The following is a 246,017-nucleotide window of genomic DNA, read 5'->3' as shown; positions in this document are numbered from 1 at the left end:
CAAGGGCTTAGCAGCTTTAATGGGGCTCTTCCAGGAATGCCACAATGCCTGACTTGGCAGTACAGTGATTCGTTTGGTGCACTTACAGAGTCTCTGTCAGACAGACCATACACCAAGGTCAATTACAGCAGTCTCTCCCATGATCTGCTTCTCCTGCAACATTGGCACTTCCTTCCTTTGCTCCAAAGCAGGATATCTTGGCACCCAGGACATTCCTGTAATGCCTCATTCAGCTTGTACTCCAGGTAATGTTCCTTCGCTTCTTGGGGCAGTGACTGTCAGTGAAGCACAAACCCTTGGCTGCGTAGCATTCCCTGAATACTTTCCAGAGTACCCCCTCTTCCGTGGAATAGACCACTGCAATGAACAACAATGGGTCTCCAGCCACCATCTTTATACAAATTTCACAGACGGTGGATGTGTATTCCATGACTGCTTCCTTGGAGCCAGTCTGGGTCAGTTCACCTTTCATCTGACTTGACCAGTCCACCTTCCAGGCCTCTCCCTTGTCTGCAAGTGTGTTCTGTCCAGTTGGACGGTCTCTAGGTTGAATGCCCACTACAGAAGTACAAAGAGATGAGAGCAGGCTGCACCCAGCTTTTTATGATGCCTCCTTACAGAGATCAGGAAAATAGACAAGAATCTGTGCCCTTTCAGTGGTCTCCTTTCCATAACAACAGATTCTGCTGGCCTAAGCTTGTACCCCCTGCCGTCTACCTAATCGCAGCTGCAATCAGCCATTAACAGCTTCATGTAGTAGGAAGGGTCCTGGCACAACTAAGGAAAACCGGTCTTCTTTTTCCTCCCCATAGCATCTGGTGCTCCCCCTCCCATGTAGGAGATGCCTCCTCTGCTCCATCTTGTTCTCTGGTCCAGGCTGTGGGCTTCCAAAATAGAACACACAAGCCTGTGTCTTTTGGGCACATCATATTACTAACCCTAGCACACATACAGCACGTGGGGTGTCACATTCCATGCTCTAGTTTCATCATGAGAAGCAAAATGTTTTAGAGGAATGTGCCAGTTGGCCCGCATTCATGTCTCCTGTGTAAAAAAGCTTGTCACTATAATTCTTTAATACGGTATGCAAAAAATGCGACAAGGACTATAGTTGCTGTCAATATGACAGTGTGCTTGGTGCATGTTAGACCTGCCATCTTTTGGCGTGTTTCCCCTGTCTTTTTGCCTTCTGACCTCCTGTTTTTTTTGGTATGCTGGACTCTGTTTTGGCTGGTTTATTGTCTGCGTACTTTACCAATGCTGATCAGTGCTAAAGTGAAAGTGCTCCCTATGTAAATTGTACTGGTGATTGGTTACCCATGATTGGCATATGTGATTTACTGATAAGTCCCTAGTAATGTGCACCAGAGGTGCCCAGGGCCTGTAAGTCAAATGCTACTAGTGGGCCTACAGCATTGGTTGTACCACCCAAATGAGTAGCCCTGTAAACATGTCTCAGACCTGCCACTGCAGTGTCTGTGTGTGCAGTTTTAAACTGCCAATTCGACCGGGCAAGTGTACCCACTTGCCAGGCCAAACCTTCCCTTTTAATACATGAAGGCACCCCTAAGGTAGGCCATAAGTAGCACCATGGGCAGGGTACAGTGTATTTAGAAGGTAGGACATGTACTGATGTGTTTTACATGTCCTAACAGTGAAATACTGCCAAATTCGGTTATCGCTGTTGCAAGGCCTATCTCTCTCTTAGGTTAACATGGGGGCTGCCTTTAAATAATATTTAAGTGCAGTTTCCCTTTGGGAGCAGATAGGGGTGTGGAGTTTGGGGTCTCTGAACTCACAATTTAAAAACACATACTTTTTGGAGCAGTACTGCCTCTTTGCTTTGTGTGCTTTGCTGGGTTGGCCTGCAGTTGCTGCTTCTGCCTTAAAGAGAGCAAAGACTGGACTTTGCTGTGTATCCTGCTTGGGAGGTTTCTCCTAAGGCTTGGAGTAGAGCTTGCCTCCTGTTGGAAGTCTCAGGGATATCAAAGACTTCACCTTCATCTGCCTAGAGCACTTGGAACTGTGTGTTCTGTACTGCAACAGAAGAAAAACCACCATGACGCGGTCAACAATGCCGCTGACTGCACCGTGACCTGACGACAGCACACGGAGCTGTGCCCCACCTCGAACCGCAACCCAGGTCTCACCGACGCCACCACCTGATGCTGTCACTGAGCTGCTGCTAGCAACATTACCTGGGGGCCCGCACTCCGCATCGCCTTGCTCATACCGCAGCCTTGGCCTCCCCGATGCCGCCGCTACACGCTGACACTGAGGCACATGAAGCACCGTCCCGTTCTGCACCGCAGCCCTGGTCCACCGAAGCCAGCGACTCCAGTGTTGTCAACAGACGTCCCTGTGTGCACCGTGACTCATGGGTTCTGCACGGAGCCCACACTGCCAACTTGGACCTACTGACGACAACGCTTCAGCAACGACCACATCGCTGCCTGCACCATGACCTGAAGACACCTCACATCGCACTGCCTCGCTTCACATCGCAGTCCTGGTCTCACTGATGCCACAGGACGCCGTCACTGAGCCGCTGCCTGCACCATGACATGTGGGCATCGCACACCTCACAGTCCCGCTTTGCACTGCAGCCCTGACGCTATCAACGCATCGCTCCTGACTTCGTCATCAGCCCAGAGTTCGATCTGCAACGCGTGTGACTTCAAGGGCCGGATGACCCCTGCACCGACCTTCGGAACTGACACTTGCGACACCAGTGATGCCGCAGTCCAGGCCTCATTGCTAGGATCATGCCGCCCTGCATTTCCAAGGTATTGTTTGCAGGTCTTCCCGAAAACCATAGCTAACCCTCGACGCCGCAGCTGTCTTGAACTGTTGGATTTGTTCTTCACAAAGCCGTGAGAGCCCCAAACGGAGCTATCGACTTCAAGGAACTGGATTTTTAAGTTAATTCTTGCAAAATTCATATCGTTATTACTGTATTTTGGATTTTTCTTGTTTTGGACTCTTTAACACAGATAAATATTGGCTATATTTCTAAAACTGGTGTGGTGTCCTTTTGTAGTGTTTTCACTGTATTACTGTGTGTTATGTGCAAATGCTTTACACATTGCTTCTGAAATACGCCTGACAGCTCGTGCCAAGCTACCAAGCGGGTGAGCAGGGTTTATCTGAGCTGGGCATCTCCCTTATCCTGACTAGAGTGAGGGTCCCTACTTGGACAGGGTGCAAACTGACTGCTAACTAGAGACCCAATTTCTAACAGTTCAGCCCTCTTGACTGAGGGCTAGGCTCAGAACGTGACCGGGCCATGGTCTGTGCACACACAGGATTAGTGTGTGGTATGAACAAAAATAAAAAAAACAGGATCATTGGTATCCAGTTCGAGCACACAGGGCAAGGGGCAAGACTGTATATCTTCAGGGGACATTCCTGTACCAATAAGCAGGATTTTACGTGCCCACAGACACCTGGCTGAACAAGGCACACTGATTTTGCTCTGCTTAGCTGTAAAGTTTCTCCTCTCTAGCAATATTCCAGTGGTAAAGCAGTGTTTTACATCAAGATAAGTAGAAATGGCTATTTGTAATCGATTTTTTATATATCCCTGTTGGCTAATACAAACACATTTAATAGACAAAACTTTAAAAAGGTAAATAAAAAGGGAAGGTAATTAAGGACAATTATTTTATTAGCAGTGTTGGGAGTAGAATGTAACATTCATATTAAGAGAAATGGCGGTATAAACCATTTACTGTCTTGGGGTACCAATATAATAAAGAGTATTGCCTGATAAAGGGGAATGAAAATACCTATCTGCAAAAGTATAGGGCATTGTAATATAAATTAATAGTAAGTTACATTTTATTTCAAACCGAACATATCTCCAATCAAATATGTAGACAACAGTTGTCCAGTGTGGCTATACCCTCACATTTTTAGAATGCCATGGGATAACATCAAAGGAAAAATATAGGGGGTGATTCTAACCCTGGCGGGCGGTGATAAAGCGGCGGCCAACCCGCCAACAGGCCGGCGGTCCAAAAAATGGAATTCTGACCCTGGCGGGAACCGCCAACACAGCCCTCCACCTTAACACTCCGACCGCCACGGCGGGACACACAAACAGGTTGGCGGTCACCGCCAACAGACAGGCGGGAGACAATGTACCGCCCACCCTATCACAACTCACCAATCCGCCACCTTTTCCGGGGCGGGAGCCCCGCCGATAAAAGCACAGCGGAAACAGACTACGAACGGGAAAACGCTCACCTCTACGCACTCCACGAGGAAGGAGGACAGCATGGAACCCGAATTAAACATCCTACATGCTCTCGTCTACCTGCTCATCTACCACGAGTACGAACGCCGGCGCAGACGACAACGGTGAGTACTGCACCTACGACACAGGGGAGGGGGGACGAGAAAAGTTTACGGCCACACACATATGCGACCCCCACCCCCCCCCAAACTATGTACACACCAATGCAGAGCAACAAGTCACAGTGACACCACCCAAACCCCCCTGAAAAATGCAAAGACATAATTAAATAGAGAAATAAAATTTATGTAAAAAATAGCCTCTGATAAGTCATGGTCACATGGTCAAATAGCAATAAAAATAATAAAAAAGAAAATAAATATTTTGTGCAATCGATAAACCGAGGCAATTAGTCCTGCACATTTAACGAAATTCCAAGTGTCCGTGGGCCAAAGTGTATCAACACAAGGGCAAAGCCCACACAGGAGACCTGAGTCCGTTGGAGAGAACACTGCTGGGGCATCTGATGATAAAACTACAGGCACCTCAGGGGGAAGGGAAGGGGGGGCACCACAGCCACATGAGTCCACGACGCCAGATCCACGAAGGGGCCACCATGCCCACTGTGCCATCCTGGGGAGTGCAAAGCCACAGTCTCTCAAGTCTCTACAGTGGGTGGCTTGCCCACTGTGTCAAGTCTCTACAGTGGGTGGCTTGCCCACTGTGCCATCCTGGGGAGTGCAAAGCCACAGTCTCTCAATGTCTCTACAGTGGGTGGCTTGCCCACTGTGCCATCCTGGGGAGTGCAAAGCCATAGTCTCTCAATGTCTCTACAGTGGGTGGCTTGCCCACTGTGCCATCCTGGGGAGTGCAAAGCCACAGTCTCTCAATGTCTCTACAGTGGGTGGCTTGCCCACTGTGCCATCCTGGGGAGTGCAAAGCCACAGTCTCTCAATGTCTCTACAGTGGGTGGCTTGCCCACTGTGCCATCCTGGGGAGTGCAAAGCCACAGTCCATCAGGTGGATTACAGAGACCACTGGTCATGGAGGAGGCATGGTGGGCACAGTGAACCGCGAACAGTAGCTCGACACAGAACCGGCACTGTCATTGTGCCAGCGGTGCTTGAGACGGCGGGGCCCAGCGGAGCGGTGCTTGAGACGGCGGGGCCCAGCGGAGCGGTGCTTGAGACGGCGTGGCCCAGCGGAGCGGTGCTTGACAGGAAGGGCCCAGCGGAGCGGTGCTTGACAGGAAGGGCCCAGCGGAGCGGTGCTTGACAGGAAGGGCCCAGCGTAGCGGTGCTTGAGACGGCGGGGCCCAGCGGAGCGGTGCTTGACAGGAAGGGCCCAGCGGAGCAGTGCTTGACAGGAAGGGCCCAGCGGAGCGGTGCTTGACAGGAAGGGCCCAGCGGAGCGGTGCTTGACAGGAAGGGCCCAGCGGAGCGGTGCTTGAGACGGCGGGGCCCAGCGGAGCGGTGCTTGACAGGAAGGGCCCAGCGGAGCAGTGGTTGACAGGAAGGGCCCAGCGGAGCGGTGCTTGACAGGAAGGGCCCAGCGGAGCGGTGCTTGACAGGAAGGGCCCAGCGGAGCGGTGCTTGACAGGAAGGGCCCAGCGGAGCGGTGCTTGAGACGGCGGGGCCCAGCGGAGCGGTGCTTGACAGGAAGGGCCCAGCGGAGCGGTGCTTGACAGGAATGGCCCAGCGGAGCGGTGCTTGAGACGGCGGGGCCCAGCGGAGCGGTGCTTGACAGGAAGGGCCCAGCGGAGCGGTGCTTGAGATGGCGTGGCCCAGCGGAGCGGTGCTTGAGACGGCGGGGCCCAGCGGAGCGGTGCTTGAGACGGCGGGCCCCTGTTCAGCGGTGCTTGAGACGGCGGGGCCCTGTTCAGCGGTGCTCTTCTGCACGGCGGGCCCTGTTCAGCGGTGCTTGAGACGGCGGGGCCCTGTTCAGCGGTGCTCTTCTGCACGGCGGGGCCCTGTTCAGCAGTGCTCTTCTGCGCGGTGGGCCCTGTTCAGCGGTGCTCTTCTGCACGGCGGGGCCCTGTTCAGCGGTGCTCTTCTGCACGGCGGGCCCTGTTCAGCGGTGCTCTTCTGCACGGCGGGCCCCTGTTCAGCGGTGCTCTTCTGCACGGCGGGCCCTGTTCAGCGGTGCTCTTCTGCACGGCGGGCCCTGTTCAGCGGTGCTCTTCTGCACGGCGGGCCCTGTTCAGCGGTGCTCTTCTGCACGGCGGGCCCTGTTCAGTGTTGCTCTTCTGCACGGCGGGGCCCTGTTCAGCGGTGCTTGTCCAGTAATTCAAGGGAGCCAGACCTGGCCTGGACTCCCTGCTCAGTCGCCCTCCGACCGTGCAGTTGCTGGACCCTTCGGTGACGGAGTCCTGGGCCCTTGGGTGTCCTCCCTTACACCCGGGATAGGGCTTGTGGGGCCCTCCTGCTCCGCGCTCCTGCTGGCTGACTTCTCCGCCCTGCTGTCCTTTCGCTCCTTAGATGAGGCTCTCTGGCCCTTGCCTCCCCTGGATGTTGTGGCAGGTGAAGTGGCCGAACTTTGGTCCTTGGGGGCAGCCGTGTCAGTCTTCTCACGGCGGCCCTTGAGTTTCCTGGTCCTCTTTCCAGGGGGGGGGGGGCTGGCTGTCCCCTTGCTGCTGACAGATGTGTCACTGCTGCCAAAGGGTGGACTCCAGAACCCATGCACTACAGTGACACTTGAAGCTGGGCTGGTGGTGGCTGAGGTGCTCTTGGGACTCTTAGCAGATGGAGGGGGTGGGTCAGGGGAGGGAAAGAGGTTAAGATTGGAGAGGTAAACTTTTTTAGGACCAAGGTAAAGGTTGGGAGTAGTGGTGATGGGAGTGGAGGAAGAGGATGTGGTTGTAGGAGAGTCAGGTGTGCTGTCTTTGGGTGCAGGTGATTGTGACATAGGCTGTCGTGAGGTGGATGGCTGTTGGGTGGGTGGCTGCCTGCGTTTGTGTGTCTTGGAAGAGGGGGTGACAGACACAGTGGGAGAGGACACAGGGGACGTGTAAATGGCAGTGGGGGTGGTGACTGCATGTGTGTGGACTGTACTGGAGGGTGTGGTGGTGATGGAAGCACTGGCTGATGGTGGTGTGCATGCAGGTGTGAGTGTAGACGTCACAGGGAGGGAGGAGGGAGACGAGGAGGAGGGGGACACAGAGGTGGTAGTGACTGTTGGCATGTCTGCATCTGGGTGTTGCTTGGGTGAGTGTTTGTGGGATCTGTGGTGCTTGTGTCTGGATGAGCTGCCCTTGGGTGTTGAGGTGTGTGCAGGCTGGTCTGATGGTGTGGATGGGATAGGCTGAGGAACAGGAGACAGAGACAGGGTGGAGGCAGTTAGAAGAGGGAGGCTGGAAACAGGGACAATGGCTGCCGTCAGTGCTGAGGACAGAGCATTGAACGATCGTTGATGGGCAGCCTGACCCGAATGAATGCCCTCCAGGTAGGCATTGCTCCGATGCACCTCCCTTTCTACCCCCTGGATGGCATTCAAAAGGGTAGTCTGCCCAACAATGATGGTCTGAAGGAGGTCAATGACCTCCTCACTGAGGGCAGCAGGGGTAACATGGGCAGGGCCTGAGGTGCCTGGGGCGAAGGAGATGCCTGCCTTCTTGGGCGAGCGGGCACGGCGCGAAGGCTGAGGGGCTGCTGGGAGGGCGGGGCTGGTGCGCTGGGTGGCGGCTGTACCTGTAGAGGCGGGGGGCACGGATGTTGCCGCCACCACTAGGGAGCTCCCATCCGAGGACGTGCTGGTGTCACCACCGGTCCCCGTTGTGGTGCTCCCCTCGCCCTCCGTATCACTGGTGCCCTCGGTGTCTTGTGACTTGCAGCTCCCTCGTGCTCCGATGCCAATTCTCCTCCGCCTGATGATGCTAATGCACACATGCACAAGAAGATTAAGAAAAAGGGTGGGGGGAGAAATAATAAAACAGGTTGAGTCCATGCAATGTCAACACCGTTGGCGGAGAGGACAGACACAGGAGCCTCATGCACTACGCTGCGCAATCGGGGTATACTACTCAGTACTTGTGACCAGGCCTACAGGTCTATGCACAACAAATACACACATGGATGATGCAGGACCATGGATAGCTGTACTTGGCACCCTACAGAGGTGGGGGGCGGGGGAACAGGGCCATGCCTAAAGGAGAGGACTACACTACAGAAAACGCCCTGGCCTAATGTCACCCACAACCCTCCTCCCCCACCCAGACGCCTCCACTGTGCATAAAGATAGCAGAATGTGCTGATACTCACCCCCTTGTATCTACTGTGATGTCCTCAAGCGCCCATCCAAATCAGGGTAGGCCACCGCCAGGATCCGGGACATCAGGGGGGTCAGGGTACGACTGGCACCCCTCCTAGGTTGGGAGGCCATCCCCAGCAGTGACTCGGCGGTCTTCCTGGTCCCGCGGCGGATGTCCTCCCACCTCTTGCGGCAGTGGGTGCCCTGTCTGATGTGGACCCCCAGGGCCCGGACTTCCTTGGCGATGGCACGCCAAATGTCGACTTTCTGATGGGCGCTGACCTATTTGACATGTACAGGGTGGGAAAGGAAAATTCATCATTTATCTGCATGTTAGATGTGATTGCCCCCCCCCCCCCCTCCCCAACTTTGCCATGTGGCACATGCTCTTATCTGTCGTGCGTTGCACTCCTCATTCGCTCCCCACCCCACCATCTTACATCCACCCCACTCAACACAGGCATAGCCCATTCAATGTGCACTCAGTGTACTTACCTGTTGGTCTGGAGGACCGTAGAGTAACGCATACTGGGGGAGGACCCCATCCACAAGTTTCTCCAACTCTTCAGACGTGAAGGCAGGGGCCCTTTCCCCAGTCGCAGCAGCCATTGTCTCTTCCAGACCGAGGTCACAGCAGCACTTGCAGTACAGGTCCTCTCCTGTGGATGATCAGGTCTCGAGTGATTAAGCAGATAGAAAATGGCGGTCACGCCCGCGGCGGTGCGTACCGTGACCGCCGGCGCACCTCGTCATTGACTCCTGAAACCCATAGGCTTCAATGTTAACCAATGCGGCTTCGTATAGCGGTCTTCGACCGCCTACCGCCACGGTGTGCCACGCCAGCGCATTGACCTCACATCCCATTGTCCCACTTCACAGGTCAGGCAGCCGCCATTTCAAGGGCCCACATGGCATAATTTGTACTGCGTCACACAGGCCTAGGCCTTGCATTGCCACACATACACGCCTTTCAATACATAGATAATCGTGTGCTATGCAAGCTGTGGTGAACGTACCTGTGCTTGACTCCATACTCCATGTTGTCCTTCCTAGGCACCGTCCGCTGGGACTTGTGAGGAGAAGGATGAATCCTCGCGTGTACCGACCGCTGGTGGACCTGTCGACAATAGAAGAACGCCATATCATACTACGATACCGACTTGACCGAGCCACTATACATGAACTGTGTGCCCAGCTGGAGCCAGCCCTGATGTCCCCCATCCGCCAACCCACAGGAATTCCCCCTCTAGTGCAGGTTCTGTCAGTCCTCCATTTTTTGGCAAGTGGCTCATTCCAGACAACAGTGGCCATGTCATCTGGAATGTCTCAGCCTATGTTTTCAAAGATTTTGTCCAGAGTGTTGTCTGCCCTGATGAAACACATGCGGAGCTACATTGTTTTCCCTGAGGAGGATGATTTGGCCACTGTGAAGGGTGATTTCTATGCCCTTGGACATATCCCCAACATCATTGGTGCCATTGATGGGACCCATGTGGCTTTAGTACCCCCAAAAGACAATGAGCAGGTGTACAGAAACAGAAAAAATTACCATTCTATGAATGTCCAGGTGGTCTGTTTGGCTGACCAGTGCATCTCCCATGTAAATGCAAAGTTCCCTGGGTCAGTGCATGACGCGTATGTTATGCGTAATAGCAGCATCCCTTATGTGATGGAACAGCTACAGAGACAACGTGTGTGGCTAATAGGTGACTCTGGTTACCCCAACCTGCCGTGGCTACTGACCCCAGTGAGGAATCCCCGGACCAGGGCAGAGGAACGGTACAATGAGGCCCATGGGCGAACTAGGAGGATCATAGAAAGAACCTTTGGCCTCCTGAAGGCCAGGTTTAGGTGCCTGCATATGACAGGTGGATCCCTGATGTACTCACCAAAGAAGGTGTGCCAGATCATCGTGGCCTGCTGTATGCTGCACAATCTAGCATTGCGACGGCAGGTGCCTTTCCTGCAGGAGGATGGTCCAGATGGTGGTGTTGTAGCAGCTGTGGAGCCTGTGGAGAGTGAAGAGGAGGAAGACGACGGGGACGACACAGACAACAGGGACACAGTTATACAACAGTATTTTCAGTAGCACACAGGTAAGAATCACCCACGACATTTAACATTTACTTAAAGCCTCCTGCATCTCTACTTTGTGTATTTCCCCCCAGTTCTTTTTAACTGATTTTTGATTTTCCCTTCCCTTTTCAGTGCTGTATGACCCACTGCGTGACTTCTGCTTGGTTAGCCCATGGACTAAAGCTTATTGACATCGGTATGTTGTCATCACAAATTGACTGAACATTATTGAACAGTAATGTGTAATACATTTGTAAAAAATACAGGCTGACTCCTGAATAATTTCAGTGCAATGAGTGATTTATTTTTAGTGCTAGATATTGGTACATGATATTAAAACGGTGATGGGTGATGGTGGAGTAATGTCCATGGCAGAGTCAAGTTCTCAGTTTCACAGGTGCATTGTCCATATGCCTGTGGAAGGATGGAGCAGGGGCAGTTCAAGGTTGGACAGGGTGACAATGTGGGACAGTGGGATGACATCAGGGGGTATCTTATGCTGGCGGGGGTCTTGGCATCCTACTCTGTCTTCCTGTGAGATCTCAGGTTCCGCTTGCGGGGTGGTTGTTCTTCAGCAGGAGGTGGGGTTCTGGTGGCCTGTCGTTGTGGTGGGGCCTCCTGTCCACTAGCGCCGGCGGAGGTGTTAGGCTGTTCCTGGTCCTGGCTAGTGACAGGGGCCCTTTGTGGTGCCACATGGTCCCGCAATGTGGTTTCTATCCGGTTGAGGGCCTGGACTATGGTCCCCATAGCGGTACCGATGTTCCTGAGTTCATTGCTGAACCCCATGTAGCGTTCCTCCTGCTGTGCCTGGATCTCCGTGAACCTGGCCAGTACCGTTGCCATCGTCTCCTGGGTGTGGTGGTATGCTCCCATGATGGTGGTGAGGGCCTCTTGGAGAGTGGGTTCCCTGGGCCTGTCCTCCCCCCCCCCTGTCGCACAGCAGCCCTCCCAGTTGCCCTGTTTCCCCGGGCCTCTGTCCCCTGGACGGTGTGCCCACTACCACTGCCCCCAGGTCCCTGTTGTTGTTGGGGTGTTGGGTCAGCCTGGGTGCCCTGTAGTGGCGGACACACCGCTGATTGACGCGTCCTGGAGACAGAGGCATGGGCCCGCTGGGTGGGAGCTGTGCTGCTATTCCCAGAGGGGGTTGGGTCTGCTGTGGCCTGTGTCTGTGTGTGGGGAACCGACTGTCCAGAGGTCCCCGATGGTCCGGGCTGGTCATCAGGTTCTAGGTCGACAGAGCTGCTGTCCTCACTGGGGGCCTGTTCTGGGGGTGGGATGGACAAATCTGGACCCTCCGTGGCGGTGTGTTGGCATTCGGGCCCTGCAGGGGTAAAAGAGTATGATTATTGCTTTTGTGTGTGCCATGGCGTGCATTTTGTGAGTGCCCTTGTCCCCCAGTGCTGGCATTCCCTTGTGGGAGGTGTTGTGAGGGTGGTTGGGGGGGGTGGATGGGTATGTGCAGTGGTCATGCATTGGTGATGGATGTCTATGGTTTGTGTTGGCATTCAGGGGTTGGTGTTGTTTAGGGTGGGTTGTGCTGGTGAGACATTGGCAGGGAGGATGTGTGCTGGGGGGTTGAGATTGGGGGTGAGGGTGGGGGTGTGGGTTGGCATGCTGGGGGGGGTGAAGTAGTTGTGAATCGACTTACCAGAGTCCATTCCTCCAGGTACTCCAGCGAGGCCATCAGGATGCATGATGTTTACTACCTCTTGCTCCCAGGATGTGAATTGGGGTGGAGTGGGTGGGGGTCCGCCGCCAGTCTTCTGCACAGCGATGTTGTGTCACGACACCATCGAGCGCACCTTCCCCCGTAGGTCGTTCCATCGCTTTCGGATGTCTTCCCGATTTCTGGGATGCTGTCCCACAGCGTTGACCCTGTCTACGATCCTTTGCCATAGCTCTGCCTTCCTGGCTATTGTGGTGTGTTGCACCTGTGTGCCGAAGAGCTGGGGCTCTACCCTAATTATTTCCTCCACCATGACCCTGAGTTCTTGGTCCGAGAACCTGGGATGTCTTTGGGGTGCCATGGGGTGGTGTGGATGAGGTGTGGGGTGGTGTTTGTGGTTATGTGCGTGGTGATGTGTGGTGATGTGTGCGTAGATGTGGTGTGGGTGATGATGTTGGGTTCTTGTGTGTGTTGTGCTTTGCGTTCCCTGTGCTCTCTCTCAGTGTATTGCGCCTTCGCTCAGATATTTGTGGTCTTAGGGGTTTGTGGGTGATGTGGGTGTGTGTTTTATAGTTAATTGGGTGTGTGGGAGTGTTGTGTGTATGTGTATCAGGTGTGTGTATTTCAAATTGTCCAATGTGGCTGTGTTTTGTATATGTGTGTGTATTTTGACCGCGGCGGTTTGTACCGCCAATAGAATACCGCGGCGTGGATTCGTGGGTCAGAATGGCATGGGCATGTTTGTGTTGGCGTGGCGGTGGAGGTTTGGTCATCTCCAGTTTATCGCTGCCCGCTGATGAGGCGGGCTTCCGTGGATGTCGGGTTTTTGGCGGTTTCACAGTTGGAGGTCAGAATGACCGTGGCGGTTTACCGCGCCCGTGGCGGTAGAATGGCAAACTTCTGACCAGCGGTAAGCGCCTTTTACCGCCGAGGTCAGAATGACCCCCATAGTCTTAAATTATTTAGAGGTTTAGATACTTGATGTAACAAGACCAGTTAATCAGGGTACTAGGCACAGAGAAAAAAAAGTATTTTCATTTGAGGCGGCGGTGCCCTGTTCAGCGGTTCTTGAGGCGGCGGTGCCCTGTTCAGCGGTGCTTGGAGCAGCGGTCTCCATTGCAGTGACTCAGCTGCTGGCGGTCCTTCATGTCCCAGCGGGGCTTTTGCTGGCGGTGGCCTCCTGGGCAGCTGGGCTTTTGTTGGCGGTTGCCTCCTGTGCAGTTGGGCTTGTGCTGGCGGTGGCCTCCTGGGCAGCTGGGCTTGTGCTGGCGGTGGCCTCCTGGGCAGCTGGGCTTGTGCTGGCTGTGGCCTCCTGGGCAGCTAGGCTTGTGCTGGCGGTGGCCTCCTGGGCAGCTGGGATGATGACGGTCTTCTCCGCCGTGCTGCTCTTCCCAGACTTGCTGACTTTCTTGTGCCCCTTCCCCACCTTGGAAGGTGTCGCAGCTGACTCTACACTCCCACCTGTACCCCTGGGAGCGGCTTTGGTGGCTGGAGTCTTCCCCCTCTCCCGCCGGGCACTGGCCAACTTCTGATGCTTGACAGGTGGGGGACTGTCTGTGCTGTGGCTCTGTGCCACACTGGCTGCCCTGGTGGCTGGTGCACTCCAGATTCCGGTGACTACAGGCACCACTGGTCCCGGAGATGTTGTGGCTGAGGTGCTAGTTCGGGACCTAGGAGACGGACGGGGTGGGGGAGGTGTGGGAAAGAGGTCAAGGTTGGACAGGAAAAGTTTTTTTGACACAATGGGACGGGTAGCTGGAGGGGGTTTGGGAGTGGAGGAAGACGTTGCGGTTGTAAGAGGTGTTCGTTTGCTGACTTTGGGTGAAGGTGCATGCACTGGAGGCTGTTGTGAGGTGGATGGCTGTTGGGTGGGTGTGTGCCTGCGTTTGTGTATCTTGGGAGGGGGTGTCACAGACACACTGGGAGAGGACACAGGGGACGTGTGAATGGTAGTGGGGGTGGTGACTGCATGTGAGCGGGGTGTGGTGGTTGGTGTGCTGGCGATGGTAGTAGTGGCTGTAGAGGTAGTGCATGCAGGTGTGAGTGTAGACGAGGCTGGGAGGGAGGAGGGAGACGAGGAGGAGGGGGACACAGTGGAGTCAGTGGATGTTGGTGTGTCTGCATGTGTGTGATGCTTGCATGAGTGCCTGTGGGATGTGTGGTGCTTATGTTTGCCTGAGCTTGCCTTGTGTGTTGACGTGTGTGCATGCTGGTCTGTAGGTGTGCTTGGGATAGGCTGAGGTACAGGGGATTGGGCCTGGGTGGAGGAAGTTGGAGGGGGGAGGCTAGACACAGGGACAATGGCTGCCATCAGTGCTGAGGCAAGAGTCTGAAAAGCTCGCTGAAGGGCCGCCTGACCAGAATGAATGCCCTCCAGGAATGCATTTGTATGTTGCAACTGCCTTTCTACACCCTGGATGGCATTCAAAATGGTAGACTGCCCAACAGTGAGGGACCTGAGGAGGTCAATGGCCTCCTCACTGAGGGCAGCAGGGGTAACTGGGGCAGGGCCTGAGGTGCCTAGAGCGAAGGTGATGCCCACCCTCCCGGGTGAGCGGGCACGGGGCGAAGGGTGAGGGGCTGCTGGGAGGGCGGTGCTTGTAGGGGGGGTGGCGGCTGTACCTGTAGATGGGGCGGGGCACAGATGTTGCCGCCGCCATAAGGGAGCTCCCATCAGAGGACTAGTCCGTGTCGCTGGTCTCAGCTCCTGTCCCCGCCGTGGAGCTCCCCTCGCCCTCCGTCCTACTGGTGAAGTCCGATTCCATAGTGTGGCCCTCCATGGCCATGTGGGATGCAGCCCCCTCGTGCTCCGGTGCCACTGCTCCTCTGTCTGATGATGCTAATGCACACAAGAACAGGGAAACCACAAAAAGGGGGGGGACGACAGAAGAAAGACATGTTGAGTGCAGACACAGAAGCCCCCTGCACTACGACGCGCCCTTGGGATCCACTGTTCAATTCCTGGGAAATGGCCTACTAGGCTATGGACGACATCTGCACACATGGATGACACAGGGGCATGACTAGGTGTAGTGGCACTCTACAGAGGTGCGGTGGGGTGCCACATGGCTGCCTTACGGATGGACCTTGCCTACGGAACTCCCCCTGGCTTAGGGGAACCCACAGCCCACCTTCCCCACCCAGACACCTCCACTGCACGCTAAATCAGCAGACGGGCATCCCTCCCACGTTGGGAGGCCATCCCCAGCTGAGCCTCTGCCGTCTTCTTGCTCCAGCGGCGAATGTCCTCCCATCTTTTCCGGCAGTGGGTGCTCCGTCTGTGGTAGACCCCCAGGGTCCGGACGTCCTTGGCGATGGCACGCCAACATTTTTTTTGCTGGTGGGCGCTGACCTACATGATTTGTAAAGGGGGAAGAGAAAGTTATTACCAACTGCACCGTCAAAGTGATTGGCCCCCATCCCTACCCTTGCCATGTGGCACATGCACTCACCGTCGTTTCATGCACGCCACACTCTCCCCCCTTCCTTCTTACATCCGCCCCTCTCAACACAGGCATAGCCCATACAGCATGCTCCCGGTGTACTTACCTGTTTGTCTGGAGGACCGTAGAGTAGCGTGTACTGGGGGAGGACCCGATCCACGAGTTTCTCCAACTCCTCCGATGTGAAGGCAGGGGCCCTTTCCCCAGACACTAGAGCCATTGTCTCTTCCAGACCGAGGTCACAGCAGCGCTTGCAGTGTAGGTCCTCTCCTGTCGAAGATCAGGTATCCAGTGATTGAACAGATAGAAAATGGCCGTACCGTCACCGCCGGCGTACATCGTCACTGGCTCCTGGGACCCATAGGGTCCAATGTTAACCAATGCAGCATTGCACCGCAGTCTTCAACCGCCTACTGCAACGGTGTACAACACCAGCACAGTTACCTCACATCCCATTGTCCCACTTTACAGGTCAGGCAGCCGACATTTCAGGGGCCCACATGCCTACAATTTAAACTGCGTCACACATACCTAGGCCTAGACTAAACACACATACAGGCCACTCTTTAGATTATGAATGGTGTTCTGGGTATGCTGTGGGTATGTACCTCTGAGGTGTTTGTCTCTGTGCTCGCTGTTGTCCTTCATAGGCACCATCCGCTGGGACATGTGAGGAGATGGCGGCATCCTCCGGTGTACCGACCGTTGGTGGACCTGTCGACAATGGAGGAAAGACATGTGATCATCACATACAGGTTTGACCGTGCCACAATCCAGGAACTGTGTACCCAGTTGGAGCCAGACCTGATGTCAGCTATCCGCCATCCCACAGGAATCCCCCCTCAAGTGCAGGTGCTGTCAGTGCTCGATTTCCTTGCAAGTGGGTCATTTCAAACAACAGTGGCCATAGCATCAGGGATGTCCCAGCCTATGTTTTCCAACGTGTTGTCTAGAGTGTTGTCTGCCCTGCTGAAACACATGCGGAGCTACATCATTTTCCCTCAGGTGGAGGATTTGCCTACAGTGAAAGGTGATTTCTATGCCATGGGACATATCCCCAACATCATAGGTGCCATTGATGGGACACATGTGGCTTTGGTACCCCCCCACAGGAGTGAACAGGTGTACAGAAACCGGAAGAGTTATCATTCTATGAGTGTACAGATGGTATGTTTGGCAGACCAGTACATCTCCCATGTGAATGCCATGTTCCCTGGCTCAGTGCATGATGCCTACATCTTGCGGAATAGCAGCATCCCTTATGTGATGGCTCAACTCCAGAGGCACCGTGTGTGGCTATTAGGTGAGCACCTGGAAGCAAGTCAGTGGGGATGGTTGTCTGGGTCTGGGGATATCCCTCCAGGTTAGTGTGTGTCTAACAGTTGTCCCTCGCCATTTGCAGGTGACCCTGGTCACCCCAACCTGTCGTGGCTACTGACCCCAGTGAGGAATCCCAGGACAAGGGCAGAGGAACGCTACAAAGAGGCCCATGGGCAAACTCGACAGATTATAGAGCGGACCTTTGGCCTCCTGAAGGCCAGGTTCAGGTGCCTCCATATGACAGGTGGATCCCTATTCTACTCACCAAAGAAGGTGGGCCAGATCATTGTGGCCTGCTGTATGCTTCACAACTTGCCTTTGCGACAACAGGTGCCTTTTCTGCAGGAGGATGGTCCAGATGGTGGTGTTGTGGCAGCTGTGGAGACTGTGGAGAGTGAAGAAGAGGAAGCAGAGGAAGAAGATATGGACAACAGGGACTCAGTGATCCAGCAATATTTCCAGTGACACACAGATAAGAATACAGATCTGCCTACTACATGTACTTAAACACTACTGCCTCTCTACTGTTTGTCGCTTTCACTCAGTGTATGGTCACTGAGTTGTCACTTTCCCTTACGATTTCACAGATGTGGGTCCCACTGTGTGACATCTGCTTCGATTCCTCATGGACTAGAGCTGTGTGACATAGGTATGTTGACATTACCAATGAAAAAGCTTTTTGCCACAGTTATTGCTAATACACTATTTGGAAATCACAGACTGACTCCAGATTGTTTTGTGCTTTAAGGGTGTTTATTTTAGTGCTCAAAATTGGAGGGGGTAGCAAAATGGTGAGGGGTGATGGCGGAGGAATGTCCATGGCAGAGTCAAGTCTATTAGTCTCACAGGTGCATTGCCCATATGGGCATAGGAAGTGGAGCTGGGGCAGTTTAAGGATGGACAGGGTGACAAAGTGGGACAGTAGGATGACAATCAGGGTGGTCTCATTTCTTGGCGGGGTCTTGGCATCGTTCTCTGTCTTTGTCCTGGATCTCAGGGACCGTTTGCGAGGTGGTTCTCTCTCTGCAGGGGGTGGGGTGGTGGTCCTGTGGCGGGCGTCCTGTCCACTAGCGACGGCGGAGGTGGTGGGCAGATCATCATCCAAGCTAGTGTCAGGGGCCCCTTGTAGTGCCACAAAGGCATGTCTGGCCTTTACCAGATGATTTAATTTTTTATATGAGTGGGCCCCATTTATGTCTAATCTAGATTATCGTCACACTTACACCATTTTTTGAGCATGATGTAAGATTTCTAACAACTACATTTTGTGTGAAAGGGACCATATAACTCCCCTAAGCTCCAAAACGAGGGGTCTTGTATGCATGATTCAGTGCATTTTAAGATGGCAGCCATTATAGTTAGTCAGAGATTGAGACACATCGAACTGGTTGTTGGGGTGTAGTCCGTTTTTAGGGTTGACTGCAAAGAGCTCTGTCCCTGGTCCCTGCTTAGCGTTCTTCTCGGGTCTAAACGATGCAACCTTTCTTCCTCTTTCGAAGGATGAGGCGGAGGATAAAAAGAGGAGAGAGTAATAGTCTGACCCAAATGGAAGGGTGAAACAACCTTCGGCAAGAAAGCAGCCTTGGTCCTCAACACCACCTTATCTACATAGAAGGATGTATATGGGGGTTTAACAGAAAGAGCCTGCAGCTCACTCACTCTTCTAGCTGAAGTAATTGCAACAAGGAAAACAGTCTTCAAAACCAATAACCTTATGGGGCAAGAATACATTGGCTCAAATGGCGAGCCCATAAGAAACGTTAAAACTAGATTTAAATCCCACTGAGGCATAATGAAAGGAGTGGGAGGAAACTTATTAATGAGGCCTTTTAAAAATCTCAATACTGAAGGAGATTTAAATAAAGAAGGTTGGTCTGGAAGACACAGAAAGGCTGACAGGGCCGACAAATAGCCCTTGACTGTAGCCACTGCACAACCCCTCTGTGCCAGGGACAACACAAAAGACAAAATATCTGATAAGTGGGCACGTAAGGAATCAAATTTGCTTCTCTCCACACCAACAGACAAATTTAGCCCACCTGCTAGCGTAGACAGATTTAGTGGAGTGTCGCCTGGCCGGTAAAATAACATCCACTACCTCAGGTGGGAGAGAAAAGGAACTCAGGTTGCCCCGTTCAATCTCCAGGCATGAAGGTGCAGGCTCTGGAGGTGGGGGTGTAAAACCTGCCCCTGCGATTGTGAGAGGAGGTCTGCCCTGTGAGGGAGATGGAGCGGGGGCACAGCGAGAGTTGGAGAAGATCCGAATACCATACCCTCCTTGGCCAATCCGGAGCTATTAAGATGACTTGAGCCCGGTCTTGGCGAATTTTCCTCAGAACTCGAGGAATCAAAGGTATGGGGGAAACGTGTAAAGCAACTGGTCGCACCAGGACATCTGAAACGCGTCCCCCAATGTTCCTTGCACCGGATACTGGAGGCTGCACCGGATACTGGAGGCTGCAGAACAACGGGCAGTGCGTGTTCTCCTGAGTGGCAAAAAGATCTACCCGAGGGAATCCCCACATCTGGAAGATTTGCAGGGCTAGATCTGGATGAAGACGCCACTCGTGATCGGTCGAGAAGTGCCGACTGAGACTGTCCGCACGCACGTTAAACACTCCGGCCTGATGGTTTGCTACCAAGCGAATCCGATGGTCCCTTGCCCAGGACCATAGCCGCAGAGCTTCTCTGCAGAGAAGGTACGACCCTACTCCTCCCTGCTTGTTGATATACCACAATGCGGTAGTGTTGTCCGTCAGGACCTGAACTGACTGACCGCGAAGGGAAGGGAGGAAGGCCTTGAGAGCCAGACGTATTGCCCGCAATTCCAACAGATTTATGTGAAACATCTGTTCCACTGGAGACCAATGACCTTTGACCTCCAGGTCCCCCAGATGAGCTCCCCACCCTAGAGTGGAAGCATCCGTTATCACTGTGGCCAGTGGGGGAGGCTTCGAGAACCGCCTTCCTTGGCAAAGATTACCGTCCGCAACCCCCACCATCTTAGATCCACTGCAGCGTCCCTGGAGATCTTTACCGATCCCTCGAGATCTCCTATGTGCTGAGACCACTGCTTTTGGAGGCACCACTGAAGAGCCCTCATGTGCCAGCGAGCATGCGTGACCAACAGAATGCAAGAAGCGAACAGACCGAGCAGACGTAGGACCTTGAGGACTGGAATGACCGCTCCACTTTGAAACATTGGAACCAACGCCTGAATGTCCTGAATCCGCTGAGGCGGAGGAAAGGCATGATTCGATGTTGTATCCAGTACTGCCCCTATGAACAGGAGGTGCTGAGAGGGCTCCAGGTGAGACTTGGGCAAGTTCACCGAAAAAGCCAGGTCGAACAACAACTGGGTTGTTGACTGCAGGTGATGTAGCACAAGCTCCGGAGACTTGGCTTTGATCAACCAATCGTCTAGGTAAGGAAATACCGCTATCCCCTTCCTTCTGAGCTCTGCTGCACCACCGCCATCACCTTTGTGAAGACTCGAGGTGCTGAAGTAAGACCAAACGGAAGGACCGCAAACTGATAGTGCTGCGATCCCACCACAAACCGGAGATACTTCCTGTGCGACTTGAGTATCGGGATATGAAAGTAAGCATCCTGCAAGTCGTCAGACACCATCCAATCTCCTTCGTTCAACGCCAAAAGCACCTGAGCTAGGGTCAGCATCTTGAACTTTTCCTGCTTGAGGAACCAATTCAAAATCCTCAGGTCCAGGATTGGTCTCAACCGACCATCCTTCTTGGGGATCAGGAAGTATCTTGAGTAACAACCCTGACCCCTCTCCTGCTCTGGAACCAACTCCACTGCACCCTTTCAAAGGAGGACTAGAACCTCCTTGTAAGGAAATGCCTCCTTGGCATGGTTGCCCCCTGACTTTTTGCCTTTGCTGATGCTATGTTTACAATTGAAAGTGTGCTGAGGCCTGCTAACCAGGCCCCAGCACCAGTGTTCTTTCCCTAACCTGTACTTTTGTATCCACAATTGGCAGACCCTGGCATCCAGATAAGTCCCTGGTAACTGGTACTTCTAGGACCAAGGGCCCTGATGCCAAGGAAGGTCTCTAAGGGCTGCAGCATGTCTTATGCCACCCTGGAGACCTCTCACTCAGCACAGACACACTGCTTGCCAGCTTGTGCGTGCTAGTGAGGACAAAACGAGTAAGTCGACATGGCACTCCCCTCAGGGTGCCATGCCAGCCTCTCACTGCCTATGCAGTATAGGTAAGACACCCCTCTAGCAGGCCTTACAGCCCTAAGGCAGGGTGCACTATACCATAGGTGAGGGTACCAGTGCATGAGCATGGTACCCCTACAGTGTCTAAACAAAACCTTAGACATTGTAAGTGCAGGGTAGCCATAAGAGTATATGGTCTGGGAGTCTGTCAAACACGAACTCCACAGCACCAAAATGGCTACACTGAAAACTGGGAAGTTTGGTGTCAAACTTCTCAGCACAATAAATGCACACTGATGCCAGTGTACATTTTATTGTAAAATACACCACAGAGGGCACCTTAGAGGTGCCCCCTGAAACTTAACCGACTGTCTGTGTAGGCTGACTAGTTCCAGCAGCCTGCCACACCAGAGACATGTTGCTGGCCCCATGGGGAGAGTGCCTTTGTCACTCTGAGGCCAGTAACAAAGCCTGCACTGGGTGGAGATGCTAACACCTCCCCCAGGCAGGAGCTGTGACACCTGGCGGTGAGCCTCAAAGGCTCACCCCTTTGTCACAGCCCAGCAGGGCACTCCAGCTTAGTGGAGTTGCCCGCCCCCTCCGGCCACGGCCCCCACTTTTGGCGGCAAGGCTGGAGGGAACAAAGAAAGCAACAAGGAGGAGTCACTGGCCAGTCAGGACAGCCCCTAAGGTGTCCTGAGCTGAAGTGACTCTAACTTTTAGAAATCCTCCATCTTGCAGATGGAGGATTCCCCCAATAGGGTTAGGATTGTGACCCCCTCCCCTTGGGAGGAGGCACAAAGAGGGTGTACCCACCCTCAGGGCTAGTAGCCATTGGCTACTAACCCCCCAGACCTAAACACGCCCTTAAATTTAGTATTTAAGGGCTACCCTGAACCCTAGAAAATTAGATTCCTGCAACTACAAGAAGAAGGACTGCCTAGCTGAAAACCCCTGCAGAGGAAGACCAGAAGACGACAACTGCCTTGGCTCCAGAAACTCACCGGCCTGTCTCCTGCCTTCCAAAGATCCTGCTCCAGCGACGCCTTCCAAAGGGACCAGCGACCTCGACATCCTCTGAGGACTGCCCCTGCTTCGAAAAGACAAGAAACTCCCGAGGACAGCGGACCTGCTCCAAGAAAGGCTGCAACTTTGTTTCCAGCAGCCTTGAAAGAACCCTGCAAGCTCCCCGCAAGAAGCGTGAGACTTGCAACACTGCACCCGGCGACCCCGACTCGGCTGGTGGAGATCCAACACCTCAGGAGGGACCCCAGGACTACTCTGATACTGTGAGTACCAAATCCTGTCCCCCCTGAGCCCCCACAGCGCCGCCTGCAGAGGGAATCCCGAGGCTTCCCCTGACCGCGACTCTCTGAAACCTAAGTCCCGACGCCTGGAAAAGACCCTGCACCCGCAGCCCCCAGGACCGGAAGGACCGGACTTTCACTGGAGAAGTGACCCCCAGGAGTCCCTCTCCCTTGCCCAAGTGGAGGTTTCCCCGAGGAAGCCCCCCCTTGCCTGCCTGCAGCGCTGAAGAGATCCCTTGATCTCTCATAGACGAACATTGCGAACCCGACGCTTGTTTCTACACTGCACCCGGCCGCCCCCGCGCTGCTGAGGGTGAAATTTCTGTGTGGGCTTGTGTCCCCCCCGGTGCCCTACAAAACCCCCCTGGTCTGCCCTCCGAAGACGCGGGTACTTACCTGCAAGCAGACCGGAACCGGGGCACCCCCTTCTCTCCATTCTAGCCTATGCGTTTTGGGCACCACTTTGAACTCTGCACCTGACCGGCCCTGAGCTGCTGGTGTGGTGACTTTGGGGTTGCTCTGAACCCCCAACGGTGGGCTACCTTGGACCAAGAACTGAACCCTGTAAGTGTCTTACTTACCTGGTAAAACTAACAAAAACTTACCTCCCCCAGGAACTGTGAAAATTGCACTAAGTGTCCACTTTTGAAATAGCTATTTGTCAATAACTTGAAAAGTATCCATGCAATTGAAATGATTCAAAGTTCCTAATGTACTTACCTGCAATACCTTTCAAACAAGATATTACATGTTAAATTTGAACCTGTGGTTCTTAAAATAAACTAGGAAAAGATATTTTTCTATAACAAAACCTATTGGCTGGATTTGTCTCTGAGTGTGTGTACCTCATTTATTGTCTATGTGTATGTACAACAAATGCTTAACACTACTCCTTGGATAAGCCTACTGCTCGACCACACTACCACAAAATAGAGCATTAGTATTATCTATTTTTACCACTATTTTACCTCTAAGGGGAACCCTTGGACTCTGTGCATGCTATTCCTTACTTTGAAATAGCACATACAGAGCCAACTTCCTACATTGGTGGATCAGCGGTGGGGTACAAGACTTTGCATTTGCTGGACTACTCAGCCAATACCTGATCACACGACAAATTCCAAAATTGTCATTAGAAATTGATTTTTGCAATTTGAAAAGTTTTCTAAATTCTTAAAAGACCTGCTAGGGCCTTGTGTTAGATCCTGTTTAGCATTTCTTTTAGAGTTTAAAAGTTTGTAAAAGTTTGAATTAGATTCTAGAACCAGTTGTAGATTCTTAAAAAGTATTCCAACTTTTAGAAGCAAAATGTCTAGCACAGATGTGACTGTGGTGGAACTCGACACCACACCTTACCTCCATCTTAAGATGAGGGAGCTAAGGTCACTCTGTAAAATAAAGAAAATAACAATGGGCCCCAAACCTACCAAAATACAGCTCCAGGAGCTTTTGGCAGAGTTTGAAAAGGCCAACCCCTCTGAGGGTGGCAACTCAGAGGAAGAGGATAGTGACTTGGAGGACAATTCCCCCCTACCAATCCTATCTAGGGAGAACAGGGTCCCTCAAACCCTGACTCCAAAAATAATAGTCAGAGATGCTGGTTCCCTCACAGGAGAGACCAACACCTCTGAAATCACTGAGGATAGCCCCAGTGAAGAGGACATCCAGTTAGCCAGGATGGCCAAAAGATTGGCTTTGGAAAGACAGATCCTAGCCATAGAGAGGGAAAGACAAGAGATGGGCCTAGGACCCATCAATGGTGGCAGCAACATAAATAGGGTCAGAGATTCTCCTGACATGTTGAAAATCCCTAAAGGGATTGTAACTAAATATGAAGATGGTGATGACATCACCAAATGGTTCACAGCTTTTGAGAGGGCTTGTGTAACCAGAAAAGTGAACAGATCTCACTGGGGTGCTCTCCTTTGGGAAATGTTCACAGGAAAGTGTAGGGATAGACTCCTCACACTCTCTGGACAAGATGCAGAATCTTATGACCTCATGAAGGGTACCCTGATTGAGGGCTTTGGATTCTCCACTGAGGAGTATAGGATTAGATTCAGGGGGGCTCAAAAATCCTCGAGCCAGACCTGGGTTGACTTTGTAGACTACTCAGTGAAAACACTAGATGGTTGGATTCAAGGCAGTGGTGTAAGTAATTATGATGGGCTGTACAATTTATTTGTGAAAGAACACCTGTTAAGTAATTGTTTCAATGATAAACTGCATCAGCATCTGGTAGACCTAGGACCAATTTCTCCCCAAGAATTGGGAAAGAAGGCGGACCATTGGGTCAAGACAAGGGTGTCCAAGACTTCAACAGGGGGTGACCAAAAGAAAGGGGTCACAAAGACTCCCCAGGGGAAGGGTGATGAGACAACCAAAACTAAAAATAGTAAAGAGTCTTCTACAGGCCCCCAAAAACCTGCACAGGAGGGTGGGCCCAGAGCCTCTTCACAAAACAATGGGTACAAGGGTAAAAACTTTGATCCCAAAAAGGCCTGGTGTCATAGCTGTAAACAGCATGGACACCAAACTGGAGACAAGGCCTGTCCCAAGAAAGGTTCCACTCCAAACTCCCATCCAGGTAACACTGGTATGGCTAGTCTCCAAGTGGGATCAACAGTGTGCCCAGAGCAAATCAGGGTCCACACTGAAGCTACTCTAGTTTCTGAGGGTGGGGTGGATTTAGCCACACTAGCTGTCTGGCCGCCTAACATGCAAAAATACAGACAGCAACTCTTAATTAATGGGACTAGAATAGAGGGCCTGAGGGATACAGGTGCCAGTGTCACCATGGTGACAGAGAAACTGGTTTCCCCTGGCCAATACCTGACTGGAAAAACTTACACAGTCACCAACGCTGACAATCAGAGAAAAGTACATCCCATGGCAATGGTTACTTTAGAATGGGGAGGGGTCAATGGCCTGAAACAGGTGGTGGTCTCCTCAAATATCCCAGTGGACTGTCTGCTTGGAAATGACCTGGAGTCCTCAGCATGGGCTGAGGTAGAACTAAAAACCCATGCAGCAATGCTGGGTATCCCTGAACTGGTGTGTGTGAAAACAAGAGCACAATGCAAGGCACAGGGTGAAAAAGTAGAGCTGGAGTCTGGAAAAATGGCCCAGCCTACCAAGAGAACAGGAAAGTCAGTTGGGAAACCAACTGCAACACAGCAAAAGAAAGGGAACCTCTCTTCTCAGGAAGAAGTTCTGCCCTCTGAGGGAACTGAGCCTTTGGAGCTTGAACCTTATCAGGTTGAGCTCTTAGGCCCAGGGGGACCCTCAAGGGAGGAGCTGTGTAAGGGACAAGAAACCTGTCCCTCTCTTGAAGGCCTTAGGCAGCAAGCTGCTGAAGAGTCCAAGGGCAAGAAAAATGGAACACATAAGGTCTATTGGGAAGATGGACTCCTGTACACTGAGGCCAGAGACCCCAAACCTGGTGCCACTAGGAGAGTGGTAGTGCCTCAGCTGTTCAGAGAGTTCATCCTAACATTGGCCCATGACATTCCCCTTGCTGGACATTTGGGACAAACCAAGACGTGGGAGAGGCTAGTCAACCACTTCTACTGGCCCAATATGTCCAACATGGTTAAGGAGTTTTGCCTCTCCTGCCCCACCTGTCAAGCCAGTGGTAAGACAGGTGGGCACCCAAAGGCCCCCCTCATTCCACTTCCAGTGGTGGGGGTCCCCTTTGAAAGAGTGGGTGTGGACATAGTTGGTCCACTGGAACCTCCCACAGCCTCAGGAAATATGTATATCCTGGTAGTAGTGGATCATGCTACCAGGTATCCTGAAGCTATTCCCCTTAGGTCGACTACTGCCCCTGCAGTAGCCAAGGCCCTCATTGGTATCTTTACCAGAGTGGGTTTCCCTAAGGAGGTGGTGTCTGACAGAGGTACCAACTTCATGTCAGCATACCTGAAACATATGTGGAATGAGTGTGGAGTGACTTATAAATTCACTACACCTTACCATCCACAAACTAATGGCTTGGTTGAGAGATTCAACAAGACATTAAAGGGCATGATCATGGGGCTCCCAGAAAAACTCAAAAGGAGATGGGATGTCCTCCTGCCATGTCTGCTTTTCGCTTACAGGGAGGTACCACAGAAGGGAGTAGGGTTCTCACCCTTTGAACTTCTGTTTGGTCATCCTGTAAGGGGACCACTTGCCCTTGTTAAAGAAGGCTGGGAGAGACCTCTCCATGAGCCTAAACAGGACATAGTGGACTATGTACTTGGCCTTCGCTCTAGAATGGCAGAGTACATGGAAAAGGCAACCAAAAACCTTGAGGCCAGCCAACAGCTCCAGAAGTTTTGGTATGACCAAAAGGCTGCACTGGTTGAGTTCCAACCAGGGCAGAAAGTCTGGGTTCTGGAGCCTGTGGCTCCCAGGGCACTCCAGGACAGATGGAGTGGCCCTTACCCAGTGCTAGAAAGGAAGAGTCAGGTCACCTACCTGGTGGACCTGGGCACAAGCAGGAGCCCCAAGAGGGTGATCCATGTGAACCGCCTTAAGCTCTTCCATGACAGGGCTGATGTGAATCTGTTGATGGTAACAGATGAGGATCAGGAGGCAGAGAGTGAACCTCTCCCTGATCTTCTGTCATCAGACCCAAAAGATGGCACAGTAGATGGAGTGATCTACTCAGACACCCTCTCTGGCCAACAGCAAGCTGATTGTAGAAGAGTCCTACAACAGTTTCCTGAACTCTTCTCCTTAACCCCTGGTCAGACACACCTGTGTACCCATGATGTGGACACAGGAGACAGCATGCCTGTCAAAAACAAAATCTTTAGACAGTCTGACCATGTTAAGGAAAGCATCAAGGTGGAAGTCCACAAGATGCTGGAATTGGGAGTAATTGAGCGCTCTGACAGCCCCTGGGCTAGCCCAGTGGTCTTAGTCCCCAAACCTCACACCAAAGATGGAAAGAAAGAGATGAGGTTTTGTGTGGACTACAGAGGGCTCAATTCTGTCACCAAGACAGATGCTCATCCAATTCCAAGAGCTGATGAGCTCATAGATAAATTAGGTGCTGCCAAATTCTTAAGTACCTTTGACTTGACAGCAGGGTACTGGCAAATAAAAATGGCACCTGGAGCAAAAGAGAAAACAGCATTCTCCACACCTGATGGGCATTATCAGTTTACTGTTATGCCCTTTGGTTTAAAGAATGCCCCTGCCACCTTCCAAAGGTTGGTGAATCAAGTCCTTGCTGGCTTGGAGTCCTTTAGCACAGCTTATCTTGATGATATTGCTGTCTTTAGCTCCACCTGGCAGGATCACCTGGTCCACCTGAAGAAGGTTTTGAAGGCTCTGCAATCTGCAGGCCTCTCTATCAAGGCATCCAAATGCCAGATAGGGCAGGGAACTGTGGTTTACTTGGGCCACCTTGTAGGTGGAGGCCAAGTTCAGCCACTCCAACCCAAGATCCAGACTATTCTGGACTGGGTAGCTCCAAAAACCCAGACTCAAGTCAGGGCATTCCTTGGCTTGACTGGGTATTACAGGAGGTTTGTGAAGGGATATGGATCCATTGTGACAGCCCTCACTGAACTCACCTCCAAGAAAATGCCCAAGAAAGTGAACTGGACTGTGGAATGCCAACAGGCCTTTGACACCCTGAAACAGGCAATGTGCTCAGCACCAGTTCTAAAAGCTCCAGATTATTCTAAGCAGTTCATTGTGCAGACAGATGCCTCTGAACATGGGATAGGGGCAGTTTTGTCCCAAACAAATGATGATGGCCTTGACCAGCCTGTTGCTTTCATTAGCAGGAGGTTACTCCCCAGGGAGCAGCGTTGGAGTGCCATTGAGAGGGAGGCCTTTGCTGTGGTTTGGTCCCTGAAGAAGCTGAGACCATACCTCTTTGGGACTCACTTCCTAGTTCAAACTGACCACAGACCTCTCAAATGGCTGATGCAAATGAAAGGTGAAAATCCTAAACTGTTGAGGTGGTCCATCTCCCTACAGGGAATGGACTTTATAGTGGAACACAGACCTGGGACTGCCCATGCCAATGCAGATGGCCTTTCCAGGTTCTTCCACTTAGAAAATGAAGACTCTCTTGGGAAAGGTTAGTCTCATCCTCTTTCGTTTGGGGGGGGGTTGTGTAAGGAAATGCCTCCTTGGCATGGTTGCCCCCTGACTTTTTGCTTTTGCTGATGTTATGTTTACAATTGAAAGTGTGCTGAGGCCTGCTAACCAGGCCCCAGCACCAGTGTTCTTTCCCTAACCTGTACTTTTGTATCCACAATTGGCAGACCCTGGCATCCAGATAAGTCCCTGGTAACTGGTACTTCTAGTACCAAGGGCCCTGATGCCAAGGAAGGTCTCTAAGGGCTGCAGCATGTCTTATGCCACCCTGGAGACCTCTCACTCAGCACAGACACACTGCTTGCCAGCTTGTGTGTGCTAGTGAGGACAAAACGAGTAAGTCGACATGGCACTCCCCTCAGGGTGCCATGCCAGCCTCTCACTGCCTATGCAGTATAGGTAAGACACCCCTCTAGCAGGCCTTACAGCCCTAAGGCAGGGTGCACTATACCATAGGTGAGGGTACCAGTGCATGAGCATGGTACCCCTACAGTGTCTAAACAAAACCTTAGACATTGTAAGTGCAGGGTAGCCATAAGAGTATATGGTCTGGGAGTCTGTCAAACACGAACTCCACAGCACCATAATGGCTACACTGAAAACTGGGAAGTTTGGTGTCAAACTTCTCAGCACAATAAATGCACACTGATGCCAGTGTACATTTTATTGTAAAATACACCACAGAGGGCACCTTAGAGGTGCCCCCTGAAACTTAACCGACTGTCTGTGTAGGCTGACTAGTTCCAGCAGCCTGCCACACCAGAGACATGTTGCTGGCCCCATGGGGAGAGTGCCTTTGTCACTCTGAGGCCAGTAACAAAGCCTGCACTGGGTGGAGATGCTAACACCTCCCCCAGGCAGGAGCTGTGACACCTGGCGGTGAGCCTCAAAGGCTCACCCCTTTGTCACAGCCCAGCAGGGCACTCCAGCTTAGTGGAGTTGCCCGCCCCCTCCGGCCACGGCCCCCACTTTTGGCGGCAAGGCTGGAGGGAACAAAGAATGCAACAAGGAGGAGTCACTGGCCAGTCAGGACAGCCCCTAAGGTGTCCTGAGCTGAAGTGACTCTAACTTTTAGAAATCCTCCATCTTGCAGATGGAGGATTCCCCCAATAGGGTTAGGATTGTGACCCCCTCCCCTTGGGAGGAGGCACAAAGAGGGTGTACCCACCCTCAGGGCTAGTAGCCATTGGCTACTAACCCCCCAGACCTAAACACGCCCTTAAATTTAGTATTTAAGGGCTACCCTGAACCCTAGAAAATTAGATTCCTGCAACTACAAGAAGAAGGACTGCCTAGCTGAAAACCCCTGCAGAGGAAGACCAGAAGACGACAACTGCCTTGGCTCCAGAAACTCACCGGCCTGTCTCCTGCCTTCCAAAGATCCTGCTCCAGCGACGCCTTCCAAAGGGACCAGCGACCTCGACATCCTCTGAGGACTGCCCCTGCTTCGAAAAGACAAGAAACTCCCGAGGACAGCGGACCTGCTCCAAGAAAGGCTGCAACTTTGTTTCCAGCAGCCTTGAAAGAACCCTGCAAGCTCCCCGCAAGAAGCGTGAGACTTGCAACACTGCACCCGGCGACCCCGACTCGGCTGGTGGAGATCCAACACCTCAGGAGGGACCCCAGGACTACTCTGATACTGTGAGTACCAAATCCTGTCCCCCCTGAGCCCCCACAGCGCCGCCTGCAGAGGGAATCCCGAGGCTTCCCCTGACCGCGACTCTCTGAAACCTAAGTCCCGACGCCTGGAAAAGACCCTGCACCCGCAGCCCCCAGGACCGGAAGGACTGGACTTTCACTGGAGAGTGACCCCCAGGAGTCCCTCTCCCTTGCCCAAGTGGAGGTTTCCCCGAGGAAGCCCCCCCTTGCCTGCCTGCAGCGCTGAAGAGATCCCTTGATCTCTCATAGACGAACATTGCGAACCCGACGCTTGTTTCTACACTGCACCCGGCCGCCCCCGCGCTGCTGAGGGTGAAATTTCTGTGTGGGCTTGTGTCCCCCCCGGTGCCCTACAAAACCCCCCTGGTCTGCCCTCCGAAGACGCGGGTACTTACCTGCAAGCAGACCGGAACCGGGGCACCCCCTTCTCTCCATTCTAGCCTATGCGTTTTGGGCACCACTTTGAACTCTGCACCTGACCGGCCCTGAGCTGCTGGTGTGGTGACTTTGGGGTTGCTCTGAACCCCCAACGGTGGGCTACCTTGGACCAAGAACTGAACCCTGTAAGTGTCTTACTTACCTGGTAAAACTAACAAAAACTTACCTCCCCCAGGAACTGTGAAAATTGCACTGTCCACTTTTGAATTAGCTATTTGTCAATAACTTGAAAAGTATCCATGCAATTGAAATGATTCAAAGTTCCTAATGTACTTACCTGCAATACCTTTCAAACAAGATATTACATGTTAAATTTGAACCTGTGGTTCTTAAAATAAACTAGGAAAAGATATTTTTCTATAACAAAACCTATTGGCTGGATTTGTCTCTGAGTGTGTGTACCTCATTTATTGTCTATGTGTATGTACAACAAATGCTTAACACTACTCCTTGGATAAGCCTACTGCTCGAACACACTACCACAAAATAGAGCATTAGTATTATCTATTTTTACCACTATTTTACCTCTAAGGGGAACCCTTGGACTCTGTGCATGCTATTCCTTACTTTGAAATAGCACATACAGAGCCAACTTCCTACACTCCTGTTCTAGTAACAGGAGATGCTCTTCTGAACAGTAGGATGGGCGGGTGGGATGGGGGGGTGGGAACTCCCGAAAGGGAAGGGCATAGCCTTTCCCCACAATACTGGTGACCCAGGAGTTTGATGTTATTTCCTCCCACATGTGGAGAAAGTTCATTAACCTTCCCCCTACAGGAGAGGTATGTAAAGGAATTGGTGGAAGACTAAGGCTGAATCCCACCAAGGAAAACCCAGCTTTCCTTGCTTCCAAAGTAGGTCGACTGAATCCTACAAATTAGGCAATAGAGACATTTGTTGTTCTGCAGCGTTATGGAAAGTAAATTAATCGCTAAGTAACAGCAGGAGATTATTATTTCCAGTTCTGGATTGATGGGTTTTCAATTTTCATTTCAACTAGATAGTGTTCCATTTTTTAGGATCCAGAGACTGCTAAAGGTGCACTTCGGGCAAGGTAGACGGAGTTATCCTGAGTCTCTACTTTGCTGCTGACGGAGTTCCCTAAATAGACAAGCTGAGTGAGAGTTCCAATGCTTAAAACAGCACAGAAATTCAGTGTGTCCTAGTACTGATGTTACTTAAGGCTCATTAATACATTTACTGTGTGAAGCCCCAATGCTTGTAACTAGACCCATGTATGGGAGTACTAACTGAGGCCACTGATGCTATGTAGTAGATCTTCGTAGTAGAGTGAGGCCAGCAAAGCTCAATGCTTGGCCCATCGGTGCCTTCACTGTATGAGCTCACCAGTGCTTGCTACTAAATCCAACGATACATTATATTTGCAGCTTGGGCCACTGATCATTTGTACTGAGAGGGCCGACACAAACTCGACACTAGGCCCTTTGATTATGTACTCTTTGGCCCAACTATTGATTATTGCTAGGCTCGTTAATGCATTTGTCAAGTGGGGCAGCTGCAGTTCTTAAGTAGGCATATTGATGCATTCACTGTGTGAGCCCACTGATGCTTGTATAGTGTGAGGCCACTGATGCTCCTTAGTTGGCTATTTGATGCTTGTATAGTGTGAGGCCACTGATGCTCCTTAGTTGACTATTTGATGTTTGTCTAGCCTGAGGCCTCTTATGCTCCTTAGTTGACTATTTGATGCTTGTATAGCGTGATACCACTGATGCTCGTTAGTTGACTATTTAGTGCTTGTATAGAGTGCGGCCACTGATGCTCCTTAGTTGACTATTTGATGCTTGTATAGTGTGATACCACTGATGCTCCTTAGATGACTATTTGATGCTTGTATAGTGTGAGGCCAGTGATGCTTGTTACTAGGCCCATTAGCGGAGTTACAGTGTGGGGCTGCTTCTGTTCTTAACAAGGCATGTTGAAGCATTCACTAAGTGAGGCCACTGATGCTCATCCGTGGATTCAATGATACTTGTACTGCATAAGGCCACTGACCCGCATAAAGTATGTGATTATGTTGATCAATGCATTTTTGTGTGTGGGGCCATAGTTCTACTAATAGGCACATTCATGCTTGTGATCTGTGCAGCCACATAATAATGACTCAATTTCTAACCTGTGCCTCTGTAAAGCAAGAAATTTACCTCAGTACATTTCTTCTTCACAATGACCATGGTACAGTGTCACTGCAATAAGGCTCAATAATATTAGAGGAACTCGATTCTGTACTATGCAATGGATACTCTCACCATACCACCACATGGCTTCTTTCTCCAATACATTCACACAACATGCAGAATACCACTCAAGATATCAGTCTCCACAGAAAACTTGTAACCAACATCTTACTCCAAATAGACATGAAGGTGATGCTCAACTGCTATCCCTTACATAGAAAATGGCCAGGGCTCACAGGAGTGTATCGATAAACAAGGGATGAGCAATACTAGCAGGTTTATTGAGTCTATAATATGACCCCACAAATGCAAACCTTCAAGCACCAGAGGCCAACTTTCATCCAAGGACTCCATATTACATTCATTGCAAGATACTGCATATTAAGCATCTCACTATAGGCAATGAATATAGGATGTGAATAATGCAATGCCTCAAGGAGTGTGGTCAAGATGACAAAAGAGCAGCAAATCATTAATGGAGCTTCATAATGATTTTGGCATGTGAGGTTGTTTCCACAGCCTTACCAGAAGCAGGGGCAGACTCACTTGGCTGAGATTATAGGTGTTATCTGCATGTGCTGCTTCAGGGTACATGGTCCATTAGAGATCCCGAAGTCATTCTTAAACATTGGCACACTTAGACAGTCATCCAAGGATGGTAACAGAGCCATATGAAGGAAGTATCACAAACAGTGCAGATAGATGTCTCACCTAGCGAGATGAGACATTCCTCCCACTACAGACACAGTCACCTGACTAGCACAATGACCACCCAATTCCACCATTGTAGTATGGAGAATTCCTGCAATGGAAAACTGAAGGTGGCTGTCATTTCCTGCCTGGGCACTGATGCTCAACCAGCATGGAAGGACCTTATAAAGGTGAGTGCGGTTACACATTAAAGATAAGGACATTCACATGATTTTAGTACTGGAGAGTGAGGCAGCTCTCAGAGCTATATTGAGCCAAGGACACCAATTAACCACACAAGATAGTTGGTTTGAAGAGGACGTCAACTGCCTTTCTGTGGAAAAGGAGTCAATCTAAAATATAATGGGCAAATTCCATATAATGTAATGGGGAAGATGCATATAGAATTACATGTCAGTCCCATAACCCCTGTTGAGACAGTAAAAGGTCAAGTGCATGGCTCTGAAGACTGTTTCGTCCTGTCTCGCAGTCCCCATACCAAGCTGTAGTGTTTTTGAACTCCACCTCAGCACACATGACATTTAAAATCTAGAGTGATACCTATCACATTGCTCTGTAATCAGGAGGGCACACCACATGCGCCTCCCTTTCTTAGAATAGTGACTACTGTCATCTTACCAGGCTATGGATGAAAGATACAGATGGCAGCGACATGATTATAATGTAGGGTTGGCCTTTGTCCTTGTTACTTGACTGGGGAATAGTTTACCGTCCTCTTCTATATTTTTTAATTGTTCTGCCTGTCCCATCTAATCATGAGGAGTATGGATGTTGCATGTGTGTGCTACGGAAATGTACATGTTGGATGTGCATATATTGCTTGCATGTGGGGTGCAAACAGTACACATCGTTGTAGCCACTGTGACTTCCATTTTATATTAGGCATACCTTGGTGGTACCTAAACTGAAGGTTGAGAAGGAGAGCCTAACAACAGATATATATTACAAATCTCTTCCCAGAGCATTTTGGGGATCTCTTTCAGTTGTCAGACAGAGCACTATTGGTGAGATTAGGAAAAGAGACAGAGAATCCCTTTGAACCTTGGGACTTCTTGCCTTTTCCTGGCCCATTGTTATCTGGAAGAGGCTACAAAGTACGTTGGCTGTGCCACACTGGGGCCTTACTATGAGTCTGGCGGTCCTGGGCCCGCCAGACTGGTGGTGCCGGTTGGACCGCCACCAAAGCAGCGGTCCAGCCTCCACAATATGACCGTGGCAGAGCCACTATGGTCCAACCGCTGACACCGCCAGGTTGCTTCTGGTCAACAGCCTGGTGGTGCCGGTGGTCTTAATCTGCCAGGCTGGTGGAGAGGGGGTTTTGGCGCCCCATAGGGGCCCCTGCACTGGTCATGCAGTTGGCATGGGCAGTGCAGGGCCCCTGTGGACAGCCTTGTCATGCTTTTTACTGCCTGAATTACAGGCAGTGAAAAGTGCGACCGGTGCTGTCACACCCGACTCACCGCAAGATTGTTGCCAGCTCTTAATCAAGCCGGCAGCAATGTTGTGTCCTGTTTCCCGCTGTCCCAGCGGAAACTCATAATAGGCCCAGTGGCCAGAAAACCAGAGTGGCGGTTTTCCGGCCGCAAGAGTTTGGCGAGCAACCTTTGCCACCCGCCAAACTCATAATGAGGGCCCCACTGTGCATCACTGTGGGAGGTCACTGAAATTGTAAGCAATAATGAAAACCATATCAAAAACTTCTGTATAATAATATGTAGCTATAGGTATTGATAGGTGCCTAATTGTATATGCTTACAACCCTGAAAAAGCCCCAGGTCTACACTCCCTTAGGGGGTGAAACGTGTGTTGACTCTTCACCTACAGATGCTGATTTGAGATAATCATCAAAAACAAGCAAGTCATTGACACAATCAATGAACCGTGTTGTTACTATGTTTTGTGCTCATATGTATAAATATTGTTCAGGCTAAGATATTTTGACAAAATACATGTTACTTTGATGTAGGCGTTCAAATTTTCAGGGTGTTTGGAGACTGCTCCCATCTGATCAGGATCCAGAGACTGCTAAGAGTACACTTCGGGCAAGGTAGTCTGAGTTATCCTGAGTCTCTACTTTGCTGCTGACTGAGTTCCCTAAATAGAGAAGCTGAGTGAGAGAGTTCCAATGCTTAAAACAGCATAGAAATTCAATGTGCCCTAGTACTGATGTTATTTAAGGCTCATTAATGCATGTACTGTGAAGCCCCAATGCTTGTCAGTAGACTCATATATGGGAGTACTATCTGAGGCCACTGATGCTATGTAGTAGAACTTCATAGTAGAGTGAGGCCAGCAAAGCTCAATGCTTGGCCCATCTGTGCCTTCACTGTATGAGCTCACCAGTGCTTGCTACTAGATCCAACGATACATTATACTTGCAGCCTGGGCCACTGATTCATGTACTGAGAGGGCGACACAAACTCGTCACTAGGCCCTTTGATTATGCACTCTTTGGCCCAACTATTGATTATTGCTAGGCTCGTTATTGCATTTGTCAAGTGGGGCAGCTGCAGTTCTTAAGTAGGCTTATTGATGCATTCACTGTGTGAGCCCACTGATGCTTGTATAGTGTGAGGCCACTGATGCTCCTTAGTTGGCTATTTGATGCTTGTATAGTGTGAGGCCACTGATGCTCCTTAGTTGACTATTTGATGCTTGTAGAGCCTGAGGCCTCTGATGCTCCTTAGTTGACTATTTGATGCTTGTATAGCGTGATACCACTGATGCTCGTTAGTTGACTATTTGGTGCTTGTATAGAGTGCGGCCACTGATGCTCCTTAGTTGACTATTTGATGCTTATATAGCGTGATACCACTGATGCTCCTTAGTTGACTATTTGATTCTTGTATAGTGTGAAGCCAGTGATGCTTGTTACTAGGCCCATTAGCGGAGTTACAGTGTGGGGCTGCTTCTGTTCTTAACAAGGCATGTTGATGCATTCACTATGTGAGGCCACTGATGCTCATCCCTGGATTCAATGATACTTGTTCTGCATGAGGCCACTGACCCACATAAAGTATGTGATTATGTTGATCAATGCATTTTTGTGTGTGTGGCCATAGTTCTACTAATAGGCACATTCATGCATGTGATCTGTGCAGCCACTGATGTTCATTACTGCGCCCGTTTATCCATGCACTGGAAGGACACAGATATACATTACGAGGCACTGCTGCGCCCATCTACCTCCTCTCTCCAGAACTGCACAAAGTGAGCAAGCACCGGTGATTATCAAGAGACTGATTCTGGTTTGTGCACATCGTTGTAGTTATTTCACATCTGGCACTTTGTTGGAAGAAACCTTTGGGCTGGTGTTTATTGGGCGGCTGTTGTTGTAGGATATAGATTAAAATGCCCACTGCACAAATGAAAGCAGAACACATTCAGTTCAGCATCTGGACCTTACTGAGTGATCTGCTCTACCATGCACAACCACCTCTTCTACCATTCACAACCACCTCTTCTACCATTCACAACCATCTCTTTTACCACAACCACCTCTTTTACCACAACCACCTCTTCTACCACAACCACCTATTTTACCATGCACAACCACCTCTTCTACAATGCACAACCATCTCTTCTACCATGCACAACCACCTCCTCTAGCATGCACAACCACCTCCTCTAGCATGCACAACCACCTCTTTTACCACAACCACCTCTTGTACCACGCACAACCACCTCTTCTACCACAACCACCTATTTTACCATGCACAACCACCTCTTCTACAATGTACAACCATCTCTTCTACCATGAACAACCACCTCCTCTAGCATGCACAACCACCTCTTCTACAATGTACAACCATCTCTTCTACCATGAACAACCACCTCCTCTAGCATGCACAACCACCTATTCTACCATGCACAACCACCTCTTCTACCATGCACAACCACCTCTTCTACCACAACCACCTCCTCTAGCATGCACAACCACCTCTTCTACCATGCACAACCACCTCTTCTACCACAACCACCTCCTCTAGCATGCACAACCACCTCTTCTACCACAACCTCCTCTTCTACCATGCACAACCACCTCTTCGGTTCTATAGCAATAGTGATTTGATCACTTTAGTAGTGAGCGCTGCCTGTAAAGGGAAGTCCTTCCTGACCTTCACTGTCTTTTCAAACATTTCCAAAACCCTTCCCGTACCTTCTCCAGTGCTCACCATGACACTCGGCAGGAACAAATGCATAAAAGCAATATGTCCACTTTTTTTTCTTTACCACCAGTACAGTATTGTTTTGCATTTTCTACTGTAAATACTTATTGAAGAGCTTATAAAATGAAACCAGTGGATACCTATCATTGCATCCTGGCCCTTTCACAGGCTTCACTATTGATTAGTCTTTTGTAAGTTTGGGAGCTGTTGGATTTGTTGGTGCTGGTTCATCTGCAAAACACCGACTTTATGTGTAGCGTGGTACCTGCGGCATTGTGTACAATCAGTGACGGCGAGGTGGAGAAAGACTTACTGAATATACGAAGTGTGTACTGTCTCACTTCTCTTTCCGTTGTGTCGTCCTTCTTGTACACTTCCACGCTGTAGTCTCCTCCGTCTTCCATTGTCAGGTCCCAGATGTGTAAAGAGGCGTTTTGCCCGTTTACAGACACTCTTCCTTTGAACGCTTTCTCTTTCACGACTGGTTTATTGGGTGGTATTAATTAAACTAAAAGTCTGCCTTCGAAAAGCCATGTAATGTCTCCAATCTCGAACCCATCCGGGATCTGAACAGGGAACCTCACCTCAGCGCCCACAGTAGCATTAATTACAACTGGTGGCTGCTCAGCTCCCGCGAGGCTTCTACACCGAGAGAGAAGACACAAAAAGTACGTCAGGAAATGTCATCCCCGTCAGTGTCATAAGCAACACTGGAGCACGTATTTCTAAAAAAATAAGGGGCATATTTATACTCCGTTTGCGCCGGAATTGCGTCGTTTTTTTTACGCAATTCCGACGCAAAACTAACTCCATATTTATACTTTGGCGTTAGACGCGTCTAGCGCCAAAGTCCATGGAGTTAGCGTCGTTTTTTAGCGTGGACACCTACTTTGCGTTAATTATATGCAAGGTAGGCTTTCCCGTCTAAAAAATCGACTCCGAGGCATGTGCGTCGGATTTATACGCCCGGGAGTGGGCGGGTCAAAAAAAATGACATACGGCCGCTTTTGCGCCGTTTTTTTGTGCCTGCAAAAGGCAGGCGTTAAGGGACCTGTGGGCTCTGAAGGAGCCCAGAGGTGCCCTCCCATGCCCCCAGGGACCCCCCCTGTCATCCTTGCCCACCCCAGGAGGACACCCAAGGCTGGAGGGACCCATCCCAGGGACATTAAGGTAAGTTCAGGTAAGTGTTTTTTTTTTTTTTTTTTTTTTTGTGGCATAGGGGGGCCTGATTTGTGCCCCCCTACATCCCACTATGCCCAATGACCATGCCCAGGGGACAGAAGTCCCCTGGGCATGGCCATTGGGCAAGGGGGCATGACTCCTGTCTTTGCTAAAACAGGAGTCATTTCTATGGGGGTTGGGAGTGAAAAAAAATGGCGCAAATCGGGTTGAGGCGAAAAAATTGCCTCAACCTGACTTGCCCCATTTCTTGACGCCCAAGCCCCATATCCCCCTACGCCGGCGCTGCCTGGTGTACGTCGTTTTTTTTAACGCACACCAGACGGCGCCGGCGGCTAACGCCGGCTAACGTCATTCAATAAATACGGCGCCCGCATGGCGCTTCAGAATGGCGTTAGCCGGCGCTCATTTTTTTGACGCAAAACTGCGTTGGCGCTGTTTTGCGTCAAAAAGTATAAATATGGGCCTAAATATGAATTTGTGAAGATGAGTACATTTGTTAAAAAAAAAAAATACGTTGTGTGCTTTTTTAATTCAATTAAATGGTTTAATTGAGTGATCTGGTTAGAAAGTGTGACTGCTCCCAAACCACAAGACCCATGTGTTTCGAAAAGAAAGTGCAGATGCAGGGGCGGAGCTTGGTCAGTAACACTGGAGGGGTGTGAGCTTCAGATTTCCACACAATCAATGTTAAAATACATTAACTGACAAGCTGGGGTTTAGGAGCAGTGCTTAATTTGTGCTTGTTGTTTCCGGTGCTGATCACCGTCACTTATTTTTTAGGGCCGGCACTTAGGGGGTCATTCCAACCCTGGCGGTCGGTGTTAAAGCGGCGGCCAACCCACCAACAGGCTGGCGGTCCAAAAAATTGAATTCTGACCCTGGCGGGAACCGCCACCACAGCCCGCCAACTTAACACTCCGACCGCCACGGCAGGACAGACAAACAGCGCGGCGGTCACCGCCAACAGGCAGGCGGCAGACAATGTACCGCCCACCCTATCACAACTCACCAATCCGCCACCTTTTCCGGGGCGGGAGCCCCACCGATAAAAACACGGCGGAAACAGACTACGAACGGGAAAACGCTCACCTCTATGCACTCCACGAGGACAGAGAACAGCATGGAACCCGAATTAAACATCCTACCAGCTATTGTCTACCTGCTCATCTACCACGAGTACGAACTCCGGCGCAGAAGACAACGGTGAGTACTGCACCTACGACACAGGGGAGGGGGGAGGAGGAAAGGTTACGGGCACACACATATGCGACCCCCCCCCCCAAACTATCTACACACCAATGCAGAGCACCAAGTCACAGTGACACCACCCAAACCCACCGGAATAATGCAAAGACATAATTAAAGTGAGAAACAACATTTATCTATAAAATAGGTTCTTTGAAGTCATGGTAAAATAGCAAAATGAAATGTCAAAAAATCAAGTAAGAACATTGCGAAACCGATAAATATAGGCAATAAGTCCTGCACAGTCACTTAAATTTCCACTGTCCGTGGGCCAAAGTGTATCAACACACGGGCAAAGCCCACACAGGAGACCTGAGTCCGTTGGAGAGAACACTGCTGGGGCATCAGATGACAAAACTACAGGCACCTCAGGGGGAAGGGAAAGGGGGTCACCTCAGCCACATGAGTCCACGACGCCAGATCCACGAAGGGTCCACCATGCCCACTGTTCCATCCTGGGGAGTGCAAAGCCACAGTCTCTCAAGTCTGTACAGTGGGTGGGCTGCCCACTGTGCCATCCTGGGGAGTGCAAAGCCACAGTCTCTCAAGTCTCTACAGTGGGTGGGCTGCCCACTGTGCCATCCTGGGGAGTACAAAGCCACAGTCTCTCAAGTCTCTACAGTGGGTGGGCTGCCCACTGTGCCATCCTGGGGAGTACCAAGCCACAGTCTCTCAAGTCTCTACAGTGGGTGGGCTGCCCACTGTGCCATCCTGGGGAGTGCAGACACATAGGCCATCAGGTGGATTACAGACTCCACAGGTATTGGAGGAGGCATCGTGCCCAGAGTGCAGCATGAACACTAGCTCAACACCGAACCAGCACTGTCAATGGGCCAGCGGTGCTTGACAGGAAGGGCCCAGCGGAGCGGTGCTTGAGACGGCGGGGCCCTGCGGAGCGGTGCTTGACAGGAAGGGCCCAGCGGAGCGGTGCTTGAGACGGCGGGGCCCAGCGGAGCGGTGCTTGACAGGAAGGGCCCAGCGGAGCGGTGCTTGAGACGGCGGGGCCCAGCGGATCGGTGCTTGACAGGAAGGGCCCAGCGGAGCGGGGATTGAGACGGCGGGGCCCAGCGGAGCGGTGCTTGACAGGAAGGGCCCAGCGGAGCAGTGCTTGACAGGAAGGGCCCAGCGGAGCGGGACATGAGACGGCGGGGCCCAGCGGAGCGGTGCTTGACAGGAAGGGCCCTGCGGAGCGGTGCTTGAAACGGTGGGGCCCAGCGGAGCGGTGCTTGAGACGGCGGGGCCCAGCGGAGCGGTGCCTAACAGGAAGGGCCCAGCGGAGCGGTGCCTGACAGGAAGGGCCCAGCGGAGCGGTGCTTGAGACGGCGGGGCCCAACGGAGCGGTGCCTGACAGGAAGGGCCCAGCGGAGCGGTGCTTGACAGGAAGGGCCCAGCGGAGCGGTGCTTGACCGGAAGGGCCCAGCGGAGCGGTGCTTGAGACGGCGGGGCCCAGCAGTGCTTGACAGGAAGGGCCCAGTGGAGCGGTGCCTGACAGGAAGGGCCCAGCGGAGCGGTGCTTGAGACGGCGCGGCCCAGCGGAGCGGTGCCTGACAGGAAGGGCCCAGCGGAGCGGTGCTTGACAGGAAGGGCCCAGCGGAGCGGTGCTTGACAGGAAGGGCCCAGCGGAGCGGGGCTTGACAGGAAGGGCCCAGCGGAGCGGGGCTTGAGACGGCGGGGCCCAGCGGAGTGGTGCTTGACAGGAAGGGCCCAGCGGAGCGGGGCTTGAGACGGCGGGGCCCAGCGGAGCGGTGCTTGAGACGGCGGGGCCCAGCGGAGCGGTGCCTGACAGGAAGGGCCCAGCGGAGCGGTGCTTGACAGGAAGGGCCCAGCGGAGCGGTGCTTGAGATGGCGGGGCCCTCTTCAGCGGTGCCCTTCTGCACGGCGGGGCCCTGTTCAGCGGTGCCTATCTTCTCGGCGGGGCCCTGTTCAGCGGTGCCTATCTTCACGGCGGGGCCCTCTTCACCGGTGCCCTTCTGCACGGCGGGGCCCTCTTCAGCGGTGCCCTTCAGCACGGCGGGGCCCTCTTCAGCGGTGCCCTTCAGCACGGCGGGGCCCTGTTCAGCGGTGCCCTTCAGCACGGCGGGGCCCTGTTCAGCGGTGCCCTTCTGCACGGCGGGGCCCTCTTCAGCGGTGCCCTTCTGCACGGCGGGGCCCTCTTCAGCGGTGCCCTTCTGCACGGCGGGGCCCTGTTCAGCGGTGCCTATCTTCACGGCGGGGCCCTCTTCAGCGGTGCCTATCTTCACGGCGGGGCCCTCTTCAGCGGTGCCTATCTTCACGGCGGGGCCCTCTTCAGCGGTGCTTGTCGTGTCTTTCAAGGGAGCCAGACCTGGCCAGGACTCCCTGCTTAGTCGCCCTCCGACCGTGCAGTTGCTGGACCCTTCTGTGACGGAGTCCTGGGCCCGTGGGTGTCCTCCGTCACACCCGGGATGGGGCTTGTGGGGCCCTCATGGTTCGCGCCCCTGCTGGCTGACTTCTCCGCCCTGCTGCCCTTGCCCTCCTTAGATGAGGCTCTCTGGCCCTTGCCTCCCCTGGATGTTGTGGCAGGTGACGGCCCAGGACTTTGCTCCTTGGGGGCAGCCGTGTCATCCTTCTCGCGGCGGCCCTTGACTTTACGGGTCCTCTTACCGGGGGGGGGGGCTGGCTGTCCCCTTGCTGCTGGCCGATGTGTCAGTGCTGGGAAAGGGTGGACTCCAAAACCCACGCACAATGTTGAGACTTGAAGCAGGGCTGGTGGTGGCTGAGGTGCTCTTGGGACTCTACCCAGATGGAGGTGGTGGGTCAGGTGGGGCAAAGAGGTTAACTGTGGAGAGGTAAAGTTTTTTAGGACCAAGGTAAAGGGTAGGTGTAGTGGTTATGGGAGTGGAGGAAGAGGATGTGGTTGTAGGAGAGTCAGGTGTGCTGTCTTTGGGTGCAGGTGCTTGTGACGTAGGCTGTGGTGAGGTGGTTGGCTGTTGGGTGGGTGGCTGCCTGCGTTTGTGTGTCTTGGAAGAGGGGGTGACAGACACAGTGGGAGAGGACACAAGGGACGTGTAAATGGCAGTGGGGGTGGTGACTGCACGTGTGCGGACTGTACTGGAGGGTGTGCTGGTGGTGGAAGTACTGGCTGATGGTGGTGTGCATGCAGGTGTGAGTGGAGACGTCACAGGGAGGGAGGAGGGAGACGAGGAGGAGGGGGACACAGAGGTGGTAGTGACTGTTGCCATGTCTGCATCTGGGTGTTGCTTGGGTGAATGCTTGTGGGATCTGTGGTGCTTATGTCTGGATGAGCTGCCCTTGGGTGTTGAGGTGTGTGCAGGCTGGTCAGATGGTGTGGATGGGATAGGCTGAGGAACAGGAGACAGAGACAGGGTGGAGGCAGTTAGTAGAGGGAGGCTGGAAACGGGGACAATGGCTGCCGTCAGTGCTGAGGCCAGAGCATTGAACGATCGTTGATGGGCAGCCTGACCCGAATGAATGCCCTCCAGGTATGCATTGCTCCGATGCACCTCCCTCTCTACCCCCTGGATGGCATTCAAAAGGGTAGACTGCCCAACAATGATGGTCTGTAGGAGGTCAATGACCTCCTCACTGAGGGCAGCAGGGGTAACAGGGGCAGGGCCTGAGGTGCCTGGGGCGAAGGAGATGCCCGCCTTCTTGGGCGAGCGGGCACGGAGCGAAGGCTGAGGGGCTGCTGGGAGGGCGGAGCTGGTGCGCTGGGTGGCGGCTGTACCTGTTGAGGCGGGGGGCCCGGATTTTGCCGCCACCGCTAGGGAGCTCCCATCCGAGGATGTGTCGGTGTCGCTGGTGTCACCACGGGTCCCCGTTGTGAAGCTCCCCTCGCCCTCCGTATCACTGGTGACCTCGGTGTCTGTACCATGGCCCACCGGGGCCTTGTCAGTTGCAGCTCCCTCGTGCTCCGATGCCAATTCTCCTCCGCCTGATGATGCTAATGCACACATGCACAAGAAGATAAAGAAAAAGGGTGGGGGGAGACATAAAGACAGGTTGAGTGCATGCATTGTCAACACCGTTGGCGGAGAGGACAGATACAGTAGCCTCATGCACTACGCCGCGCAATCGGGGTACACTACTCAGTACTTGTGACTAGGCCAACAGGTCAATGGACAACAAATGCGCACATGGGTAATGCTGGACCATCGATTGCTGTACTTGGCACCCTACAGAGGTTGGGGGCGGGGGCACAGGGCCATGCCTAGAGGAGGGGGACTACACTACAGAAAGCGCCCTGGCCTAATGTCACCCACAGCCCTCCTCCCCCACCCAGACGCCTCCACTGCGTGTAAAGATAGCTGAATGTACTGGTACTCACCCCCTTGTGTCTGCTGTGATGTCCTCATGCGCCCATCCAAATCGGGGTAGGCCACCGCCAGGATCCAGGACATCAAGGGGGTCAATTGTCTGCTGGCACCCCTCCTACGTTGGGAGGCCATCCCCAGCAGAGACTCGGCGGTCTTCCTGGTCCCGCGGCGGATGTCCTCCCACCTCTTTCGGCAGTGGGTGCCCCGTCTGTTGTGGACCCCCCAGGGCCCGGACGTCCTTGGCGATGGCACGCCAAATGTCAACTTTCTGATGGGCGCTGACCTATTTGACATGTACAGGGTGGAAAAGTCAATATCATTAATTCTCTGCATGTTAGATGTGATTGCCCCCCCCCCCAACCTTGCCATGTGGCACATGCTCTCATCTGTCGTGCCTTGCACTCCTCATTCTCTCCCCACCCCACCATCTTACATCCACCATACAAAACCCAGGCATAGCCCATTCAACGTGCACCCAGTGTACTTACCTGTTGGTCTGGAGGACCGTAGAGTAGCGCATACTGGGGCAGGACCCCATCCACAAGTTTCTCCAACTCTTCTGAAGTGAAGGCAGGGGCCCTTTCCCCAGTCGCAGCAGCCATTGTCTCTTCCAGACCGAGTTCACAGCAGCACTTGCAGTATAGGTCCTCTCCTGTGGATGATCAGGTCCCGAGTGATTAATCAGATAGAAAATGGCGGTCACGCCCGCGGCGGTGCGTACCGCGACCGCCGGCGCACCTCGTCATTGGCTCCTGAAACCCATAGGGTTCAATGTTAACCAATGCGGCTTTGCGCCACGGTCTTCGACCGCCTACCGCCACAGTGTGCCACGCCAGCGCATTGACCTCACATCCCACTGTCACACTTCTCAGGTCAGGCAGCCGCCATTTCAAGGGCCCACATGGCTTAATTTCTACTGCGTCACACAGGCCTAGGCCTTGCATTGCCACTCATACAAGCCATTCAATGCATAGCGATTCGTGTACTGTGCAAGCTGTGGTTACGTACCTGTGGGTTGCTTGACTCTGTACTCCATGTTGTCCTTCCTAGGCACCGTCCGGTGGGACTAGCGAGGAGACGGAGGAATCTTCCCGTGTACAGACCGCTGGTGGACCTGTCGACAATGGAAGAAAGACACGTCATACTCACCTACAGACTCAACCGTGCCACTATACAGGAACTGTGTGCCCAGCTGGAGCCAGACCTGATGTCACCCATCCGCCAACCCACAGGGATTCCGCCTCTAGTGCAGGTGCTGTCAGTACTGCATTTTTTGGCAAGTGGGTCTTTTCAGACAACAGTGGCCATGTCATCAGGGATGTCTCCGCCTATGTTTTCAAAGATTTTGTCCAGAGTGTTGTCTGCCCTGATGAAATACATGCGGAGCTACATTGTTTTCCCTGAGGAGGGTGATTTGGCCACTGTGAAGGGTGATTTCTATGCCCTTGGACATATCCCCAACATCATTGGTGCCATTGCTGGGACCCATGTGGCCTTAGTACCCCCAAAAGACGATGAGCAGGTGTACAGAAACAGAAAAAATTACCATTCTATGAATGTGCAGGTGGTCTGTTTGGCTGACCAGTACATCTCCCATGTAAATGCCAAGTTCCCTGGGTCAGTGCATGACGCGTATGTTATGCGAAATAGCAGCATCCCCTATGTGATGGAACAGCTACAGAGACAACGTGTGTGGCTAATAGGTGACTCTGGTTACCCCAACCTGCCTTGGCTATTGACCCCAGTGAGAAATCCCCGGACCAGGGCAGAGGAACGGTACAATGAGGCCCATGGGCGATCTAGGAGGATCATAGAAAGGACCTTTGGCCTCCTGAAGGCCAGGTTTTGGTGCCTGCATATGACAGGTGGATCCCTAATGTACTCACCAAAGAAGGTGTGCCAGATCATCGTGGCCTGCTGTATGCTTCACAATCTTGCATTGCGACGCCAGGTGCCTTTCCTGCAGGAGGATGGTCCAGATGGTGGGTTTGTAGCAGCTGTGGAGCCTGTGGAGAGTGAAGAGGAGGAAGACGACGGGGACGACACGGACAACAGGGACACAGTTATACAACAGTATTTTCCGTAGCACACAGGTAAGAATCCCCCACGCCATTTTACATTTACTTCAGGCCTCCTGCATCTCTACTTTCTGTGTTTCCCCCCAGTTCCTTTAAACTGAATTGTGACTTTCCCTTCCCTTTTCAGAGCTGTATGACCCACTGCGTGACTTCTGCTTTGTTTGCCCATGGAGTAAAGCACATTGACATTGGTATGTTGTCATCACAATGTAACTGAACATTTTTGAACCGTTATCTGTAATACATTTGTTAAGAATACAAGCAGACTCCTGAGTTTTTTTAAGTGCAATTAGTGATTTATTTTAAGTGCTACATATAGGTCCATGATAGTAACACAGTGAGGGGTGGGGGTGGAGTAATGTCCATGGCAGAGTCCAGTTCTCAGTCGCACAGGTGCATTGTCCATATGCCTGTGGAAGGATGGAGCAGGGGCAGTTCAAGGTTGGACAGGGTGACAATGTGGGACAGTGGAATGACATCAGGGGGTATCTTATGCTGGCGGGGGTCTTGGCATCCTACTCTGTCTTCCTTTGTGATCTCAGGTTCCTCTTGCGGGGTGGTTGATCTTCAGCAGGAGGTGGGGTTCTGGTGGCCTGTCGTTGTGTGGGGGCCTCCTATCCAGTAGCGCCGGCGGAGGTGGTAGGCTGTTCATGGTCCAGGCTGGTGACAGGGGCCCTTTGGGGTGCCACATGGTCCCGCAATGTGGTGACTATTTGGTTGAGGGCCAGGACGATGTTCCTGAGTTCATCTCTGAACCCCATGTACCGTTCCTCCTGCTGTGCCTGGATCTCCTGGAACCTGGCCAGTACCGTCGCCATCGTCTCCTGGGAGTGGTGGTATGCTCCCATGATGGTGGTGAGGGCCTCTTGGAGAGTGGGTTCCCTGGGCCTGTCCTCCCCCCCCTGTCGCACTGCAGCCCTCCCAGTTCCCCTGTTTCCCCGGGCCTCTGTCCCCTGGACGGTGTGCCCACTACCACTGCCCCCAGGTCCCTGTTGTTGTTGGGGTGTTGGGTCAGCCTGGGTGCCCTGTAGTGGCAGACACACCGCTGATTGACGCGTCCTGGAGACAGAGGCATGGGCCCGCTGGGTGGGAGCTGTGCTGATATTCCCAGAGGGGGTTAGGTCTGCTGTGGCCTGTGTCTGTGTGTGGGGAACCGACTGTCCAGAGGTCCCCGATGGTCCGGGCTGGTCATCAGGTTCTAGGTCGACAGAGCTGCTGTCCTCACTGGGGGCCTGTTCTGGGGGTGGGATGGACAAATCTGGACCCTCCTTGCCGGTGTGTTGGCGTTCGGGCCCTGCAGGGGTAAAAGAGTATGGTTATTGCTTCTGTGTGTTCCATGGCGTGCGATTTGTGGGTGCCCGTGTCCCCCAGTGCTGGCATTCTCTTGTGGGAGGAGTTGTGAGGGTGGTTTGTGGGGGGGGATGGGTATGTCCAGTGGTCATGCATAGGTGATGGGTGTCCATGGTTTGTGTTGGCATTCAGGGTTTGGTTTTGGGTTGGGTGGGTTGTGCTGGTGAGACATTGGCAGGGAGGATGTGTGCTGGGGGGTTGGGGGTGAGGGTGGGGGTGTGGGTTGGCATGCTGGTGGTTGGGGGGGGGGGGGGAAGTAGTTGAGATTAGACTTACCAGAGTCCATTCCTCCGCCTACTCCAGCGAGGCCCGCAGGATGCAGGATGTTCAAGACCTCTTGCTCCCATGCTGTGAATTCGGGTGGAGTGGGTGGGGGTCCGCCGCCAGTCTTCTGCACAGCGATGTTGTGTCTTGAGAACATCGACCGTACCTTCCCCCGTAGGTCGTTCCAGCGCTTTCGGATGTCTTCCCGGTTTCTGGGATGCTGTCCCACAGCGTTGACCCTGTCGACGATCCTTTGCCATAGCTCCGCCTTCCTGGCTATTGTGGTGTGCTGCACCTGTGTGCCGAAGAGCTGGGGCTCTACCCTTATTATTTCCTCCACCATGACCCTGAGTTCTTGGTCCGAGAACCTGGGGTGTCTTTGGGGTGCCATGGGGTGGTGTGGATGAGGTGTGGGGTGGTGTTTGTGGTGATGTGAGTGGTGGTGTGTGGTTATGTGTGCGTAGATGTGGTGTGGTTGATGATGTTGGGTTCCTGTGTGTGTTGTGGTTTGCGTTCCCTGTGCTCTCTATCTGTGTATTGCGCCTTCTCTCAGAATTTCGATTTGTGGGGGGTTGTGGGTGATGTGGGTGTGTGTTTTATATTGTCTTGGGTGTATGGGAGTGTTGTTTGTATGTGTATCAGGTGTGTGTATTTTGAATTGTCCAATGTGGCTGTGTTTTGTAAAGGTGTGTGTATTTTGAGCGCGGCGGTGTGTACCGCCAATGGAATACCGCGGTTGAAAGACTGCCATGTGGATTCGTGGGTCGTAATGGCATGGGCGTGTTTGTGTTGGCATGGCGGTGGAGGTTTGGTCATCTCCAGTTTTTCGCTGCCTGCTGATGAGGCGGCCTTCCGTGGATGTCGGGTTTTTGGCGGTTTGGCAGTTGGAGGTCAGAATGACCGTGGTGGTTTACCGCGGCGGTATGATGGTGGTCTTCTGACCGGCGGTAAGGGCCTTTTACCGCCGAGGTCGGAATGACCCCCTTAGTCTTCTGCCTCAAGCATTTACTACGAGCAAAAGACGCATATGGGAAAGACGGAGGAAGAGAAAAACGAAAAAGCGTCACGATGAGAGAAAGCATAAAGCTGCCAGAGTGAGCTGAAGGGGCAGGGAGTGGCTTTATATGGATTGAAGAGGCCCGAGATGGCAGCGGGTTACGCTGCATCAGTATTCCATGTTCGCTCATTTAATTGCAGCACTCGTGAGTTTAAGAGGAGCAGTCTGTAATTCTGCCACAAGGTGGAGCCAGTGGAGTTACAGAAGCATATTTGCCAGTTCTGATTACTGCTAATCCTTGACAGCAACATATAAACTGCCCGGGTCTCCTAAAATAAATGTACTACCTATGCGGTAAGTGTTGCAAGTGCTCGAGTACTGATATGCATCTTCCAACTGCAGGTTATGGAGTCCATGGCGGTCATGGAGGGGGTATGACTACTGATCACTGTCCATCAGGGTCACAATTTGGTTCACGGATGGGCCAAGCACCTTCTTGTTTCTCATGTATGTCCCCTGATCACTTTTAAGATTGTTTGGTTCAGCCATTCTCCATAAGGGCCGTGGCAGCCTCGCTCACTGGAATGTGATAATGTAACCAAGGTGACCCCCGTTATGATGAGAATGGTGAGGCCGTGTTGGCTGCACTGAAGGTCGCGCTGATAAACACCTCTACACACAGCATGTGGCAGTGGCATTCCCCCTACTATCGGAAGAAATGAAACTCAAACATAGATCTTATATGTTAAGAAGATATGTCATCTTGGCAAAGTTGTGTGAGAGAACGACAATGTGAGTGGGTGCCTGTCAGTGGTTGTTTGTGAGTGAGGTTTGTGTGAGTAAGAGTGTACAAGAGTGAGTGTGCGTGTGTCACTGTCATGAATCCAAACACACAAGATGCTAGCCAGTGTGTACTCTGCTTTCAACCAGGCATTGAGCAACCTCTCTTCTGCTTCCCGTCGCCTTCTTTTGGCATTCACCCCCTGCCTGGCGGATTCACCGCCGACCTGGCGGTGTTACCCGCCGGCCTGGCGGTGTTACCGCCGGCCTGGCGGCTTCATTGCCTGCCTGGTGGAGTTTTCGCCGGAAGTCATCGCCGGCCTGGCGGTGTTACCGCCGGCCTGGCGGTGTTACCGCCGGCCTGGCGGCTTCATTGCCTGCCTGGTGGAGTTTTCGCCGGAAGATTCATCGCCGGCCTGGCGGTGTTACCGCCGGCCTGGCGGTGTTATCGGCGACCTGGCGGTGTTATCGGCGACCTGGCGGTGTTATCGGCGACCTGGCGGTGTTGCCTGCCTGGCGGATTCACCCCCTGCTGGAGAGGCTCACCGCCTGCCTGGCGCATTCCACCTGCCTGTCCCTGGTTGCATGAATATGCAGGGATAAAGTCCGCATCCAAATACTACTGTAATGTGCCCGTTACAAAATGACCTTAACAGGGCTTAGACTGACTTGTAAACTCGAGCACACTCCGTCGCTCCAGTATATCGCCGCATATAGCTCAGGGCTTAATTTGTGCTTGTTGTTTTCGGTGCTGAGCACAGGCACTTTTTTGTTTACAAATTAAGCACTGATTTTGGGGTACCTTACATCACCTTATGCACTGGTGTGGGTCACTTCCACAACCGGGACAGGCTGTTAACTCATAGGAAGAACCTCCCATATATTGTGAATGAAGCGGTTCTTTAGTTGTGACTGACTTCAAGGCACTAAGTACAATCTGCCTCAATACCGTTTCGGTAAAAATATATGCAGTTTCCCATGGATGCTGAATGGTCAATCTTGCATCAGTGACACTACTGGCTGCAGTCTGTAATTCCTGCCACAAGGTGGAGCCAGTGGAGTTACAGAAGCATATTTGCCAGTTCTGATTATTGTTAATCCTTGACAGCCACATATAAACTGTCCGGGTCTCCTAAAATAAGTGTACTACCTATGCGGTTAGTATCATTAAGTGTTGCAAGTGCTCCAGTACTGATATGCATCTTCCAACTGCAGGTTGTGGAGTCCATGGCGGTCATGGAGGGGGTATGACTGCTGATCACTGTCCATCAGGGTCACAATTTGGTTCACGGATGGGCCAAGCACCTTCTTGATTCTCATGTATGTCCCTGATCACTTTTAAGATTGCTGTGTTCAGCCATTCTCCATAAAGGCCGTGGCAGCCTCGCTCACTGGAATGTGATAACGTAACCGAGGTGACCCCCGTTATGATGAGAATGACGAGGCGCTTTGATCCCTGTTGGCTGCACTGAAGGTCGCGCTGATAAACACCTCTACACACAGCATGTGGCAGTGGCATTCCCCCCCTATCGGAAGAAATGAAACTCAAACATAGATCTTATATGTTAAGAAGTTATGTCAGCTTGGCAAAGTTGTCCGAGAGAACGACAATGTGAGTGGGTGCCTGTCAGAGGTTGTCTGTGAGTGAGGTTTGTGTGAGTAAGAGTGTGCAAGAGTGAGTGTGCGTGTGTCACTGTCATGAATCCAAACACACAAGATCCTAGCCAGTGTTGTACTCTGCTTTCAACCATCTATATTTGTTGCGAGATGGGGAATAAAGTTCCCTGCATTGAGCAAGCTCGCTTCCTGCCGCCTTATTTTGGCATTCACCGCCCGCCTGGCAGACCTCCCCCTCTCCCTCTTCCCCTCCCCCCCCCCCCCCCCCCCCCCCCCCCCCCAGACTCAACCCCAACCCCCCCCCGGCACATTCACCGCCTGCCTGGCAGACTCCTCCCTCCTCCTCCCCCCCCCCCCCCCCCCCCGGCGCATTCACCGCCTTGGCAGTAAAAGGCACTTATCGCCACTTATCGTGCAGAAGACCGCCAATACACCGCCACCGCCGCGGCAGTCCACCACAGCTATTATGACACACATCCCAGAATCCGCCGAAATTCCGGCACCCACACAACTCCGCCACACCAAAGGTCAGTGTTAAACTAGAAAGAAAAAAAACTCCACCTTCACGCCAACAGAAACTCACCCATGCTATTACGACCCACTAATCCACGCAGCGGTCTTTCAACCGCGGTATTCCATTGGCGGTACACACCGCCACGCTCAAAATACACACATCTCCAAAACACCGCCACATTGGACAATTCAAAATACACACACCTCCCACACACCCAAAACAATATAAAACACACACCCACATCCCCCATACGACCACAATTTCGAGACGAAGGCCAGAGAGACATCATCACCCACACATCAACACTCACAACACCCCCACACATCACATCCACCACCCCATGTCACACCAAAGACACCCCCACTTCTCCGAGGAGGAGCTCAGGGTTATGGTGGAGGAAATCATCCGGGTAGAGCCACAGCTATTTGGCTCGCAGGTACAGCACACCTCCATAGCCAGGAAGACTGAGCTATGGCAAAGAATCGTGGACAGGGTCAACGTGGGACAGCACCCAAGAAATAGGGAGGACATCAGGAAGAGGTGGAACGACCTGCGGGGGGAAGGTGCATTCAACAGTCTCCAGGCACAACAACACGGTTCAGCGGACCCCCACCTCCTCCCCCACAACTAACAACATGGGAGGAGAAAGTCTTGACCATCATGCATCCTGAGGGCCTCAGATGAGTCGGTGGAGGATGGGACACTGGTAAGTCAAATCTTAACTAACACCAAGCCCTGCATGGCACAACTAAGCATTGACACCCAGCACAGCACCCACCGGGCCCAAACCTCCGTACAACGAAGAGGCGGGCAGACGACCCGAGCGAACAACATACAACGAAGAGGCGGGCAGACGACCCGAGCGAACAACATACAACGAAGAGGCGGGCAGACGACCCGAGCGAACAACATACAACGAAGAGGCGGGCAGACGACCCGAGCGAACAACATACAACGAAGAGGCGGGCAGACGACCCGAGCGAACAACATACAACGAAGAGGCGGGCAGACGACCCGAGCGAACAACAAAGAACCAAGAGGCGGGCAGACGACCCGAGCGAACAACAAAGAACGAAGAGGCGGGCAGATGACTGACAAAGGCAGGAGTGAGTGGTGGGTGCAGGGCACGCAAGAGAAGCAGACTTACCCATGGAGAGTGAAGACATGACTGCAACTAAAATGACATAAGTACTACATTACTTTTTTCTAACATTCATTTTTTGTCTAGCCCAGAAGGGCCAGGACAGGAGTACTTTAGAAAACACATTTTCTTGGTTGCATGCAAGAGACAATGAGACCATCCTCACAAATGTCAATAAATATTAAACATTCACCCTTTTCCAAGCAAGTTTAAGTACAAAGAAGTATGAAACAACTAAATATAGTTTTTTCCTGCAGCAGGATATCAAGGAAACCAGTTTCACAATAGTTTAAAAACTTAAGCATTCTGATTCTTAAAACAATTACATGACTAAATTACTTGCCAAGTAAAAACCTGGCAATGGTTTCAAAAACAAACACCACCATGCTTTAAGCCAAAATATATTCTTTATTCCTCCCTCCCCAAAGAAAACCTATTGATTTTTAAAGCACATGGCTACCCAGAGACCTCCCCTACAGGAGGAGTATACAATAATATATTGCTTGGTTCTCACTATCATTCTTTGTCTAGAACAGAGGGATCAGGTGAGAAGTACTTTATAAAATACATTTTCTTTGGCATAAGCAGGCAACAATGAGACAGTCCTCACAACCTTTCATAAACATTTAATGGCCCTCTTGGCTTTTGCAAACAAGTTTAAGTACAAACAAAAAATTTGAAATGCTGTAACTTGACAACCTTTTATTTTGCTGCAGGTGATGAACTGTATACATTGATGGCTCCAAACCTGCAAAAATACCAGTTCCCCAATTTGGTTGGGTGTGCGTTTGAAACACGGCAAGTCATTGTTACACATCATCTGTGCAGTTATCTTGGCCTCTGTACCTCCTCCCAAATCTTGTAGTTCTGACTGCATATGTTCTATGGTCCTGGAACTCTGATTAAGCATCTGGTTGTCAAGATCAATTGGGTCAAAGTGCATATGGGATTCCTCACGTCCATCAGCCTGGATATCTGAAAAAAAAAATGATTCATTATGATTATCTGACCTATAATGAAGCAGGCTACTAATAAATTTATTGTACTCACTAGAGTTTACTATATCTACTGAGATGAACTGCATTATGTAACACTATTAAACTGATTTCCTTCCCTATTTATATACACACACACGACATATCAAGTTTGTCTACTGTGACCGTTATAACCAAGCCAAGCCACATTTTTTAACAATGCTATATTACACTTATCTTGGGGTACCTAGAACATCAGATGTATCAGCTGTAATGAATCCCATGACAGATTCTGGCTCTAGCCTAGTTTTTACTAGTTCTTGGTCCTCCAGCAGCTCTGGCTGCACTGAACCCATTTACAAACTTCTCTTGTCTGATCTGCGTTCACACCAGCATTTCCTAAATTCCTCAAAGAATGTCACTATTCATTTTATCCTCTTCAGATTCAGGCACGGTGAGGGAGGAGTCCCCAAAAATTCACAGTCTCCCTTAAGATCAACTGCCACCTTGTATGTAAGCAATATTTGAGTGACATTGCTGGGACACAACCTGCAACAAATAGATGCTTCAAACTACAGGTTGCTCAACAAGATTTAATAAGCCACATTCCAATATTGACTCCAACATTTAGAGGCCAAATGTCATTCTAAACTAATTGCACTGCATCTTGGCAAATGATAACAAAGTAGCATGATTACCTAGCTTTAAACTAACCAGTACACTGGCTATCATGGCCCTTTCTTACCTTGTCCACTACACCCTGAAAACAAGTACATCACTACATTTCATCTTCATTGGATCTGTAACAAAATACTAGCTAACTGGCCTCAAAGCTATGCGCTTCTTCCACTTATCTGCAGTTGCTCCTTAATTGGCTTTAGAACCATCTTAAAATACCTAATACTGGTAACCCCAGGTCACTGAAGATTCCCCAATACTTCACACTCCTACAGAAGGATGCATTATATTACTTGATATACCCCTGCTGTATTTTTTATGATTCTCACACATAGCAAGTGAGCACAGAAGCTATTTTAATTACATGTGATGCTTAGTACAAGTTCCCCAGCTAATTGATAGCTTCACTGAAGATTTTTGGTGTCAAACACCTATTGGCCTCTGCAAAACCAACTGGGTAACCCACTACACTTTGCACTGTATAGAAAGCCTGTTTCCTACAGTGATGGTAGAGCAGTGGGGTCTGACACTTGACATTTGCTGATACGACTTGGTCAATATAGGTGGCTACATTAATAAATGTAACTGCCCTAATTAAAAAAACTAGTTACATTCCTGTAGTTTAATAGTTTCGTTATTTAAAATAAAAGACTTTAGAACAATAAAATGTTAGGATATTTTTTATAACACAAGTAGCTCTGCAGGTGTAGCTAATAAGCTCAACCTTACCTCCAGCTTTCTCAAGGAGTTAAAGACCCCCTGCAAAAGGTACTAAATCAACTGGCTCAAGCTGTACTACTAGAACACCCCTGCCAGAGTATGGGCAGGCCCAGCCTACCAATGAGGACCCTGAGAAGCTGCTACCTAATGGCTGAATGGAACTGGACAAAAGTTGCTGTGTTTGTGTTTAACTATTTATCTGGGTTTGAGTGTGAGAAGACATGGTCTCTTATCAAATAGCTAAAGGTGTCTGACATTAATACTTAAAATACTTTTGGCATTCCCAAAGCAGACATTTTTAAAGCCTAAGAGCAGAGACAAAAAGGGGCAATAGGCTTATGTGCTTACCTGAAGCAGACATTTCAAATTAGGTCACCAGACACTTAAGCACTCTAGTATTTGCAAGTCTGGACGCCACTGTGCTTTCATGCCTAAACAAAAACATGAGGATCGGGTGATCTGACATGGAAGAATTCAGGGAAAAGAAAACATGCATGTTTATCTGTTTTAACTAACAGAGCTGATCCTAGGCATCAACAAAGTTCTATTTACCAATATACAAATCAGGAGTTTTAACATTAAATGCTCTAAATACCCTTAAAAAGTTAATGATATGCAACGATCACAAAGTAGTCTGTGGGCCTCATTAATACAGTAAAGGATCTCAGCTTGGCCGGCCTGTGTTTTTGTATATTTCTACTGCACCAATTTCACCATCCTTAACTAGAAAGTTATTTCAGATCTGCCTGGAGAAATTCAATAACTGAGCATCTGCCTTAGGCACCATCTCTGGGGCTTTATAACCTGAACACTAAACATCAGCTTCAGACCAAAAGTAACTAACTCCAGGACTAACCTACAGCCCAATGTCACCCATGCCCAGGGCTCAACAAGTACTTATAAAGTACTATTTATATATTTCATACAGTTTGAATTAACTGTGCCAGTTAAGTTTAATTTATTGCTGTTGACCAAGGTTGTAATGAGGGCCTATGTCTATTGATTCATTTAGATTTCACAATTAAATTTATGTCTAGTTTCCAATGCGAAAAGTTACTGTATTCAACTACAGCCTGTGTTTTATGTGCATGCACCGCAGACTAAGCTTTCACTAAAAACAACCCAAACATTAAGGGAAATGCAGATGAATGGTATACCCACAACTCAAAGGTATTAAAAAAAAAAAAAAAAGATTGGGTCAACTGTCCTTAGTACCACAATACAAAATCACAAGAAGTTGAACTGGAATTGCTGAAAGTTATTTGTTTTTTCAAAGATGATGTAATTGAAGGAAGTCATTGCAACAGCCCCCATTTACACATCTTAAAATTAACTCAACATGGCACTCCACAATCCGTGCCATGCCCAAAAACTACTACTAGTTAAGTCACCCCTCTAGCAGGCCTTACAGCCCTAAGGCAAGGTGCTCTATTCCACAGGTGAGGGCATAGCTGCATGAGCACTATGCCCATACAGTGTCTAAGCAAAACCTTAGAGAAGGTCTAGTAGTTTGTCAAACAACAACGCCACAGTTCCATAATGGCTACACTGAATACTGGGAAGTTTGGTATTAAACTTAAGCACAAGAAACCCACACTGATACCAGTGTGGGATTTATGGAAAAATACACCTGTATGCTAGCCCTACTGCTAGGCTGACCGGTCTCTGCCAGCCTGCCATACCCACAGGTTTCTGGCCACATGGGGTGAGTGCCTTTGTGCACTCTGGTCAGACACAAAGCCCGTCCTGGGTGAGGTGCTACACACTTCTCCCTGCAGGAACTGTAACACCTACCAGTAAGCCTCAAGAATCAAACCTCTATTTATAGTGCCCCACAACTGACTTGTCCCAAGCACTACTAACCCCTCTCCTGCTTCAAAAAGCTGCAAAGACAAAGCAAGGCGTTCTTGCAGGACCAACGACCCCCAAAAAGCATACAGAGGACTGCCTGCATCACTGAGGACAAACTCCTGTGGACGGCAGATGTGTCCAACAAGAAAAAAATCTTTGCAGGGACTCACTTCACTCCAGAAGTGTGAGTCCAAACTACTCTTCACCCAATGCCCTTGGCCCGAGTCCACATGAATCAATAACTCAGAAAGGACTCCCAGGTGATTCTGACCACATGTCAGACCTGGACTGACCTCTCAACCCCCAACAACACCTACAGAGGGAATCCCAAGGACCCCCCTGACAATGACTAACATGGACAGATTTCCAATGCCTGGAAAACAGTGCCCCTGCAGCCCCCTGTACCATGAGAAACAGACCACTGGTGCAGCAACAACCAGTAGGTGGCCCTCACCCTTTCCCAGTCAGTGGCATGGCAAAAAACAACCCCTGTGCCCTGCCTGCAGCACCTAAGTGACCCCAGGGCCCCTCCATAGTTCTATTGAGAACCTGTCACCTTGTTTACACACTGCACCTGACCACTCCTGAGTAGTGTGTGCCTACATGGGGCACCCCAGTACTGTACCCCCCCCCCCCCAAATCTACCCTGACCCCCATGAGCTCTTACCGGCAAGTAGACCAGACCCAGAGTACCGCCAGTCTCCATAGGTGCCCTTGTTATGGACTCCCGTTTGACCTCTGCACCTGACCAGCCCTATGTTGCTGGTGTTCAGGGTTAGCTTGAACCCAAAGAATGGGGGACCTATGCCCCAGAGACTAAGTCTAAGTCAATTAGTTACTGCCAATACTCTACTATATTTTCCTCCCCCAGCCACTGAAAAATTGCAGTGTCCACTTTTAAAATAGCTTTGACATTTTAAATAAAATGGTATGTACTGTCAATTGAATTCAAAATGTTGAACTTATGCAAAGAACCTTTCATTTAATGTACTTATCTGCTAATTGAATCGTGCGGTTCTATAAATAAAGATATTTTTCTATATAAAAACCTATTGGCCCAGAGTTAAGTCATTGAGTGTGTACAACAAATGCTTTGCACTACCCTCTGATAAGCCTAACTGCTTAACACTACCACAAAAGCAATAGTATTATCTATTATTGCTTCCTTCAAGCCTCTTGAGAACCCCTGAACACTGCACACCATCTCATTTTGATATAGTATCAACAGAGCCAGCTTTTTACAACCAACCTTGACAAATCAGATCCTTCTCCGGTTCTTAACATGTCTCATTTCTAAAGCCGTTCAAGAGTGTAGTGTCATTGGCCACTACCTGGGAAGTGACTATGGAGGCTTTAACAGTCAGCATGGAGGTTGTGGATATATAAGTGACCAGGAGGTCACTGGATCTGCAGTGTGAACGGCAACAGAACAGATGAGCCATCTGACATTGTGAAATGCTGCAAGCTCTTCATGTGCATTCTGACAGCTGCAGATTGCTTTGCAAAGCACTCTGCTCTCAACCCTCAACCTTTTTAGGCCATGGCCTGAAACAGTAGTGGGCAATAAGTTGCCTTTCAAACTCCCATATAGCAACTTAAAATGAGAATGCATGGTTTAACAAAGCCTGTGTATTTGATAAAAGCCTGGCTAATGTGTGCACTTTGATTATCCATTGATAGGATTACCTTGTCCCAGAACTGCAGATACTCTGCCCTGTCCTTGCTATGCTCAAGGTGAGCAGATAGAACAGCCCTTAATTGTACCTGCCTTCACAAAAATATATCTGTAGCCACTTTGAAGGAAAGCAATCCTTTCCTTTTGTACCTGTTGTGTGTCAATCTCTAGTTCTGGTGTATTAAGCATAACTTCTGGTTCAAATATTGTAAAAATACAACACATAGGCTTCTGGTGCCCAGGGAAGCCTTGAAGTTAAAGGCTTCACCGTGGGAAGCAGCTGCCATTTGACATGTATGTGCAAGAGTGCCATGCGTTATTCTTTTCCTCCTTATACAAGTATGTACCCACTCCAGCAGAGTGGACTTTAGGTAGTATTCTCATCTAGAAGTTAAGCTTGTAATTGTACAAAAAGGCTGGGATGAAAAGGATCCTTGTGCACTTCAGAGAACTCCTTGGAAGTCTACCCCATATCAGACCCCAAACCCCTGTAAATCACAACTCTACTGGGAAAAGTACTTTGTCAGGAAGGATTGCTATGTTGCCAGAAGGGACTACTACTCTGCACCACGTTGCAGTACTGCCCTACTTTTCTTGTGTAGGGAACAGCTGCCTTACTGTTGCCCTGCTGCCTTCTTTCCGTCCCTATCCCCAGTTCTAGTGCAGGGTCGCCAGGACAACAAAGACCTCCCCTGCTCATTCATCTTGCTCTATACACCATCCACTACCAGAACCTCTCCCTTTCTGGGATGAGGTGCAAGTGAACTTGGGATGTAAACCACATGCTCTCCACTGGGCCACTGAAACAGGCCAATCTACATTGTGCTGCAGCCCACCTACAGCAGAGAATGCAGGCCGTGTGCAAGTCTAACATGACCATGATTGGAGAGTTTGGCATCACACCACGATGTAGCACCCTTTTCTCCTGCCAATGGAGTAGGCCCAGGGAGTGAGGCTTCAACTGCCAAACACCAATGCAGTGTTGCACCTACAAAGATCATCCTCACTGGCAGCAGATTAAGTTGAGGGGCAAAGACTTCACCTGTGTGTAGCTGCAGCCCTCTAACCTACAATGCACATCCCTCGGTGTGCTTCTCCTGCAACATGGTGAGGCTTTCTAGGTGTAGTACAAAGGCCTCACCACAACTCCTGTGCTTGCTGCCTGTGGAAAATCTGTGGGGGCTGCTTCTGATCACCGAGGGTCACCTGGAACTTCATTCTAGTGGAGTTTCCATGGACCTTGCTGGTTCCCTCCACTTCCCTTTGTTTGCAGTATTTGCCAAACCTTGTTGGTGGTTTTTCCACACAAGACCCACTGCAATTCTTCATCTAGCAGGGATGTTGAATGCACTCAACATCTCTTCAGCTGCTCCAGTGATGCATTGCTGAGCTTTGTCCTACTGAACAAATCCTGCATCCAGGCAGTTAAGAGGTGTGTCCTGCCACTCAGCTTAGTCCCATACTTCTCCAGGATCTGCCTTTGGTTTCTTGCTGTCTTGCTATATTCCCCTGAAATCATTTTGCCAGGTTGTGAGAACAGTTACTTACCTCTTCTCTCCTGGTCACGGAGCGGGCACTCTTGTAATTACCTTGTGGGATTTAGTTCCTACAACTCCTCTATCAAATCCACTTCCTTGGGTGGGAATGAGACTTCTGCGTTCCACTTTTAATATATGTGGTCTCCCAGGCCTTCAATATTGTCTATTGCCTGGGTCATAGTGGAAAGGTAAGTGCACTAAGCAGAACCACAATTGATATGAGGACCAAGTACAATAGGGGGCGGGTGGGTGATAGGGGTGCTGGTTGGTACTTTTGACAAAAATAGACCTTTGACCTTACAATAAGGTGAAGCTATGAAACGAGACGAGGTTTGGCCACCAAATATTTCCCGTGGAAAGAAAGTCACCTACAAGAAAACATTAATGTGAGTGAGGCCAGCTACAGCCACCTGAGAGGGTTAAGACTCCTAAATTTAGGAGACTACGTTTCTTTACGAGTTTCCTCCACTCTAAACTAAAATACAATTCCCCTTCAACCTACGGTGGAGAGAAGGCCCTCCCAAGCATGCAAGTATATTAAAGCTAATTAGAAAATTAAGTATGCACCGGTCACTGCCTTGTGAGCTCTTTAGTTATGTACCAAGTACACATGTATACATAGATCCTCTGTCAGACACCTGGTGCAGCACATCCGTTAATTCGTGGATGTTCTCATATCAGAAAAAGAGCTCTTGAAACACTTTCTAGTCTCAGAAGTCCTTCATGCCCAGTCCTAACAGCAATCTAGTCTTACTAGTGCCATTCCGCCACCACCTCAAAATATTCACTGATATAAACTACTATACACTTTATGAACCCATAAAGTACCTTTCATAGTGCAGGCAATGCCCTATGGAGAAGCAGGCTTCACCGAGCCAAGGGGATAACTGAGCAACACCAGGTCAACTGCAGAACATTAGCTTCTGAAACCACCATGTAAATTGTTCAAACTGAAGAGGAGGATCGATCAAATTAGTATGCCAAATTAAAGATCGAGACGTCAGTCTTTAAGGCTCCTGCTTTTGCCCCACTGCAAGGGTGTCTTCTGCTTACACGGAGTAAATTGTATTGTGCATTAGCGAGAAAGGCTCTCAGGGGGTTCTCGGATGCCTTAACTCGAGAGTTTGGAGCAGTCACTTGTTGACAATTACCTACAGCTAGGGCACCCCTCTGGACATTGTAAGGGGGAACAGGGAGCCATGTGGCAAAATAGGTGGCCATCACAGCCCCTACTGTAGTGCCGGTTAGGCTAAAAAGGTTTCATTTTGTCATTTGTATTTTAATAAATTAAAGCGGAATCTAATAAAAGGAGACATAAGACAAGTAAAAGGCAGGACAAAGGCTTGTTGGCTAATATGTAAACAAATTACACAGCTTAAACAGTTCAGTGGATGTTAAAAGCACTCAGCACCAAAGAGGTTTTCCTCCAACATGTGATGGAAATTGACTATCTGCCATACACTGTATAAATCCATGTCTCACCCTTAAAAGTGCAGTTTGATGGGTTCCAAGCAGATATGCAGGCAACTTTACCACTATGTGCTTTCGGAATTGGTGCAGCACGGAGACACCAAAGGCTCTTCTTAAGCTGTGGGTATCTGTAATATAGCAAGGAGATTTGTACAAAGCTCAAGTGGAGATATCAATATCTTCAGGTGAAAAAGTAGCAGGTATATGCATACATTAGCAACAATAAACCCTTCCAGTGTCAAAGCTAGCAGCTCTTCCTCTGCCATGAGGGTTTCTCATCTAGAAACCTGATATTTCACTGTGAGATGCCTGAATAGATGTGTTCTGAGCGTGCCTTGGGTGCCAGAATTCAGGCTCTTGAGAAAGGTGACCGTTCAGAGCCAATCTCCCCCTCAGTTGATGGCAGCACTGCAGCATGTTCACCCAGTGAACATCCAAAAACTGGAGTGCTCAGGCTTAAAAAAAGCTTTTGCTTTAATTTAGTCAGAACCTAAGACATTTTTTTAATAGATAAGTAGAGAAAGTGGAGATAAAGACATGAGTCAAGAGGAACAGTTGCTAGTCGATCTACAAGAGCATGGGATGGCAGGAGGCTAGTGTCTTGCAACACAAACACCTACTAAATTGACCAATCACCAAAACATCTTCCAACTTAAGGCACATGGGTATCCAACATTCTGCACTCATTGGACAGAAACAGGATTGCTTTTGGTACTATCAACCTGCATTACTAATTTAACCCTTTTAATTAAGTTGAAACATTCTGGACTTAGTTTTGGAAGTCAAATACAGAACAGTCTTTTCTGGAGACCTGCACATTCTGGATAGACCACAAAGAACTGTCCTTTCTAGTATACATTTTGTACCTTTCAACTGGTTAGGAGGTCCGCTTCAGCTGGTGATGGAGTTCAGAGCCTGCATGTAGGGTAAGGAAGAAGAAATTAAGTTAACAACTGAACTGCACAACCTTCAGGATCCTCAACAGCACCAATGCAAGTTGTAACCACCCAAATTGAGAAATGTGGGGTGCCACAAAGAATAAAGGCCCTGCATCACCAACTGCACCCAGGATTTCAAAAGTGACTCCAAGGGCTAATTTAGCTGGTCTCCTGTTGTGAGACGCCACTTCTTTGGCATAAATACTTTACACATTGCCTCTAAGTTGCCTGACTGCTTTGTACCAAACTACTCAGGGTTAAGCACGGGTTAAATTAGTGACACAACCCTGCAAGTGATTGTGACTTCTTGATAGGGCTCACTACAGTCAACCAACAACCGAATTTTTCATAAAAGGTTTGCAGGAAGAGCCAAAGAAATTCTTTATGAACAATAACTACTGACAAGACCCGAGATGGTGGAATCCATACCATGAACTGTCACATCAAAGGGGTATGGGGGGGAAACTACTACTTTCCCTACCTCCTACTACTGTGATGAGGTGCACCAACAACAAGGCGGTTTATGTAGTTAGGATTTGTTTTCCAGATTTAAGCCTTCCAAGTCCTATTGTGTCGCTCTTTGTGCAGGGATACTATATTAGATGATTTCTGCATGCGTTCTCCGAGTTCACGGTGTGGTTACAAAGTCAGACTATAGCCTGGAACAGAAGAAGCCTTCTCGAGTGTCGGCTTTGACCCCACAGTACCATTTTTGGCAGATTATTCAGGGCTACACTACATTTTAATGCAGTCAGCTTTCCTGAAAGCGCTCTGCAAGGACAACCCCAAGTAGAGCACTTCAACAAAGCTTACTAGAGACCTGAGGATTCACATCCCAGGAGTGGAGAAACTGTCTGCGGCAATCGCCAGGTTTCACTGAACCATTTCATTTGGATTAGTGAAAGTCAGGAGCGCACTCATTTTGCGAATACTCCACAAAAGACAGGGTCACCAACGGAAACTATTTGCAAAGACGAAGCAGCTAGCTAATTCATCACCAGCTGCGGAGGAGATCACTAGTGGAATAATGAGTACAGACGAGACCCACTCGAGAACCAGGTAAGTACTCCAGGACCAGCACTTTTATAACGACTGCCAGACAAAAAAATAAAATTGAAAGTCTGGGAACGGTCAATGCAAGCTATACCACGGTGTAGCAGCTTCTCATACCGCACCTCTGCGACAACCCAGAGCAAAAGCTAGAGAAAGCTCAAAGGAAAACAGGAGTCCTTCGAATTAGAGCAATTGGGGGGAGGGGGGTGCGGGTGTAGGGAAATACACAAGCAAAGACAGGAATTTCACTTCTGGTTAAGTCGGAAAACATGCAACTTCACATTAGGCCCACCACACTGAGGACCACCTTTGAGTGGGTCACACAGGCTATTGGACATGACACCCCCTCTTGCAAAAGGTAATCTGTACTCACCCATTTTAAGTTCCGAAAAGTTACAGGAAGCGGTGAAACAGCTGCACGAAAAACAAACACACAGTGTAATACAAGCTCATCCGTAAACTAGATACGTAACCTAAAAACCAAGACCACCTTTCAAATACATAGAAGTGTACCCCACCTCCACAAACACCCTGCCAACTGCGGCACCTTATAACGGTCCAAACGGGAACAGAACCTGCAATAAATGTTGTTACTAAATTCTTAAAACTGAGCTAATGAGTCGCAGTGCACTGTGGACAATCTCAGCTGCTGCCGAAAACTGGAGGCACCATTTCCCCAAATTCATAAACGGCCCCACCCTTGAAGCGCCCCTCCCACGTCCTGTTACTGCAGTCCGGACACAAATTATCTTGGAGGAGGACGACCCCCTGTCCACCCCCTCCCCGTGCACATGGGCTTAAGGAATCACCTAGAGACAGACACCGAACAGCATAAAGGCACAAAATCTGGATACATTATCTATTTCAAGGTCCAGCAGCCCCACAAAGTGCCCCCACCCAGATTGTAAAGCCCAAATTCTATAAAAACTATCCCTCTTACCCCTTTAAGACCGGCTGTAACAAGCATTGAAAAGCCAAAGTTCCCATCGTCTGCATTGCAGGTCATCGCCGGGACTCACTCCTCGAGAAAGGACAACAGCTGTGGATCAGTAAAATATTAAACCGTTATAGAGTTTGGAGCACTCGAACACCCCAGGACGGTACTTCCGCCGGTAGATACTCTTTCACGTTACCCTGAACTACAACTCCCAGAATGCAGTGTGAACTAAGAAAATCCCTTAAGTCAAATGGCGGAGGCAGCTAGCAGTTAAAACACTTTTCTTAGTAAACACCTCGATACAAACATGTAAAGTTACTCATTAAACCTGGAAAAGTCCAAGGCTGAAGAACCTTACAACTAAATACCAGTGTAAGCGTTTTGTTCAGGACAAGTTAATGTTTACTTGAAATATTAAATTAAGAAAAATACAATAAACAAGGACTACGCCATGATTTCGGAGCTAATTGTGAGCCCCTGGAAGGATTCACCTTGTTACAAAACATCTTCCAAGAAGCTAAAATTCCTACTAAGAACATACAATAACGATCCCACCGACATTCGTCCACCCACCTCCACTTTAAACCTTCATCCGAGCTCCTTCGAGAGAAAGCGGGCGTCAAAATCAGAAACTAGAAAACAAAGAAATCACAAATTACTAACCCACAAAAAACATTTGGTAAGAGATAAAACCACCTACTGGTGTTAATAACTTAACTACACAGACAGGTGAACACTTACAGGCGCCAACCACAAGGACACCGTCCGCACAACCAACTAACCTGAAGAGGACTAAACTATCTCAGCTCACCTCTTACCCTTTTTAAATCCACAGTCTGGGAGTCATCAGGTCACGTGGCCACCTCTGGACCAATCAGAGATTCTCCCATAATTATAAGCCACGCCTATTCAGGTCATGTGTCAGTGCTGGTGGCAAGAAGAAAGCAGGTGGGAACTGGATGGGATACAGCCAGGTGAGTGTGTCATTGATTGGCTCATGAGTGAGAGTGAAGAGCTGTGATTGGCCAGGTGGAGATAAACGGCATCCAGGTTAGATTGTGATTGATTGGCTCCTGAGAGAGAGAGCGAGGGCTGTGATTGGACAGGTGGTGATAGGGTGCAGCCTGGTGAACAATCTGGTGTCATTGATTGGCTCCTGAGTGAGCGCGAGGGTTGTGATTGGACATGTGATGATAGGAGGCACCCAGGCGAGGGTTTCATTGATTGGCTCCTGAGGGAGCACATTGAATTTCAGATAGCCATTTCCTTTTCCTGCAAATCATTCCTTATTACATAGTTCTTTATTGGTTCTGTTCCTGTTTATTTTGGGGCGGGTTGACTGCTGACATATGCTCCTTCAAATATAACTCACCAGAGGATGGAGGACAGTTCTTTCACCAAAGTAGAAATGTCTTTTTGTTTTCTAGTGGCTCTTTCCACTTTGTGTAATATGTCCCTCCTCTGACATGGTGCATTACTTATGTCCTACTGCTCATTTTTGTAAGGCTCTACGTTGATTATGTTATCATCTCCCTCCCACCTAGTCTTCCACCTCTCACCCACCCTCCTGCTGTTGTTCTCCTTGTTCCCAGCCGTGGCTTCGTCATACCCCGTTTAATGTCAGTCATCTGACTTGTTAAAGACATCAGGGCCATTCAGAAAGCTTTCCGAGAATGTATTCCACCAGTTGCTTAACGTTGGCTTTGTGGTTTGTAATTCACTTTTAGTGGCTTTTCTACTTGCTGAGTTTGTCTTAGGCTGTCCAAGTTCAGTTCGTTCATCCCAAGGAGTTAAACCTTTTCAAACCACCTCTGCATCTATTTTTCCACAAGTGCCCCTTTTCTGTAATCAGGGCTGTAAATCTTGTTGTTATCACGTATGCTGTGCATACAAAGACAGAGGTCAAATGTCAGACTGTCTTCCAAGGGAGCTTGGTCTTTACTTTTCGATCTGGGACTTCCACATAAGCGGAGTTATTTGACAATCTTGCTGGATACAAAGATGGGTGAGTAGGAAAGGGTTTTTGTTTATAACACATTTATGAACTGTGCAAATATGTCAGAATATATCAGAATTAGCAAATCACTAATGAAGCACATTTCTTATTAATTCTGAAGTGTGTTGGAAATAAATACTTTAATATGATCAGAATAAATCAATACACTGGATGATACCATTTTCACACTAACATTTGTGTGTGTATGTCTGTGCAAATGTAATGGTAATTTCATTTGATAATGCATTGTCTGTAATGTGTATGAGATGAAGCTGCTCGGAGAATTGGGTCTTGGGACACATAGGACTGACAAATTTGCAAATCCTGTTTGAATTAATGATGGAGAACCTGACAGTATGGGAATGCCATTAGCTACAAGACTGGCGCATATGTCTGGGAGATGTTCACCACATCAGATCACAATATACCTAAACATAAACAGGGTGCTGGCATGGACGTCATTTAGGTGTCCCAGGTGAGACCCTCGCTTGCCCTTTGCCACCCCTGGCACTGCCTTTGTGACCCCTGGCCTCAGAGGTTGCAGATTCAGTGCCACGTACAAAGTGGCTGCTCGTCCCTAAGGACTTCAGTTGGGGCTCCACTCTGTGTTTTGACAATTTTGTTTTACACTAATAGTGATTATTAATATTTTATTCACTATTAGTGTTATAAAAATGGAGTACAATTAGCTCGAATATGTCTTTCCATGGCAGCTGAGGTAAGTAAAAATTGTTTAGAAATGTATGTTGACTTCGTGCTTGCCAGTGAGTGTTTGTGTGAGACAGTGTATGTAAGTCTAAATTTGGATGGATGCACAAGATTGTGTGTGAGTGAAAGTGTAGTTCAAAGGGCATGTGATGTCACTTTGGCTACCCCCTGGCATTTTGGTGAATTGACGCCCATTGGAGCTGGACATGCTAAAGACATCAGTGAGCTTCTGGATCACACCTCTATTTGACGAGTAGGCTGACCATCTCCAAGACAGTGCTACAACCGTGATGTCTGTATGTCCTGGAGAACTCACAATGACCCCTTTTGACAAGGGTGTTCAGACAATCGGACTCATTCCTCATCTCACACAGTATAGTGGCCACGTCCACACTGACCACACTGTACAAAGAAGGTGGGTTGGAGGTGCCACAACTTGACATGTATTACTATGCCACACATCTGCACCACAGAGTACAAAGACTAGACATTGGAGACTATTAGCAAAAGCGTTTGGTAGCAGAGATGGTGGAATCAGGCCTACTGCCAGAATTATTAATGGAAAGTGCAGGTATCTCGAAAGACATCCCATACATAGTTTGACAGACATCAAGAATATGGCAACACGTTGTTGCGTTAGGGCTGAAACTGGCCCCATTCCACAGAGAGCTCCCAGTTTGGACGCTTCTGCAGATTAGACAAATGATGGACAACATATCCTTCCAAGCATAAAGGGAGGGCGGTGTGCTACACTTTGGGACTTCTACCCAGGAGAGACTTTTGTAACCTTCAAGGAGACTTGCAAATATTTTACTCTTATACATTGCCACTTCTTATAAGATGTTGGCTTAGACAAGATAGCCAAGTTGACCTGGCCGCCTTACCATGCCATGCCCAAACCTAGACACCCCCTTGGGGTCCTAGTGTCCTGCAGGACAGGCAGGCATTTGATTACACTTCTACATAAAGCTATGTGAGCTGACGCAGTGGGTCAGACACCATGGGCACGCATGACCTGAGACTGGTAGCTGACTTAAAGCAGACCCTGCACCTTAGAATAGAATACACAACCCAGAGCTGCCTACTGGGTAACATTAAAAGGAGGGCCATAAAATATCATTAAATTTTTGCACTCAGTGCTGGAGCTGGCGAGACATTGAATCCCCATTACTTGGATGGGTCAAAGAGCTTCCAAGATAGAGCGCTGGCACAGGGACATATTGGAGTGGTCACCAGCAGAGGAAACCCTTAAGAAGGTCAGCAGAAAGGACAAAAACATAAATGAAGAGTTCACAGTCTAGCTAAATTTATGTAAAACACATCTAGACCCAGGGGCATATTTATGAGAAGTGGCGCCGCACCTAGGGCAGCGCCCCTTTTCTTGCGCCCCTTAGCACCTCCCTAATGCCACTGTGGTTGCACCATATTGATAATACGGCACACCATGGCGGTAGTTAGGGTGAATAGCGTCATAATGTTTTAGGCTAGCGCTTTGCAGGACTAGTGTCAAAAATGATAATGCTAATCCTGCAATGCACCCAGAGGCCCATTGTAATCAATGGGAGCCGCTTTTAAATGCCTGCACTTAGTAGGCATTAAAAATTCAGATAAAAATGACACAAATGAGTCCCATAGATTCCTTTGCACCATTTTTTTGCCTCCCCCTTCCATACATTATGCCTGGGCTGGCATAATGTGGCTCAAGGGGTTACAAAGTGGCACGATGCAGCATTGCACCACTGTATAAATATGGCTCTACCTTTTTCCTCTTCCAACATCACATAACTGTAAACAAATGGCACTAATGTGGTATTGAATGGCACAAGAGCTCCATAAATCTGGTCCCCAATGTGGGAGACCCAGATTCAGTGGGAGGTGGGGTAGGGGGTCTTACTTAGCACCAGCAAAGGATAACAGATTACAAGTGTGGGTTGATGTGTTGAATCTGGAAGGAACTCTGATGACACTAGTGTGTGATGGACAGTTGGAGTTGCAACTTCTCATGTTAAACCCACCATGCCATGTACCTCATACTCAAATAACTGCTGTGTTGTTTGATAAAACGGATAAATAAAGGTTTAAAAATGATGTTGGATCTGCACTTTTAGTATGCAGAGCGGTTCCTTGTGTCGGGACTGAAGGGATTCTGAAGTGATATACTGATACCTGTCAGGAGGTTTCAAATTAACATGATTTCTAAGATGGTATCGTTTTTGTGAGGTCTCTAACTGTAGAGATTCTCTTCATTTGTTTTTACTTTATTACATTTGTGTGTGTGGGCCAGCATTTTCTAGATCCCTCCTGCGGTTTGCTTGTTATCATCCTTTTCAGGATTACTTTTAAGTCATGATTTGCTTGGTCTGTCCCCCCAAATATTCCTATCTATACTAGTATAAGCCTCCAGGATAATTTTGGAAAACTCACATCCCTGGTCGCTTTGTAGAACAATGCAATTGTGTTTTGTGGAAGAGAGAATCTTACTCTGATTCTAGTGTGTTTTGTAAAGGAGGAAAGCTTGCTCTGATGGAATATGACCTAGGAGAAGCGTAAATTTGACTCCACCCCTACACATCACAAATACACAATATATATGCACACTCAGCACCACGTAATCTGTCTGATCTATCATTATAAATGTAAAGTGTTGCACTTGAACTCTATACTGACAGGACGGGGAGTGTTTGCATTGAAAAAGTTTGAAGACCTCTGCTCTATTACTTTACAGTCCAAACCACAAATACAACCTCAATATCCAATAAAGCGTGATGCTAGAGCTCCAGTGAGGGAAATTCTCTCACAAATCAAGTAGCAGGGAATAATTGAACCCTGTATATCAGCTGAGGCTTTGTCCTATGTAGATGACATTTATCTGACAGATAACGATCCTAATTAGGATTCCTTAATTTTGGCAGAACATACATTCCTAACTCTGCTGACTATGCTCACCACATAAAACCACCTTAGATGTAATCCATCCAAATTTGTCAAACAAACACTGAATACCACACCATACTCTATTTCTCAGATCATTACAGACTGACATGCTTGAATCAAAACACTTACATAAGTGTTAACAAACCAAACCTGGTGAACCAGGTTATCCCGGGGCAATCAATTTCACATCAATTTCACATGTGTCACATTCAATGAAGGCAACACAGTACCAATAGCGTACATGCCACACTTATACTCCAATGCTGAAATGTGTTTTGCACCAATGGAACAAATATTGACTGCAGTTCAAATGGCGGCCATCGAGGAGAGGCCACTAAACCAGGGATATCACATTATTACGTTACCCCAGTTCCAGCCCTTGAGGCTGTCACCTAAGCCAGTGTTCCAAACACAAAAGCATTACATCAGAGATGGAGACAGTGGGCTCCCTCCTTGACTGACACTAACACTGATTATGTTTTTGATCAAAAACTATTGACCCACAAATATCTCTAGCGTGAGCTTGATTGCCCCATGCCTCTTGACCATTACAGATTCATCATTTATACTGATGGTTCAGCTCAACCAGCTTTGGGTACCAAACATCAGTACTCCATGGCTTGCATAGCCGTATGAGGAGTTATGAGGGAGTGCAAGTTTTGCCCTCAGCAGACATACACACAGTCCCTAGGGGTTTGCATAGTACAACTTGCCCTCAGCAGAGCAACATGCAGTCCCTAGGGGATTGCACAACACAACTTGCTGAGTTCATAGCATTGATTTTGACTCTGGAGCATACGGTGTACTGCCATTTGATAAAGTTTGTTTTGACCAATGACTTTGTGTTTCACCACTGCGCATATTAGTTGCTCAATGTTCACCAGTAGCACATGGTATGTTTTGTTCAGTTTAGCCGCCTATTGGCTTTGACATGGCATTAGCCATTACTTTCTGTATTCAGTTGAGCCGCCTATGGGCTTTGACATCGCATTAGCCATTACATTCTGTATTCTGCCTATTGGCTTTGACATGCTGTATCCAGTCTAGCCGCCTATTGGCTTTGACATTGCATGCCTATTGGCTTTGACATGATGTATTCAGTTTAGCTGCCTATTGACTTTGACATGCTATTAGATATTCTGCCTATTGGCTTTGACATGATATCATATATTATTCAGCTTGGCTGCCTATTGGCTTTGACATGATATTATACATTGATTCAGCTCAGCTGCCTATGGGCTTTGACATGATATTATACATTGCATTTTGTATTTAGCTTAGATGCCTATTGGCTTTGACATGACACTAGACATTGCATTTGATATCTAGGTTAGCTGCCTATTGCCTTTAACGTGGAGTTAGACATTGCAGTTGAGAATCCAAGCTGTATTTTTCCAAGCTGTGTTTTTGCACCAGATGAACCAAGATGTTTTGCTCTCACAGTAGACTAGACATGATAAGAGAGAGTACATGGGTGTTGTTTTTCTCTTCCCTTGAGCTTGGGAACAGGAGTAGTCTTGGAGACCTGGCCAGTCTCCAAAAGGCTTGCTCAGTTTCCCAGGTCTGAGAGGAGGGGGCACACCTTTGTAACGAATGTAACAGGCTGCAGAGAGTCAGATTCGAATCTGCCGGACCTCGTGCTGGAGCTTGGCGCCAGCTGCCAGCATCCCGTGTGGGTAGATGAAACTCTTTCTCGCGGCTGACAGGGGTCATCAGCTTGCAGACCTTAGAAAGATGTAGCTGTAAATAGTTCCTACACGGTGAAGTATTTGTTTTGCTTTGCATTCAATATCTTATAAATATAACCTGCTGTGTATATTGCAAACTGATATATTTTGTTTGATTAACGCGGACTTGAAAGCTACTAATTCGTCGTTCATTCATAAACATTGTGGTTGGGGAAGAATAAAATAACAATAAAAGTCTTCTTTGACCTCACAAGTGCATTTCTAGTGTGTTATGTTAGTGCTTAGAAACTAAATAAGAGGAAAGCACTACAATTGGTACCTGGAGTCGTGGGGTCGGTCATTAAGAGGTGATTAAGGGGGTTTGACGAGTTAGTAGATTTCGAAGTGCACACTTTAAAAGTGTAATTGTTTTTTTGTTGTTTGGAGAATTACAGAAATTTTTTCTGTTTGGAGAATCACAGTAGCACGGCAGACCATGTCTGAGAATACATGTGTTGATGAACTGCCTGATGGTGCTAAGAAAAACTGTGAATTGTTTTCTGTTTGGGGAATTACAGAAGAAAATGCATGTGTAGCTAAAAGGCCTGATAATGTTTTGAGAAATAATTCCTATTGTATATATGTAGAAAACGTGTCTTTTGGAAGTAATGATGACAGAAAGGTCTGGATACCTTTATCTGCTTACAGAGAAATGCAGGAGAAATGTAGGAAGTTGGAACATGAAAATAGGAATTTACGTGAGCAAATTAGCCCGACTGAAAGTTATAAAACTGCTGTTTTTGAAGAATCTTTCTTGTCCCATTCCAGTAATGAGGGGGTTAAGACAGCTCCGATCTGCACTGAGTTTCCGTGTGAGCCAGGGTTTTTGGCAGACAAAATGCATTCCTTAACTGATAACACGGAGGAGAGAGACCAGAATGTGATTTACGAGTTACCGTTGCAAAATGCACAAGTAAAACGAAAGATTTTAGAGCAAGAGCCGACTTTCATTAGCTTGTTTGATTTTTGGAAAAAGAATAGCCCTCATTTGAGAGAAATCCTAACACTTTTGTATATGGTCACTGTGAAAAATTATATGCAGCTGCGCGCTTGTGATTTGGCAAATGAAATAATGCAGACTTTAGGTTTCTGCGCAGTGCAAGAAGGAAATACTTATGTACATTTAAATCATGAACAAGGAAAGAAAATAGTGCCCCTAGCTAGAATCATACAATGGATCTGGTACTTGCAAGACAGGGCTAGAGTACCACAGATAAAAGAATTACCAATGAAATTGTGTGCACCATTTGAATTCGTGTCCACTGAAGATAAAAAGCATGTTTGTTTTACTAATGATTCATTGAATGAAATGTTGTTTTCTGGCACAGGAGAAGGAACAGCGTTGTATAATGTGTGTCAGATTTTAAAGCAAGAGCTACGTGAGATGTGTCATTTTTACGCTGATTTTTGGTTCATTGCTAATGTTTTAGCACCTAACTGGTTCAATTACCTTGCAGATGTTAATGAGAAAAATTCAGAGAGAGAAGTGTACACCCAGAATTCTGCCTTAGTGGGGATGGCTAAGTGGGTGCCCCAGAAATGTGAACAGCTGAGAGAAAAAGCCACTTACAGGTGGGCAGAGATGAGAGAGATGCACATTCCCCTAGTTTTGATAAAAACTGTGCAGCACGCACAAAAGCAATCTGTCATGCAAGCAGTCACAGAGCAGTTGGGGAGAGGAAAGTTACCAGAACAGAAATGGCAAATTGATCAGGTTTTAGGGAAAGTGATTGCTGCAAATTACCAAGTAAAAATCGAAATTATGCTGATACCTAGAAAAGAATCTGATTCATTCACACAAATTGGAGACAGAATGGCCCAAATTGACAAAAGTGCAGTGAATGGAGGTTTGGTAAAGAATGAGTCTGCCCCAGCCCTTCTGACAGTGCAAGAAAAGGGAAGCTGTGGCGCAGCAGATAAAAACCTCAGTGCTGATGTGTGGGCTGAAGCCCTAAGTGATCCTCCAGACCCTGCAGAAAATATAACAAAGGGCCTCAAAAACATCCTGCTGATTATAAAACAGGGAAAGAAAGAGAAAGGGTGCAGTTTAAATGCATACTTGTTTCTTTTGCAGATCCTACCACGTTTCGCCACTGTCCCTGAGTGTGCTGTGTGGTCCCCCTTCCGGTGTGTGCGTGTGGGGTCGGGGAAGGGACCGAATCCCCAACCTGAACCTGGCTGAGTAAAGTGCCAGCACCATGGATCCATTTTGCGCAAACTGCGCCTTCAGTTCAAGTTCAACTTGTTTGATTGCATTCTTCCACTGGACCTCCCTCTCGTATGGAACTCTGACTTTTGCTTATCTTCCAGCAAACCTTTCAGGTGGACCGTGCCTCTTTACATGAGCAGAACTCATGCCACATCAAATTGCTAACACTGTTGAATTAGAGACTCATTCAGAGTATAAAAATTGCCCAGTCTTTTTTATGTAGATGTATCTGATGTGAAAGGTTATGAAATCAATGTGTTAATTCACTTCTATTGCTTTACAGGGATTGCTTTGATCATAATGTTTTTTTTTTTTGTGCCGATGTTTTTTTTTGTTTTTGGTTTGACACAAGAGATATGTGAAACAAAAATTCATTGGTCAAAGGGCGGAATGTACTGCCATTTGATAAAGTTTGTTTTGACCAATGACTTTGTGTTTCACCACTGCGCATATTAGTTGCTCAATGTTCACCAGTAGCACATGGTATGTTTTGTTCAGTTTAGCCGCCTATTGGCTTTGACATGGCATTAGCCATTACTTTCTGTATTCAGTTGAGCCGCCTATGGGCTTTGACATCGCATTAGCCATTACATTCTGTATTCTGCCTATTGGCTTTGACATGCTGTATCCAGTCTAGCCGCCTATTGGCTTTGACATTGCATGCCTATTGGCTTTGACATGATGTATTCAGTTTAGCTGCCTATTGACTTTGACATGCTATTAGATATTCTGCCTATTGGCTTTGACATGATATCATATATTATTCAGCTTGGCTGCCTATTGGCTTTGACATGATATTATACATTGATTCAGCTCAGCTGCCTATGGGCTTTGACATGATATTATACATTGCATTTTGTATTTAGCTTAGATGCCTATTGGCTTTGACATGACACTAGACATTGCATTTGATATCTAGGTTAGCTGCCTATTGCCTTTAACGTGGAGTTAGACATTGCAGTTGAGAATCCAAGCTGTATTTTTCCAAGCTGTGTTTTTGCACCAGATGAACCAAGATGTTTTGCTCTCACAGTAGACTAGACATGATAAGAGAGAGTACATGGGTGTTGTTTTTCTCTTCGCTTGAGCTTGGGAACAGGAGTAGTCTTGGAGACCTGGCCAGTCTCCAAAAGGCTTGCTCAGTTTCCCAGGTCTGAGAGGAGGGGGCACACCTTTGTAACGAATGTAACAGGCTGCAGAGAGTCAGATTCAAATCTGCCGGACCTCGTGCTGGAGCTTGGCGCCAGCTGCCAGCATCCCGTGTGGGTAGATGAAACTCTTTCTCGCGGCTGACAGGGGTCATCAGCTTGCAGACCTTAGAAAGATGTAGCTGTAAATAGTTCCTACACGGTGAAGTATTTGTTTTGCTTTGCATTCAATATCTTATAAATATAACCTGCTGTGTATATTGCAAACTGATATATTTTGTTTGATTAACGCGGACTTGAAAGCTACTAATTCGTCATTCATTCATAAACATTGTGGTTGGGGAAGAATAAAATAACAATAAAAGTCTTCTTTGACCTCACAAGTGCATTTCTAGTGTGTTATGTTAGTGCTTAGAAACTAAATAAGAGGAAAGCACTACATACGGATACTGAAAGTTCTACATTTATTGTGCGCAATTGGTATTATTTGTTCAGCTCTTCAATGAACACTGACTCACACTACTGGCACATCAGTGCATGCAGAGATTCCGAAAGAAACTCCTCCACAAAAACTATTGTTTTATTTACATTTAGATAGAGTTTATTGCACCACACATCATCTCTGGGGCATGGGCATTGTGGACTCTCCCCTCTGCCTTCGATGTGGGAGGGAGGAAGGCACCTGTATAGAGTTGTGTGTCATTCCAACTCTTCTGGAAACGTGTGACATCATGCCTCACTAAAGTACTCTCTTGGGACATCCACCTAGACCCTAAATTAAACCTTCCTAATGTCACAGGCGGACTAGGGGAAACCGCTATAAATTACATTTAATGTTTTAGGACTTACTGTGGCAAAGCAGGATATCGCTCAACTATGGAAGGCTGAAACTCCACCACTGGTGGGCACTTGGAAAATGGGGATTGACCATTATATGGGCCTGGAAATTGCTGTGTTCCAGGCTCAGGCTGCCTTCATAAACACCGGAAGATGTGGCAACGCTAGGACAACTACAGGGGGCTAGTTCTGCTCTGATAAGCACATCAGAGCCCCACCTACACACTGAAATCCAATTATTCTGTGTCCCGCCAAAAGAGACTCAGTAGAAAGCCCTTCACTCTGGTAATGATACCCTGTGTTTACATTGCACTTCTTGGCCCTCTTCTAGCTTCTTTAAACATTAAAAATAGAAGTGTTACTATTACCAAATGTAATGGTACCCATTTTATCCACCTCGAAAGGACACAATGCTGAGTTGCCCTAGATTGTTTTTCAAACTCAAAACCTGCAAATCAAAGCAGATGTCAGCGATAAGTGTTTAAGTGGCAGCGGCATCTTGATGCCCTTGTGAAATGTTGGCTTTTGCTCGTTGGCTGATTATAAGCTGCTCTCATTACAGATGCTAATGTATTGATCTGTGCCTGGCGTGCCCTGATGTGCACAGTGGAATCTTCTTTATGTATCTGAAAACCAGACTTTCACACGGGTGCAGTGAGATAAAGACCATTCCAAGGGGGTAGGCGAGCAGATCTGATGGCAAAGTAAGAACTAGAACTAGGCCTAGATTTATCAAGGGCTCGCCTTGTGTCATGCAACGCAACGCAAGCCCTTAAGTAAGATTTACTATGCCATGCAAAGCCATAGTAGATCTGGAGTAACACAATGCAGCACAAGACTCAGTACTACGCGTTGGGAAGGTGTTCCATGGGTGAAACATCGGTGTTCTCGCGCACCCCCCATGGTTTTTGGCACATTCTCATTTTCACTAAGACTAGTAATCCTAGGAATGCGTCAAAACAATATGCCTTCCCAGGTGAGGCGTAACAAGGAGAAATATTTCTGTATTCTGCAGCACACATAGAAAGAGGAAATTCCTCTAGGGATTGCTTTCGTATGTGTCTCTTCCTGCACAAAAACTGTCCTGGCTGTAACACAGGCACCCTTGCTCCCTACCATAGTGCCTGGCAGCCGCAAGTGCGCCAGCACACAGGGAGATCAGGAATGCAGCTCAATTATTGCTTTATCCCTGTCACGTACAGCAGCAAGTTGTCTTTCTGCATGACTTTTTAGAACATTTGGGCCAACTAGAGTCTAGATACGATGCCCTGCATCAGAGACTCTGTTTCCAAAATAGCAATATAGCAAATTGTCAAGTTCTACCCGTGCACTACTCCTAGTTTAAACACTCTGCCTTTAATGAGAACTGGTACAGCATCACCTGTTGTGGCCAGGAATGAGTAACTCCATCTCTAAGATGTGAAGAATCTATTTCACTATTGCAAAATCACTATGCCATGTTCACATCAATGAGAAATGCAGCATCCTACAGGGCAATAAAGCCGTGGAAGACCTTGGGAAGCACCCATACTTCTCATCCACCAGTGCAACAAGTCACCCTTTGTAAGCTATAAGCCAAACCTAACAACAGAGACCGGCCTACTGACGCAATGGCAAGGGAAGGGTTTAGAGTCCAAAAGTGGCAACAGAGGCCAATTTGGTGTACCAGCATTATTCCAATTAATTCACACCCAGTGTTACAAAAATTGTAATCAGTAAAGGGGCAGAACTGCATCAACTAGGCAGAAGATGATCACTGAGATTGAAGTGCATTTAGCAAAATACAAAACTGATTTTCCCAATATTACTTGGAGTAAATGTGCTTTGTATCCTTTCAGTGAACCATGTGCCTTGCCCAAAAATACTGTCTTTGCCACTGACTGGATCCATTCGAGGGCATGCAAATATTCCCTCATTGCCACCATCCGTTCAATATAACCACGTGGTGTGCCCTTGCTTACAGGGTCAAGGCATCTAAATGGATGGGTTCCGGTACTGTGCGCTCATTTAAATGGGACCAGAGGTACATGATGTTGGCTAATGCGTCTCTGTCGCCGGCTGGGTGAGCAAAAAGGGAGTACAGCCAGTGCTTGAAATGTAAAAATAGAAGTGAAGGTACTCAGTACCAGAGTACCTACTTATTTCTAAGAAGTGACGGTACTCTCCAATTAAAAGTATAATGTTTTTCTTGAGAAGTGTAGATAATCTCCCTCTAAAAATTTAAAAGTGCTCGAGAGATGCGTCAGCCTCTACACTAAGGCAAATTACCAAGGTTAGAGAAGAAATCAAACACCCGACCCTAGATACCGCAAAGCACATTTGGAGAGCAAAGGCAGCCCAAATATACGGTTAAGGGGACAAGAATAGAAAGCTCCTGCACTGGTTGTCCACACAACCACTAGCTGACAGGGTCATTTCGGAGGTCGCGGACGAGTCTGCGGCGCTCGCTAGGTCCCCAAGTGATATTGCCAAAAGCTTTTCCTCCTATTACACACGATTATACGCAGAGCACCCCAGATCTCCTGCAGAAAGAGAATCCCCTCTTCTGTAAGACATTGTGCTTCCCAGGATCTCACATACATCCAAGGAGATCCTGGATGCAGAACTATAACCCTGGCAGAGATCGCAGGGGCGATAAACAGACTTCCATCAGGTAAAACCCCTGGCCCAGATGGTTTCCCTATGGAACTCTACCACCAATGTAATGATATCCTAAGCCCCCACATCCTTAAAATGTACGAAGAGGCTGAGAGGGAGGGCCACTTTCCCTCCGGGATCGACCAAGCCCCTATTGTAGTAATCTCCAAGACCCAACCCCGTCGCGTTTCTGCTCAGGATACGGACCCATTTCCCTTTTAAATACCGAAATCAAGATGCCGTCAACTGTTCTAGCCACCAGATTGAAGCCTGTGCTTCCCACACTGGTACACTTAGACCAATGCAGGTTTATGCCCTCACGCAGTACTAGACACTGCATTAGACGACTGAACGCTGCCTTGGCACACCGTGAAGTCTAGTCCCGGTCCCCTCTAGCTCTAATTCTCCTCGATTTTGAAGAAGCCATTGACACCGTGGACTGGTCCTACTTGGATCAAGTCCTCCAGGGCAATGGGATTGGCCCGAAGTTCCAGGGTCTTGTAAAATTACTTTACTCTAACTCGACGAGACGTGTCCAAATAAACAGGGTGGTCTCAGATCTGTTCCCCATACGCCGCTGTACACGTCAGGGATGCCCTCTATCCCTGTTACTGTTCACACTTCCGATAGAATCCTTGGCGAAACTATTGAGAGAGGAACCCCTAATAGAAGGTTGGGCATGGCCAGAAGGTCCTGAGGATAGGGTGGCATTATATGCAGATTATGTCCTCGTTTATTTCTCCAATCCAGCCATAAGTGGCCCGCGGATCTTGCAGCTCCTTGATCTCTTTTCCCAGGCCTAACTCTAAACCCTGGCAAATCCCTCCTGGTCCCCCTGCACCCTTCCAGAGATTGCATTGACTGGCAGTGAAACATTTGGATCCGGCAAAACAATTTAAAGTACCTAGGCATAAACATAGCCTTGTTACCCGAGCTAGCATGGGAGTTAAACATCTCAACACTTACTAAAAAAATCAAAGAATACCTCCAAAAATGGAGGAACTTACCCCTCAACCTGCTGGGCAGAATAGCACTTTACAAAATGATGATATTCCCCAGAGTTCGATACCTCCTGCAGAACTTTTCACACCCGGACCCTAGGAAGTGGTTCACTGAGATGGAAACGGTGGCGCGTCGGTTTTTGTGGCACGGCTCTCGCCCTAAATTGGCCCTGCCACATGCCAGAGAGATACATATGATGGAGGCCTGGGCATGTCTAACATCTATAACATCTATTTTTATTATCTTGCAACCCACCTATTAGTGATTAACGACTGATTGGGTGGGGGTTGGTCAGACCCCTCTTACAGGCTCCAGCTTCAGACAGTTGGCTACTCCGGAGTCTTAGTTGCCCTGTATGGGGGCCGGATCCCTCGAGACACCCCGGAAGTGACGAAGGTAGTGCTACTGGGTTGGCACGCAGCCCAGAAAGTGACAGGTTGGTGGGATCGTCTCACCCGGCAGACCCCCTTGTGGCAGGGGAGTCGTCTGCGGGAGGTCTCAGCATTAGAGGAATTCCAGAAATGGGCTAACATTGGAATATCCACCCTAGGAGACGTCTTGGGAGAGTCACACATGCGGTCCTTTGAGGAGATCCAAGAAAGCTACTTTAAATAAAACCCAATTCCAGAAGTATTTACAGCTCAGACACGCACTTCTGGTACGTATCCGACCAGGGGACAGTATCCCTGACTTGACTGCAGCCCCATGGAGGCAAGGACCTTGATGTGAGACCTGGGCAAGGGAGGAATCTCCCAGCTTTACCGCTCCTTGCTCTTAAACACCACCCCCTCCCTTGAGAATCTTTGCCAGAAATGGGAGGGTTGGGTGGGCCCCATTGAGGAGGCAGACTGGAGAGATGTGTTAATGGGCCCTAGTACCCTGTCCATGACATCCCAATTTCGAGTACTCCAGACTCTCTACCTCCACACAGCATATCCCACCCCTGAAAGACTCTTTAGGGCAGGCATGCAGCAGACAGCCAACTGTTCTCGATGCTCCAGTCCGGACGCTGATTTTTTCCACATGGTCTGGGCATGCCCCGTCATAACGACTTACTGGAAGGTGATTGTAGGGGAGGTCTCGAGGGTCTTGCACTTAGAGGTGGAAATGGCCCCCATTACCCTCCTCCTGGGGGCGATGGGGGACATGGGACTGAGAAGAGCGGACTGTATCTTTTTGGGAGTGGTATGCCTGGTAGCTAAAAGGGATATCATGACAGAATGGAAGGCAGAGGCAGCTCCCACACTGACCAAGTGGAGGCGAGGTGTGGATTGGTGTGCGCTATGTGAAAAGCCTGTATATGAGGCCAGAGGATGCCCAAACAAATACAACAAGATATGGGGAAGATGGGGTAGCTTGGAGAGTGCCTGGACAGCCGCGGAATGGGCCCCTTCCTTAGCGTATTGGTACAGAGGGGCCCGCCAGTTGGTCGGAACCCGCCTGGCCCCCTCACCACAAATGACCAGGACCCTCACGACACAATAGTGAGACCCAACTATCACCCGGTAGGTTAAATCCATATGTATTGTGTACTAGTGACTAGTGTTCTTGAAATATACAGACCTAAGGTCATGGTACGGTCATCCCAAGATTATATTTGTTGTCATGATGTTTCTGTTTTCTCTTTTTCCCATATGTTCGTATGTTTACGTTGTATTTTCTATTCATCTATTCTCCATAAAATCAATAAAAAAATATTTATAAAAAAATAAAAAGAAATTAAAAAGTGCCAATACTCCGTACGGGACAGTACCTGCCCATTTAAAGCACAGAGTACAACAAAAAATACGCGCACTTTGGAGGGCGGAAGGAGGCAGCACCATTTCTTGAAGGGCAGGAGCCCTTTAAATTCACTGCAGCGCTCCCGCTTCGCGGGACGCGCACTTTGGAGGGCGGAAGGAGGCAGCACCATTTCTTGAAGGGCAGGAGCCCTTTAAATTCACTGCAGCGCTCCCGCTTCGCGGGACGCGCACTTTGGAGGGCGGAAGGAGGCAGCACCATTTCTTGAAGGGCAGGAGCCCTTTAAATGCACTGCAGCGCTCCCGCCTCGCGGGACGCGCACTTTGGAGGGCGGAAGGAAGCAGCACCATTTCTTGAAGGGCAGGAGGAGGCCGGGCTGGGCCACATTATTTTCATCCTGATATTGAGGCCGGTGACCAGCGGACGATTATACTCCAGTCACCCGAACACCATACCATCATAGGTGAGCAGTATTCTATGCCCTCTTGTTGTTTTAGCCTCTTCAACAAAGCCCCAGTGGAGCGTAACTAGGGTGGGAACAGGGGAGGAAAAGCACCTACAGAAAAAGACTGTCAAACTTTGGGCTGGATTAAAAGTGTTTTATCAAGTCAAGATGGGTAGACGGAAGGGGGGGGTGCCCCTGGAAAAGGCCGGAAACAATAAGACTCTAGACGGTTTTCTCCAAAAAGCGGTTGGGGCACTAGAAAAAGAAATCGAACTAGTGGTGCGCCGTCTAACTGCCCCCCCATTGATGGAGGCTCCACCGAAAACTCGACCACAATTCCCTCCCCCACCCGCTTCTCAGCCTGCCCTGGCAATTCCACCTCCAACCATCCAAGTCTCTGCTGCAGAGTCCCTTGAAAATGTCATACAGCCCCCAGAATCTACACAGCCTCTTCCAGATAGGCCTGTATCCACCCCAGAGCACAGCTCAAAGGGCAAAAGAAAACGAGGGGAGGCAAACCTAAAGAATAAACGGGCCCGTGTTTTGAACTCCCCCAATCATGCCGTGCCTATTCGGACCAAGGATTACATACCAGCCCAAGCTCTTAATAATGACAGTTCAGATATAGCCTACATAATAGATTATATAAAAGACAAACTTTCTAAAAAGCTATACCCTATAACAACTCGCCTATTAGCCATCGAGGAGAAACTTGATGGTCTCATCAAGTTCAACCAGATGACCATTTCTTCCTCACCAGATTTACAGTATTCCCGCCAAAATTTTCCCCCGACCCCCCCATGCAACAGTTCCAGTAGCCTTCCCTTATCACTGAGTACGGTTCATAACCCTCGACCGATCTGTCCTGATTCCTCATATCAACCAGTGAAGGCTCCAATTATTAGACTGGTCAGTGCCTCAAAAAACAAGTGCTCCAAGACTGCTCCCCTCTTCTCAAGGGCGAATGACGAAATTGTTTCTTCCAATAATATGGGTACAAAACCTCACAAAGATACCCCTGATCAGATCCACCCTCCAGCAGATCGGATGCATAGGGATCAAGGGACTAATATGAGAACTTTACACCTACCACCGGAAGCTTGCCCTTATGTGCTTGTTATCACGAGTGTTCCCAAGCTTAGAACCAACATCTCCGAAACATTTACTGAACTGAAAAATAAGGTTATACATTGGCTACACAGATACGCTAGATTTGCTTTTCATATGGTACCCTCAATATTAATGGTGAGGAGGGTGGGTTGGGTGGGTTCACTTAAGAATCCCGGCACGGGAGATTGTATTGTTATCAACTTCGATGCTCCTTCCCTTGTCCAGTACCTTTCTTTGAATGTGTGTCAATCCAACCCTCTAGGGGGGGAAATTTCTCTATGTAGACTTCAGGCTTTCTACCCTCACAAAGTTGTACCAGCTACAAAGGGGGCGATAACGTCACTCAGAGGTGCCACTAGTTTGCAGATGCAGCCTGACCCCCAGTTGAGATGTAGTTTCCTCTCGCTTTCTGAAATCGATTGACTAAAAACCAGCACTGTACACAGCTCACCCCAGCCTCAAGCCTCCAAAAACTGGGAAAAGAAGTACCCTATAGTCGGAAATATTGAAACATATGAAATAGGGTTAGGTAATCCTGAGGCCAACCAGACTCCTACTGTAGACATCAGAGATTCTACGCCAACCCCTGCACCTGTCCAGCTAGATTCTTCTAAGATGGAAATTAGTATTCCGCCTTCCTCCTGTGACTAGAGTTTGGAAATTTGTATCTGGGGAGCAAGTAAGGAGCGCAAAACGAATGAGATCAATTTAGCCCCGGATCTAACAGACCCCAGTAATCATGGGTATTCACCACCATTTCAGGTACTCGAATTGACCACGCCATGCCCCGACTCAGACGGGGCAAGTAATATCTTGGGTGACACTGTAGTGGGAAACCCAAATGAGGCCTGTATAGTTATGATTGAAGAGGGTATAAAATCTCCTCACGGCACTCCATCTGTAAGAGGGAACTTTGCGGTTGAAGTTCTCCAAGCCAAAATAGATGGTCTAGGCACCGTTCTTAGCTGGAATATTGCAGGGCTGGAAAATAAAATGAGTATTCCTGAATGGGGAAAATTCATAGACGAACATAAAATATGTCTTTTCCAAGAAACATGGGCACTGGAGCCCAAATATAGATTTGGTTACAAAAGATACTGGGTTCCAGCAAGTAAGGTAAACTCAGGGAGACCCTCAGGTGGGCTGCTTATATGGCTTAGTTGCTCCCTTAAATGCCGGATTGAAACAATTGACTTGGGGTGTCCCGATTTGATGGGTTTATCAATACCATCCCTTAGTGAGAAACAGCTTCTTATAATTAACATTTATAACAGGAGCTTGGGTAGCAAATATGAGTTGGGCACATTGACTATTTTGGATAGCCTCCTCTCTTGCAAATCACCTTCCCATTTTATTCTTATCGCAGGGGATTTTAATGTCACTTTTGAACCCTACTTGCTGGCTCAGGAACTATATAAAGATGAGGACGCCTATTGGGGTATTCTTCAACTGGTGTCAAGCAAAAGGCCAAAAATGAATAGACTAACACATCAGGTTGTGGATATTACACTGGCACATGGCCCTCGGGCCTGCAACGGTCGTTCCCGCTCGGACCCTGATCTTCACCCTACATTTAGGCGTGGAACACAGAAGAGCCAGATAGACTATATTTTGCTTGATATCCGGCTGTGGGGCCATATGGTTGACATGAACATTGTAGAACATGAGGAAAGTGATCACGAGCCATTGATTTTATCTCTTAGGAGTTTATTACCCCTACTTGAAGCCCCTTGCCCCAAGATTCATGAGCAACAGCTCGCACTGACCAACAACAGACGAAACGTTAAATGGGAATCTATGAGTACCGACACAGCCACAATGGCATCTGTGTACAGGCAGTTGGCTGATCACATGGAACGCATACCTCAGCTTTTAGAAGATAGTGAAAAAGAAGTAGCCCACACACAACTATTTAATTCTCTAAAACATCTCCTTACTAAAGAGTCTGCCAAAAAAGTCAAAAAGAAGTGCAATGCAAGGTGGTTTGATGCTATATGCAGGGAAGCACAGCACAAACTATTGAGAGCTTTAAGAGGGGGCCAGTCAGACCATATAAGGAAAGCTAGGAAAGACTATAAACAGGAACTAAGTAGAGCCCGTAGGAGATGGGATGAATTTAGATGGGTCTCCCTCCTGGAGTCTGCTAAAATAAATGACACCTTGAAATTTTGGAAACTGGTGGCTGATGCCAGTGAAGAACCTAACCGTTCGCCTGGTGCTTCAATACTCCCCGTAGAGTGGATAGATCACTTTTCCCGATTATATTCTGGGATCTCAGGTGCTACTACCAGGGAATTGAACCATATTATGAACTTTGAGACCCCTCTAATTGAATTTACCCTGGCAGAAACCAAGGCTGCAATCGTTTCACTGAAATGGGGAAAGGCCCCTGGCCTTGATAAAATTCCAGGCGATTTGTACAAGACAAGCCCAGATATATGGGCCCCATACCTGAACCTGATTTCCAATTCAGTAGCTGCAGGAGCGCCTGTCCCGAGCTCCTGGATGGGAGCAGACATAGGGGGTTATTCTAACTTTGGAGGAGGTTTTAATCCGTCCCAAAAGTGACGGAAAAGTGACGGATTTACCACCAGCCGTATTACGAGTCCATTATATCCTATGGAACTCGTAATACGGCTGGTGGTATATCCGTCACTTTACCGTCACTTTTGGGACGGATTAACACTCCTCCAAAGTTAGAATAACCCCCATAGTCCCCATCTTTAAGAAAGGCAGCCCCTCCGACCCTGCCAACTATCGTCCAATCTCCTTACTTGATAATTTCCAAAAACCTTTTTGCAAAGCAAATTTTGTCCCGCCTAGAAGAATGGATTCTGGAAACTAATGTTATTTCCGACCTGCAAGCAGGGTTTAGGCCAGCAGTCAGTACCATAGATCAAGTGTTAAGATTTCTAACAATCAAATGGAAGACTGTGGAAGTAGGAGGGGGTAACCTCTTTGTAGTTTTTATTGACCTTAGAGCCGCTTTTGATCTGGTCCCCAGAAATCAGCTATGGTTGACATTAGCCAACATGGGCATCCCATATGGTCTCTTGAAACTTATCGCCCGATTACACGAGAACACCTATGCACAAATTAGGAGCGGTAAGGATGGTGACTTAACAGATCCAGTGGCTATTGAGAGAGGAGTCAGACAGGGCTGTGTCCTGGCCCCTACCCTTTTCCTTTTATACATAAATAATTGTATTAAGTACTTAGCAAATTGCACTAATGACTCCCCAAAGTTGGCCGGGATTAAAGTGCCATGTTTACTCAATACGGATGACACTATCCTGTTGGCCAAAACATCCATGGGAATCCAACATCTGGTCAACCAGTTCTGTGCATTTTGCAGAGATTACGGGTTAGATATTAATGTTAAGAAAACCAAACTCATGATATATAGCGCCCCGAACAAGAAACTTAGAGCAAATATAAAGATGGATTCAGTTCACTTGGAGAGGGTAATGGAATACGATTACCTGGGTATTAGATTATCTGATAAGGGTAGCTGGGATACAGCTATAAGGAAAGGGGCACTTACCATCGGCCAAAGATGTGGAGTGCTAGAACGGAAGGCTAGCACTGCAGTAAGCCCCCCTTTGACTCTTATCTCTGAAATCTACAAAGTCCAAATCCGTGCCGCTGCCCTATATGGAGCGGAACTTTGGGGTTCACATAGACAACTGGACACCCTTCAAACCAAAGAAAATAATTTCCTTAGACACATATCTAGACTAGGGAAGGGCACGCCGATGCTCCCACTAAGACTAGACTTGGGTTTAAACAGCATCAAGGATACAGCATACTTAAGGCCACTTCTATACTGGGTTCGATTATGGAAAACAGAAGAACTCGAACCCTTTAGGACAGCAGTTAAAGATTTATTACCACCTTGCTATGGATGGGAGAAAATTCGCTGGTTAAGGGAGATGAAAGCAGCTTGGGTCAAATTGGGGTTATCCCATTACTGGGAGAATCCTGAGATGATTCCTGCTAACGCTAGACTGCTGATCAAAGACCGATATTGGGGGAAAATCTACAAGGAATTTCTCGGCTCAAATGGGTCAGGTCGGCTGACAGCAGAGTTCCTGCTGGCAAAGCACGAACCTTTGCCTGAAAGCTTCCTGGATCTCCCTATACCAGCCCGTGCCCGTTCTTTACTACTTCAGTTCAGATACGGAACATTGGCGGTCAACAGCTTTACGGCTCGTTGGTCGTCCAATAGTCCTATGTCTGACAAATGTATAAATTGTCATCTATGCAAGGAAACTCCTGAGCATGTTCTATTTTTCTGTCCCTTGTATAAATGTCCTAGAGGAAAGTGGATTATTCCTCTGTGCAAAACACTGCTAGCACAAAACCGAACCAGTGTCTACAGATTATGTAAATATGACACTTCCATGCTGATAGTGAGCTCTGTTTCTAAATACTTGTCAGCAGCATGGACAATCCGTAGTAGGATTACTTCAGATCTCAATCCACTGGTTGAAGAACGGTCTAGAAGTTAGCGGATGTGGCCTGTTATAATAGAAAGGGATTTTAAATATCACTATTAGTGCTGATCTATTGAGGGTATCAGATTGTATCTCTGTGCATGCTTTCCAGTGGGTTACCCCAACTAAAGTAATTTATAGTTCCCTAGTATATATTATTTTGTAAACGGCAAGACACAATTCATTCGACCAATTTACTTAAGAGAACAGGCCAACCTAGGGTACCCTTTTCCACTGTTTGGCTTTTAACTTTTGTAAATAGGAGCTATTCCATGAAGTTTTATGATCTATTTTATGTACAAATCTGTTCTAGAATAGTTTTATATGTTTTATTAGAAAAGATTTGGTATGCTACCTTTTATTCTAAATTGATTTGTATTATCTTAGCACATAGCACTTTGCATATGGTAAGATTTAGGTACCATTTTAAATGTCTTGTTTTAATTATTTATGAAATCTTTTATGAAGCACTATGAACCTTTTTTAAGTATAATTTGCTCTATAACAGTTTTCCTTAAGCACACTTGGAAAAGATTTGGCATATCATTTGTTTCCCCTTGTAACCGTTCTGATAAATGGCACCTTTTTATCTGGGAAGTACAAACTATGGAACTCTCATTTAACCTCTAGCCCGTTTCGATAAACAGTGTGCTAACTGTTAATGCTTCCTTTTCATGTGATGGTTTACGATTTCTATCTTTTTGCATGTATGATTATTTCTAATTTTTAAATGGCCTAAACTTAGGCCGAATAAACTATTGATTGAACTAAAAATACAACAAATCCAGTTTGTTCACTCGGTGATATAGGTACTAACAATTGCAGCGGTTTGTCTCTGATAATACTGAGTATTACACAAAAACGGACTTGAAATTGCAGATTTTAAATGATAAACTGCATGCACTTTCAACTTCTAGAGGCTACATTGGGTTCAAATGAAAGTCAATGCATTGACAATTTAAACTGCTTTGCTGATACATCACAAAACTAGTGATGCACATTTTATAAAGACTAGTCTGCAATTTCCTCTTTCTTTCATGACTCAGTGACACTGGTCACCATTAGTGATGCTTTAAGATGTATTTCAATTATCATAAATTTTTGTGTGACTACAAATATATAACAGTTAAAGAGCACACAAGCTTGTTTTATTCAACCGAAGAATCATTAGAACATACAGAATGAATACTCGAATAAATCTACTGCGGGATTTAAGCTTGTCAGCACTAACAACATTGTACATTATGCTATCTGATTTACATGCAACCTTTACATGCCGTCTACACAAGTGAATCATTAACAAAGTTTAATTTCACGCATGATTTTTAAGTTACTTTAATATTGTTTTGTTTTCCTTTCATTTCTTTGCCCATCAAATGTTCCTTTGTATTCACTTCAGGCTTAAAGAGGATCACGTAACATTTTATGATAAATATACAGAAAAGCAATGCAAAAGCTGAAGACAAAATAGCAAATATCTCCATAGCCACCATGTACTTTCCCTTGGTGCTGAGGTAGGCTGGAATAAATGAGATCCAAACGCTTAGGAACGCAAGCATGCTGAATGTGATAAATTTAGCATCATTGAAGTTGCTTGGCAGATTTCTATCTAGGAAGGCCACCAGGAAACTTATAGATGCGAGAAGTGTGAGATATCCTAGCATGCACCAGAAAGCAATAGGTGATCCTTCATTGCACTGAACTACTATCTGTCCTGGGTGAACATTGATGTTGTATTCTGAGAATGGAGGGGTGAACATTGTCCAAGTGACACAAAGGAAAACCTGAATGAGCGTGCAGACACTAATGATGGAGTAGGACAATTTGGGACCAACCCACTTCCTCAAGTCACTGTTGGGTTTTGTAGCATTGAAGGCGATGACCACCATGACGGTTTTAGCTAAAATGCAGGAGACACAAAGAGCAAAAATAATACCAAATGTAGCCTGGCGAAGAAGGCACTTCTCTGGAGTGGGATAACCGATGAATGTCAATGAGCAGAGAAAGCAGAGGGTGAGCGACAAGAGCAGGAGGTAGCTGAGGGAGCGGTTGTTGGCCTTCACAATTGGAGTGTGCCGCTGATGGATGAAGAGGGCCAAAACTGCTAGAGGGAAAATTGAGGAGAAAATAGTGGTTGCTGCTAGAGTAAGGCCTGAAGGTTCTTCAAAGGACAGAACCTCAATAGTTCTTGGTATACACTGGTCTAGTTTCGCATTCGGCCACTGATCCCAAGGACATTTGATACACTCAGTAGAATCTGAAAGGAAAAAACAAAACGCACTTCTTAAAGCACTACCGCAACACGACTTTCAACGTGCATTACAAAATAAATTTAGATTTATATACCAGTTTGGTTTGAAATTTCTCCCTGGGGGCATGGTACACAGAGGAAGCAGCATGCAGGTTCTCCTTCGCTTGCCATTTTTCTGGACCCAGGGGCACAGCTAGGAGTACACACAGAGAGTGGTACCTGAAATAGTATTCAGACAATCTTCATGTAATACACTTATTTCACTGATCGCAGTGTATCATATAATATTATAATGGGCACGCCATGTAGAGTAGACATTTGAGAAGAATATTTTAACATTTTCATCTGTGTGCAAACGTCTTTGAGAATGTGAGGAATATCTCAGGACCAATTTCCAAAACATCACCACTCAAAGGCACCGACAGCGCGGACCTGCAGTGGATGTGTGCTGTTGGTGTGCCCCGTGCGTGCCAAAGGCAAGACTGTTTGTGCCAGTCCACACCTGGACTGTACCCAGGACCAGGAAACATCATCCCCTTCCCACTGATAACCTGCAGCTACCCCCCACATCTTCAACCCCAGCTGTTGACATGTCCCACCAACACTGAGGAAGCATTCTATTGCACTTCCCTCAGATTTTCATGTACTTATACACACCCACACATCATGGCACCTTCACCAACGGCACCCAAATCCCTCACGCTTACAGTGTTGCAACCACCTCCACAACACTCAACATTCAATTGTATGCTCCTCAACAAATGCTCACTCACCAAACACACCACTGAGATATGGGACCTGCTGCACAACAGTGCCTCAGATCTACTTATCCTCACAGAAATATAGTTATTCACTGTATCCGCACCTGACATGACCACAGCCCCACCACCCTAGGTTACAAGACTCACAAGAAGGGCAGACTTCACATTCACAGAAGGGAATTGCATTCCTCCACAAGAATGCCATCTGCTACATCAACACCATGGACTTATCATCTTCTAGCTTCAAACCCCTGTTTTTCAAGCTCCACGTCACAGCCGACTTCAACCTATGTACCACCTGAACCACAGAAATACTTCACTGCAACCATCACAGAGTTTATCACCCTTCACACCAGAAATTACATAGAGATCTGAACTCCCACCTGGAACACAACACCAACCCCCAAATCAAAAGCACTCATCATAAACATTGGAAGTCTGGGCCTCAACCAATGAGTATTTTGACCTACCTGCATCACTGGACACCTCCTGCTCACCCTTTTCACCATCTTTGACAACATTCAAGACGAAGAGCCCTCATCAGTTAACTGGACTGACCACATCCTCCTCAAGTTCAGCATCCCCGTCCGGGGCAAATGCATATGTACTATTATCAGAACTACCTGCAAAAACTGGAGTAGCATCCCTCTCAACACCCACCAATCCAAACACACCAACAGCCTCACCAAAGCCATCAAGAAATTCAGCTATTGAATAACCTCTTTGCTGACTCTCTGGACCCCTTCAAACTCAGCAATGGAACAAGATCTATACCACAAGACAGTTGGTACACAGAGGAACTCAGACAGATTAAATGCCGCTACTAATAACTTGAGTGCAAATGGAGAATAAGCCACAATATTGCTGAAGAAGGCACCTTCAAAACCACTCTGTGACGCTACCGCCATATGACCCAGACCAGCAAATATGCTGCTCTGGCCAGACCACAGTGATCCCAGCACCAACAGAAGTAGGAGTGTGTGAAAAAAAGCTGCTCTGCTGACAGAGTTCCTGGAGCTTTGACCACTCTGCACTTCATTTGGAGAGCAGAATTCTGGCAAAACTCTGCCAACTACCATGTGGCACAAACTTTCTCATGCGCAGCTCGACATTGTCGAGTTGGTAAGCACAAGCGAGAATTTGCATCCTGAGTGTGATTTTTGGGTGCTAGAATGCCTCCTTTCAAGATTTGTCGATGCAGGTATTCGCACAGGTCACAACCGTTCATGTGACAAAGCTGTTGCTCGAGTAGAAAATCTACTTGAGCTGCAGAAAAAGGTGCACCCTTGGGCACCCTGTGTGGTGCCATTTGCACTGATTGTACAGCGCAGAAGAAGTTCCCGTCACTAAATATCAGCTTGAGCAGTGCGATGTGTCCAAATTCCGCCCCTTGAGGAACTCCAGAGAACATCGCTGAGTTTTTATATAACTCCATGGAATTCTGCAAAGTGAAACTTCATGTGTTGGGCCCAGTCCTGAACAAAAGCAAAGAACTCTTTGCCATTGTGAAATAATTCACTTCACTGGTGACCTCTTCTAACTCAATCACCCCCTTGCATGACCTCTGTAACAATCTCTTTCATTTCTTCAGCAACAAATCACCACAAATGACAGCAACTTCAATTTAAAACTGGACCCAAAAGACCTCGCCAAACACCTCTCGATCATATGCAAAAAACAACACTAACCACATGGTTCATCATCACCCTAGAAGAAATCACCACCACCAGAAAGCCCATCCACTTAGTTCCCTATTGAACCCCTGTCCCCACCACACCTACTCCAGAGGACCACAACATATGAGTGCCATGCTCAAAACCATTCTGAATGCCTCCACCTCTTCTGTGACCTTTCCAGATGTTTGGAAACATGTAACTGTCCTCTCATGGCTGAAGAAACCCTCTGTGGGCCCACTCTATGCTTGCCACTAGAAACCGAACTCAGACTCCAAGGACATGCACTCAGATAGATCAACTTCTTCTTGATTTGATGGACCCACTCAGTTAGCCTGCCACTGTACACAGTGGAAAACTGTAACTTCCTCTGAGGAGTTCCACAAGGATCCACCCTGAGTCTAACCCTCGTCAATGCACAGCTCATTCCCTCTCTTACAGACAAGACTACCATTGCCTAGATCACATTTGTTGATTTTATGGCTAGAATCACCCACTGGAGGAAGAATAACTGCTTGAAGCTGGATACCAATATGACCAAAATAGTGATCTTTGGGAACAGCACTTCATTGTGTGATTCCACCTGGTGCTAATGGAGCTAGGACTGACAGCAATCCCCACCACCCATGCCAAAAAGCTCAGGAAAATCACACATTTCCTTGTCACAAGTAAGCAGGGCTACGGGAATACCTTTTGTGCTGTTGTTAGAAGTTAGATTGTTAGCTGACTTGGGGTATAAGCCCTGGTCAGGCAGCAACCACCATCCTAATTATGGCAAGGCACAAGCAAACTGCAAAGTAACCTGTGCTGAACCCTCCAGTAATGTGGCAATCTCTAAAGTATGTGTGCAGCACTTCAAACAGTAAAACAGTGAAAACACCACACATGAAGATCCCAAACCCGGTTAGAACAATAAACCTTCATTTAATAAATGAAACAAGAGTAAAATGACACAAATCCAATCAGGAGAACCAGAGCTAGGAATTGTAAAACTTTTTTAGAGAAAATAGTGCCAAAAAGCATGAACTGTGGAAATCTGATCACACTGGACCGGGATGAAGTCACAAGTTCAGGTCCACCACAAAGAAGCACGGGCCGGCTACTGAGACCCAGTTAGGTCTGCTGAACAGAGTACCTTAAACCCTGGAATACTGGGTGCTGAGTGGATCTTTGTCGAAGATGTGTTATGCAGTCGAGGCAATGCATGGGTTCAAGATGCGGCGAGGTTGTGATGCGATTTCCTGTTGTGTCGACTTCAAGGATCACACTGATAAGGGCTTGGGATGCAAAGCCCGGAGTCAGGGTTGCGGTGCATAGTCAAGGAAGTGGCGCTCAGTCAGGATGATGCACTGGATATGGAGCTGTGAGGCGGAATGCAGAGTCCATCATCGCTGCCATCAATGATAGATTTAAGGGCATGTGCTGAGAATGGATCGTGCAGTGGCAGGTGATGCAGGCTGCGGCAGCGCAGGGCTTCTGCTACAGTTCTGTTCATTGCAGTGCGGTGATGCTTCGATATTGCTTGTTTGCATTGCGCAGCAGAGGAGATGCGCCTCTCCTGCTGGATCCGTAGAGGCTGGCAGAGCACCTTAGACCTACTTCCAAAGGTCCAGGACAGGTGTGGCACCGCTTGGCAGGGTAGACTCACAGTTGGCAGAGTCTGGGTGCAGATACAATGTTGTTGGAAGCCTGTTATCGCCATACAACTTGAACATTGGAAACCAGACAACTAGCCTGTGGAGTCAATCTGGCTTCTGAAGTCAAGAGATGCAGGTCCAGTCCTTCTCACCAAGGCAAGAGGGCAGCAGGCAGCAGGACAGCCCAGCAAAGCAGGAGTCCAGCAGAGTGTAGTCCAGCAGAGTGCAGTCCAGTAGAGTGGCAGTCCTTCAGCAGCACAGCAGTCCTTCTTCCAGGCAGAATATCCACAGGTTTTGAAGTGTACTGGAGTAGTGGTGTCTGAGGTCCTTCTTTTCTACACAGCTGTGCCTTTGAAACAGGCAAAGACTTCTAGAGGAAAGCCTGCGAAGTGCACCTTCCCTGCTTTCCCTGTGTGGCTCCAGACTAATTATAGGGGATATGCAGTCCTTTGGTTGGAGACAGGACACAGTCTATTCGGGTGTAGGAAAATGCCACTGCTGGCATGGTTACCCCCTAACATTTTGCCTTTTGTTGATGCCAGCTTTGATTGAAAGTGTGCTGGGACCCTGCTAAACAGGCCCCAGCACCAATGTTCTTTCCCTAAAACTGTACCTTTGTCTCCACAATTGGCACAGCCCTGGCACACAGATAAGCTGAGCATTATGCCCCTACAGTGTCTAAGCCAATTCTTAGACATGGTAAGTGCAGGGTAGCCATGTAGAGTATATGGTCTGGGAGTTTGTCAAACACAAACTCCACAGTTCCATAATAACTACACTGAATACTGGGTAGTTTGGTGTCAAACGTCTCAACACAATAAATCCACACTGATGCCAGTGTGGGATTGATTGAGAAATGCACACAGAGGGCATCTTAGAGATGCCCTCTGCATGCCAGTCCAACTGCTAGTGCTAGGCTGACCGGTCTCTGCCAGCCTGCCACTTCCAAACCAGTTTCTGGCCACATGGGGTGAGTGCCTTTGTGGACTCTGTGACCAGGAACAAAGCCTGTGCAGGGTGGAGGAGCTTCACACCTCTCCCCTGCAGGAACTGTAACACCTGCCGGTGAGCCTGAAAGGCTCAAGCCTGGAGTTACAGTGCCCCAGGGCACTCCAGCTAGTGGAGATGCCCGCCCCCCGGACACAGCTCCCACTTTTGGCGACAAGTCCAGGGCAATAATGAGAAAAGCAAGGAGGAGTCACCCCCTCAGCCAGGTCCACCCCTAAGGTGACCAGAGCTGAATTGACCCTCTCCTTAGAAAATCCTCCATCTTGTTTTGGAGGATTTAGCCCAATGTGAATAGGGATGTGCCCCCCACCCCCAAAGGGAGGAGGCACAAGGAGGGTGTAGCCACCCTCAGGGACATTAGCCATTGACTACTGCCCCCCATCCCTAACACACCCCTACATTTAGTAGTTAGGGGCAACCCTGAACCCAGGACATCAGATTCCTGACAACCTACAAAGAAGAAGGACCGCCTAGCTGAAAAACCCTGCAGAGAAGAAGGAAGATGACAACTGCTTTGGCCCAGCCCTACCGGTCTGTCTCCAACTCCAACTCCAAAGAACCTGCACCAGCGACGCATCCTGCTGGCCCACCGACCACCGCCGACTCAGAGGACTGCCCTGCACTACAAAGGACCAAAAAAAACTCCAGTGGACAGCAGACCTGTCCAACCAAGCAAGACGAAACCATCTTTAAAGGGACTCTCACCTCACTCCAGAAACAATAGTCCCCACCACTCTGCACCCAACACCCCTGGCCCATGTCCATAGAAATCAACGACTCAGAGAGGATCCCCAGGTGACTCCGACGACGTGCCCACTCTGGGCTAACCGCTCTGCTCCCCCACAACAACGCCTGCAGAGGGAATACCGAGGAAACCCCTGACCGCGACTACCCGGGAAGAAGAAACCTGATGCATGGAAGAAGCACTGCACCCGCAGCCCCCAGACCCATAAAGAACCAACCACCGGTGGAGCAGTGACCAGCAGGCAGCCCTCACCCTTGCCCAGTTGGTGGATGGCCCCAGAAGACCCCCTCTGCCCCGCCTGCAACATCTGAGTGACCCATGGGTCCAATGAAATATATTACAAACCAGACACCTTGTTTGTCCACTGCACCTGGCCGCCCCTGTGCCGCTGAGGGTGTGCTTTGTGTGCCTACTTGGGACCCCCCCCCAGTGCTCTACAAAACCCCCCTGGTCTGCGCCCCGAGGATGCAGGTACTTACCTGCCAGCAGACTAGAACCGGAGCACCCCCTGTCTCTATAGGCGCCTATGTTATTTGGGCCCCTCTTTGACCTCTGCACCTGACCAGCCCTGTATTTCTGGTGCTGGGTGTTTGGGGTTGACTTGAACTCCCAACGGTGGGCTACCTATGCCCCGGAGACTGAACTTGTAAGTGCTTTACTTACCACGTTAACCTAACTAAATATACTTACCACGCCCAGGAACTGTTGAATTTTGCAGTGTCCACTTTTAAAATACCTTATTGCCATTTTAGGCCAAACTGTGTACATTACTGTTTTGATTCAAAGTCCTATCTACACCTAAGCAAAGTACCTTACATTTAATGTACTTACCTGCAATTTGAATAGTGTGGTTCTAAAATAAATTAAGAACATAATATGTTTCTATATAAAAACCTATTGGCCTGGAGTTAAGTCATTGAGTGTGTGTTCTCCTTTATTGCCTGGGTGTGTACAACAAGTGCTTAACACTACCCTCTGATAAACCTAACTGCTCGACCACACTACCACAAATACAGCATTGGTATTATCTATTATTGCCTCTGTCAAGCCTCTTGGGGAACCCCTGCACCCTGTGCACACTTTCTCTCACTTTGAGATAGTATAAACTGAGCCAGCTTCCTACATTGGTGGATCAGCGGTGGGGTCTAAGACTTTGCATTTGCTGGACTACTCAGCCAATACCTGATCACACAACTAAATTCCAAAATTGTCATTAGAAAATAGATTTTTGACTATTTTTCCAAATTTTTAAAAGTCCTGCTAGGACCTTGTGTAAGTCCCTGTTAGCATCTCTTTTAAGTTTAAAAGTTTTGTAAAAGTTAGGATTTAAGTACTAGAAGTAGTTTTTAGTTTCTTGAAAAGTAATTCCAACTTTTAGAGACATAGGCCCTCATTACAACCCTGTCGGTCGGTGATAAAGCAGTGGTAGTATCGGCAACAGGCCGGTGGTAAAAAAAAAAAAAAGAAAATATTTGAATTATGACCATGGCGGAAACCGCTAACACAGACAGCCACTTTAACACTCCGACCGCCACGGCGGTAGCAACAAGCACTGCGGCGGTAACTGCCAACAGCCAGGCAGAAGACAGTGTACCGCCCGCTGTATTACAACATGCAAATCTCCCAGCTTTTCCGGGCGGTACCAATGCCATCAAAAGCACAGCGGAAACAGTACACTGAAGGGAAATGACTCATCTCTTGACACTGGAGGAAGAACCACAACGCCATGAATCCCGAGCTGCACATTTTCCATTTTCCCCAATGCTGGTGTAACTCCTCATACACCAGGAACACGAACATCGGCGAAGACGACCACAGTGAGTACTACACCTAGCACACAAGGGAGGGGGGGGGAGAAAAAAGAGAGTGACACACACAAGAAACACCTCCACCCTCACCCCCAACACCATACAAACAAACGGATGCAACAACATTACATATACACTCCGTAACCCTCAGGAATAACGCAAGGACAAAAGAAATGTATAAAAATGAGTGTAATAGTACAATTTTAGATAAATACGTCCTTAAATCAATAAACATTATGTACAATATATACAAAAGAAGGGACAATGCCCACTCCAAAATGTCCGTGGCCCATGGGGCCATAACACATAGGCCAAGGCCACACTTGACTCCTGCCTCAATACGGAGAGAACACTGCAGGGGCATCAGGTCGAAAACACGCAGGCACCTCAGGGGGACGGGGAGTGGGGGCCACCTCAGCCGGAAGATGGTACAACGCCACTGCTCCTGGAGGGGGCTACATGCCCACTGCTTGTTCCTGGGGAGTGCAAAGCCACAGTCTCTCTAGTGGGTGGGTAGCCCACTGCTTGGTCCTGGGGAGTGCAAAGCCACAGTCTCTCTAGTGGGTGGGTTGCCCAAGACTTGGTCCTGGGGAGTGCAAAACCACAGTCTCTCTAGTGGGTGGGTTGCCCAAGACTTGGTCCTGGGGAGTGCAAAACCACAGTCTCTCTAGTGGGTGGGTTGTCCTCTGCTTGGTCCTGGGGAGTGCAAGGCCACAGTCTCTGGAGTGGATGCCTTCTTCCACTGGTTCTGTAGGGGGCTTTGTGCCCAGTGTGCTTTTTCCTGCAAAGCAGGTGGTGAGTGGATGCCTTCTTCCACTGGTTCTGGAGGGGGCTTTGTGCCCAGTGTGCTTCATCCTGGATGATGCAAGGTTACAGTCTCTCACCTGGGTGTCACACCTACAGGTGTTGCAGGGGCCAGGACGCACTGCAGCCCATGTATTCACGACTACACTCTGCTCGCCAGCGGTGATGGCTGCTCAGTGGATTGCAGTTGCGGTGCACATGGCGGTGCTGTCAGTGGTAGGGGGAGGCTCCAGCCCTTCCCCTGCAGCCTCGGACTGCTGCCCACTGGGGCTGCTGCTGCTGGCAGTGGTGCTGCTGGCGGTGCAGGTGGCGGTGCTGTCAGTGGTGGGGGGGAGGCTCCAGCCCTTCCCCTGCAGCCTCAAACCCTGCCCACTGGGGCTGCTGGTGGTGCAGGTGACAGTGCAGGTGCTGGCTGTGGTGTAGGTGTCGATGCTGTCAGTGGTGGGGTGAGGCTCCAGCCTTTCCCCTGCAGCCTCGGACGGATGCAGTGCCATGGCTTGTGTTGTGTGCCCCTTCCTGCCCTTGGCAGATGGTGGTGCCTCCTTGCTTCTGCCAGCAGGTGTTCCTTTCCTGCCCTTGCTGGCTGGTGGTGCCTCCTCCTTCCCCTTGCTGGCTGGTGGTGCCTCCTTCCCCTTGCTGGCTGGTGGTGCCTTCTTCCCCTTGCTGGCAGGTGTCCTCTTCTTGTCCTTGCTAGGTAGTGGCCCCTTCTTGCCCTTGGCAGGTGGTGCAGGCACACTGACTGTGCTGACGGGTGCCTCCTTGGAGCCTCTCACACCTACAGTAGCTGCAGAAACCACCGTGGCCATGGACTCGGTGGCTGAGGTGCTGGGGGGGTTCTGGCCACCCTGGCCCGAAGTGAAGGACGGTGGGAGGGGTGACGAGGAAAAGCTTCTTAGAGACACGGGGCGGGAAGAGGGTGAAGGTGTGGGAGTGGAGGAAGAGGAGTGGTTGTAGGTGGTGTCTGTGCTTTTTTTTTCGGTGCAGGTGCATGGGCTGGATGCTGTTGTGAGGTGGATGTCTGTTGGGTGTCTGAGTGCTTCTGTTTGTGTACTTTAGGAGATGGGGTCACAGACACAGTGGTTGAGGACAAAGGGGACGTGTGCATGGATGTGGGGGGTGGTAAATGCCAGTGATGGAGGTAGTGAATGAGGATGTAATGCATACAGGTGTGAGTGGAGATGCTACTGGGAGGGAGGTGGACGAGGAGGAGGAGGGGGACACAGTGGAGGCAGTGGATGTTGGTGTGTCTGCATCTGGATGGTGCTTGTTTGAGTGCTTGGTGGATGAAGTGTGGTGCTTGTGTTTGCCTGAGCCACTTCTGTGTGTTGATTTGGGTGAATGCAGGTATGAAGTTGTGCTTGGTATAGTCTGGGGTTGAGGGGATTGGGACTGGGTAGAGGAAGTTTGAGGGGGGAGGCTGGAGACGGGGAGAATGGCTGCCATAAGTGAGTTGGCCAGAGCCTGTGATGCTCTCTGTTGGGCCGCCACGCCAGAGTCAGTGCCCTCCAGGTATGCATTTGTTTATGGCAAATGCCCTGCTAGACCCTGGATGGCATTCAGTATGGTTGACTGCCCAACAGAGACGGATCTCAGGAGGTCAATAGGCTCCTCACTGAGGGCAGCAGGGCTGACTCGGGCAGGGCACGAGGTGCCTGGGGCGAAGGAGACGCCCACCCTCCTGGCTGAGCGGGCACGGGAAACACGCTGAGGGGCTGCTGGGAGGGCGTTGCTGGCTCGGGGTGGCGGCTGTACCTGTAGTTGGGTTGGCCACAGAGGTTTCCGCCACCGCCAGAGATCTCCCATCCGAGGAGGAGTCGCTGTTGGTACTGTCCCCTCTGTCTCCATCATGGTGCTCCCCTCACCCCCTCCCCGTCAGTGGATTCGGCTTCCAGGCCCACGTGGGATGCAGCTCCCTCTATCATCGGTGCCTCTGCCAGATGATGCTGATGCACACAAGGGCAGGGTGACAAAACAAAAAGGGGGGTGAGACAGAGGATACACTTGGTCAGTGCAAGCAACAACACTACCGTTGGCGTACACAACTCACAGGGAACAGCCCTATGCACTAGGCCATGCACTACCAGTTACAATGCTAGTCACCAGCCCATAGGGTACAATACCTAACGCCATTAGCTGCACACTTGAAACCACAGGACCATGCCCAGTAATAGATGCCCACTAACATTATTGGGGTTGGAGTGCACCTGAGCTTGCCCATCATGGAACCTACCCTGCCATGTTCGCCCTGGCCTGGGGCACCCACAGCCCACATCCCCCACCCAGGTAACACCTCAACATGCGCAAAGTCATTAATCTGAATCTGTACTCACCCCCCTGTGACTGCTGTAATGCCTTCAAGCGCCCATCCAACTCCAGATAGGCCACTGCCAGGATGCGGAACATCAGGGGGGTCAGGGTACAACAGGCACCCCTTCCTCATTGGGAGGCCAGCCCAAGCTGGGCCTCCACCGTCTTCCTTGCCCTGCGGCACAGGTCCTCCCACCGTTTGCGGCAGTGAGTCCTCTGCCTGTCAAAGACTCCCCGGGTCCTCACTTCCTTGGGATGGCATGCCAAATTCCCTTTTTCTGATGGGCGCTGACCTGCAGAAAAAAAAATACATCAGAAAAGGTATTATTCATACCGTCCAGACTGTCATACTCATGGCCCAACATATTCCTCCCATCCCCTTACGCACATACATTGACCACCACACATGCAGCAATCTGCCCTGGACCCCTCAGCCCCCCCGACACGAGACTTACACATACAGCACTCCATATATTCATGCCCCACGCATCGTGCTCACAGTGTACTCACCTGTTGGTCTGGAGGACCATAAAGTAAGCGGTACTGGGGTAGGACCCCATCAACCAGTCTCTCCAACTCCTCTGAAGTGAAGGCAGGGCCACTTTCCTGAGACACTCGAGCCATGGTCGCTTCCAGACACAGGTCACAGCAGCACTTGCAGTGTAGGTCCTCTCCTGTTGAAGGTCAGGTAGCAAGAGAGTGAACAGATAGAAAATGACGGTCACGACAGCGGCGGTGCATGCCGTCACTGCCGGTGTACATCACCATTGACTCCTGGAACACGTAGGCCCAAATGACCACCGCCCGCAATGGCGCGCAACACCGGTGATATTACCTCATTTCCACTTGTCCCTCCTCACAGGTCAGGCAGCCGCCATTTCAGGGGAGCACAGGCCATGGCACCTAACTGCATCACACCAGACATAGGCACATCAACTGACTTACAAGTTCACATACTGTTTCTGTAAAACAAAAATAGCATATTAATCTGGGTATATGTTTGAATATGACCTTCTGCTCACTGCTTTTCACCCTAAAGTTCAACCGCTGAGGATGAATAGGAGATGGAGACATTTTCCTGTGTACAGACCCCTGGTGGACCTGGCAACAATGGAGGACAGGCATATTATCCTCACCTACAGACTTAACAGGGTCACATTCCAAGAGCTGTGTGACCAATTGGAGACAGACCTGATTTCAGCTATCCGACACCCCACAGGTATCCCCCTCCAGTGCTCCATTTCTTGACAAGTGGTTCCTTCCAAGCGACAGTGGCCATGGCATCAGGGATATCACAGCCTATGTTCTCAAACGTGCTGACCAGAGTGTTGTCTCCCCTGATGAAACACATGCGCAGCTACATCGTATTCCCCCAGGTGGATGATTTGGCCACAGTGAAGTCTGACTTCTATGCAAAGGGACATATCTCCAACATCATTAGTGCCATTGATGGTACACATATTGCCTTCATCCTCCCCCCCCCCCCCCCCCCCCAACGGATAAATGAACAGGTGTTAAAAAATCGAAAGAGCTTTCACTCTCTGAATGTGCAGATGTTGTGTTTGGCGGATCAGTACATCTCCCATGTCAATGCAAAGTATCCTGGCTCTGTGCATGATATGTTTATCTTGAGGAATAGCAGCATCCCATATGTGATGTCTCAACTCCAGAGGCACAGGGTGTGGCTAATAGGTGAGCCCATGGTCCCCACCCAGTTGATGTAGGTATATGGGTTGGCCCTAAGGGTGAGTGTGTGGCTAACAGGTATCCCTCGATATTTAAAGGTGACTCTGGTTACCCTAACCTCTCATGGCTATTGACCCCAGTGAGGAATGCCAGGACAAGGGCAGAGGAAGGTTACAATGAGGCACATGGGCGAACAAGGAGGATCATTGAGCGCACCTTTGGCCTCCTGAAGGCCAGATTCCAGTGCCTCCATCTGGCAGGTGGATCCCTGTACTACTTACCCAATAAGCTGTGCCAGATCATCGTTGCATGTTGCATGTTGCACAACCTGGCCTTGAGACGCCAGGTGCCTTTTCTGCAGGAGGATGAGCCTGGAGATGGTCTTGTGGCAGTGGTGGAGCCTGTGGACAGTGACACAGAGGAGGCAGAGGAAAAGGATGTGGACAACAGAAATACTATAATTCAACAGTACTTCCAGTGACACACAGGTAAGACACTGTTACTTCACCTTCCATTGCAGTTTTGTGTTGAACATTGTACATGGCAGCCTGATTTCCCTATTTCTGTGGCCACTTACTGTACCCTTTGGCATATCTGTTTCAGATATCTGTGCCCCACTCTGGCTCCTGGTGTGTTTACTGCTGCCCACTACAGGTCATACCTATGTAAATATAACTGTCCATTTGAATTTAATGTTTACAGTTTGTTAAACAAATACATATTTCAATCAATTGACAGAATCCATACTTTTATTAGTTCCAATGGTGTTTATTTCTGTGATAATAAGTGTAGGGGGTATTACGGTGGGCTGGGTTGATGGGGGAGAAATGTCCAGGATAGAGTCCAGTCTATTGGTATCACAGATGCCTTGTCCAAGGGGGCATAGGAAGTGGAGCAATGTCAGTTCACGGTGGACAGGGTGACAGAGTGGGGCACAAGGGTGACATTCAGGGGAGTCTTATTTCCTGGCGGGGATCTTGGCAATGTTCTCTGGCTTCTGCCTGGATTGCAGGGACCTTTTGCATGGTGATTCTCCTTCGGCAGGGGGAGGGGTGCTGGTGGCGAGTTGTTTCTGTGGCGGGGCCTCCTGTCCACTAGCGTTGGCAAAGGTGGAGGGCTGTTCTTCGGTGTGGCTAGTGTCAGGGGCCTGTTGATGTTCCACTGCCTCCCTCATGGTGTTGGCCATGTCTGCCAGCACCCCTACAATAGTGACCAGGGTGGTGTGGATGTCTCTTAGGTCCTCCCTGATCCCAAGGTACTGGCCCTCCTGCAGCTGCTGGGTCTCCTGCAGCTTAGCCAGTATCTGGCCCATGGTCTCCTGGGAATGGTGGTATGCTCCCAGGATATTGGTGAGTGCCTCGTGGAGTTGGTTCCCTGGGCCTGTCCTCCCCCTGTCGCACAGCAGTCCTCCCACCTTCCCTGTTGTCGTGTGCCTCTGTCCCCTTAACCGTGTGCCCACTGACCCCAGGTCCCTGATCACCCTGTGTTTGGGAGGTTGCCTGGGGTGACCTCATCAGCCTGGCAAAAGTGTCCCGAGGTCCTCCCTCTCATGATGATGTGGAGTGCCATGGGTCAAGTGCCAATCAGTAACACCTAGTCATAGAATGTGGTGGGGTCAGCAGTCTCACTGACCCCATCCCACTCTGTGATGACTGAAGAACTTCTCCCTTCCCTCACTGACCGACCTTAGGTCAGCCAATGACAGAAAGCAGCATTCCCAACCCTCTCGGAGAGCTGCAGCAAATATAAATTTTGTTTTTTGACATATGGTGTGTGCGTGTATGTATGAATTTATGTATGTGTGTGCATTTGAGTGTTTTTGCATGTGTGTGAATGCATGGGTGTGAGTGAGTGTGTACGTGGGTGTTTATGCCCCGTGCCCCATCCCTACTAAAATTACTGGCCACCACTGCCCAACCAGTCGGGACAACTTCAGAATCGGAACCATAAAGTGCACAAAGGAACTGAACACATCTTGGATTCTCCTTCTTTGTACTCAGAACTGCTCCAACCCTTCTCCAGTTTACTAGCAATCGAGTCTGCGGCCACAACCCAGCTCTTTCTCCAATTGTTTGTTGATTGTGCCTTTGCATAATGTAGCACTCAGAAACATTTTGGATATACAAAGGACAATTATTCATTCTCATTCTCTCTCTCTCTCTCGCTCTCTCATCACAAACATCCATCTGCCAGATATGCTCAGCACACCAGGCTACTTCATGGCAGAGGGGTAGCTGCTCAATATCGACTATAGAATACCATAGGACACAAAAAACATTGATGGATTATTGAAATACAAAATATTGAAAGAGAGTATGTATGATTTTCAATGCCTTACTCCACATGTGTAACTTGCCAATATATGTATCTTCAAGGTACATCGATGTGGAGCTAAGAATAGAAACTATATAATTCCCCATATGCAAATATCTATCCATATTTTATTCCTTGGTATTTTGTCTATGATATTAGTATGCCATGATATTCTAGTCCTCTTAAATGCTTGATTTGTCTCACAACTGGGTCAATCATTTCACACTGCCTGTTATCACTCGCCAGCCACATAACATTCTATTTGTTTTATGTTTTAACTCCTGGGTGCTTTTACTGCAGCACAAATAGTTTGAGTTATTAATATAACTTTGACAACCGATTGCACTCTAAACCTGCAATATATTTTCCTTTCTTTTACATTCTCAAAGACCACATCTAAAAAGGGCACAGACTCCTACTGTACTATTTATATCTCTGCCATGCAGTCCCTTTATTCATTTGCCTTTCTATTCCTTTATCCGGTGCTTGAGGTGGCCATCTCGGATTGGGGAAGATTGGATTCTCCCTAAGAATTTCATGGTTTTCTGTGGCTTGCAGTCAAGACGCAAGAGACCAACTTAGATTTCTAGACTCGGGCCAATGATTTCAAATGACTGAGATTAGTAGAAAGTAAATGCTTTTATTGACCACTGACCAAGATGGCCACGCGGTCTTGAAGCTCTGGGGATGCCACCAGCCATGATGCGCTGTCCGACCCCATCCTACTATTGATTTCTGCCCCGGGGGTGGCTCCTGCAGATACTGGGATCCTGCTGGAGGAGCACTGAAGGAGTTCTAGTGGCAACAGGGGCCGCATGTGAGCCTGGGGACGGGGGCTGCGTTCGGATGGCATTTCAGACCGGGAGCTGCTGCTCACCCTTATTTGATGGCAGATGAGGGGGACCAAATGCCTGGAAGGTACTGAACGCCTTTCCTGCCCGCACACCTTGCTTGGTCAGGTGTGCACTGCTGGATTGGGCCGTCGGTCCTCATGCCTGGCGGGCTGCCCGGCGATCGGGACTGGGTGCAGCCCACTTGGTGTTTGGCCTGGGCCTGCCGTGATCTCCTTGGGCCCAAGTGGGTCCCCTGAGGTGACGATGCTGCCCCTGACCCAGTGCACTGAGGGGAGTGTACTGGTGAGTGCACCCCATTATTCAACTTATGGGAACCCTGATGGTTGGCTTAAGAACTGGAGTGCATCAGTGATATTGCCCACTTTTGTGGCTTCCTGCGTACACAGGTGAGCTGGAACTAACATTTGACATTCACTTGGCCTATTACACCACTATATTTACCTCCTGCACTCTGCGTGTGAAGCCAATTGTTTCCTGGATCGCATGGCTGGTTGCCGCGCTCCACATTTCATTTGGGCCTGGTTGTGCGGTCCCACCTTCTGCAGGTCTCCTATATCCTCCTGCTGTTATTACTTCACGCTACTCACTGACACCTAGGGTGGAATTGGGCACAGCGACCCCAAACAACAACACATTTCCTTACCGGCCGGGACCCCAAGACACCACAGGAGGTGGGGGACTGCCTGGCTCTGATCCAGTCCAGGGTCTGTTCTCCGCCCCGCCACTGGAGGGAGCTGTGGAAATAATGGCTGAATTAAAGGTGGGCTTCAGCGGCTTATACGCTTTGATGCCCTTACAGCGCGGCTGGATGGGATGCACGAGCACACCACCAGGCTTGGCAGAACTGAACAGTGGATATCGGGCATTGAAGACAGCGCCACGGCCATGTCCAAGCGCATGGAAAGAGTGGAGAGGTTATTAAAGACTGTGGTGGTGAAAAACGAGGCCTGCTCACGCTGCAGTAACATTCAGATTACGGGAACACTGGCCCCATGAACATTTCCATTGAGCACCTTCTGACAGAGCTATTTGGTAGGGACTAATTTACATCCTCTTTTGTGGTGCAGAGGGCACACAGATCCCTCGGCCCCCATCCCATCCCCGGGGCTCCTCCCCGCCCGATCATTGCTCAATTATTAAATTATCAGAAACAGGACCCTGCCCTTCGCTTGGCCCGTGATAAGGCCCCGTTACAGTTTCAGGGAATTACTCTGTCACTCTACAATCCAGGAGGCTCAGTAAAATATGCTGAAGTTAAGAACTTGTTACAGCGAGCTGGTTTGCACTATGGGATGCTATACCCAACACATTTGTGCATAGAACTGAATGGCAAGCAGCATGTCTTTAAGACCCCAATGGATGCAGCACTTTTCTGTAAGCATTAGAGGCTTGATTGCTCTGCGACTGAGTGCCGCTCCTCTAAGTACTCCCCATGCCGCTTACCGGTGGAGTCATGTGGTACCTCCCCAGAGTGAGGCCTTCTCCTTCATGCACCATTGATGGTTCCCAGCTGTTCTGCCCCCCCTCGAGTTGCTCTGAGCTCATACCTATGGACATTATCTGATCCCGGTGAACTGCATTTTGCTCACCTCCCACAACCTATGGCGGACTTGCAATGATGGTTGATACGTATCTCTCCTTACATATGGAAATATTGTTTTTCCCCTTGATGGAGAGTTGCTACTCCCCCATGGTGTACTCCGCCTTGTTGAATGTTGTATTATTGAAGGGTTTTGGAACTTCGCAGGAAATATTTTTTCTTTCTGGTATGGGGGGGTGGGTGGGTATTGCTTTTGCATTGTTTGCTGTTTTTCCTTGTTCTTGTTTTGTCAACTGCACATCTATTGCAGGACAACACGGATTGGCCTCCGTTTTCACAGATGCTTTACTACATTGATCACGCACTGCTCCGCCGTCACCACTGCCCTTGATATTTCTTGCACAACATGGAACGTCAGGGTGTTGAACAATCTGTGGAAAGGCAAACAGGTTCTCACATATCTAAATAGGCATGGGATTAAGCTTGCCTTTTTTCAGGAAACTCACCTAGCGCCTTCTGCGACCTGCACCTTTGCCTCGCAATGGGGCAGGAATTGCTTTTTTTTTAAATCACTATCGCTCCTATTCCAGGGAGGGTGCATTCTTATCCATGAGAGCCTACCTTTTGTGTGCCATGAATCACTGTCTCAGAGGGCTGATACACAATTGTTTGAGGCTCCTTGGCAGGCATAGCCCTCATCCTAGTTAACGTCTGTGCGCTGAACATGGACTCCCCTGAGTTTTTCCTGGGCCTGATTGCACAGTTGGAACGGCTCCAACCTGAACACATCCTATTGACCGGGGACTTTAATCTTACTCTCTTACCACGACTTGAGACCACCGGTAATACCAGAATTACTAAACACCATTCCACTCAGGTATTACACACATTGCTTAACACATTTCAGATTTCTGATGCGTGGCGCACCTGCTACCCTACTGATACTGCCTACATCTTCTATTCCAGCGAACATAATGTATGGTCCCGGATCGATCATTGGCACACTACCCTCCATTTTCTGACCCAGACTACCCCATTCCTTACATGGTGTATCCCCTCCAATGCAATATTGGATGAGGTGTTCTGTTCTGAAGTCTGAGATGCTATATTGGAGTATTTTGCACTCAGTGCGGGCACCGTCCAAAAATACGCAATGCTCTGGGATGTCTTTAAAGCTTACATCGGGTGGGTATTCATTGCGAAGCATTGAAGGTTACTCCGTGCTATTAGGGGTGACCTCGTGCAAATAGAGAGCAAACTACTGGCATCAGACCAGCGGATGATATAGGATTCTATCCCTTCATCTCCTTAGCTGACAGCCTCCTTGATATAGGACTTTCATGAGGCTGCTGATCATGAGGTGCTATACCTTGGCAAAGCCCTATCGGGAGGGTGAGTAGTCTGGTCATACGCATGCATGTATGCTGCACCCATCATTTCAGTCCTCATATGTCACCATGCTTCAAAGAGACGATGTGGAAGTGGTGACGAGCACTCCTGACATCCTGATCACTTTCATATCATATTACCGCTTTTTATATACGACTTGCACTTCTACAACCACGGAGGAACTTACTGATTATTTGGCTGAGGTTGCTATGGTGTATCTAAAAACTGGTCAGCAACAATTCCCGGCCTCACCCATTAATGCCAAGGAAGTTTCTCAGGCCATCGATTCTCCTGGCAGTACTGAGGCCCCTGGGTCCGATGGCTTTACGGGAGCCTTTTATAAGGTGTGTACAGAGGATCTCATCCGACATTTACTTGAGGTTAAGGCTGAATCTCTTGACCAGGGCATGCTCCCCCATCTATGTGCGAAACGGTGATCGAACTTCTACTTAAACTTGGGTAGTCCCCTCAGAGTTGCACCTCATATCGCCCGTTGTCATTACTCAATCAGTTGTCCTTATCAGTGGAGAGTGTAATTGCCCCTATTCAGTCAGGATTTGTACCCCATCGATCCACCTCAACTAACCTGCTCACGGTGTTTGCTGTCCTTAATCAAATATCCCTGGATCTTCCCACAGCCGCTATTCTGGCCCTTTCTCTATGCCTCCTATACAAATTAGGTATACCACGAGGCTTTTGGGACCTCATAGCTTTGTTGTATTCATCCCCTTCGGCCTGGATATGGGTGATGGGGCTCTATCTGGCTCATTTCCTTTACCTCTTGACACCCAACAGGGATCCCCGCTGTCCACTCTATTTATCATATGTATGGACGCACTGGTGTGCCGGTTTCAGGAGTGGGATTTACATAGGAGGGCTTTGATTCCGCCACAGCCCCCTCTTAGCCTCACTTTATGCAGATGACATTCTGCTTTTTGTCCGGGACCCAATCACCAATCTTGGCCTGCTGGTTGAGGAGGTTGTCCACTTTAGCACTTTTTCTGGCTTGTCGACTAATTGAAATAAGTCTGAAATATTTCCCCTCACTGACACCACGGTACTCCGTCAGCTCCCTTACTCACTAATTTGGAAGGAGGGGTACTACTAAATACCTCTGTATACATCTAAATAGGAGCAGTGTTGAAGTCATCCGGCACAATTGTGGGCAGGCAGTCGACAGGCTCGGATCTGAGGTCGAGCGATGGATAACTCTCCCTCTGATCCTTGCCGGGAAAGTTGCCAGTATTAAAATGGTGGTTCTCCCATGTTTCTTGTATTTGTTTTTGAACATCCCTGTTGTCTTGACCAAGCATTTTTTTGACTACCCGCATAGTCTCCTTATGTGGTTAGTTTGGGTGGGATGGCTCCCTCGCATACACTGGTCCACACTAACGCTTCCGTTTGAACATAGGGATTTTGGTGATCCTGACTTTTATTTATATTATCTTGTTGTCCAAGCGCATTTTGCCTACTGTTGGTACCATCCTGACAACAGGTTCCAATATCTCACACCTGAGCATTCGCAGACTCCTGCTACATCCTCTTCCGTTCTGCTGCCCAAAGGCTTCCCAAGAAATCCGGCAGAAATACAGACACTCCCAACAACTTCCTGGGCATGGAACAAGCTACGCTGCTATCTAGTTTTTGAAGCCCTATATTCACCACACATTCCCCTTGCTAATAATCTGTGGCTCCCACTCACATGCAAGTGGCTTACTCAGCATACTCTTACTACTCGTCAATTATACACAATTGGCGACTTGTTTGCAGACTCAGCGCTTCGCTCGTTCACAACTGTAACCGAGGGGCAACAATTGTCAGTAATGGACAATTAACACAGACTCTATGGTACACTGCGCACACTATTGCCTACATACCCAGCAGAGCCAAGAGATTTCCCCCCTTTGCCCCATACCATTACATCTTCTGGCAACGAGCATCTTATCTCCTGTCTTTGTCATTTTTCTCCACAAATTAGACACACAGGACCTAAGAGGTCGAGGGCCGCCTGGGAGAAGGATGTGGGGCGCTTCTTGCCAGACAAGATCTGGTATTACTGCTGCACACAGGTGGAATTAGTATCTGACACCTTTTGTCATAAATTGCTACATTTTAACATTATACACCGATTATGTGCCACCCCGCTGGCTCTCTTTAAGATTAGATCCTGCACGTTCCCATCTTTATTTGAAGTGCGGGCCGAGTAGGCTAATTTAGCAACATTTAACATGGTCCTGTCCTGATATTATTGCATACTGAGGTGCCATCTACTCTGTTCTCTCACGCATGATCAGCAAGGAACTTACCCCTGATCCCCTTCAGGCCCTGTTGGGATATGTGACACTTTGCAGCGCTGGCACTCCTGCTCGCTAAACTGAGAATCGCCTTGCATTGGGGCAGTGCTGTCCTTCCCATGGAGCTGCTTGCTTGCGGGACCTCCTTTACTGTGATCCTATGAGCGAACTGTTCACATCTTTACAACTCCCATCTGCTCGCCTGAATGATATATGGCAACCTCTAAGGCAGTCGTCTCCAAACTTTTTAATGCCCTGTTGAAAAATAAAAATCATTGGACCCTCCACAGAATTTTTTACAATTACTTTATCAAGACGGCAATCTTTAAATAAGTCTAGACCTATTTAAACACTGCCCCCTCCTTTTCCAATGATTGCCCCCAGTGCCCTATAGTGTGCTTTTGTAATGCAGACGGTCCTGTTTTCTTTGTTTGCTTAAAGCATATCCATAATTTAGTAAAAAGGTAATGGACATAGGCTGTTTAAAAATATAAAAATGAATTATGTTGAAAACTGGACTGTAAACCACACCTCTTATCATTCCCGGTTCACCAATGTTTTAAAGACTTCTACACTAAAGGTTCTTTAGGCGGTGGCAGCGGTTAAAAAGCATATAAGGAATGGTTTCTTACCTGTAACTCCATTTCTCTCGTAGGGGTATTTCCATGATAGTCATAAGCACTGAATAGTTCCGCGCGCCTGCGGGGACCCCTGAGCACTGGTGTGAAGTATATTCTTAAGTCCAAATACCAACCCTTTGAAAAAAGGTTTGTCAAAAAACACTTAAGAATAACACTGTGCAGCCTATGTGAACAGCTACACAGGCCAAATTGTTAAAAGAAAAAACAGTTATAGTGTAAATTCACGTTTAAACATCTATTTATTTTATAAATATATTAACAAATACATTCTCATATTTTATTTACACCTCTCATGAGAATAAAACAATGCAGGGCAGTGTAGCCCATAGGCTGCCATTATACAGAATGAAAATAGAGCTGTGCCTTTAAGAAAGTAAAGTCTTCCTGTTTCCCATCATGCACAGCAAAAGGCAGTTGCCTCAGTTCTTTTTTGGAGGCTTGTAACCTGACATGAAGAAACAAAACATTTATTGGAGTACCAACCTCGATAATATTCATGTTCTATGTCAACTCCACCGGGGAGGAGGGAGGGTTGCTTATGACTATCATGGAAATACCCCTACGAGAGAACTGGAGTTACAGGTAAGAAACCATTCCTTCTCTCGTAGGGGATTTCCATGTATAGTCATAAGCACTGAATAGAGTAGCAAGCCCATCCCCATAACCGCGGTGGAGTAGACAGAAGAATACTGAGAAAACATGAATCATGCAAATAAATTCTTGAGCAAGGCCTGTCCAACCTGCGCATCTGCCCTAGCGTCTGTGTCAAGGCAGTAATGCTTAGTAAAGGTATGGACCGACTTCCAAGTGGCAGCCTTGCATATTTCTGCCAAAGGGACATTTCTCATCAAGGCTGCAGTACCTGCCTTCCCTCTAGTAGAGTGGGCTTTTGGCCTACCACCAAGGGATTTGTTTGCTAACTGATAACATAACATTATACATGAAACAATCCACCTGGATAAAGATTGTTTAGACGTGCCCAACCCTGTTCTAACTGGGCCATAGTTAATAAAAAGCTGTTGTGATTTCCGTAAGCTTATTGTCCTGTCCAAGTAAAATTTCAAGACTCTCTTTACATCCAGAGAGTGCAGAGTTCTCTCAGCAGGAGTAGTTGGATTTTGAAAGAAAGTCGGTAATGAAATTGTTTGGTTCACATGGAAGTCGGAGACTACCTTAGGTAAAAATTTTGAATGAGTTCTCATTACCACTTTCGCAGAATGAAAAACCGTGTAGGGTTCTTGAGCGCAAAGGGCCTGGATTTCGCTGACCCTACGCGCTGAAGTGATTGCCACTAGAAAAGCAGTTTTCCATGTGAGATGCTGAAGTGATGCCTTATGTATTGGCTCGAATGGAGGCAGCATCAGACGCGATAGGACAACATTCAGTTCCCATGGAGGAGATGGTCTTCTAATGGGAGGAAAAACCTTTTTTAAACCCTCCAGGAAATCCTTAATAACTGGGATTCGAAAAAAGGAAGTTTGTGAGGGGCTCTTTCTGTATGCTGTTAGAGCCGCCAAATGTACCTTTATTGATGACAATTGTAAGCCCGATTTTGCCAAACTTAACAAGTATGGCAAAATAGACTCCTCTCCGCAGGATATCGGGTCAATGTTGTTGTCTAAGCACCACACGCAGAATCTCTTCCACTTGCTTGCATAAGTGGATCGTGTGGAAGGGCGCTTTGCTTCTTTCAGGATTTCCATACAATCCTGAGGTAAGTTCAAGTGTCCATATTGCACTAGCTCAGGAGCCATGCTGCCAAACTCAACGATGAGAGGTTGGGATGGGATATCTGCCCTCTGAACTTCGTGAGCAGGTCCAGACGATAAGGGAGCCTGATGTGTGGTTTGAGTGACCGGTGAAGAAGGTCTGGGAACCACCATTGGCGTGGCCATTCCGGAGAAATCAGGATCATTTTGGACTGAGCATTGGATAAGTTCTGGAGGACCGCCGGAATCAGGGGAAGCGGCGGAAAGGCATAAAGAAATGCTCCTGACCAGCTTATCCACAGGGCATTCCCCAGTGTCCCTGGATGGTAATATCTGGAGGCGAAGTTTTGGCATTTTTTGTTTTCTGGGGTTGCGAATAGATCTATAGAGGGGGTACCCCATAGTGCGAAAATGGAATGAACGACGTCGTTGTGTAGAACCCACTCGCGGTTCTCGTCCATTACGCGGCTGAGAGCATCCGCTTGAACATTCTGGATGCCAGGCAGGTGAGTTGCTACTAGCGACATGATCCTGACTAGAAGCCAATGCCAGATTGTCTGAGCCTCTCTGGATAAAATCCTGGACCTGGTGCCTCCTTGTTTGTTTACGTAGTACATAGTGGCCACGTTGTCCATCTGGAGAATGAGAGTTTCCGCTCTCAGAGAGGGAAGGAAAGCTTTGAGCGCAAGGTGGACTGCGCGAAGCTCCAGCAGGTTGATATGATAGAGACTCTCTTTCTGTGACCACTTGCCTTGGACTCGAAGATGTTCCATGTGCGCTCCCAATCCGAGCAGTGACGCATCTGTTACGATGGTTTGAGCTGGAGGCCGATGTTGGAACGGAATCCCCACCAAGAGATTGTCTGGTAGACACCACCACTTGAGGGACTGTAGGGCGTGGGGAGAAAGGAGGACTTTGCTCTCCCATTCGTTCATTAGTTGACTCCACTGATCCTCCAGGTTTTCCTGTAATGGTCTCATATGGAGGCGAGCATTGGGAACGAGATTGATACAAGACGCCATCGAGCCCAGTAGAGAAGCTATTACTCTTGCAGTGGTCTGTGGAGTCTCTTGCAGTTGTTTGCACTTTTGGAGAATCGATAATCGTCGTTCCTCCGAAGGAAACCCCTTTCCTAGATTGGTATCTACAGGGAGTGCAGAATTATTAGGCAAGTTGTATTTTTGAGGATTAATTTTATTATTGAACAACAACCATGTTCTCAATGAACCCAAAAAACTCATTAATATCAAAGCTGAATATTTTTGGAAGTAGTTTTTAGTTTGTTTTTAGTTTTAGCTGTTAGGGGGATATCTGTGTGTGCAGGTGACTATTACTGTGCATAATTATTAGGCAACTTAACAAAAAAAAATATATACCCATTTCAATTATATATAATTACCAGTGAAACCAATATAACATCTCAACATTCACAAATATACATTTCTGACATTCAAAAACAAAACAAAAACAAATCCGTGACCAATATAGCCACCTTTCTTTGCAAGGACACTCAAAAGCCTGCCATCCATGGATTCTGTCAGTGTTTTGATCTGTTCACCATCAACATTGCGTGCAGCAGCAACCACAGCCTCCCAGACACTGTTCAGAGAGGTGTACTGTTTTCCCTCCTTGTAAATCTCACATTTGATGATGGACCACAGGTTCTCAATGGGGTTCAGATCAGGTGAACAAGGAGGCCATGTCATTAGATTTCCTTCTTTTATACCCTTTCTTGCCAGCCACGCTGTTGAGTACTTGGACGCGTGTGATGGAGCATTGTCCTGCATGAAAATCATGTTTTTCTTGAAGGATGCAGACTTCTTCCTGTACCACTGCTTGAAGAAGGTGTCTTCCAGGAACTGGCAGTAGGACTGGGAGTTGAGCTTGAACCCATCCTCAACCCGAAAAGGCCCCACAAGCTCATCTTTGATGATACCAGCCCAAACCAGTACTCCACCTCCACCTTGCTGGCGTCTGAGTCGGACTGGAGCTCTCTGCCCTTTACCAATCCAGCCACGGGCCCATCCATCTGGCCCATCAAGACTCACTCTCATTTCATCAGTCCATAAAACCTTAGAAAAATCAGTCTTGAGATATTTCTTGGCCCAGTCTTGACGTTTCAGCTTGTGTGTCTTGTTCAGTGGTGGTCGTCTTTCAGCCTTTCTTACCTTGGCCATGTCTCTGAGTATTGCACACCTTGTGTTTTGGGCACTCCAGTGATGTTGCAGCTCTGAAATATGGCCAAACTGGTGGCAAGTGGCATCGTGGCAGCTGCACGCTTGACTTTTCTCAGTTCATGGGCAGTTATTTTGCGCCTTGGTTTTTCCACACGCTTCTTGCGACCCTGTTGACTATTTTGAATGAAACGCTTGATTGTTCGATGATCACGCTTCAGAAGCTTTGCAATTTTAAGAGTGCTGCATCCCTCTGCAAGATATCTCACTATTTTTGACTTTTCTGAGCCTGTCAAGTCCTTCTTTTGACCCATTTTGCCAAAGGAAAGGAAGTTGCCTAATAATTATGCACACCTGATATAGGGTGTTGATGTCATTAGACCACACCCCTTCTCATTACAGAGATGCACATCACCTAATATGCTTAATTGGTAGTAGGCTTTCGAGCCTATACAGCTTGGAGTAAGACAACATGCATAAAGAGGATGATGTGGTCAAAATACTCATTTGCCTAATAATTCTGCACTCCCTGTATAATGGCCCCTAAGTAATGCAACCTCTGAACAGGTGTTGCTGTGGATTTCAGGAGATTTACTTGAAGACCTAGCTTCTGCAACAGCTGTAGAGTCCATTTGAAATGTTGTTGTGCCTCTAGATAACTAGAGGCCTTTATGAGCCAATCGTCTAGATAGGGGTAGACAAATATTCGATGTTTCCTCAAGTGGGCGGCTACCACCGCCATGCATTTGGAAAAAGTCCTCGGCGCTGATTTGAGGCCGAAGGGCAGAACCGCAAATTGGTAATTACGTTTTCCGACGGTGAACCTTAGGAATTTTCGATGTTTCTTGGTCACCGGAATATGAAAGTAAGCGTCGCAAAGGTCTATTGCACAGAGCCAGTCGCCCTGACGAAGATGTGGGTAAATTTGGTGCAAGGATAGCATCCTGAATTTCTCTTTACGAATCCACTTGTTTGCTGTCCTTAGATCTAAAATGGGACGAAACTCTTGCTTGTCTTTTTTGGGCACAAGGAAATACCTCGAATAAATCCCCTTCCCTTGTTGGCTGATCGGGACGGGTTCTATGGCTCTTTTTTGTAATAGAATGGTGACTTCTAACTGAAGAGCTTCGAGGTGTCAGCTGGTTGTTTTGGGTGGAACAGATGGTGGAGGACTGGTGAATCTGAGAACGTAACCATGTCTCACAATATTCAATACCCAGGCGTCTGTTGTGATGCGTAGCCACTCGTCCAGATGATTTGAGATACTTCCCCCTACCGGAGTGGATAACGGAGGAGGGGGAAGTGAAGATTCAGGGCTTAGACGCGGGAGCCTGTTGAGTTGCCTGAGTTTGAGGTGTTGAACGACCCCTTGTCGACCTTCGTTGTGTGGAGAAACCCCTATGATGCTGCTGCTGTTGCTGGGGACGTGAAGACATCCAATGTGGAGTCTGATACCTGTGGGTGAACAGTCTTCGTTGATATGGGCGGAATACCTTTCGCTGTTCTTTAGGTCGTTCCATGCCTACTGCTTTCAGGGTATCCAGCTCAGACTTCATTCTGGCCATCTCGTCATCGGCATGAGAGCCGAACAAAGTGGAGCCTGAGAAAGGTAAATTTTGTATTCTCTGCTGTGCTTCAGGTTTAAGCGATGTAAGTCGCAGCCATGCATGTCTCCTGAGCGCTATTCCGTGAGCATAGTTATGTGCGGATAGTATAGAAGAATCCGCCGCAGCACTTATAACTTGGTTAGAAACCATAGCTCCCTCGCCCACGACCTCCAGGAATCTTCCCTTTTGTCCTTAGGAAGATGCTCCGCAAACTGCAGTACAGCGTCCCAGAGGGCTCGATCATATCTCCCTAATAAAGCAGTGGCACTGACTGCTTTCATGGTGATGGATGCAGTAGAGCATACTTTTCTTCCTGCAGCATCGATCTTTCTGCTCTCTTTATCTGGAGGTGAAGAGGAAGACGGTGACGTAGAATGCAATTTCTTTGCTGCCACTATAACCACCGAGTCCGGTACTGGGTCCGACCTCAAGAATAGAGGATCTTGTTCTGGTGGACGGTATTTTTTAATAAGTCTGGAAGGAGCAGACTTTGTTGCAGCCGGTGTAAGAAAAATGTCCATTGCCGGTTCAATAAGACCCGGAACCAGTGGAAGCAAAGGTCTTGAAGATGTCCTGTGATGCAAGGTCTCGAAGATTACTGACGTCGATGGAGCCGGCACCGCCAGCGGGATATTCAGTTTGGTTGCCCCTCGCACCAAGACCTCCTGGAATGTATTCACATCATCTATGGGGGACACTCTTGGGGACGGTGAGTCCGATAGGGTTGGAGAGTAGTCCAGTGTAGACGAAGAAGAATGTCTATGATGTGAATGCTGAGATCTCTGTCGTGATTCATGACGATGGTGTTGAGAGGAAGAAGAACATCTAGAAGAATGCCCAGAACGCCTTACAGATCGCGTTGGAGTCCTCGGAACAGACTCTGAAGGAGGAGCCGGAAGAGGAGCCGTAGGTGTTACCGGTGTCTGCGGCAACGGCGACTGCTGAGGCGAGAGCTGTGGAGACGCTGGAAGCAGGATAAGTGAGGCCGAGGATTCCGATGTTGTATAAACCCTTCTAGGCCTCTTTGATTGTCGTCTCGACGTCGACACACTCCTCGACGTCGAAGAGCGGTGACGGCGACCTCTGGACGTCGATTCCTCTCGCCGTGGAGAACCTCTCGATGATGACCCTCGACGTCGTTGTGGTGACGGCGAACGTCTCCGACGGCGAGTACTCTCTCTCGACGTCGATCGTCCTCGCCGTGTCGACGGCGAGCCTGACTCGGATCTCCTCGACGTGGAACGTCCTCGCCGTGTCGACGGCGACCCAGATCCTTTCGACGTCGTGTGTCCACGTCGTCTCGGCGGCGAAATGGTTGTCGACGGCGAACGATGTCTTTTCCTCGCCGGCGAACCACTCCTCGACGGCGAACATGTTGGCGCCGTTCCCTGTTTCGACGTCGACGCCCTCGACGTCGTCGGAGACCTGTGCCGTTTTTCAGCAGGTCTGGTAGGAGTTATAGAGGAAACAGATGGAGCCCTGGTAGAAGCCTGACCTTCTCCTCGCTCTGTGGTGGAATGACCACTTTTTCTTCTGTCCTCTCTCGCCTGAAGTCGGATTTTCTCCCTATCACGAAGAGTTCTTCTGGAGAACGTTTTACAGATGTCACACGACTCTGGTTTGTGGCTGGATGGAAGACAAATTATACAGACCCTATGTGGATCTGTTTTAGCCTTTTTTCTGCCACAAGAAGGACATTTGTCAAAAAGTGAAGGCATTTCTAAACTAGAAAAACCTCAAAATTCTGTCAGAATTTAACAGAAACTAGTAGGAAACGATCACTCAATGTTAAAAACGTCGAGTGAAATTGAAATTCAAAAAGATTTTAAATGAATTTCTGTCACAAAAAACTTTGTGAGGTAGAGCTCAATGCTTCAGGGTCCTGTCATGCTGTGCCTGATGGGAAACAGGAAGACTTTACTTTTTTAAAGGCACAGCTCTATTTTCATTCTGTATAATGGCAGTCTATGGTCTACACTGCCCTGCATTTTTTTATTCTCATGAGAGGTGTAAATAAAATATGAGAATGTATTTGTTAATATATTTATAAAATAAATAGATGTTTAAATGTGAATTTACACTATAACTGTTTTTTCTTTTAACAATTTGGCCTGTGTAGCTGTTCACATAGGCTGCACAGTGTTATTCTTAAGTGTTTTTTGACAAACCTTTTTTCAAAGGGTTGGTATTTGCACTTAAGAATATACTTCACACCAGTGCTCCGGGGTCCCCGCAGGCGCGCGGAACTATTCAGTGCTTATGACTATACATGGAAATCCCCTACGAGAGAACATCATATACCAAGAGCCTATTGGGCATGGTGAGAGTCCATTCACAACAGTCTCTGTCGACATGCGCACGAAGCAGGGGGACAGGGCATGGAAATGGTTATGGATGTAGTAGATGGTATCACAAATGGCATCATTTGCAATTCCAACTGTTGACATGTGCCACATGACCACTACTATCAACAATAAAATTGTGGAAATCGGAAACATTTGTTTTTACAAGAATAAGTGGAAATGCAGTATCAATGCCATCCTGTTTGAATATGCATCACTTGGAAGGTAATCTATATTTTAAAAGGCTAAAACGTAAAGGTTTCTACAGTAGGCTTGCATGCTTAGGTGGTATTTCAATGTCCATCTTGGTTACATACTCATGGATTGGGAACACATGTAGAAAGTTGAAAACTGAAGGCTTTACAACGTAGGCTGTAGGGGTGAGGACCACTGTGCTGTGGGCTGACCAAATGCCAGGCTTTGGGGAAATGGGGATGAGCAAGGGGCGCAGTCATAGACCAGGCCCTGCGCCCAGCATGTGATTGGCATAGACAAACGACGACAACAGTGGCTTAAGGCAAAAGGGTGCAGAATATATATGCTTAATATGGTCAAAGTCAATGCCCATTAACTTTTTCTGAGAGTGACAATCAGCTCAGCCAATAATGGACGGCTTGGGAGAGAAGTTATGAATCTTTGATGCCCAGAGTGTGAGAGTAGAAGTGCATTGCCAGGATAAACTTAAGGCTCACACCCACAGACTGCAAAGCATGGCTAAATATTTCTTTCAGCGTGCTCTGAGAAAGGTTGAATGAGGTGTGGGCAGGCCTTGCTCCTCAAGTTTGTAAGGTGCAGTCACATGTTGGGCCCAGAGGACTTGTGAATGTGGGCGGCTGAGCGACTTCAATGATTCTGCTACTAAATATGTGATGTATTATTTCCTCAGTAATATCATTGGTGATGTAATTTGTGATGTTAGATGTGACGTCGTATGAGAAGTTGTAATCAATGCACTACTGGGAGTTATGGTTGCATTGCTTATCAGTACTAACACTGAAGTATCTTTCATGAGCGGTGCATTGCTGGGAGCCAAGGCTCAATGTCTTTCAAGTTACTGCATGTTTAAGTGGTTTTGTTGATTGGGATTGTAGCCCTATGCTTTTTGAGTGAAAATTTACACACCCACACAGATATGCATAATGGTGCTGGAGTTCCGTAAACATGATAAACTAGTAATCAAAAGTCGTCATTGTAATCTCCCAGATACATGATTATACATTAAACTTAAACAATAAATCTGATCATTATTCACTATGGTGTCTCCCTCACTGAATCAGTCGAGTGTGTCTGTTTAAGTCACTGCATCTTGTGCAACTAGTGAGCCAACATCACACACAGGTGTACATCCTACTGCAGGGGTTCGTAACCTGTGGTCGGGGGGCATGTGGGTATATGCGCAGTCTACCCAGGGGGTTTGTGACTGCATAGAAAGTTATGTAATATCAACAGAATATTAGAATGTATATAAATAGGAAGCAAAATGTGGAACTGAAATTGTAAACATACCGTAAATGTGAAGACATTTGAAATCAGAGGCTAAAAATTAAGTTAGCATCCTCAGAGTGAGCAGAACAGTGCAAGTGCATCAAACAGGATATAGGCACTTATTATGAACATGGCGGCTCAGACCGCCATGCCGGCGGTTGCAGAAATCACCACCACCGGCATGGCGGTCTGGACCGCCACGTTCTGAACAAGGGAGGGCTGCCACAGGTGGCCCTCCGCCACCGCCGACAGGCAGCCTGACGATGGCGGATTACTTTATCCGACAGGGCAGCGCAAAGAACCCTTGTTCCTCCAGGCTTTACCTGGCGGGTTCCCCACCAGGAAAAGTCTGGCAGAAGGGGTGCTCTGGCCCCCCTGGGGGCCCCTGCACTGCCCATGCACTTGGCATGGGCAGTGCAGGGGTCCCCATGCAGTGCCCTGTCACGCAGTTCACTGCCCGATTTACGGTCAGTGATCTGTGCGACGGGTGCTGCTGCACCCCCCGCACAGCAGCATTGACGACAGCTCCATGTGAAGCCGTCGGCAATGTTTCGGCCCAGCAGAATGTATATTATTCAGCCGGTGGGTTCTCAAGGGGGCTGTCGCTCTGTGATAAGACCGCCAGCATAAACACAGCAGGGATTCCCGCCATGTTCATAATGACCCCCATAGTCTGGGCAATGAGTCACCTCAACTGAATTTAGAAAAGCACCAACCTTTCCATAATTTTTTTTTTTTTTTTTATATATTTGTTGGTGAATTGAATAAAATATTTTACCATTTGTGTATTTGTTTAATGAATGCTTGTATTTGTTAGCGGTTCAAATCATCAAAAATGCTTAGGCTGCTATCCCTAGATTCCAATAATGATTCTGTGGGGGTTTCCCAGGCTCCAGTAATAATTAAGTGGGGTCCTCAGAGGTTAAAAGTTTGAGAACCACAGCCCTACAATGTCACTCGATTGCAGGGTCAGCTTTGTTCCCAGCACAGTGTCCGATGAGCTCATGTGGCAGGTTAGTGTGTGGGCATGTTTTATGATATTGTGGGCCAGTTTTAACTGCTGATTGATAGTAAAACAAGCATTGCCTGTAGCAAGCTCAAATTCACAGAGTCTGCCATACCATGCAAAACACTTACACATCGTGTCTTTCAAAGTTTAAAATTGCTCAAATGTGCAAACAGGGGACACATTTTTACCTTTGTAATTCTCTATTGGAGCTCCATGCCCGCCTGGCCAAATGCCTGAGACCGACTTTGCCTTCTTCCCTGAGGCTCTCATGACTCTTGCTCTTCTTGAAAGCCTTGTTATCATCTGGGGACATATTAAGTTTTAGGTATGCATTTGCATTTTCCAGTCTAACCAGTTGCTGTGTGTGTTCTATTTGCTTTCTATTAAATGTCATTTTAAATCAAAGTTCTCTGAGGATACCAAGGGTGGTAAATAGTGTTTTACTAACCTCACAATAAAAAAAAAATAATAAAAAAACGAATTAATGTCCACCAAACAGACAACATGTCCCCATCCAAGATACCGTAAAGACACTGTGAAACCCCCCACAGCTTCAGCAGATGTGAATGTAGGACCATGCTCTGCTCATCACAACTGCTGTAGTCTTTGTCATTGAAAGTGCCCACTCTCAGTTCAGTGGCCACCATGTGCCCTCTACTCACAGACAAACTCAGAGCACCAAACAGCAAATGGATCCAGGAAAGCGATGCTGACCTGCCCTCACGCCTTCTGTAACTGACTTTAGTTATGGCTGCACTCGTGCAACATCGATCCCCTTTGTCCATGTCCTGTAGTGCAGAAGTTGCCCCATCCCCGGTCCTGATCACACAGGGTAAAACCCTGACCACACGTACAACATGGGTAGCTGTTCTTTGAAACTACTGTTGCATCTATGTACTGTTTCATGGAAGGGTAGGATTTCTAATATTATGTGTGAGTAGCAGTAACATAAACCATTTATTTTGAACCTCTTATAGAGCTATACATTCAAATTTCATCCAAATTCCGACCATTTTGCTCATAGTGCGCGCCTACAGCTAACCTTGCTACTCTGCCTTACAAAGATGGTATCCATTGTTGTACTGTGGTAATTACAGATAACACATCACCCATTAGCCTCAGGGCTTCAACACCAGGTTTATTTTGCTACTTTTATTTGACAAATGCAAACCAGACAGCCAGGTGTGTCATTTTAACAAATCCTGATTTATAAGGCACAGTGGCTCCAGACAGGCCTACGTCATGTCATGGTACATGCAACAGTATTTTTCTGGTGTCTACGTCATTACATATCAGAGCTCCTGAGAATTTAAAGACACTTTAATGAGAGAAAAGTGAATCAAACTACAATCTAGTCAATTCCTCTCTGCTTGTGAACTCAAATGTCCTTCTTAATGTGCCCTGTTGTCTTCCCCATTAAATATTCCTTAGTGTTCATTTCAGGCCTCAACAGGATGATGTAACATTTAGGAATAAAGATGCATTAGACCAAAGCAGAGCTGGAAGTCAGTATGGCAAAGACCTCCATGGCCACCATGTACTTGCCCTTGGTGCTGAGGTAGGCCGGAATAAATGAGAGCCAGACACTGAGGAAGGCCAGCATGCTGAAGGTGATAAATTTGGCCTAGTTGAAGCTGTCAGACAGTTTTCTGGCAAGAAAGGCGACTATGAAACTGTTGGTGGCCAGAAGCCCAAGATATCCCAGCATGCACCAGAAGGCAATCTGAGATCCCTCGTTACATTCAATTATTATCTTTCCAGGCAGGATGTGGATGTTGTTTTCAGAGAAAGGAGGTGAGAGAATTAACCAAGACAAACACAGGAGAACCTGGATAAGGGTATGACACAGATGACCAGATAGGACAACCTGGGTCCCACCCATCGCTTCAAATCACTGTTGGGTTTGGTAGCGTTGAAGGCGATGACCACCATGATAGTTTTGGACAAGATGCAAGAGATGCAAGGAGCAAAAATGATTCCAAAGGCAGCTTGACGAAGGAGACATTTCTCTCATGTTGGATGTCCAATGAAAGCCAATGAACACAGAAAGCAAAGAGAAAGGGAAAGAAGTAGGAGGTAGCTGAGGGAGCAGTTGTTGGCTTTGACGATGGGGGTGTTCCTATACAGAACAAATAGCTCCAGAATTCCACATGGTATCAAAGAGCAGAAAATGCAGATGGCTGTTAAGCAGCTTCCTAAAGGCTCATTATACGATAAGAACTCTATTGTCTTTAGGATGCATTCGTTCTGTCTGGCATTGGACCACTGATCCCAGGGACATCTGAAGCATTCTGTAGATCCTGGAAGAGATTTAGCAACTCATTTACTCATCACAGTTATCTAATATTTGTAATTTTGATATTAGTAATACGTCAATTCACACAGAGCACCTGTTCCCATATTATAAAAGGACTCTTAAATATATCTGATGTCTGATTTCTGGTCACCAGTTGCTAGAGGTATTGATCACTCACCTGTCTGATTGGAGATTTCCCCTGGAGGACGTGGGATATACAGGAAGCAGCAAACGGGCTTCCTTTCCTTAGCTGCTTTTCTAAATCCAGGCATACAGCTTTTACTGCATACAGAAACAGGGATCTGTAATGAGAGAAACTAACTTACTCACACAGCTTGATAATCACTCTCTCCTCAAACTACCTAGTGTCTCAGCCCAGCATGCTGGTTCTTGTCAATGTGGAAAAGGCAGCAGTGACCTGGCCAAAGAACTTTCAATGAACTCCATATTATTTTTCATAGATACCACTCTGACTGATTATTGAGTTTATTGTTTGTAATTGCTTACGTCAAGCTGTATCTCAGTTACAAACTCCACCTTTATCAACATCTGGGGTAATCGTTGATGGCTTTAAATTTGTGCCCCTTAAGAGTTCAGTGCAAAGGCAGTTAGCTAGTTATCCAATTACAATACATTACTACTTCTGGCCCTTGGACACTTATAGACAACAACTGCACTAAATATGGAGTTAGACCAGTAACCCCTGGGTCAAGAGATAAGACACATAAACATGAAACTCCTTAGTTTATTTTCCAGTGGATCACTTAAGTCTTGTAGACAGAGGGCCCAATTCACAAAGAGCCTTCGCAGGCATGGCAGAGACTCTCCAGTCATGGTGAATCTCCACACTTGCAGGTGAATCTCCACAATAAGAATTGCAGTTCAGAGATTACTCTCCTCCTGACTGAGAAGGCTCTTTGTGAACTGGGCCCTTTGATTTTGGACCCTACAAGCAACCCAGATACATATTATGTTTGGAGTTTTCTGGAGACACCAATAAGCAGTTTAATGATACACATAGAGATAACATCCTAGACTGTATTGTAAACAGATCAGCTGCCTCAGAGCAGAGCTGACCACCTGTTTTTGCATATGCAATGTCTAAAGCACCAACCTGTAACTCAAGAATTCTCTGAGTTAGTGCATTAGCTGGAGAAAGCCCAGCTTGTAAACAGTGAAAAGAGATTGCCTTTCTCTCTTTCCAAGCTTGGCTCTTTAAGGCCATCATCTTACTCAAGGTCATTACAAACAATATCTCCAGGCTCGAACATTGCACCTATAGATTTTGTTTTCAGGGGTGTTGGTCAAATAAATTCCAAGGGAGCAAAACAAGACTGCAAAGTCCAGAATGCATTAGGTCAACACTAAGGTCCATGGCTGGAGCTGTCCAGAGTGACCAGGAACCTTATGGTCACCCAATTATTGTCTGAAGCTCATGCATTAACTTGTAGAAATTATGAGTTAAATGCATAAGCCAGCACAGCTGTTCATAAAGTAGCCCAATGTATAGAGTGAGTTTGCTGTCGGCCGCTTTAAAGGTAGGTTCAAAGGAGATATTTTGAGTGTCTACAATCTCTTTCTTCCTCTCTATCTCTCACTCTATTCCTCCCCCCTCAGTCCCTCTTTTCCTAATTTGCTCTCCTGTTCTCTCTCATTTTCTCTTCCTCCATATCATCCATATCACATTCTCTGTATACCTATCCCTTTTTTCTCTGCTCTTTCTCCTTTGTTCTACCATTGTGAGAAGTGGATTAAAAGTTGGGGTGAATGCTAGTGCACCACAAATAATAATGTCACTATTCTTATAAGGCTTTTTTAAAAGGTCCAGTAAAGGTTTCAATATTTAAAACCCAAGCTCAACCTCTAGTAACTGTGGAATAGAGCAGACTGGCTTAATTTAGTTAAACCATTTAGAAGTACCAAAATAGATAAAAAGTTGAAAACACAAAACAATAAAAATCCCATGGCAATTTATGGAAATAGAGAATGATTTAAAAAAGAATATTAGAAAAATGCAAAAAGGGGAACTGAAAACTAAAGATATCAATAGTTGAAATTTTAGATAAAAATAGCACAAAATGTGCAAAGTGTCAACCTCTGGCAAATCCTCAAGCAAGACTTGGGCAAAATCAGAAGTTAAGTCCGACCGGCTGAGACCAGTCGCATGTCAGGTACAAGGATTACGTTTGTCCCAGTCAGAGAGCTATCTTCTTTGCTTAAAAAGAGTTCTGAACATTGACTGGCCGTCAATGGGTTTGTCGGTATTGAAGGAAACAGGCAGAAGCCAGAACAGGGTGCAACAAGTTATAGGAGTATGTGGCCCCCAATGTAGTCACTGACGGAAGTGGAAGTTGTTCAGGTTTTTGGGGCCTGGAGGTCTTCCGCACTGATCAGGTCCTCATCGACGGTGCTGTTGAGGAAGCTGTAGGATGAAGTTGAAATGGCTTCATCTTTGTCTAATTCTAATGTTGAATAGAGAAAGTAGAGGGAGGTATAGTGAAGTCAGGCTCTCCTGTAATGCACCCTTGTTTGATTGACTGGAAGGTTGGTACTGGTACTCCAGACAAAACCTTTATTTGTAGTTGGCAGTCCACTTTTTTGTCCTAGGTACAAGTGAGAGCAAGCTCAGCCTGTTGTGGGGTTATTTTAGCGCTTTGCATGGACACATTTATTTTAGCTATGGACCTGAGGCCTGTGCCCTTTCACCTAGTTCATTTCATTCATTGCTTTTTATTATTTTAGTAAGGCTTCATTTTGGTGGAGATTTTGTATTATTTTCATCAGTTGCCCTTCCATGCAGAATTTGTTATTAGTTCTTTTGCACATTTCATCTTGTGCTCAGCCCAAAACTGTTCGCAGCTGTACATGATTATTTACTGAGTTTTGCCGTTTGCAGGTCCAACGAAGACAATGTCTGCCTTCCACAGAAAAGACACACTATCACGTCAGGACAGTTCTCAGAACAACAAATTATAAAACAACAAGCTTCCCCAAACTAAGTCAGAGAGAAAATTCCAGCCAGCCATTGTCTGCTTTACCATGCCGTTGCAGCTCTGCTGGACTCTGCGTCTTCTCTCCATCCACTTGGGAGGACTCATAGCAGACCATCAGCCCCCCCCACTCATCACTCAGGTATGGGGATGGGGTTTCCTTGCAGAGACAAGCATGGACAAATTGGGGCTAACACTGCTATTGCTCTCATGTAGATTTCTAGTAGTGCAGGTAGGGATTTTAGATACACTATTGTGACTGAATGCTGGGACTTTTTATCTGTTTCACTCTCCTGTTCACCATAATAATAGTGTTGTGTTTTACTAGCCTAATAATCTCAATAATGCCTTTTTACATAGAACACAGTTGCTTCAACAAAATGTATTAAACTAAATCCTGTTTCTGTTTGTCTTGTGCATTCATGAGACATGGGTAACTGAGAGAAAGGGATAAAATCTGTTCCACCTGGACTTCTCTGAGAAGTCTTAAAGTGTCAGGTGTTAGGCTGCCACAAGTTACTTTTAATTCTGGGATTTGGTGAGGTGCTGCTAGCTAGCCAAAAGGTTTAGGCCAACAGCTATCAGACTGTGTGGGACTAAGTCCCCAACACGCGGTGGTGCTGCCGCCCAAAACCAGCAGTCTCACCCACACGACGAGAGACCAAGGACAAGCTGTGGTTCTTCTCACAGGTCTCAACAGCAGATGCAGTCTATCTTCTGTCTTTTACAGGTCCATTAGTGTTCTGAAGAAGGTGCCTTGGGTGAGAAACGTATGCCTGCCACTAGCCTGTGGGGACTCCTAGCCTCACCCTAACCAAAAAGGAAAAAGGTCCCATGGGTAACTCTACCCACTTTTACAGCAGTTTCTGTGTACTCTACTGCAACAGTCCGACAGTGCAGCTCTCTACCTAAAACCAAGCTGGCAGAACTTTTTTCCCCTGCACAGAGCTCCTTTGCCCACTCTAGAGGTGTGGCCCAGGATATAAGCAACATCTCCTCTGTAAACACTGAAAACCACTTTTGGGGGCAGCTCCTCCCCCCCTGCGATGGGTGCCTGGATGGCTTACAGAATAAAAAAAGGAGGTATGCCCAGGTTTTAGCAACATCTTCCTGTTACAGGCTTGGCTCTTTCAGGATAATTAAGTTCCTGGGCACTATCCATATGACCATCTTGTCAAAGGAACAGAGCACCTCCCCATGCAAAAGGCATTGGTCTCTGCTCTGGAAGACAGTTCACATCTCTTCAAGGAGGTATTCAGTTCCTGCTTGAAAGTTGGAAGGTCATGCAGTTTGGATTCTAGAGAGTTTCGGGAGGCAGACTGTGACATTTTGAAGGTACCTTTTGGAAAATATTTAGTACAAATCTGACTTTACCAATGAATTGAGTTTGTAACAAACATTTTAAAAAGTCTAAGAATGCACTTTTCACTTGGCTCCTAGGTGGCGATAACAGCTAACTCTTCTACAGTTAAAATAACTTTTGGTCCATTTTCACTTTAAGGACATGTTTTACATTAAACATTTCAATATCATTCATCTTGCCTTAATGGGTATGAAGGTTAACTAACTGATATTTAAAAGGAGGGTTCAAACCTGTCAAAAGGGGTTAGTTGGAGAGGTTGAAGCTGATGATTAAAAACTGAACAGCCAGGTGACCGGTGGCTGGAATGCAGTCATGTTTTGCATTGTCACTTTAGTAGTAATGGCATTTAACTTATGGGTCCTGGGTACTCCTTGTAGCATACACTAGGGACTTAAAAGTAAGTTAAATCTAACAGTTAGGAATATAGCCATGTCAACATATTTTTTAGGGGTCACAGTAAATGCAGTGGGGCCTAGTTAGTAGAGTCCCGGTGCAGAAAGTAAAAAAAAAAAACCAAAAAAAACAGCAGCATCAGTCCTAAAACAATAGGGGGATTATACAAAAAGTTTTTTTTCCAACAATCGTGAGTAGGTGCCATGCAACATGAAACCATGAGTCAGTATTGGCTTTTTAGAAAACAACTTTTGCGTGCTGAGATTTGTGAGCCTGCATACGGATGAATGCTACAGTAATTGCCCGTAATTATAGCAAAATGTCATTTGCCTCTGGAGAACTCCACATACATATAGAAAAAGGTACATTCCTGGCCTATTACTGTGATTTTCACCACCATAAGTCCATAGCAGTTTTATGGAAACAATGGTTCTCTATACTTACAAAGGTAAAGAAAAATCGACAAGAACCCGAATGCAAATTGATCATGGCTAGTAAAAACATATCTGCCAGAAATTGTCACACATGACATAGCACTAGCACCACTTCATAAATATGATTATTGCATCTAAGAGACCATAGCACCTTCTGGGTTCAGGGTGTCTGTTAGCATCTCCACAGCAGGTGAATTGTCAGGATAATTAATACTATACCTGAGAGTACCCGGAAGGCCACTGGATGGTGCTAGTGTTATTGATGAGTCTTTGGCCCTGAGGAGAGGTTGAATCATAGGTTCCAATTCTCACACTCTGGACACCTCCATTAGCAGTCCTATGCCAGTTCACAACGTCATACTGTGCGGGGACTTCACCGGTCTGGCTGAAAAACAGCGCCGCTCCTGCTTTATTTTTGAATCGCACATTCTTAACATAGTGCAAGAGCTGAAAGAGAGAAGCAAGTAGAGAGCTCTTAAGCCAATGCATTTCCATGATTTATAGTTGCTGTACTTCTTAAATACTTGATGGTCTCCCCCAATGAGGAGAAGATGAGCTCTTTGACATTCTCCTACATTACATGAAATCCCAGCTAAATGACTTCTCTGTGACACAGCCAACTGGTGGGAAGGTGAGAGCAGCACAAATAATGATGGACAGCGGTGCAGATGCTCTGAACTCTGACCAGAACATGTGCCAAGCTGCATATGGCAGCTCCTCGGATTGGTGTAGACCACTAGAGGCTGGGATGGGACTGAGGTAGGTTCACGAAGACAATACCTAAAAGAACATCTGAGCAGCTTTGGAAGCTAATTTGTTAGACTAATGTTGAACCCTACAGTCACGACAGAACTGATATTTGAATGGGGTTAGCAGGAGTGTATACCAGAGTCTGACTCCCACTGCAGCGATGGTTCTCTTTCCAACCTTCCGCTTTTGTAGTAATGCAACAGTCCATTTATGAAGCTGCGCATGAATACCTCTATGCTTGTCTTTGAGGTGAGTTTAAGCAAGGTGCACTGAAGTTAGAGTAGGCTTTACAGTACATATTTACCTGGAATAAATTGACCCATGAGAGACACCCTACTTTATTCACTGTATGACTAGTAAACCTGAATTCAGAATTGCTTTATAAATATTGTAGGAAACTGGGTTATTAGTTGAAGGGGGTGAAATGCTACTCAAGCAGCAACCACAGTTCCTGTTAGGGTGAAACACAAGAAAGCCCAAATTAACCTGCATTCAACACTATGGTAGCTTGGCACAAAAACAGACAGGTGTATCTTTAGAGGCAAGGTGCGAAGTATTTGTGCAGCACAAAATCATTAATAAAGTAAAGATACAACATAAGAAAAATCTCAAAGTAATTTAGGAAACAGAGTATATTTTAATAAATTATTTGATACTAAAACAACCAAAATCCAATCAGCAGAACCGGAGATATGCAATTATAAAGATTTAGGTAAAAATACTGCTTGAAAGCACAAAGCACCAACTGTGGTTATCTCTCTGTGCTAGTGCAGCAGCAGTCTAAAGGAGCCGAGTGGCTAGGATGTGAGGTCCTGCGTTGAGGATGCATCACATAGCAGCAGGTCAAAGAAGCTGCGGGCTCCGATGTGAGGCCCTGTGTTGAGAATGCATTGCGCAGCTGCGATTCTGAGGGGCAGAGAGGTCTTATGTCAGGTATGTGTCACACAGCAGTGTGCAGGGTTGAAGGTGGTTGGAGACTTTTCTGTTCCTGGTGCCTCTAATCAGAAGGCCAGTCAACTAGCCCTTAGAGTCACTCTGAGGGTCCTGTGTTCAAGATGCAGGTTCATTCTCATTCAGACGGAAGGTCAGGAGGGCAGCCAAATAGCAAGGTAGCAGTCCTTCTTCTGAGTCTTTCACAGATCCAGATGAGCACTGGAATGTTGTGCCTGAGGGTCCACTATTTTTCCGTGGTGCCAGCTTTGAAGCAAGAGAAGTTTCTAGAAGTTTCCACCTCCAAAGGGGTTTGAAATTTCATTCTTGCCTATCCCGGCTTCAGGTTGTTTGGGGGCACAAAAACTACTGTGACAATCTTTGTGAGTGTGCTGAGGCAGAATCTTTGTGATGTGCAAGCGTGGTAGGTGACAGCTCCATCCTATCAAGTCAGAGATGGCCCATACTGCCAACACCTATTCCCCCTTTGTCTTACTGTTGGGGAGCGAACCTCAAAGACCAACTGCAAGCTACAACTAGTCATGTGACCCAGGATAGAGACTGCAGGTACCAAATGTTTAGGACAAGAGAAAATGGCAACTTTAATAGTAGCATTTTCAGAATAGTAACTTACAATCAAACTTTAGCATTAAGTAGGATTTTAAATTACAATTTATTTAGAGACCAAACTCGACTTTCCTACCTGCTCCCAGTAGAACGTTATCATTTACTAAATACAATAGGTAGGCTTCGCAATAGTGGAAAATAATTTAAGAGTTAGAGTTTTCCACTACCAGGAAATGTATAAGCCAAAAGTACATCTTCAACATTTTAAATACACTGCACCTTGCCATAAAGGTTGTTCAGGGCCTACCCTAGGGGTGACATATGTAATAAATAGGATGGTTTAGGCTTGGCGAAAGGTTTACTTTGCTAGGTTGAGGTGCCAATTTAAAACTGTGTACAGGCTGCAATGGCAGGCCTGAGACATGTTTAAAGGGTTACTTTAGTGGATGGTACAATGAGTGTTGCAGGCCCGCTAATAAAATGTAATTTACAGGCCCTGGGTACATTTAGTACCACTTTACGAGGGACTTACAAGTAAATTAAATGTGCCAATTGAGTGGATACCAATGTACCAAAGTACTGCCTGGAAACCCATAGGAAAAGGGATCAAAAACTTGTTGCTGAGAAAATGATTATCTGTAATGCCAACAATAGCTATGCCATAGAGATAGCAGATACTGCTTTTCGAGGCTTTCCGTGTCATCTTGCGGTGCCGTGCCTGGCTATGCAGCTCAGGGGTCAGACCGGTAGTACATGGGCACCTTCTCAACAGTCTGTATGCCACACAGTGCCGTTTTGGACCACAGCTCAACAAGATATGACATGATGTGGATGGGCACATTAGATGCGTATGGAATTACAAAAAAAGAAAGCACAGAGGATGTTTTATCTCAACATATGTAACAAAGGTATAATATATCACATAATGTATTATATAATAAAGAAACAATAAGAACAGTGTCAAACCATGTCATACGATACTCTAAACTTTGATAGTATTGGAGGTATTAGTGTGGCAAAGCTGTGTGGATGGTAGGGATGCTTTCTGTCGTGGGCCTGGCTGTTGCTCTGTCACAGCAGACTGTACTTCTGCTCTGGCTGTAGCTATCAATCGACTTGAAATGAATGTTGTATAAAATATTTATATACATTAAGATAACTCTAATCATTATAAACTCTAAAAGGGGTGGGGTGGTACCAGTGTATAAGTGAGATGTGTGGCTATCTTTGATGGGGGTATGGTTGGGGGGATTCATGTGGAATAGAAATGTAGTTGCAACAGAAGTGTTTAGTTTCCTCTCCTGGTTTAGCATGGGGGTTTCCAAGAGCAGGCAGACCATGTAAGATCTCAGAGTGCGTGGTGGTGAGGAAGAGTTCATCAAGGGTGTGAGAAGAGAGAAGCCTTACTCGCCTCCAAGAAGCGCCTTTGCCACCTGGGTCCAGGAAGGCATCTATACCCACCTCCTCTTGTTCTGACAATTCCTCTTTAAATCCACAAGGGTGCATGCCTCAAACACCAATGCATGACTGTGGGGCCTATTCACAAACTGTATATTGCAGTATGTTTTGTAGTTCTATAGTACTATTCACATACTAAGAAATGCAATTCATTAGCCTTCATGCAGAGGTCTACACCTGCCTTGCCTGTATTTTCAGTGCTGAGATCTCTGCCACGACTGGGGAGATCCCCGTACATGTAAGCCTACACTTTAGTAGTAAACGTTGGAGTGACGGGGTGAGTGACTGGAGAATGGGGAATACTTACTACAAAATGGCACAGGTTTCAAGAGGAGCAAGGAGGAGTCTATGGGGGATATGTATCCATCCACAAAAGAATAAGTCCATATAAATTAACATTCCTCACTAAAAATGACCGAAAAGAGTGCTAACTGTACTCCAACTCAGACCTGTAGCATGTTCAGCACCTCATATAGTCAACCACTGGTACTACAGCACCCTCCCATTGAAAATAATGGAGGAGGGACTATAAAATAGGACACCATGAAAAATAATGTTAAAATAAATACATTTATTTGTACTTTTAAAAAATATACGTCGGTGTAATTTTATCCTAAATCAGTGGTTCCCAACCTTTTGACTTCTGTGGACCCCCACTTCATGGTTACTGGAACCCGGGGACTCCCACTGACTCATTATTTGAGTCTGGCGACCCCCCATTAAGTCATTACTATAAACTGGGGACCTAATCTGTTAATATTGTTTAATTTTCTAAGATGTCGCGGACCCCCAGAGGAGGCTTCGCGGACCCCCAGGGGTCCCCGGACCACAGGCTGGGAACCACTGTCCTAAATTGTAACTAAAAAAGAATGTTATTTTCAAATACATTACCTTTTTAAATTTACAAATAAGTGTAACTATGTAAAAAGTAAATTAATTCTACACACAACTTTTAGTAATTTTTAATTCATAATAAATATAAATGTTTTTCCTTTTTTTGTTAATAAACCTACAAAATACTTTTAATGTATTTAAATTAATTAAATAGTTATTTCAAAATTAAGCTAATAGTGCTGTAGCATTTTTTGTTTTGTTCCACATTTTAAATAAATATAATTTGAACTATTAAACCCTTTGCCTACTGTTCCTGAGATGGATTCTGCTTTAAGAATGTCTCTGTTGCTTATGAGTAGTGAAAGTAATTAATAGGCGAGCTAATTATTTTCTGTTAACCCAAAAGCCCATAAAGAAGCAGATTATTAAGGGGCAGAACTAAAGACGCTGGGTCTACCTTACCATGGTCACAGACTCAGTACCTATTACATCCCTTTAGCATTGACCTTCAGGGTAGTGAGTCAGAGCAGTTGAGGCATACTCGGGGAGAGGGAGGGAATGAGGCTTAGAAACTCAGAAATCTGCAAAGCACATAATGGCGTTTGTCTAAAAGTTCACAGTGTGAATCTCTAGCCTATTATATGTGGCACTGAGTTAACCATGTAACTCTTTCCTCCGGAATCTGTCATAGGATTATACCATACAAATGCATATCTACTGTACCTGACAAGAGGTATGTGCTAACAGTGCCTCTAGCATTTATAAGCAATGGAATTACTTTGAGGACAGACTAACAAACTGCTGCCCAAACAAGAAGAAGATCCAGAAATAAAGGAGACAGTAACATTTAGTAACTTAATGTTAGTGCTTTTACTTTAAATAAAGAAAAAGTATTTTAACTCGTACAAATACTAAACATAAAAAAATCAAATTTACCCAGTGAAAACCAGATCTCTCTTACCCCAACTTAATGATTTTGTACCATCTCTCATTGTCAAACTATGTAAAGTCATTCCTATTGTGTTTGTCGCAGTTAATACTATAAAAACCTTCCTGTGGTATGTGACACAAGATTATACCATGCAAAACAACTTCACATATGAGGTCTGCATTATGAATGGTTTTACCAGTTAGGAGTGACACAACTATTCTTTTGAATAACACAATGGATGTTTAGTGAATATGCTGAAAGTAAGATCAACAAAGGGAGAGGCACAAATCCGACTCTCTTTTTAAATCTTTATTTGTGATTAAATGAGCTCTGATGGACAGCTGTGTTGTCAAGCCTGACCTAAAAACATGGACTGAAGATTAAGAAATGTTATACAGAGGTGGTGAATTAGAAGAAAATATTCGATGATAAAAACACAGCAAAAACAAAATGTATTTTTACATTTTTTTTATTGAGCTCATACAAATACAAAATAAATTTGTCGAATAAAGAAAAGAAAACTGAGATGCTTAACAATTTCTGACATTTTCATGTGCCACATATTTCATAATCGGCAGGAAAAAAACAACTAGATGGATACTAGAAAGATGAAAAGTACATAATTACAGTAGTCACAATAAAGTGCTAATGATCAGTATAATTCAAAACACCGCAATTGTGTTAAGTTCTCGCTAAAGTGCTTCTAATAAAAGTGTTGTGTGCCATGTTCAAAGAAAGCAACCTATAGTCAAACACTTAAGAGTGTTATATACCTTCTTAAGGAAGAGAACCATATACCCAGTCTGTCAGGACATACTTATCCGTGCTTACAGTCTCAGGCACTGCCTATCTCATATTCAGACTAAGACAAACTGAATACAGGGAAGATAAAAGAACATACGCTTTCAGTAATCTCAATAAATTATTTATTAATTAAAAATACCTCTGTCATTCCCATTTTTTCCTTAAAATGCATCTACTAAAGTGTCATGTGCCAAAAGGGAACAACCGATGATCCCACACGATAAATTGCTATATGCCCCAAAGTGTCTGCAAAAACGTTAATGTAAATACAGAAACATTTGGGTACAATAGGCTGTATACTGAAAAAGGCAGTAGGAATTACACACGAGGACACTTTGCAAGGGTGCGTGCAGTCCAGATCTAGGGCCTTATTACAAGGCTGGAGGTTCTAGGACTGCAAGCCTCGCAAGTGGCGGTCAGGCCACCGCAACTGTGGCGGTCCAACTGCCAAATTTAAACCCTGGCGGGTGGACCTGCTAGGTGACCACCATTCCCACCAGGAACATTGTTCCCGACAGGGGGACAGCGGTCGGAGTTGTAACGAGCCAGGGTGGTGCTGAAATCAATGCTGCCTGCCTGATTACAGCCTACTTTATGCCAGCCGTTTCATGGCGGGGATCCCACATGAAAAGGCTGGCGGAAAAGCCAGTGTTGGGGGCCACATGGGACCCCCTGCACTGCCCATGGTATGGGTAGTGGAGAGTCCCCCCCTGCCCAGCACCCACGGAACGCACACTGTCTGCTTTGCAGACAGTATGCATTCAGAGGGTGCTGGAGTGCTAGGGTATTTGGCTCGACTCCCCTAAAGGAGCCAATGCCAATATCCTAGCACTGTTGCCGCCGGTCAGCCTGGCAGGAACACAGATTACAATGTGCCAGCCGGTCAGCCTGGCAGGAACACGGATTACAATGTTCCTGATGGTCAGCCTGGCAGGAACATTGTAATACACTCGGGAGGGATGCGACCGGTATGATGGTGGCGTCTTCCACACGTCTTTGGTGGTCCACTTCTAGGAAAACTGTAAAAACTTCGTACTTGTATAGCGCACTACTTACCCGTTAGGGTCTCAAGGCGCTGTACACATACCGCTGTGGAACCCCTCCTGGCTTTTCCCTGTGAGGTGCCCACTCCTGGGCAACCTCCAAGCTGAAGCCAGGCATCCCAGCGCTGTTGGGGCCGTTGTGGAGATTAAGCAAGCTATTGCCCAGAGTTACAGAGTGGGACCCATGAATTAGATTAGGCACTGATGCGAGAATTATCAGGTCTGAGGAAATTGAGCCCAAGACCCACCGAGGCGGGAACTGAACCCTGGTCCCGGGCCAGATTTCTGCATCAGGGTCTGCCGCTCTAACCATTGAGCCACACTTCTCCACCAAAGTCGTAATGAGGACCCTAGTCTAAAAGAGATTACCCTTTATTATATGGTAGAAAGAAAATACTTCCCCCAAATTATTAATCAACACCCCTCAGACCCTAAATGAATTCTGGGGGCTCAAAATGAGACCAGATCACCTCAAACCTGTTAAAGCACCCAACACTTTTTGCATTGGCTTCTTCAAATTTTCTTGTCCTGACCATTTACTCCCACCATCTCTGCAATGTGGGGACCTGACTAGTCCCCCAATTGTGGAGTATTAAGGACTGGGCCACTGTCAGTGCAATTGAGATATACTGTCCAGCCTTGTTAATTCTTTGACTTTCCTTACTTGCCCTAAATAGCACTAAGATGGTGCCTTTATCCCAGGTGCACTGCGTATTTTGATGCTAGCGCCTCAATTAAGAAGACAAATAGTATGGGGGAAAGGGGACATCCCTGCCAGGTACCCCTATTAATAGATACCTCGCCCACCACAGTAGAAGTCACTACTACCCTGACCTGCGCTCCTTGATACAAGTTCTTGAGCATTGTTACAAATTGTGGAGGGTAACAGAATTTCAACAAACAGTGAAATAGAGCATCCCAATTGACCTGGTCAAACAACTTCTCGGTGTCAACCACAACTGACACAGCAGGCATGTGATTACATGAAAAAAATCAATAGTGTGAATCAAACAAATCGTATTTGCAGGCATAAAGCAATTAGAAAACAAAGCCGCTCTGGTCCTTGCGGATCAACGCTTGAACTTCTGGAGTAAGGTGTTGCCCAAATTTTAGTCAAAAGCTCACAGTCCACATTAAGCATACTAATGGGTCTGTAAGAATTGACATTCAATAGGGATTTACTGTTTTTGACAGAACTGACTATAACGGACTCCTTAAAGGAGAGGGGGACTAGCCCACCCTTCTTTATGTGATTGAATAGCTCAGTTAAAAAAAGCACCAATTGCTGTGCAAATAACGTATAAAATTCAGAGGGAAAGACATCAGTTCTACAAGCTTTCCCTTTGGACATTCTAGCTAAAGCCTCAAAGACCTCTGGCTCTGTTATTTTCCACATTACTGCCTTATCTAATAGCCCGGGGAGCTGTAGTAATGGTAATGAGCTAAAATACAGTATCATGGAGGAGGAGGATACTCTTCATATAGTTTCATATAATTGTTTATAATGATGTAAGAATACAGAGGCAACTTTGTCTTTCTCTGATACCATGCTATGTGTAGCGGGATCCTCAATAATCCTGACAAATGATTTTTCCTGCTTAACCCTGGTAGGCCAAGCTAAACAAATTCCAGTCTGCTGGCCCTCTTCATAAAATTGTTGCTGGGAGGTTTTGAAGCTATTAATTTCCTTTAGTATATAGAAATTCTTTACATTTCGTTTTGCCGTCTTCAAATCCTTTACCGAAGACCCCTGACCTGATGAATTAATAGCAGCCCTTGTTGCAGCATCAAGCATTAATTGTAACTCCTGAATTTGTCTAGTGTGCTATCTATTTTGAATAGGCTTATAAGTGGTAATGCGCCCGTGTACGGTGCCCTTAAACGTTTCCCAAACAGAAAAAAACAAAGCTGTATTTCTGTTAATTGTAAAAAACTCAGTTATGAATACCTGCATTACTTGCAGCCACTCCTGATTAATTAATAGGGCCCTATGGAGCTGCCACCTAGGCCTTATTCTTAAGGGGGCAGCTAATTCTACTGAAATTGAGACTCTTAGCTGGATACTCCAGCTGCCAAGCATATACAAGCCTGAAATCCTGCCTTAGCAAAGAGATCATCTACTTCATCTCAGGCTTCAGCTGCTTTTTCACTGTATTTACTGTATTTAGCATTAGATCTTGTATTAAGTTAATCACCCCTCCCCCACAAAATCAACTGGCCCACTACCCCCATAGCTACCTTACAGATGGATACTAAGGGCTCAGTCTCATCGCTAATAAGGCCGTAATGGTTTACCAAATTGAGAGGGGAACCGTGAACCAGAACCTTCAGCCAGAGCCCCCTGTCTCTGGGATCCCTGATCACCTCCCTAATTACCCAATTAATACTATTACCCAGGTATATAGCCACTACTCTAGCTGCCACGGCGGCTGAAGCGAAGTACACCTGTAGGTATCTCTTGGGAATTAAAATTTTGAGAGCACTACTCTTCAAATGGGTCTCTTGTATAAAGATTACCTCTGGAGAAAATTTAATTAGCCATCTTATAGGGCCCCCAATTTTTGCGTTTGTTAAGAATACCATTTGCATTACAAAAAATAATTCATAAGTTATGCATTACTCTCTTTCTGTAGTCAGCTACAGCTATCCCTGTGCACACTCTCATCAACCACTTTGACAGAGCTCAATTTTTCTTTTCTTTCCCACCACAAGTGCCCATCCCCGCCCACACCACCCAAATGCCCACCACCTATCCAACCCCGGGAGCCCTGCCCATCAGGAGTCCCCTTGGGGGAGACCACACTCTCAGTGTCAGACCTCATCCTCATTGCCCTTCCCATCCCCTCCTAGTTGAGTGCTTTGGTATGGCACTCTTGAGGCTGCTTTCGGGAAATGGCCTGAGGTGTCAGATAATATTTGGTGAAGAATAAGTTCAACTGAGAATGAGGAAATTGTATGCGCAGCTTTAGTTAGTTCTTGCACTTCCTAGTGGTCCTGAGAAGTATTGGTGGCTTCCATTGCCTGCTTTCCTCGAGCTTGTGAGTGCTCAAGCGTCCTAGAAACTGCTCCATGTTGTGGGGATTTCCTGGGGATCCTGCTAAGGCTGCCATGACTGGGTGGGAAGGATCTACTCCTTCCCGGCACAATTAGTATTGTATACTTTTCACTCTGCTCACTCATTGGTGCAGACGCCTCCTTTTGCGAGCCCTTTATTACGAAAATGGGGTGAACAGGTAGATTTTTAGACATCCCCTCTCCGCTAAGTGAAAGCACACTATCAGGTTGAGGTGGGGCCATTGGGTCTCCATCTTTGTTCTCTGCTTGACCAGTCGCCTTTAGGGCAGGTGGTGCAAGGGAGGTTTCTGATGTAGAGTTGGTAAGGCTTCTTGTGCTTGCGCTCACTAGCTCTCCACTCGCATATACAGTTGATCCTTGTAGCTCTAGTGGCTCTCGACTATCCATTGTCGGGAGTTGCACCTCAGGGGAAGCCATTTCACCCGATGCCCCACCTGAAGTCCTGTATTGCAGTTGAGGTGCTATGAACCTGATGCTTGGTAGTCTTAAGGGCCTTGCTGGGGGCACGAGTTCTTGAAGACGTGTATTGCAAATGCCGCTTCATTAGTACTAAAGCAGTCTGCGAGGTAGGAATGTTGGTTGAGGATAAAGCTGCAAAACTAAGAAGTGAGGACGCAAAGGCACAGCCCACAGAAGGTCACAAGCCGCATCCATGGACCGCTCTAGCATCCTCCTGTGGGCCCCTTTAACCTTAGATGGCTCCTAGCTAGTCTACCCCGGTTGTCCACCTAAGCACTCTTCCCAGTGCCTCATACGTAGCAGTCTTTTAAACTGAACGGGGTGCTGGCGTCAAATGTGGCTATAGCGAGTTACAATTCCTTCCTTTGTACCCCACCGGAAAATAGGGAGCTCATAGACTGTGATTTTGGCCAACTGTTCCACATAGGGCTTCACTGATAAGTAGTACAAAAACAAAATGTCAAAATCTGTATCTGCTTATATAGTATAATGAAGAATCACGGAGAAGATATTTCACAAATGGAGAACAACTGAAGCCAACATTAGTCATCCCTAGAAAAATAAAACACAATAAAGATGACCTCAATTTGCCATGAACACCCATCAAAAATACTGTTACAAAATCAACTAATATACATCGTCAATCTTTAACCCATGCATGTGCTCAACAAACAAAAACAAAGATGCAACTCTGCTCTATAGTGCTCGACCTTAGAGATGAATGATAATATAGAAATTCCACATTACTCTTGCAATAAAGGTCTTGCTTCCAAAAAGGAAAACACCAAAGTTTACACATAAGCTCCCATATGTGAGTTATGAAAGTGAAAATAGAGCATCAATCACCTACATTGTCACACAAACTGAGAGTGGAGCAGACAACAAAAAATAAATGAAAACTTCACATGAACATATGCAGACAAAAGATCTCAGCTAGAGAAACTGATATACATGCACAGTATAAAGCATACATTTACCTACCATCACAGATTTACAGCAACAAATGTACTTACATCAATATGTGTCTATGCACACGACCAGTCGCCTGGGCACACGCACACACAAATACACAGCCACATGCACTCAGACAGTGGCACATAAACAATACTTAGCCATTAACTTAGAATAATTCCTTAATACTACCACATTTAGGGCCATATGTACGAACACTTTTTCCCATAGACACAGAATGGGTAAAAACCTTTATTACATCTGGCCCTTAATCCTTTCCATTTTTAAGCACATTACTAAATTATAACAATACAATGCGGTTTGGTACAGTCATGCAACGTTAGCAGTTAAATTCTGAAAATTAATCTGTGTGATATAGTTGGCTCATCACTAAATGTGCGTTGAACACAAAATTCAGTCAGAGTATTCCTCTTCACTAATCTTTGTTATGGTGGGAAAAGTGTTCAACAGAAACAGATTCAAATATCAGAATAGAGGAAAGTTTTGAAGTGAAAACCCTTAAACACTCAGTTACCAATATGTTGGACAGTGTACGTGTATGCAATATGATTGTTGTACATTCTCCAAAGTCTGTATACAACAGCCATTCCATGTAAGTTCCAACACAAAACAACTTGGTGTTGGTAATGAAATGTCAATACATTTTTGATATTCTGCATACAGTGTACCAAACTTAATGCTTCTAGAGCTATTAAGAAAAAGAATGAACCAATAGTGTACATGGCCATTAAATATAAGAATGAAGACTTAGGTCTGAGAGATTACTGAAGATTACATAACCATAATTCATGAATGTACTTGTGTAGTATTGACATTAAAGTGAGACGCCAGAAGGGATCATTTTTTTGCCTCAATTTGGAAACACACTGTGAGGGGGTTCTTTAAATGCTTGACAGATCACATTGTAATTCAGCTAGATCTGATTGCTGAATTGCCTAAACAATAACATTAAGCAGAGGTCTGACAAACAACAACCCCAAGAGGAATTCTGGACATCAAAAACACAGATTTGTATACTTGTGTACATTGAGCAAAACACAGACTCTGTTGACATGTCCATCATTTGTGATGCACCATAAGCAACCTTAAGTTGCAGATTTACACCTGACTATGGTAATGCTCCTAAATATTGACTCCAGAATATTTTTTGACCTTATTATTGAGGTCAAAATAAATGGAGTACACAAATAATGACATATTGAACATCTAGGGTAAGAACATAACTTCTTGTACAGTGATACTGATATTTAAACTTGTTTATTAAAATATTATGGTATTGAATATTGCTTTAATGTGTTTCATAATGTGTTTTTCTCTCGTAGGGGATCTCTATTGAAAGTCATAAGCACTGAACAGTCTTGCGCATGTGCGGGGACCCCAAAGCACTTTTTCACAATATATCTTCTTAAATGTAGATGTTAACCTTTCTTCTGGAAGACCTGCATAGTTCAATTAAGAAAGAAAAGGATTATGCTGCCTATAGGAATAGGCTACAAGTGCCCAATTTTTAATCTTGTACTTAAAAAGGGGGCCAGTAGAACTGCATATGTGTGTAATTTCCCGATGTTTTTGTAAAACAGCATAAATCTATTTCACAGACCCTTTTTTGCTAGAGTATAAAGGTGAAGGAGAGCAGGACATTGTAGCCACATAGGCTGTCATTACAAGTTAAAAATTTAGTCTGTGCCTTTAAGATTCTAGTGACCACCAGTATCCCATCACGTTCAGCAGGTGGCAATTGCTTCAGTTCTCTTTTCCGGCTCCTGCTGACAGGACCTTGGAGCATTGAACTCTGCCTTTTAAGCTTTTTCTCTTCAAAATTCCCCAGTGAAATTTTGTGACAACTACTGCATTCAACATTTTCCTTCTCTCTTTTGCATTTTTTTGCAATATTCTGACAGGAATTTTTGGTGTTTTGTCAGTAAAAATGTCATCTTTATTTGACGAGTTCCTTGCCTGTGGGAGAAAGAAAGCCCAATCATGCCCCCATAACACCTGCATCATTAGCCTTCCAGCAAGTCATGTTCCTGAAAATGTTGTCATTGCAGGAAGTTTTCAAGGAGTAACCTGAGGGAAAAGGAGAAAATTCATCTTAATGGCCCGGAAGAATGGTCCAAGCAGCAGACACAGGCTGAAGGTGGGGCTTCAGGGAGAGGAGAGGGTCAGTCCTGTACCAAGGCTCTGTCATCTACCTCAGGAGGATGTGGAATATCAAAAAAGAGGTTTTCAGCCAAAATAAAGACATCTTTCCCCATCAACATTGAGAGGATCGATGTCGAGAAGAGGTACGGCACTGACTTGGTCACCGTCAAGGGCTGGATCGACACTGAGGAAGAGAGGGCAGTCGACATCGAGGCATGGTAGTCGACATTGAAGACTTATTCACTGTCGACATGCCGATGTGAAGGAGTAGGTCGACATCAAGACTTATGAACGTCGAGGACTGGTTCACTGTTGAGGCGGCAACGGAGATAGACATCAAGGAGCAGGTTGACAGTGAAGCATCACCGGGCATCGACGTTGAGACGCATTTCTTCAACACCAGGATCTGATTACTCCAGGATGTACTCTTCATCTTTGCCAATAGAATTGCCAGATTCCCTTTCACCACCACCCCCACCTCCTCCACCTCCAACTTCAGTGCCAATCCCACAAGTACCAATATTGCATGCAGAACCACCTCTCCCAAGACTGAGGTCACATTCCAGAACAACCCATCATTCACATCACAGGCACCACAGATCAAGGCATTCATAATTACATCTATCTATACAATGATCTCACCATTGCAGTCATTCATATAGATCAAGGTCACAATCACGGTCTAGACATCGTTCCAGATATATGTCCTCCACTTCTACAGGATGCTATCCGTCTTCACTAAGAGACTCTCCACCACCTAGAGCCTCCTCAGTAGATGATATTACTACCTTTCCAGAGGATTAAATATCCAAACATCAGTACCTACTCCTTCGGCAGCATCCAGACCACTCCTTTCTCTAGTACCAGGCCTCCTAGAACCAGCAATTTAACTATTTTTGACTCCAGCCTCAACCAAGTCTACTCCGTTGAGCTTACAAAAGAAGTACACACCTCTAGAGCAGGATCCACTCTTTCTCCGTTCAGACCCTCTTCCAGACTTCGTAGCCATACTGATGGCCAAGAAACACCATGCCAGTACTCCTGCCTCTTCTGTGCCACCAGATAAAGAGAGCAAGAAGTTGGATTCCGTCGGCCGCAAAGTATGTAGCACTGTGGCAACTACCATGAAAGCTGCCGGTGCAACTGCCCTTCTCAGCAGATATGATAGAGCATTGTGAGAGTCTGTCCAAAAGTTTGTCGAAGATCTGCCAAGGGACAACTTTGAAGACTTCCTGGAGGTGGTGAATCAGAATTTGATGGTCTCAAACCAAATAATAAGTGCCACAGCTGATTCCTCTCTATTGGCAGCACTCAAATAGTGTCACAGCGTGCCACTGTGCAGACATTCTTGGCTCCGCCTCACATCTCTGAAACCTGAGTCACAACAACGTATTATCAGTCTGCCTTTTTCAGGATCTACCCTCCAGGTCAGTCACACAGACGATGAAATGGCTTGGATAAAATTGGACATGGACACCTTTAAGGCAGTTGGCCTGGAAAGGCCCAAAGAAGATAGAAAATTGTTCAAACCCTACCAGTGGCGATTCTACCTTCACAGAGTTCAGGTCCCACTGGTATCAAGGTCGCCAGCAACAACAACAGCAAGCAACGATGTATACGCAACAAAGGCAGCCTAGGGGAAGTGCCTCCCAACAACCCACACAAGTAGGAAAGGCTACAACAGACACAATACCTTAAATATTTCCTTCCTCCTCTTCCGTTACCCACTCGGGTAAGCAGAAGTATTTTGCACTTTCCGGCAGAATGGCAAGAAATAATAAAAGATGCCTTGGTACTGAATATTGTTCGTCATGGATATTGTTTCAGGTTCGCAAGTCCTCCATACCACTGAAACCATCCGATCACCACCTGCAAATGTTAAGATAGAAAGTCAACATCTTGCTTCAGAAACATGCAATGGAGGCCGTTCCTCACCAACAATGGGGAACAGGCATTTATTGCAGATACTGTCTGGTACAGAAAAAAGCCAGAATGAATTCATATCCATTCTCAACCTGAAATTGGCCAACAAATGGATTTGAAGAAAAAAGTTCCGGATGCTGGCTTACATCAAATCTATCCCCAACTACATGAGGGAGATTGACTCTGCTCCATTAAGCTTCAAAATGAGTATTTTCACATACCAATCACAAGAAAACATCAAACGTTCTTGAGGTTTGTGGTGGGGCAGTATCACTATCAAGTACCAAGTACTTCCATTTGGTCTAAAGTCAGCATCCAAAATACTCTCAAAGTACTTGGCAGTAGTAGTTGCCCACCTCAGAAAACACTGTCTCTGTGTCTACCCATACCTAGATGACTGGCTAATAAAGGCATCAACTTTTCAAGAAGCCCAGCTTCATTTCAACTGGACCTGACCTGCAATCTTCTTCAATGGTTGGGACTTCATGTCAACCACAGCAAGTCAACACTGACCCCAGCTCAGACTTTGCAATATTTGGGAGCCTCATTCGACACCACTGAAGCAAGAGTGTGTCCTATTGATCCTTCAGAAATGTCAGTCTCTCATGAAAGACTCTCATCAACGGTGAGGGCAGTGTCCTCTCTCCTCCACTTGATGGCCTCCTGCATCTTCTTCATTCCAAATGCCCGTCTCCACATGCAGCCTCTCCAAGAAGGCCTTGAGGACCAGTGGGATCAACTAATGGCCAATTTGGAGGACAGGATCAAACTGTCTCTTCATGCAAAACACTCCCTGAAATGGTGGTGACCTCCAGCCAATCTGCTACAAGGAATGCCTTCTCACTAACAGGTTCCTTCTCAGACCATAGTGACAGATGCTTCACTATAGGGATAGGGAGCCCACATGGATCACCTGCAAATTCAGGGTGTATGGTCTCAGCGGGAGATACCCTATCACATCAACCTCCTTGAGTTCTGGACTGTTCATCTAGCGCTTAAAGCTTTTTGCTCATCATTCAAGACCCAGACCCTGCTTGTTCAGACTGACAATGCAACCACCATGTACTTCCTCAACAAACAGGGCAGAACGAGGTCCAGGCCCTTGTCACATAAAGCCTAGACAGCTTCCAGCTGTGCAGAATGCTCAAGCAGATGCTATCAGCAGGGTTCTGCAAGAAAACCAAAAATGGGCCTTGCACAACAACGTCGTTCAACACATTTTTGACCTGTGGTGCACTCGAACCATCAGCTTGTTTGCCACCGCAGAAAACAAAAAATGGAGTGGGTTTGCCTTGAGGTACTCCCAACTAGGGACGCTGGGGATTGCCTATGGATCGACTAGTCTGTCAAATTTCTTTATGTCTTTCCAGTGATTCTCCTGATCCCGTCGCTCCTCATCAAGCTGTCCCACTCGAGAGCCAAGATGTTCCTCATAGCTCCGGAGTGGCCTCCTCAATGGTGGTTCACGGAACTGCTTCACAGGTCACAGCGTCCACATTTCAAGCGGTCATGTAGACCAGGCCTGCTAAGGATATTCGGAGGCCAGATGGTTCACCCCAATCTCCCCTCCTTGAATTTGGCTTTATGGCTCCTGAGCTAGTGCAGTATGGACACTTAAATCTGCCACAAGACTGCATGGACATCCTTAAGGAGGCTAAGCATATGTCTACAAGTGGAAAAGGTTTTGCATTCAGTGTTAATCCAAGAACAAGGACCCTACAGCTTGCCAAGAAGATGTCATTCTTACAAACCTACTACATTTCACAAAATCTGGTTTGCAATTCTCTTCAATAAAAGTTCAGTTGGCATACCTTACTGCCTACAGAAAATGTCCTTCACAAACCTCTTTTTTTCAAAATCCTTGTAATGAAGGATTTTTTAAAAAGGTTAAAGAAGGTTTTCCCTCCTGTTAGTCATCCTTCACCTCCCTGGAAGCTCAACGTAGTCCTTTCACGACTCATGCAGGACCCTTTTGAACCCATTCACAAGGCATCCCAGCAACATCTTTCTTGCAGAATGGCAAGAAATAATAAAAGATGCCTTGGTACTGAATATTGTTCGTCATGGATATTGTTTCAGGTTCACAAGTCATCCATACCACTGAAACCATCCGATCACCACCTGCAAATGTTAAGATAGAAAGTCAACATCTTGCTTCAGAAACATGCAATATAGGCCGTTCCTCAACAACAATGGGGAACAGGCATTTATTGCAGATACTGTCTGGTACAGAAAAAAGCCAGAATGAATTCATATCCATTCTCAACCTGAAATTGGCCAACAAATGGATTTGAAGAGAAAAGTTCCGGATGCTGGCTTACATCAAATCTATCCCCAACTACATGAGGGAGATTGACTCTGCTCCATTAAGCTTCAAAATGAGTATTTTCACATACCAATCACAAGAAAACATCAAACGTTCTTGAGGTTTGTGGTGGGGCAGTATCACTATCAAGTACCAAGTACTTCCATTTGGTCTAAAGTCAGCATCCAAAACACTCTCAAAGTACTTGGCAGTAGTAGTTGCCCACCTCAGAAAACACTGTCTCTGTGTCTACCCATACCTAGATGACTGGCTAATAAAGGCATCAACTTTTCAAGAAGCCCAGCTTCATTTCAACTGGACCTGACCTGCAATCTTCTTCAATGGTTGGGACTTCATGTCAACCACAGCAAGTCAACACTGACCCCAGCTCAGACTTTGCATTATTTGGGAGCCTCATTCGACACCACTGAAGCAAGAGTGTGTCCTATTGATCCTTCAGAAATGTCAGTCTCTCATGAAAGAGTCTCATCCAACGGTGAGGGCAGTGTCCTCTCTCCTCCACTTGATGGCCTCCTGCATCTTCTTCATTCCAAATGCCCGTCTCCACATGCATTCTCTCCAAGAATGCCTTGAGGACCAGTGGGATCAACTAATGGCCAATTTGGAGGACAGGATCAAACTGTCTCAGCGGGAGATACACTCCTTTCTTTGTGGCAATGACATCAGCCCGCAGGGTCAGCGAGATCCAAGCGCTATGCTTGCACAAAACATACATAGTATTTCACTCTAACAAAGTGGTTATGAGGACTCACCCGAAATTTCTCCCTGAGGCGATTTCAGATTTCCATGTTAATTAAAACATCTCATTAATGACCTTCTTTCAGAATCCCTCTACTCCAACTGAAAGAACACTTCATTCTCTAGATGTGAGGAAAGTCTTGAAGTTCTTTCTGGATAAGACATGTGACATCTGCAATTCAAACAAATTGTCTATCAACTATGGTCCGTAAAGGGTTAGCCACTTCTAAGCAATCCATTTCCCCATGGATAGTTTCCTGTATCCTGTTGTGCTATCAAAAAGCTAACAAGACACTGCCAGCTAGACCAAAAGCAAACTCCACCAGGGGGTAAAGTGGTTATTGCTGGTAATGAGGAATATTCCCGTAGTGGATATTTGCAATGCAACCACGTGTAGATCTGTTCACACATTTACCAAGCATTTCTGCCCAGCTCTAAAGCTAGAGCAGATTTTCAAGTAGGGCAGGCCTCCCTCAGAAACCTATTTGCTTAGATGACCACTTTGCTTGTACCTCTATCTCCACCACAGCTTTTAGTAAGGATGGGCTTGCTACTCTATTCAGTACTTATAACTATCAATGGAGATCCCTTACGAGAGAAGGATCAGTTTTTACCTGTAACTCCAGTTCTCGCATAGGAGAATCTCCAGTGAAGTCATAAGCAATCCACCCTGCTCCCCGGTGGACTGGACAGAGGTAACCATTAGACCTAAATTTAATTTATGCTTCGCCTCAAAAAGAACTGAAGCAACGGCCACCTGCTGAGCATGATGGGATATTGGTGGTCCCTTGAGTCTTATAGGCACAGCTTCTATTCTTATCTCATATAATAACAGGGTTTGTGAAAAAGATTTATGATGTTTTACAAAAAACGTCAGGAAATTACACACACATACAATTCTACTGGCCCCTTTTTTAAGTACAAGATGAAGAACTGGGCCATTGTAGCCTATTCCTATAGGCTGCATAATCTTTTTCTTTCTTAAGTGAACAATGCAGGCCTTCCAGAAGAAAGGTGAACATCTACATTTAAGAAGATGTATTGTGAAAAAGTGCTTCAGGGTCCCTGCAGGTGGGCGGAGGGACTATTCAATGCTTGTGACTTCAATGGAGATTATTTTACAACATAACTGGAGTTACAGGTAAGAAACTGTTCCAACTTTGTCATTTAGAAAGTATGTTAAATAATTTATTTTTATATACATGGGATGTTTTTCATATTATGGGTTTTTGTTTTTTGTTTAACGAGTCGTGTAGTATATCGGGGAATAGGTGGGTAGTGTTTTATGAAGATATGGTAATGGTTTACAAAGTTTTATTTTTAAATATGATTTAAACATGTTATTGTGTAATTTACTGAATTAGAATCATTTCATATAAATATTGTCACTTTTTTTTTTATATATATATTTTTTTATCAGGGGAATTGTTTGGTTCCTATATTTGTAACTGGTGTAAATATGGGATTAAAGCCAGGTGTTATTTGATATATTTGTGTTTTTAAAAAAAACAAATAAACTGAAATTATTTATGAGGAAGAGTATACATGTATTAAAAAGTAAAATAAAATATTGGGATTCAGAATTTATTTGCTTTCACTTTATGCTCTCATTTAAAAAAAAAGTCATTATCACAAATGCATCCTAAATAATTGCATTCAGAAAAGTTTAAAAACTGTTTGTTTGAATGCAATTTCTATCGTATATAATATTCCAACATAAAATGATTTGGATTGTTTTTTTCCAATAACTATCAGTTTAATTTTAAAAAAATGTGTTTGGAGTTAGAATAATAATTTTGACCACAACAGTTGTGTATATTCCAAAATGTTCACTATGCAGGAATTTGAATATTAAGTTTAGTGCAAGATTTATACCCTTTCACTAATGTTGGTAGAAATGGAGTTCATCTGTTAATTCCGAGCCAGAGCCCCAAATGCACTTTCTGCAGTGTTAATTGGGACTTAAGTAAGAATACGAAATTAGACCTCGTCACCCGCTCCTACAATTAAATGCACTTTCCCCAGTGTTTGTGGGAGTTCAGTTGGAATAGTAAATCTGAATATCTCACCCTCATAAATACTTTCACCATTGTTTCATCTGAATGTCTCACTCTTATAAATACTTTCACCATTTCACCATAGAACTGGAATAAGAACAGTACATCTGAATCCAAATCTATGCATTTTCCCCAATGTGAGTGGTCCAGGAGTTAGAATAGTAAATATGTCCCTACCTTTTTATATGCATTTCTACATTGTCTGGGGTCTGGAATAAGTATAGTAACCCCTCACCCCCAAACATTTGCACTTTAAGCAATGTTAACAGGGGGTGAGTTAAAATAGTAAATCTTAACTCTTACAATTATATAAACCTTCCCCAGTGTTCTTAGGATAGGAGTTAGAATACTAAATCTGACCGCTCCCAAATATATGCACTTACCCTGATGTTTGTAGGGCTGGAGTTAAGATAACAAATCTGCCCTTTTTCAAATATCTGCACTTCCTCCATTATTTGATGGGCAGGAGTTAGAATAGTAAATTTGAAACAGAGCCGTAAGTATACTAACATACTGTCAAACCCAATATGATCACATCAGACATGTTTTAGTGGAGTTTGACAATGTTTACAAGCTACTCACATGTTTTTGTAGATTTGTCAAAGTTTAATGGGCTACTGACAGAGATCTTTAAAAAAGTGAATGAGTGATTTGACAACTAAAAATGCTGCTTCTACATAGTTCAATATAAAGCTGTTTAGAACCTGCTTTCTAAAAGTTGTTTTAAATACAACGACCATTCCTGGCCCCAGAAATTCTTTTGGTGAAATGACAATGAGCTCAGAATATGAAAATTAGGGCCATATGTACGAACACATTTTCCCATTGACACAGAATGGGAAAAACCCTTTGCTACATCTGGCCCTAAGTTACTTACCTGTAACTGCAGCTATCCAGTATTGGTATCTTTCATAGATTCATATGCTTGAATCTTCCCCGTCGTCGAAGCTGGAGTTCCACGGTATCCTATAAAGCAGTATGCAGCAACCACAGAGGCTACAATGAAAGTATGCCTTTAAATTTGCTAGTCTATCCATGTCCTTTCTTAAAAATGGACCAAACCTGAACCATGACCAATCAGGTGTCAGCACCCTCTAGAACACTCCCAAGAGAGGCTTATCTTCCTCAGATTTTCAGCACTAGAGTGAATTATACATCCTGAGTTAGTAAAGGGAGCCTCTAAGGGGAGGACGGTGGGTTGCATGTAAATCTATGAAAGATATCAATACTGGATAACTGCAGTTACAGGTAAGTTACTAGTTTTTTCTTATCCAGTATTGGCTCTTTCATAGATTCACATGCTTGAATCAGAATAACAAGCAGTATTAACCATGTAGAACAAGAAATCATGGCGGATGGTGGGTATGAGAGCATTTTCTACATCATATATCATAAGGTATATAGTGTAATTACAGAAACACAAAACTTTATCTAGAGATGCTCGACTTGATAATATTAATAATAATATTAATAATCACCAGTATTAGAAACAAAATTCTCCATTACCATAGAGGCTCATCTTAGTGGAACAGATGGCGTAGGACTGCTTGACCCACGGCTGCATCACTTTTATGTGTGGACTGGAAGCAGTAATGCTTCATGAACGAGTGGGTACTCTTCCAAGTAGCAGCACAGCATATTTGTTCTAATGGAACTCCAGCAAACAGAGCAGCAGAGGTAGATATTGCCCTTGTTGAATGTGCTCTATGCTGCCTTTCTAGAGGTTTTCCTGCTGCAGAATGACAGAACTGGATAGTTGCCGATAGCCATCCTGTCATCGTTGTCTTTGTTACTGCAGTGCCCTGTCACCCACTTCCATAGGACAGTAATAATTGAACACACTTGCGAAAACTTTTAGTGCGTTGGAGAAAGAACTTAAGACATCACTTTACATACGTGTGGAGGGATTTTCCTGGTGGTGATCTTGGATTGGGGAAATATGTTCGGAGAATAACTGGTTGACTGAGAGGACACTGAGAAGGAACTTTAGGAATACATTTTGGATTTGTTTTGAGAATGAGGAAATTGTTAGAAAAACATAGAAAAGGTTTTTGTGTAGTGAAAGCTTGGATTTCACTGACTCTTCTGGTGGCAGTGATTGCTAGTAGGAAAGCTACCTTCCACGTAAGAAACTTGAAGTCTGCCTTGTGGATTTCATTAATTGTGGGAGAACAACATTAAGGTGCCATTCTGGAGGAGGCAACATTACTGGAGGAAAAGCCCTGAATAAACCTCTCATGAATTACTTAATTAGTTGTGATGAACAAAGGGAGGCCCCGTCTGAAGAACATCTATGTCGAAATTGCTGCTAAATGCACTTTTACTGAGGAGTGCACAAGCCCGGATTTTGCAAGCATTAGCAGATAAGGTAATGTTTGTTCTGGAGAGACCTCATACCGGTGCAAGCTATTTTGTTGACACCAATAACAGAACCGCTTCCATTTAAGTTGATAGGTTTTGTTTGTACTGTCCGCTCTCACTTTAGAAAGTATGTCTCAAAATTCTGGAGTGATCTTCAGATGTTGGAACTCATGGAATTCAGGAGCCATGCATGCAAGTGCAGTGACATTGGATCTGGATGCAACTCCCCCTGGTGCATTGATAGTAGCATTGGAGTTGGTGGGAGGCGCATTGCTGTGGCTTCTGACATCAGGAGAAGTTCTGTTTACCAGAACTCCCTGGGCCATTTGGGAGCGATTAGTATTAGGTGACAGGTATGTACGAATAGTATATCATTTTAAAGCTAATATTTGTACTTTTCTGACTTTGTGATTTTTAATCATGTCTAGTATATTTATCTATGTATGTCAAGGGGTTTCAGATTGGATGCTCATGTGGTGTTTTCAGCAATGGTTTTAAGTTTTATTTTATACTATTTATAGATCGGTAAATGTGTCTTGGTTTGTACTTTTATGGCAATTGCCGAATAAAGTTATTTGACTGACAGGTTTCCGCCTTCATCTTGGCGATGACCTTGAGACTCTATGGTATGGGGAAAAGCGTATGCATAGATCCTGGACCATCGCATCGAAAGGGCATTCCCCCAAGACCCTGGAAGGGGATATCAACTTGCGTAAAATTGACATTTGGTATTCCTGTTTGTTGTAAAAAGATCTAGAATTGGTCTCCCCAATGTTGCGAATATTTTGTCTAGTTGGGTTTGATTCCATTCCCATTCACGACAATTGCTCTTGGCTCTGCTGAGTGCATCTGCTAATGTGTTGTTCACTCCTGAGATGTGTTCAATCTTCAAGGAGATGTTGTGGCTTGTTAGCCAGTTCCATAGCTCCTGGGCTTCTTGTGAGAGCGTTAAGGATTTCTGCACCAGTACTTGAGAGCCTTGTATCCTTGGGAGGAAGGCCTGCAATGTGAGGAAGATGGCCTTGAGTTCCAAGCTGTCGATGTGCATTAGCTTTTGTTGGTTTGACCACTTCCCCTGGATTTCAGATCTTGGAAATGACATCCCTATCCTTCCATTGATGCATCTGTTGCAATTATAAACTCTAGGACTAACGGCATATAAGAGGCCTTGAGAAATATGAGATTGGTGAGCCCACCAGTCCAATGCCTTTATCATCGTTGCTGTAACGAAAATGCAATCTTCAAATGATCCTTGTGATTGGTTCCACTGAACTTGTAATTCCTCTAGCAACGGTCTCATTTTGAGACATGCATTTAGAACTAGGTTGATTGCGGAAGACATCATACCTAGGAGCGATTTGTGTAATCTCACTGAAATGGACTTTCTTCTTGATATTGTTGTGGCTAAAGACCTCAGTCACTTTTGTCGTTACTGTGTAAGGAAAGCTTTGTTGTGCTGCGTGTCCAGAATAGCTCCAAGAAGCATAATTCTCTGAGTAGTTATTTTGGAGGATTTTCTTTCATTGACTGTGAGACCTAACATTTTAAAGAGCATAAGGCAGTCCTTTGTCGCTTTGATTGTTTTTTGTGGAATCAACGCTTTTAGTAGCCAGTCGTCTAGGTATGGAAAAACCTGATGACCTTGTTTTCGGAGAGCGGCCGTTACTGGGGCTAAACACTTTGTGAAAATGAGTGGAGCTGACTTGAGTCCGAAGGGAAGGACTCAAAACTGATAATGAGTACCAGAAACTGCAAATCGAAGATGCTTGCAATGAATGGGGATATGGAAGTATGCAACTTCCAAGTCTAGAGGTGTCATAGTCTCAGTTGTTTAGGAGATTTAATATGTCTGAAAGAGTGCTCAACCTGAAAGTTTGCTTGAGGAGGTATTTGTTTAGATGCTGCAGGTCTAGGATAGGTCTCCATTCCCATGTTTTCTTTCGCACGAGGAAAGAACAGGAATAAAATCCTTTTCCACTCTGACCCAAGGGGAATTTTCTCTGTTGCTCCTTTGTGAAGCATCAATTTGATTTCTTTTTCCAATAAGTGAAGATGAGGGGAATGTGCCCCTTTTTGGGGGGTTGTTTGGTGGTTTCAGTGTGAATTCCAAGGTGGGGCCATAAGTAACTATGTCCAATACCCATTGATCCGAGGTGATAGTTTTCCAGTTGCGGAGATATTTGCCCCTACTTGATGATGGAAAGGTTGAGCAGCTGGTACTTGGATTGGGTCATTGTTTGCACCCTCTGTCTCTGGATTGATAAGAGGATCTCTGGTGAGCTCCCTGTTTAGAGAAACCAGCCGTAGTTGGTTGACAATACGTTTCCGGTGTTCTATATTGAGGTTGGTAAGGCTGAAACTGTTGGGAGCGATGGTAGTAGCTTCTATAGGTGGGAAAACCTCGCCCCCTTGCACCTCTGAAGGGCAATCTCCTATACTGCAAAGCACCAAGGGATTTGGTGGTGTCAGTGTCTGTTTTAATGGCAAGAAGAGACTCATCTACGTGCTTGCCAAAAAGCTTATCTACGTCATAAGCCATATCCAGATTTTTTGTTTGCACTTCCGGTCGAAATGAAGTGGCTTTGAGCCAACCTTGATGCCTCAGAACAGAAGCAGCCTGAACCCTGCGGAGGCGATCTCCATGGCTGTATTAATCTCAGAAGAGCCACGTTCTCCTTGCAGTAAGATCTTTTTTGCCTCCTGTCTTTGGTCCTCTGGAATGAGATCTAGCATAGATTTGTTGTTGGACTACATCTGTCTGTGCCAGAATAGCCAAGGCGTTAGCAGCTTGTAATGGGTTCTCGTTCGCAACGGTTTTGTAAAGAACTAGGGAGACACCTAATTCGGTGATAACACTCTTTTTCTTTTATTGTAATATGGATTAGGGGAATTATATACGCTGTTCCGGTTTTCTTCTTGACAAATGTCTCTGATATTGCCTTCTTCTCGGGTAAGTAGAAAGATGATATTTTGTCTGTTCTTTCCCTAGGGGTTCCAGGTGTTTGTCTCGGTCCCACTCTCAAAAGGAAGATGACGTTCCCCAAAAGAAAACGGAAAGAAAAACCAGGTAAGTGTAGACGTTTGGGTTTGTAATGTATATAGGTTAGTGGGAAGGTGAGGGTAGGGTGTGGGTTGGTGTGGGGAGCAAATTGGTTTATCGTGTTTCACCCGTCCCGTGGTCCTTATTTTCTATCTTTCTCTCTTTTCTTTTCTTATTTGTATTGTAGGAGAGTGGTTTACGTCACCACCTCCTTACGTGTTGTTAGGGGAATTTAAGCACTTCTTTTAGCTTCCCTCCTCCCGGTCCCTTCCTGGTTCCTCGCTCCCTTTCTCTTGCTTTCTTTCTACCCGCATCTACTCGGTTAGGACTTTTACAATAAGGTACGCCCGTACCTGTGAGAGCCACGCTCCTCCAGGGACGTGGCGGCGTTGATCGTGATCCCTCGGTTTCTCTGCGTCTTTGGTTTCTCCGTCTTCCTCTAGGTCTCCTCCTGCGGTCCTCGATCCAGTACTCGGACTGCTCACTCTCTCTTCAGGCTCCACTCCTGCCGTCTCTCCTGTGCGTGCCGCCTCTTGTCTCTCTTCCTCTCCTTTTGCATCCCGCCCCCCGGATATCTGCATCTGACTCTACTTCCGGGTCAGCGATTCTCGCGGTCGTGCCCCCGGGGTATGGACTGTCGGGTTCGGGGCATTGTTGTGTAACCGTGGCGACGGCCGCCCGGTTACACAGCTCTCACTGTAATGGCTGACATGAGGGAAATTCTTTTGCCTATAGTGTCAACACGGCGTCTGTCTCTATCTGGTGGGACTGAGATGGGGGCTGCCAGATTTTTAGATCTTGTTTGCGCAGCTTGAAAAACTACGAAATCCGGGCTAGGATGTCCCGTGAAGCATGCAGGGGAATCATCAGGGGCCCTGTATTTTTTGTCAATACGGGGCAGGACTGCCAGTACCATAGCAAGGTTCTTCATGATCCTAATACCGTCCTGCCATAAGTGGTCAATGATGGGAATAGACCTTACTGATTTCCGTGCCTGGTCCTTAAAATCATATAAGAAACAATCAGAATGCTTCACTGTAATGGGTAGGTGAAATCTTTCCGCTGCCCTTTCCATAATACAATGATATCCCCCAATGTTCTCAACAGGGGCGTCAGCCAGAGGGTGTTGAAGTAGAGTTGGAGTATGGATGATGTACTCATCCCAGTCGTCTAGTTGAGCTGGTAGTTCGCCTTCTTGCCTGGCCTCATCTTCCAATGTGGAACAATCGTCTCATGGAGGAGAAACAGCACAGGGTGGTGGTGTCATTCTAGGCGTAACTGGAGGCGGGATAGTTGATGGTGGAATAGGAACTGTACATGGAGGGGCTGATGGTGGTACCCCTGTCTATGGAGGGAAATGCCATCTGTAGCCTGATAACATGTCTTGAAGATCCTCTACGAGAGAACGAGGCATAAATACATGTTCCTTAGAACAATGTGGTTCCAAATAGTACTGTTGGTGCTTAGTGTGCTTATGAGTAAAGGGTTGACAATAGTATTCCTCAAAGTCCTGACTCTGGTCACCCTCATAATATTCTTCCTCTTCTTCCTGATACTTAAAATGGAGTTCTGAAGGGCTACAAGCTGGTCCAAAAGGTCCTTCCCCATCTGACTCTTCCACGTCTAAAAGGTGACTTCGGGGAAGGGGTGAAATGTTCGAAGTGTATGCCAGAGTAGGTTAAGTGAATGTCTTAATTTTTAATCTTGTTGACGGTGTCGTCGGTGGTAATGTCGATGGTAGTGCATTCTATTATCAGGTTGTCGATGGTGGTGTTGTCGTCGATGAGGTCTTAGGCACTGACATGATGTTTACCATCATCGTCTGGGAAACTGTTGTCACTGGAAGTGAGGCGCCTTTCGTCTCCGTGGTTATCATCGACGATATGGGAACCTATCCCACTGGGAACCTGAAGTGAAGATGTGGCCGTTGTTGTTAGTGTAGATGGTCTCACAGATGATACTGTAGTGACGGTTGGCATCAAGGATGCTGCAGCCTACGGTGATTTTGTCGTCAACGGGGTTGAAAAGGGAGATTTATCTCCTGTCGTCGATGTGTCTCAGTTAACTTTAGCTTTGTGCTTTTGTGGCTTACATGGAGTAGCTGGAGCAGATGAAGCTACTTCTGTAGAGGAGTGTTTTTAATTTAATTTTTTCTTAGAGTCCCTTGACTGGTGGTGAATTTTAAGGGGTTTCTGCTATCCTCAGAAGTGCCCTCCAAAGATCTAGCCATCTTATGTGACTTAGGCGCAGAGTCACTATCTTTATCAGAAGATGTTTTTTGGGCTTTAGTTTTCTTTAGCCACAGTAACAATCTGCCTTCTCTATCTCTCAAAGTCATAGGTGGAAAAGTACAACAGATTTTACATTCCTTTGCCTTATGAGTAGGATGAAGGCAAGACCCAAAGACTGTCACACATGCCCTCATTACCAGCAGACTGGACTGCGGCAAGGCGCTCTATGCCGGAATCAGCAAGAAACTCACCCGCAAACTACAGAACATAAAGAACGCCTCCGCCAGACTGGTCCTCGACCTACCCCAACACTGTCACATCTCCAAACACATGCGCATGCTACAATGGCCCACCCATAGAGAAAAGAATCACTAAGATCCTCATCCATGCATACAAAGCCCTCCACAACACCAGACCAGCCTATCTGAACAGGACACTCAACCTCCACGTATCCCACAGGACCCTATGCTCAGCCCAGCTCTCTCTCGCCAAAGTACCCTGCATTAGAAAAACAAAAACAGGGTGATGCGCTTTCTCATACCTCGCCACCACAGCCTGGAATGCCCTACCGCTCCACCTCAGACAGACTACACCCCCCCTCAACTTCACGAAAAAGCTGAAGACATGGCTGTCTGAAGAAGATATTTGAAGAACCACCGCAATGATAGACGCTCCAGGCCCCCCCCCCACACCTCAGCGCCTTTAGACCCTCACAGGTGAATAGCTACGCTTAACATACACTGATTGATTGAATAAATATACTTTTTATGTGGATCATCCACATGGACTCTTTTTCCCCCAGGTCTTGCAGGGACGAAAGAGGCCTTTAGTATCAGGCATAATTGGAATAGATGAAAATCCAATACCTTTTTGAAGTAATTGTTGGAAAAAAACTGAGCAGAGCTCAGGGGGACTCCCTTCACACTTGACATGCGGTGAAAATCTGAGGAAGAAAGCCTCTCCTGGGAGTGTTCTAGAGGGTGCTGTCGCCTGATTGGTCATTGTAAGAAAATGCCACTGTTGGTTTGGTTACCCCCTAACTCTTTGCCTTTTGTTGATGCCAGCCTTGATTGAAAGTGTGCTGGGACCCTGCTAACCAGGCCCCAGCACCAGTGTTCTTTCCCTAAAACTGTACCTTTGTCTCCACAATTGGCACAGCCCTGGCATACAGTTAAGCCCCTTGTAAATGGTACCAAGGGCCCTGTGGCCAGGGAAGGTCTCTAAGGGCTGCAGCATGTATTATGCCACCCTGGGGACCCCTCACTCAGCACATGCATACTGCCTCACAGCTTGTGTGTGCTGGTGGGGAGAGAAAGACTAAGTCGACATGGCACTCCCCTCAGAGTGCCACGCCCACAACCCCACTGCCTGTGGCATAGGTAAGTCACCCCTCTAGCAGGCCTTGCAGCCCAAAGGCAGGGTGCACTCTACCACAGGTGAGGGCATAGCTGCATGAGCACTATGCCTCAACAGTGTCTAAGTCAATTCTTAGACATTGTAAGTGCAGGGTAGCCATAAAGAGTATATGGTATAGGAGTTTGTCAGACACGAACTCCACAGTTCCATAATGGCTACACTGAATACTGGGAAGTTTGGTATCAAACTTCTCAGCACAATAGATCCCCACTGATGCCAGTGTGAGATTTATTGAGAAATGCACTCAGAGGGCAACTTAGAGATGCCCCCTGCATGCCAGCCCAACTGCTAGTGCTAGGCTGCCCGGTCTCTGCCAGCCAGACACTTCCAGACTAGTTTCTGGCCACACTCTGTCTTGGGTGGAGGTGCTGAACACCTCCTTCTGCAGGAATCCTGAGGACCCCCCTGACTGCGACTTCCCAGTAACAAAGAACCCGATGCCTGGAAGAAGCACTGCACCGCAGCCCCCAGGCCCGAGAGGAACCAACTACCGGTGCAATAGTGACCAGCAAGCGTCCCTCACCTTTGCCCAGTCAGTGGCTGGCCTGAGAAGCCCCCCTGTGCCCTTCCTGCATCGTCAGAGTGACCCCTGGGTGCCTCCATTGATTTCAATACAAAACCTTACACCTTGTTTGCACACTCCACCCGGTCACCCCTGTGCCGCTGAGGTTGTATTTTGTGGGCCTGTCTGGGACCCCCACAGTGCTCTTCAAAACTCCCCTGGTCTGCTCCCCGAGGACGCAGGTACTTACCTGCTAGCATAATGGAACAGGAGCACCTCTAGTTTCCATAGGCGCCTATGTTATTTGGGCCCCTCTTTGACCTCTACCTCTGACCGGCCTTGTGTGGCTGGTGCTGGGTGTTTGGGGTTGACTTGAACCCCCAACTGTGGGCTGCCTATGCCCCAGAAACGGAACTTGTAAGTTCTTTACTTACCTCAAAAACTAACCTGTACTTACCTCCCCCAGGAACTGTTGAATACTGCAGTGTCCACTTTTAAAATAGCTTACTGCCATTTTATGCCAAACTGTGTACATTACTGTTTTTATTCAAAGTTTCTATCTTTACCTATGCCAAGTACCTTACAATTAATGTACATACCTGCAATCTGAATCTTGTAGTTCTAAAATAAATTAAGAAAATAATATTTTTCTATATAAAAAACCTATTGGCCCGGAGTTAAGTCATAGAGTGTGTGTTCTCATTTATTGCCTGTGTGTGTACAACAAATGCTTAATACTACCCTCTGATAAGTCTACGGCTCGACCACACTACCACAAATAGAGCATCAGTATTATCTATTATTGCCTCTGTCAAGCCTCTTTGGGAACCCCTAGACTCTGTGCACAATATCTCTCAATTTGACATAGTATATACAGAGCCAGCTTCCTACAGTCATGGTTCAGGTTTGGTCCATTTTTAAGAAAGGACATGGATAGACTAGCAGATTTAAAGGCCTACTTTCATTGTAGCCTCTGTGGTTGTTGAATACCGCTCTATAGGATACCGTGGGACTCCCACTTCAACAATGGGGGAAGATTCAAGAATGTGAGTCTATGAAAGATCCAATACTGGATAAATGTTTAGTTCCACCTTCAGAATGGTGCCTCTGTCTGACTGTTGGCCAAAGGTATATTTTTAGTCTGCTCTTTGGGACATTACAGTATATACTTGTTTGAGGTTGCATATATGGACAGGTCTCAGAATATTGAACTTAGAGGGCTAACACACCTGATTTCAGGATGCGTAGCTGGCAAGCCACAGGCTTGATCCCTAATATGTGTTCAATTCCTCATGCGTTTGAATAAGTAGGTCCCACTCAACTGGCAATATTACTGCCTGTTAATTACTCTGCCAGGAATGTGTGCTATCATAAATCAAGATAAAATTGAAAAAAAACATCCCACCTTGAGTGGTTCTCATATAAGATAATTGAACTACATCCATGAAGCAAGCTCTCAGGCATAAAGTACTGGCAAAGAAGGTAATAGCCTTGAAATAACTTTGCAACAAATGGTGCTCTAGCATGCAAAGAATACATATATTCATTCAATCTCCAGAACACACAGAATATGTGGCTGATAGGCAAAGTCCTGCAAAGAAGTTACTCAAAGAGACATTATGTTATTAATAGCATATGTTATAATATAAATAAATGTGCTTTCTATTCTGTTTTGAAGCCACCCCCTTCATTGCACAGTGTCAAATCCACTAAAATATCAATGTTGTTATTGAATGCTGCAGGGTCAATGTACATTATATGATGCAACATTTGTTACAAGTTTCTCCAAAGTTCCTTTGAGGAGAATAACCATACTTTCCATAAAGGGTTTTCCCAAATGTCTACATTTTCAGTCCAGCATGGGTATCAAAAAGGACATCCCTGAATGGGACACAAGAGAAAAACCAGGCAGACAACATGGCCCAATCAATAAACCAGGATTTGTAAAGCATGGCTAATCATCCGACAGGGTATCCAGGTGCTTGCAGGTCCTGGAGGCTCATTCGAACAGCCAGGTGTTGAGAGCCCTTCAGAATTCCCGAAGTGAGATGATGGTCCGAAGTTGCATGGGGAGGCTGCACAAAAACAGGGAAAAGCAAATAGAAAACAGTGAAAGCAAGGAGAAGGCACTCAAAAAACATAGGTAAAAGCAAGGACAAAGTGTTGAGAATGAGGGAAAAGCAAGGAGAAGGCACACAGAAAATGGCAGAAAAAGCAAGTAAAAAGCAGTGAAAACAAGGGAAAAGCAGGGAGAAGGCACACAAAAAATGGGGGGGGGGAACAAGGAGAAAGCAGTTAAAATGATGGAAAGGTAAAGAGAGGCCACCAAAAAAGGGGAAGACGCAAGGAGAAGGCACTCAAAAAACAGGGGGAAAAGCAGAGAGAAGGTACTAAAAAAACAGCGGAAAGAGCAAAGAGAAGACAGGAGCAAGAGTGATGCAGCAGCACAGGGAGATGGGCCTGAGACCTGCTCACAGCCAGTTTGCAGTGTAACATTTGAAAATATAGTGCACACAGCAGTGTTTTCATTGTGCAGTGCTTTTGTGTTTCTACATAATATCAGGCATATTCTACATTTGACAGACATAGGCTTAGTTTAAAACCAGAATAATGTTTGTCGAGCATTTTGCTGCCCAACTACACTAGATTTGAAGAGGCAGAGCACCGCAATGTAGTGCCTTCACAAGCAAAGAGCTGGTGTACTTCCTCTGCATACACACTATCCTGGAGGAAAAATACACAATCCATACGTTAAAGCAAATTCTACATCTGCCTTAAGGTGCACTCTGAGAAGCAGATCATAGAGGTGTTTGCTTTGATGGAAGATGTATGACTTTGGTTAGACATAAATTATATGTTCAGACTTCACATAGCTGAGTAATCTTTAGGTCTCCCTATAGGTGATTCACAAGACACCTGAACTATCCCTCAGGTGACAATGCTTTTTCACCAAATGACAGAGTCACAGCCCATCAATTCTGCTTGATTTCTTCTAAAATTAACCTCAGTCCTTCAGTTAGTGACTGAGGGCATCCACTACATATACTGAAAACCTATATATGGAAGATATTAGTTGAGCTGTTAATTAAAAAGTGCAATAAATGCACTTAAGCATTTTGGCACTGAACTGACTAACAATATCATAAAAATGTGAGGATAATCAACAAAACAGATTATTTTAAGAGCCTTCATAAATATAGAGTGGTCCTCTATTTTATTAAGGTCAGGTGAAGTGCATTCCAAAAAGTTAAAACATCAAACGAGAGAACTTTTCTGCCAGATGTTATAACAGTAGGAAATCGGTATTCCTAATGTGTGAAACTCTTTTGAGTTCTATTAGCGATTCGTAGTGAGTCACAAATAGATCTACCTTGTGCATTTTAGTGAGGTATGTTGCAATTTGCGAACCATTAGGAATCACAGCCATCACAGGGAATGTGGCCTGCTAGGGTCAGAAGACCACTGTGTGTGCGATTGCTTTTTAATAAAGCAATCTTTTTTTTTTTTTTTTTTTTAAACACATCACAATTTCCTTAAGGGAAAACAGTTCGATTTAAAAAAAAAAAGAAATTAAAACTTTATTTTTTATTTTTTAAGAGTAGGCAGTGGTCCGTGGGGCCACTGCCTACTCTTAAAGTACAAGTTACTTACCTTCAGTAACAAAATATCTGGTAGATACATATTCTAGTTGCAGATTCCTTACCTTAGAAGACTGAATCAGGAGATTTTTCATCAAGCAATACCCTTGCGCGACAGTAGGTGGCGTCGGTCGCCTCCGCGAGCGTCGATGGTGTCGTAGTCACCGTGATGACGTCGGGAGTAGTACATAGACGCCGCCACAGCGCAGTGACGTCAGTTTCCTTTAACGACTTTCCACGCCAAAGCGCAGAGCCGCTAAGAACACTGAGTTTGGAGCGCCAGAGCTAAGGACCTGAAGGGGGAATCCCTGTCCCTAAAATCAGCTCACAAGTGGGGAGGATGGGTGAGTCGGTAAGGAATCTGCAACTAGAATATGTTTCTGGCAGATATTTTGTTACCGAAAGTAAGTAACTTGTACATCTCATAGAGACTTCTAGTTGCTGATTCCTTACCTTAGAATGGATACCCAAGCAATGCCATCCTCCGAGGTGGCTGCAAATCAAGATCATACTAGAAAGTCCTGCAAGACCGAACAACCAAAGTAGCCGTCCCGACGGACCTGACTGTCCAGGCAGTATTGTTTAGCAAACGAGTACAGGGATGCCCATATAGCTACCTGGCAGATATCCAGGACAGGAACTCCGTGTGCTAACGCAGTGGAAGCAGCCTTCACTATGGTGGAATGAGCGTGCAAGCCCTCAGGGGGTTCTTTCTTGGCCAAAGCGTAGCACATCTTGATGCAAAGAAGTACCCATCGAGAGATGGTACGTTTTTGCACCACCTTCCCTTTCTTTGCACCCACATACCTGACAAAGAGTTGATCATCCACCCGGAAATCTTAAGTATGATTAAGCTAAAATGCCAACGTTCTTTTTGGGTCCAGGTGGTTGAGTCTCTCTTCCTCATGAGGATGTGGGGGTGCGTAAAAAGTAGACAGGGTGATGGACTGGCCTACATGAAAAGTCATAACAACCTTTGGAAGGAAGGAAGCCTTAGTGTGCAACACCACTTTGTCAGGGTGCGCAGACAAGAATGGAGTTTTGGACAAACGGGCCTGAAGCTCACTCACCCTGCGAACAGAAGTGATGGCAACAAGAAAGACAGTCTTGAAAGTGAGGAGCCGCAAGGGGCAATTGTGCATCGGCTCAAAGGGAGTACACATTAAATAAGTAAGGACAAGATTGAGGTCCCACTGAGGCATGATAAATGGAGTGGGAGGAAATAAATGGGTGAGACCTTTTACGGATCTACACACAATAGGAGATTTAAAGAGTGAAGGCTGATCAGGTAACCTAAGAAAGGCCGAAATGGTGCATAAAGCAGAGCCCTGCTGGGCCAAAGAAAGAATGAACAAAAGAACCTCAGATAGAGGGGCAAAGGGGATCAACAGATTTGTGGGTGCACCATGCCACAAATTTATGCTGACAGACGTATACCGTTTTGATGGAGGGACGCCGGGCTGCCAAGATAACATCACAGACTTCAGGAGGAAGATCAAAAGTCATCAACTGTCGCCGCTCAATCTCCACACATGAAGGCGGAGATTGGACAGGTTTGGGTGGAGAACCTTCCCCTGCTGCTGCGACACATGATCCACCAGAAGAGGCAGTTTGAGTGGAGGACCGATGGCCATAATCAATAGCTCTGGATACCATACTCTCCGCGCACAGTCCGGAGCCACCAAGATGAGTTGGGCCCAGTTGTTCCTAATCTTCTTGAGAACTCTGGGCAGAAGTGGTATAGGCAAAAAAAGGAGGTCAGAGTTCCACTTGAGACTAAAAGCGTCTGCGAGCGAGTGCCACCTTGGAAACTCCAACATGCAAAACAGCTGACATTGCGCATTCTCTGTGGCGGCGAATAGATCTAACCAAGGCTCTCCCCACTGCTGAAAGAGACCTTGCGCCACCTCAGGATGGAGACGCCATTCATGATCGGCTGTGCATCGACAGCTGAGTTCATCCGCTCTGGTGTTGTGAGAACCCGCCAGATGTTGAACTACCAGGGTAATGCCCTGATGTTCCAGCCATGTCTAAAGGCGTAGTACCTCCTGACAAAGGGCCCAGGACCCTACTCTGCCCTGTTTGTTGCAGTACCAAATGGCGGTAGTATTGTCCGTGAACACCTGCACTATTTTCCCTTTGAGAGAGGGAAGACATGCTTTCAACGCAAGCCTGATCAGCCGGAGCTCCAGAAGGTAGATATGGAGCCCAGACTCCACCGGAGACCAGAGGCCTCTGATCTCCACCTCTCCCATGTGTCTGCCCCAACCCAGAAGCGACGCATCTGTCACTATAGATAGATCTGGTTGGGGAAGGGAGAGGGAGAGGGATCTGCCATGGGCCCAATGCGGATTTGAAAGTCACCAATGCAGGTCTTTTGCAGTCCCCTTCAAGATCTGGACCATGTCAGAGAAATTCCCCTGATGCTGCGCCCACTGGAACTTCAAGAACCACTGCAGAGCCTGCATATGCCATCTGGCACGTGTCACTAGTGGGATGCAGGAGGCCACGAGGCCCAGCAGCCTCAGAGTCAGTCTCACCGAAACCCAAGACAGAGGCTGAAAGATCGGAATCATAGCCTGAATATCTTGGACTCACTTTTCTGGAGGATAAGCCCGAAACTGCACTGTGTCCAGAACAGCTCTGAAGAAAGGGAGCATCTGAGCAGGAGTCAGGTGTGACTTCAGCACATTGATAGTAAACCCCAGTGTGTGCAGGAGGCTCACCATGGTCTGAAGGTGGGAGATGACTTTCTGGGGTGAGTCCGCCTTCAACAGCCAGTCGTCGAGGTAGGGAAAGACTGAGACCCCTAAGCTGCGCAGATAAGCTGCAACCACCGCCATCACTTTTGTGAACACCTGTGGGGCGCTGTTAAGGCCAAAGATGAGCACAGTAAACTGATAGTGCTCGTGATCTACCACAAATCATTGGTAACGTCTGTGTGCAGGCAGGATGGGGATGTGGAAATAAGCATCCTGCAAGTCCAACGCTACCATCCAGTCTCCTGGGTCTAAGGCAGACAGAACCCAGGGTGAGCATTTTGAATTTCTCCTCCTTGATGAAGTAGTTGAGGTCCCGAAGGTCTAGGATAGGATGTAAGCCCTTGTCCTTTTTCGGCACCACAAAGGAGCGCGAATAACAACCATGACCTACTTCTGGCACAGGGAACTTCTCTGTAGCTTCCTTGGCCAAGAGAGCCCCGACTTCCTGGTGGAGAAGTGCCAAATGGTCCTCCTGAAGTTGGCTGAGTGATGGCGGCATGGCCGGTGGGGCAGATTTGAAAGGGAGGTCATCATCATCATCATCATCATTAGCTTTATTTCAGTAATAAACATACCATAAAAGCTCATCCTACAATACACATATAGGAATAAATAAGAGCCATAATATAAACACTCTATCTATAAATATTCTGATGGAGCAATACAAATGCAAAATGCTGAATTCTAAGACATAATCAGAATAATAAGAATCCATAAAAAAGCAATAATATAAAAAACTTCACTCAATAGACTAAAAATACAAGAAAAGATTAATAACACAAATATAACAATTTTAAGATTAATATCAAATATTCCCTATAGGAGTAGCATATACGTTTTTGTCTGCAGGCTTAAACTTATTTTAGTATAATGCATGAGGAAGTGCCTCTAAACATTTTGCTCTTTTGTGTCAAACTGCATCTAAAAATCTAGCCAATGCACATACCACAATACTATGAGTATTCGTTTTGCAGATCCTAAGGGCTAGACACCGATTGTTAATGCCCATGGATCTGCAAAGAGGTATAATCCATTGAATCCGCTGTTTGGCATATGCAGGGCAATGAAATAACACATGAGCAATACATTCTGATGACCCACAGCCCATTGGGCATATGTCTTGTTGGAAATCCTGTTGGGACCACCTACAAGTAAAAGTGCGTAATGGTAACGATCCCAGCCTAAACCTGATATAAAGTGCACGTGCTCGAGGGGATAGGATCAGGTCCATGTAATTTTCAAATTCATAGTGACATTTAATTAACATAAACCTATCTGTCAGACTGAGCGAAGGCACCTCAGCTAATTTACCTATTTTTAATTTTAACCAATATGCATCCTTAACAATTTGTGCCGCATTTTTTGGAAGGTCATAAGGGTCTGTCCAAAAGTGGGCCAACCCTAAATTGGTCAAACTATTTTCAACGTGATTGCACCATGAGATTTTCCTTATTATATGCGTACTGAGCAGGGCATTCAGCCATGTTCTATAAGGGTCAAAGATATCCATAGACCAAATCCTGATCCAATACAGTATTGGTGTTAAGGCGGCTATATGAGCAATGGAGTCTAAATTTAGGTCCATCCGGATAGGCAACGTAGGGGAACTGGTGGGTATTTTAAGCAAAGCCTTCATGAATGAGTTTTCGGCAAGCTCTAGGTCCCTCAAATTGCCATGCCCCCATAGCTCTGCTCCATACAAAGTGCCCCCTCTTGCTTGTGTTTTATATATTTCCATTGCGGGGGAAATTGCAAATCTAGGGGATCTATTAGCAAATCTCAAGACACCCCCGAGTTCTGTTTCAATCTCATGTGTGCATTGGATAGATGGGCCTGCCATTTATGCGTGCCCTCTAATCTGACTCCCAGATAATCAAAGTTGGCGACTCTCTCTAATACTTCCCCACCCAATAAGATCGTCTTCCTTATTTTTCGTTTTTTGTCGCCAAAAATCATGTATTTAGTTTTCGTGGTATTAACTTCAAGGCCATAGTCCTTACAAAAGGACGTGAACTTCACGAGTGAGTTGGCAAGGCCGGAGGCAGTTTGGGATAATAACAGAGTATCATCCGCAAATAGTAAACACGGAATCTTGGCCCCATCTAATTTTGGTGCATCATTGTCACAGGCAAGTAAGTAAGGGATGCATGTATTAATAAAGATTAAAAACAATGTAGGAGCCAACACACATCCCTGCCTCACCCCTCTTTTAATTGGGATCTCACTTGTTACCTCCTCGTTTACCCCCCATCAAATTTTTGCAAAACTCTCAGTATATAAACTTTTAATTAAGTTTAATAAGGGGCTCAGAAAACCGACTCCATCCAATACCTCCCACAATGTATAGCGCGGGACCAGATCGAATGCAGATTTAAGATCCACAAAGGCCACAAAAAGGTTTCCTCCATCCACATCTACAATCTTCTATTTGATCGTAAGAAACCTAAATATCTCATCAATTGTACTAATTTTCTGCCTAAAACCTGCTTGGAGATCCCTAAGCACTTGAGACTCTTCTAGCCATTCTTTGATCCTTATCAGAACCTGGTAGCAAAATATTTTTGGGAGATTGTCCAAAAGGCTAATTGGTCTATAATTCACAGGAGCAGCCCTATTCCCCTTTTTATAAATAGGTGCAATAATTGCACCCTTCCAGGAACGGGGATAAATTCCGCTGGCCAAAACAGCATTTGATATGTTATTGACATAATGGCCCCACATATCAAGATCAGATCTATATAGATCGGCAGGTATGCCATCTAGGCCAGGGGCTTTCCCAGGTTTTTGGGCCATGATGGCCATTCTAGTTTCATTTAATGTAAACGGGGTCAGGCTGTTGATGGAAGGAGAGTCTGATCCAATTACAACACTGCTATTAATTTCGGCGTCATACAATTTCGTAAAATGTGCCACCCAATTTTCCGGTGAGATGTGACAATCTGGTCTAGAATTTTAATTTCGCCCATTGGAAGCCACCAAGGACCAACAACGTTTTGAATGCTTCTCCTTGCCTGCTGTCAACAAATCCTGCCATAATGCTGCTTCCCAATTGTTTTTACAGGTCTTTATTGCTAGTGCATACTCACGCCTAGCACTAGTTATCAAAAGTCTATGTTTAGATTTAATTGCCTTTATCAAGCTACACTTGGACTCCCTGCATGCCTTGCAAAACCACCTATGACGAGGTCCAGCTACTGGATACTTATTTTCTCTAACAGTTCTAAAAAAGAGGTCCTTCAAAGTGGAAATGAGCTCAATGTGCAAAGTCATGACCTTATTGGGGGAATATATACAAGGATCCTCCACTAATTGATGGGTTGATACTAAATTAAGCATGATCCCCCACAAATTTCTTGAGTTTTTAAAACAATCCCATTTCAAAGCATGCTTATTTGAAGAAGGTACTAAGGGTGGAATAATTTCATTGATAATTTGCATGTCTGTTTTTTTAACAATGAGCCCATGATATGTGACTAAAATTGGAGCATGATCACTGTTATGCTGTTTTTCTACACAAATATCTTGAATAATATGCCATAGCCTCACGGCAATGACCACGTAATCTAGTGTACAACTATAAGACCTTCTAAAAAAAAAACGTGGGTTTGGCAGGAGAAACCAAAGGAAAACGCCCATTTCCTGGGCGAAGACCATGTGTTATCATAAAGTCTATAATCTGCAAAGCCCTACTACTTGATTTAGGCTGCTTCTACAAAGAGGAAAAAGAGGGAATATTCCATGATGCATCCTCTAACTGCGTAATCTCGGAAAATGCAGGATTCGGTTCAAGTGTCACATTTAAATCCCCCGCCACAAAAATAAAATGCGATGTTATTTAGTCTGACACCAAAGCATTCAACACCTGGATAGTTTTGGTCAGTTGGTTAGAAGGACCTGGTCTATTATAAACATTAACGCACAACAGGGACCAGCCTCGCTTTTGTTGAATAGATAGGGCCAGAATATCCTCTGAGTCTACTGAAATTTCTCTAATGTTGCCCAGATCTGAGCTCCTTGTCCATATAAGAAGCCCCCCTGCCGCTCTCCCCGCCAGAGATGGTCTAGCTTCTTTGCAGAATGCATTAAACCCTTGTCTGAAAGCATTGGTAGTTGACCAAATTTCCTGGAACAAGCAGATGTCACATTTGTCAACAAACTCCCCCCAATCTGAATCATCTAATTTATTGCAAATTCCAGCCAAGTTCCATGTCAGGAGCTTTGGGATTAGATTCTCCTGGGTTGCAGGGACCTTCCCCGAAGGTGACAAGCCACAAGGTCTGGCATTAATCTTCCTTGATGATGTTTTGGCCATAGGTGTATCTAGTACAACAGATGGAGACCCCCTCATCCTAAAGGAAGGGAGCTGTAGATCTGGCCCCCCTTCTACCTGTGAATTCGCAATACCAAGGGGTCCTCTAATATCCCAGTCAATTAGAGGCAAAAAAAAGTCAATCAGTATCTGAGGCAACAGGTGCTTGTGCTAGCCTCCTTGAAGTGGTCATTACGTTCTGGCAAACACACTCCTTCTTATTAGCTAGAACAGAAGTCTCCTCAGAGATGGCCAGGGAATTTTCTCTTTCAGGTTGTGGGCTATGATTTGAGGCAGGTAAATTCAACCTTATCGAAGAATTGTCTACAGGCCAGCAACTTTTAAAACAAATATTTGAGCCACTTTGCAAGGGGTTCCGCATTTCCAGAGATAATAAACCCCTTACCAACTCAGGCGTAAACAAAACTAACTTTATTGTATCCAAATGGCCCTCCAGCTCTGTATAGCGCTGTGCAGATATTATATCTGAATGTATGATGGAACCGCATTGTCTAGTGTACCGAATCCAATGTGAGACCTTATTTATAAGAGACGCCCTATCTTCATGGGCGTTAGGGGCTAAAGATGGAACTCTGCACATGAAGATTGGGTATCCACTGCCCTTGGACTGGTGTAAGGTTTGCACAATAGGCTGTTCCCATACTAATTTGGTACATGGTCGAGAAGACATTGGAGCACCTGAATACATTTTTGCGCTTGAGGGACTAATAAGACTAATCTGTGGGTCTCTAATGCCCTGATCAGAAATGCTGCTTACACAGGATAAAGTCTTCTTCCTGAAAACGAGTTCTTTGGTTGAAGCAGTATTAACATTTAATTCTGGCTTGTGCAAAATAGCAGTTTCCCTTAGATGGCTTATGGAACGGAGGAGGGACAAGACCTCTGCCATTGATGTCTTCAGATCTTTCACCTCTTATTTTAGATCCATAACGAGGGCGATCAAATCCTCCTGACAGTGGGAAATAAAAGGGGGATGGCTTGTGAGTCGTACACTCGAGTTAGAGTAGCCCAGTTTTTCTACTTGACCCTGGAGCTTTAGTAGTGAAAAGCGATTAAAACAGGGGATATCATGTACAGTCACATTACCTGATAAAATGTTCTCTGTGCTTGCCTGGGATATACATGATTCCCTGGCACTTATATTTGTTCCTTCAGCCTGTGCTGTCAATGGCCTCATAGTGGCACCACTATCGGGGATATTTCACTTGTTGTTAGACTTAATTGACAAAAAAGGAGTAAGTAGCCCATTTTTCTGTCGTTTCTGGGGGTCTTTTTTCTTTTTGGTCAGCAAAGTCTCCACTTCCTCAATGAAATTATCAATTTCATCAGTCACACAGCCAGATAAAATGTGGGGCGCTTGATGCAATTTGGGAATTTTAGTCTGGGCAATACCCCCCGGCGGGCTACTCCTTGCCTTACGCTTCCCTATTTAAGCAACTTGATACTACAAAAAGACAGCTATGCGGCGAGTCTCAATGGGTTTTATTGCACAGTACTTCAATATATTTCAGGGATGACTCCTACCTCAAAGCCACAAGGGATTGCCCAGCCTGGCCTCTTGATGGTCTCTGACGGGCCTGCCCTTGGCCCGCGCGCGTCCCGCGCTGTGGGGCAACGCGGCGCGCTATAAGTGCCCGCAAGTTAGTCCAGCCCCCAGCCGCCGAGATCCCTGGGACTCCGAGTCCCCGTTGCAGCAGGAGAAAGGTGGCAGCAAACAACAACCGGGATGCGGGGCAACGCGGCACGCTATAAGCACCTGCGAGTTAGTCCAGCTCCCAGACGCTGAGATCCCTGGGACTCCGAGTCCCCGTTGCAGCAGGCGAAAAGTGGCAGGAAACCACAACCGGGCTGTGGGGCAACGCGGCGCGCTATAAGCGCCCGCGAGTTAGTCCAGCCCCCAGCCGCCGAGATCCCTGGGACTCCGAGTCCCCGTTGCAGCAGGAGAAAGGTGGCAGCAATCAACAACCGGGCTGCAAGGGAGGTAATAGCCCATTCGAACTATCTGCAAAATCCACTTGTCCGTAGTGATGGCTTCCCAGTGGGGCAGGTGACAGCGAATCCTGCCGGCATCTGGATGGGAGTGAGGGGACGGACTAAGAGGGTTTGGAGGCTGCAGTGGGAGCAGGGGTGGACTGGGCAGACCTCTAGTACCCTGTCCCATGCCCACGTGGGATTCTGTGTCCCTGGCCACGCAGGGGATTGAACAACATGGATGGCATGATGGCTGGGTCTGGGACGCGACAGGGAGCCCCTTCAGTGGCCACGAAAGGGGCGAAAAGTGGACTGCTGGGGGCAAGAGGCAGCGGAAAGACCAAGGAACCGAGCCGTAGCCCGGGAATCCTTGAGTCTCTCCAAGGCATAGCCCGCTTTGTCTCCAAAGAGACGGGAGCCGTTAAAGGGCATGTCCATGAGAGACTGTTGGACATACCCCGAAAAAACAGAAGTATGCAACCAGGCTTGGCATCTCAAGTCCACCGTCGTAACAACCGATTTGCCCAGAGAGTCGGTCATATCCAGTTCACATCGGATTGTGAAATTTGCCGCATCTCTCACATCGTTGACACCTTGGAAGATTATAGCATGGGCCTCCTCCGGTATCTTCGGCAGAAGCTGCGCAACCGTATCCCACAGAGTGGGTATACTGGCCCAAAAGGCATGCAGTGTTCACGGACCGTGGCACGAGAATGGAGGAAGAAAACATCTTCTTCCCAAATTGTTCCAGCCTTTTTGATTCCCTATCCAGGGGTGCAGAAGGGAATGCGCCTGAGGAAGAGGAAGCCTGGATGACAAGACTCTCAGGCGTGGGGTGTTGGGACAGGAATTTAGGGTCGTTTGGGGCGGGACGATGGCGCCATGCGATAGTCCTATTCATAGGAGCCCCTGTGTTGGGTTTGGACCAACTACCCAAAAGGACATCGGTGAGGGCTTCATTGAATGGTAAAAGGGGCCCGATGTGGAAACCCCTGGTTGAAGCACCTTCATCAGGAGATTGGACCTGACCTCTAGGCCAAGGACCTCAGCCACCCTACTGACCACCATAGCGTAAGTCGCTCCCTCTGCCGTAGCCACTGTAGGAGGAGACAGCATGCCAGCGTCTGGAGAAGTGTCCAGTCCACTGGACCCACCCAATTCCTGTGCCCAGTCCAAATATGGGTCATCCTGGTATTCATAAGGGTCCAGGGACCCCTCCAATCCGTCTCAGAATTCGTACCCATAGGAAAAAAATCCAACCTGGGGTGAGTAGGCCCCATCGAGGACAGAGGTGGTGTCGACCCAAAAGCCCCTCACCCGAACCCTTTGAGACCGAAGGCGCTGTATGGAGGTCGGTCCACCCAAAAATGAGGTGCATGGCCTCATAGAACTCTTTAAGTTGGGCGAGGATCGCTCCGGCTCCCGGAAATTCGGGGAAGCGCGGAGCGGACCCCGAAGCAGGCTCTGAGGATGGAGGCCTTTAGCGTTGGTGCTCCTCCTGCGTGGCATCAGCCGAGCAATGGGGTGAAGTCGAAGGGCGACGGACTGCTTAGATTACTTATTTTTCTTACCCGTGCCCAAAGATTTGGAGGAAGACCAATGGTGGTGGCTCCGCAAACGGTCTCGAGACCTTCCTATTGAGTGAGACCGGGACCTACGCGTAGTCGAGTGCTGGGCTGTCATGAGTTTAAGAGAATGCTCCCTCAAGGCCTTAGGGTGCATGGCCCGGCACTTGGAACACGATTTTGGGTCGTGGTTGCGCTCCAGGCACCACAAACAAACCTGATGCGGATCGGTCACCGACATCATGTGGTGACAGTCCTCCCGCGGCTTGAAAACGGTCTTCGGGGACATCCTCGATGCAGCAAAAAACTCCCAGAAAACTCAATAAAAGGGTCGAAGTCGGTCAAAAAGAGACCAGGGTAGCTATCTCCAGATCAGCGTGTGGCGCAGAAAGAAAAGAACTGACGTCATTGCGCTAAGGCAGTGTCTATGTACTACTCCCGACGTCATCACGGCAACTATGACACCCGCGGAATCGACCGACACCCCCTACCGACGCGCAAGGGTATTGCTCGAATCAAAATCTCCGGATCCAGTCTGACACCTGGGGGAAATTCTAAGGTAAGGAATCTCCAACTAGAAGTCTCTATCAGATACTGTGTTTTAAACATTCTCGAAGGGGAAAGGGTCCCCTTGAGACCTATTTGCGACTGGGTTACAACCGATTTTGAGTCAGTGGTAACGTGCAAATGCGACCGTAGTTCCATAGCAAAATATTCATACTTCTAATTCTGATTTGGTATTTGGAAGGGACACCCTGAACATGCCGCTACCAAACACCGAATTGGTATGTATTCCCAATTCCAAACTGCAATTCAGTAACATGAAACCAAATCGCAATATAGGATGAATACATACCAAATTGCATGTTTCTGTTGCAAACCGCCAGATGCTGTGAAGAGGGCTGTATGTGACCTGAAGAATGCTTGATAAATCTGGCCATTGGTGACAAGCATTGATGCCATATTCTGAATGCTTTGAATCATGTAAATAGCTCACTAAGGAAGAAAAATGTAGCAAGTACTGAAATGGGTCAGTGTAGAAATAATGGTAACAGCAAAATGAGGCAGGTGGAAATGTCATTACTGTAGTCTTCACCAAGATCAATCAGTTTAGCCACATGGGCAGTCTCAGGGGGTCATTCCGACGCTGGCAGTCATGCACCGCCAGGGCCGGAGGAAGCACCGTCAACAGGCTGGCGGTGCTTCAGGGGCAATTCTGACCGCGGCGGTAAAGCCGCGGTCAAAAAAGGGAAACCGGCAAGCAGCGCCGCCATGGGGATTCCGACCCCCTTCCCGCCAGCCTGTTCCTGGCGGAAGAGGCTGGCGGGAACGGGTGTCGTGGGGCCCCTGGGGGCCCCATTAAGATTTTCAGTGTCTGCAAAGCAGACACTGAAAATCGCGACGGGTGCCACTGCACCCGTCGCACACCAGCAACTCCGCCGGCTCCATTCGGAGCCGGCTTCATCGTTGCTGGGGCTTTCCCGCTGGGCGGGCGGTCGCCCGCCTGCCCAGCGGGAAAGTCAAAATGACCGCCGCGGTCATTTGACCGCGGTACGGTCTTTTGACGGTCTCCGCCCGGCGCCCGGCGCCCGCCGCCCGCCGGGGTCGGAATGACCCCCTCAGTGCCTAAACCAGGTCTGAAACTCATCTGGCTAGCTTCAAGTAACTGGCGCTCTTTAACATGTTTAGAAAGCTGGCGAGCCAGAATATCTCACCAATTTTAGTGGCAGCTGACTAAAGAAGGATGAGCCTTTAGTTGGCTTTTGCCACGTGGCTCAGATTTGACTTCTTCTATACAAAGGGGTCTGACTACCCCTTTCTACTTTCCACTAGGGACAGTGCCTGATGAAAACAGGTGTTAAGCATGAAGGTAAAGGTAGGTGTAAACATTTAAAGTCCTGACTGGGCATACTCCATCTGTGGAGCCCGACCTTAGGGTGATAAACAAGGAGTAAACTGTCTCATTTTCCTTAATCATTGTAGAAATGTTTTAGGAATGACAAAACGGGCAAAGCTTGTAATTCTTCTTCAAAAGAAAGAATGAAAACCGTAAGTTGAGGAAAACAATAATGAATGGTCTTGATTTTTTTTTTTTTACAGAACAAAGGCCGAATTGTCACAAACAACTTTTGATTGGGAATAGTCATTTTGACAAAGGGCAGGTTGGTGACATTGTAGACTGACTGTAGACTGACTGACAGAAGGGCTCATGGGTTGGCGGTCTGAGAAACAGAATTAGAAAATGGGGTCTTAAAAGCAGTAAGCGAACATTTGTAATGCCCGAGTTGTTACTTTCAAATTCTGGTGAGTGTGTATGTACACATACATGTTTGTGGTTTGCTAAATGCAAAACAGTATATATTTTACCTACAAAGATGAAGGTTTACGGACCTGTTTCTATTCCCCTTACCTTGGTCAGAACTGCCAAACCTACTACCAGCCTGTCCTAATCTCTTTATAAAATGATGCTTTGCTGTTTGCTCAGTCTATTCTTGGTGTTTTCTTTAGCGCTATATACTGCGTGCTGGCCGGTCCAAAGGGGACTAGAAGCAAAGGCAGAGGTGAAACTAAGAGTTTCATTAAGAGTTTGGCAGAGCATGAGCACCACCAATATTCTGCAGTGCTACAAGACAAATGTCATCTGCACACAAAAGCTAAAGACTAAGTAATAACACTTTGTGGATGGCACCATATTACTTCACTGTATGCAGATGGTGCATATTTATTTATTCCTCAGAGACCCCTTAGCACATGCCACTATGGTGAAAGACGCATTACTGGATTCTGCCCAGCTTCTGGTTTGAAGAGTAACTGGGGAAAGTCGGGTGTCTCCTCCAAGACAGACTCTCATCGGAAGACTGGGATTGGTTTGGTGTAAATCTCAGGTGCCTGTCTTTTACCTTGATACACATAAGATAAAATCACAGTGGAAAGTTAATCTGCTAACGCAACTCATAGATGAGGCATGGTCAAGTATATTAGAACGTGTGAAGAGAGTAAGCACAAATCAACGCCTTAAATACTCACAGCTTGATTATGTCCACCAGATCGAGCTCGCCAGGTAACCCACAGCCAGGATATATCCAGGGACGTCAGATACTTACCACGTCGCATGTCAGCTCATGCTGACTTACCACATGGTGTGGGAATGTGTTGTACAAGAGTACTGGTTCCATATCATTCTTAAAATTAATGAGTCACGGGAACGCATTTACAGGTGCTCCTAGAATTCTGTTTCCTTGATAAAGCTCTCTAGAAGTAAACAGATTTGTAGATCCTGCTCTAGTTTTAGCAGAATGTAAAATGGCAATGAAATGAAACGCAGGACGTGCCCTCAGTATGGAGGAATGGCTGTTAAATGTGCGAAAGTGGGCTGGTGCAGAGGTCGCAGCTATAGCTACACAGCAAAGAGCGATGGGCACACCCATACCACGTGAAGAATGGACTGTACTCCTAGTCAAACTAGATGGTAAATATGACAACATGCCCCAGAGAAATGTTACCCATGCAGTAGATTTAAAAAACGTGTCACCTCCGTTGATCAGTTACAATATGCTCATTGTGGATCCATACTGAAAAGATAAATTTGTGAGGTTATTTTTTTTAATAAAAACCCCTGCAATCAGTAAGCACTTATAAACTATAGTCATGCAGATGTTTCCATATGTTTCCTTTCAGTGTTCACATTTATAGTTTAACAACATACTTTGATCGTATGAACAAACTCCCAGCGGATGGAAAATTTATGGTATATAAGGTAATTCTTCGTGGCGTTGAATGTTCTGCTAATGCCTGCTGTTAGCTGACAGCTACTGTTCTGTAAGCCTCAGTGTCCAATGTAACTGAAAATGACCTTTCCAGTAATGTCCATTGGGAGATTTTGATATACTGACCCTTATAAAGGGCTATTTAAACCTAACTCTGCAGAACTTCTGCCCCACTAAACTCGCTGTTCCCTTGCTCTGTTCAGAGTTGGTGGAAGTGCCATGTTTACAACGCTGGAGCCTCTGCTGGCTCTTCTGATGTAAACCTCTGATCTTGTGGCTCATCTGCCAAGGGGCTTCCAAGTCACAATGATGTCCGTCCAACCATGCTGAGAGTGCTCTACCATCAATCTTTTTCACTGGCCAAGACATGGTGGATACAGGCAGGGAATATGCAGAATGGCCCCCACACACAGAGAGAAATCGAACTATGCTTCAAGCCACCAATGTTTTGTATCGAAAAAACAAAATCCCACTTTACTTTCTCAATACAAAGAATTTTGCAAAGTGAGGGCATTAAAAATAACGCCCGATCAGCAACCCGGCAGTGTCTGAAGGCGAGGCCCTGCTGTGGCTGCCCTCACAGCACAGAAATCTCAGCCAGGCTATCTCTAAATACTACATGAAACCATGAGGTACATAAGCCTGAATAAACAAAGCCTCCTCCTGCTGTAAATGGCTTTTGGATGACCTCAGTGGCTGAAGAGGCAGGGTATATTGAGAACGATGTCACCAATCTTTTTCAACTTTATAATAACAGTTGCACTACTTTTTGTTTAAAAAAAAAACAAAAAAACTTTTCCAGTACACATAATGCAAACCTTAACCCTTTCGCTGCCAGGCCTTATGCCCCCCATCAGGTGCCAAGCCTTTTTTTGGCTATTTGGGACAGTTTGTGCTTAGGCCCTCATAATGTTTTGTCCACATAAGCTACCCATGCCAAATATGCGTCCTTTTTTTCCAACATCCTAGGGATTCTGGAGGTACCCAGAGTTTGTGTGTTCTCCTGGAGGAGACCAACAAAATTTGCCAAAATACAGCTAAAATGTATTTTTCAAACAAATGGGAAAAAAGGGGCTGCAGAAGAAGGCTTGAGGTTTTTCCCCTGAATATGGCATCAACAAAGGGTTTGCAATTCTAAAACCTTCCCAGCTTTCAGGAACAGGCAGACTTGAATCAGAAAAACAAATTTTTTTTTACACAAGTTTGGCATTTTACTGGGAGATACCCCATTTTAAAAAAATGTTGTGCTTTTAGCCTCCTTCCAGTTAGTGACAGAAATGGGTGTGAAACCAATGCTGGATCCCGGAAAGCTAAACATTTCTGAAAAGTAGACAACATTGTTAATTCAGCAAAGAGTCATTTGTGTAGATCCTACAAGGTTTTCTTACAGAAAATAACAGCTAAAATAAATAAATATAAAAATTGAGGTAAAAAAAAAAAAAAAGCCATTTCTCTCTACGTTTTACTCTGTAACTTTTTCCTGCCAAGTCAAATTTTCAAAAGCAATATACCATTACGTCTGCCGGACTCTTCTGGTTGCGGGGTATATAGGGCTTGTAGGTTCATCAAGACCCCTAGGTACCCAGAGCCAATAAAGGAGCTGCACCTTGCAATGGGTTTTCATTGTATACCGGGTATAGAGCAATTCTTTTGGTGAAATGTAAAGAGTGAAAAATAGGTATCAAGGAAACCTTTGTATTTCCAAAATTGGCACAAGATAAGGTGTTGAGAAGCAGTGGTTATTTGCACATCCCTGCATTCTGGGTTGCCCATACTAGCATGTGAATTACAGGGCATTTCTCAAATAGACGTTGTTTTTACACACTGTCTTACATTTGGAACGAAAAAATGTAGAGAGAAACAAGGGGCAATAACACTTGTTTTTCTATTCTGTGTTTCCCCAAGTCTCTCGATAAAAATGGTACCTCACTTCTGTGGGTATGCCTAGTGCCCGCGACAGGGAATGAATGCCCCAAAACACAACACGGACACATCACATTTTCCTAAAGAAAACTGACCTGTTTTTTGCAAAGTGCATAACTGTGGATTTTGGCCTCTAGCTCATCCGGCACTGAGGAAAACATAGCACATCTGGACATTTCTGAAAACTAGACACCTAGGGGAACCGTGAATGGGGTAACTTGTGGTGCTCTCACCAGGTTCTGTTACCCAGAATCCTTAGCAAACCTCAAAATATGGCACAAAACCCCACTTTTCCTCACATTTGGGTGCTGCAAAGTTCTGCAATCTGAGGGGAGCCACAAACGTCCTTCTATCCAGCGTTCCCCCAGATCTCCGGATAAGAATGGTATCACACTTGTGTGGGTAGGCCTAGTGTCCGCGACAGGAAATGCCCCAAAACACTATGTGGACACATCAAAATTATCGAATACTAAACTACCTGTTTTTGTGGGGGCACCTGCATTTTTGGTTGTGGGCTCAGCAGCCATCTAGGAAAACACACCAAACCCAAACATTTCTGAAAACTAGACACCCGAAGGAGCCCAGGGAGGTGTGACTTGTGTGGATCCCCCTGTGTTTTCTTACCCAGAATCCTCAGCAAACCTCAAATTTAGCTATAAAATCACATTTTCCCACATTTATGTGTGGGAGCACCGCACCAGCACAAATTTCCTACCACCCAACACTCCCCTCAGTCTCCCGGTAAAAATGATACCTCAGTAGGTGGGCCACGTGCCTGTGACAGGGAAGAGCCAAAAATAAGTTTGAAAATGAGGGGGAACTAAAGCGGGTCCAAAAGGGCAGTTTGAATAAAAACGTTTTTAGGCTGTTAAGCGGGGCAGAATTTTTCACCCAGCAATAGATGGGACAATGCTGGGTGACAGGAATTTTGTGGATTCCTGCAGATTCCGGAAGGTTCATTCACAAAAATGTGGGGAAAATGTGTGATTTCAAGCAAAAGTTGGAGGTTTGCAGGGCATTGTGGGTAACAAAATGTTGTGGGGTGCATGTGAAGCACGCCACCCAGATGTTTAGTTCTCAGATGTGTCTAGGTCTAGTAGATTTTTCTACATGGCAGCGTCCCAAAGTCCAAAAAGTGCAGTCCTCACCATTTCAAGTGGGACAATTTTGACAGTTAGACAAGCTCTCATGGCCCAAATGCAAAACCAAAACCGCAAATAATCAAATGTCCTCTTGCTTGCTGTGGGATAAGATGTTTTAGTGTGCGAGGGAGATTTGAAAGACTGTTACCCCCTTCAGTTGGGGGGGCCATAACCATGCCATACGGGTTGGTAGCCACCACCCCACAATTTTTTTTTTAATTCACTGGCATCTAGTAGGCTTTCTGCCCCCCCCCACTCCCCCTCCACCGGGAGTGGATTGGGAGTAATTGCCCCATCTGCCCACCACAGAACAACGTTGTCCCCATTTAGCTGGGGTGGGGGTATGGCCATACCCCCACCCTCTTTTTTTGAAGAAAAAAAAATCTTCTCTGGTGGCCTTTCTGTCCCTCTTGGGGGCAGATGGGTCTTGCAAACATAGACCGATCTGCCCCGAACAGGGGCAGAAATGGCCAACAGTAATGTGCCCCTATGGGGAGCAACCCTTGCGCAAGGGGTTGTCCCCCCCCCAAACAAAACACACACACACCAATCGCTGGTGCCTAAGTGGTTTCTGCCCTCCCCTGGGGGCAGACTGGCCTAATAGAAATAGGCCGATCTGCCCCCAAGGGAGGCAGAAATGGCCTAAAATAAATTTGACCCCCGGGGGAGTGACCCTTGCCTAAGGGGTCACTCCCCTTGTGTGAAACTTACTAACAAACAAAAAAAATCCCTGGTGTCTAGTGCTTTCTGCCTTGCCTAAGGGGTTGCTCCCCACCTGTAAAACGAAAGAAAAAAAAAAAAAACAACAACAAAATGATCCCTTGTGTTTAGTGTGTTCTGCCATCACCGCTCCCCCTCCCCCGGGGACAGATTGGCCTGATTAAAATAGGACAATCTGCCCCCGGGGGTGGGCAGAAAAGGCCTAATAATAAACTGCCCCCCAGGGGAGCGACCCTTGATCAAGGGGTCGCTCCCCTTCATTCATAACATAAGAAAAAAAATCCCTGGCGTCTAGTGGCTGCAGATAGGCCTAATTCAAATAATAAATTGCCCCCCAGGGTCGCTCCTGTTCATTCATAACAAAAAAAAATCCCTGGCGTCTAGTGGCTTCTGCACCCCCTGGGGGCAGATCGGCCTAATTAAAATAGGCTGATCCGCCCCAAGGGGGGCAGAAAAGGCCTAACAATAGATTGACCCCCTGGGGAGTGCCCCCCCCCAAAAGGGCCGCTCCCCTTATGTAATAATAAACACACAAAAAACAAAATTCCTGGTGTCTAGTGTGCATTTCTGCAGCCTGATCGCTTCACCAACCAAAATTCAATTCTGTGATTGGTTACACACACACACACACACACACACAGACATCGGGAGTGGATGCACTGCAAAATCCTTGGTACGAGGCTGTGGTTGGGGCCACATTTCTGGTGTGGCCAAGCACACATCAGCTAAAGAACTGTGTATGTCCTGGAAGTTGCAGAAGCTACACAACGAGGTTAGGCAAAGACTGAATCGCTTTTAGCCCAATGGCTGTTGGATATCTGATCTGAATCCCCAAAATATATACACTTTTCACAATGTTTTTTGATCCAGAGTTATAATACCATATCACACCCATAGAGTAAATATTATGGTGGTCATTACAACCCTGGCGGACGGTGTTAAAGCGGCGGTAAAACCGCCAACAGGCCGGCGGTAAAAAAATTGGAATTATGACCGTGGCGGAAACCGCCAACAAAGACAGCCACTTTACCACTCTGACCGCCACAGCGGTACAGACAAACAGCGCGGCGGTCACCGCCAACAGACAGGCGGAGGACAATGTACCGCCCACAGTATCACAATCTACCAATCCGCCATTTTTTCCGGGGCGGATTCACCGCGGATAAAAACACGGCGGAAACAGCCATTTCAAAGGGAAAACGCTCACCTCTACACACTCCAAGAGGAACGACGAGACCATTTAGCCGGAACTCCATATTCTGCCAGCGATAGTCTTCCTGCTCCTATACAAGGATCATCAACGCCAGCGGCGAAGACCACGGTGAGTACTGCACCTACGACATAGGGGAGGCAAAACACAGGGACACACACAACCAACATCCCAACCCCCACCCCGACCCTCACCCACTACAACACACACACCAATGCATATCCAAACATTACAGTAACAACCCCCAACCCCCCCCGGAAGAATGCAAAGACAAAAGGAAATGAGTGGAACCATTGTAATATATCAAAATACAGTAATCAAATATATACATATATATACATATATATATACAGGGAGTGCAGAATTATTAGGCAAGTTGTATTTTTGAGGATTAATTTTATTATTGAACAACAACCATGTTCTCAATGAACCCAAAAAACTCATTAATATCAAAGCTGAATATTTTTGGAAGTAGTTTTTAGTTTGTTTTTAGTTTTAGCTATGTTAGGGGGATATCTGTGTGTGCAGGTGACTATTACTGTGCATAATTATTAGGCAACTTAACAAAAAAAATATATATACCCATTTCAATTATTTATTATTACCAGTGAAACCAATATAACATCTCAACATTCACAAATATACATTTCTGACATTCAAAAACAGAACAAAAACAAATCAGTGACCAATATAGCCACCTTTCTTTGCAAGGACACTCAAAAGACTGCCATCCATGGATTCTGTCAGTGTTTTGATCTGTTCACCATCAACATTGCGTGCAGCAGCAACCACAGCCTCCCAGACACTGTTCAGAGAGGTGTACTGTTTTCCCTCCTTGTAAATCTCACATTTGATGATGGACCACAGATTCTCAATGGGGTTCAGATCAGGTGAACAAGGAGGCCATGTCATTAGATTTCCTTCTTTTATACCCTTTCTTGCCAGCCACGCTGTGGAGTACTTGGACGCGTGTGATGGAGCATTGTCCTGCATGAAAATCATGTTTTTCTTGAAGGATGCAGACTTCTTCCTGTACCACTGCTTGAAGAAGGTGTCTTCCAGGAACTGGCAGTAGGACTGGGAGTTGAGCTTGACTCCATCCTCAACCCGAAAAGGCCCCACAAGCTCATCTTTGATGATACCAGCCCAAACCAGTACTCCACCTCCACCTTGCTGGCGTCTGAGTCGGACTGGAGCTCTCTGCCCTTTACCAATCCAGCCACGGGCCCATCCATCTGGCCCATCAAGACTCACTCTCATTTCATCAGTCCATAAAACCTTTGAAAAATCAGTCTTGAGATATTTCTTGGCCCAGTCTTGACGTTTCAGCTTGTGTGTCTTGTTCAGTGGTGGTCGTCTTTCAGCCTTTCTTACCTTGGCCATGTCTCTGAGTATTGCACACCTTGTGCTTTTGGGCACTCCAGTGATGTTGCAGCTCTGAAATATGGCCAAACTGGTGGCAAGTGGCATCGTGGCAGCTGCACGCTTGACTTTTCTCAGTTCATGGGCAGTTATTTTGCGCCTTGGTTTTTCCACACGCTTCTTGCGATCCTGTTGACTATTTTGAATGAAACGCTTGATTGTTCGATGATCACGCTTCAGAAGCTTTGCAATTTTAAGAGTGCTGCATCCCTCTGCAAGATATCTCACTATTTTTGACTTTTCTGAGCCTGTCAAGTCCTTCTTTTGACCCATTTTGCCAAAGGAAAGGAAGTTGCCTAATAATTATGCACACCTGATATAGGGTGTTGATGTCATTAGACCACACCCCTTCTCATTACAGAGATGCACATCACCTAATATGCTTAATTGGTAGTAGGCTTTCGAGCCTATACAGCTTGGAGTAAGACAACATGCATAAAGAGGATGATGTGGTCAAAATACTCATTTGCCTAATAATTCTGCACTCCCTGTATATATATATATATATATATATATATATATATATATATATATATATATACACACATTAAACAAAATATACACCATGATTAGTAGTGCAGGTAATGCACCATTCATTGTCCGTGGACCACTGGGCCCAAAATGCATGGGCGAGGCCCACACTAGATACCTGATCAAAACAGAGAGAACACTGCAGGGGCATCAGATAGAAATACAACAGGCACCTCAGGGGGAAGGAAAGGGGGGGGCACCTCAGCCGGAGAGTGCACCACGCCAGATCCACGAGGGGGCTCCATGCCCATTGATGTATCCTGGGGAGTGCAAAGCCAGTGTCTCTCAAGTCTCTACAGTGGGTGGGTTGCCCACTGTACCAGTTGTTTATACTTTTATTTTAAAGTGGAGGGTTGGAAGAAACATGACTAGGAGGTGGAAGCAACACGGGTTGATGGACAGAAGTAACGCAGGGGAGCGAGTGGGTTGGTTGGTCTTTAAAGTGGACAGGCGAAAGCAGCACAGGATGTGGAAGTGAAAGAGAGGAACATGGAGCTGGTGCGGAGTAAGCACTTGGGCAAGAAGGCAACACAGGCGGACTAAGGGAGAAGCACATGAGTAAGAGAGGAACACAGAGCCATGCGGTGGAGAGGGCAACACATGAGCAAGACAGCTTAAAGGGACCTATATTGTTATTCTTCTGTTGCCTCCAGACAGCTACAGTATTAGGTTGTATCCCAAGGGAATAAAGGGCAATAATTTTACATGTCCACACTGGAGGGATACAGCCTGCAGATACACCCATCGTTTGCAGACTTAAAGCCTGTCTTCACTGTTCACCACTCATTCTGCAAATAACTGCCTAGTTCTACAAACACTGAGCCCCTATGGCTTTATACTTTACGTTCCACAATATAAAGAAGGCAAGAACCTAATCATGGGGCACTGGTGTGATTTTACAGATGAGAGATTAGTTTATCTTCCCTACAGAGTGCTGTACCCTGTGCTGCTGATTATTTTATTTATTTATTTTTTTGGAATGCTGTTGCGGATTGCCCTTTGCCCATATTTTGGAATGATATGTGCGCTTTGGTGAAGCTACTAAGCATTTGAGCCTTGTATCTGTTGCAAAATGAAATGAAAGAGCACATTCTGTGGACTCACCTCATGTTTCTTGTGGATAAAAACAAGGCAGATCTGAAAAGCCTGAAAGGACAAAGGGATGGCTTTTCTAGGTCATGTTAGGATGTGTGCTTTTACAATCTTGCAGAGAAATATACAAGCAGCAAGACAACAGGCATTTTATGCAAAGGTGGGTATCTCAAAAATGTACACTCTCCCTCCAAAAATATAAGTGATCCTCAAAAAAATGAATTACACCTTTTTGCTTGCAGGGATATTTATACATCAATGGAGGGTATTGGAAAATGGTACTATTATGAGATAGCCTCAGTAATGCCATCCTGCTCTGTAATGTTTTCTGAACATCACTGTCCTCCTCCACTGAGCTCTACAGTCATGCTAACCCACTGTTGGAGGTATTTTGTCTTTGTAAGAGAAAAGCTTTAAAAACAAAAGGGTGAGGCACTCAGTGTACTCCCTTTGTGACCGAGGATATAGCTATTACCTCTTGAACCCATGTTATGAGATGACTGGCTTTGGTGCAAGCATGATTCTAATCCAGTGGCATGGTCCTTTTTAACATTATCCCTGTAGGGGGAACTGCCCGCTAGCTCTCCTGGGATGAAAGGTTTGTTCTGTCCTCATCTCAGGAGTCTCTTGTACTCATTGTGTCTGGGAGTTGTATGAGGTATGAATATTTGTAAATGTTGGTGAGCTGTGTGGTTCTTATGTAGCACAATAAATGGTGTTGATCAATTTAGAACCCAGGTGTTTGCGACCTTTTAACCTTTTTGAAGGTTTGGATAATTTCGGACATGCTGCCTTTCCAAACCGTAGTTTATTTTCCTGATATCTTTGTATCGGGTGTGTGTGTGTGTGTGTGTGTGTGTTAGTGTGTGTTTTTTGGGGGGGGGGTGGAATTCTATAGGCCATACCTTTTGTCCAGATTAGCTTCCCGTTTCATGGGTAAAACTCAACCAGACCGTTTTAGCCTATGGTGAGCCTATCTTCAGTATCAAAGGGCTATGGTCGAGCTCAATACACAACATATATTAGACTAGTAAGAACCAATCCGGAGAAGACTAGCCAGGAGAAGGACATCATGAATTTTTAGGATTAGGGGAACATAGGGACTTCTCTAGAACCATCTTCCAGCCTTAGTTACCTAGTGGCGTAGAAGTACTAGATAAAAGTTGCCTATAACCTAAAGAAAAGTGGGTAGACCATGAAAATGATTTCTACTGTGCAGCCAGAAGCTACAAAGACAAAATATAAACATGGCGTGATCCAGAGCAACTAATATACGACTGTGCCAAAGAAATGTAAAACAGTGTTGTTAGATGTGACAGTAAAGGCTGATACTAAAGACCATGCCTAAATATACCCAAGTGCATGGTAAGGATTCTTTAAGATCACAAAATAGAGGTAAGCTGCTCAGTCACAGGATATGCTTAAAAATGCTGCCACACAGAGAAATTACACCAAATGGTGTTTGATGAAAAGGAAGATGCATATAAACCAACCACTGCACAGTCCTCACCTAACCGTGTTCAACTGGATTGGACAAGAATAGAGTGCCTGTATACATGCACCAAAACTAATACCAGAAGCATTGTGAAAGCTTTGGTGTGGGAGTGCTTACCTGGGTTCATGATTTGTAGAACACAGTGAAAGAACCGCAGAGACCAAAATGGAATGGCTAAGAAATGGTGAAAAACCCACTCGGAAAATTTCATCAATCAGGTTCAACGTATTGTTTATTGTATAAGTTCTTCTTTAACACATAGATGTTCAACAAAAATTCTTCCAAAAGACAGCCAACACGTGTTTCGCCCTTTATTGCAGGTAAGCCAGGGCTTTCTCAAGGCAAGACATATTGGATAATGGCATCTTCTGATACAAATATCAGTTCATATTGATCGGGCTAAGTTGAAAGCTGCTTTAACTCGCGTTCTGCGGTAAATCGCGGAATTCTGGTTGAACATCTATGTGTTAAAGAAGAACTTATACAATAAACAATACGTTGAACCTGATTGACGAAATTTTCCGAGTGGGTTTTTTACCATTTCTTAGCCAAGTACTTCTATATGAGGAGGGTTAGGGCCCAGACCCTTTGGTGATTAACTCCCACTATTTCACAACGGCATTCTTCACAGGAAGTTTCTCGTTTGGACCCTTGTATTTTTAACAAAACGTAATGGCCCAGGGCAGAAATGCTTAAAAAGAGCAACTGGTTAAAGAAGCGTAGTGCCTTCAGCTATTATGGGTGCAATCTTAGAAGAATAGGAAGTGGGGTAAAAAAGAGCATACTTCTAGTTTGTGAGCTACATTGGAAAAACACAAATGAGACAATAAAATGGGTTGAACCTGCTGGTAATTTAGAGGGTGGAATAAACAAGAAGCAGCGCTTTGGCTAAAAGCAAAACGTCTTTTTTTGGCCTCAGAAACACTCATTATTAAAAAGCACATATGGCTGTAGCAGTCACTAAGTTTTAAAGGAACTACTTTTTATGTGGATGTGCTCCTTTTGAAAAGGAAGAATACGGTCATTCACAAATTAGAAGTGGCTTAAGTGGGCAGACCTATTGCCCCATGCTCTATGCCGTAGAAGAAAAATGTGAATGAGACAATAACAGACGGTGGAGGAATAGATTATAAAGGAGTATATTCTACAGTAAAATCAAAAGGTCTTGGCTAATGCCAGACCTGAAAATAGTTACTTAAAAACCGCACCCCCTCATTTCAGATAGTGCTCCAAAACAGCACACAAATATTGACCATGAGTCACCAACCACCAATGCCACTGCACTATGGGTCACCTATAACACTGTACTCCAGTTTGATATCCAAGTTACTCCATTTTGTGCACTTGCTCTCTGGGGGCTTCAAAGTCAAACAGTCTGGTAGTGGTTAGAAACTCAGCCATAGCACAACACATTGACTGACATCCTATAACACACTGTGCAGTCAGTGCTCAATCTTTAGAAACGATAGGCTTTTATTTATAGGTAAGCTAATGAGCAGTTAATGAAAAGCTATAGAAAAGCAGAAGGTGCTATAGCCTTCTGAGGCCAAAATGTGGCCTTGAAGGTTTTTACAGTGTTTACTTGTAGGAAACTGGTTTCTGTAGCAGTATTCTTAACTGGTGGTCCAGGGAACCCTGGCGGTCTGCAAAGCATACTCTGGGGATCCGCTGCTGCTTAAATTAAATATTAACAGATTAATAAAGTATTTATGAATAAAGAAGCAAAATATAAAATCATACATTTTAAAACATTCTCTGAATGTTAACATTTTATGAATAAAATATTGTTTGATAAACACTTGTTTCCGTATTTTTGTGTGTATTGTTTTGCAATTCAAATCATTGAAAATGTGTAAGTCGGTCCACAGCTTCCAGTAATGACTCAATAAGGGACCCCAGATTCCAATAATAATTTGCTTGGAGTCCCCAGGTTCCAGTAAAGATTAAGTGGGGATCCGCAGAAGTCAAAAGGCTAAGAACCACTCTTCTATAGTATTAGGCCAATGGCTGGTATTATGTTATGGTGAAGTGCTCGGATCATACTGGAATGTGCAAATTTGTTTGGTCTTATAGTGTATAGTGTTTACAAATAGTCTTTGGACATCCAGTTAATGGATCCAGTGTGGCAGATAAAATGATGAGAGGTAACAATCTTGCACTATGTCTAGCACTCTGGGTTCAATTGGAAAACTAAGTGGGCTAAAGCCTCATTTGTTGATATTAAATTTGTGTAGATACAAAATCAAAAATCTTACTAAAAAACAATATCCAACCTTTCAAACAAAGACCCCACCAGGATGAAAATAATGATGGTGTCAAGGAGCGAACAGTCGTCTTGTGGATCTCCTGTGGTTACCAGGTTCAGTTAACCAAGATTCAGTATGCAACAGTATTGGACAAAGCCAGCAAACAACCTAACCTGTTGTAATGTTTTCAAAAGGTAACATTTGTAGCAGTGGATTGCAACCCACTCTGGCATGCCTCTGGATAGTTACTTATAGGACCTGTTCTAGCAACTAGCAGACCACATTTTAAATTTTAATGGGTAGGAACAAACATGGGACTGGAGACACTCACTCGACCCCAGTGCTTCTGCAGTTACCAGTAGGGACTGAACTTTAGGATTAGAGACCAACCACAACATATTGACTAAATGTGTAAGGGCTTAAAAGATAGTTTAACCACTTCCCGATTTGAGCCATTTGTCTCCAGCCAGTGAAACTGAACACCATTCCTGGTGGAGTGAACATTCTGAACTTGCTCTTAGTCATAGTTCTTCATCTCTGTGATCTTAACACTGTTTGCTAATCTGATGGATCATCTTGTGAAGTTTCACTGCAGACTCAGCATTTTGGCCCATTCAGGCAGTCAGTACACGGGAGTGTGTTTCTGTGAAATTGCTTAGTTAGTTGAACATCATTTTAAAATAAAAAAAGTGTCCTGCAAGTAAGTGCAACAAACAGCAGGTTAAAGAAATGAATTTGACATTCCAACATAAGGGTCCGATTGCTTGATTTATGTTTTTTCCCAGTAAAATTAACAAAGCTTTAAATGCACATTTGTCGATAAGGGTTGTAAATGACTGCTGAGATCACCTCATAGTAACCTGTACAAAAAAACTTAATACAGGGTGTACGTGTTGTAAGCTACCATAAGTAGCTAATTTGGTAAATACAAGCTCAACCAGATGTGTGTGTTTTTTCTCTAAAAGGCGTTTTTCTATGTAATGTGATCTACACCACTTCATATCGTTTTTGTGTATAATAATAGATTTTATTTTTGGCGGTCATGCAGGATGTAGTTATTTCCTTTTTCTCTGAATTATACTTCCTGGTTACAGAAAAGAAGTAGGTGTCAATACTAATAGGAGAAATGTTATTTCCAAACTCCTGGATCTTTGCCACTACAGTCACCTTGAAGTCACCCTTACTTTTATGCCGGCTGACAGGATTACCGTAGATCTTGCTTCAAAATGAAAACATAGCTATAATGATGCTGGATAGAGTAGACAGAGAGAATTCACAGATTTACATAGTAACTCGTTAAACCCTTTGTTCAGAGGCACTTAAAATTCGTTTTGTTTCTTTTTAGCTGCTAGCAGTAGCTTTTTTTTTTACCTCCAACTTTGGGTTTGCACCTTCTACCACTTGCCAAAGAGAGGTCATTTCCAATGATAAACTGGCATCCTTCACATCACCAAAATGCTCTATAACTTAGAAATGCTGTCTTGGTGAGGCCTCTGACTTTTTTCTGCTCTAGTGTTTGGTTGGTACCATGCAAATTAGATTCTGGGGCTTGAGACCAGTTGTAGTTGCGTTGCTTGTAAATGACCAACAGGCAGCTTACTTCTAGCTTTCTCAGACCGAAATCTTTATTTTCCTAAAAGTCCTTATAGATTACAATGGGATAATTAAGAGCCAACACTTGCAGGTCTCATTTACTTCCTCCATCAATTGCTTGTCTGTTTAGAAAACTGCTTCATAGAAAGAATTGGTACAGCTTGATGTAAAACAAATTGAGGTGTATTCGTTCTTTTACAATGGACAGTCGTAGTACAAAATCAAAGTGCCATTTAAGAGGTAAAATCAATGTTTTTTCAGAACCTGAAAATCTTTGTTTCTGATAGCACATTCATCCAAGAAACGCACGTTTTGTTTGTTAGTTTAGCTCAATGCTACAGCCGTTGCTCTTCATTGATCTTAGGTTTTAGATGATGCCATTTTATTTACTTACTGTGACGCCAGTTAGAAACAAAACTTATTTTCCCTTCTGCTTCCAGGGGACCTTGGACAATTCACAGATGTCTTGAAGAACAAGGATCAAATTGGCACGGATTTGAAGGATTCCTCATCTATTCTGGGCATTTTCTTCCGAGGATGGTTTTCGAATCGATAGACTTTACAATGCGACCCAGGTGAACACCTGGCCTTTCATTTTATTGAGAGGATCATGTGTTTTTAAAAAAGTATTGAGCTGTGGATAGTGCTCATTATAAACAAAACTCTTGAGAATTTGCTACTAATTCCAAGGAAGAAGAAAGCATGCCATGGATGCAAAGTGGAAATTATAGTCTGAACAACAGACTGTCAGCACAGCAAGGACCTGATATTGAAACCTTCCCATCTGGTGTCCTTCAGCTGGGGGGGTTCAGTAATCACTCGCCATCCATTTTTGTTTTTCTTTGGATGTTGATCGCTAATGTTGCATCTTTTTTGCTTCCAGACCAACTGCATATCTTCTAAGCAGCAGCTCTTCTCTCTTTGCTATGTGTTGCTACTCAATTCACATAGTTTGCTTTTTCCCTGTACGATCCTATTTGCTGATATTTTTCCCAGCCCCAAGAGCTGATGTTCAAAATGGCTGTGCCCTAAGCCAGCAGGACTTTTTATGGTAGTTCACTACCCTTTCTTACCAAGACTCTAGATTAACCCCTAAACCCCTAAACCAGACTGATTCTTGAATCAGTTTTAGAATCCTAAGTGTACTCAAAATAGAAGGCCTTTTATGTGACACTTGGGGAACGTGCATTCTGTCCAGCCTCTCACCCATCCGCCTAACAAGCAAGACATGGCTGAATCACAACCACCATTGTTCAGAACAAAGACAACTACTTTGAACTATCCTTACTCATCATATGGGAATCATTTACTTCCATTTTCTTCATAAAAACGACTTTACCTCTGTGATACAACGGGCACAAACCTTTGGCTTAGTATTTATTTATTAAGTCTTGAGCATTCGCTCTGTGAAGAGAAGCTGTGTCTTGTGCCCAGCGGCAGAGCTTTGTTTGACATTTTGAATGAATGAATGACAGACTTCAGTAGGAAACGTTTTAATTAAAGCTTTAATCACAGTTGTGTTTGGACCCATGGTTTGTGTTGCACCCTTGTTTGTAGATTTACGTTTCACAGCCTAAACATTTAAGTGTTTGTGCGTTTCATTAGCCATGTTGAAACGTTTTCTCATCTTTTTAGAGATAAATAAGCTGAAATATATTCAACATGCATCTGTACAGTAGGTTTAGTTCCAGCATAAATGTTCGTAGATAAATACATCACAAACAAAGCGGGTACTGCATACACAAAATCCATGCTACGTACATTGGGGATGTCACATATTGTCTGTTCTATCATTAGTGCACTCTATCTGTTATACTGTTTTATTACCCAGTGATTTATGAGAAGGGCAGGTGTTCGAAATATGTCTGCTGTAGTCATTTTAGGATTAGGTTTTCAGAATGGCTGATAAAATCCACAAATATCCTTCTGCGAAGTTCCATAACTGTAGATAATCATTGTGGATATCCTTAAAACTACTGGTGGGCGATTTGTTTTTCTTCAGAACAAAATATGAAAAACACTGCACCTTCACAAGGTTGTGCAGTCATCCCCTTTGTCAAAATTGTCTGAAAATAGCGACGTTTTCAACAATTTATGTTGCAAAAGCATGCAGACAAAATTCTGTTTATATTTCCCAATGTTTGGCTAGAGTGAAAATGATCTTTCAGTCCGCAAAAATAATTACCACACTTTGACCAGGAATCTTCACAACAACACAAATAGTAGATAGAGAGAATTTTGAGAAACTTTGCAGGTGGGTTAAAAAAAAAATAATACATTTTCCAACTCATTCTTAAAGCCTCACTGCATACTATTAGTTTGTTTCATAAGCAACAAAAAAAGTCAAGCAATACACTTTTTTAAAGGGGAATGATAATGCAGTCCACCGGACATAGATGATTTTTATTTCTGTACAGGTAATATAGATTCCCTACATATAGATTCCCTTTCCATAAATATGATACATTTGTTTATTTAGTCTCCTGCTAATGTGCATGCTGCATGCAACCAAGGGAGTGGGAGGGATTTCATGATTTTCAACATGCGAGTCCTCCACTCTCACCAAACCCTATTTTACAGCAGTAGGATTTCGCAGCATGAATTGTTTCTGGATTCACAAGCTGTGCATTATGCCGCTATTTAGTGGGTGAGCGTGGAATTTTAAAACTTCTTACTGTTTCCTTAGTCCTTTCGTTATTTTTTGTTTTTGTTGTTGGACGTTGACGGATCTGCCCAGTTGGTGCTTCCTGAGACGCTGTATCTCCTCCTTCAGAAGCTCTCACCTTTTGTCGCCATCTTAAGTTGTTTTTTTTTCGCCGTGGGATCTGGAAGCTTGCTGAAAGAGCTCCAACACAAGAAAGACATTTGTGGAAAAGATTACAGAAAATTGCCAAACTCCAATCTGAGTTGTTACCATCACCGAAAAAAACGTACAGGAGGAATCATTTCAGAGAAGTAGAGTTCTGAAAGACTTTTAGAGAATGCTTATTCAGGGGGCTTCCTGAAGGGCCTAAATGGAGAAGACACCCTTCCAGTTTTGCGACGACTACCACCATAGTTCTCTCAGAAGGATAACACCCAGTCCACAACCTCTGCCTGCCTATCAACCACAAAAAAACGAGGACTGCAACACCTGCTTGGTCTTCACATCAAAGACACTGAGGGTGAGGGAGAAACAGAGGCTTGCCCATCACAGCATGCAGGGACAGCAGATACCACCATCCTTAACAGATATGGGCCTTTCCAATGAAGAGGAGGACAATGTCGCTGGGGAAGCAGAAGGAGGGATTTCGGACTTTGAATGGAACATCATCAATGTCAAAGGTCAGACAACAAAGAAACTGGCGGTAGAAGTTATTAGCTTTGAAAAACTGCCCAAGTCATGTAAATCGGACTCCAAGGCATCAAAGGGAGCCGCAGCGTTGAAGAGCTCACCGACCGCAGGCATGCCTCGACCAAACGAGACTCTCGGATCCCTCGAAGGAGACGCCACAGGAGGGCTTGAACAAACCTAGTCACCGAAGAAAAAGTGACCGAGATACAGAGAAAGAAGGTGCCTCGAGGCTGAAAAGGCCGCCTTCTTTCAGAAAAAGAGAGGGTATTTCCACAAATGCCACAAAGACTTTATTGTCGAAAGATCACAGGGAGAAAGAGGTTAGGGAAATGGAGCCTCCCCTTACTCCAGAATCCCAAGACGAGGAAGAAGAGCTGGCTGAATCATATCGGGGATCAGAAGCTGAGTACGTGGAGCAGTGGCAGGACCTAAATACTGACTCCACAGAGGAGGGGGCGGACAGTTATCCCTCTAGACCATCTCCCGACGATATTGCCACGCATAGCCAGGTGTTTAAACAGAAGTATGGGGTTCAGCTTGAGCAAGAAAAACTCCAATCATGTTTTCTTCTAGAAACCCTAATGCCAACACAAACCAGGAACCAGTTCCTACCTGTAGAAAATTGGCACTTGTTGGAGTTACCCCCCATGTTTTGCCTAATACTGACTTTACTGAGAGTGTGCTGGGATCCTTCTAACCAGGCCCCAGAGCCAGTATTCTTTCCCTAAAACAATTGTCACACATCTGGTACACAGATAGCTCCCTTCTAAAAGGTACCAAGGGCCCTGTGACCAGGTAAGGTCCCTAAGAGTTGCAGCATGTGTTGTGCCACCCTATGGGACCCCTCACCAAACACATGGACACTTCCATTGCACATTTGGTGTGTTGGTGGGGAGAAAAAGGCAAAGTCGACATGGCATGCCCATCAGGGTGCCATGCCCACAAAATACTGACACAAGGAGGGTGTAGCCGCCCTCAGGAATAGTAGCCTTTGGCTACTGCCCTCTGACCGCTCTATCATGTATTTAAAGGCTCCCTGAACCAAGCTAGGGAGATTCTGATGACCTCAAGAAAAGAAGGACTGCTGAGCTGAAAACCCCAGAGAGAAGAAAATGAGACAACAACTGACTCGGCCCCAGCCCTACCGACCTGTCTCCTGCTTCAAAGACCCTGCAAAAGAAAAGTGATGCGTTCTGCAGGACCAGCAACCCCTGAAAAGCCTCCAGGGGACTGCCTGCATCACTGAGGACCAAGAAACTCCCGTGGACAGTGGACCTGTCCAACAAGAAGAAGAAACTACTTCCAAGGTACTCCCACCTCACCCCAGAAGGGTGAGTCCAAAACCATTCTGCACCCGACACCCAAGGCACGTGTCCAGGTGGCCTAACTATCCAGAGAGGATCCCCAGGCAATTCTGACAGTGTCTACCCTGGGCTGACCTCCCCACCGCTCCACGACGCCGCCTGCAGAGGGAATCCCGAGGACCCCCCTGACCGTGACTGCCTGGAACGAAGATATTGGACGCCTGGAGAAGCACTTCACCGCCAGCCTCCAGATTTGAGAGAAACCAACCACCGGTGCAGCAGTGACCAGCAGGCGACCCTTCTCCCTATCCAGTCGGTGGCTTGCCCGAGGTGCCCCCCTTGCAGCACCTAAGTGACCCTGAGGTCCTGCCATAGAGTTCCATTGGGAACCAGACATCCTGTTTGCACCCGGCCGCTAAGGGTGCATGTTTGGTGCCTACTTGGGCCCCCCCCACCTCCTCCCCAGTGCTCCTCTTTGTGTTCAGTTGGCCACTTGTCATTACATAGCATTTAGCAAAATTCATTTTCAGATCTAAATCCTGCATAAAGGTCTAAAAGACCTTGAAGCCCCCCGGTCTGCCCTCCAACAACATGGGTACTTAACTGCAGGCAGACCGGAGTACCCCCTGTCTCCATAGGGGCCCACGTTATTTTGGCTCATGTTTGACCTCTGCACCTAACTGGCCCTGGGTCGCTGGTGCTGGGTGTTTGGGGTTTTCTTGAAGCCTCAGCGGTGGGCTACCTATGCCCCAGAGACTGGATCTGTAAGTGGGTTACTTACCTCCAAAACTGTACTGTACTTTCTTCCCCCAGGAACTGTTGAAAATTGCAGTGTGTCCACTTTTAAAATAGCTTTTTGCCACTTTAAGAAAAACTGTGTACACTGTTGATTCCATTCTAAGTCCTGATTATACCTATGCAAAGTACCTTTCATTTAATGTACTTACGTGCAAATTGAATCTTGTGGTTCTAGAAATAAATTAAGAAAACATTTTTCTATATAAAATCATATTGGTCTGGAGTTAAGTCATTGAGTGTGTGTTTCTTCTGCTTGGCACTACCCTCTGATAAGCCTAACTGCTCGACCACACTACTACAAATAGAGTATTAATATTATCTATTATTGCCTCTGGAGAACCCCAGAGCTCTGTGCACACTATGGGGGTCATTCTGACCCTGGCGGTAGTCTACCGCCAGGGCCAAAGACCGCGGATGCACCGCCAACAGGCTGGCGGTGCATCCCAGGGCATTCTGACCGCAGCGGTACAGCCGCGGTCAGAAACGGAAAACCGGCGGTGTCCCGCCGGTTTCCCGCTGCCCTGAGGAATCCTCCATGGCAGCGCTGCAGGCAGCGCCACCATGGAGGATTCCGACCCCCTTACCGCCAGCCTGGTTCTGGCGGTTTTGACCGCCAGAACCTGGCTGGCGGTAACGGGTGTCGTGGGGCGCCTGGGGGCCCCTGCAGTGCCCATGCCAATGGCATGGGGACTGCAGGGGCCCCCTAACAGGGCCCCAATAAGATTTTCAGTGTCTGCATAGCAGACACTGAAAATCGCGACGGGTGCAACTGCACCCGTCGCACCCTTCCCACTCCGCCGGCTCCATTCGGAGCCGGCATCCTCGTGGGAAGGGGTTTCCCGCTGGGCGGGCGGCCTTCTGGCGGTCGCCCGCCCGCCCAGCGGGAAACTCAGAATAACCGCGGCGGTCTTTTGGCCGCGCAGCGGTATTCTGGCGGTTCCCGTTTGGCTGGCGGCGCCCGCCGCCAGCCAAAGTTGGAATCACCCCCTATATCTCATTTTGATATAGTATATACAGAGCCAGCTTCCTACACTATTCAAGCTACCTAATGTCCTGGACCAAGGGAAAGAAGCATTCAAAGAGCCTGCAGCTTGTTGAGTTGTGACTCCAAGGGCAGAGGAAGTACAAGCATTCGTCAAAAGATTCGGCATATATATATATATATATATATATATATATATATATATATATATATAAGGAGCAGTTCCAACAGGCTCTGTCATTGTGCCAACTGCGAGGAAAAGGGCCAGTGTACCATCAACTGTAGGGCTGGCCCCAGAAAAAGAGAACAAGAGGATGGAGCTCATGGGGAGAAGATTGTAGTGCATTGCAGTCATCCAGTGGCGCATCACAAATTCAAATGCACACTGAATTTGAAGAACTGATGAAACACCTCCCAGAACAAATCAGAACAAGCATTTACGATGCAACGGGTCTCGCGTTTGCTCATGTTAGAGCTGATCGCGTTGTAAACTCCTAACCCGACTTTTCACCTATCGGGCAAAAGTGCATGTATGTACATAACCCGAAAAAGTGAAAATAACTATGTAAAGCGCTCGACTTCTGCCAAGCGAGATCGCGCTCGTAAATTAGAGAAAAAGAAGTCCACGAGCCCGATGGAAAACAGCAAGCCTTGCATGTTTTCTGTACTTGGTCACTGCGCTCGAGGAGGGCTAGCCACCGGAAAAGGCTCAACCCTAAAAAGGGCAGCGCACTTGGTGGATAGTGGCAAGAACATTGCCTACACATGTTTAAAGTCAGCTTTGGATGCGGCTGATATATCAAGCCACCAAATGATGGGTGAAAAATATCAAACAAATGAATATTACATTTAATCAAATCCAGATATTTCATAGAATTTCTCATTCTTTTTGGCAAGAGGACCAAACAAAAAGACTCACTCTAAAGAAGAAACAACATGCTTCCTCGAGGAGGTGGAGGAACTGTTGGAGAAATAGAAAGGGTTCCAAACAAGTTCAAGAAAGGAAACTAGTCAATCTGTTTCCTAATGACTAAAGTAGATGACTCACTACAACCAATTTTAGACCTCTCCTTCATAAACAAGTTTATAAAAACACAAAAATTCAAGATGACAACATTGCAAGTGATCACTCAATTACAACAAGCATTTTCAATGCAACGGGTCTCGCATTTGTTCGAGTTAGAGCTATTAGCGTTGTAAAGCACAAAAAAAAAACGCAACGCAATCGCGCTATGTAAAATGCAGTGCAATCCCTCCCTAGACCATCCAGTTTATCAGAAACCCTGCATAACAGGAAAAATCTAGTCCTGAGCGAAATTGTAAATTATCTCAAAGAAATCACGAAATTCAAGAATTTTGGGCCACAGGAAATTTTTCAAAATATCCATTATGGGATTTCATGTACTTTTCTCCTGCAGGACATTAATTTACATAGAAAATCTCTCGCCAAGAGACATGTTCCGCTTGAAACTGCCTCCTTCTCGTGACACGGGTCACTTTTAAAATCAAAGTGCTGTATGACAAAAGTAATGGAACATACGGGCAAACGACATATGACACTGAAAGTGTACTTTCACAATTTCAAACACACCTAAATCATAAATTTCTGAAAGACTAGTTGAGCCAAAGTTTGACCAGTTTTGCCTTTCCAAGCAATAAGTATTGAGCAATACACTTGATGGTGGCTTAGATCAAGGGATGTGTCGCAAGTCATTATGGCTGATAGCAGCGTGCAATGGTGCAATACACCCTCTTACACATCAATCTTTCCCAGCTTCATCTTCATGACAATTTCACAAAGCAGGCGCTCCCTTCCTGCCTTCATGTTTGGGCCAAATGTGATGGCCTACAAGCCATGGCAAGAATTAAACTTCCCTGGGCAGAATTATAAACTTTGTGTTTGGGCTCCATTTGGCTTCTGGAAATGGCACATGCATGTACCACAGGTATTTAAAAAAGCTCAGTGTGCTAATGTATTTGCTGATATGTGTGCATGCAACCCGTCTGGTAGCTGATTACATAAGCTAGCTCTTTTACAGTGCTCAGTCTGACATCCTAAGTGGATAAAATAAGTAGCAGTGATATAGGGAATCGTAACTCCTAACTAAACAGGTACCAACCTACAAAATTACAAGATGTATCATTTTATAAAGGCATATTAGAAGAAAGAAATGTTTTCAGAGCATGGTTTCAGAGACTGGGAACTACTCCCAGAATGCCGATACCCCAGTAGAAAATTGATTATTTCTTATAATCCTGAGGCACAGTGGAATGAGAATGAGGTATACAAATTTAAACCAACATTGTCTTAGCTGATCCTTTATAGTATTTGTATATTGAAATGGTTTTAACATGCTTCAGTAGGCAAAGAGAACACCTATGAGATGGACAGCAGTAAGTAGCTGTGCAAACTTCCCTAACCTACACCGTAGGCGTGCAGTGCAAGATTTTAAATCATTTATCAACCCACCCAAGCCCACACCCATATTCGGGTACAGTACAGATTTGCGGTACCAGTGGTACACTCTCCTATCCTTGTCCAATTCTTAGGTTTTTGTAGCTTCAGGCAGAAAGGTGAATGTGCGAGTCCTCTCTAACGCACAAGAGATGTTGCAGGAAAAGACATCACTCCATTCTATTAGTTCTCTTTAGCACCACTGAAGCAACTTTACATAACGTAACTCCCTTTCTGTGATGTCAGTACAATGAATAACAAGCATTTACAATGCAAGGGGTCTCGCGTTTGCTCATGTTAGAGCTGATCGCGTTGTAAACTCCTAACCCGACTTTTCACCTATCTGGCAAAAGTGCATTTATGTACACAGGGGTGTGGAATTTATTCAAATATCTACTTGTCCACGGGACAGGCTGCTTCTCAAATCTACTTGTCCTGTAAAAAGATCTACTTGTCCCTTTGGTGCCATGTAGTGTGGCGCCAAATTATGGCAGCAATCTCATTATGTAAGAGCTCTGATAATAGCCTCTCTGATTATGCCAGGGCTACTACCATAGTAGGGCTTGAATACTTGCAGTTTCAATCCCTACTGTAGCAATTTCCTTATTTTTCCACCTTTCTGCAGATCTGCATACTGGGGCTGGAGGAAGCAGTAAGCAATAGTTCCAGGGCTGGAATGCCTTTGAGTCTGCAAACCTACTAACCTGCATGTTTTAAAGATTTTCACCAGCTTCTCTCTAATATTTTCCCATAATAAGAAAGGTTGGACATTTACTCCTGACAATGGCAGAATTAGAACTTCTTCCAGGGTTGGGAAGAAAGTGGCTGGAGGGAAAATGAACTTGCAAATGCTCAATAGATTTTCACATGAGAAAATCTACACATGCGTATTTACCCATGCTAAAATACAGTTCACAAATATTTTATAGGGGTACGACATATACCATGGGTGCACTTTTGTGACTTTCTTTAAGAATTTGGGGCCACATGTAGGTAGGTTCAGATTTGCGACCCGCAAATTGCGAGTCGCAAATCCGAATGTAGGATGGTGTCCCTGACACCATCTGTGATTCGCAAGGGCTTCGCAAATGCACACCTCATGAATAATCATGAGGTGGGTCGCAATTTGCGACCCCCTTGCGAATGGCGGCCTCACAGGGATGGTGGCCTGCTGGAGACAGCAGACCACCATGTCTGTGACTGCTTTTCAATAAAGCCTTTCTTTTTTTTTTTTTGGTAATGCAGCCCGTTTTCCTTAAAGGAAAACGAGATGCATTACAAAAACGAAAACACAATGGGGAAGGGGTCCCAGGGGGACCCCCTTCCCTTTTGTGAAAGTGTTAGCACCCATTTGAAATGGGTGCAAACTGCGATTGGTTTGCGCCCGCGTTCGTAAAACAATCCTACATTGCACTGCGAGTCGCAATTAGGAAGGGAACACCCCTTCCTAATTGCGAGTCGCAAACCCTTTTTGCGATTCGGTAACCAGGTTACCGAATCGCAAAACTGGGTTTGTGCATCGCAATGTGCTTTTTGCACCTCGCAAACAGCGAAAGTCGCTGTTTGCGACATGCAAAAAGCTACCTACATGTGGGTCTTGGTCCCTAATTAGGTCTGGTGTTAACAAAGACATTTTGTTTTTATTAAACTTCTATTTCTCTCTCTTTCGGCTGGCTTTACTGTGAGTGATCGCATTCTTCTCTTCCACAAGGAGCATATTGGCACACAAAGTAGTTTTGTTCAGTGTCAGGAACAACAGTGGCAATCAGTGACGTAACAAAACTGGAGGGTGCCCCTTTGCAAAGAACATGGAGGAGCCCCCTCTCCAGACTCACTCAGGGCAGGTGCTGTGCTGAAGGGGCCCCCTGGAGGGTGGCTGCGGGGCCTTTGTTATGCCACTGGTGGCAATGTGTGCTTTTAGAGTTAAAAAACGTTTTTTTTTTTTTTTTGCCAGTGTTCGTTACAATGTTGAGGGCCTGGTAGCTCCCACAACAATAAAGTGTTACAAAAGCCATGTCAAAACAAGACACGCATTGATGAAACTAAAAGACTTATAAAAATATGTCCGATCAGTTGGCTTTGTCAGTGTTTGTTTATTTTCATGCTTCCCATAATCGTGTTGAAAATGGTTACACTGATTTTCCATTCGAAATATTTTTGGGAAATACTAGCATGCATCAAAACATTTGACTAATTGACACTTCATTTGCATCTAATCAGAGAGCATTCTGGGAGCATTATACTTAGCCTCATAGCCTAAACTTTTCAAACATGTGTATACACGTTTTTTTTTTTTTGTACTGGAACCAACGTCAGTAGTGAAGTGTGACCTTAAAACATTTATTTACAGCACTCACCCTAATAATGAAGGTTTTCAAATAATGAACCATAAATACAAGTTCGAACAGCATTATCTTTTGGAAACACATTACCTCAACTGCAGAGAGTTCCACTCTCTGTAAACAGGCAGCCAAAGGGTTTGTGCTGCAGAGGGTTGGGTCTACTTGTCCCAAGGACAAAGTGAACATAAAAACTTGTTGCCCTTGACCCCAAACAAGATGTCCCGGGCGTCGGGCGATAGGAATTCCACATCCCAAGCGAGATCACGCTCGTAAATTAGAGAAAAAGAAGTCCACAAGCCTGATGGAAAACAGTGAGCCTTGCATGTTTTCGGTACTTGGTCGCTGCGCTCGAGGAGGGCTAGCCACCGAAAAAGGCATGGCGTATACGTGCCTTCGACTAATGAAAGCAAGCAGATTTTATTAGGCAAGCCCACGAACCAATAAAAAACACTGAGGTGAAGTTGACAGGGCTCCGAGCCCTTTTCTAAATACAAAAGCGTCTTGCTGCAATACGCAGGCAAAACGCAGGCTCGACCCTAAAAACATAAATAATAAAGGCAGCAGTAACCGGTGAGAGGACCAAACGTAAGAAGAACCTTTGGACACTAAACAAGGCAAAACACAATGATAACTGGGCAAAACTTATATGTGCAATTAAAGATACAAATATTGCAAACTTCTGGAGCATGATCAACAAAAAAAGAGCACAGGTCTGAAAGCTAAAATGCAAACATTAGTGAACAGGCCTATTTAACAAATCATTTTTGTTCCCTGAGAATCGGCCTGGGAATATGATCTGAGTAATACCTAGTAGATGGAGCCAGGACAAAATAACTGATACTCCATCTGAAACCACAAAGGACTGCACTCCATGCAACAAACTATAGATATTGCCATGCTGGATCCTTAACGCCTCAAAGCGCTAGATACATAACATCATATCATCAGCTATTCAACATCTCAAAATTATGCCACAAATAACGGTTTCATTGGCATCATAACAGAGCCTGGTCAGCAGACAGCACGCCATATTGAGTTTCTCAGTGAAGACATGGAGAAGGTTGTCGCTAAATCTTGCACAAATTGTGCACCCAGCCCGAACACGACTGGTTTAAAAAAAAAAAAAAGAACCAAAAGACTAAGCATACACATAAACACATTATGCAAGGTGAAGAAATTCTGAGTCTTGCAGGGGTTCAATAATCCACCCAATTTATAAAGTCGGGGATTCAACCAAACCAAAAAATTATCATTTCATTGCTCTGATTGACATTGAAGCTAAACATGTTACAACTTTGACGTTAAATTAACTTGAGCATTGGGCCAACAATAGACTCATCTCCCTGAACCAAACGAGAGTCTGCCAAAATAAGGGCTGCCTTTCAAACTTGATGGTAATTTCCGTATTAATGGATCACGCGACCCAAACACACTCAGGCCCTCATTCTGATATTGGCGGTAAATCCCACTTACTGCCACACTGACTGCCGCCAACATACCGCCGTTGCAGCGGATTTCCGTTCACCATATTATGACACACACACACCAATCCGTCACTATTCAGCCACACACACAAATTCGCCAGTCCAAAGGTCAGTGATAAACTGGCGGTATCAAAACCCACACTGTTATGCCAACAGAACAATGCCCACCACATTATGACCCACGAATCACCACGGCGGACATTCAGTGGCGGTAAACCACTGGTGGGACATACCACTGCGCTCAAAATACGCACACTCAAACAAAATACCACCACATTGGACAATTCAAACAACACACACCTGACACCCATATACACACACCACACCCACACCACTATAAAACACACGCCCACATTACCCACAACCCTTTACAAATTGTTGGCACGAGACAGACACCACAACCGCAGACAAAACCAGCGCCACACACTACCTAAACCTATACACCACCCAAACACCCCACATCACACACCCCAACACATCAGCTTACACAACACCCATGACACCACAAAGACATCCCAGATTCTCAGAGGAGGAGCTAAGGGTCATGGTGGAGGAAATCATCAGGGTAGAGCCACAGCTATTTGGAGCACAGGTGCAGCAGATATCAATAACTACGAAGATGGAGCTATGGCGGAGAATCGTGGACAGGGTCAATGCCGTGGGACAGCACCCAAGAACCAGGGATGACATCAGGAAGAGGTGGAACGACCTACGGGGGAAGGTACGTTCCATTGCAGCAAGACACCAACTCGCTGTACAGTGGACTGGCAGTGGACCCCAACCTCCTCCCCCATAAATAACAACATGGGAGGAGCAAGTCTTGGCAATCATGCATTCTGAGGGCGTGGCCGGAGTAGGAGGAGGACTGGACTCTGGTAAGTCAACTCTATACTACTACTACCCCCTACCTGCATTCCAACACATACCCCAACCCTCACCATCACTCCCATCACTCCACCACTTCCCACACACCCCACCATCACATCTCACTCATCCCAATGCCAAGCCTTGCATGCTCTACGAATGCATGGACACCACTCACAGACCTGCATGGACATCTATAAAGAGAGAATCAACTAGCCCACCACATACCAACTTACACAAGTGAAAGCTGACAGGGCAAATACAACCAAAGAGGGCAACCCACCAATGCACAATATGTCACATACAGAAACAATAACACAGCATTTCCATCCCTACAGGTATCCTAGCCAATGTCAGTGGAGAGGAGGTGCCAGCAATATCCAGCCCCCCCACCCCACAGACGAGGCCCACAGTGATGACCGCAACTCTAGTCGCCTGGATCTGGATGACCAACCTGGCCCATCAGGGACCTCTGGACAGTCAGTCACCCAAGCTCAGTCACAGACACCCACAGAGCCTCCCCCATCTGGAAACACCACTGCAGCACCCACCCAGCGTACCCACACCTCTGTCCCCAGGACACATCAATCAGCAGTGTGTCCACCGCTACAGGGACCCCAGGGCACATCTCAAACCCATGACAATCAGGGTCAGTGGGCACACAGCTCAGGGGACATAGGGCACAGGACAACAGGGAGGAGTGCTGTGCTCCATGGGGAGGATAGGCCCAGGGAACTGACTCTCCAGGAGGCACTTGCAGAGATCCTGGGAGCATCCCAACATTCCCAGGACACGATGGGCCAGATCCTGGACAATGTGCAGGAGAACCGGCGGCTGCAGGAGAGAGAGTACCAGGGGATCAGGGAGGACTTGCAGGCCATCAACATCACCCTGGTCTCTATAGCAGGGGTGCTGGCACACATGGCCAATATTATGAGGGAGGCAGTCTCACAACAATGGACCCCTGCCACTAGCCTGACATCTGAACTGCCTTCCACCTCTGCTGCTGCTAGTGGACAGGAGGCCCGCCATTGGACCAACAGGCCACCAGAACCCCTCCCCCTGCAGAAGGACAACCATCCCGCAAATGTTCCCTGCGATCCAGGCAGAAGCCAGAGACTATTGCCAAGACCCCCACCAAGAAATGAGACTCTCCTGATTGTCACCCTTGTGTCCCACTCTGTCACCCTGTCCACCTTGAACTGCCACTGCTCCCCTTCCTATGTCCCCATGGACAATGCACCTGTGCTACAGACTGGAACTCTACCCTGGAATTTGCTCTATCATCACCCCATCCCATTGAACTTCCTCTTCAATATCTGAGCACTTAAATAAATACCCTTAAAACAAATAGAAGTGTGTAGTTTGTCACATTATTTAAGAATGTATGCGTTTAACCATGTACAAACATTGCAAATAAACTGTACAGTAAATGAGCACATATGAAAGACCTGTAGTTGGCTGCAGTGATCACACCAGGAGCTACTGTGAGGCACCAACATCTATAAAATGAATTACCAAAGGGTACAGTATGTGGGCATAGAAGTGGGAAATAACAGCATGCCAGTGCCAAACATTTTAAAATAACGACAATGAAATGTGAAGTAACACTGTGTTACCTGTGTGTTATTGGAAGTACTGTCTGATCACTGCTGTTCTGTTGCCTCATCCTCTGCCTCTGCTGCCACATGGACATCTCCATCCTCCTCCTGCAGAAAACGTACATGGCGTCTCAACGCGAAGTTGTGCAACATGCAGCATGCCACTATTATCTGGCAGACCTTCTTCGGTGAGTATCACAGGGATCCACCTGTCAGATGGAGGCACCGAAACCTGGCCTTCAGGAGGCCAAAAGTTCTTTCTATGATCCTTCTGGTTCGCCCATGTGCCTCATTATAACGTTCTTCTGCCCTCGTCCTGGCATTCCTCACAGGGGTCAGTAGCCATGATAGGTTGGGGTAGCAAGTTACCTGCAAATATTGAGGGACAACATTTAGCCACACACCAGCCCATACGGCCCACACCATACCCATACCCCAACATCTACTGGGTGGGAACCAGGGCTCACCTATTAGCAACACCCTGTGCCTCTGTAGTTGGCCATCACATTTGAGATGCTGCTATTCCTCAGGACAAAGGCATCATGCACTGACCCAGGATACTTAGCATTGACATGGGAGATGTACTGGTCTGCCAAGCACACCATCTGTACATTCACTGAGTGAAAACTCTTAAGATTTCTGTACACCTGTTCATTTTGACGGGGGACAAATGCAATATGGGTTCATCAATCATACCAAATATGTTGGGGATGTGTCCCATTGCATAGAAGTCAGCCTTCACTGTGGCCAAATCTTCCACCTGGGGAAATACAATGCAGCTGCACATGTGTTAAATAAGGGCAGACAACACTCTGGTCAGCACAATTGAGAACACTGACTGTGACATTCCTGCTGCCAAGTTCACTGTCACTTGGAAAGAACCAGTTGCCAGGAAATGGAGAACTGATAGAACTTGCACAAGAGGGGGGGTCCCAGTAGGGTGACAAATAGCAGACATCAGGTCAGGCTCCAATTGGGCACACAGCTCTGTGATTGTGGCACTGTCAAGTCTATAGGTGAGGATGATGTGCCTGTCCTCCATTGTTGCCAAGTCCACCAGGGGTCTGTAGACGGGGGTATGTCTCCATCTCCTATTGAACCGCAGCGGTAGCAATCGAAGGGACAAAAGAGTGAGGAGCCGGGTCTACAACAGTACGATGCATGCTGTCAAATTGTAATGGGTCAAAGAGAATTGTCCTGTATGTCCAAAATTAAACAGTGACACAGTAATTATCCAGGGCCTAACTCCCCCCCCCCCCCCAAATGGTGTCCGCCTGTCCTGGTTGGAGGGACGGGTGGAAGTGAGGTAATTTCGCTGACGTTATGCGCCGTTGCGGGAACCACCGTGCAACTCCTCATTGGTTATAATGGAGCCCTATGGGGTACAGTGACCAAAGGTGATGTACACCGGCAGTTACAGTATGCACCGCCGCGGACGTGATTGCCATTTTCTATCTCATTCCTCACTTTCTACCTGATCTTCAACAGGAGAGGACCTACACTGCATGTGCTGCTGTGACCTGTTTGTCTGGAACCTACCATGGCCCATGTGACTGGGGAAAGGGCCCCTACCTTTACTTCATCGTAGTTGGAGAGACTGGTCTATGGGGTCCTACCCCAGTATGGACTGCTATATGGGCTTCTAAACCAACAGGTGAGTACACTGGGCACGATGCATGTGGTATGAATGCATGGAGTTGTGTGTGTGAAGGCCTCGTGTAAGGGGAGTGGGTGGAAACAAGACAACACACAAGAGTGGCACAGGCAAAAAACAAGCACCACACATATCCCACAGGCACTCACACAAACACCATCCAGATGCAGACATACCAACATCCACAATTTCCACTGTCTCCCCCTCCTCCTCCCCCCTCCCAGTTCAGATTACACTCACACCTGCATGCACTACATCCTCATCCACTACCAGCATCACCACTACACCTAGCAGAACACACACCTCACTGGCAGACGCCTCCACAACAGCCATGCACACGTACCCTATGTCCTCTCCCACTGTCTGTCCCCCCCCTTAAGTACACAAACGCAAGCACTCAGACACCCAACAGCCATCCACCTCGCAACAGCATCCAGCCCATGCACCTGCACCCAAAATCAGCAGACACCTCCTACAACCACTCCCTCTTCCTCCACTCCCAAACCTTCTCCCTCTTCCTGCCCCAATGTCCCTAAAAAGCTTTTTCTACCAACCACTGACTTTTTTCCAACCCCTCCGCCCCCGTCCTGCCCGTCTGCCCAGGGAGGCAAAATCCCAGCCAAGCACCTCAGCCACCCAGTCCACAGGCCCAGCAGTCACCACACCCACTTGTGGTGGAAAAGGATCCAGGGCACATGTCCTGAGGGTGAAGGAGCCTGCACCAGGCAGCCTCAGGGGTAAGGAGCCTGCCCTAGCTACTGCCAGGAAGAACAAAGAGCCTGCCCCAGCTGCTGCCAGGAAGAGCAAAGAGCCTGCCCAGCTGCTGCCAGGAAGAGCAAAAAGCCTGCCCCAGCTGCTGCCAGGAAGAGCAAAGAGCCTGCCCAGCTGCTGCCAGGAAGAGCAAAAAGCCTGCCCCAGCTGCTGCCAGGAAGAACAAAAAGTCTTCCCCATCTGCTGCCAGGAAGACCAAGGAACCAGCACCAGCAGGCAGGAAGGGAAAGGGGCCTGGGGCAGGAACTTTGACGAAGCCCCCACCACCGACCATGGTTGTGCAGCCATTCCGAGGCTGCAGAGGATTGGCTGGAGCCTCTCCCCACCACCAGCAGCAGCAACACCACCACCAGTGGGCAGCCATCCGAGGCTGCAGGGGCTGGGCTGGAGCCTCCCCCCACCAGCAGCAGCACCACCAGTGGGCAGCCATCAGAGGCTGCAGGGGATGGGCTGGAGCCTCCCCCCACCAGCAGCGGCACCACCAGTGGGCAGCCATCCGAGGCTGCAGGGGATGGGCTGGAGCCTCCCCCCAGCAGCAGCACCACCACCACGACCAGTGAGCAGCCATCTGAGGCTGCAGGGGATAGGCTGGAGCCTCCCCCCACCAGCGGCTGCAGCACCACCACTTCCACCACTGAGCAGCTGTCATCACCGGCATGTAGTCCTGCCTCCATGGGCTGCTGTGCCGCCCGTCCCCTGCAAATCCTGTGGGTATGACACCCATCCTGAGAGACTGACCTTGCACTCACCAGGATCAAGAGCACAGAGCATGATGTCCCCTCCAGAACCAGTGGGTAAGACACCCACCAACCCCAGCCTCTCCAGGATCAAGAGCATAGGGCACGATGCCCCCTGGGGTCAAGTTGGTTCTGGAACACAAACAGTGTTCACAGATTGTGCTGTGGAACAGGTAGGTATAAAACCTGTTTGGTCCGATAGGACCAGATTAGTCAGCAGCGAATGAAGTCTAGTAGCCAGTATTTTTGCCAATATTTTGGCACAAGTATTAATCAGCGACAGCCGTCGATATGACTCAGAGAACTCTGGTTGTTTGTCAGGCTTTAGTAATGCAATGATCAGGGCTTCACAGAGATAGGGTGGGAGCACCTGCCTAGTGTACGCCTCTTCATACATCGCAAGAAGGTGCGGAGCCAATGTGTCCGCAAACTCTTTTTGGATGGGTGCTACACCTCAACAGTCCAGGCACTCACCTCTCTGGTTGCTAGACAGTAATCTAGTCGGGACCACAAGCTGAGCACCAAGGAGGCGAAAGTCCCTTTTCGTCTACCGGGGTTTTGCAGTCACCAAAGGTCCACTAGTCCATATTTCTCCATGCCTTCGCATAGGACCCTGGCAGCGTGTCTACCATGCCAGTCTTTTCTCATAGACTGATCCAGCAGTGGATCTAGATGCGTGATAAGATCACCCCTCCAAAGGACAGCAGACTGTTGTATGGACTGCAAGCTGCTCCAGAGCCATGTACAGATTCCAGGTCATCAGTATTCGGCCTTTAGGTGTTAAGCAGAGTCACCAAAGTACCACTCAAATTGCCCTGCACCATTGCGTGTCTACCTTGATTGTCTATTAGTGAATGACAGTGAAGGGTATGGCTTTTTTTTTAACTAATATTAACACTCCCTTACAGTATGAAGAGTATGAGGAGGATAAGGGAACTATTGCCAACCAGACATCTACAGTGTGCTCTGTCTGGTGTTTGCTGTAGGAATGCAATTTTAATATAGTGTCTGTCTAAATATGGGAGTACCTGACATGTTTTACGGGGATTGTTAAATTCGCATACAGGCCAGGATTAAAAGGATATATGTCCAGCGGACTAGGTCGAGACAGCAGTTTGTAAACAATAGATGATTTGTACAGCATGTCAAGCACCATGTGATGTTGCAAATAATGGCAATCAATAATAATATTTCTGTGGCAACTAAAAAAAGATAATAAGCACTCCCTCCACCCACTTCAGCATCCCACTCATGTGAAAGGTATCTGCACAACCTAGAAGCAAAAGGCACATAGCTGTATACAAAAAAGATAACAGGTGTACACTGGTATAACACATTTGAGAGACATATGGGGTGTACCCTTGTAGGGGTGACCAGAATCCCAGTGACCCTCCAGTTGAACAGAAGTGGTCGAAAGACACACTAGTATCTGGCCAGGTAAAAACTGCCATGCCTCGGGCACTCGAGTAGTCCTCATCAAGCGGTGCCACCGGGTCTCATAGCCTAGGACCAAATCAGCATTGGACCAGTCAAGCAATACCACAAAACACTGCACATGGATAGGAGGATGGAGGGCGTTGTTATTAGTGACCATATCCAGCTGGTCATCCTGGTTCTCTAGCCTACATGTCTGCTCCTGTGCTTTGTCCCCCCCCCTTTTCCAGGAACAAGCAGTATTTCCTGATACAAAAGGGACAAACATCAGGAAGTTCCAACAGTAGTCATTTCCGCAGCACCTCAAGTTCTCTCTATCTTGGCGTCCGACTGTTCACGATGTCTTAGAGAACGTTTTTTTAAGGACCTCCATCGCTGCCTTGGGCATTATAAAGATTTTTGTGGCCCCTCTATGCGCAGGTGGGCCAGGTAGAGCATTGCATAGGATATCTCCGCCTTCTATCGTGTTTTTTCGTTTTTTTGTTGACAGGCATAAATTCTTTGCAGTCTGCCTGCACTGTTGCTGTGAAAAATGGGGAAAATGCCACAGTTTCCCTGGCGGTTGATGTCCTCCTTTTCTAGCGCTAGCCGGAGCACTGCATCATGATCTCAACAGTTTATTAGTTTGGCTACTATTGGGCGCATTGGGACCCCCAGAGGCAGCCTTGCCAAGAGAGATCTGTATGCCTTTTTCACCCCCAGCAGGTTCGATAGGTTGTCAGACCCACAGATGTCAGTTAGCATATTGTAGACGGGTCCCGGAGGGCCCGGCATACTCACCACGTATTCGCCATCTTTCGGCTGACCTCCCGGAAACGGCACGGCGTTCCCCTGGCAACGGGGAGACGCCACGTCGTCATAGCATCGACTTCCGGTTTCGCGGACGTAAGGAGGAGGCGGACCCGGAAAAGAAGAGCGCGACGGGACACGAAGAGAGAGAAGAGTGGAGAGCGACGAGAGTGCGTGCTGAGGAGGAGACGAACGGAGAAGAGATCCCGACCGGACAAGGAGGAAATACCGACGAGCGAGAGCTGGGAACGGAAGGAACGTCGGAGAAACGAGAGAGCCGCCACGACCCAGGAGGGTCGTGGCTTGACAAGGTACGGTCCCTTCTAGGGACGGGAGGGTCACGGGGGAAGTCGGTTACGGGAAAAGGCACCAGGGAAGTAGGAGGAGGGACAGGGAGGGTGACTAAGGGTCAAGGGGAGGGGCCAGAAGGGAAATAGGCACCGTTTGGAACCCCGCAACCCTACAACCCAACCCCGATCACCCCTTCACGAACCTACCCGCATGTTGCCTTAACCCTCACGAGCACCATACCCCATCCAGGACCCCAGAAGTACTTACCGCTTCTTTGTCTGTTTTTTTTTTACTGGGGTTCGAGAGAAAGACGTCCATCCTCCACAAGACCAAAGGCGAGGGAGGAACCAATGAAGACGTAGGAGAAACGAAAGGACTTAAGGGAAACCAGGAACCTCAAAGACGCAGACCCTTAACTCTACCGTTAAAAGAAATAACCTGTGACTAAACAGAGAATAAAATCTAAAATACTAAAATACCCCATTGTTTAGACTCTATTTGATCCGCTCGTAACACAGCCTACCACAGTGGTGTCAGAAGTGGGATACTTCTCAGGTGGGCTTACGAGCGTTTCAACATGAGTGAAACCCCGTCCCTCGAGGACATAATTAAGCAACTCGCAGAAGGACAGAGACATCTGCAGTTGGTGTGGGAAGCACACCAACGAGAAGCCAAGGAGGACCGGGAGGCCTTACAGTCGGCATTAAAAAGTCAGGCTACAATAATAGCCAATAATCAATTAGTACATGAGACTGCATTACAAAAACTAACCAATACAATCGCGGCCAGTAAGGTACACCCAAACGTTCCCAGTTCGGTCCTCCAAAAATACCAGGAAGGAGAAGACCCAGACTCATTTTTCACGAATTTTGAGAGGGTAGCCTCATCTGCTCAATGGCCAGAGGACCGCTGGGGTCAGTATGTGGCCCCCTTGCTTACGGGATTTCTACAGACTGCCTACCAATCCGCCAATCCTGATGGTACGACCTCCTATCAGGAGATAAAAAAAAGTATCTTGGGGAGGGTTGGGCATGATACAGAATATTATCGTTTGCGATTCAGAAAAATAAAATGGAGTGCGAACGAGGATCCTCGCTCCTTCTATTTTAAGGTGAAAGACCTAGCTCAAAAGTGGTTGGGACCCATAGGGACAACTCGGGAGGATGTCATTAAGACAATTACTTTAGAACAGTATTTGGATTCACTACCCCTTAATACTAAGAACTGGATCCGACAACATCCAAACATGAACACTGAGGTGGCTATTGACTTGGCTTGTGCTTTCCATCGGTCCACGGAAAGTAAACCCGTAACCACGAGGCCTTTCCAAAAAAAACACATTCCTCCCCTAAAACTAACTCCCAGGTATTTTCCTGAGGAAACACGGTTCCCTACACCCGTAGAACATCACCCTATGCAGTCCCCACAATGTTTCCACTGTGGTGAATGGGGCCATATTGCCAGAATATGTCCCAGGAAATCCGAAGGACCGGAACCTATGGAAATCGGGGTCACACGACGTAGAGTTCTGTGTACAGGAAAAGGGAATGAGAAATTTAGATACCTGGTCACCATAAATGGACAGGTCATTTCGGCTCTAATTGATTCAGGATGTGGACAATCGGTAATCAGGAAGGATATAATCCCTTTGGGTACTTCGGTCACCGACCGCTGGGTGTCCATATGTTGTATACATGGAGACAAAGGAACTTATCCCCTCACCACGGTCAAGATAGAATGGGGCCCCTTTCGGGATATACTATCGATAGGGGTTATGGAGCAATTAATCGAGGACTGTATTATCGGGACTGATTATAGTCGATTCTATGACGTATTGGACCAAGTTCGTAGGCCCGCTGGGACTCCCGAGTGGTGGAGCGAAGCCCCTTTTTCCAATGTCCCCCTAGAGGTACCTCCATACCGAAAGAAACTTACGCGAACCGAGAAAAGACGGGGGAAAAGACAATATCAGGAAAACCGAAAGACGAAGGAGGTTTCTAACCTAATAGCAGAGATTAGTAGCAGGCCCATCTCCTTTCCAAGGAGCCAGAGAGAAGACCCTACCCTCGCCCATGCTTGGAACTCGGCCAGAACAGAGACTACTAATGAGGTGGGTCCCTATTTTCTTATAAAAAAACACCTCCTATACCGGATAACTAGAACAGGGAAAGGGGAAACCAAACAACAATTAGTTGTTCCAGGCCCATTTAGAGATCACGTACTGTTTTTAGCTCACAATCAACCCGGGGGAGGTCATTTTGGTCGGGAGAAAACGGAAGAATACCTGATGCGGAAATTTTATTGGCCAGGAATATATGCTCAGATACGTAGATACTGTTCCCAATGTTCTAGATGCCAATTAACTGAGCCAGGAATGCCCAGGAAAGCACCATTATACCCCTTACCCATTATTGATATCCCTTTTAAAAGGGTGGGCATGGACCTGGTGGGACCTCTCCTTCCCTCTTCTAAAGGTCATACCTACATATTAGTCATAGTGGACTATGCGACTAGGTACCCAGAAGCCATACCCCTCGCCAGCATGACCACCAAAACAATAGCCCAAGCAATGATAACAGTATTTTCCCACATAGGTTTCCCCCAGGAAATATTGACGGATCAAGGCACGCCCTTTATGTCAAAACTCATGAAGCAGATATGCCAGTTGTTAGGGATTACCCAACTACGAACCTCGGTCTATCACCCCCAGACAGATGGACTGGTGGAACGATATAACCGCACAATAAAGACACTGTTAAGAAAAACTGTGGATGAATCCGGCCGCAACTGGGATCAGAAACTTCCTTTGGTTCTATATGCGATACGGACTCACGAACAGTCCTCTACGGGGCATAGCCCCTTTGAATTGGTTTTCGGGAGGCAACCTCGCAGTCTCTGGATATGGCTGCAGAGACCTGGGAGGAAGAACAAGAAGAAGGGAAACCCTTGATGGATTATGTCCATCAACTCAGAGGGCAGTTGCAAACCCTCTGGGAAGATGTCCATAGCCACCTAGTCACGGCTCAAAAACAGCAAAAGTCCTACTATGATAAGGGAAGCAAAGTTCGTTCCTTCCTCCCGAATGAACAGGTCCTGATTATGCGACCTACATCTGACCATAAGTTGATCGCCAAATGGCAAGGACCCTATAGGGTTATTAGACCAGTCTCCCCTGTCACTTATCTATTAGAGATAAGCACCCACCCAAAGAAAACACAAATTTACCACATAAATCTGTTAAAACAATGGAAATCGGCAGAAGAGACTACCGACCAAACGGGTATTGGGTGTCTGGTCTCTTATCCCCAAGAACGAGAACTAGAGTTATACCCTGTAAGAAAAACCCCTCCTGAAGAAAAACCTAATATTAATAGAAAGCTAACTGACACAAAAAAAAACCAACTAGACACCCTAATCAAACAACATCCCCAATTTTTTTCCAAAACACCGGGGAAAACCCCATTAACATACCATCACATTAACACACCCCTAGGACAAGTAGTTCGTCTTCGTCCATATCGCATCCCCGAAGCCCGGAAGCCTTTCATGGAAGCCGAAATCGAAGCAATGTTAGCCTTAGGGGTCATTGAACCCTCTAATAGTCCTTGGAATTCCCCCGTAGTGTTGGTTCCTAAACCAGACGGATCGATAAGATTTTGCATTGATTTTCGCAAACTTAATGAGATTTCCCTTTTTGACACATACCCCATCCCCAGGGTGGATGACATCCTAGAGAAATTAGGAAAGGCTCGTTATTTATCCACCCTGGATTTAACCAAGGGTTATTGGCAGATACCCCTCCACCCCGAGGCCAAGGAAAAGACGGCCTTTTCAACCCCTTCCGGCCTTTACCAATTTACGGTTTTACCTTTCGGTCTTCACGGCGCTCCCGCGACCTTCCAGCGTCTGATGGATCGAATCTTAAAACCCTTCCAACATTTCTCAGCTGCCTACCTAGATGACATAGTCATTTTTAGCGAAACCTGGCAAGAACACTTAGTCCATCTGGATACGATCTTTTCTGCCTTAACGGAAGCCGGTTTAACTGCCAACCATAAGAAGTGTTTATTAGGAAACACTGAAATCTCCTATTTAGGGTACATCATAGGAAATGGCACCCTACAACCACAACAAAACAAGGTTGAGGCTATATTCCAAATGTCGGAACCCAAAACAAAGAAAGACCTACGATCGTTCCTGGGTTTAGTAGGATACTACCGCCGGTTTATCCCCAATTATTCCACCATAGCTGCCCCTCTGACTGACCTACTGACCAAACAAAACCCCACCAGATTAGCTCCATTTACAGACTTCCAACAGAGTAGCTTTGATCGCTTGAAGCAGTCTCTTGTCTCGGACCCAATACTAAAATGCCCAGATTTCTCAAACACTTTTCACCTATACACGGATGCATCGGACGTAGGCCTTGGAGCCGTGCTTACACAGCCCGATAAAGAAGGTTTTGACCACCCAGTGGTTTTCCTAAGTAGGAAACTATTTCCGCGAGAGACCCATTACCCAACGATTGAAAAGGAATGTCTTGCCATTAAATGGGCCATAGACTCCTTACAATATTATCTCTTAGGGAGGTCCTTCGTTTTGTTCACTGACCATGCCCCTCTCACCTGGCTTGCCGCTCACAAAGACTCTAACTCCAGGATCTTGAGATGGTTCTTAGAACTGCAGCCCTTTACGTTCCAGGTTCGCCATATCCCTGGTTCCTTACAAGGTCCCGCCGACTACCTCTCCAGGTTCCCTCCGTCATCGGATCTCGAACAGCCCCGATCTAGGGTAGGGGATTGTAGACGGGTCCCGGAGGGCCCGGCATACTCACCACGTATTCGCCATCTTTCGGCTGACCTCCCGGAAACGGCGCGGCGTTCCCCTGGCAACGGGGAGACGCCACGTCGTCATAGCATCGACTTCCGGTTTCGCGGACGTAAGGAGGAGGCGGACCCGGAAAAGAAGAGCGCGACGGGACACGAAGAGAGAGAAGAGTGGAGAGCGACGAGAGTGCGTGCTGAGGAGGAGACGAACGGAGAAGAGATCCCGACCGGACAAGGAGGAAATACCGACGAGCGAGAGCTGGGAACGGAAGGAACGTCGGAGAAACGAGAGAGCTGCCACGACCCAGGAGGGTTGTGGCTTGACAAGGTATGGTCCCTTCTAGGGACGGGAGGGTCACGGGGGAAGTCGGTTACGGGAAAAGGCACCAGGGAAGTAGGAGGAGGGACAGGGAGGGTGACTAAGGGTCAAGGGGAGGGGCCAGAAGGGAAATAGGCACCGTTTGGAACCCCGCAACCCTACAACCCAACCCCGATCACCCCTTCACGAACCTACCCGCATGTTGCCTTAACCCTCACGAGCACCATACCCCATCCAGGACCCCAGAAGTACTTACCGCTTCTTTGTCTGTTTTTTTTTGACTGGGGTTCGAGAGAAAGACGTCCATCCTCCACAAGACCAAAGGCGAGGGAGGAACCAATGAAGACGTAGGAGAAACGAAAGGACTTAAGGGAAACCAGGAACCTCAAAGACGCAGACCCTTAACTCTACCGTTAAAAGAAATAACCTGTGACTAAACAGAGAATAAAATCTAAAATACTAAAATACCCCATTGTTTAGACTCTATTTGATCCGCTCGTAACACAGCCTACCACACATATTTTCCACAAACTGTTTCATTTGCCTGTCTTTGTCGATGTCAGGACACCTGTGGCAAGCAGATTTTTATGGCGGAAACGTGGCTCCAAGTCTTCAATCTCGGTCTGTATGACAGCCAGCACCTTTTCCATGTTTAAGCACTTAGTGCTCATCAATTGCATGACATCTTCCATTGCAGATGCGCTGTTCTGCCGTCGTTATGGCGCCTCTTTGTTTATCCAGTTTGGTAGTCAGGTGATCCACACATAGGTTTAAGGTATCAATCTTGCCATTGATAGATTGCAAACCCTGTTGCATGGCTAGCAGTGTGGTCTGAAGCACCGCTGCTCTCTGACTGAGCATGTCCATTCCCTGATCTGTGGCCATATCCAGCGGGGTCTTGTCAGTTTGCCACGACTCAAATGCGAGCCGTGGTTGAGTCTTATCTGTTTTTCCCATTTTTTAGAGTTTACGGCTTCACCAGCAGCAGGGCTGGCTCCCTGACACTCATGCCGCCCCGAAGACCACTCCACCAATGCCCTCGGACCAGAAGGTGCTGTAGCGCTGCCAGGTCCCGCTCTGTCTGCTCGGCCCCGCCTGGCACCCAATCCAGTAAAAAGTGTTTTATTGTCCGGGTGCCAGGTACCTCCAGGCTGGTAAGTGCCACTAATGTCCCATGAACCAAGAGCAGACCAACCATCACCAGCGTAACGCGCCCCTACCATCCCAATTTAGTGTCAGCAGGTCTGTCCTATATTATAGCTGCTCTGCCCGATACGGCTTTGTAGGATGAGCATTGGTGTGTGTGCCCCCACATAGATCAGCTCTGCAGGAGCGGAAATTTTACTGATGATTTTATTATTAATAATGTACTGATCATTGATTAACTAAAATGTGAAAAACGGGTGACTTTTGTAAATGGCCACCATCATTCATTTTGTTTTCTGCTTAGGCTAACTTTAGCTAAATTTGCAGTTGTTTTTCATTGATTAATGCTTACTTAAAAGAGTGGGATTAATAGCTTATAGACATGAGGACAGCTACCCCTAGTGGGATTTTGTTTTATGTCTCACAAGGTCAGATTTATTAGATCATTGCTCGAGTTTGACTGTCCTATTGTTTAGAAAATTGTCACTGCTGTGTGGTTTCTTCCTCGAGGGTGAAAGTAGATGGCAACTATGTTAGATGTTTCTTCCTGAACCTAAGATTTGGACGAGATGGAACAATGGATCCATAGACAAGACGTTGTGTTATAATACTTGAATTAATTTGTTTACTTGCTTTGATTAAACTCAGATATATAAGGCGTTCTAGTCAGCCGTTGATGATTCTATATGCTTATCTTTTATGTTTGAAAATTATTTTCGTGACTTTAGCGTTAATATAGGGAAATAAATGTATAATCCTTCTTAATAAACTGGTGTGGTTATTGTACAGTGATTAGATTATTGATCTCTTGTTGATGTTTATTATGACATGCACCCTTGACATCCTCTCAAATCAATGTTGTGTCGATCCATTGGCCTAAGGCGCCAAATCCACTATTTAGTTTGAGGTAATAGCTAGGATTTCTCAGCACTGCAGCAGCTCCAAGCTCAGGGTTGCCGCCTGCCCAGCGGCCAGACAAGCTCCGAACGCCTGGGTAGCTCACCCAAGCCATACCTTCACTCCGCTATGCCACCTAGTACGGCCCCACATACCTCTTAGCAGGCCTCCTGGCCTGTGTCTCCAGCACTCAATTCTGTCTGCCGCCATCAGGTTCTCATCTGTCGTCCCGCTTCTGTCTGCGGGCCGCCGGCTTGCGCCACTGCGGCCAATCGATCAAAGAGGCCAATCGATCAAGTAGGGGCGCACTCGTACACCGTTTCCACCCGGCTGTACCGTTCCTCTGCCGCCGGCACAGCGCCTCAACCCCGCAGGTCATACGGGCGCCAGATGCTCTTTATTCTGCCCACGGCAGCAGCACCGGCCGCTCATAGCACCACCCTCAGCTGCAGTCTCACTCACAAGCTGCCATGCGGGTCCTCTCACAGGGCAGATCACATCCGCTGTTTATCGCCAAAGTCGGAGTTCGTGGCTGGCAGCTCTTTAGGCCTCCAGTGTGCCTGCGTGGTCGTTTTTAGAGAGGGTAACTGCCAGAAAGCAAGATAACTGGCAGATTGCAGCTCCTAGCGGAGCTGCACTAGAGTGCGGCCATCTGCCATGGGTCCTCTAGCATCCCCTCACATCAGACACGCTTGTGACGAGCTGCCAGTTGTGCAGTACACACACTGCATGAAACAGTGTGTGCAAATGCCGTGGGTATAAAACTACATCCGCAGAATACAACAGCAGCTGAAATTTAACAATAAAGTAGGCAGCTTAAATACAAGTATTGGCAAAGCCTTTGAATCTGGTTTTGGCTGCGGCTACTCGGCTTTGTCATTGCTTGTTTTTGTCTTGTATTTTGGAAACGTTTTTGTTGGTGGAGCTGCCAAACCATCACCAATATATAAAAAATAAACTGGTTAAAAGCACAAATATTCTTTGGTCTCAAAAGCCTATATTCCGTTTGTAGCACATGGCAGAAAGAAGTACTTTCGTGCGGATGTGCTCCTTGTGAATGGACAGAATGAAATGTCACTGTGCGTTTTAGCCAATAGACGGAGTGGGACAGTCCCCTTCCCCATGCTGTTTACAGTAGTGACCACTAGAAAAACATGAATGAAACAAGTCTCCAACCACGGTGCACAACATTTTCACATTGCTTGCATTTTGGCCCTTTGCGGATTTGTTGGACCACATTTTACGGATCGGGAGCGACAGTATGCACCAAAACAAAAATGCCCAGTCGATAGTGAGTCAGTGTTCTGTAAAGCGGAACAGTTTTGAACTGGAAAAAACAGTCTGCAAATCAGGGCGGTTTGGGGCTTATAAAGATACTGTCTGTACAGGAGTTTTGAAAGGTATGAGAGGTTACGCATCTCTGTGTTGCTGCAGGCCCTGTTCTTAGTAACATCATGGTAATCAACAGTTTAAAACAAGGTCCAGAAGAACATAAAACAGGATCACAAATAATCGCTGACTAAACCCGCGCACTGACCTGTCAGAGCAGCACTGCCAAAGTGCCCTTGAGGCCAATCCCACCCTGTACCCAATCCCTCCCATCCACACGTTCGACCCATCCCTCCTACTGTCCTCTTTGGGTTACAGCGCGACCCTACTCGTATCTAGGTGCTCACTCTACAACTGCCCGTTCCATTTTCGAGACCTTTGACCCAGTTATGTCACCTGCTTTTCCTGCTTCGTGTCTTCCTGATAACTTCCTTTAAGTACGACTCCAAGGCGTGGCTGGCAGCGGCCAGCTAAAGGGCGCTCCTTGTCAGCAGTCTCCATACCCTGACGCCGCTGTACGGCCCTATATTCCTTCTGACTTTGCGAACTGACCGGCGCCCTTAATCCGTGCTGCGATACCTATGTTTTTCTTGCTTCCGCCGTCCTGACACGGCTAGTTTGTGAACTTCCGCCAGGACTGGGAGATGGTTCCTCTCACTGGGATGGAGTGTCCAACCTGGTTATCGGTGCTGCTCGGCAGAGCTGTGCTCCTGCTGGTGCTAGAGCTCCGGAGGCTGTGGTATCCCTCGCATCGGCGACCCCCGGGGCGTGTCCCGCTGCCCTTCCTGGGAAACGTGCTCCAGCTGAACCCGAGTGACCCCGTGAAGGTCTTTGCAAAGGCAAGTAAACACGGACGCACTTTAAGCTGGTAAGGTTGATCGATGGGTTAGTGCACCAACTGCAGAGGTCTAGTACTTGTGCAGCCTACGGGCAACACGATTTAAGCCTGGTGGGGCAGAAGTCGTCCAGTGTTGACAGTAAGAGTACTATTGGGTAATAAATCATTATTTAGAAATCTGCAAAGCACGGTAGTGCCTAACGGCACTCTGTTTCACTGAAACACTTTAAAACTATTAAACCAACTAGATACGGTTAGTACGAACTATTATGTCTAGAAAAGGTCAAATTGTATAGTACGACGAGTAGCCAGTCAGCTATCACATCACGTTGCATTCTGGTACTTGTAGTTTTACTAGTCCAATCATAAGTTAAAGACTTAAGTGGAAACTAGCTCGACATAGTGACGGCTCCGCATAATGTAACAATTAACGTTTTGGTAAACTGTAGGGTTCTCATAGAACAGCATGGATGCAAATTCAGGACAAAGGGTACATTTTTGCAGACACATGGAAGGAGAGGCCATACCCCACTCCTTTACCAGTGAGTATAGTTACTATTTTCTACATAGCACTATTTATTCACAATGGTCTATATGTGGTTGTGCTCCAGGTATGCTACATTCAGGTGGTACCTTATATCCTTGTTCAGTAGTGAATTAATGCCCTGAGCACGGTGTCAATGGCATTAGCCCTATCCAAATTTGCCCAATTGTCCTTGGAGTGGATAACTATAAACAATGGCAGCCATCTTAAAAAACAAAAATAAAACAAATGGGCTAAAACAGAGCAAGCTAAGTAGGTTAAAAGTCAATAGGTGACGGGGACACAGACGTGCAAGCCAAAGGCTAAGCTAAACTCCTGAGTCCCAATAAAAACTAAATTGGATTCACCACACCTTCCCCATTGCCGAAACAAGGATGCTAACTCGCTATTGAGGGTGCATGAGTCAACGCTAAAATTCTCTGAGCTAAAAAGTCTAAAATCTAATTAAAAGCCAGGCTAAAAACATACAAATAAATAATATCGCAACCATGACAAGTACTGCAGGCCAAACGTGAGTCAAATTAATAAGGCAATTTGGTGTTACATTTTAAAACTTTGAATAAGGCCAATGGTCGAATCATTCAACAATAATCATGATCCTGAAGAATGTCTCCAAAGTCATTAAATGGGAGTGGCTCCAGGAAGGACTCCAAATCATCAGATGTCAGATCGATCACAGAATCGGCAGATGGATCCATCGGAGCAGAAGTCTCAAACGCAGGATCACGCGCGTAGGCAGCACCATCTATAATGCCAGATGTCATAGGAGCCAAATAATTCACAAGCGGTGGCTCATAACCGGCCTTGCAAAACAACCTCACTCTCATGGGGCACGACCGTGAATGAACCCTCATCGAGAACATCAGTCGCTCCTTGTCCACAGAAGCCATTGGCTGAACGGCAAGACACACTAATGGTAGACCCTCAAAGAGGCACCAGGTGCAATGAAAGACAGGTTGCACGCACAACAGGACTAGTCAGAATGACAATGACCAATCATGCTCCAATTGTTCCATCAACGTTGCAGCAAAGAACTGTACCATGCGATCACAACACAGCCTGGCTGGTGGTAGTAGCTCCATTACCCCGCTTAGCTTAGAAAGCACAACCACTGCGTATTAGAAATAGCAGCAGCAGTATTATGCCAATTAGTGCCAAAGTCAAAGGAAAGCCACCAAACACAGTTTAAAAGAGTGATTGGATAGCTGATGGAATGACTCTGAAGACAGTCTAGAAGATGAAAACGAATCCAGACCCAACAGCCTTAAAGAAATGTACAATCCCTGTAGTGCTCGAGGCGTTGAATGTTCTGAAGACCAGCTCTCCAAAGTCCTTAGGGAAGTTGGTATTTAATAGGGATTGTATCTCGGCTGATGATCCTGCTATCTGTAGAGAATATGTCTCTCTGGCCAATGTCAGCGCCACTTGTTTTTAAATCGGTAGCGCCTTTAGTCTGCTCAGCTTGTCATAATTCACACTAGTATTATCAATGTGAGGCCACATTTCTGCTACACAACAAATTACAATTTGAGACACCAAAATTGCGTAGGCAATTCCTGGTCTGATTCCACAGCAGCTCTGATTGCTTAGGACCTTAACTTCCATTTGAAAGTATATGAAATGCTGGACGAATCAAAGGGATGGGAGTACCCTTCAGAAAGCATGCCAAGTTTGCGACAACCCCCACATTGCAGAAACTGTGAAGTGAAACTTGTTTGCAGATCACTGAATGACTAACAGTAGTCTCACATTTGCTTCCACTCAGAAAGACCTCTGTTTCGCCGTTCAGACAGTTAAACTCGAAAGGCAACTTCCACTCTTCTTTTGTATAGCTATGTCCTAGCCACTCATATCTGCCCACAGCAAAATGTTTCTAGCATTTTGTGAATCGAAAGGTGGAAATTGGAAGATTTATAACGCCATGTATGAGCCATACTGTTGATGGTGTCTCTGCTACAATGAAAGGCAACTTTTCTAACTTTTCTATGTTGAGCATGGTGCAACTCGCTTTTTTTAGCCATTATCTGTTGCTCCCTGGACAAATTTAAAGCTGCAAACAAGTCACTACTGTTGATGTATTTCCATGGGATGCCACCGTTTTTCAGAATCTGCATTGTCCAGTCCAACTGCATGATGGAACACACCTAACTTTGCCCATGTTATAAAAGGAACATGTCATTCTGAATGAAAATAAGTTACTTACCTGTAACTGTAGTTGTCCAGGATTGGAATCTTTCATAGATTCACATGCTTGAATCATTCCCCGTCATCGAGAGGGGAGTCCCCAGTACCTTAGAAAAGACAATGGTGGTCATTACAACTCTGGCGGACGGTGTTAAAGCGGCGGTAAGACCACCAACAGGCCAGCAGTAAAAAAAATTGCAATTACGACCGTGGCGGAAACCGCCAACAAAGACAGACACTTTATTACTCAGACTGCCGCGGCGGTCACCACCAACAGACAGGCTGGAGACAATGGACTGCCCACACTATTATGACAGGCCAATCCGCCACCTTTTCCGGGGCGGATTCACCGCAGATAAAAACACGGCGGAAACAGGAATTTCGAAGGGAAAACGCTCACCTCTACACACTCCACGAGGAACAAGGACACCATGGAACCGGAAATCCAAATTCTCCCTGCAATAGTCTTCCTGCTCCTCTACCAGGAGCATGAACGCCGGCGGCGAAGACCACGGTGAGTACAGCACCTACGACACAGGGGAGGGAAAAAACAGGGACACACACACGCAACACCCCCACCCTCACCCACCACAACACACACACTAATGCATATCAATGCATCACATTTCCACCCCTTAAACCCCCCCGGAAGAATGCAAAGACCAAAGAAAATGAGTGTAACCATCGGAATATATTAAAAAAAAGTAGGCAGAAATATATATGTGCACAATGTACAAAATAAATACCAGGCATAGTAGCCCAGGCACTGCACAAAGAAAGTCAGTGGAACACTGGGACCACACGGTATGGGCGAGACCCACACAAGATCCCCGACCATGACGGAGAGAACACTGCAGGGGCATCAGACAGCAAGAAAACAGGCACCTCAGGGGGAGGGAAAGGGGGGGCACCTCAGCCGTTTGAGTGCACAACGCCAAATCCACGAGGGGGCCACATGCCCACTGTTCAATCCTGGGGAGTGCAAAGCCACAGTCTCTCAAGTCTCTACAGTGGGTGGCTTGCCCACTGTTCAATCCTGGGGAGTGCAAAGCCACAGTCTCTCAAGTCTCTACAGTGGGTGGCTTGCCCACTGTTCAATCCTGGGGAGTGCAAAGCCACAGTCTCTCAAGTCTCTACAGTGGGCGGCTTGCCCGCTGTTCAATCCTGGGGAGTGCAAAGCCACAGTCTCTCAAGTCTCTACAGTGGGTGGCTTGCCCACTGCCATATCCTGGGGAGTGCAAAGCCACAGTCTCTCAAGTGGATGACAGTCTCCACTGGTTCTGGAGGGGGACTGGTGCCCAGAGTGCTTCATCCTGTGAAGGACAGCAGTAGTGGATGGATCTCTCCACTGTTTCTGGAGGGGGACTGGGCCCAGAGTGCTTCATCCTGTTAAGGACAGAGGTAGTGGATGACAGTCTCCACTGGTTCTGGAGGGGGATTGGTGCCCAGAGTGCTTCATCCTGTGAAGGACAGAGGTAGTGGATGGATCTCTCCACTGTTTCTGGAGGGGGATTGGTGCCCAGAGTGTTTCATCCTGTGAAGGACAGAGGTAGTGGATGGATCTCTCTAGTGGTTCTGGAGGGGGACTTGTGCCCAGAGTGCTTCATCCTGTTAAGGACAGAGGTAGTGGATGACAGTCTCCACTGGTTCTGGAGGGGGACAGGTGCCCAGAGTACTTCATCCTGTGAAGGACAGAGGTAGTGGATGGATCTCTCCACTGGTTCTGGGGGGGGGAATGGTGCCCAGAGTGCTTCATCCAATGAAGGACAGAGGTAGTGGATGGATCTCTCCACTGGTTCTGGAGGGTGACTGGTGCCCAGAGTGCTTCATCCTGTTAAGGACAGAGGTAGTGGATGACAGTCTCCACTGGTTCTGGAGGGGGACTGGTGCCCAGAGTGCTTCATCCTGTGAAGGACAGAGGTAGTGGATGGATCTCTCCACTGTTTCTGGAGGGGGACTGGTGCCCAGAGTGCTTCATCCTGTTAAGGACAGAGGTAGTGGATGGATCTCTCCACTGGCTTTGGAGGGGGACTGGTGCCCAGAGTGCATCACTCACCCCGTGGCGGACCCAGTTGCGTCAGTGCCCCTGCCGCTCATGGGCTAGCGGTGCTTGAGATGGCGGTGCCCTGTGCAGCGGTGCTTTAGATGGCGGTGCCCTGTGCAGCGGTGCTTTAGATGGCGGTGCCCTGTGCAGCGGTGCTTGAGATGGCGGTGCCCTGTGCAGCGGTGCTTGAAATGGCGGTGCCCTGTTCAGCGGTGCTTCAGATGGCGGTCTACATTGCAGGGTCTCAGCTGCTGGCGGTCCTTCATGGCCCAGCGGGGCTTGTGCTGGCGGTCCTTCATGGCCCAGCGGGGCTTGTGCTGGCGGTCCTTCATGGCCCAGCGGGGCTGGTGCTGGCCTCTTGGGCAGCTGGGCTGGGGCTGGCGGTGGCCTCCTGGGCAGCTGGGCTGGGCTGGGGCTTGCGGTGGCCTCCTGGGCAGATGGGCTGGGCTGAGGCTGGTGGTGGCGTGCTGGGCTGGGGCTGGCGGTGGCCTCTGCAGCGGGCGGTGGCGTCCTGGGCAGCTGGGCTGGGGCTGGCAGTGGTATCCTGGGCAGCTGGGCTGGGGCTGGTGGTGGCCTCCTGGGCAGCGGGGATGATGGCGGTCTTCTCTGCTGTGCTGCTCTTCCCAGACTTGCTGGGTTTCTTGTGGCCCTTCCCCACCTTGGAAGGTGTCACAGCTGACTCCACACTCCCAACGGGACCCCTGGGAGCGGCTTTGGTGGCTGGAGTCTTCCCCCTCTCCCGCTGGGCACTGGCCAACTTCTGATGCTTCACAGGTGGGGGACTGTCTGTGCTGTGGCTCCGTGCCACACTGGCTGTCCTGGTGGCCGGTGCACTCCATATACCAGTGACTACAGGCACCACTGGTCCCGGAGATGTTGTGGCTGAGGTGCTACTTCGGGACCTATGAGATGGACGGGGTGGGGGAGGTGTGGGAAAAAGGTCAAGGGTGGACAGGAAAAGTTTTTGGGACACACTGGGATGGGTAGCTGCAGGGGGTTTGGGAGTGGAGGAAGAGGTGGTGGTAGTAGGAGGTGTACGTTTGGTGACTTTGGGTGAAGGTGCATGCGCTGGAGGCTGTCGTGATGTGGATGGCTGTTGGGTGGGTGTGTGCCTGCGTTTGTGTATCTTGGGAGGGGGCGTCACAGACACACTGGGAGAAGGACACAGGGGACATGTGAATGGTAGTCGGGGTGGTGACTGCACGTGAGCGGGGTGTGCTGGTGAGGGACATAGTGGCTGTAGAGGTAGTGCATGCAGGTGTGAGTGTAGACGAGACTGGAAGGGAGGAGGGAGACGAGGAGGAGGGGGACACAGTGGAGGCAGTGAATGTTGGTGTGTCTGCATGTGTGTGTTGCTTGCGTGAGTGCCTGTGGAATGTGTGGTGCTTATGTTTGCCTGAGCTTCCCTTGTGTGTTGAGGTGTGTGCAGGCTGGTCTGATGGTGTGCTTGGGATAGACAGAGGTACAGGGGATTGGGTCGGGGTGGAGGAAGTTGGAGGGGGGAGGCTAGAGACGGGCACAATGGCTGCCATCAGTGCTGAGGCCAGAGTCTGAAAAGCTTGGTGAAGGGCCGCCTGACCAGAATGAATGCCCTCCAGGAATTCATTTGTTTGTTGCAACTGCCTTTCTACGCCCTGGATGGCATTCAAAATGGTAGACTGCCCAACAGTGATGGACCTGTGGAGGTCAATGGCCTCCTCACTGAGGGCAGCTGGGGTGACTGGGGAAGGGCCTGAGGTGCCTGGGGCGAAGGTGATGCCCACCCTCCTGTGTGAGCGGGCACGGGGCGAAGGCTGAGGGACTGCTGGGAGGGTGGTGCTGGTAGGGGGTGTGGCGGCTGTACCTGTAGATGCGGGGGGCACAGATGTTGCCGCCACCACAAGGGAGCTCCCATCAGAGGACGAGTCTGTGTCGCTGGTCTCAGCTCCTGTCCCTGATGTGGAGCTCCACTCGCCCCCCGTCCCACTGGTGACTTCAGACTCCGTAGTGTCTCCCTCCATGGCCATGTGGGATGCAGCTCCCTCGTGCTCCGGTGCCACTGCTCCTCCGCCTGATAGTGCTAATGCACACAAGAACAGGGAGACCACAAAAAGGGGGGGGGGGGGGGCAGAAGAAAGACATGTTGAGTGCATGGATTATCGCTACCGTTGGAGGACATGACAGACACAGAAGCCCCCTGCACTACGCCGCGCTCTTGGGCTCCACTGTTCAATTCCTGGGAAATGGCCTACAAGGCTATTGACGACATCTGCACACATAGATGACACAGGGGCATGAAAAGCTGTACTTGGCACTCTACAGAGGTGGGGTGGGGTGCCACATGGCCTGCCTTACAAAGGGGCCTTGCCTACGGAACTCGCCCTAGCCTAGGGAAACCCACAGCCCTCCTCCCCCACCCAGACATCTCCACTGCGCGCAAAGTCAGCAGAATTAGAGTGTACTCACCCCCTTGTGTCTGCTGTGATGCCCTCAAGCGCCCATCCAACTCCGGGTAGGCCACTGCCAGGATCCTGAACATCAGGGGGGTCATGGTGCGACGGGCACCCCTCCCACGTTGGGAGGCCATCCCCAGCGAAGCCTCCGCCGTCTTCTTGCTCCAGCGGCGAATGTCCTCCCATCTTTTCCGGCAGTGGGTGCTCCGTCTGTGGTAGACCCCCAGGGTCCAGACGTCCTTGGCGATGGCACGCCAAATATCTTTCTTCTGAAATGTACAGGGGAAAAAGAGAAGTCATTACCAACTGCACCGTCAAAGTGATTGGCCCCCATCCCTACCCTTGCCATGTGGCACATGCATTCACCATCTTTCATGCACGCAGCACTCTGCCCCCTTCCTTCTTACATCCAGCCCTCTCCACACAGGCACAGCCCATACAACATGCTCCCTGTGTACTTACCTGTTTGTCTGGAGGACCGTAGAGTAGCTTGTAGTGGGGGAGGACCCCGTCCACGAGTTTCTCCAACTCCTCCGATGTGAAGGCAGGGGCCCTTCCCCCAGACGCACGTGCCATTGTCTCTTCCAGACCGAGGTCACAGCAGCACTTGCAGTGTAGGTCCTCTCCTGTCGAAGATCAGGTATCGAGTGATTGAACAGATAGAAAATGGCGGTCACGTCCGCGGCGGTGCGTCATTGTCATTGGCTCCTGGGACCCATAGGGTCCAATGTTAACCAATGCAGCATTGCGCCGCGGTCTTCGACCGCCTACCGCAACAGTATACAACGCCAGCGCAGTTTCCTCACATCCCATTGTCCCACTTTAGAGGTCAGGCAGCCGCCATTTCAGGGGCCCACATGGCTTCATTTTCAACTGCGTCACACAGATCTAGGCCTAGACTCAACACACGTACAGGCCACCTTTTGTGTATGGATGGTGTTCTGTGTAAAATGTGGGTACGTACCTCTGAGTTGGTTGACTCTGTGCTCGCTGTTGTCCTTCATAGGCACGTCCGCTGGTACATGTGAGGAGATGGCGGCATCCTCCGGTGTACCGACCGTTGGTGGACCTGTCGACAATGGAGGAGTGACATTTGATTATCACCTACAGGCTTGACCGTGCCACAATCCAGGATCTGTGTACCCAGTTGGAGCCAGACCTGATGTCAGCAATCCGCCATCCCACAGGAATCCCCCCTCAAGTGCAGGTGCTGTCAGTGCTCCATTTCCTTGCAAGTGGCTCATTTCAAACAAGTGTGGCCATGGCATCAGGAATGTCCCAGCCTATGTTTTCCAACGTATTGTCCAGAGTGTTGTCTGCCCTTCTGAAGCACATGCGGAGCTACATCGTTTTCCTTCAGGTGGAGGATTTGCCTACAGTGAAAGGTGATTTCTATGCCCTGGGACATATCCCCAACATCATAGGTGCCATTGATGGGACCCATGTGGCATGTGGCTTTGGTCCCCCCACCCCACCCCCAGAGTGAACAGGTGTACAGAAACCGGAAGAGTTATCATTCGGTGATGGTATGTTTGGCAGACCAGTACATCTCCCATGTGAATGCCATGTTCCCTGGCTCAGTGCATGACGCCTACATCCTGCAGAATCCCTTATGTGATGGGTCAACTCCAGAGGCACTGTGTGTGGCTATTAGATGAGCACCTGGAAGCAAGTCATTGGGAATGGTTGTCTGGGTCTGGGGTTATCCCTACAGGTTAGTGTTTGTCTAACAGTTGTCCCTTGCCATTTGCAGGTGACTGATTACCCCAACCTGTCATGGCCACTGACCCCAGTGAGGAATCCTAGGACAAGGGCAGAGGAACGCTACAATGAGGCCCATGGGTGAACTAGGAGGGTGATCGAGCGGACCTTCGGCCTCCTGAAGGCCAGGTTCAGGTGCCTCCATATGACAGGTGGATCCCTATTCTACTCACCAAAGAAGGTGTGCAAGATCATCGTGTCCTGCTGTATGCTTCACAACTTGGCTTTGCGACGACAGGTGCCTTTTCTGCAGGAGGATGGTCCAGATGGCGGTGTTGTGGCAGCTGTGGAGCCTGTGGACAGTGATGAGGAGGAAGCAGAGGAAGAAGACATGCACAACAGGGACTCTGTGATCCTGCAATATTTCCAGTGAGACACAGGTAGGAATACAAACCTGCCTACTACATGTACTTTAACACTACTACCTCTCTCCTGTCTGTCGTTTTCACCCAGTGTATGGTCACTGAGTGGTCACTTTCCCTTACGATTTCACAGGTGTGGGCCCCACTGTGTGACATCTGCTTAGATTCCTCATGGACTAAAGCTGTGTGACATAGGTATGTTGGCATTAATATTTTAAAAACATTGTAGCACTGTAATTGCTAATACACTATTTCGAAATCACAGACAAACTCCAGATCGTTTTGTGCTTTAGGTGTGTTTATTTAAATTCTCAATATTTGAGGGGGTAGTGAAATGGTGAGGCGTGATGGCGGAGGAGTGTCCATGGCAGAGTCCAGTCTATTAATCTCACAGGTGCATTGCCCATATGGGCATAGGAAGTGGAGCTGGGGCTGTGAGTGACCACTCCCCCCCTCCCGTCCAGCACAGATGACTAATCAAGATATGCAGGCTACACCCCAGTCCCCTTTGTTTCACTGTCTAGAGGAGACGTGTGAACAGCCCAACTGTCAAACTGACCCAGATGGGGAATCCACAAACAGGCAGAGTCACAGAATGGATTAAGCAAGGAAATGCCTACTTTCTAAAAGTGGCATTTTCAACCTAAATCTAAAAAACAACTTCACTACAAGATGTATTTTTAAGTTGTGAGCTCAAAGACCCTAAACTCCACATTTTTATCTGCTCTCAAAGAGAATCTGCACTTTAAGGATATTTAAAGGCAGCCCCCATGTTAACCTATGAGATAGGCCTTGCACAGTGAAAACCAAATTTGGCAGAATTTCACTGTTAGGACATATAAAACACACTAGTATTTGTCCTACCTTAAACATACACTGCCCCCTGCCCATGGGGCTACCTAGGGCCTAACTTAGGGGTGCCTCACTTGTAGTAAAAGGGAAGGTTGAGGCCTGGCAAGTGGGTACACTTTCCAAGTCGAACTGGCAGTTTAAAACTGCACACACAGACACTGCAATGGCAGGTCTGAGTCATGTTCACAGGGCTACTAATGTGGGTGTCACAACCAGTGCTGCAGGCTCACTAGTAGCATTTGATTCACAGGCCCTGGGCACCTCTAGGGCACATTACTAGGGACTTATTAGTAAATCAAATACGCCAATTACGGATAAACCAATCCACAATACAATTTATATGGGGAGAAATTGCACTTTAGCACTGATTAGCAGTGATAAAGTGCGCAGAGACAATAAACCAGCTAACACAGACCTGAAAAAATATGAGGAAGAAGGCAAAAGGTTTGGGGATAACCTTGCTAAAAGGGTCATTTCCAACAAGCAGCAAATGAGCTTTAAAAAAGTATGACTACTGCAATGGGGACAGGGTCAGTGAGCACAAGGCAAATTCAAAGAAGTGGCTAAAAAGAACATAATATTCTATTTTGCTGATCTTTCACCATAAAGTAACTTCATATAAAACAACGCGCACATTAAATGAAAAATAAATTACAGCTAAACTAATAAATGCGCCATTTTATGTCATGAAACCTCTATTGGTCAGTACGATCACTACATATGTATATGTGTGCAACCAGAGACCCATAGAATTTAATCCTGTTTGGTGCAGTAGGGAAAAGTGACTTGTGTATTTTTAGTGCTATGAGGTCCCTGAAAGCACAGTGAATGTGTAAGTCATTATTTTAAATGTACATTACACACAGTATAATATAGGCTGCCACAAAATTTCATATAGATTTAGGATGAAGATAAAAAGTTCTTCTAAAATAAAGATTTCAGTAATATACTGATTTTCATCTAGTGCAAACACTTTTTATAACTGTCCATTAAAAGCAACCACAGCACAACTTGTGACACCCTTACAGTACCTCTCAAAATAAAGAATATACTTTGCCACAGGAAGCTTCGGGCGATTTTAATTAACACCAATATTGACTCCAGCACAGCTTTTAAAATTCCAGATTTAACCAATTGCACACATTTGCATTTCTTTCAGGAGGCATGCATTTTGGCAAGAAGGATTGTTTCTTGTTTATCTATCTGCCCTTTCCTCAGGAATACAGCACAGGTGACTCCTTTCCTTTCACTTCAGATTGGGAATTTCCATTTACCAGAATTAACTTTAGTCCTTAAGTTGAAAGGCTAAAATTGCTTACAGACAGTCTGTGAAAATTACAGGCGGATGGTCTCACTGGGAAATTTGTACCAAGCTGCATATTGGTCACACTCACTTCTAGGTAAGTTATTTATGCAGTAGCATGTAAAAGTAAAGACAAGCCACAAAGACTCAAGAATAAATACAGGAACGTATACGCTGAACAGGCGTATCTGTCTACAAAATTATTATCACCCCAGAGTAGCTTTCTTGATATATTCTTATTTTTTAGGGACCTGTGGGAATGGGCAGTGGGTATTAAGTAAAATGTTTGCAGGGACATTTGGGTCGACTGAAGTGTTGTTTGGTTAGATTTATGCTAAAACTCATGTCCCTTTCTACGAGGGAGAATCTTTGACGAAGTATGTGCAGGCATTCTCTTATGCATTGCCCAACATTCGGATCAAAATTTTGGAACAGAAATGATTCTTTCTAATAAGAGAAACGCTCTCACTAGAATTTGAAAACAAGTCTCCTTCCCGTGAACCCTTTCATTGGGAACTGCTTTCAATTAGTTTATGTTAAGTCAGGATGAATGGATGCAGCATGTTCTTGTTGTATACGATATGAACCTCACCCAAAAACATGATTTGCAGTGTTTTCCCATACGTGTGACCAGTGCAGTGGCACAATTCCAAAATATTCATGTTTGTATGCCCTGTTATGTCAGTTTGACCTGTTTTAAATTAACAGTGTTTATGTACTACTACCTATCAATAAAGGAAAAAGAGAACATTTCCCAGCTGACATTCATAAGTGGATAATATGAACATGCCTGCTGGATGAGTGTGTTTAGCAATTGGTGTATGACATTAGGGATCTTGAAGAACCATATCCACAAATCCCTCCACAACACCGGCCCAACCTACCTCAATGAAAGAGTGAACTTCCACACTCCCACATGCAACCTCCGATCAGCCGACCTCGCCCTAGCCACAGTCCCCTGCATCCAACGCACCACCACAGGAGGCAGGTCCTTCTCCTACCTCGCCCCCAAAACCTGGAGCTCCCTCCCCACCAACCTTTGCAAAACCAGAGACAGGTGAGTAGCGCGCTCTACACATTTTTGGGATTGATTGATTGAACCATGGACTCCCGACAGGGGCCTAGAAATAAACTCAAATATGTTGAAATAGAGGATGTGGGGGTAATTAGCATCCCAGGCATCACATAAGATGCTTCAATTATTTTCTAAACCCTCCCAACATTAAAGGAAATTAACTGGGAAGGTGCCAGATTTTTAGATCCATTCATTTGATTACACATTTCACTACTTTAATAAGTACTCCCAGGTAACACAGGAAGCTGACTCGCCACTAGTGTCACCTTTAGACACATATATTCTCAGGTGAGTGTGGCAGGCCAACAATGAATGAAGCATGACACTGGTTGGTGTGTGAGGCTTTGCCATACATTGTTGTAGGAGTCCCTTTGTATGTACATATCAGTAAGCATAAAGGTCTTTTAGTATTCCCTATAAAGTGAGATAAAAAGTCCCTGGGGTACAAACCTGTGATGGTTTTTACAGAACAGTCTTGTCTGGTGTTTTGGTAGTACCGACTGTGGTTAGAGAGGATGCAGATGAGGCCAGCCCAGCTCAGTTTTTCCTCTCATTCCTTTGATCCAAAACAGTGGGGATGATATGGCTTATGTTATTGTGAGGTACCTACACTCATTATGAAAGGTTGGACCAATGAAAAAGGTGGGGATGTAAATCTTAGACCTTAGTGGAAGGTACAAGATTAGTTGTCAGTTGAAGGTAAAGTTGTTTTGAGAAATGTTTTGGTGGTCCCCATTCAATTAAGACCCCGTCTCATTGCTTTGGCCAATGAATGATATCTTTGCTTAACTGGTACAAAAGAAAAACAGAGAATGTGTTATTTGTGGTTGGCTATGGACTATGATGTAGTAGTGGTTGTTCAGGAATGTCAGTTGTGTGGAAAAGAAGATAAAGGGGTTCATAATGAACCCCGGCGGTTCTACCCATCATGCCGGCGGCGAGTGAAAAGCCCGCCACCGGCATGGCGGGCTGAACTGCCATATAATGGACCCATGGAGGGCCACCTCCAGCGCCAGGCTGCCTCCGACAGGCAGCCTGACGATGGAAAGAATCATTATCTGACAGGGCAGCGCTGCTGTCCTGCGGATAATGATCCCTACTGCTCCCAGTCTTTCCCTGGCGGGTTCCCCCGGCACAGAAAGACTGGTGGAAGGGGTGCTCTGGGGGCCCCCACACTGCCCATGCACTTGGCATGGGCAGTGCAGGGGCCCTGGTGCAGTGCCTAATCGTGCAGGTCTGATCTGCGCGACGGGTGCAGCTGCACCCGCCACACAAAGGCATTGACGGCAGCTCCATGTAGAGCCGCTGGCAATGTCCTGGCCAGGCATCCTGCTGGGCCGGCGGGCCGGCGGAAACAATGTTTCCGCCCGCCGGCCCAGCAAAATGTTTATTATGCAGCCGGCGGGATCCTAGAGGGGCTGGTGGTCAATGAAATGACCGCCGGCCTGAACACGGCGGTAAAAACTGCCGTGTTCATAATGAGGGCCAAAACTTTAAATACATGTGTTATTCTTCCTCTTCCACTCCAAGTGGGACCCTAGCAAAAGGAAGGGGTTGATTTAATAGGGCCCATGTTTAAGTTCCCTGAAACCGTGCATTATGCTGTTTTTTTTTTGTAGATAATCACAGTAATTAACTTTTTTTAACTCTCTCACCACTGGCAATGTTCTTGAGTTCCTATAACAAGGTTTTCCTGTGAGAGGTTTCCCTTAGAATTTGTAAGTGATATATGGTTCCTAATTAATTTCTGTAGAAATGTCCATCCTTTTGTGATCCCCAAGTAACACCCAAGTTGAGCGGACCAACCACATTATCAAGGTGACAAATCACATGGCCCCTAGGGTTTACTTAATTGTCCACCTCCGGGCTTACCTTACCACACCCACATAATGAAAGGCAGATATGTATTGACCAAACTCCAGCCCCATTGGTTAAAAAAAGTGGTCAAGAGGTTCAAGCAGTTCCCATTGATGTTACCACTCATGTCTGGTGTGATGTGACTGTAAGGAACAGAGTTGAAAGGTACCAAGCTAAGATAAAGTGCTATTAAGATTTAAGAAAAGTTGCTACTCCCAGTAATCTCTCTGTTTGGGATCTTGTAAGGATTAGATGGCCCTACAACAAATTAAATGGTGACAAGTTTGAGAAACCAGTGAAGGTGATCAGAGCTTCCGGTTCTGCCACAATGCTCAGCAGTGGGGGTTGGTGGTATGTGTCACATGACATGAAGGTTATACCTGATCACCAGGCGTTGTCCAAACCTCTGGGACCATTATCTGGGTGCCTACAAGGGACAATTTCAGGGAGGCTGGGCCATCTTCTGGTGCCACTGCTCTGTCACCACTAGCAGAGACATTGTCTCATAATTGGCCAAGTTATTATTTTGATGCATGCAGGAAAACATCAATAAGGTAGAAGATGATGCTTTCACATAATGTGGGGATGCCTCTCCGATTAATTGACTGTTGACAGGACTGACTTTCTCTGAAGGGAGGGAGAAGATGTAGTGTTGACCTGCAGTTAGAAGGTAAATGTAGTCTAGTCAAATAGTGGATTGTACATTGCCAGTATGTTCATTTCCTTGGTTGTCTTTCCTTTGCCTTCCTTTTGTTTCCTTCCTCATGTATCTGTGTGCATGAGGGCCTCTCACGTTGTTTCAGAATGTGACAGGGTCTGATGGTTGGTAGACAGCCATTATGGCATCCTGTGGCAAGATGTGGCGAGAGTTGCCATAAATGTTGTTCTCCTTACCTTGTCCCTGTGTTGTTACAACAGATACTCTAACAAATGGTATACCCCGGAAGTTGGAGCTATGCAGCTTTTGAATAGAAAATGTGTATCTAAATGGAGACAAAACTACTCTGAACAGTCTTGGAATATTTTTAAAGTACAGCTCAGGCAATACAAAGTGCTATTACGTGTAACAAAAGCCCCTTTTATTTCTGAAAAAATATCATCCTCTTGTCAGCTTCTTTTTGTCCTGTCATTCATAATGCTGGAATGTTATTCATCATAAAGTAATAACACACATAAGATAGAGTAATGGAGCGCGGTGTGCTGTACACCCTCCAACACGAAACAAAACCATACTAACGTATGGTAAAGTAACTATTCCTTCATACTTCTCGCAACAGAAGATTCATATCTAAACAAAAGAACAGGAAGCAAAAAATATTTAGATGGAAAGGCCTCACCCACTCTTTTGTGACATGCTTCATCATTGGTCAGTCCTTCCCACTGTGCTAAGATGATACCAACACGCAACCTCGTTGACAGGGAGAGCAGAGTAAATATTCTTCTAGTCATATAAGGGGTTCAGAATCTCAGACTAGCAAATTCATTTCCACAGGCACATCCGTCACAGAAACACCTTCTGAAACCCAACCCATATTCCCAGATGTGGCACAGAGCATGGTACTTGACAGAGGATTACATATCAAGGTGGGTACTTCCTTAACCACCCTGATGTGTTGCACTTTTTTTTTTCAAATAGTGAAATATTGAAAGCCCCAATAGCCAATGAGGCCAGTCTTTTACCGTTTTCTGAGGAAGAGGCTGATCAGTGAACAACTTCTGAATTTCTGCAACCCCTATAGCCCTTGGTGCATGTTTCCTGAATGTCTACTACTGCATGATCACTACATATTTGAGGGAGTGCCGTCATAGACTTATGTCTATGGTACCTGTACCCACTATACACATGTTAAAATGTTAATCAACTCCAGAAACGGGAGATTACCAGCATCTGGGAAGGGGGAGGATCAGCAGGAAGTTTGACCTAAAGGTAGCTAAGGGATATCTTCACCGAAACCTGCTCAGCTCCTGCAAGGACTAAGGAGGGTCATGATGGTGCTGTAATGTCCAGCTGTAGATATACTAGCTCAGTTTACATTTAAAAAATGGCTCACCTATTCATCCTCTCCCAGTGAACACATTCACTCTCAGCACACATTCCAGACATAAAAAGCCATCAGGCCCCAGGTAAGAGAGAAGAAGCTGGTGCTAGCGGTACCTTTGTCTATAGGTTAATGTTGCCATCACTATCATTCTGCTACAGCCTGGGTAGAGAATGCAGTAGCCACTCTTTAAAAGTGGAATGCACTTTCAGTTCACCCTCAGCACTAAGCTCTGTGGTCACTGTTATGTAAACAGAGAGACCCTTAGTGAGCACAAGTGATTTCACATTCACTGAGGTAAAATCAAAAACTAAAGCAGCCATCTAGTGACTTTCCAGAAAATCAACAAAAGGCATGGAAGCTGGCTTTTCACAGCCATGGAGAACACACTTCTTGAAAACTTTAGGGAAAATCCTTCCCCTATTGCCCTCAAAGAGGAATGATCCTCAGTCATAGAACTCCTGATCCTATTGGATTATGGGAACAATGTTTACTTTGTACTCCCCATAAAACATCAAAGGAAATTAAGATGTCTCTAAATTACAGCGGCCCATATTGTACATCACCTATGAAAGTATAAACATCTTTCAGAAGCTCGTCCGTCTCTACATTAGATACTAATTATTCAAAGGGTCCAAAACATGGTGCGGTATTTTGGACTGGGACAAAATGTCTTTGCTCTCTGGTTGTCCAGTTTGCCCCATCTAGCATAAGATCTGGTTCTTACTCTCCTCTGAAGATCCATCGGTTTAAGAAAGTAGAATGCGATAGAAGAGCCTTCAGAGTATTGGGGCCAAACTTGGGATGCTCATCCCCATCACCTGCATGTAATATTGGAGTATGATGTCTTTTGTAAAGCCTTTTTTGAAGTTTTTTTTGTGAGATTATACACTGTACTTACCTTGTTGTCTTTAGGTCGAGCACACAAGCACTTTTCGATCTGTTGTAAGTATTTGTGGGCTTTAACCACACCCACCTAAGGCCCATCACTTTCATTCGTTCCTGGGCTTGCCTTTCAAAAATCCCTTGATGTCACTGGTAATTTCTTTAAATTTGTCCCGCCTTGAGGCTTTTGTGTTTCGCCTTGCAGACTGACACTGTTACATGGATTATTGTACGACTGCAGATATATACTTCAGGGTGGGCTAACTACTTTTTATGTAGGGTGTAAGCTTTCGACCTTGTGTATACGTTTAGTATACTTCTTATGGCTTAAAGCAATTTCATTTGTTGGTTGCAGTGTCCTTTAAAAATTCTTGCCCACTAGTGGTTAGTTCTGCCTTTTTCTCCCTCCTTTTTCTGTTTCAGAGCAGTGAACAACTACTGTATTATTCTACTTTGGTTTCTTTATCTGTTGCTTTGACTGACTTTTTTTGTTATTTCTTTGTTGCTGACTTTTCACTGTGGGTGTTTTAGGCTGGTAGCTTCCTGCGTTTTATTGCAGCATTCCATTCCTCCCATCTCCTCCCATGTCGCTGACATTTGTTTTGGCTTTATTCCAGTGCTGTACTCGTTTACCTCTGGCTCCTAAAATATGCTTATTTTGCAAAGGAAATACCTGGTCCTTTAGCTCACTGCTCACGAAAGCCACAATATGCCCTTTCTCGTATAATGTAGCTAAACCTAAAAGCAATGGTGTGGAACTTGCTTTACCTTGTAGTCTCTCTCTCTCTCTCTCCAGGGCCCCTGGACATCACACACAGGGCACTGCATAGCTCCTTTATTGGAGCCATAAATCTTTTCAGGCTGCTCCGCTATTGTTAACTTCATTAGAGCTTTGCTGAAATACGAGGCAAAAACTCTTGCAAGACTTTTCATTCTGTTAAAATAAAAAGAAAATGCTTTTCCAGCCTTATTTTCAATTTATGTTCAGACGTTTCTGATGTCAGTAGCCGCCAGTGACCACCAAAACATGGCAGAAAAAGACAAAATTATGAGACAGGGTTGACCAATTTATGTGGCAAGAAAAGTCCAGTTCTGAATTCACAATACCAATAGCTCTAACTCAAGAAAATGCAAGACCTATTGAATTGTAAATGCTTGTTTCTTTTGTCTCTCCCCTACTCGTTCCATGGGAGCCATAGCTCTCACAGCGCAAAGTCCTTTGGCAGTTTTGGAACGCTCCTCACATTGTTCACACTGTTACCCAAACTGTGTCATTTCAATTTTTCTTTCGGCACAACCCTTTGCGCTCCATGGCTTTCGAAAACCCTTTGTAATTGGTATATGCTTTACCTTAAAAACACAGGAATCCTCAAAGCGGCTGGCACAACAGGAAAACCAATACTTTAATATTCACTGCACTCAGGAAAGTCACTCCATAATGCTTTGCAGGGCAGTTGTTTTACAACCTGTGAAGCTCAGCCTGCTGGGGCTGCTGCTGCTCTCTGTGGCTTCCTGCTGGCTCGGGTCCTGCCCTTTGCCTGGAAACTTTATAATCTCTGGCTTCCGCCTCCTGTTTCCTTCAGCATCGCTCATTATACTCTGGGATTACAATGTTATAGCTGCTGGATGCCTGAACTCCCTGCCATCATGATCAGTGCGACTCACTTATATTTAAGGGCTTGCTAAATTTACATTTCTCACCTTGTGTTACAACTAATACAAACATCAAACATGGGGTATTGGCTATGGTTTTTATCCTAGTAATAGTAAATTTATTCCTGCCTTATTTATTGGAAATCATGTGTTTACTTTCTTACTTTGATTTCTGTGTGTGGGTACATCTGTTTGCGCTCGAGGTTTTGTCTCAGTGCACAAGGCGTGGCACTTAGTACTGGCAATGGCAGTTTCAGAATCCCTTGTGCCCTCCTGCTCCAGGCGTCTGTCTGGTTTTCATAATTAATTCCCTTGGGCCCCCTTTCGTTTACCTGTTGTGGCACTTGCTGTCCCAACTAGTGATGCTCCAGCTGCGAGGGTCGCCCAAGGTTGCCTATCACAGATATCTGCTCATGAATGACAACCGTTGATTGGCCAGGAGGCTGCTGCTGTTCTTTCTGGCCCCCTCTACATGGAGGATGACCTCTGCGACGACCTTTCTACTGATGCGTAAAAGGGCTCTCCCAGCCACTAAATAAATAAGCAGTCGGCTTCTTGCTTTTCAGGGTTTTGGATAGGAAGACCTTGTGTTTTTATAAATTATAAATTAAGATTTCAGTAACACAGTCGTTTGTTTAAGGAAGTAAGGCCCTCATTACAACCCAGGCGGTCAGTGATAAAGCTGCGGTAACACCGCCAACAGGCCGGCGGTCCAAAAAATGGAATTATGACCACGGCGGAAACCGCCAACACAGCCAGCCTCTTTAACACACCGACCGCCATGGCAGTAGCAACAAGCACCGCAGCGGAAACCGCCAACAGCCAGGTGGAAGACAATGTACTGCCCACCCTTTTACAACAAGCCAATCCGCCACCTTTTCTGGGGCGGTACCAACGCCATCAAAAGCACAGCGGAAACAGTACGCAGAAGGGAAACGACTCACCTCTCGAAACTCAAGGAAGAACCACAACACCATGGAGCCTGAACTGCAGATCTTCCCCAGGCTGGTTTACCTCCACCTACACCAGGAAGACGAACAGCAGCGAAGACGACTACAGTGAGTACCGCACCTAGCACACAAGTGGGGGGGAGAGAGTGACACGCAACACCCCCACCCCCAACAACTTATACACAAACAGAAGCAACAACAGTACATATCCACCCCGTACCCCACAGGAATAACGCAAGGACAAAAGGAAGTGAGTAAAGTCAGTGTAATAACATAAATTTCAATAAATACGTCCTCAAAGCACAAAACAGTATGTAAAATATATACAAATGGAGGGACACTGCCCAGTCCAAATTGTCCGTGGCCCACAGGGCCATATCACATAGGTCAAGGCCCCACTTGACTCCTGCCTCAATACGGAGAGAACACTGCTGGGGCATCAGGTCGAAAATGCACAGGCACCTCAGGGGGAATGGTGGGGGGGGCACATCAGCCGGAAGATGGTACAACGCCACTGCTCCTAGAGGGGGCTACATGCCCTCTGTGATATCCTGGGGAGTGCAAAGCCACAGTCTCTCTAGTGGGTTGTGTGCCCACTGCTTGGTCTTGGGGAGTGCAAAGCCACAGTCTTTCTAGTGGGTGGTTTGCCCACTGCTTGGTCCTGGGGAGTGCAAAGCCACAGTCTCTTTAGTGGGTGGCTTCTCCACTGGTCCTGGAGGGGGCCTTGTGCCCAGTGTGCTTCATCCTGGCAAGGAGTGGGTGAGTGGATGCCTTCTACCGCTGGTTCTGGAGGGGGCCTTGTGCCCTGTGAAGCAGAGGGTACAAGGTCACAGTCTCTCACCTGGGTGTCACACTTACAGTCTTTGCAGGGGCCAGGACACACTACAGCCCATGGAGGCACGACTACACAGTGCCCGCCGGCGGTGACGGCTGCTCAATGGTGGCAGTGGCGGTGCTGCCTGTGGTGGGGGGGGAGGTCCAGCCCTTTTCCTGCAGCCTCGGATGGCTGCCCACTGTGGCTGCTGCTGCTGGCGGTGCAGGTGGCAGTGCTGGCGGCGGTGGGGGGAGGCTCCAGCCCTTCTCCCGCAGCCTCGGACGGCTGCCTACTGGGGCTGCTGCTGCCGGTGCAGGTGGCGGTGCTGGCAGCGGTGCAGGTGGCGGTGCTGCCTGTGCTTGGGGGAGGCTCTAGCCCTTCTCCCGCAGCCTCAGACAGCTGCCCACTGGGGCTGCTGCTGCTGGCAGTTTTGCTGGCGGAGGTGCAGGTGGCGGTGCTGCCTGTGGTGGGTAGAGGCTCTAGCCCTTCTCCCGCAGCCTCGGACAGCTGAAGTGCCATGGCTGGTGCATGTTCAGATGCTGCTCCAGCACCAGGCCTGCGGTGTCTGTGCCTTTGTCAATGACCTTGGCAGCTGGTAGTGCCTCCTTGCGTCTGGCAGCTGGTGGTGCCTTTGTGGTTTTGACAGCAGGTGCTCCCTTTTTGCCCTTGGCAGTTGGTGCAGGCACACTGGCTGTGTGGACGGGTGTCTTCACGGAGCCTCTCACAACTCCAGTGGCTGCAGAAAATACAGTGGCCGTGGTCTGGGTGGCTGAGGTGCTAGGCTGGGTCCTGACCACCCTGGCCAGAAGTGAAGGCAGGGGGGGGGAGGCTTCAGGGAAGAGGTCAAGGGTGGAGATGAAAAGCTTCTCAGGGACATTGGGCCAGGAAGAGGGTGAAGGTTTGGGAGTGGAGGAAGAGGGAGTGGTGGTAGGAGGTGCCTGCTGTGTTTGGGTGTAGGTGCATGGGCTGGATGCTGTTGTAAGGTGGATGGCTGTTGGGTGTCCGAGTGTTTGCGTTTGTATACTTTAGGATGAGGGGACACAGTGGGAGAGGACACCGGGGACATGTGCATGGATGTGGGGGTGGTGACTGCCAGCGAGGGGCATGTAGTGATAGGCGTGCTGATGATGGAGGTAGTGGATGAGGATGTTGTGCATGCAGGTGTGAGTGGAGATGCTACTGGGAGGGTGGTGGAGGAGGAGGGGGACACAGTGGGGGCAGTGGATGTTGGTGTGTCTGCATCTGGATGGTGCTTGTGTGAGTGCCTGTGGGATGAAGTGTGGTGCTTGTGTTTGCCTGAGCCACTTCTGTGTGTTGATTTGGGTGCATGCTGGTCTGAAGGTGTGCTTGGGATAGGCTGGGGTTGAGGGAAATGGGACTGGCTAGCGAAAGGAGGGGGGAGGCTAGACACAGGGACAATGGTTGCCATCAGTGAGTTGGCCAGAGCCTGGAATGATCTCTGTTGGGCCGCCACGTCAGAGTGAATGCCCTCCAGGAATGCATTTGTTTGTTGCAAATGCCCTGCCAGACCCTGGATAGCATTCACTATGGTTGACTGCCCAGCAGAGATGGATCGCAGGAGGTCAATAGGCTCCTCACTGAGGCAGCAGGGCTGACTGGGGCAGGGCCTGAGGTACCTGGGGCGAAGGAGATGCCCACCCTCCTGGGTGAGCGGGCACGGGAAACACGCTATGGGGCTGCTGGGAGAGCGGTGCTGGTATGGGGGTGGCAGCTGTACCTGTAGTTGGGGTGGGCACAGAGGTACAGCCACTGAGCTTCCATCAGAGGAGGTGTCGCTGTCTGAACTGCCCCCCCGTCTACGCCTTGGTGCTCCCCTCGCCCTCCTTCCCACTGGTGCCTTCTCCGTCGGTGGATTCGGCGTCATGGGCCATGTGGGATGCAGCTCCCTCCATCATCGGTGCCTCTGCTCCTCCGCCAGATGATGCTAATGCACACAAGAACAGGGTGACAAAACAGAAAGTGGGGGAGAGACAGAGGATACACTTGTTCAGTGCCAGCAACAACACCACCGTTGGCATGCACAACACACTCACACACAGGGAACAGCCCTATGCACTAGGCCATGCACTACCAGTTACAATGCTCGTCACAAGGCCATGGAGTACAATGCCTAACACCAATAGCAGTACAGCTGATACCCACAGGACCCTGCCCAGTAGTAGTTGTCCACTAGCATATTTGGGTATGGAGTGCATCAGACCCTGCCCATCATGGAACCTACCCTGCCATGTTCGTCCTGGTTTAGAGGCACCCACAGAACCACATCCCCCACCCTGATAACACCTCAACACGCGCTATTTTCTGATTCTGAAACTGTACTCAACCCCTTGTGGCTGCTGTGATGCCTTCAAGCCCACATCTAACTCCGGATAGGCCACTGGCAGGATGTGGAACATCAGGGGGGTCAGGGTATGACGGGCACCCCTTCCTCATTAGGAGGCCATCCCCAGCTGGGTCTCCGCCGTCTTCCTTGCCCAGCGGTCCAGGTCCCCCCACTGTTTGCGACAGTGGATGCTCCGCCTGTCAAAGACCCCCAGGGTCCCCACCTCCTTGGAGATGGCACACCAAATGCACTTTTTCTGATGGCCGCAGACCTGCAGAAAAAGATACATAAACAACAGGGATTAGTCATACCGTCCGGACTGTCACATTCATGGCCTTCCATATCCCTCCCATGCCCTTACGCACATACATTGACCACCATAAATGCAGCACTTTGCCCAGGACCCATCAGCCACCCTCCTTTACACAAGGCTTACACACACAGCACTCCATGCATTCATGCCCCATGCATCGTGCTCACAGTGTACTCACCTGTTGGTCTGGAGGACCACAAAGTAAACGGTACTGGGGTGGGACCCCATCCACTAGTCACTCCGACTCCTCCGAAGTGAAGGCAGGGGCCCTTTCCCAAGACACTCGAGCCACGGTCGCTTCCAGACACAGGTCACAGCAGCACTTGCAGTGTAGGTCCTCTCCTGTTGAAGGTCCTCTCCTGTTGAAGGTCAGGTAGCAAGTGAGTGAACAGATAGAAAATGGCGGCCACGTCCGCGGCGGTGCGTACCGTCACCGCCGGCGTACATCACTATTGGCCACTGGAACCCATAGGGCCCAATCATAACCAATGAGGTGTTCCACGGCGGTCCTCAACGGCGCACGTCGTCAGCGGAATTACCTCATTTCCACTTGTCCTTCCACACAGGTCAGGCGGCTGACATTTCGGGGTGGGGCAGGCACAGCAGACATAGTCACATTTACGGAATTACACGATCACATACTGTTTCTGTCAGAACATGCAAGGCATTTTACTCTGAGGATATGTTTGGATATGACCATCTGTTTAACGCTTTTCACCCTAGAGTTCAACCGCTGCAGATAAATAGGAGATGGAGATATCCCCCCGTGTACAGACCCCTGGTGGACCTGGCAACGATGGAGGACAGGCACATTATCCTCACCTACAGACTTGATAGGGCCACAATCCAAGAGCTGTGTGCCCAATTGGAGCCAGACCTAATTTCTGCT

The 246,017-nt window shown here is 47.1% G+C and overlaps 1 protein-coding gene, 2 long non-coding RNA genes and 1 pseudogene across 5 annotated transcripts; 1 reads left to right on the top strand and 3 right to left on the bottom strand.

Annotated features, from left to right (window-relative positions):
- Positions 1-53,830: 53,830 nt before the first annotated feature.
- Positions 53,831-65,925, bottom strand: LOC138268453 (uncharacterized). Of its 3 annotated transcripts, none has more exons than XR_011200003.1 (8): positions 65,872-65,925; positions 65,627-65,685; positions 65,057-65,155; positions 64,490-64,530; positions 62,992-63,040; positions 62,138-62,253; positions 55,940-56,022; positions 53,831-54,194 (listed from the first exon to the last, which is right to left on the bottom strand). It is a non-coding gene; the product is annotated as an uncharacterized lncRNA (long non-coding RNA). The 3 variants fall into 3 exon arrangements; XR_011200002.1 differs by lacking the exon at positions 65,872-65,925 and adding an exon at positions 65,795-65,866 and having other exon boundaries at positions 55,940-56,050; XR_011200001.1 differs by lacking the exon at positions 65,872-65,925 and adding an exon at positions 65,795-65,866.
- Positions 65,926-66,332: 407 nt separating this feature from the next.
- Positions 66,333-193,112, top strand: LOC138268452 (uncharacterized). Its single transcript, XR_011200000.1, has 3 exons — positions 66,333-67,058; positions 155,915-155,992; positions 191,962-193,112. It is a non-coding gene; the product is annotated as an uncharacterized lncRNA (long non-coding RNA).
- On the bottom strand, positions 89,368-92,465 carry LOC138267994 (vomeronasal type-2 receptor 26-like). The gene is made up of 3 exons (XM_069217294.1): positions 92,145-92,465; positions 90,389-90,512; positions 89,368-90,299 (listed from the first exon to the last, which is right to left on the bottom strand). The coding sequence occupies exons 1-3, from the start codon at positions 92,463-92,465 to the stop codon at positions 89,368-89,370; spliced, it is 1,377 nt and encodes a 458-aa protein (XP_069073395.1).
- LOC138267992 (vomeronasal type-2 receptor 26-like) lies at positions 123,458-155,424 on the bottom strand (annotated as a pseudogene).
- Positions 193,113-246,017: the final 52,905 nt, after the last annotated feature.

Source organism: Pleurodeles waltl, chromosome 12 (genome assembly GCF_031143425.1).
Source record: "Pleurodeles waltl isolate 20211129_DDA chromosome 12, aPleWal1.hap1.20221129, whole genome shotgun sequence".
Classification (NCBI taxonomy): Eukaryota; Metazoa; Chordata; class Amphibia; order Caudata; family Salamandridae; genus Pleurodeles; species Pleurodeles waltl.
This window is presented reverse-complemented; position numbering and strand designations above follow the sequence as displayed.

Coding starts and splice junctions, on each gene's coding strand:
- LOC138267994 (XM_069217294.1), bottom strand. CDS start 92,465: ATGTTCTCTGGAGTTCCTCAAGGGGCGGAATTTGGACACATCGCACTG. Junction 90,513..92,144: donor GTCGAGCTGCGCATGAGAAA/GTTTGTGCCACA, acceptor ATACTATTTCAG/GTACCACTCTCTGTGTGTAC. Junction 90,300..90,388: donor AGAAATTTCAAACCAAACTG/GTATATAAATCT, acceptor TTTTCCTTTCAG/ATTCTACTGAGTGTATCAAA.